Below are 281,067 nucleotides of genomic sequence, written 5' to 3'. Positions count from 1 at the left end.
CATAGAACATAGAACAATACAGCACAGAACAGGCCCTTCGGCCCATGATGTTGTGCCGAACTTCTATCCTAGATTAAGCACCCATCCATGTACCTATCCAAATGCCGCTTAAAGGTCGCCAATGAATCTGACTCTACCACTCCCTCGGGCAGCGCATTCCATGCCCCCACCACTCTCTGGGTAAAGAACCCACCCCTGACATCTCCCCTATACCTTCCACCCTTCACCTTAAATTTATGTCCCCTTGTAACACTCTGTTGTACCCGGGGAAAAAGTTTCTGACTGTCTACTCTACCTATTCCTCTGATCATCTTATAAACCTCTATCAAGTCACCCCTCATCCTTCGCTGTTCCAACGAGAAAAGGCCGAGAACTCTCAACCTATCCTCGTACGACCTACTCTCCATTCCAGGCAACATCCTGGTAAATCTTCTCTGCACCCTCTCCAAAGCTTCCACATCTTTCCTAAAGTGAGGCGACCAGAACTGCACACAGTACTCCAAATGTGGCCTAACCAAAGTCCTATACAGCTGCAACATCACCTCACGACTCTTGAATTCAATCCCTCTGCTAATGAACGATAATACTCCATAGGCCTTCTTACAAACTCTCTCCACCTGAGTGGCAACCTTCAAAGATCTATGTACATAGACCCCAAGATCCCTCTGTTCCTCCACCTGACCAAGAACCCTACCATTAACCCTGTATTCCGCATTCTTATTTGTTCTTCCAAAATGGACAACCTCACACTTGGCAGGGTTGAACTCCATCTGCCACTCCTCAGCCCAGCTCTGCATCATATCTAAGTCCCTCTGCAGCCGACAACAGCCCTCCTCACTGTCCACAACTCCACCTATCTTTGTATCATCTGCAAATTTACTGACCCACCCTTCGACTCCCTCCTCTAAGTCATTAATAAAAATTACAAACAGCAGAGGACCCAGAACTGATCCCTGCGGAACTCCACTTGTAACTGGACTCCATGCTGAATATTTACCATCTACCACCACTCTCTGACTTCGACCGGTTAGCCAGTTTTCTATCCAATTGGCCAAATTTCCCTCTATCCCATGCCTCCTGACTTTCCGCATAAGCCTACCATGGGGAACCTTATCAAATGCCTTACTAAAATCCATGTACACTACATCCACTGCTCTACCCTCATCCACATGCTTGGTCACCTCCTCGAAGAATTCAATAAGACTTGTAATATTGCATGCAATTCTGGTCTCCTTCCTATCGGAAAGATGTTGTGAAACTTGAAAGGATTCAGAAAAGATTTACAAGGATGTTGCCAGGGTTGGAGGATTTGAGCTATTGGGGAGAGGCTGAACAGGCTGGGGCTGTTTTCCCTGGAGTGTTGGAGACTGAGGGGTGACCTTATAGAGGTTTACAAAATTGTGAGGGGCATAGATAGGGTAAATAGGCAAAGTCTTTTGCCTGGGGTCGGGGAGTCCAGAACTAGAGGGTATAGGTTTAGGGTGAGAGGGGAAAGATATAAAAGAGACCTAAGGGGCAACGTTTTCATGCAGAGGGTGGTATGTATGGAATGAGCTACCAGAGGATGTGGTGGAGGCTGGTACAATTGCAACATTTAAGAGGCATTTGGATGAGTATATGAATAGGAAGGGTTTGGAGGGATATGGGCCAGGTGCTGGCAGGTGGGACGAGATCGGGTTGGGATATCTGGTCGGCATGGACAGATTGGATTGAAAAGGTCTGTTTCCATGCTGTACATCTCTGTGACTCTATGATTCTATGCCCCTTAGGTCTCTTTTATATCTTACCCATCTCACCCTAAACCTATGCCCTCTAATTCTGGACTCCCCCACCCCAGGGAAAACATTTTATCTATTTATCCTATCCATGCCCCTCATGATTTTATAAACTTCTATAAGGTCCCCTCAGCCTCTGACGCTCCAGGGAAAAAGGCCTAGCCTATTCAACCTGTCCCTATAACTCAAATCCTTTAATCTTGGCAACATTCTTGTAAATCTTATTGAACCCTTTCAAGTTTCACAACATCTTTCCGATAGGAAGGAGACCAGAATTGCACACAATATTCCAAAAGTAGCCTAACCAATGTCCTGTACAGCCGCAACATGACCTTCCAACTCCTGTACTCAATACTCTGACCAATAAAGGAAAGCATACCAAACACTGCCTTCACTATCCTATCTACCTGCAACTCCACTTTCAAGGAGCTATGTACCTGCACTCCAAGGTCTCTTTGTTCAGCAACACTCCCGAGGACCTTACCATTATGTGTCCTGCTAAGATTTGCTTCACCAAAATGCAACACCTCACATTTATCTAGATTGAACTCCATCTGCCACTTTTCAGCCTATCTGACCAAGATCCCATTGTAATCTGAGGTAACCTTCTTTGCTGTCCACTACACCTCCAATTTTGGTGTCATCTGCAAACTTACTAACTCTACCGCTTATGCTCACATCCAAATCATTTATATAAATAATGAAAAATAGTGGACCCAACACCGATCCTTGTGGCACTCCATTGGTCACAGGCCTCCAGTCTGAAAAACAACCCTCCACCACCACCCTCTGTCTTCTACCTTTGAGCCAGTTCTGTACCCAAATGGCTAGTTCTCCCTGTATTCCATGAGATCTAACCTTGCTCACCAGTGTCCCATGGGGAACCTCGTTGAACGCCTTACTGAAGTCCATATAGATTACATCTCTGCCCTCTGCCCTCATCAATCCTGTTTGTTACTTCTTCAAAAAACTCAATCAAGTTCGTGAGATATGATTTCCCATGCACAAAGTCATGTTGACTATCCCTAATCAGTCCTTGCCTTTCCAAATATATGTACATCCTGTCCCTCAGGAATCCCTCCAACAACTTGCCTATCACTGACATCAGGCTCACTGGTCTATAGTTCCTTGGCTTGTCCTTACCACCCTTCTTAAACAGTGGCACCATGTTAGCCAACCTCCAGTTTTCCAGTACCTCACCTGTGACTATCAATGATAAAAATACTACAATAAGAGGCCCAGCAATCACTTCTCTAGCTTCCCACAGAGTTCTGGGGTACACCTGATCAAGTCCTGGGGATTTATCCACCTTTATGCATTTCAAGACATTCAGCTCTTCCTCCTCTGTAATATGGACATTTTTCAAGATGTCACCATTTATTTCCCAACATTCTATATCTTCATGTCCTTTTCCACAGTAAATACTCAGTATCTGCCCCATTTTCTGCAGCTCCACATAAAGGCCGCCTTGCTGATCTTTGAGGGGCCCTATTCTCTCCCTAGCTACCCTTTTGTCCTTAATGTATTTGTGAAAACCCTTTGGATTCTCCTTCATTCTATTTGCCAAAGCTATCTCATGTCCCAGTTTTGCCCTCCTGATTTCCCTCTTAAGTATACTCCTACTGCCTTTATACTCTTCTCAGGATTCACTTGATCTATCTTGTCTATACCTTACATATGCTTCCTTCTTTTTCTTAACCAAACCCTCAACTTCTTTAGTCATCCAGCATTCCCTATACCTACCAGCCTTTCCTTTCACCCTAACAGGAATATACTTTCTCTGGATTCTCATTATCTCATTTCTGAAGGCTTCCCATTTTCTAGCCGTCCCTTTAACCCTGGTCAGCTTTTGAAAGTTCTTGCCTAAAACCATCAAAATTGGCCTTTCTCCAATTTGCCATCACTATTTTAAAATTAACAGAATTATGGTCACTGGCCCCAAAGTGCTCCCCCACTGACACCTCAGTCACCTGCCCTGACTTATTTCCCAAGAGTAGGTCAAGTTTTGCACCTTCTCTACATCCACATACTGAATCAGAAATTTTCTTGTACACACTTAACAAATTCCTCTCCATTTAGTGAGGATTGAGGTAGTGTTCATGAAGATTGAGGTAGTGCTAGTCAGGGTTGAGATAGTGCTAGTGAAGATTGAGGTAGTGCTAGTCAGGATTAAGGTAGTGCTAGTGAAGATGAAGGTAGTGCTAGTGAAGATTGAGGTAGTGCTAGTCAGGGTTGAGATAGTGCTAGTGTAGATTGAGGTAGAGCTCGTCGGGATTGAGGTAGTGCTAGTGAATATTGAGGTAGCGCTAGTCAGGGTTGAGGCAGTGCTAGTAAGGGTTGAGGTATTGCTAGTGAGGATTAAGGTAGTGCTAGTCATGGTTGAGGTAGTGCTAGTGAGGATTGAGGTAATGCTAGTCAGGGTTGAGGTACTGCTAGTGAGGATTGAGGTAGTGCTAGTCAGGATTGAGGCAGTGGTAGTGAAGATTTAGGGCGGCATGGTGGCTCAGTGGTTAGCACTGCTGCCTCACCGCACCAGGGTCCCAGGTTCGATTTCAGCCTCAGGTGACTGTGTGGAGTTTGCACATTCTCCCCATGTCGGTGTGGGTTTCCTCCAGGTGCTCCGGTTTCCTCTCACAGTCCAAAGATATGCAGGTCAGGTGAATTGGCCATGTAAAGTTGCCCATAGTGTTAGGTGCATTAGTCAGAGGGAAATGCGTCTGGGTGGGTTACTCTTCAGAGGGTTGGTGTGGGCTGGTTGGGCCAAAGGGCCTGTTTCCACACTGTAGGGAATCTAATCTAATCTAGTGCTAGTCAGGATTAAGGTAGTGCTAGTGAGGATTGGGGTAGTGCTAGTCAGGGTTGAGGTAGTGCAAGAGCTGAACCACCGTGGAGTAGTGGCACATGCAAAACTATGCTTTCTAACTTCCTTCCATCTCAATAAAAACACTGCATTTACTTTGTCTTGTGTGATTTACATGATTTCCTGGTTTGAAGCAGTTTTGTTGCTTCGATTATAGGTTGGTGTAATTAAACACAGGCTTCTTCATATTCTGCTTGATGTTTTACCGCATTTATTCATGAATTTGCTTTGTAACATTGGGCGCTGGGATACTTCAAAGTGCTTTGCTTCCAGCTGCATTCGCAAACTGTCAACAAACCTAGCTCCAACTGCCTTCCTATTGAAATGCTATGAGATCCGAATTGCTTTCAATAAAAGCCGGCTCGCATTTGATTTAAACTTGCATGCTGTTGCCACAGCAACCGGCTTGACGTCAGCCATGTTGAGTTACATTCTCCATTGTAAGGGAACCAATTTTGTCTCCATCTCTTTATTATCCTGCTTCCTGGAGATTTCTCCCATTTTAATTTTAATCATGTTGAAGGATCGGACCAAATTCCAAAGGAATTTGATCATTTCCTTTCCTCTGGCTGCTTTGACAACTCTAATCAAATGCCCATGAAATGTTGTTACATTATAAGACCATAAGACCATAAGACATAGGAGTGGAAGTAAGGCCATTCGGCCCATCGAGTCCACTCCGCCATTCAATCATGGCTGATGCGCATTTCAGCTCCACTTACCAGCGTTCTCCCAGTAGCCCTTAATTCCTCTAGACAACAAGAATCTATCAATCTCGGCCTTGAAGACATTTAGCGTCCCGGCTTCCACTGCACTCCGTGGCAATGAATTCCACAGGCCCACCACTCTCTGGCTGAAGAAATGTCTCCGCATTTCTGTTCTGAAATGACCCCCTCTAATTCTAAGGCTGTGTCCACGGGTCCTAGTCTCCTCGTCTAACGGAAATAATTTCCTAGCATCCACCTTTTCCAAGCCATGTATTATTTTGTACGTCTCTATTAAGTCTCCCCTTAATCTTCTAAACTCCAACGAATACAATCTCAGTATCCTCAGCCGTTCCTCATATGCTAGACCTGTCATTCCAGGGATCATCCGTGTGAATCTCCGCTGGACACGTTCCAGTGCCAGTATGTCCTTCCTGAGGTGTGGGGACCAAAACTGGACACAGTACTCCAAATGGGGCCTAACCAGAGCTTTATAAAGTCTTAGTAGTACATCTCTGCTTTTATATTCCAACCCTCTTGAGATAAGAGACATCATTGCATTCGCTTTCTTAATCACGGACTCAACCTGCATGTTTACCTTTAGAGAATCCTCGACTAGCACTCCCAGATCCCTTTGTGCTTTGGCTTTATTAATTTTCTCACCATTTAGAAAGTAGTCCATGCTTTTATTCTTTTTGCCAAAGTGCAAGACCTCGCACTTGCTCACGTTAAATTCCATCAGCCATTTCCTGGACCACTCTCCCAACCTGTCTAGATCCTTCTGTAGCCTCCCCACTTCCTCAGTACTACCTGCCTGTCCACCTAACTTCGTATCATCGGCAAACTTCCCTCATCCAAATCATTAATAAATAATGCGAACAGCTGTGGCCCCAGCACCGAACCCTGCGGGACACCGCTCGTCACCGGCTGCCATTCTGAAAAAGAACCTTTTATCCCAACTCTCTGCCTTCTGTTAGACAGCCAATCCTCAATCCATCCCAGTAGCTCACCCCGAACACCATGGGCCCTCACCTTGCTCAGCAGCCTCCTGTGTGGCACCTTATCAAAGGCCTTTTGAAAGTCTAGATAGACCACATCCATTGGGCTTCCCTGGTCTAACCTACTTGTTACCTCTTCAAAAAATTCCAACAGGTTTGTCAGGCATGACAACCCTTTACTAAATCCATGTTGACTTGTTCTAATCAGACCCTGCTCTTCCAAGAATTTAGAAACCTCATCCTTAATGATGGATTCTAGAATTTTACCAACAACCGAGGTTAAGCTGATTGGCCTATAATTTTCCATCTTTTGCCTTGATCCTTTCTTGAACAAGGGGGTTACAACAGCCATCTTCCAATCATCCGGGACCTTTCCTGACTCCAGTGACTCTTGAAAGATCTCAACCAATGCCTCTGCTATTTCCTCAGCCACCTCTCTCAGAACTCTAGGGTGTATCCCATCGGGGCCAGGAGATTTATCAATTTTAAGACTTTTTAACTTTTCTAGCACTATCTCTTTCGTAATGGCAACCATACTCAACTCAGCCCCGTGACACCCTTTAATTTTTGGGATATTACTCATGTCTTCCACTGTGAAAACTGACGCAAAGTACTTGTTAAGTTCTCCTGCTATTTCCTTATCTCCCATCACTAGGCTTCCTGCATCAGTTTGAAGTGGCCCAATGTCTACTTTTGCCTGTCGTTTGTTTCTTATGTACTGAAAGAAACTTTTACTATTATTTCTAATATTACTGGCTAGCCTACCTTCATATTTGATCCTCTCATTTCTTATTACACTCTTTGTTATCCTCTGTTTGCTTTTGTATCCTTCCCAATCTTCTGATTTCCCACTGTTCTTAGCCACTCTCTTTTTCTTTAATACATTTCCTGACTTCCTTTGTCAGCCAAGGTTGTCTAATCCCTCCCCGGTTAATCTTTCTTTTCTTGGGAATGAACCTCTGTACAGTGTCCTCAATTATACCTACAAACTCCTGCCATTTTTGCTCTACTGTCTTCCCGGTTAGCCTCTGCTTTCAGTCTATTTTAGTCAGTTCCTCTCTCATGCCCTCATAATTACCTTTATTCAACTGTAACACCATTACATCCGATTTTGCCTTCTCCCTTTCAAACTCCAGACTGAACTCTACCATATTTTGGTCGCTACTTCCGAAGGGTTCCCTTACTTTAAGATCTTTTATAGAGTCTGGTTCATTGCAAAGCACCAGGTCCAGAATAGCCTGCTCTCTTGTGGGCTCCATGACAAGCTGTTCCAAAAAGCCATCCTGTAAGCATTCCATGAATTCCCTTTCTTTAGATCCACTAGCAACATTATTTACCCATTATGTGGAGCTTTCTCTTCTGTGGAAGCCTGTGTCAAAGTGAAAGAGATCTCTCCTCAGAGATGGGTCAGTTCATCCACGTTTATTTTGCTCAGCACATGATATGATAATGAATAGGTAAAGCGTCGATCTTTACAGGCAGTAAGTCGGCCCCCCCCATCCCCCACTCTAGGACCTTCCAGGCTCCAATATTCTAAACGCATCCAAGAAATATTCACTCTCTGAAATCCCAGAGCACCGTCTAATCTCTGCTTATCACTCACCACTCACACCAAGGAGATGGTAAAGGCATGGCAAAGTAGCCCGTATTAGTGCTACCTCATCTAGAAGTCACCCGAAAGATAATATAGAGGTGCCGGGGTGGACAAATTTAAAAATCACACAACACCGGGCTATAGTCCAACAGGTTTATTTGGAAACACTCTGAAAGCTCGTATTTCCAAATAAACCTGTTGGGCTATAACCTGGTGTTGTGCAATTTTTAACTTCATCCGAAAGATGGTCCAGGGGAGAAGGGAAGTTCTTTTCCCTGTGGATGGTAACAAGAGACCACCCCAACAAGTGAAGGCAGCTTGGACACAGGGGATTGTGAGATGACCAGCTCCTGTGCCAGGCTGTACAGGACGTTGGTGAGTACTCACTTCTGGAGAACTGCGTCCAGCTCCTGTCACCCTATTGTTCAGCTGGAGAGGGTCCAGAAGAGATTTACCAGGATATTGCCAGGAATGGAGGGTTTGAGTTATAAGGAGAGGCTGGGTTGGTTGGGACCTTTCTCAGTGGAGAGTAGGAGGTTAAGATGTGATCTTCTAGAGGCTTATAAAATCATGAGGGGTATAGATAAGGTGAATGGCAGGTGACTTTTTTCTGGGGTGGGAGATTTCAAGACTTGGGGGAGATATATTTTTTCAGGTGAGAGGAGATAAAGATTTAAAGATAGATATGAGGGGCAATTTTTTTATGCAGTATGTGTGGAATGAACTTTCAGAAAATGTGAGGGATGCAGACACAGTTACAACGTTTAAAATGCATTTAGATAAGTGCATAAATGAAAAAAAGCTTTGGAGTGACGTGGGCCAAATACAGTCATGTGGGATTAGTTTAGTTTGGGATTATGGTTGGTTGGGACTGGTTGAACAGAAGGGTCTGTTACCGTAATCCATGATTTGCAGTATTCCCACAGAGTATGGACCACTGCTTACTCCATGCCCCGGACAGTATGATTTAGCATGGTACACCGCACACAGGAGATTGTGTGCCTGGAATCTCCATGACATGCTTCATGGGTAGTCAATGTCTGTCACTTGAGAACAGCTACAAATGTAGCACTGTCACCATAGTGCTCCTCGTTCTCACACCCCCCGCCATGGTCGGGACTTAAATAGTGCTCCTCGTTCTCACACCCCCCGCCATGGTCGGGACTTAAACATAGAAGGAGGTACAACACTCAACTTTGGGTGACCGACTTTTCATCACAACAAGGAATATCTGATAGTTTCTCACCAAAAACCTGTATTAGACAAAGACAGACCGTAAAGGATGGCCTTTTGAGTTGAATCCACCTTACCCCTCCACGTGCCTCTCTCAGTCAGATTAGTCGATGTGATGCATCTCTTGGGCTGGGGCAGTCTTTACCCTGAAAGAGTGTACATACTGAACAACCACAAGCCAGACCGAGTATGACTGCAAGGAGTCTCTTGAGCAGATTGACAAGGTGAGGCTTCACTGAAAGTGTTTGCACAAGGAATCAGCTTAGTTATGAAGCAGCCAAGTCAGGGTGGAGGTTTGTGATCATTAGAGTTTTGAGGAAGGTAAGATGCCCGCACAGTCAGCCGAGTGAACACACTTCATTGCTGAACAGGATGGTGGCTGCTTGTAATTGCTGTGGATGTAATTGTTGTGGGCAGGGACTGTGTATAACACATAAACTCACCCAACAGCCTCCCGTCAGTGATAGGCAGGAGTTCTGACCCATTTGCAATGTTATGAGAATTATTAGCAACATGTTACTCACCTTCGGGAAACTGACCCTTTTGCCACTTGCCCTGTCTGATCTTCCAGGTCAGCCCAGAAATCTCCACCAGGTCTGTTTCTCCCTTCACCGATGCTGCCTGACCTGCTGAGTTTCTTCCAGCATTTTCAGTCTTTATTTCAGACTGGCAGCCTCCACTACATTTTTGCTTTGCAACGTCTCCTTCCAGGCCTTGATGACACGGTCACGGACGACCAATGGCGAACAATGATTGTAAATGGAGCTATGGCCTGCTGTTGCTCCTATATTTCTATGTTTCTCTTACTCATGTCTCCTTCTCAAACTTCTCCCTTTCTTTTACTCCCCTTCTCCTTCTCTTCCTCCATCCACATCCGTTCTCTTCCTCCAGCTCTTCCTTCTGTTACTCTTCTCCCTCCTTGACTCACTCCCTCCCTCCTCTTATCCCCCCCCTCACCCGTCTTTCTGTTACTCCCACTCTCCCTTTTCCTCTCACCCCAACCCCATTCTCCTACTCATCGAGAAACAGCACAGAAACAGATGTACCAGTCCAACTGGTCCATGCCGACCAGATATCCTAAATTAAGCTTGTCTCATTTGACAGCACTTAACCCATATCCCTCTAAACCCTTCCTATTCATCAGATGCTTTTAAAATTTTTGGAGGGAATCCTGAGGGACAGGATGTACATGTATTTGGAAAGGCAAGGACTGATTAGGGATAGTCAGCATGGCTTTGTGCATGGGAAATCCTGTCTCACAAACTTGATTGAAATTTTTGAAGAAGTAATGAAGAGGATTGATGAGGGCAGAGCAGTGGACGTGATCTTTATGGACTTCAGTAAGGCATTCGACAAGGTTCCCCGTGGTAGACTAGTTAGCAAGGTTATATCACATGGAATAAGGGGCAAACTATATTTGGATACAGAACTGGCTTGAAGGTAGAAGACAGAGGGTAATGTTGAGGGCTTGCTTTTCAGACTGGAAGCCTGTGACCAGTGAAGTGCCACAAGGATTGGTGCTGGGTCCACTACTTTTCATCATTTATATAAATGGCTTGGATGTGAGCATGAGAGGTATCGTTAGTAAGTTTGCAGATGACACCAAAATTGGAGGTGTTAGTGGACAGCGAAAAAGGTTATCGCAGAGTACAATAGGATATTGTGGGTTCAAATCCCACCTGGGGCTTGAGTTTGGTTTGCAGTGAGGGGAAAGCTGGCATGCTTTCATGGCATGGTCGCTCAGTGGTTAGCACTGCTGCCTCACAGCGCCAGGGAACCGGTTTGATTCCCACCTCAGTATGTATGGAGTTTGCACATTCTCCCCATGTCTGCGTGGGTTTCCTCTGGATACTCCAGTTTCTTTCCACAATCCAAAGATGTGCGGGTCAGGTGATTTGGCCATACTAAATTGCCCATAGTGTTCAGGGATGTGTAGGTTATGTGCATTAGTTAGGGGTAAATGTGGAGTAATGGAGATTGGGTCTGGGTGGGATATTCTTCTGGGGGTAGGTGTGGACTTGTTGGGTCAAAGGGCCGATTTTCACACTGTTGGGATTCTATTTCTGTCGAGATTCTAATTCTAATCTTGATCAGATGGGCCAATGGGCTGAGGAGTGGCAGATGGAGTTTAATTTAGATAAATGTGAGGTATGCTTTCCTTTATTGGTCAGAGTATTGTGTACAGGAGTTGGGAGGTCATGTTGCAGCTGTAGAAGACATTGGTTAGGCCACTTTTGGAATATTGTGTGCAATTCTGGTCTCCTTCCTATTGGATTGATGTTGTGAAACTTGAAAGGGTTCAGAAAAGATTTACAAGGATGTTGCCAGGGTTGGAGGATTTGAGCTATAGGGAGAGGCTGTACAGGCTGGGGCTGTTTTCCCTGGAGCGTCGGATGCTGAGGGGTGACATTTTAGAGGTTTATAAAACCATGAGGGGCTTGGACAGGGTAAATAGACAAGGTGTTTTCTCTGGGGTCGGGGAATCCAAAACTAGAGGGCATAGGTTTAGGGTGAGAGGGGAAAGATATAAAAGAGACGTAAGGGGCAACTTTTTCATGCAGAGAGTGGTACGTGTATGGAATGAGCTGCCAGAGGAAGTGGTGGAGACTGGTACAATTACAATATTTAGAAGGCCTCTGGATGGGTTTATGAATAGGAAGGGTTCAGAGGGATATGAGAATCGAGAGTGTGGTGCTGAAAAAGCACAGCAGGTCAGGCTGCATCTGAGGAGTAGGAGAATCAACGTTTCGGCACAAGCCCTTCATCAGGAATGAGGCTTGTAGGCCAAGGGGGTTGAGAGATCACTTTCTCCTGAAAGAGGTATGGGCCAGGTACTGGCAAATGGGACTAGATTAGGTTAGGATATCTCGTCGGCATGGCTGAGTTGGACCAAAGTGTCTGCTTCTGTGCTGTACATCTCTAAATGCTGTCATTGTACCAGCCTCCACCACTTCCTCTGGCAGCTCATTCCATACACACACCACCCTCTGCGAGAAAACGTTTACACTCCTTGCACTGTGGTGTGTTTGGCCGCATAGGAAATACTTGGGCTTCTTTTAGACAGGTCTTAATCATTTAACCATACCAACATCACCAGAAAGCTGACTGCCTGCTCACCAACACGCTGGTGTATGTGGGATCTTGCTGTGCACACATTGGAGCCTGACTAATTATCAAGGAAGACCGAGTGCTGGAACAGTCGGAGCTGGTTAGCTGTCAAACCCTCGCCAATAAGATTTTATTTCAAAGTAACTCGCTTTCCCAGGGCAGCCTGCCTTGCTTGCTGCTGTTACCAGCTGCTTATGTAAGGTGCATGTGTAAAGCTGACTGATCAGTCCAGCCTTGCACACAGCACTGCTGAAAACAGAGTGGAGGACAGCAACTGGTGAACTGTCATACAGAGACCACCCTCTCTGAAATTTGCTGCAGCTTGATGATGGCTTTGTTAGTTTTGGAGGGGTGAGCAGCTGTGGTTCTGGACGTGTCTGCAAACACCGAGGTTTTGAAGGTTGTCCGAGGTAGGAACAGACTCTTTTGCAACAGGCTCAATGAGATTCAGAGGCCCCCGATCAGGCTGTGTACACCGGCAGTCAAGTAATGAACAGCATGGGGTGTTCACAGGGGCTTAAGCTGAGCTGAGGAGGATAATGTTAAGCTGGAGAGGGATCAGAAGAGATTTAGCAGGATGCTGCCAGGTACGGAAGGTTTGAGTTGTGAGCAGAGGCTGGGTAGGCTGGGACTTTTTTCACTCGAGTATAGGCATTGGAGAGTGAATGGTAAGTGTCTTTTCCCTAGGGTGGGGGATTTTGAGACGAAGGGGCACATAAGGTGAGAGGAGAGAAATTTAAAAAAACACATGATGGCAAGTTCTTTACGGAGAGGGGTTCGCATGTGGAAGGAACTTCCTGAGGAAGTGATGGATGCAGGCACAGTTACAACATTTAAAAGACACTTAGATAAGTAAATGGACAGGAAAGGTTTGGAGGGATATGGGCCAGGAGCAGGCAGGTGGGACGAGTTTAGTTTGGGATTATGTTTAGCATGGACTGGTTGGACTGATGGATCTGCTTCTGAGCTGTATGACTCTACAACAAATAACCATTCTCCAGCCCCTGGATGTGTTTGTTCAGTTTTATGTGATGTGTTGAGGTTCCAGTGTGTAATGAAACAGAATGGACAATTAATTTCACATCCTGCCAAGTGGTGAGAATTGGATTTTGAAAAAGTGATTCGTACTTTAATTTCCTTTTTAATGTGTGCAGGGGAGATCAGGCAAATGGAGCAGCTCTTGCAAAGGGCCAGCCCAGGCTCAAAGGGGCTGAATGGTTCTGACTGCGCTGAATGGTTTGAAAACACAATAAACCTTCACCTGCTATTGCAGCGGCTGAATAAGGAGGTGGCCAGATGAGAGGTTGAGGAGGTTTGTGAAGGTGTATGGTGGGGATTTCAGGATGGCATTACAGTGTTGGAGGCTGTAAGGCTGTCATTAAAAGTCTAGGCCAAACATCAGGAAGATCAGCCTGGAGGGCGCCACACTGACAGTGCAGCAAAACCCTAAATCAGGAACATGGTTTCTCGAGTTCATGGGGATTCAGCACCGGGAAAACGGGCAATTGGGATACACTGTGGCACTGAGTACAGGTAGCAGAGGGTGGCATGGATCTGAGCGACCATGGGATAGGGGAGGGGGTAAGAATGTCTCTGAAAGGATTAATGTTAAAGCGACATTAATTTCCACCCAGTCTAATGATGTTGCACAGTGTGGAGAATCACACAGTCTAACATGGAGCCATACATGCCATCTCTGTCATTGTAATTATGTCTATGTAACATGTACTTATTGCTACCATTGCAGTAAATCACCCACCTTGTTGTTAAGACAAGTGCCTCCTTTCTCCATGAGCCAATTGTCATTATTCTCTGCTATTGCTAATTCGATAGGCCCATACACTCAGCATGGAAAGGAGGGCTGGTGAGACAGTGATTATGTGACTGAACTAATAATCTGTAAAATAAAATAACACAGAAGATTGGTCCCTGGACCCGAAACGTTAAGTCTGCTTTGTCCACAGATGCTGCCAGACCTGCTGAGTTTAGACTCAGAGACTTGTACAGCAGGGTTAATTAGTATTTGTTACTGAATCTATTATTCTGTTAATTTTTCCAAATGAGTTGCAGCTAAGGCAATTCTTTTCTTTATTTTTACTTCAGTTGCATTTTAACTATAATGTATGAATAAAGTATGTTTTGCTTCAAATCCAGTCAAATTGCATCTGGAAAGCAACACCTTACACGTACCTTTAAAATAAGAAAATGTAAGGGTCTAGACTATCTTCTTAATATATTTTGAGGGGGTCTGGTCTGCTCTAGAACACTTTGCCCTCCTCCACATTCTTAACAGCATAAAACTTACCAAATTCCCACCCCTCCTCTCAGGTCTGAAGGAGAATCACGGTGGACTCAAAACATTAACTGTATTTCTATGTCTCCTTAGATGCTGTTAGACCTGCTGAATTTCTCCAGCATTCCTCTGTGTTTGTTTCAGACTCCAGTTCTTCGATTAGCCTACAGGGAGAGCCTTTGATATAGATGGTCACGGAGGATTACAAAAGCTTTATTCTTTATCTCCTAATTCTATTTGTGCTACCTAAGCTTCATTATTTATTTATTGCAGTGAATTGAGAATGACTGATTAATATGCATGAAACAGAGATCAGACTGTGTTTTATGTGTCAGCCTGTTTTTGTGATCTGTGTTAAAATGAATCACTGACCATTCACCAGCACTGGCTAAGGTTAAAGTGATGACAAGTTGCCCTATTTGATTAACTGTTTGGGTTAGTTCTGACAGGGATATAGTGTGATGCTTGTTTTGTTGTCTGTGTGATGACAATTCTGATTTCTGAGGTTATATTACAGAATGAGGACTGATGCTAATGAATCATCTATAGCCCACAGGTTTACAATAAGGTCTCTACATTCATATAGGGGGGAAGAGATGTAGTTCTTGTTGCCTCAGCTGTTTTCTGCAAAGATACCTGATTTAAAGAAAAAAAAACAAGTCGACTTCTCTTGACACAGTTCACAACTTCAAGCCTCCACATTAGTGTGATCCCTGAGGCAGATTTGGTTAAGTGCAACAGGTTAGAGTAGGTAGGGAGACAATATTTTGACTCTGAGAGGAGTTGGGAACCATGCAGGAGTGACCAAAAGTGGCCCACCTTAACGACAGAACCTCCTTGTCATTTTTTAGATCTGTTACCCCACCGCCAGTGAGATCAGTGTTCTGAATGTTATCTCATTTAACCTGAATTCACATAAACAGAGCAATTGTGGCATTCAACTGATTACATAGAACATAGAACATAGAGCATCGAACAATACTGCGCAGAACAGGCCCTTCGGCCCTCAATGTTGCGTCGATCTGTGAACTAATCTAAGCCCATCCCCCTACACTATCTCATCATCATCCATGTGCTTATCCAAGGACTGTTTAAATCTCCCTAATGTAGCTGAGTTAACTACTTTGGCAGGTAGGACATTCCACACCCTTGCCACTCACTGAGTAAAGAACCTGCCTCCGACATCTGTCTTAAATCTATCACCCCTCAACTTGCAGCCAAGCCCCCTCATACAAGCAGATGTCATCATCTTGGGAAAAAGACTTTCACTGTCTACCCTATCTAATCCTCTGATCATCTTGTATGTCTCTATCAAGTCCCCTCTTAGCTGTCTTCTCTCCAATGAGAACAGATTCAAGTTCCTCAGCCTTTCTTCATAAGACCTTCCCTCCAGACCAGGCAACATCCTGGTAAATCTCCTCTGCACCTTTTCCAATGCTTCCACATCCTTCCTGTAATGGAGCAGCCAGAACTGTACACATATTCCAAGTGAGGCAGCACCAGCATTTTGTATGGTTGCAGCAAGACATCACGGCTCCAGAACTCAATCCCTCTACCAATAAAACCTAACACACCGTATACCTTCTTAACAGCACTATCATCCTGGGTGACAACTTTCAAGGATCTATGTACATGGACACCAAGATCCCTCTACACATCCCACCACCAAGAATCTTTCCATTGACCCAGTGTTCTGCCTTCCTGTTATTCTTCCCAAAGTGAATCACATCACGTTTATCTGCATTAAACTCCATTTGCCACCTCTCAGCCCAATTCTGCAGTTTATCCAAGTGCCCCTGAAACCTGCAACATTCTACCACACTGTCCACCACTCCACCGACTTTAGTGACATCTGCAAACTTACTGACCCATACTGTGCCCAAGTCATTTATAAAAATGACAAACAACATTGGTCCCAAAACAGATCTTTGTGGCACACCACCAGTAACCAGACTCCAGGCTGGATATTTTCCATCAACCACCACTCGTTGCCTTCTTACAGAAAGCCAGTTTCTAATCCAAACTCCTAAATCACCCTCAATCCCATGCCTCTGCATTTTCTCCAACAGCCTACCATGTGGAACCTTATCAAAGACTTTACTGAAGTCCATATATACCACGTCAACTGCCCTACCCTCACCCACATGCTTGGTCACCTTCTCAAAAAACTCAATGAGGCTTGTGAGACACAACCTGCTCTTGACGAAACCATCTTGACTCTCTGAAACCAAATTGTTGCTTGCTAGATGATTATAAATCCTCTTATAATCCTTTCCAAAACCTTTTCTACAACAGAAGTAAGGCTCACTGGTCTGTAATTACCTGGGTCACCTCTGCTGCCCTTCTTGAACAAGGGCACAATATTTGAAATCCTCCGGTCCTCTGGTATGAAACCTGTAGACAATGATGACTCAAAGATCAAGGCCAAAGGCTCCACCATCCCCTCCCTAGCTTCCCAGAGAATTCTCAGAAAAATCCCATTTGGCCCAGGGGTTTTGTCTACTTTCACACCTTCTAGAATTGATAACACCTCCTCCTTACTAACCTCAATCCTTTCTAGTCTAATAGCATGTATCTCAGTCTTCTCCTCTACAATATTCTCTTTTTCCTGAGTGAAAACAATGAGAAATGTTCGTTTAGCATCTCTCCGATCTCCACAGGGTCCACACACAACTTCCCACTTCTGTCTTCCCACTTCTGCCCTATTCCTACCCTAGTCATCCTTTTATTCCTCACATGCCCAGAGAAAGCTTTAGGGTTCTTCTTTATTCTACCTGCTAAAGACTACTCATGTCCTTTCCTTGCTCTTCTTAACTCTCTATTTACATCATAGAACATAGAACATAGAAGAATACAGCGCAGTACAGGCCCTTCGGCCCTCGATGTTGCGCCGAACAAAGCCCACCTAACCTACACTAACCCACTATCCTCCATATACCTATCCAATGCCCGCTTAAATACCCATAAAGAGGGAGAGTCCACTACTGCTACTGGCAGGGCATTCCATGAACTTACAACTCGCTGAGTGAAGAACCTACCCCTAACATCAGTCCTATATCTACACCCCCTTAATTTAAAGCTATGCCCCCTTCCTCGCTAATCTATAACTCTCCATAGCCTCATCTGAACCATCTTGCCTCAACATCACATTGGCCTCCCTCTTCCACTTAACAAGAGATGCAATTTCTTTAGTAAACCACAGTTCCCTTTATCACTTCCCCCCTGCCTGACAGGGTTGTACCTATCAAGGACTCGCAATATCTGTTCCTTAAACTAGATCCACATTTCAATTGTCTCCATCCACTACATGTTGCTACCCCATTCTATCCATCCGAAGTCTTGCCTAAACGCATTATTATTCCCCTTCCCCCATCTATAACTATTGCCCTGTAGCATGTACCTATCCCTTTCCAGTGCTAAGCTAAACATAACCAAATTATGGTCACTCTCTCGAAAGTGCTCCCCAGTCACTAAATCAAACATCTAGCCTGGTTCATTACTAAGCACCATATTCAGTGTAGCCTCCCCTTTTATTGGCCCTTCGACACACTGTGTCAGGAAACCCTTCTGCACACATTGGACAAGAACTGATCCATCCAGCGTACTAGAGTTATAGCATTTCCAGTCAATGTTGGGGAAGTTAAAGTCCCCCAGAATGGCCACCCTGTTCCTTTCACTCCTATCCAGAACCATTTTACCGATCCTCTCCTCCACATCCCTGGAACTCTGCAGAAGCTTATAAAAAACTCCCAGCAGTATGACCTCTCCTTTCCTCTTTGTAACCTCAGCCCATACTTCAGTAGATGAGTCCTCAAAAAAAGTTCTCCCAGCCACCATTATACTGTCCTTGACTAACAAGGCCACACCTCCCCCTCTTTTACCGCCTTCCCTGATCTTAATGAAAGATCTAAACCCTGGAACCTGCAACATCCATTCCTGACCTTGCTCTATCCATGTCTCTGAAATGACCACAACATTGAAGTCCCAGGTACCTATCATGTGGCATGGGTAATAATCCAGAGATGACAACTCTGTTTGTTCTAGCTCTCAGCTTCCATCCTAGCTCCCTGAAATCCTGCCTTACATCCCTATCCCTCTTTCTACCTATGTTGTTGGTACCTACATGGACCACGACTTGAGGCTGGTCACCCTCTCCCTTCAGGACCCCAAAGATACGATCCGAGACATCACGGACTCTGGCACTTGGGAGGCAACACACCAACCGTGAGTCTCATTCGTTCCCTACAAACCTTCTATCTGAGCCTCTCCAATGACTAACACTCTCCTCCTTTCCCCCCTTCCCTCCTGTGCAACAGGGACAGGCTCTGTGCCAGAGACCTGGGCCCCACTGCTTGCCCCTGGTAAGTCGCCCCCCTCAACAGTATCCAAAACGGTATACATGTTTTTCAGGGGAACAACCACTGACTGTTTTTTGTCCCCCTTCTAACAGTCACCCAGTTTTCTTCGTGCCTAGGAGTAACTGCTTCCCTGTAACTCTTAACTACAACAGCCTCTGCCTCCCGAATGATCCGAAGTCCATCTAGCTCCAGCTCCAGGTCCCTAACGTGGCCTTGGAGGAGGGATAGTCCGGTGCACTTCCTGCAGATGTACTTGGATGGTCCCTCACCTCAAACATCATGCAGGAGGAACATCCCTCACCCTGCACTGCCATCCCCTGCTAGTCCACTAGTCACAAAGTAAAAAAGAAAAGAAGCTTACCTGATGTGTCCCTGGTATCCAAGGTTAGAGGAGGTGGTTGGGTGGGAGGCTCTAGAAGGGTAGGGACTTGGGTTTAGAAAACACTCACTTATTTAGCCAAAGGAAAAACAAGTCTCTCCTTTCCCAGAACCCTCTGCTCTCCGAGGTGCTGCTGCTGCTTAAAGTTTTAAATCAGTGACTCACCTTTCCCAACAGGCCCCTGGCCCTTCCTTGTATTCTTCCTGCTGCTGAAAACAGAAATAGAGGGCTCTGATGCTCAAGGTAAGGCTTTGAAGATTTAAATCACCTTTCCCCACAGGCCCCTGCTCCAAGCTCCTGCTCTTCCTGCTGTTGAAAACAGAAAAAAAAGAACATTTTAATTAAGTTACCCCTGACTCTCCCAGGTAATGATGAGAGTTAATGCAGGAAATACTTTTGTGGATGTGTACACCGGGTTCCAGAAAGCATGTGAGACAATTGTGTGGCATTCAGTGAGGATTCAACTGACTACTGGTCATTGCTGTCATCCTGTAAAAGGTTAGTTGATGTCAACTGGCCAAGGAGATAAAGGACCAAACACAGAGAACATTGGAGGAACCCAACGGGCCTGGCGATATCTAAGCCGAAGAGAAACAGAGTTAGTGTTTTGAGAATTGTGCTGAAGAGTCATACTGGACTTTAAAGATTAACTCTGTTTCTCTTTCCACAGATCATGCCAGACCTGCTGAGTTTCTCCAGTGCTCCCTGCACTTGTTTCAGATTTCCAGCATCTGCAGTGTTTTGCCCTTATTTGTGGATGAGTAAGAACTGCTCCTTGGAAGAACTTTCTAAGGCTTCAGTGGTAAGTTTTACATCTTGGGTGGCATGGCGGCTCAGTGGTGAGTGCTGCTACCTCAGAGCACCTGGGAGTTAGGTTCGATTCCATTCTCGGGTGACTGTCTTTGTGGAGTTTGAATGCTCTCCCTGTGTCTGTGTGGGTCCCCTCGTGGTGCTCTGGCTTCCTTCCACAGTTCAAAGATGTGCATATTAGTTGGATTGGCCATGTTATATTGCCCTGTAGTATCCAGGGATGTGCGGGCGAGGTGGATTATTCATGGGAAACATGGGGGTATAGGGATTGTGTGGAATGCGCTTCAGAAGGTTGTTGTGGACATATGGGCTAAATGGCCTCTTTCAATAATGTACACAGATATTCTCCAATTGGAGATGATATTATACGTATCTGGAGCAAGTAGGACGTGAATCCAGGCCTCCAGGCTCACAGTTAGGGACACTGCTACTGTCACTATCACAAGAGACCCCTAAAAGGCATATCCTAACTTGCACCCAACCCATCTTAGAGATATCAGTAACTCTCCACCAGGGAATTGAACTCCCACCTTCCACACAACAGGCAAGATTCTACCCACGATATAAATGAGGAAATGCTTAGTGCAGTGATGTGTACACCAGCATGAGACCTCAATGTCATTCTGTCATGTTCCCATGTATCTGCTGCCTTTGTTTCCCTAGTTGGAATAGGTCACAGGTTTGGAAAATGTGATTGAAGGAGTTATCTTGTCGATAGTACATGCTGCTGCTGCTGAACCACACGAGATGGGGGAGATACTAAACGAGTATTTTGCATCAGTGTTTACTGTGGAGAAGGACATGGAAGATATAGAATGTAGGGATATAGATGGTGACATCTTGAAAAATGTCCACTTTTCAGAGGAGGAGTTGCTGGATGTCTTAAAATGCATAAAGGTGGAGAAATCCCCAGGACCTGATCAGGTGAACCTTAGAACTCTGTGGGAAGCTAGAGAAATGATTGCTGGGCCTCTTGCTGTGGGCGGCACGGTGGCACAGTGGTTAGCACTGCTGCCTCGCAGCACCGGAGACCCGGGTTCAATTCCCGCCTCAGGCGACTGACTGTGTGGAGTTTGCACGTTCTCCCCGTGTCTGCGTGGGTTTCCTCCGGGTGCTCCGGTTTCCTCCCACAGTCCAAAGATGTGCAGGTCAGGTGAATTGGCCATGCTAAATTGCCCGTAGTGTTAGGTAAGGGGTAGATGTAGATGTAGATGTAGGGGTATGGGTGGGTTACGCTTCGGCGGGGCGGTGTGGACTTGTTGGGCCGAAGGGCCTGTTTCCACATTGTAAGTAATCAAATCTAATCTAATCTAATCAATAGGCACTGGTGAGGTGCCAGAAGACGTGGTGCCACTATTTAAGACACATGGTAAGAAAAAGCCAGGGAACTATAGACCGGTGAGCCTGACAGGTTGACCAGGTTGTTGGAGGGAATCCTGAGGGACAGGATATATTTGGAAAGGCAAAGGCTGATTCGGGATAGTCAACATGGCTTTGTGCATGGGAAACCATGTCTCACAAGCTTGATTGAGTTTTTCGAAGAAGTAACAAAGAGGACTGATGAGGGTAAAGTGGTGGACGTGATCTATATGGACTTCAGTAAGGCATTCGACAAGGTTCCTCATGGGAGACTGACTAGCAAGGTTACATCTCATGGAATACAGGGAGAACTAGCCATTTTGATACAGAACTGGCTCGAAGTAGAAGACAGGGTGATGGTGGAGGGTTGTTTTTCAGACTGGAGGCATGTGACCAGTGGAGTGCCACAAGGGTTTGTTCTGGGTCCACTAATTTTTGTCATTTATATAAATGATCTGGATGTGAACATAGGAGGTACAGTTAGTAAGTTTGCAGATGACACCAAAATTGGAGATGTAGTGGACAGCGAAGAGGGTTACCTCAGTGTACAATGGGATTTTGGTCAGATGGGCCAATGGGCCAAGGAGTGGTAGATTTAGTTTAACTTAGATAAATGTGAGGTGATGCGTTTTAGAAAGGCAAATTAGAGCAGGACTTGTACACATAAGGGTAAGATCCTGGGGAATGCTGCTGAACAAAGAGACATTGGGGTGCAGTGATGAAGGGCTTTTGCCCGAAACGTTGATTTCGCTGCTCGTTGGATGCTGCCTGAACTGCTGTGCTCTTCCAGCACCACTAATCCAGTATTGGGGTGCAGTGGTTTGTTACTCCTTGAAAGTGGAGTTGCAGGTAGATAGGATAGTGAAGAAGGCATTTGGTATGCTTTCCTTTATTAGTAAGAGCATTCAGTATAGGAGTTGGGAGGTTACGTTGCAGATGTACAACTCATTGGTTAGGCCACATTTGGAGTATTGCATGTAATTCTGGTCTCCCTGCTATAAGGAAGAATGTTGTGAAACTTGAAAGGGTTCAGAAAAGATTTACAAGGATGTTGCCAGAATTGGAGGGTTTGAGCTATAGGCTGGGACTGTTTTCCCTGGAGCATTGGAGGCTGCAGGGTGACCTTATAGAGGTTTATAAAATCATGGGGGGCATGGATAAGGTAAATAGACTAGGTCTAAAGAAAACAACTGCAGCCTATCTAATCTCTCTTCATTGTTGAATCACTCCAGCCTAGGCAACATCCTGGTGAATCTCCTCTGCATCCCCTCCAGTGCAATCACATCCTTCCTAAGGTTAAAGTAACCAGAACTACACGGTGTACTCCAGCTGTTTCGATAGTTTACCACGGCTTTTGCCAAGGCCTCTTACCGGTACAAAATTCAGAATGAACATCCCTTTCATGCCTTCTTCCCCCACCATGAAATCTCTGCTTGGTCGATTCCTACACACTGATAGGAGTTTTGCTGTTAAACACCAAAAGAGAACCTTTTGTCACAATTGTCACACTTGTCACACCTAATAACCCTTCAGTTATTAAGTATGACAAATGGTTAAGATATGTGACAGCAATATGAAACCACCAGCACTCCATGTGTAATAATTAATTTGGTTGGAAGTCTTAGATCAGGTTTCAGGTTCTGTGAGTCCCTCAGCAGTCTGATCACTAGCCTTGCAGAATTGTCTCGTCCCTTGACATCATTCTTTTCTCTCCGTCTTTTCTTCTAGAATGCTGCTTCATTTGGTGATTTACTCCTGATAGTCCCAGGATTGGAAGGAATGCCACAGAGAGGAAACTTCCAAGGGAAGGGGTACTGGTGCCTGTGATACTGAGCTCAATTTCCAAGGTGATAGAGATGGGATGTAGCTCATCAGCTGTCATGGAAAACCAGTCAAGGAGATCCGACAGAGGTACGTACAGACAGAAGCACGCTGCAGTTTTGAAAACCTCCTACATCACTAGCCTCCTCATTAATAAGCAACAGAGGTTAGCCTGTGAGCCATGGCCTTTACAAGCACAATTGTCAGAATCTAAATAGGTGCAACCATGGCTTTTGTTCAGTCAGCTTAGAATATTTCAATTCTCAATCACCAGTTGTGCAAGGTTATGTTAGAAACAGTGCAGCTTTTCAAAACATAGTTTTATAACTCACGGAGAAATTCAATCAAACTCGTAACTGATTTTGATAGAATAACTATAAAAGGCATCTGGTTGGATAAATGAATAGGAAGGGCCTAGAGGGATATGGGCCAAATGCTGGCCAAAGGGACTAGATTAATTAAAGATGTCTGGTTGGCATGGACAAGTTGGACCACAGGGTCAGTTTCCGTGCTGTACATCTCTATGACTCTAAACTGTTCAGAGATTGGAGTGATACCTGGCACACAGGAAGATGGCTGTGGTTACAGAGTCAGCATCCTTGCAAGACGATTCGCAGAAGGGTTAAAATCAACTAGGTAAAAACAATGACTGCAGATGCTGGAAACCAGATTCTGGATTACTGGTGCTGGAAGAGCACAGCAGTTCAGGCAGCATCCAAGGAGCTTCGAAATCGACGTTTCCCTACTCTGAATCCTCTTGCAAGGATGCCAGCCTTGAAGAAGTTTTCCTCCTCTCTCTACAAGAATCTCAGGGAGCCCCTCTCCCACTGCAACTCCCAGGTCATTTCCTCTGCAGCACTGTCCCCATGACTTGTCCTACCGGCCTATCTCCTTTTCCACTTATCCACTCCACCCTCTCCTCCCTGACCCATCACCTTCATCCCCTCCCCCACTCACCCATTGTACTCTATGCTACTTTCTCCCCACCCCCTACCCTCCTCTCGCTTATCTCTCCACGCTTCAGGCTCACTGCCTTTATTCCTGATGAAGGGCTTTTGCCCGAAACATCGATTTCGAAGCTCCTTGGATGCTGCCTGAACTGCTGTGCTCTTCCAGCACCACTAATCCAGAATCTGGTTTCCAGCATCTGCAGTCATTGTTTTTACCTCTGTGGTTGCAGAGGGTCAGTCATCTCAGCTCCAGGACATCTCTGCAGGAGTCCCTCAGGGTAGTATCCTAGGCCCAACAATATTCAACTTCTTCATCAATGACCTTCCCTCCAACATTATATTAAAAGTGGGATGTTCACCAATGTTTGCACAATGTTCAGTGCTATTCATGACTCCTCAGGCACTGAAGCAGTCCATGTTCAACACCTGGACAATATCCAGGTATGGGCTTGTGTCCAGCAAATAACATTTGCATCACACAAACGGCAGGAAATGGCTGTCTCCAACAAGAGAGAATCTAACCATCGCTCCTTGAAATTTATTGCCAAGACCATCAATGATTCTCCTGCTATCAGCATCCTGGGGCTTACCATTGAGCAGAAGCTGAATGGAACACACCTTATAATTGCAAGAGCAGTTTGAAGGCTTGGAATCCTGCAATAAGTTACTCACTTCTGATTCCCCATTGCCTGTCCATCATCTACAAGGCACTAGTCAGGAATGTGATGGAATACTCCCCACTTGGATGGATAGGTGCAGCTCCAGCAACACTCAAGAAGCTTGACACCATCCAGGATAAACTTGAGTGGCACTACTTGACTTGGTGGTTAGCCCTGCTGCCTCACAGCACCTGGTGCCTGGATTCGATTCCCACCTCAGGCAACTGTGTGGTGTTTGCACATTCTCCCTGTGTCTGCATGTGTTTCCTCTGGTGCTCCGACAGTTCAAAGGTGTGCAAGTTACATAGATTAGGCATGCTATGGTGTCCAGTGATGTATAGGCTGGGTGGATTAGCTATGGAAAATACAGGGTTAGAGGGATGGGATGGGTTGGGATGGGATGCTCAGTCAGTGCGGACACGATGAGCCAGATGGCCTGCTTCCACAGACATCTACTCCCACCACCACCAATGCTCAGTAGCAGCAATGTGTACCATTTACAAGATGAATTGCAGAAATTCACCAACAATCCTTAGACATTCCTAACCCATGACCACTTCCACCTAGACGATCAAGGGCAACAAATACATGGGGGCACTATCAGCTGCAACTGCCCCTCCAAGCCACTCACCATGCTGACTTAGAAATACATCACCGTTCTTTCAGTGTCGCTGGGTCAAAATCCTGGATTCCCCTCCCTTAGGGCATGATGGATCAACCCACAGCAGGTGAACAGCATTGGTTCAAGGAGGCAGCTCATTACCACCTTCTCAAGGGCACCTAGGGATGGGCAGTAAATGCTGACCCAGCCAGTGATGCCCACTCCCTATGAATTGTTTTTTGGAGATTATGAGAAGCTCATGGCTGGAGGTTAATAACCAGAGGAAATAGGTAATTGGTCAAAATTCCAAGGGAGATTCACGAAAAGACGTCTGAAATGCACTGACCTATTAAGATTTGGAATCATCTGGATGAATGTGAAAAGGAACAAGTTCCAGAATAAGTGGAATGGAGGTGAATTATTTGGAGGACAGTGAGATTAGAATATGACTAATTTGAGAATTCCTTTGTTGATCAGAAGGCCTCCTTAAGTAATTCCATGTTCTGAAGTAACATGTGTTTTATTGACCTGAATGACACTCAGCCCATTCGTCATTGTGATAGCTCAGACCAGCCACTGCCTTACATGTTCCAATCTGTTCGTAGAATCATACAGTACACAAGAGGTCTTGTGGTGCATCAACTCTGCTATATAAAAATAAATTACTATCTCCACTAGTTGCACTTTCCCACACTACACCCTGTAGCCTTGCATGTTATGACCCTTCCAGTTCTCATCCAGACTTGTGAGATTTCCCACTTCAACTACTCTCCCAGGTAGTGCATTCCAGACCCCGCCCTCAAAACCCTTCTCCTTCCTTCCATTTGAAAATATTGTGGTGCACAAGGCAGTCAGAGCACATGCTCATGTCTGTTTACATAGTCCAGTTCTGCTTGGAATAGCTCACCATAAGGTGCCACCTCTGGTGAAGTATAGTGGGCCAGGAATTTCTGTGGCTCTTACTGCCTGCTATTGGTTCGTTGGAAGAATTTACAGTTGGATACCCAACCTATTTGTCCGTGTCATGAGCATACCTTCTTCAGTCATCAAGTCCTGGGTTCCAACCCAGGGATTCAAGCTCAAACATAAAGATGCTGCCAATCGACACAGTATGTGAATACACAAATCTCAAACAATCAGAAATCATTCCACGTGGTAGCACTGAAAAAGAACCAAAGGTTTGTCGTCGGTGAAATATTCTATAAAGACACACCAACAAGTTTATTGCTCATAAAATGCATTTATACAGGTGCTATTACTGTTTGAGACAAATAATGGACTGCAGTTCAAACTTAATTTTATTAAAACACTCGCAGGTTAAAGAAACAATCGTTACGCAACAAATTCAGTTAGCTTTACTGCAAAGCAGACTGACTGCCTGAAAAACACGTTCACAACCCGTGCTGGTGAATTTGATTGAACTGTTTGATTCAATTCACTGAGCTCTCGACAGGGCACTTGAGATTTTATTAGTACAAAGGTGGTCTCACTTGGAGTCTTCGCCGGCCAAACCTTCAGTGAGGGAATGACTGCTACGTATCCTTCTATTCCCCTGTTTCTCTGCCCTTCTGGAATGTTCTCTCACTTCAGCCATAGTGCAGGAGCCACAGTACCCAATGAGGTTAGATGAGATCTTCTAGGTGTACCCATCCCTTCCGAAGATATGATTACTTCATGGTACAAAGCGGTTTGGCTGAAACTGTGAAAATATACAATCTCCCTGTTGTTCTGGCTGAGTGCCTCTTCATGGATTTTTGGTCATAATGAATTGCCCATTGTTCTATATGCAATCTGGCTTTTGACCTGTGGAGATGTTGAATTCCATCAGGCCTCGTTGACAGAAACTGTCTAGCTGCTTGGCCACGGGATCAAATGAAAAGGAGGCTGTGTTGTCACAGTCACTTAGCCTGGTTGTTTCGTTTGATAATATCAATAGGATAGCGATGGCTCCAAGGATTGAACACCTCTTTCTCCCTCTGCTATACCATGGCATGGTGGCTCAGTGGTTAGCACTACTGCCTCACAGCATCAGAGTCCCAGGTTCAATTCCAGCCTCAGGTGACTGTGTGGAGTTTGCACATTCTCTCTGTGTCTGCGTGGGTTTCCTCTGGGTGCTCCAGTTTCTCCCCCACAGTCCAAAGATGTGCAGGTCAGGTGAATTGGCCACGCTAAATTGACCATAGTGTTAGGTGTATTAGTCAGAGGGAAATGGGTCTGGGTGTGTTACTCTTTGGTGGGTCGGTGTGGATTGGTTGGCCTGTTTCCACACTGTAGGGAATCTAATCTAATCATATACACCATTGTGTGGGAAATGGGTCTTATTAAACGAGTAACTGTCAATTGTTCTAAACTGTAGCTGCTTGGCCTTAACTTGCAGCTTTTCGCATTCTTACAGCCAAAGTAGGAGCAGTAAGTAACAGCATAGTAAAGGTTACGTATTAAACGGTGTGTTCAGGTGGTGACTGTTCACTAGGGCAGATTCATTTGTGGTGCTATGAATGGGAGCAGACTGAGACTCTGTTGAGTTTGGAGCTGTGTGCTGGATCCTGAGAGTCTATAAATAAAGACTAGACTCCAGTTTGACTCTTCACCACCCAGCTATCTTAAGTGTCAGAGAAAGCACTGGCTCATCTTTCTCGGAGGAACTCCTAGTGCAACTGAATAGCTAATTAAATGATGAAGGGCTTTTGCCCAAAACATCGATTTCGAAGCTACTTGGATGCTGCCTGAACTGCTGTGCTCTTCCAGCACCACTAATCCAGAATCTGATTTCCAGCATCTGCAGTCATTGTTTTTACCTAGCTAATTAAATGTGCCTGTCCCTCAGCAAATGGGCATCTTCAGTAATACTAAAACCAAAATAGACTATAGCCACACTTTGCTATTCCCAATCTGAACACAGTGTGATAAGTATGGCTCAGTTTCCATTCATCATATTCTCTTGGAAAACAAAGGGAAATTCAAGAGGTCCAGAGAAATAACAGAATACAACAACTAAATTAGAAAATGTTAGGTGTGAGCTGTAAAACGCCAAAAGGGTCAGAAAGTTTCAGCAGGTCAGACACAATATCTGAGGGGCGAGGATAGCAGATTGCTTTAACCTTTTGTCAGAATGGGGAAGATTTTGAGGTGGAATAGGTTCTTGAAGGTCAAGGTGGCAGGGATGGGGGAGGGGAGGAAAGGCTAAAAAGGGAAAACCAAAATATCACCAACAAAATGGGCAAACCTAAAAATCACACAACACCAGGTTATGGTCAAACAGGTTTATTTGGAAGGACAAGCTTTTGAAGCGCTGCTCCTGTGTCAGGTAGCTACTGGGGCAGGAGGCACAGGTTATTTTCTGAAGTTGTTGAACTTGCTGAATCTCACTGCAAGGAGATTCATGTTGCTGAGGCATTTTAATTTTGTGCTCACTAGGATACAGGCATGAATGCCAACTTTAAACCAATCACAACAAGGTGCTGACGACTGGTTGGCAAGGCGAATGGGATTGGTTGATGTATGAAAATTTCTGATCTGAAACATTCATCAAACCTCCCCTTCTCTTCTGATGCAGCTTGATCTGCAGTGCTTCTTCTAGCTCCTCGCTTTATCCACATTGGTTGAAGAAACGATGGGGAGCAGTTGGTTGTCCATGCTCTTGGGTAATTCCAAGGGGCAGCAGGCTTCACCACTGTGGTCAAATTTAAAGAGGTTCAGTGTAGTTCACTCAAAGGGCAGCTGCTATCCACATGGAAAAGGTGCCCTGGAAAGAGGGAGCTGCGCGTCATGATGATTGAGGAGTGCTATGGAAAAACCATTTTCTCCCCATGCTGACTGTGGAGGAGAGAGGCAGGTTATTGTCTGTGTGGAGTTTGCACATTCTCCCTGTGTCTGCATGGGTTTCCTCTGGGTGATACCGTTTCCTCCCACAGTCCAAAGATGTGTCAGTTAGGTGAATTGGCCATGCTAAATTACCCATAGTGCCCAGGAATGTGTAGGCTGGATGGGTTGGCAATGGGAAATGCAAAGGGTATAAGGATAGGGTGGATGGGCTTGGGTGGGATGTTCTCTGGAGCATTAGTGTGGACTCGATGGGCTGAATGGCCTGTTTCCACTCTGTAGGGATTCTTTGTGTTTGTTGGTGGCATCATGCTGGAGGTGGTAGGGAATGATCTGCTGAATATAAATGCATGGTGTTAAAGGACATGGGGGGGAACCCAGTAACCGTATAGAATCTGTCAGACAAAATAATATTTCCATATTGTCACCTTCTGTGGAATTCTGTATACAATTTCCTCTTTTAACCTTATTTCTGCTCTTTTCTCCTTAGTACAGTGCAGTTTGTTACTGACTAAGCTAATTTCCTCCTCTGTTTACTGGGATCTGACTGTGTAAAACTTACAGATTCTTTTGTTCAGTTACCTCCCAGGCAGATGAGTTGGCAAGAACTCCACCTCCTTTTGCAGGTAAGTGTTTGATTCTGTCCAATGTGTCATGTTATGAAACCTATCATTATCCATATTTTAACCAGCAAGATTTTACCTTCTATCTACATCCACTGGCTGCACTCCACATTGCAACTTCCTCTTGGGAAGAACAGCAGAAACTTGGAGTGTCTTGATGCCAGAAAGGGAGAGAGATACAGAATGAAAGACTGACTTAAGGAGGGAGTCCCAGACTCCAGGGTTAAGGAAACTGAAGGCACACCAACCTATTGTGGAGCAAATAAAATTGGTGACACTCATGTGACCAGAATTAGATATGCATTTTGGTAAAACATACAAAGGCAGGACTTATACAATTAAAACTAGGGCCTTGTAGTGCTGTAGAACACAGAGACCTAGGGCTTCAGATACATGCAGGTCGTTCTACTATAATGTGTGTTTCATTGACGCGAAATCGCTGTAACGCAATTGACAAATTGGAGACACTGTTTCTAAAGCGCAAACTTTTAAACATTAACGCAATTACATCGCCAACACTTTAAGCGCTGTTTCTAAAGCACAATTTTTCTAGAATGCAGGGTTTCACAAGAACGCAATCTACCTGTAGTTCTTTGAAAGTTGCATTACGAAAAGACATAGTTAAACATAGACCACAGAACAATACAGGCCCTTTGGCCCTTTTGACCTATTCTAAGATCAAACTAACCCACATACCCTTCATTTTACTATCATCCATGTGCGTATCCAAGAGTTGCTTAAAATATCCCTAATGTATCTGACTCTACTACCACCGCTGGCAGTGCATTCCACGCACCCACTACTCTCGGTGTAAAGAACCTACCTCTGACATCTCCCCCAAACCTTCCCCCAATCATCGTAAATTATGCCCCCTCATGATAGCCATTTCTGCCCTGGGAAAACGTCTCTGGCTATCCACTCTATCTATGTCTCTCATCATCTTCTACATCTCTATCAGGTTACATCTCATCCTTCTTCACTCCATTGAGAAAAGCCCTAGATAGCTCAACCTTTCTTCATGAGACATGCCCTCCAGTCCAGGCAGCATCCTGGTAAATCTCCTCTACACCCTCTCTAAAGCTTCCACTTCCTTCCTATAATGAAGTGACCAGAACTGAACACAATATTCCAAGTGTGGACTAAATAGGGCTCTACAGAGCTGCAGCATAATCTTGTGGCTCAAACTCAATCCCCCTGCTACTGAAAGCCAACACACCGTACACCTTCTTAACAACCCTATCAACTTGGGTGGCAATTTTAGATTAGATTAGATTACTTTACAGTGTGGAAACAGGCCCATCGGCCCAACAAGTCCACACCGACTCGCCGAAGCACAACCCACCCATACCCCTCCATTTACCCCTTGCCTAACACTACAGACAATTTAGCATGGCCAATTCACCTGGCCTACACATCTTTGGACTGTGGGATGAAACCAGAGCACCCAGAGGAAACCCACGCAGACACGGGGAGAATGTGCAAACTCCACACAGTCAGTCGCCTGAGGCGGGAATTGAACCCAGGTCTCTGGCGCTGTGAGGCAGCAGTGCTAACCACTGGACATGGATCCCAAGATCCCTCTATTCCTCCGACTTCCAAGAATCCTGCCTTTAACTCTGCACTCTGCATTCAAATTCAACCTTCCAGATTACACTTTTCCAGGTTGAACTCCATCTGCCACTTATCAGCCCAGTTCTGCATCCCAGCAATGTCTTGTTGCAACCTACAGCAGCCCTCCACACTATACACCACTTCACCAACCTTTGTGTCATTGACAAACTTACTAACCCACCCTTCCACTTCCTCATCCAAGTCATTTATAAATGACATATGCTGCCTGCTCCTATGAAACATTATACAAGAGTAGGCCATGTCTGATCAAACTCAGTCCCTTGTTTGCACGTCCTCCCTAAGAGCTATATCTTCTTGAAATCATTCAAATGTTTACCCTCATCAGATTTCTGTTCAGAGAATTCCACTCTCTGGGTGAAGAGATTCCTCCTCATCTCAGTCTAAAATGGCCCTTGCGTCTGGACTACCTTGTCATCAGGAACATCCTTCCTGCATTTTGCCTGTCTAATCCAGTTTCTGTCAGCTCTCCCTCTCATTGTTCTGAACTCCGTTCAATGTAGACCTAACCAATCCAGTCTCTCTTCATACATCCGTCCTGCCATCCCAGGAATCAGTGTGATCAACTTTTGTTGCACTCCCTCTCCAGCCAATACTCCAGGTATTAAAGGAAGAGTGGGGATTGTTTAATTCTCCTTCCAGAAGCAGTGTGTGCTGGTTGAAGGTGTCAGTGATCTTAAGGTGCTCAGCTAATGGTGAATTGCGATTTTGAGAATTTGCAGATGTGTCCTTGATCTGCTACTACGACACTGCTGACAGTGGGTGAGACTGTCCTTGCTTTAACAATAAATCTGGAAATATACTCAATTCAAATCTACTGTGCATGTTATGTCACTGCTTAAGTAGCAGAGGTTGGTAGAGAACCAAGGAAAGGAGGACATTATGTGGCCAGGAGTCAGGAAGAGTCCTGGCAGTAGCATGATACTGAGCATGTGCAAATGACATCATCTTTACCTGCAGGTCATTGGTTTGTCTATTAAGCAAAGCTGATTGAGATTTTCAGAAAAGTGAAATTGGTATAATTTAATATAAGAAATTGGTCCTTACAAACTACATGACGTTCAGAATTCTGTCTTAAAGGAAGACACAGTGAGAATCAAGTGGTTCCCGTGAACAGAATGAATGATCCTCCTGTTTTCTGAAATCTTATCCCTACTGGCTATAGTTTCAAGATCATTTTTCCCTCAGCCAATCTCATTCAGGGGATCAATTCGATTTGTTCCAGCATTTCCAGTTGAAAATGATATTATAATTTGATCCTGAGCAAAAACGCTGGATACTCAGAGAGACAGGTCACATTTAACACTGTCATTACACAATACACATTGCTACCTGTGAATGATTCCTACAATTCACAAATTACAGACGGAGAAAAATATAGGCTTGATGGTGTCAGTGGAAGTGTATGCTATTTGAGAGTCAGTGTCTGGGAGACTGCAACCTGTTTAAGAGTCAGTGTAAATGGGACTGTACCTGTGTGAGAGTCGGTGTCTGTGGGACTGTAACCTGTCTAAGAGTCAGTGCCGGTTGAGAGTCAGTGTCTGTGGGACTCGAACTGTTTGTGAATCAGAATCTGTGGGATTGTAACCTTTTGGAGAAGCAGTATCTATCGGACTGTAACCTGTTTGAGATTCAGTGCCTTGCGGGACGGTATCTGTTCGTGAATCAGTGTCTGTGGGAGTGTAACCTGTTTGAGAATCAGTATCAGCGACACTAACCTGTCTGTGAGTCAGTGCCCATGTGACTATAACCTGTTTGAGAGTCAGTGTAAATGTGACTGTAACCTGCTTGAGAGTTAGTGTCTGTGAGATGTACCTGTTTGAGAGTCAATGCCTGTGGATTGTAACCTGTGTGAGAGTCAGTGTCAGTGGGACTATACCTGTGAGAGAGTCAGCTTCTGTGGGTCTGTAACCTATTTAAGAATCAATGTCTGTGGGACTGTAACTTGTTTGTGAATCAGCATCTATGGGATTGTAACCTATTCGAGAGTGGTGTCAATGGGACTGTAACCTGTGTGAGAGTCAAAAGTGTCGGGCTGGAAAAACATAGCCAGTCAGGCAGCATCCGAGAAGCAGGAGGGTCGACATTTCGAGCACATTCCTGATGAAGAGCTTATGCCTGAAGCGTCGACTATTCTGCTCCTCGGGTGCTGCCTGACCGGCTGTGCTTTTCTAGTGCCACACTTTTTGACTCTGATCTCCAGCATCTGCAGTCCTCACTTTCTCCCTGTAGCTGTGTGAGCGTCAAGTGTCTGTGATACTTACCTTTGAGAGAGTCAGTGCCCGTGGGACTGTACCTGTTCGAGAGTGTGTCTGTGGGACTGTAACCTGTTTGAGAGAGTGCGTCTGTGGGACTGTAACCTGTTTGAGAGAGAGCGTCTGTGGGACTATAATCTGGTCTCTGTAGAGCAGTATCCCAGAAAATGTCAGTTTGTAGGACTGTATCCCAGTGACAGTCAGGGTGTGTGTGGTATTGTCCCCAATGACAGTCAGTGTGTGTAGGGTTGTATCCCAGTTGAGTCAGTGTTTGATCGTTCCCCTCCTGACTGAATATAAAATCTTTCTGACATTGTTTTTTCCCTCTCATTATGCAGCCATTAAAGCAGCCATCCTGATTCAGGGCTGGTATCGTCGCTATGTGGCACGAATGGAGATGAGGCGTCGCTACACGTGGAGCATTTTTCAATCTATCGAGTATTCAGGAGAGCAAGACCAGCTACAGGTGAACAGCATTCTCACTGAATAACCCTTGTCATCGTTGTATGATCGCCTAGCAACCTGTACTCAAATCGAACAAGACCCTGGGACCAAATGAGATGCATCTCAGGACATTGATGGATACAAGAGAGAAAATTGTGGAGATACAAGTCCTGATTTTCCCATTTTCCTTTGACTCAGGGTGTTGCCAGAGTACTGGAGATACATGCAAAGCTCACCCCTGGTTAAAAACGGGAATAAGGATTATGGCCAGCAACTACAGAGTTAACGTTTCGGGTCAGGTGATCCTTAACTCTGCTTTCTCTCCACAGATGCTGCCAGATTATATTAGATTCCCTGCAATGTGGAAACAGGCCATTTGGCCCAACAAGTCCACACCAACCCTCCAATCTGCTGAGTTTTTCCAGCAAATTGTTTTTGTTATTTCTCGCCCTGGTCCTTTTGTTCCTTTCTCCTCTAATACTTCTCCACAGCATTTTGGGAAAGCAAATCTTAGCAGGACTTGTACACTTAATAGTAAGGTCCTCGGGAGTGTTGCTGAACAAAGAGAACTTGGAGTTCAAAGTTTGGGAGAAGTTTTGTAGCTCGGGAGCTCGTTGTTGTGGTTGTGTTCGCCGAGCTGGGAATTTGTGTTGCAAACGTTTCGGCCCCTGTCTAGGTGACATCCTCAGTGCTTGGGAGCCTCTTGTGAAGCGCTTCTGTGATGTTTCCTCTGGCATTTACAATGGCTTGTCTCTGCCGCTTCAGGTTGTCAGTTTCAGCTGTCCGCTGCAGTGGTCAGTATATTGGGTCCAGGTCGATGTGTTTGTTGATAGAGGCATGGCATTCATCCACAGATTCTAGGAATTCCCTGGCAGTTCTCTGTTTGACTTGCCCTATAATAGTAGTGTTGTCCCAGTCAAATTCATGTTGTTTGTCATTTACGTGTGTGGCTACTAAGGATAGCTGGTAGTGTTGTTTCGTGGCTAGTTGGTGTTCCTGGATGCGGATTGTTAGCTGTCTTCCTGTTTGTCCTATGTAGTGTTTTGTGCAGTCCTTGCATGGGATTTTGTACACTACATTGATTTTGTGGCTAGTCCTTTGGGTTGCGGCATGACTATGAAACAATGAAAGCAACCACCCCAACACACACAAACAAAGTTGCATCAAGACACTATTCAAAGAGGCCACAACACACTGCAGTACACCAGAACTACAAAAAAAAGAAGAAGAAGAACACCTCTACAGTATATTCGCCAAAAACAGATACCCGCGCAATTTCATCAACAGATGCCTAAGGGAAAGACAACAGAACGAGGACATGCCGCAACCCAAAGGACTAGTCACACTACCATACATCAGGAGCATTTCTGAACTGACAGCCAGACTACTGCGACCACTAGGACTCAAACCAACAGCCACTCTCAGACAACAACTCACCAGAACGAAGGACCCGATACCCAGCATGAGCAAAACCAATATAATGTACAAAATCCCATGCAAGGACTGCACAAAACACTACATAGGACAAACAGGAAGACAGCTAACAATCTGCATCCATGAACACCAACTAGCCACGAAACGACACGACCAGCTATCCTTAGTAGCCACACACGCAGATGACAAGCAACATGAGTTTGACTGGGACAACACTACTATTATAGGGCAAGCCAAACAGAGAATAGCCAGAGGCATGGCACTCATCCACAGATTCTATCAACAAACACATCGACCTGGACCCAATATACCGGCTACTGCAGCGGACAGCTGGAACTGACAACCGGAAGCGGCAGAGACAAGCCACTGTAAATGCCGGAGGAAACATCACAGAAGCGCTTCACAAGAGGGTCCCAAGCACTAAGGATGTCACCTAGACAGGAGACGAAACGTTTGCAACACAAATTCCCAGCTCAGCGAACAGAACCACAACAACAGACCTTGGAGTGCAGGTTCATATCTCTTTGAAAGTGGAGTTGCAGGTAGATAGGATAATGAAGAAGGCATTTGGGAGGCTTTCCTTTACTGGTCATAGTATTGAGTACAGGAGTTGGGAGGTCATGTTGCGGCTGTACAGGACATTGGTTAGGCCACTGTTGGAATATTGCGTGCAATTCTGGCCTCCTTCCTACTGGAAACATGTTGTGAAACTTGAAAGGGTTCAGAAAAGATTTACAAGGATGTTGCCAGGGTTGGAGGATTTGATCTATAGGGAGAGACTGAACAGGCTGGGGCTGGTTTCCCTGGAGCGTCGGAGGATGAGGGGTAACCTTCGAGGTTTACAAAATTATGAGGGGCATGGATAGGATAAATAGACAAAGTCTTTCCCCTGAGAGGGAAAAGATATAAAAGAGACCTAAGGGGCAACGTTTTTTACGCAGAGGGTGGTACGTGTATGGAATGAGCTGCCAGAGGATGTGGTGGAGGCTGGTACAATTGCAACATTTAAGAGGCATTTGGATGGGTATATGAATAGGAAGGGTTTGGAGGGATATGGGCCGAGTGCTGGCAGGTGGAACTAGATTGGGTTGGGATATCTGGTTGGCCTGGACAGGTTGGATTGGAAAGGTCTGTTTTCATGCTGTACATCTCTATGACTCTATGACTTTATTTAGACAAATACATTTGTCAAAGTGTGGGTTTGTATTTAACTAACTCATTGGGGGCTTTTTCCTTCAGATAGCAGAGAGAGTTGATGTGGGTAATGCTGTAAATGTGGTGTATGTGGATTTCCAAAAAAAAAGCACTCAATAGACTTATGGAGAAGGTCATTGCTCCTGGTAAATAAAGGGACAGTGATAATGTGGATATCAAACTGGCTGAGTGATGGGAACAGACAGATGGTCAATGAATTTTTTGGGGGCTGGAAGAAAGCTTGTCGTGAGTTCCTCAGAGGTTGGTCTTAAGCCCCACCTTTTTTGCATGTACTAATGATCTTTTCAGCTCTGATCTCCTGCATCTGCAGTCCTCACTTTCTCCTAATGATCTTGAGCCTGGTGTACAGTGAATAATCTCAAAATTTCATGGATGACATGAAACCTGAAAGCATTGTGAACTGCGGGGAAGATAATGTAGACAAGGATTGACAAAGAAAAGGATATTTCCACATATGAGACAATCTAGAACAAGAGGTCATCGTTTTAGGATGAGGGTAGCAGTTTAGAACAGGGTTGAGGAGGAATTACTTCTCTTAAAGGGTCGAGCTGATGTGGAATTCATGACTTCAGAGTGTGGTGGATGCTGGGACATTGAGTAAATTTAAGGAGGAGATAGAATTTTAATTGGTAACAGATTGAAGAGTGATGGAGAGCAGGAAACAATATGAATCAAGGCCATGATTGTACTAAATGTTTGAACAGTCTTGAGGCTCTGAATGACCTATTCCTGCTATATTCTTATGTTCAAATGTTCTTACATTCTAATGGTTGATGGAGGAGTAACACAAATGGCAGATGACGTTCAACACAGAATAGTGAAGTGATCCATTTTGTAGGAGAAACATGGAGAGATGGTAGAAAATATCTCCAAAGCGGTGCAGTCACAGAGGATCTGGATGTCTATATGTACAAGTCCCCGAGGGTGACGGGACTTGTTGACAGTTCAGTGAAGCATACTGTATCCTTGGCTTTATCCACTGGACCGGAGACATAGAGCATCAGGCAACATCACTGGATTCATAATCCACAGGCTGAGGATAATTCTGTGGTGGCATGGATTCATTGCCACTGGAGGAATTAAAATTCCACTCATAACTCATAAATCTGAAATTATAACCTATTTTCGATAAAAATCCATCTGCTTCACTAATGTCCTTGAAAGAAGGGAATCTACCATCCTTTCCCAGTCTGGCCTAAACATGACTCCCCACCCATAGCAATGTGTTTAACTACTTTCTGAAACGGACCTTGTGACACAGTCAGTTCAGTAGTTTGCCACTGCCTTCATGACTTACTGGAGACACTCTTACTACTATCCGAGATATTAGAAGGATATAAAGGCTGATAATCAACCTCCATGGCCAACAAATCCTGGTGTGGCCCTCCAATTAGATTAGATTACTTACAGTGTGGAAACAGGCCCTTCGGCCCAACAAGTCCACACCACCCCGCCGAAGCGTAACCCACCCATACCCCTACATTTACCCCTTGCCTAACACTACGGGCAATTTAGCATGGCCAATTCACCTGACCTGCACATCTTTGGACTGTGGGAGGAAACCGGAGCACCCGGAGGAAACCCACGCAGACACGGGGAGAACGTGCAAACTCCACACAGTCAGTCGCCTAAGGCGGGAATTGAACCCGGGTCTCCGGCGCTGCGAGGCAGCAGTGCTAACCACTGTGCCACCGTGCCGCCCATAATCTGCAGCTCCTGGCCCAGAGGCAGGAGCACTGCCACAAAACCTCCCATTTTGGTGTTTTTCTTAAGTTATGTTTTGCACGTTGATCAGAGAATCTGCATGTCCTTTCAGTAATATGAAGAACTGTACAGAGTGCTCCAAGTGCAGTCTTAACATGGTTTTATGCAGGGTTAACTGGATTGCTCTCACCACTATAAAGGGATGTCTACTTAGGTAAGTACAGCATTATTGTAAATCATTATTAATTATGGTATTGGCGCCGAAGTTGTCACGAAAGGACAAGGCTGAGTCTAACTTTGTACTCGAGAGTAATTATTCAACAATCACCCCATTTTGTAACTGCATTAAAGGACAGTCTTTTGAACTCTGTGCAGTCTTTAATTTAAATTCCAGCGTTGGTTTTGTGAAATGATGTTGGGTTGTGAGCCCAGTTGTGCGCCGTGGTACAGAAGTTCTTGCAGATGCTGGGTGATGTAGACTGTCTTTGATAACCTGAGCTGTGTCCTTCATTTCCAGCTGTCCCACTTCTTTACGTTTCTAATGAACCACTACATGCAGCCTGGTGAGACAGGCAGTGGTGAGTAACAAACATCTCCCGGCAATTTTCTTCATGTTTGAAAGCATCAAAGGGATATTGTTTAAAACAAAACTAAGGCATTCCAGGTGGATGTGTGTTTTTACAACTGTTTTGAAGTGTATTCCTTTATGTTCTGCTATAAATATTTTGAGAGCGAATGACTTGATAACTACCTGAGATGTTATTTCCTAAAGTAATTTTTTTACATTTATGGATCACTGCTTTGCTGAGTGTTTTAGACACTGGACAAATTCTTACCTTAATTATATTATGGAAAGAAATGACTGAAAGTTAGCTGAAATGGTTTAAACAGCAGAGTGAATATTTTAACTATATTGGCTTTGCAGCATAATAGCAAGGTACTTCAATTCATGCCGATAATGGGAAGCTCTGGCACATAGATGGCAAGGAAGAGTGAGTACATACACATGAATTAGGAGCAGGAGGAAACTATTCAGTTCCTCAAGCCTGCTCCACCGTAGAATAAGATCTGATATTAACCTCAACGCTATATTCCTGCATGTTCTCAGTGACCTTTCACCTCTTTGTCTATCAAGAATCTATCTACTACAGCCTTAAAAATATTTAAGGACTCGGCCTCCACTGGCTTTTGAGGCAAAGTGTTCCAGACTCTTCCAGAGAGGAAATTATTTATCCTCGTCTCAGGTTCAAATGGGCAAACCCAGATTTTTAAACAGTGACCCCCTTGGTTCTAGATTCTGCCACAGGATTCTGACCTCAGTGTTGGGAAAAATGCTGGAGTCAATTATAAAGGACGAAATTATGACACATCTGGATAGCGGTAACAGGGTAGGTCAGAGTCAGCATGGAATTATGAAGGGGAAATCATGCTTGACTAATCTTCTGGAATGTTTTGAGGATATAACTCTGAAGATGGAGATCCAGTGGATGTAGTATACCTGGACTTTCAGAAAGCCTTTGATAAAGTCCCACATAGCAAAATTAGGGCACATGGTATTAGGGGCAAAGTACTGACTTGGACTGAAAATTGGTTGGCTGACAGGAAGGAGAAAGTGAGAACTGCAGATGCTGGAGATCAGAGCTGAAAATATGTTGCTGGAAAAGTGCAGCAGGTCAGGCAGCATCCAAGGAGCATCGACGTTTCGGGCATGAGCCCTTCTTCAGGAACGGCAGGCAGTGACCAGTGGAGTACCACAGGGATCAGGGCTGGGACTGCAGCTTTTTACAATTAACATTGATGATATAGATGAAGGTATTAAAAGAAATATTAACAAATTTGCTGATGACACAAAGCTGGGTGGCAGGGTTAAATGTGAGGAGGTTGTTAGGAGAATACAGGGTGACCTGGACAGGCTAGGTGAGTGGACGGATGCATGGCAGATGCAGTTTAATGTGGATAAATGTGTGGTTATCCACTTTGGTGGCAAGAACAGGAAGGAAGATTACTACCTAACTGGAGTCAAATTAGGTACAACGAGATCTAGGTGTTCTTGTACATCAGTCAATGAAAGCAAGCATGCAGGTACAGCAGTCAGTGAAGAAAGCTAATAGCATGCTGGTCTTCACAACAAGAGGGATTAAGTATAGAAGCAAAGAGGTTCTTCTGCAGCTGTACAGGGCCCTGGTGAGACCGCACCTGGAATATTGTGTGCAGTTTTGGTCTCCAAATTTGAGGAAAGACATTCTGGCTATCGTGGGAGTGCAGTGTAGGTTCATGAAGTCAATTCCTGGAATGGCGGGACTATCTTATGTTGAAAGATTGGAGCAGCTGGGCTTGTATACCCTTGAGTTTAGAAGACGGAGAGGGGATCTGATTGAGACGTATAAGATTATTAAAGGATTGGACACTCTGGAGGCAGGAAGCATGTTTCCGCTGATTGGTGAGTCCCAAACCAGAGGACACAGTTTAAAAATAAGGGGTAGGCCATTTAGAACAGAGTTGAGGAGAAACTTCTTCACCCAGATAGTGGTGGGTGTATGGAATGCTCTGCCCCAGAAGGCAGTGGAGGCCAAGTCTATGGATACTTTCAAGAAAGAGTTGGATAGAGCTCTTAAGGATAGTGGAATTGAGGGTGATGGGGATAAGGCAGGAACAGGATACGGATTGTGGATGATCAGCCATGATCATAATGCATGGTGGTGCTGACTAAAAAGGCAGAATGTACCTATTGTCTATTAAGTTTTTCAATCAGGTTGCCTCTTGGTGCTAACCTCCAGTGGATGTAAGCCTGGCCTGTCCAGCCATTCCACATCAGACAGGTCCCTGACCCAGCTCGTACCCCCATGTGAAGGGAAAGGGATAAGGTAGAAGGATTATTCCCATGAGCAACCAAAGAGGGATCATGTCAGGGATCTTTATTCTTTTTAATTTATAGAGTCATACAGCACGGAAACAAATCCTTCAGTCCAACCAGTCCATAACAACCATAGTCCCAAACTAAACTAGTCCCATCTGCCTGAGCTGGCCCAGATCTGTCCAAATTTTCTTATTCATGTACTTATCTAAACGTCACTTAAAATGTTGTAATTGCCCATGCATCTTCTGGAAAGTCCTCTGTGTAAAAGAGTTGCTCCTTGTGTTTTTTAAATCTTTCTCCTTTTGCCTTAAAGATATGTTCCCTCGCCTTGAAAACCTCACCCTAGGGTAAAGGCGCCAGCTATTCACCTTATCTATGCCCTTGATGATTTTATAAACCTCTAAAAAGTCACCCCTCAATCTCTTATGCTCCAGTGAAAAACCTCCCAACCTCAACTTATAACTCAAATCCTCCATTCCTGGCAAAGTCTTGGCAAATGTTTCCTGAGCCCTCTCCAGCTTAATAATATCCTTCCTGTAGTAGGGCAACTAGAACTGGACACAGTACTCCAGAAGAGATCTCACCAACATCCTATACAACCACAACATAACATCTCAACTCCTATACTCAAAGGTCTGAGCAATGAAGGCAAGCTTGTGGATACACGTGATGCAAATTTCAAAGAATTATGTACCTGAACCTTCAGGTCTCTCTGTTCCATAACACTACCTTCTTTTGTGGGATACAAGTGCACCTGGCAAGAGCAGTAGGTTTCCCATCCCTAACTGCCCTTGAACTGACTGGCTTGCTACTTCAAAAGACAAGACCAGTTTTGTAAGGGAGGAATGCTTCTGAGAGGGTTAACGTTTGAAACTGTTTTAAGCTCTGCCCAATCTTATGATGTGGGAGAATGCAGAACCGGTGGCTATATTTTACAAAAAGAAAGGGGATGCTCATTTAAGACAGAATATTGCCTTTGGTCAGAGAGGGTTGAGAGTCTTTGGAAGTCTGTTCGCACTCTACTGCTTCCGTCCCACACTCTTGCACATTATTTTCACCCCAAAAATGGTAGCACAATGGCTCAGTAGTTAGCACTGCTGCCTCACAGCACCAGGGATCCAGGTTAGATTCCAGCCTTGGGTGACTGTGTGGAGTTTGTACATTCTCCCAGTGTCTGCTTGGGTTTCCTTGGGTACTCCAGTTTCCTCCCACAGTCTAAAGATGTGAAGGTCAGGTGAATTGGCCATGGCAAATTGCCCATAGTGTTAGGTGCATTAGTCAGAAGGAAATGGGTCTGGGTGGGTTATTCTCCGAAGGGGTAGTTTGGACTTGTTGGGCTGAAGGGCCTGTTTCTACACTGTATGGAATCTAATCTAAAATGAAAACACACCCAATGTCTCAATTGAACTGCCTCCATCACATTTCCAGGCAGTGTGTTCCATTGCCCTCTTCCACAAGTGGAATACGTTTGGGGCAGAGAGGGGTAGGTTTGTGAGTAATGGAAGGGGATGTGAAGGGGTGTTGAAAGGTTACTGAGCTAGGTGAGAATGTGGATTTGAGGCTCAGCCATGATCTTACTAAATGGGTGAGCAGGCCTGAGGAACCTCCACCAGCTCTTAATTTGTATCATTGTATGTTATCAAGGTTTGAGTGGGAATGAGGGGAACACTGGGGGACCTCATTGAGTGAAGGTCTACTTGCACCAGTCTCCTCAAAGCTAGATCCACAGTCATTGCTGAGACTACTGTGACGCAAGCCCATGGTTCGGAAGAGGAATGGCTGTGCTACTCTTCCAGTTTGCAGCACCCAATCCTGTGACTTCTCCCACCAACCCCAATTGTACATGTTATTCCACTCCCTTTCACAATTCTGTTTAATAGCAGCTGGTCACAATCACACATTGCCATTGGAATCAAATGTTCCCAATGTGTCTCCACATTGTACTCACATGTCTCAGGTTTTACAACAAGGGTAAATGTGCTGCAAGCATCATTTTAACAAGAAACCGATGAGACTGAAAACTCACAGGAGATAAAGACAATTTTTGAAAAACTTAAATGTGTCTTTTGGCATTTTTGAGAATGATAGAGTGACACCTGGATAAATGTTACATTGTGAAATCGACAGAGAGAAAAAAATGGCATTCAGGCCACCATGTCAGCAAATGAATCAATAACATCATCAGAATTGATATTTCTTGCCATCGCATTTGCAATCTTTAAAATTGCAAAATCATTCTCAGTTTATAATCCCTCTCAGAGGATTCTTACAAAGTCCTTTCACAAACGGATGCTGATCATGAATCATCAGAGAGGGATTGTGAGCAAGGAAAGATCAGTTGGTTTAGCAAAGTTCTGCTTAAATTAGATTCCCTCGAGCGCGGAAACAGGCCCTTCAGCCCAACAACCCCACACCGACCATCCGGAGAGTAACCCACCTAGTCCCATTTCCCTCTGACTAATGCACCTAACACTATGGGCAATTTAGCATGGCCAATTCACCTGACCTGCACATCCTTGGACCGTAGGAGGAAACCGGAGCACCCGGAGGAAACCCATGCAGACGGTCACCCGAGGCTGGAATCAAACCTGGGTCCCTGGTGCTGTGAGTCAGCAGTGCTAACCACTGAGCCACCATGCTGCCCCTATCTCACTCTCCCCCAACCCTAGATCCCCCTCCAAGGTGCTGCTCTTTATTGGACCTACCTTGCCCTTTTCTCTTGGAGGGGACAAATAGCTTTGTTCATTGCCCTTCCATGATCTCCTGCCTCAAAGCCTGACAGGCTTGAGCTTGTGTCTATAATAAGACACTCACCATAATTTGAGAAGTGTCAATGACTACAAATCACAGTAATTGCTGCTAATACACACTTGAGTCTCTCAGCAAACTCCAAACAGCTGTATTCTCGTGAACATGACCCAGTGTCTTTAACCCCTTCATGGATCTACCTTTGCTGATCTGTGGTGAACCACTGAGTTAAATTTCAACAAACATACAGTTATTTGACACAATCGGTTATGTGCAAATTGATGTTGTGAGATTCTCATGTTGTTTTGCAATTCTGTTGTGTTTCTGCATAAATGAACAGTGTAAGAATTGGTAAACTGTGCTGAGGGGCTGCCATTCTGGTGTATGGATGCGGTGTTCAGAGGGGAGCTATTGGGTTCTAATACATTTCGGTTAAGCACTGACCCCCATCTTTCCTAGTGGCTGGTGGGATGAATGTGACTATGCCACTGTGTAGTTCTACCAATGTTCCTGAGTTACACAGGATTGCTCCTGGCTCTGTCTACTGACCAGGTAGAAAGAAAAAGGAACCCATGATGGGAGTGTTCCAAGTATTGGCAGAATATTACGGAGCTCTCGCCTATGGGTTTGTTGGAAGGTTTTGGAGGGGGGAGAGTCACAGAGGGGAGAGGCCTGTCTGATACCCCTGACAGCCTTCAAATTGCCTTCTCTCCTACCAGCCCTGACGCGGTTTTCCAGGGCTGGAGCAAGGGTGGGAGTGTCGAGTCGAGACTGGCCTGCCCATCCCCCCCTCAGCGCAGGCTCTTCACTGAATGATCATTAGCCAGTCAAGCACCAACTTCTGCCAGGCCTCCATTGTGAGGCTGGAGCTCAAGGGGATTGGGAATGGGGGGTGTGAGATCAAGTGGTAATTACCCGTCCAGACTGTCCAACCAAACCTCTCTTCAAGCCTCACTTCCCACTCCACTCTGTGAGGTGATGGCCTAGACGATGACCCCAGAATCCTGGTTATGTCCTGGGGATCTGGGTTCAAATCCTACCATGGCAGAAGGTTGGATTTGCATTCAGTTCAACTATGAGTCTAATGATGACCATGAAACCATTGCCAGTTGTTGGAGAAACTCATCTGGTTCACTACTGTCCTTCGGGGAAGGAAGCCACCATCTGTACCTGGTCTGGCCTGCATGTGAGTCCAGACCCACAGCAATGGGCAATTAGGAATGGGTAGTAGATGGCCTGTGACACTCACATCTCATGAATAAATAAAAAGAACTCTCACCCCACCAATGCCTTGGACTGGCAGCTCTCAAACACAGGACATCCTCTGGTGGGAAGGGCGGCATCTCAACTCCAACCAATGAATGCTCCTTCGAATATCACATGTCTGCGGATATGATGGATGATGGGGGACCCTGCTGTCCAAATAAGACCCTGCCCCTCATTGTATTTGAAACCTGTTTTTTTTTAACTAGTTATATAAATATCAGAGATTGTTGCTGGAGAGCATTATTGAACTAGACTATGTGAGTAGTGGAGTAGTGCTAATGTTACTGGGTTTATAACCCAGACCGTGGGTTCAAATCCTGCCATAGGACCTGGTGGAATTTAAATTTGTTAAATTGATCTTGAGTTTAAAACTATGAAGCTCATTAATTGCTGTTGGAAAGACCCATCTGTTCATGAATGCCCACGGGAGAAGGAAATTTGCCATCCTTACTCAGACTGGCCTACATCTGACTCCTTACCCCACAGCAATGTGATTGGCTCCTAGCTGTCCTCTGGGATGGCCTTGACAGCCAATTGTTTCAAGAGCAGTTAGGGAGGAGCAACAAATGCTGGTATAGTTCTGATTGGTTGGGGAAGAGTGATGTGATGGTTGGATGACCAATTGGCAGCAGAGGGGGCAGGAGTTGGTTGCGGTGGTTGTGGGGAAACCTCCAGATGTGGCAACACAGGTACTGAAGCATGCTGATCAGCAAGATCCCAATCTTTGTGTCAGGGCTTAGCTCTCAACAGCCCTATGGGGAGCAATGAGCTATGAGGTGATTTTTCAGATAAGGTGAGGTCTGCAGGTACTGGAGAGATGTGATGAGTGGCATATTTTCAGGATGGTAATCTGTACCTAGTGGAGTGCCCCCAGCGGTTAGTGCTGAGCCACAATTACTGACAATAGACATCAGTTACTTGGATGAGGAATGTGAACCTGCCAAGTTTGCAGGAGACACAGGAATAGATGGGAAGGCAAGTGGTGAGGGTAGACACAGAGAGTCTGCAGAGGGATGTAGGCAAGGGGGGAAAATACCTGGCAGATGAAACATCATGCACGGAAATGTGAGGTTATGCACTTTGGCAGGAAGAACAAAGGAGCTAAATATTATTAGTTAAATTGAGGAAGACTGAGCAGAGCTAAGGAACAGAGGAGTTTGGGAGTACATCACACAGAAAACGAGCATCCAAGTCCAGCCGGTCACAGCATTCAGCTGTGGTCTAACTAGTGCTTTATGGAATATATTAAAACCTCACTATTTTTAATAGTGAACGAAACATTGGCCTATATTGGCCTAAAAGGAATGCAGAATTAAAAGTAGTGAGGTTTTAATACATTATATAAGGCACTAGTTAGACCACATCTGAATGCTGAACTAGTCTTGATCCTGTTATCTAAGGAAAGATACGCTGGCTTTGGAAGCAGTCTGGAAAAGGTTCATTGGACCAATCCCGGGTATGGAGGGACTGCCTTATGAGCAGAAGTTGAGTAGGTTGGGCCTGTAGAAGAATGAGAGGTGACATTATTGAAACATACAAGGTTCTTAGGAGATTAAAAACAAAAAGAACCGTGGATGCTTTAAAACAGAAACAAAAACAGAAACTGCTGGAAAAGCTCAGCAGATCTGGCAGCATCTGTGCAGAGAAATCACAATTAACATTTCAGGTCCAGAAGGGTCACTGGACTGGAAATGTTAACTCTGATTTCTCTCCACCGATGCTGCCAGACCTGCTGAGCTTTTCCAGCAGTTTCTGTTTTTGTTTCTGATGTAAGGATTCTCAGGGAACTTGACAGGGTTGATGTGGAGAGATCGATTATCCTTGTGGGAGAGTCTAGGACCAGGGGATACAATTTCAGAAGCAGGGAGTGTTAAGGCAGAGATGAAGAGGAATTTCATCTTTCAGAGGTTAGTGAATCTGTAGAATTCTTGACCACACAGGGCTGTCAAGGCTGGGTCATTAATTATATTTAACGGTGACATAGATAGATTTTTAATCAGTAAAGAAATCAAGTGTTGGAGGAAAACAGCTGAAAACTGGAATTGAGGATTATCAGATCAACCATGATCTCATTGAATGGTGGTGCAGAATCGATGGGCTGTATGACCTTCTTCTGTTCCTACACCTTCCTGAAGGGACTGGGGACTGATGGCTGTGACATATATCAGTTATGGAGGGCTCTGCAACCACAGTCCCACAATAAAAACCAAGCCATGTCAGATTCCGAGGAGCAACCTCTTCACTCTGACATGGATAAAGCTTTGGAACTTCCCTACTCCAGAGGCTCAGTCATTGAGCACATTCAAGATAGAGATCAATGGATGTCCATATATTAAAGGCATCAATGGATATGGGGATTGTGTTGGAAAATAGGGTTGGGCGAGGTGACCAACCATGATCTAACTAGAGGGGTTGAAAGACCCATTTTCTATGTTCCTACACTGACTTATAGAGTCATACAGTCATAGAGTAATAGAGATATACAGCACGGAAACAGACCCTTCAGTGCAACTCATCCATGCCGAGCAGATATCCCAACCCAACCTAGTCCATCCTGCCAGCACCCAGCCCATATCCCTCCAAACTCGTCCTATTCATATACCCAGCCTTTTAAATGTTATAATTGTACTAGCCTCCACCACTTCCTCTGGTAGCTCATTCCATACATGTAAAACATCCACCTATCTGTTTCTGTGTGACCTCTCCCAAACAGGTTCCTCCAAGATTACTTATGAATTTCACTGTTTGTTCATTTTCCCAGACGCACTCCAATGTCCAGTGATACATGAATTCAAACAGCAAAGGCAGTAACTGCACAGATTCACTGCTGTGTCAGTTAGCAATGTGGGTTTCTTTCTCTCTCTCTCTCTCCTGCTCTGACCTCACTATGTGCTTCCTTTGTCTGTTCCTCTTCCTTTTACAACTATTGTTGTTTTTACTTTTTTTCCTCTAAAGTTCCAAAACAATGCAAATAAAACAGTAATTGCTGCTCCTGGAATTTGAGGGAATCACCTCCAACACCTAAAATACCTCAAAAAAGGAACAGCTGTTACAGCCAGAAAGTTTTCCCATTCTCCATCTTGGATTACCCAGAATCCTAGCTTGGCATTTTTTTTCATTTATACATTCATGGGATGAGGCCATCTCTGGCTAAGCCAGCACTTATTTAAGGTACCATCAGGTATTTAAGAGTCAATCATGTTGCTGTGGGTCTGGAGACACATGTAGGCTGGACTTGGTAAGGATGGCAGTTTCCTTCCTGAAAGGACATTAGCGAGTCAGGTGGATTCATTGCCAATAATTCCAGATGTTTGTTGAATTTAAATTACACCATCTGTCATGATGGGATTTGAACTCCAGTCCCCAGAACATTCGCTGGGTTAACAGTCCCACGATATAGCCCTAGACCATCGCCTCCCCGCTGTACTTTGGTATTTAGACTAAGTGACAATCATTAAGCAGACAGTCTTAGTGAGGAGTAGCTCCTGTAGTTAGTGTACGGTGCAGGCTAGGCTGTGATAGAGGGTGGCATCTTCTGTCCACTGGCAGAGGTGGGAATTGAGAATGTTTTCCACGTCTGAATGCTGCCCTCATGGCTACGGCTCCCCCTGACTGAAAGATTGCCCTGGAGCTGGTCAGGGTTTCCATCAGGCTCTGGGCCCAAAGAGAGCGGGGCTGGTGCAGGACGGTGTCTCTGTTGGAAGGTGGGGAGGGGAGAAGAAGGGGGTTGGTAGGGAGAGGGGTGATCAGTCTTGCTGGCATCGGAGCCTCTGCCCATGCTGGTCATGCATGTTGGGGAAGGTTGGTCAGAAGCAGAGGTGCCTGGCCTCAATAACCCAATACAGATGTCTCTGAGATGCCATTCGGCCCCATCTTGGATAGGCTAGGGCTGTTTTTCCTGGAGCATCGGAGGCTGAGGGGTGTCTTTAATGGAAATTTATAAAATCATGAGGGACATGGTTAGGGTGAACAGCAAAAGTCTGTTCTCCAGGGGAGGAGAGTTCAAAACTGGAGGGCATAGCCTTAAGGTGAGAGGGGAAAGATCTAAAAGCGGCTTAATTGGCAACCTTTTCAGACAGAGTGTACATGGAACGAGTTGCCAGAGGAAATGGTGGAGGCAGGTACAATGACAACATTTAAGAGACATTTGGACAGGTACATGGATTGGAAGGGTTTGGAGAGATATGGGCAAATGCAGACAAGTGTGACCAGTTCAGTCAAGAAAAACTGGTCAACATGGATGATTTAGGCCAAAGGATCTGTTTCAGTGCTATATAACTCTATGACTCTGTTTCACTGAGAGATTGCCATAATCCCCTGTGCAAAGTGCAACCATTGCTGAACAATCTTGCTCCCAAGTGCATGTCCAATTCAGAAACTTGCTCGATACACGGTGCAAATCCTCATGTCTAAAAGAGCTCTTACCTATCGGCTTCTTCACTGCTAACTCATCTCTTGTTAACCAATCCCATCAGATTGTTTTTCTTCTGCAGACTGGCTTTCCCATCTGTTGACCTCTTCAGGACACACAGGCGACAATCCAGACACTGAGCAGGAGCTGGGATACGAAAGCATCAATGTTCCTGATTCTTACACAGGCCCTCGACTCTCCTTCCCTCTGACAGCTGCAGATGCCAACGCATTGCTCAAAGCATTCAAGCAACAGCAAGTGAGTCGCTGTGTATCTTTACCCGGACAGAGAGTAAGAAACCCCAAGGCCCTTGACACTGTCACCATGGCACACATGACACACATTTGGGGCCTATCAGGACATAGTCGATATCAGACTGGACATCAGCCCCTCCAGCACCAGGGGGAGGTGCAAGTGACCCAGAGTTCCAGGCTAATTCTTTGCAGGACCTGACTTCAAATCTCTCCACAACAATGACTTCATTCACTGAATAACTGGAAATAAAATCTAATGGCCACCATGAAGTGATCACGGTGGCTCAGTGATCAGCACTGCTGCCTCACAGCACCAGGGACCCAGATTCAATCCCAGCCTTGGGCGACAGTCTGTGTGGAGTTAGCAGATTCCCCCTGTGTCTGCGTGGGTTTTCTTCCGTGCTCACAAAGATGTGCAGGTTAGGTGGATTGGCCATGGTAAATGGTGGACATAGTGTCCAGGGGTGTGCAGGCTAGGTGGCTTGGCTGTGGGTGGTTGGGTTTGGGTGAGAAACTCTTTGGAGAGCCAGGATGGCCTATTTCCATGCTGTGGGGATTCAAAAAAATCCCACTTGGTTTCAATCCTCTTTAGGGAAGGAAAATCTGCTGGCGGATCCTTACATGGCCTGGGAACTCAGACTCACAGCAATGATTCTGAACTACCCTCTGGAAGCGAATACTAAGCCATTCAGCTGCATCCAGCCATAATGGAGCCTCATTAAGGGTGTCCCTATATCACATTGCCACCATCTTCCCAAGGGCATTGAGGCTTGGGCAATAAATACTGGTCCAGGTAGAGACATGAATGACTAAGCAAGCACGTAACCTAAATGGGGAAAGCATGCTCATCTCCAAGGGAGGTCACCACTCTGTAAAAGCCAGGCTCCAGGCTCTGTCAATCATTGAACAAACTATCGATGACCCGCTTCCATAGCTTTGCTGATGTTTATGCCTAGACTGACAAAGTGGCACCTCCTTCAGTGAGTTGTTTCATTTCCCCCATCCCCCCATCCACCATTGACAACTGACTGTGTCAAGACTACAGATCTGAGATCTGATGCATGGGTTGTGGGATCGCTTAGTTCTGTTTATCGCTTTCTGTTTATGCCATTTGGCACGCAAGTAGTCCTGTTTGGTAGCTTCACTAGATTGACACCTCATTTTTAGGTATGGCTGATGCTGCTCCTGGCGTGCCCTCCTGCCCTCTCCATTGAACCAGGGTTGATCCCCTGGTTTGATGGTAATGGCTGAGTGGGGGATATGCCAGGCCATGGGGTTGTAGATTGAGCTGGAGAACAATTCTGCTGCTGTTGATGGCCCATAGCACCTCATGGATGCCCAGTCTTAAGCTGCTGGATCGGTTTGAAGTCTGTCTCATTCAGCACGGTGACATTGCCACGTAACAGATTTGATTCGATTTGCTACAGTATAGAAACAGGCCCTTCAGCCCAACAAGTCCTCACTGACCCTCTGAAGAGTAACCCACCCAGACCCATTCCCCTACCCTATATTTACCCCTGAGTAATGCAACTAACATGAAGGGCAATTTAGCATGACTAATTCACCTGACCTGCACATCTTTGGACTGTGGGAGGAAACCGGAGCACCCGGAGGAAACTCATGCAGACACGGGGAGAATGTGCAAACTCCACACAGACAGTCACCCGAGGCTGGAATCGGACCCAATCCCTGGTGCTGTGAGGCAGCAGTGCTAACCACTGAGCCACCATGCGCACCCCCCCACTTCCTCAATGTGAAGGTGGGACCTTGTGTCCACAAGGACTGTGCAGTGGTCACTCTTACCGGTACTGTCTTGGACAGATGCATCTGCAGCTGGCAGATTGGTAAGGATGCGGTCAAGTCATTTTCTGCACATCTTGTAGTCGGGGTCAGCATTCTAAACTCTTGCATATTGACAAACGGGTACACAGGGTGCCATTCCACCGATTTAGGAATGTCACCATGGAAAATACAAATGCACAACCAGGAGCAGAAATAGACCAATCAGTCCCTCGATCCTGCTCACTGTTCAATAAAATCATGGCTAACACCTGTTTCATTCCACATCTGACCTGAATACCCTTGACTCCTCTCCAAACAGGAATCTCTCCATCTTTGTCTTACATACAGTCCCAGCCTTCACTATCGCCTGAGGCGAAGAGGGTTTAATGCGTATTTCCAGAGAGAGAGAGAGAGAGAGAGAGAGAGAGCTGCAGCGTAATAAATCTTTACAGAATTGTTCAAAAGTTTAATAAGGTCCACATCCTTTGATGTTTTAGCAACTTCACGGCCGCTACGTGCTCCAGCTCCTGCATGAAACCAGAAAGAGCCTGAAACAGAGGCCCAACATCACCCACATTTCCACATGTTACTCCAAGGAGATAACCGTCTGCGGTAAGAGATTCCCGTTGTTACATAGTTGTTCCCTCAACGTGCCAGTGTAATGATAATTCAATTTTTTTTATTGTCAAGCTTGTCACCTGATGCAGGGTTTTTTTGTGTGAGAGTGATATTAGGTCTATTGCGGACTTTCAAATTATCCCTCATTTTCAACAGCATCAAACGCAAAGAAATAAGGTTCGTGACCACTTGTCCCATTGATAGCAGAAGTGGTTTGTTCAGGTATTTGAAATGATGTGGAGGTGCCAGTGTTGGACTGGGGTGCACAAAGTCAGAAGTCACATGGTGTGCGTTATAGTCCCATGGGTTTATTTGAAATCACAAGCTTTCAGAGCACTGCTCCTTCCTCAGCTGAAGCAGTACTTGAAAAGGAGACAGTTTGCTAGCACCACGCTGTCAGAAGAACCATCTCGAGAGGGTTGAGTTCAAACAATTAAATGTGAAGCTAAAGAGCATTGTGCACAAGGATCAGAAAAACAGATGAGTAATCATTTCTGTTTTGTACAAATCAGCAGCAGCAGACACAAAACTTGGAAGCATTGTAAGGTGTGAGGAGGATAGTGTGGAACTCCCTAAGGTCATTGACAAATTGGTGGAGTGGGCGGATAAGTGGCAGATGATGCTCAATACAGTAAAGTGTGATGTGATGCACTTTATTCAGAAGAACACTGGAAGACAATATAACATAGGGGATGCAATTCTAATGGGGCATAGGAGCAGAGAGAGTTAGGTGTACAGAGGAATCTCGATTACCTGAAGGACACGGGCGGGGAGTATTTAGTTCGGTTAATTGAATTCCGGATAATGGAATGCCAGATAACAGAGTTTAGCCAACCTTGCGATCTTGCCGGATAATCTGAAATTCAGATAATCAAATGCGTGACAATAATCGAGGTTCCTCTGTATATGTGCTCAGATCACTGAAGGTGCCAGGACAGGTGGAGAGAGCAGTGCATAAAGCTTACAGTGTCCTTGGCTGTAACAAAACAAACTAGAGGAATCTTCAAGACCATCAATAATACTGTCACTGGCATCAAATTCACTAAAGTGGGGGGAAACAACAACAAACTGCCATTCCTAGATGTCACAGTAAAGCGAACAGCAAATGGGGAACCTCAAACCAGCGTCTACAGGAAAACAACACATACGGACCAAATACTGAACTACAGAAGCAATCATCTCAACACCCACAAATGAAGCTGCATTAGAACATTGTTTCAATGAGCCACTACGCCCTGCAGCACAGAGAAACTACGAAAAGCAGAGAAAAATCACCTGCACAGTGTATTCAAAAAGAACGAGTACCCAATGAACACAGTCCATCTATTTCTCAGCAACAAACCCAACCAAGCAGACAAAACATGGCCAGAAACCCTAGCCACTCTCCCCTACATCAAAGACATCTCGGAAATGACTGCCAGACTACTTAGACCTCTTGGCATCATGGTAACCCACAAACCCACCAACACATTAAAACAGCAGCTAATGAACTTGAAAGCCCCTAATCAGACAACAAGCAAAACTAATGTCATTTACAAAATACCTTGCAACAAGTGTAACAAACACTATACTGGACAAACAGGCAGAAAACTAGCCACCAGGATACATGAACACCAACTAGCCACAAAACGGCATGACCCTCTCTCACTAGTATCCTTACATACAGATGAGGAAAGACATCACTTCAACTGGGACAACACATCCATCCATGGACAAGCCAAACAGAGACATGCACGAGAATTCCTAGAAGCATGATATTCCAACCAGAATTCTATCGACAAACACATTGACTTGGATCCCACTTACCACCCTCTGAGAAAAAGAACAGGAAATGACTTAACCGCAGGAAATGAAATCATCATAGGAATGGCATCACCAACCCAAGAAAACCTAAACACACAAATAAAAAGTGGACCATACCATCAGTGCTTAATCTGGAGGCTCAATGATGATGTTACCTAGTAGAGTGACGAAACGTGTGAAGACGAACCTTCTAGCTCAGCGAGCAAACCTACATCCAGAACCTCAACCTGGGCTACTAATCTTCTCAAAATTTGGCTGTATTAATAGGAGAATAGAGGGACAAGAGCAGGCAGGTTAGGTTGAACTTGTACAAGCCACTTGTTAGACCTCAGCTGGAGTATTGTGTACAGTTCTGGGGTCCATTATAGGAAAGTTGTGAATACATTGGAGAGCGAATGCAGAAGTGATTTGCAAGAATGATTCCAGAATGAGAAATGTCAGTGATGAGGATAGACTGAAGAGGTTGGGGCTGTTCTCCATGGAGAGAAGAAAGCCGAGAGGAGAGTTGATAGAGGTTTGCAAAATCTTGAGCAGGGTAGGTCAGGGGAAACTGATCCCCTTGTATTGGAAAAAAGAACAAGAGGGTATAGATTTAAAGTGATGTAGAAATAAAACAAAGGTAATGTCTAACGGGGAGTGAATGAGTAGACTGACATGAAGACATTGCAATATAGAAGAATGAGAGGCAATCTTGGACCTGACAGAGTAGATTTACAATGTTGTTTCGGGCCTTGGACCAGAGGGCATCACCTCAGAATAAGCAGTCACACAGAGATGAGGGAGGAGTTTCTGCTCTTAGGGGAGTGTAAATTTGTGGAATACTTTACTGCAGGTGGCTGTTGAGGCTGACTCTTTGAAAATATTCAGGGCTGAGATAGAGAGATTTTTTAATCAGTAAGGAAATCAAGGATGAAGGGGAAAAGGTAGGGAAGTGAAGTTGAGGATGATTAGATTAGCCATGACTTCATTGAAGGTGGAGACAGTGAGGTCCGCAGATGCTGGAGGATCAGAGTTGAGAGTGTGTTGCTGGAAAAGCACAGCAGGTCAGGCAGTATCCGAGGAGCGGGAGAATCCGAGGAGACGTTTTGGGCCGGAGTCCTTCATCATTGAAAGTGGAGCAAACTTGATGGGCTGAATGGCCTACTTCTGCACCTATGAGTCATGGTCATGTGTGAGAAAAATCTTTTTTACACAATGATCATTTAGGGTATCGTACGCACTACCTGGAAATGTGGTGGTGGATGCGTTCGGTTGAGGCTTTCAAGGGGGCATTGGATAGATATATGGATACAAATGGTATGCAGGGCTCTGTGGAAAAGGTAGGAGAGAGGCACCAGCTAATAGAACCAGTCCAGTAATGATGGGCTGAATGGCCCTGCTGCACTGTAATGATTCTGTGATTCTATCTTTGGCTATGTCAGGAGCTGTACACTGTGATGGCTGTGTGATGGCTGGTACCCTGCCAGCTGTGGTGGCTGTGTGCTTGCTCAGACACTCTCTGTAGGAGTACAGCAATGCAGTAGTCAGGATACAAGCCCATCCTCCTCATTGACAATTCAGCAGGTGCTCAAAAGGAGCACGAAGGGGCAAGAAAAGTGTTTTCTGAAAACAGAAGAACTCTTCATCACAATGGAGCTTAAGACATGAAAAAATCTGAATGTTGTAATTATTTGGAGACACTGGGAAAGGACGCCTAGCTATGTCCCTTCTGATTAAAACCCATTGATCTGCAATGTTAACTTTTATTTTTCTCTCTCTCTCTGCACAGGCTGCTGAGGAATTCTCGTACATTCCTGTTTTTATTTCAGTCTTCGGTCTGTATCATTAGTTGATCAATGTTTTGACTGCACTTGCTGAGAAAATGATGCTTTCCAGCTGGCATCAAAACTGGACCTGATGTATTCTCTTTCTCTTTAATTGTACCTTTTCATCGTGTCTTTCAGGAGATTTACATGGAAAACTCGATGACCTGATGCTAATATTCTACAAGGTATGTTCACTCTTGAGTGACATCATTTGTCACTCTTTTAAAATGGGTCATAGAGTCATCCACCAGTCCACGCTGACTCATAATCCCAAACTAAACTAGTCCCACATGCCTCCTCCTAGCCCATATCCCTCCAAACCTTTCCTGGTCATGTACTCATCCAAATGTCTTTTAAACATTGTAACCGTACTGGCATCCATCACAGTGGTGGGCAAATAGTTGGAGAGAATCCTGAGGGACAGGATTTACATGTATTTGGAAAGGCAAGATTGATTAGGGATAGTCAACTTGGCTTTGTGCATGAGAAATCATGTCTCACTAACTGAATTGAGTTTTTTGAAGAAGTAATGAAGAGGAGTGATGAATGCAGAGTGGTGAACGTGATCTATATGGACTTCAGTAAGGCGTTTGACAAGGTTCCTCTTGGTAGACTGGTTTGCACGGTTATAACAGGGAAAACTCACCATTTGGATACAGAACTGGCTTGAAGGTAGAAGACAGAGGATGGTGGTGGAGGGTTGTTTTTCAGTCTGGAGACCTATGACCAGTAGAATGCCACAAAAATCGGTGCTGGGTCCACTGCTTTTCATCATTTATATAAGTGACTTCAATGTGAGCATAGAAGGTATAGTTAGTAAGTGTGGACAGTAACAAAGGTTACCTCACAGTATGATAGGATTTTGATCAGCTGGGCCAATGGGCCGAGGAGCGGCAAGATGGAGTTTAATTTAGATAAATGTGTAGTGCTGAATTTTGGAATAGCAAATTTTGGAGCAGCATGGCGGCTCAGTTGTTAGCATCGCTACCTTTCAGCACCAGTGACCCAGGTTCAAATCCTGTCTCGGGTGACTGTCTGTGTGGAGTTTGGACATTTTCCCTGCGTCTGCATGGGTTTCCTCCGAGTGCTCTGGTTTCCTCCCACAGTCGAAAGATGTGCAGGTCAGATGAACTGGTCACGCTAAATTGCCCATAGTGTTAAGTGCATTAGTCAGGGGTAAACAATAGGGTAGAGGAATGGGTCGGACCCTCTTTGGAGGGTCGGTGTGGACTTGGGCTGAAGGGCCTGTTTCCATACTGTAGGAAATCTAATCAAATCAGGGCAGGACCTATTCACTTAATGGTAAGGTCCTGGAGAGTGTTGCTGAATGAAGAGACCTTGGTGTGCAGGTTCATAGTTCTTTGAAAGTGGAGTCGCTGGTAGATTGGTTAGTGAAGAAGGCGTTTGGTATGCTTTCCTTTATTCGTCAGAACATTGAGTCATGTGGGAGTGTGGGAGGTCATGTGGTGGCTGTACAAGACTTTAGTGAGGCCACTGTTAGAATATTGCATGCAGTTCTGGTCTCCTTCCTATCAGATGGATATTATGAAACTTGAAAGGGTTCAAAAAAGATTTACAAGGATGTTGCCAGGGATGAAGGATTTGAGCTGTAGGGAGAGGCTGAACAGGCTGGGGCTGTTTTCCCTGGAGCATCGGAGGCTGAGAGGTAACCTTGTAAACTCATGAGGGGCATGGATAGGATAAATAGACAAGGTATTTTCCTTGGGGTGGGGAACTCCAGAACTAGAGGGCATAGGTTTAGGGTGAGAGGGGAAAGATTTGAAAGGGACCTTAGGGGCAACTTTTTCACACAGAGGGTGGTACGTGTATGAAATGAGCTGCCAGACGAAGCAATGGAGGCTGGTGCAATTACAGCATTTAAAAGGCATTTGGGTGGTACATGAATAGGAAAGGTTCAGCGGGATATGAGTCAAATGCTGGCAAATAGAAATATGTCAAATTGGGATACCAGGTTGGCACAGACAAGTTGGACTGAAGAGTCTGTTTCCATGCTGTACATCTCTCTGTCTCTATGTGCTGCCTGTGTTCTGCCATTTTCAGTCAAAAGGTACCATGGGCCTTGACTATGAAAGCAACCAGTTCCTTCCTGGGTCTTGTCACAGATCTCTGCAGACTCCTGTCATGCCCTGCTGAAAGACATCATTGACCAATGCCGTCTTTATTTAGGTTGGGGAACACTGTCACTTTCTAACTGAGGTGGAGTCATAACTGGAGGTGACAGAATGATAATTTAACTGACATCGATCATTGTGTGTATCTTGTCACCCATTAATGTAAAAATTAGCTGAGGAAAGTCTGGCCTACACAACACCATGCAAGGATTGGAGCCTGCACTTCTCCTCAGATCTATAGGGCAGGGCTAGGTTCAGAGGAGGCGATGAACTAAGGTAGATGTAGCAAAGCCCACAGCATCGTCTGAGGATGATCGGAGGACCGGCCTGTGCTCTGACCAACATGTATCCCTCAGCCCTGGAATTGGTCAGGCCAATCGTTTGTCCCATTGTGGGATCTTGCTGTGCACAACGTGGCTGCTTTGTTTAGTTTACACTGCAGCAGGACTGGATCAATTCTGACCATGTTGGGAGGAAGGCACAAATGAGGCCCCTTGTCCCCTTGTGCCTTGCCCAACATTCCACGTGGGGGACCTAACCCATTTAACCCATCTCTCTCTTTGTCCCACAGAATGGTCTCCCCTCCCCAGAGAAACCGTACGTGTTTAATGGGGACTTTGTGGACAGGGGGAAGAACTCCCTGGAGGTGATCATGATCCTGTTTGCATTCCTCTTGGTGTACCCAAACGACATGCACTTAAACCGAGGGAATCATGAGGACCACATTGTGAACCTGAGGTGAACCTCTCAGTCTTTGAGAATTTGACCATGATGTTCTGGCTCTATGCTTAGAGTTTAACAGCCTATTGATTTAACAGCCTATTTAACAGCCTATTCACTTTGGGTGAATTGATTTCAGGAGATGACTCTGTTCATTCTGATTGAACGAATAAGAAACAGAATCACACTCTGGGCTGATTTTTAACTCTGCCCAACCATGATGGGAACCAGGAACTGAGGCTCCTGACTGACCAATCAACTGACTTATTGACTGATCGACTGACCGACTGACCAACCGATCAACTGACTGACCGACCAATCAACTGATTGACTGACCAACCGACTGACTGACTGACTGACTGAGGCGACTTGGGTGTAACTTGCTGTCTGTTGTTAAAGAGACCACAAAGAAAACAGTGACAGGAAACACTGTGCGACACTGTCCTGATTCATCCCAGTCCGCCTCTCCCTGCTTCCTTCCCCGAAATACATGTCCCAATTTCCAACATCTCCCCGCCTTTCGCCCTCCTTCCCTTCCCTCTCCCCTCCCATAGATTGCCACCTTGCCCACCTCCTGTCCACTTCCCACTCCTCCTTCAGATTCCCACCCTCTCCTTTGCCTCTTGTCCCATTCTCTCCCCTACACCTCTGCCCCCAGGCCTTCATCCCTCCCCAGTTTCTCCCCTGCTTCACTGCCCTCTCCCAATTCCCTCCACTGCTCCTGCCCCTCATCCCCACTACAGACTCTGATGTGCTCCCCCTACAACCCCTGATCCCACTCCCCCACAACACTTCCATTGCTCCCCTCCACCTCCTCACATCCCCTCCTCACTCTCTGCACACTGTCTCCATCTCCACACATTGCAGGGAGCTCAGGATTCGGGACACACACAGAATCATAGAATCCCTGCAGTGTGGAAGCAGGTCATTTGGTGGAGGTGGGGCAGGGTGGTGAAGTGGGGATAGATGAAGAGGGTACAGCCTGGTTTATCAATAGGACGAATGAATCTGGTAGGTGGCAGGGAACAGTGGAAGGGAGTGGGAAGGGCTGGGAAGACAGTCGGGAGATAAGAATGGAGGTTGTTTGAAATTGGAGAACTCAACATTGAGTTCTCTAGGCTGTAGGTTGCCTAGATGGAAGGTGAGGTGTTGCTCCTTCAGTTTATGGTGTTGTTCCTTGTGGCAATGGAGGAGGCCAAGGATGGTCATGTTGGAAAGGGGAATTGAAATGGACGGTGACTCGGAGGTCCAGTCAGCCCCTGCAGGCCCAGCTGCGATGCTCGGTGAACTGTCCCTAAATTTACATTCGATCCTCCCGATGTAAAGGCTACACTGGGAACACCTGATGCAGTAACCTCGGTTGGAAGAGAGACAGGTGAACCTCTGTCTCACCTGGAGGGATTGTTCGGGGCCTTGGATGGAGGTGAAGGGGGTGGTGTCCTGACAAGTTTTGCTTCTTTTCTGGTTGCAGGGGAAGGTACCTAGGGGTTTGGGGGAGGGGGCTAGAGTGGGTCAAGCCAAGGACTGTCAAAGAGAACAGTCCTTGCGGAAGGCAGAGAGGGGTAGGGAGGGGGAGATGTCCTTGGTGGTGGGGTCTATTTGGAGTTGGCGTTTAAGGATGATGCATTGGATGCGGACACTGGTTGGTGGTAGGTAAGGACAAGGGGGAACTTTGTCTTTATTGCGTTGGGCGGTGGGGGGCTAGTTTAGAGTAGTGGAACAGCGAATGGAGGTGGTGCAGCGGAGTGCTGTCTGGATGACAGAGGGAGGAAGAGCACATTGTTTGGAATAGGTGGATGCTCACAAGTGGAATGTCTCCTCAACCAAGCAGGTTGTGAGCGTTCGTGCAGAGATCCATTATGGGCGTTCAACTGGTAAAGAAGGAAGATCAGCTTCCTGTGACTCATGAGGAGGGATACTTGGTGAAGGAGGAAGTGAGAGGTGGGAGTTTATGATATGGAGAACACTGTTACCATCTGGACAGCACTGCCTGAAGATTCAGTGAAAGTAGCACCCAGTAGCAACTTAATGAAGCCAATTGGATAATACTAGAATGGGAATATTTAATGGACAATGTGAAAGGCAGCCTCTGGAGAGGGCAAGTGCAGTTGCAATGGGCCAAGTGGCCTCCTTAAGTGCTGGAAATGCCTACAGTGCTCAACATTAACTGACCTAGCAGCTCTGCATAGGGTAAAGCCAAACATGGTCTCCTTTCACCCACCATTCAAAACAGCGTACTTCCACTTACTCATTGAGATATTCAGATGTTTTAAAATTAACTCCAAGTTTGATAAATGATATGAAGGTGAAGCATGATACATTTGTTGGTGGGATATGTTGCAACATTTTTGTAAAAGAGACTTCTGAATTACTGTGTATTTGTGCAGCGAAACCATTTGTTATTCAATGTGTTTGAGTGAGAACAGATTGTCTCTGTTGGTATCAACTTTTGCTGTCTCACACACAGAGATTATTGCCTTCCTGACTACCTGGTACAAATTACCTGTTTATTTTAAACCATTCCAGATACGGTTTTACAAAGGAAGTTATGCAAAAGTACAAGGTAAGGAGTTTTCATTTTTATTTGAATTAAAAACTCCCTCCACTGCCAATGCTCAGTACCAACTACATGGCACACTGCAGAAACTCATCAAAGATCCTCAGACAGCACCTTCCAAACCCACAACCACTTCCATCTAGAATGGCAGCAGAAACATGGGGGCACCACTGCCTGCAAGTTCCCCTCCAAGCCATTCCCCATCCTGATTTGGAAATATATTGCCGTGACTTCACTGTCGCTAGGTCGAAATCCTGGAACTTGCTGCCTAACAGAATTGTGGGTGTCCCTATAACCACAAAGACTTCAGCAGTTCAGGAAGGCAGCTCAGCACCTCCCAAGAGCAATTCAGAATGCTGGCTTCGACAATGATGTCAACATTCTCAAATTTGTGCTCTTTCACTCTTGACCTTTCACAACTGGGACTAGTTTCTCCCTCCCTTGCGTATCAGCCCTGAGCAATACTGCATTGGCTCTGAATTTTAGATAAGACAAGGCACCTCCTGACCTCTAAAAGTGAACTCACCATAGCCCTGCTCTCTCATTAGAGAGAGAGAGAGAGACAAAGAGAAAGAGAAAGAGAGAGCGGGAGTGACAACTGGTGGTGGTTTAATCTAACAGTCACCATGCCTCAGGTAAGGGGAAAGGTTAGAAGGAGAAGGAGAGTCACAGAGTCATACAGAATGGAAAGAGACCCTTTGGTCCAACTTATCCGTGCTGTCCAGATATCCGAAATTAATTGAGTCCCATTTGCCTGCATTTGGCTCATATCCTTCCAAACCCTTCCTATTCATATACCCATCCCGATGCCTTTTAAATGTTGTAATTGTACCAGCCTCCACCACTTCCTCTGGCAGCGCATTCCATCCACGTACCACCCTCTGCGTGAAAAAGTTTTCCCTTAGGTCTCTTTTATATCTTTCCCCTCTTACCCTAAACATATGCCATCTAGTTTTGGACTCCTCGATAATATTTACCCTATCCATGTCTCTCATGATTTTATAAACCTCTATGAGGTCACCCCTCAGCACCCGAGACTCCAGAGAAAATAGCCCCAGCTTATTCAGTCTTTCCCCATAGCTCAAAACCCTCCAGTCCCGGCAACATCTTTGTAAATCTTTTCTGCACACTCTGAAGTTTCACAATATTCTTCCTACAGCAGGGAGACCAGAATTGTATGCAGTATTCTAAAGGTGGCCTCACCAATTTCCTACAGCTGCAGCATGACCTCCCAACTCCTAAACTCAACCTACTGCCCAATATGAGCAAGCAGGAATTGACATCACATTGTTTGTCACACTCTCTATTGCAATTCAGCCATCCAGCCAACTGAGCTAACTCAGATGCTTGACTCAAGTGAAAGCAGCTTCTTGTTCTGTGCCCAAAACCAGCACATGTCCTGAAGCAGTGAGTTTGCACGGAGGTTCGTGGTCTGAAAGTTAGACAAGAACGTTGCAAAATCATTCATGAATCCAGTAAGCTGTTGCAACACTGTCACATCTGTTAGTTACTGCATCTCTGCTGCAGACCTCTCCTTATCAGAATCTGGATACCTTTCAGTTCTGTGAAAATATCTTCATTTCCAAGGTGAGATTATTTGCAACAGTGATTGAAGACGTAGATTCTAACCAAGTGTCTGACTTTGATGAAGTGACTGACTGCATGCTTGTGGTTAATTAATAAAGTGTTTTTTTTTATTGTGGTGTTTACCACAGACAATGGGGAAGTAAAGGAGAGAGGCACTATTTTAGTTTTGATCTCAGAGCAGAAGGTTCAATTTTCCAGTTCAGGAGAATCAAACAGTCTAGCAGAAATGATTTAAGCCTGTGAAATAGTTAATATCTCAGAGATCTGAACTGACAATGGTTTAGACCATGGAATACAACACACTGCCTGGAAATGTGGTGTAGGCACGTCCTATTGAGGCATTCAAGAGAGGCATTGAATGGCTGTTTGGATAGAAATGGTATGCAGGGCTACAGGAAAAAGACACAAAATTGGAACTGCTGTGACTGAGGGGATTTTGTCTCTGAATGTTGTCCCCGGCCATGCTCTATCCATTACTGATACCCTCTGCCTAACTTTTATATGTGGTTGCATTTTTTCAAAATTCATTCACAGGATGAGGGCATCACTGAATGCCCATCCCTGAGGGTGGTTAAGAGTCACCACATTGCTGTGGGTCTGGAGTCACATGTGGGCCAGAACAGGTGAGGACGGTAGTTTGATTCTCGAAATATCATCTGTGAGCTAGTTGGGCTTTTCCGCAGCAATCAATTATGGATTCATGGTCATCATTAGACTCTTAACCAGAGATTTTTATTAAATGTCTGAGGATTTGAACCCAGGTCCCCAGAACATTCCCTGGGTCTCTGGATTAACAGTCCAGTGATAATACTACAAGACCATCACCTCCCCAGTATCTGAGAGAGGTCTCAGCTTCAGGCCATGGGGTGATTGCTGTTTTATAGGAATAAAATTGAACATATTTCAGCGTGTTGATCAAAGCTTGTGTTGTTTCTATTTGCAGATGTACGGGAAAATAATTCTCCACCTTGTGCAAGATGTGTTCAGTTGGTTGCCGTTGGCAACAATAATTGACTCGAAGGTGCTGGTTGTCCATGGAGGCATATCAGACACAACTGATCTGGATTTACTGGGGTCAATAGACAGACACAGGGTAAGGCCCATGTCCCAACAAGACTGTGTGTGTCACAGACAGTGCAATGTTGTAACAAGTGCGTAACTTGCTTCAGAATATTCACCAACTATATCTAACTCATTCTTAAAAGCATTCAATGGTTCAGCCTCGACAGCTTTCTGTAGCAGAGAATTCCACAGGCTCACCACTCTCTGGGTGAAGACATTTCTCCTCATCTCAGTCTGAAATGGCCAATCCGACATAGAACATAGAACATAGAAAAATACAGTGCAGTACAGGCCCTTTGGCCCTCGATGTTGCGCCGATCCAAGCCCACCTAACCTACACTAGCCCACTATCCTCCATATGCCTATCCAATGCCTGTTTAAATGCCCATAAAGAGGGAGAGTCCCCCACTGCTACTGGCAGGGCATTCCATGAACTCACGACTCGCTGAGTAAAGAATCTACCCCTAACATCTGTCCTATACCTACCACCCCTTAATTTAAAGCTATGCCCCCTCGTAATAGCTGACTCCACACGTGGAAAAAGGTTCTCATGGTCAACCCTATCTAACCCCCTAATCATCTTGTACACCTCTATCAAGTCACCCCTAAACCTTCTTTTCTCCAATGAAAACAGCCCCAAGTGCCTCAGCCTTTCCTCATACGATCTTCCTACCATACCAGGCAACATCCTGGTAAACCTGCTCTGCACCCGTTCCAGTGCCTCCACATCCTTCCTATAGTATGGCGACCAAAACTGCACACAATACTCCAAATGCGGCCGCACCAGAGTCTTATACAACTGCAACATGACCTCAGGAGTCCGGAACTCAATTCCTCTACCAATAAAAGCCAGTATGCCATATGCCTTCTTCACCGCACTATTTACCTGGGTGGCAACTTTCAGTGACTTGTGTACATGGACACCAAGATCCCTCTGCTCATCCACACTACCAAGTATCCGACCATTAGCCCAGTATCCCATCTTTTTGTTACTCATACCAAAGTGAATCACCTCACACTTACCCACATTGAACTCCATTTGCCAACTTTCTGCCCAGCTCTGCAGCTTATCTATATCCTGCTGTAACCTGACACATCCTTCCTCACTGTCAACAACTCCACCGACTTTTGTATCATCCGCAAACTTGCTCACCCAACCTTCTAGCCCCTCCTCCAGGTCATTTATAAAAATGACAAACAGCAATGGTCCCAAAACAGATCCTTGCGGAACACCGCTAGTAACTGCACTCCAAGATGAACCTTTACCATCAACTACTACCCTCTGTCTTCTTCTAGCCAGCCAATTCCTAATCCAAACCTCCAACTCACCCTCAATGCTATACCTCCGTATTTTTTGCAGTAGCCTACCATGGGGAACCTTATCAAACACCTTACTAAAATCCATATACACCATATCTACCGCTTTACCCTTGTCCACCTCCTTAGTCACCTTCTCAAAGAATTCAATAAGGTTTGTGAGGCACGACCTGCCCTTCACAAAACCATGCTGACTATCCTTGATCACATTATTCCTATCCAGATGTTCATAAATCCTATCCCTTACAATTCTCTCTACATCCTGAGACTATGACCTTTGTTGCTTGGCTCCCCATTCATTGAGTCATAGAGTCGTACAAATCAACAGCACAGAACAAGGCCCGTTAGACCAACATGTCCGTGCCATTCAGAAACAACCAAACTATCCTAATTCCATTTTCCTGCACTTGGCCCAGAGCCTTGTATGCCTTGGCATCACAAGTACACATCTACATATTTCTTCACTGCCCAGGCTTATGGATTCCCACCATCCTCTGGGTGAAAAAGATTTTTCTCACGTTGCCTCTAAACCTTACCTTAAATCTATGCTTTCTGTCTGTCCATCATCATTTTACATATCTCAATCACATCTCTTCTCAGTCTCCTCTGCTTTAAGGAGAATGACCCCAGTCTGTCCAATCTCTCTTCGCAACTGAAACTCTCCAGCCCAGGCAACATCCTGGTCAATCTCCTCTGCACTCTCTCCATTGCTATTGCATCCCTCCTATAATGTGGATTCCAGAGCTGAACATAATACTCTAACTGTGGCCTAACCAGCATTTTATATAATTTCAGCATAACCTCCCAGCTCTGAAACTCTATGCCTCAGGTAAGAAAGGCAAGTATACCATATACCTTCTCAACCACTCTATCCACTTCTCCTCATAACTTAAGGGACTGGGTATTTGCACATCAAGGTCTCCCTAATCCTCCGTGCTGCTGAGGGTCCTACTGTTCATCGTGTATTCCCTCACCTTGTATTCCCTCGCCAAATGCATCACCTCACATTTATCCAGATTGACTTCCATTTGACACTGTTTAGCCCATCTGACCAGCCCATCTATATCCTCCCGTAATCGAAGACTATCCTCCTCACCATCTACCACCCCACCATTTTTTATATATTCAGCAAACTTACTGATCAACCCTCCTATACTCGTCTAAATCATTTATATTGACCACAACAGCAAGGACCCCAGCAATGATCCCTGCAGAACTCCTCAGGACATAGTCACAAAAACATCCCTTAACAGTTACCTTCTGCCTCCCACCACTCAGTCAATTGTGATCCAACTCACCACATTTCCTTGCATCCCATGAGCTCTTCAGATATGACCTCACTTTAACAAAACCATACTGTCTGTTCTAGATTAATCACTGCTTCTTCAAATGTAGATTAATTCTTCAAATGTAGACAAATTGCTTCCAATAGTTTCCCCATCACATTAAGAACATTCTTCCAGCATTTGTCCTGTCTAGTCCCATTAGATTTTTTTATAGGTTTCGAAGGGATGCCTCTCATTCTTCTAAACTTCTAACGAATCCAGTCTCTTTTCAAACGTCGGTCTTGCCATCCCAGGAATAGGATGGTACTCCAGCATGTGGGCGAGTACTTAAATGCCAGAGATGTGGACCACATGCAAGGAAATTAAGTGTAGTTTGGTGTTTGTTGGTCAGTATAAATATGGTGGGCCAAAAGGCCTGTTTCTATGTTGTACGACTCTATGAATCAGTCTGGTAAACCTTTGTTGCACTATTTCCATTAGCAGAAGATCCTTCCTCAGGTGAGGAGACCAAAACTGCAAACAATACTCCAGGTATGGCCTCATCGAGATCCTGTACAGTTGCAGCAAGATAGCCATGCTACTGGACTTGAAATCTCTCCCTATGAAGGCCAACATACCACTTACCTTCTTCACTGCCTACATGCTTACTGTCCTGGTGCACACGGACACCCAGATCACTTTGCTCCTTCCCTTTGCCCAAGCTATCTTCTTTTAGGAAATTATCCAACTTCCTGTTCCTGCTACTAAGTAGGTAACCTCACATTTATCCACATTATCTGCTAGGCATTTTCTCCTCACTCAGTTGTCCAACTAGTTAACAGCTTTTTCTACCTATCCTCCCATGTTCAAAGACTTGGGTCCGTACCCTCCCATCTGATCCTACAGTCTAAAAGTTCTGTATTAACTTATTTTCAAATCAACCTGTTTAGAGATATTATCACACACCTCTGGAACAGGTGTGATTTGAGCCCAGGCTGCCAGGCAAGGTGGTTAGCACTGCTGCCTCACAGTGTCAACGACCTGGGTTCAATTCCAGCCTCGAGTGACAGTCTGTGTGGAGTTTGCACATTCTCCCCATGTCTGCGTGGGTTTCCTCCGGGTGCTCCAGTTTCCTCTCTCAGTCCAAAGATATGCAGGTCAGGGTGAATTGGCCATGCTAAACTGCCCATAGTGTTCATGGAAACAGACCCTTCGGTCCAACCCATCCATGATATCCCAACCTAATCTAGTCCCACCTGCCAGCACCCGGCCCATATCGCTCTAAACCCTTCCTATTCATATAACCATCCAAATGCCTCTTAAATATTGAAATTGTACCATCCTCCATCACTTCCTCTGGCAGCTCAGTTCATACACGTGCCATGCTCTATGTGAAAATATTGCCCCTGAGGTCTCTTTTATATCTTTCCCCTCTCACCCTAAACCTATGCCCTCTAATTCTGGATTCCCTGACCCCAGGGAAAAGACTTTGCCTATTTACCCTATCCATGCCCCTCATAATTTTGTAAACCTCTATAAGGTCACCTCTCAGCCTCCGACGCTCCAGGGAAAACACCCCCAGCCTGTTCAGTCTCTCCCTATAGCTCAAATCCTCCAACCCTGGCAACATCCTTGTAAATCTTTTCTGAACCCTTTCAAGTTTCACAACTTCTTTCTGACAGCAAGGAGACCAGAATTGCATGCAATATTCCAACAGTGGCCTAACCAATGTCCTGTACAGCCGCAAAATGACCTCCCAAACTCCTGTACTCAATACTATGACTAATAAAGGAAAGCATACCAGATGCCTTCTTCACTATCCTATCTACCTGCGACTCCACTTTCAAGGAGCTATAAACCTGCACTCCAAGGTCTCTCTGTTCAGCAACACTCCCTAGGACCTTACCATTAAGTTTTAAGTCCTGCTAAGATTTACTTTCCCAAAATGCAGATTTTGAAAACTTCAACCGAATCTCCTCTCAGCCTTCTTCACTCCAAGGAGCACATGCCCATTTCTTCAATCTATTCTCACATTCTGGGAACCACTATATGATTGTAGAATCTTACAGAAGAGGCCCTTCAGCCCATTGAGTTTTTCTGAGACTGAGATGAGGAGGAATTTCTTCGCTCAGGGGGTTGAGTGTCTTTGGAACTCTTTGCCACAGAGTGCTGTGGGGGCAGAGACATAGTGTATATTTAAGGCTGGGATAGACTTTTGATCAGTAGGGGTATCGAGGGTTATGGGGAAAGGGCAGTCAAGTGATGTGACCAATGTTGGATCAGCATGATTCTAAAGAATGGCAGAGCAGGCTTGAGGGGCCGAATGGCCTGCTCCTGTTCCTATTCGTCAAGGTCTTACAGCCTAATGGTGTCACATTTCAATGAGATCATGTCAGATCTGATAATATGCTACTTTTTCGACTCATCTTGCTGAACTGGACCAGTTCACATTTTTCACATTATAATTCACCTGCCAATCTTTGTGATTGTTCATCCTATTTGAGACCTTTGCAGACTCTTTGTGTCAAAGAACAAAGAACCTTCCAGAACAAGAACAGGCCCTTTGGCCCTCCAAGCCTGCACCAATCCAGATCCTGTATCTAAACCTGCTGCCTATTTTCTAAGGATCTGTATCCCTCTGCTCCCTGCCCATTCATGTATCTATCTAGATACATCTTAAATGACGCTATCGTTCCCGCCCCTACCATCTCCGCTGGGAACACATTTCAGGCACCCACCACCCTCTGCGTAAAGAACTTTCTATATATATCTCCCTTAAACTTTTTCCCTCTCACCTTGAACTCGTGACCCCTAGTAATTGAATCCCCCACTCTGTGAAAAAAGCTTCTTGCTATCCACCCCGTCTACACCTCTCATGATTTTGTAGACCTCAATCAGGTCTCCCCTCAACCTTCGTCTTTCTAATGAAAATAATCCTAATCTATTCAACCTCCATTCATAGCTAGTGCCTTCCATATCAGGGAACATCCTGGTGAACCTCCTCTGCACCCTCTCCAAAGCATCCACCTCCTTTTGGTAATGTGGTGACCAGAACTGTATGCAGTATTCTAAGAGTCTGGTTCCGTGCTGTACATCTCTCTGACTCTCTGACTAGCCTCCAGTCACGCAAACAGCTTTCTACCACTGCCCTCCATCTACTGTCACTTAGCCAGGTTTGGAGCCAACTTGCCAAGTTCTACTAGATCCAATGAGATTCTGAGTGGATAAATAGTGGAGCTGGCAAAAGCCCTGATGAAAGATTCCAACCTGAAATGTGGATTCCCTTTCTCCTCTTGAATCTGCTTTACCTGCTGTGCTTTTTCCAACTTCACTCTTTATCCACTCTGTCTGTCCAGCATGCGCAGTCCTCACTATTTCCTATAAGATTCTACCTTCTTTACCAGTTGCCCATGTTGGACCTTGTCAAAGGCTTTGCCGAAATCCATATAAACATCATCAACTGCCCTACCTGTATCCAAACACTTGGTCACTCCTAGAAAAATGCTTGTGAGTCGCTTATGCACTTTCTCCAATGCATTTCCCACAATGAGGGCATTCAGAACGATACTCAATACTCCAACTGAGGTCTAACAAATTCCTGTCCCTCTAGAATCACTGAATCCCAGTACTGTGAAAGCAGACCATTCAGCCACATTGACCCTTCAAAGCGTATCCCATCCTCCTCCCTATAACCACGAATTTTCCATGGCTAATCCACCTAGACTGCAGATGCCTGGACACGATGGGCAACTTACCATGGCCAATTCACCTAACCTGCATATCTTTAGACTGTGAGAAGAAACTGGAGCACCCAGTGGAAACCCACACAGACACGGGGTGATTGTGAAAACTCCACACAGACAACCGCCCAAAGGTAGAATCGAACCCAGATCCTAGGTGCTATGAGGCAGCAGTGCTAACCACTGAGCCACCACACCACTCTTCTTGGCTCTTGTTAATAAAGTGGAGGAGACTGTATGCTCTATTAACTCCTCTCCCCAGCTGTCCCACTACTTTCAGTGATCTGTACACATATACACCCAGATCCCACTGCTCCTGTACCCTGTTTAGAATCGTATCTCTATTACATAGTGTCATTCAGTGTTCTTCTGAACAAAGCGCATCACCTCACACTTCACTGCACTGAACCTTCTGAAAGTCTGTGTGCACCACATCAACAGCGCTCCCCTCATGGAGTCTTTCCATTACCTCCTTAAAAAACTCCAGTAAGGTAGTCAGACACCATTTCCTGTTCAGAAATCTGCTGACCATCCCAATCAACTCACCTTTCTCCATGCAATGACTCAATCTATCTCAAGCAATTGTTTCTGAAAGGTTCCTTACCACTGAAGTTAAACTGATGGGTCTGTAACGTTGGGATTATCCTCACAATCCCTTCTTGAACAAGGCTGTAATGTTTGCAATTTTCCAAACTCCAGCATCCCTTTGAGTCTAGAAGAAGTTTGTGGCCAGTGCTCCTGCAATTCCCACTTGTACTTCTTTCAAAATCCTTGGATGCATCTAATCCGACCCCAGGGCCTTGTTAATGTTAAGGGCAAGCAGCCTATTTTCTTTATCAATTTGAACCCTTCTGTCACCATGGCCTGACCAGATAAATATTGGAGCTGGAAAAAGTCCTGATGAAAGGTTTCGACCTGAAACGTCAACTCCTCTTCTCCTCTGATGCTGCTTGACCTGCTGTGCTATTTCCAGCTTCACTCTTTATCCACTCTGTCTCCCCAGCATGCACAGTCCTCACTATCTCCCTCTTTGGTAAAAATAAATTTAATACTCATTTAACACCTCAATCATGCCCATGACTCCATGTGTAATATCCCCTCTTTGGTCTCTCACCAAGCTTACTTCTCCTTTACTACTTATACATCCACATACGACTTTAGGATTCCCCTCTAAATTGGCTGCCAATCTTTTCTAGTAATTTTTCTTTGCATCACTTACTTGCTTTTTCACCATCTTTCTAAACCTTCTGTGTTCTGGTTAGTTCTCAGTTATATTACCTATATGACACACTTCTTTCTTTTTTTCTTAATTGCTAGCTCATTTGTCATTCTGGAAATTCAGGATTTGTTAGTCCTTCATTTCCCATTTGCAGGATTATATTACGACTGGATTCCATACCCTCTTTGATTGTTCACTGACCGCTTTTCCAGTAAATCCTATCCAGCTCTGTTCTTGCCGTATTGAATTCCGCTCTCTGCCAAGTTGATTTTTCTCATTCTGCACTGTAACGTGTTGTTTTCCACCATCATCCTGAACCATTTGATACAATGATCACTGTCTTCCAAACACTCCCCAGCTAACAACTTGTTCATTTGGGCCTCCTTATCTCCAAGAACTCGGTACAATCATCCTTTGAATATCTGAAGAAAATTCTTACCAGATTCAAAACGTTAACTCTGCTTTTCCCACTTCACGGATGCGGCCAGACCTGCTGAGCTTCCCCAGCATTCTTTGTATTTGTTTCAGGATTTTGCCTGTATCCTGAATGATGAATTTCTCATTCCTTCGCAGTTTAAATCTGCACTCAGGCCTCAGGCCAAAGCCTCTGAAAACTCGAATGAGAAAAGTGTGGGGGACCTCTACCTCAAGGCACAAGCTCCAAAGAGGCTGGACAAGAACGGGAATGTTGGAGGGAAGCCACCAGAAACTTCCAGCAATTCCATTATTGACCGTTCCTCCTTTCGAAAGCAGAGGCCTGTGACATCATCGGCTTCCTCAGTGTACAGCTTCAGCAGATCGGATAGTGACCAGGATGGAGGGAGGGAGGATGGTGTGCTCCAAAGAGATTCCAACCAGGAGAGAGTGTTGGAACGCAGCCGCATAGAGGGTCACAACTCCACTCCAATCCTCGAAGTGTCCTGCTTAGACTGCGAAGTGGCCTTCACCAATGACATATCAAGAGAGGAGATGGAATGGAAACAGGTATACTGAATGCAATTTCAAATTTGTAAAGAGATTGGAGCATTTGGAATGAGTGTGGGAAAATGGTGTTGAGGTACAAGGTCAGCCATGATCTGCATGATGGGGAGAACAGGCTTGACTTGAGGGGACAAATGTCAGCTTCTCCCATTGAGAGTTGCAGAGCTGTATAGCATACAGTATTCCTGAGGAGAATACTAAAATACAGGCTCCTAGACTAGATGGGATTGAGGTTCACAAGGAGGAGGTGTTAGCAGTTCTGGAAAGAATGAAAATAGATAGGACCCCAGGCTGTGTGGGATTTATCCTAGGATTCTCTGGGAAGCCAGGGAGGAGATTGCAGAGCCTTCAGCTTTGATCTTTATGTCATCACTGTCTACAGGAATAGTACCAGAAGACTGGAGGATAGCAAATGTTCCCTTGTTCAAGAAGGGGAGTAGAGAAAACCCTGGTAAATTATAGACCAGTGAGTGGGTAAAGTGTTGAAAAAGGTTATAAGAGATAGGATTTATAATCATCTGGAAAGGAATAATTTGATGAGGGATAGTCAACATGGTTTTGTGAAGGGTAAGTTGTGCCTCACAAACTTTATTGAGTTCTTTGAGAAGGTGACCAAACTGGTGAATGAGGCTAAATTGGTTGTTGTGGTGTATAAGGATTTCAGTAAAGCATTTGATAAGGTTCCCCATTGTAGGCTATTGCACAAAGTGCAGAGTCATAGGATTGAGGGTGATTTAGCGGTTTGGATCAGAAATTGACTAGCTGAAAGAAGACAGAGGGTGGTGGTTGGTGGGAAATGTTCATCCTGGAGTTCAGTAACTAGTGGTGTACCACTAGTTTTGGGGCCATTGCTGTTTGTCATTCTTATAAATGACCTGGAAGAGGGTGTAAAAGGATGGTTTAGTAAATTTGCAGACGACACTAAGGTCGTTAGAGTTGTGGATAGTTCTGAAGAATGTTGCAGATCATAGAGGGACATAGATAAGGTGCAGAGCTGGACTGAGAGGTGGCAAATGGAGTTTAATGTGGAAAAGTGTGAGGTGATACACTTTGGAAGGAGTAATAGGAATGCAGAGTACTGGGCTAATGATAAGATTCTTGGTAGTGTAGATGAGCAGAGAGATCTCGGTGTCCTTGTACATAGATCTCTTAAAGTTGCCACCCAGTTTGGGAAGGTTATTAAGAAGGGAGAAAGTGAGGACTGCAGATGCTGGAGATTAGAGTCGAGAGTGCGGTGCTGGAAAAACACAGCAGGTCAGGCAGCACCCGAGGAACAGGAGAATCGACGTTTGAGGCAAAAGCCCTTCATCAGGAATAAGTTTGTTAAGAAGGCGTACAGTGTGTTAACTTTTATTGGGAGAGGGATTGAGTTTCAGAGCCATGAGGTCATGAGCTGTACAAAACTCTGGTGCAGCCGCATTTGGAGTATTGCATACAGTTCTGGTCACCGCATTATAGGAAGGATGTGGAAGCTTTGGAAAGGGTTCAGAGGCAATTTACTAGGATGTGGTCTGGTATGGAGGGAAGGTCTTTTTGAGGAAAAGCTGAGGGACGTGAGGCTATTTTTGTTAGAGAGAATTAGGTTAAGAGGTTGCTTAATTGAGACATATAAGATAATCAGAGGGTTAGATAGGTTGGACAGTGAGAGCCTTTTTTCCTTGGATGGCGATGGCTAGCATGAGGGGACATAGCTTTAAATTGAGGAGTGATAGGACAGATGTCAGAGGTAGTTTCTTTACTCAGAGAGTAGTGGGGGGCGTGAAACATACTGCCTACAACAGTAGTAGACTCACGAAATTTAAGGGCATCTAAATGGTCATTGGATAAACATACGGATGATAATGGAATAGTATAGGTTAGATAGGTTTCAGATTGGTTTCACAGGTCGGCACAACATCGAGGGCTGCGATGTAATGTTCTATGCAATGCATTGACCAAACAAGGCAAGCATGTCAAATGCCTTCTTCATTATCCTGTCTACCTGTGACTCCACTTGCAATGAACTATGAACCTGCATTTCAAAGTTTATTTGTTCAGCAACGCTTTCCAGGACCTTGCCATTGATTGTACAAGTCCTGCCTTGTGATGTAACCTGCTTGGCACTGTGACATTGCATTCACTAAAAAAAAATCTTTGTCCCCTGGCTCTTGTTGTGCGATCATACTGAGATGGGAGAAAGAAGTGAGTTTCCCTCATCAGCAGCAACATCAGAAATTGCTGGAGAAACGCAGCTGCTCCGGCAGCATCCGTGGAGAGAAAACAGAGTTAACGTTTCAGGTCCAGTGACCCTTTTTCAGAACAGGGTTCTGTTAAAGAGTCACCAGACTCGAAACGTTAACTCTGCTTTCTCTCCAGTGATGCTTCCAGACCTGCTGAGTTTCTCCAGCAATTTCTGATTTTGTTTCTGATTTCCAGCATTCGCAGTTCTTCAGTTTTGATTTTGTTTTGAGTCTTTCCTCATGTTCGTGAGCAAGAATGCTCATGAATGATTTACGCCACAACTTAAGTAGATCGGAAAAGCCAGTCTCAGAACCGTGCTGGCTCAGACCCGGTTCCAAGTGTACCCCAACACTAGTAACATTACTGATGACTGACACCGATCCCAAGCATTAAACCATTACCCTTCAACTCTCCCCAAGGAATGCTGAATACGTTCTGTATATACTTTATAATTCTTTTGGAGAATTAGTGACACAGTGAGCTAATAAAGCTTGAGCCCACATCATATTGCTCTCTGTAATCGATTCGCACCCCTCGTAGTTACTTTCAGAATGAAGTTCTGCTGCTTGTTTTTATTAAATACCTAGTTTCGGTTAGAAAAGATAACAGCAGATACAACTGTATAAATTAACTTCAGCTCTCCTGGTTGTAGGCTTGATAGTTGTTTGATCAAGGATCTGTTAACCTTCGAGATCACAGGATTCTGGCCGTGACTGTTTATTCTGAGAGCTGTCTTTCTGTAGATTATAGATGTACTGTGGAGTGACCCAAGGAACCTCACTGGCTGCATCCCAAACAGCTTCCGAGGAGGGGGCTGTTACTTTGGTCACGATGTGACACAATGCATGCTGAAACGGTACGACTTGGAGCTGCTGATCCGGTCACACGAGTGCAAACAGGAAGGATATGAACTCTGCCACGACGGAAAGGTAACACGTTGACCCGAAATCCTCTCGTGTGAGCTTGCACGTCAGTCTTACAAAAAACATTGTCGCTGATTTGCAGGTTGAAGGTCAATCGCAGGGAGCTGAATGATCCATTTCTCACGCAGGTCATCACTATTTTCTCTGCTTCGAATTACTACGAAGAGGGCAGTAACCGAGGGGCTTATGTCAAACTTGGTCCCGATCTGGTGCCCCGCTTTGTCCAGTACCGAGTTAGTAAATGTACAAGGAAACTGACTCTTCAGGAGAGGTGAGTGTAGCACAGAGGTAGACAGGTGACAGGTGTGTAAGGGGTTAAATTAGGATGTGCGCTTGGTCGGAGCGACCATCTTTGAACGCGCTCACCAGGACAGCTTGTGTTCAGTCGGTCATCTTTTTTTTGATGAAGTAACAGAGAGAGCAGAAGAGGTTAATGCAGTTGACATAATGTACTTAGTCACAGAGATGTGCAGCAAGGAAACCAACTCGTCCATGCTGACCAGATTTCTAGATTAGATTACTTACAGTGTGGAAACAGGCCCTTCGGCCCAACAAGTCCACACCGACCCGCCGAAGCACACCCACCCAGACCCATTCCCCTATACCTAACACTACAGGCAATTTAGCGTGGCCAATTCACCTAACCTGCACATTTTTGGACTGTGGGAGGAAACCGGAGCACCCGGAGGAAACCTACGCAGACACGGGGAGAATGTGCAAACTCTACACAGTCAGTCACCTGAGGCGGGAATTGAACCCAGGTGCTAACCACTGTGCCACCGTGCCTCCCTCAAATCCAGTCCCATTTGCCAGCACTTGGCCCATATCCTTCTAAACCCTTCCCATTCATATACCCATCCAGATGCCTTTTAAATGCTGTAATTGTACCAGCCGCCACCATTTCCTCTGGCAGCTGATTCCATACACACACCACTCTCTGTCTGAAAAACTTGCCCATTAGATCCCTTTTATATCTTTCCCCTCTCACCCTAAACTTATGCCCTCTAGTTCTGGACTCCCCCAGCCCAAGGAAAATACCTTGTCTATTTACCCTATCCATGACCCTCATGATTTTATAAACCTCTATAAGGTCACCCCTCAGCCTCCGATGCTCCAGGGAAAACAGCCTCAGCCTGTTCAGTCTCTCCCTATAGCTCAGATCCTCCAACCCTGACAACATCCTTGTAATTCTTTTCAGAACGCTTTCAGGTTTCGTAGCATTTTTCCAATAGAATGGAGAAAGATATCTCATAAAGTACCCCATTACAGGTTTGTCAGCAATATTGATATCCACAGAGTAAAAGAGTCAGTAGCAACAGGAACAAAAATTAGGCTGACTGATGGACAGCAAGGAATGATGGTGAATTGGTTATTTGTCAAACAGGAGATTCATCATGGAGATCCCAAGGGATTGGTTTAGTAATCCATTATTTTCTTCATACATGCAGTATTCATGATTTAAAGTTGAGTTTATAGGGTGCAATTTCCACTTTGTGGATGGCATGAAACTTGGCAGGATTCTGGGTTGTGAGGAGAGGTCAGAGAGACACAGAGAGATCAGTGAAGTAGGCAGACAAGTAGCAAATGGATCTTATTGCAGGGTTGAGGTGAGTCATTTTAGTTCGAAGAAGGTGCAGAAACAACAGAAAATAAAGGTAACAATTCCCAAAAGGGAGGAGGAGAAGATGAGCCTGGATGTATATTCATATAAACTATTTAACGTGGCAGGATGGGTTGAGAGGGGAGTTAATAATGAATATATTATCCTGCGATACATTAATGAGGGAGTGGGGGTAGTCAAACAATGAAATTATGGTAAACCCAAATGTAAAACTGGTTTGACCATAACTGGAGCAAAGGGCCCAATTCTGGGCAGCACACTACAAGAAAGATGAAGAGAAACCTAATCATACAGTGAGTGGTTAGGGTCTGGGATGTACTGTCTGTGAATGTGGGGAGAGGCAGGTTCACTCGAGGGGTTAGGGTCTGGGATGTACTGTCTGTGCATGTGGGGGGAGGCAGGTTCACTCGAGGGGTTAGGGTCTGGGATGTACTGTCTGTGAATGTGGGGAGAGGCAGGTTCACTCGAGGGGTTAGGCTCTGGGATGTACTGTCTGTGAGTGTGGGGAGAGGCAGGTTCACTCGAGGGGTTAGGCTCTGGGATGTACTGTCTGTGCGTGCGGGGGGAGGCAGGTTCACTCGAGGGGTTAGGGTCTGGGATGTACTGTATGAGAGTGTGGGGGGAGGGAGGTTCACTCGAGGGGTTAGGGTCTGGGATGTACTGTCTGAGAGTGTGGGGGGGAGGGAGGTTCACTCGAGGGGTTAGGGTCTGGGATGTACTGTGTGAGAGTGTGGGGGAGGCAGGTTCACTCGAGGGGTTAGGTTCTGTGATGTACTGTCTGAGAGTGAGGGCAGAGGCAGGTTCACTCGAGGGATTAGGGTCTGGGATGTACTGTCCGAGAATGAGGGGGAGGCAGGTTCACTCGAGGGGTTAGGTTCTGTGATGTACTGTCTGAGAGTGTGGGCAGAGGCAGGTTCACTCGAGGGATTAGGGTCTGGGATGTACTGTCTGTGAGTGTGGGGGGAGGGAGGTTCACTCGAGGGGTTAGGGTCTGGGATGTACTGTATGAGAGTGTGAGGGGAGGGAGGTTCACTCAAGGGGTTAGGGTCTGGGATGTACTGTCTGAGAGTGTGGGCGGAGGGAGGTTCACTCGAGGGATTAGGGTCTGGGGTGTACTGTCTGAGAGTGTGGGCGGAGGGAGGTTCACTCGAGGGGTTAGGATCTGGGGTGTAAGTGTGGGGGAGGCAGGTTCACTCGAGGGGTTAGGGTCTGGGGTGTACTGTTAGTGAGTGTGGGGGACGCAGGTTCACTTGAGGGGTTAGGGTCTGTGATGTACTGTCTGTGAGTGTGGGGTGGCAGGTTCACACATCAACCTGCTCCCTTTGCATGACCCCACTTCCTGTTTTCACCTCTTGCACCAAGTCCTCTAGTTTTGGAAGCCCCTGCATGCTCGCTCCCTCATGCACAATCCTCTGTCAAATGGGCATTATGGTGGTGTAGTGGTAATGTCCCTGGAGTAGTAACACTGCTTCTGTGGAGGGCCTGGTTCCAATCTCACCATGGCAGCTGGTGCAATTTAGATTTGATCAGTTGATCAGTGGTAGTGACTATTGGAAAAACCAATCTGGTTTATTAATATTCTTTACAGAAGGAAACTGCTGTTGTTATGTGGTTTGTCCTACACATGACTCCAGACCCACAGCAATGTGACTGATTCTGAACTAACCTTTGAAGTGGCCTGGAGGACTGAGTAACAATTGCTGGCCTCACCAGTGGTGTCCATTTGTTTGTGAGAGAATAATGAAATTGCTCCGAATATCAGAACGCATTTGAAGTGATTCCATCATTTCCCACAGCCACAATGTCGGTCCCTTGAAGATTAGCAGGTTTCCTTGATGTAGTGTGAGTCCTGTGTGGTCGAACTGCTCAGTGCAGCGGACATGGGATGTACCCAGCAATGGGCAGGGATTCCGATTTTTGGACTGTTGGGATCTCTTCTGGGGCAGAAGTGTCCTATAACAGGAGAGGCACGTTGTACCTCAACTGGAGGGGGGCCAATATCCTGGCAGGGAAATTTCCTGGAGTTATTGGGGAGGGGTTAAACCAGTCTGGCAGGGTGGAATCCTAAACGGTAGTGAGTCAAGAAAAAAGGTTGAGGCTGGTCCAGAAACTAAAGAGAGTAGGACAAATAGACAAGACATACATGAGCATGGCAGGGCCTGTGGGAAAACTGATGAATTAAATTGTATTAATTTCAATGTAAGAGGTCTTACAGGTAAGGCTGATGAACTCAGGGCACGGATGGGTAAATGGGACTGGGAAATCCTAGCTATTACAGAAACATGGCTGGGGAGGGAATAGACTGGCAACTCAATGTTCTGAGATATTGATGCCATAGGAAGGATAGAAGGGGAGGCAAGGGAGGAGGTGGACTGCTATTTTGATTAGGGAAAATGGCTTAAGGTAAGAAGGAAGAGATTTAAAAGGGACTTGAGGGTCAACCTTTTCACACAGAGGGTAGTGCGTGAATGGAGCAAGCTGCCAGAGGAAGTGGTATAAGTGAATATAGTTACAGCATTTAAAAGACGTTTGGACAGATACATGAAACGGAAACATTTCCAGAGATATGGGCCAAAAACAGGAAAATGGGACTAGTTTAGTTTGGGAAATCTGATTGGTATGGACAAGTTGGACTAAGGGGCCTGTTTCCGTACTGTATGATTGTATGACTGTGTAACACCCATTTCCTGTGATGTCTGCAACACAACAGATAGGCATGGAAAGTGATCACCGGATTTGTCAATGAACTCCTGCAATTCAGCCTTTTAGATGGGGTATAGAATCCTGGGCTCACTCTCTTAGCTTTTCCTGTGTTGTATGACATTGCCTGGAGACTTTGCCAGGCTCGAAATGGCTGGTTGTTCCCAGCTCTGTTCTTTGAATATATTCAGAAAAGCTCTTGCTCTGATTGGTTTTTACCGATCACCAAATCACCATGGCTTTTTAAAAAATTTCTATCTATTAACCATCACCAGTAAATCAAGCCAATCAGATATCTACAGGCAAAGCTCATTACAGACAATGCAAACCATCAAAAGTGTGGGAGAGGTAGGGAGAATGGGAAGGGGCCCCCAAATCTGGTATCATTCATATTATCAACTATTCTCAAATGTATGTTTGTGATTTTATACTCTATTGCTCCATTTTATTTCATGGTTCCAGCATTCACAGTATTTTATTTTTAGTTGTGGAATGTTTTTGATTTGCAGTGTAAACTTGATGTTCCCATTGCTTAGCTTTAAGAAATCTTACAATTAATTCTGTTCATTCTTTTCCCCCATACGAAGGGTAAGTGTAGTTGAAGCATCAGCCCTGAAGTCATTGCGTGAGAAGTTTTATGCACACAAATCCGAAGTTATCGATGCCTTCAAACAATACGATAAAGATCAGACAGGTAATGAGCTGAGAAAAAAAAGAGGGCTTGCTTCTGATTGTTAAACTTTGCTGCATTAAAGTTGATTTGTGTTGATTCTGAGATTAGATTAATTTCCTTACAGTATGGAAACAGGCCCTTTAGCCCAACAAGTTCACACCAACCCTCCCAAGAGTAATCTCTGCACTATATTTTCCCCTGATTAATGCACCTAACAATATGAGCACCCGGAGGAAACCCACGCAAACGCAGGGAGAATGTGCAACCTCCACACAGACAATCACCCAAGGCAGGAATCAAACCCGGGTCCCTGGTACTATGAGGCAGCAGTGCTAACCACTGAGCCACCATGCCATCCCCAGATTCTTGGGTAGGTTATAAAAAAGAGAGACCTAGGGGTTCAGGTACATAATTCTTTGAAGTTTGTATCACATATATACAGGGTGGTGAAAAAGACATTTACCATGCTTGCCTTCATTGCTCAGACCTTTGAGTATAGGAGATGGGACTTCATGTTGAAATTGTACAGGATATTAGTAAGGCCTCTTCTGGAGTACTGTGTCCAGTTCTGGCCTCCCTGTTATAGAAAAGATATTACTAAGCTGGAGAGGGTTCAGAAGAGATTTACCAGGATGTTGCTGGGAATGGAGGGTTTGAGTTATAAAGAAAGACTGGATAGGCTGGGACTTTCTGTAGGAGGTTGAGATGTGACGTTATAGAAGTTTATAAAATCATGAGGGGCATGAATGGGGGAAATGGTAGGCCTCTTTTCCCGAGGACAGGGGGATTTCAAAACTGAGGGGTGTATTTTTAAGGTGAGAGGAGAGAGATTTAAAAATATATGAGGGCAAATTGTTTACATAGAGGCTGAAGAATGCACTTCCAGAGGAAGTAGTGGATGCAGGTAGAGTTCCAACATTTAAAAGGCATTTAGATAAGTAAATGAATAGGAAATGTTTGGAGGGATATGAACCAAGTGCCGGCAAGTGGGGCTAGGTTAGATGGACTGGTTAGACCATAGGGTATGTTTCCGTGCTGTATGACTCTATAAGTGGACACTCACATATATATTTTGTTGAAGTCAACCTATCTTGCTCTAGCTGGCACAGTTGGTGAAGCCTGGGGGATAAAATAGGGAGGTGTCAAGACTGAATGAGAAGGCAGCACATTGGGCAGCAAGGGTAGGGTTTGGGGGTTGAGGTGGGCACCAGTGAGTGACTGACGATATTGTAGCTTTGGTGGGTGCAGTTGCAGAGAGAGACAGTGGGAATGAGCGTGAGGTAGCAGAGAGAAGAATCTGGCACTTACCCTGATGTAGCCAAGGAAGTCATTGATCTTCTTATGACACTGCTGGCTGTTCCTCTGGACTATGAAGGTGATACTGACCCAGGCAGTGACCTCTGAGTGGGCTGCCAGGATCTGAAGACATGGCCTCCTGTGCCAGCACTCCAACAAGAGGTTGGCTCTCCTCTGGGAATCCCCAAACCCTCTCCCCCCACCTCACCACTGCCCCAACACTAGGACCTCCAGGTCCTATTGATACCACCTTCCCCTTATCCGACGTCTTCAGAAAGGTGAACCTTTGATGTGCAGGGCAGCTTTGTGATGCCAGTATTCACCTGTGTGCAGAGCGGTCTTTTTAAAATGGCACAAGTGCCAGGGATGTTGGTCTCTTGGCATTTATCTGCGGGGGGGTGGGAGGGGAGCGAGGAGGGAGGTGAGTTAAGGCCATCAGAAATAGGAGCAAGCCATTCGGCCCGTTGAGCCTGCTGTGATATGATATTCCTCACATCCACTTTCCTGCCCTTTCCCCGTAATCCTTGTATCCCCGGTTGGTCAAGAATCTATCTGCTTCCCCCTCCAAGCATGCACGAGTTAGATTTAGATTTGATTTAGATTGAGTCAGTGAACCGTGAGTGATAGAGTGGGGCTAGAATCAGGCAAGGGGGCACCATAAGGATGGGGTTGTTTATGAGACAAAGTCAGTGAGATACCTGAGAGATCTTTGGGTGTTGCAGTGAGAAACATTCTGCGTAGCTGCCTGAGACTGACATGTTGCCGAGAAAAGATCCAGGCCCAGAATGGGTCAGAGGCAAAACCTAGGAAGAAAGAGAAAATGAAAAAAAAAACTTGAATTACGTTTCCAAAAGGCAGGATGGACCTTGAGATTCAAAGCTGGAGAATGAAAAGAGAAGCTAGAACAATGCAGGAGGAGCAATCTGATGTCGGATTTGGATTATGGGACAAAGTGATAGTATGTCCTTGAATATAAGGTAAAACCGCTGAATGGTAGAATCTAAATCCATCCAGCTCATTCTGAGCACAAAGACCAAAATCAGAAAGCCCTTGAAAGAGTATGGGAACTGACTACAAAGGGGTATGCAGGCTTTTTTTTGGATGATTACTGACATAACTGTAATAAAGATCTCAAAGCAGCCGGATATGAAATTACTGAACCTAGAAATGAAATGGTTGCAGTAAAGGATGTAGCGTTTAAACCCTGGCCTCCTGGAAAGAACCTTAAAAATTAGAGAGATCTGATCCTGAACTTAAACAGGATGATGACAATTCAGATGGCTGTCAAGTAGAAAGTTAAAAATCACACAACAGCAGGTTATAGTGCAACAAGTTTAATTGGAAGCAGGTTTAATTGGTGCGCTTCCAAATAAACCTGTTGGACTATAACCTGGTGTTGTGTGATTTTTAACTTTGTACACCCCAGTCCTACACCGGCATCTCCAAATCCTGTCAAGTAGAGACTTTGTTCCCCGGCTGGGAGAGGATTTAGGAATCAGAAGTTAAAGCCTGAACAGGGCGTGTCTTAGAATCCCTACAGTGTCAAAGCAGGCTCATACTGACCCTCCAAAGAGCATGCCACCCAGACTGCCACTGCATTTCCCATCGTTAATACACCTAACCTGCACATCACTGAATTATGAGAAGAAACTGGAGCAGCCTACAGAACCAACCCAGACACAGGGCGAACATGCAAATTCCACATGTCCAAGGGTGGGATTGAACCTGGGTCACTCGCACTTGAGGCAGGAGCGCTAACTGCTGAGTCTCATTGCCATCCAAATGATCACAGCAGGACTGGAACCTGCAATCTTCTGCTAGCACCCCAGTTAATACCCCTAACTGGTAGGCCCTGTGACCAGTTGACCAGTTTCAAAGATTGTGTTCAAAGATCAAGAGAGTGATGACAATTTTGCATGCATTCAGCCTTAAGGAAGCTTCAAGGACAATGGAATAGTCAAGGCTGAGTTTAGGAGAGACCTGGTCAGAGCAAATGGGCTGAGACAGGGGAAGAGGCATGTACTAAACTGCAGCTCAAAGTAGGCAGTGTTGGTGAAGATAAGAGAATGTGGTTGGAAACTCAGCTCAGGGTGCACTGGGACGCTGAAATTGCAAACAGCCCAGATTCAGATTCAAACAAATTCCTGGGGAGAGGAATTGGGTTGGCAGCAAAGGAACACAACAAACTTAGAGCAACCCCAGTATTTGGCTTGAGGACATTTCCAGGTGAACAGTTCTCGGTGTCAGCAAAGCAACATGATAAATCAGAGATAGAGTCATAGAGTCATAGAGATGTACAGCATGGAAACAGACCCTTTGGTCCTACTCATCCATGCCGACCAGATATCCCAACCCAATCTAGTCCCACCTGCCAGCACCCGGCCCATATTCCTCCAAACCCTTCCTATTCATATACCCATCCAAATGCCTCTTAAATGTTGCAATTGTACCAGCCTCCACCAGTTCCTCTGGCAGGTCATTCCACACACGTACCACCCTCTGCGTGATAACGTTGCCCCGTAGGTCTCTTTTATATCTTTCCCCTCTCCCCCTAAACCTGTGCCCTCTAGTTCTGGACTCCCCAACCTCAGGGAAAAGACTTTGTCTATTTATCCTATCCGTGCCCCTAATAATTTTGTAAACCTCTATAAGGTCACCCCTCAGCCTCCGACGCTCTCCCTGTAGCTCAAATCCTCCAACCCTGGCAACATCCTTGTAAATCTTTTCTGAACCCTTTCAAGTTTCACAACATCTTTCCGATAGGAAGGAGACCAGAACTGCATGCAATATTCCAACAGTGGCCTAACCAATGTCCTGTACAGCCGCAACATGACCTCCCAACTCCTATACTCAAAACTCTGACCAATAAAGGAAAGCATACCAAACACCTTCTTCACTATCCTATCTACCTGCGACTCCAATGGAGAGAGAGAGAGGTGCTGGTAAGGTGTTGTTAGGAAACAATTGAAGACTGCCATTAGGTTTTCAGTGATGCTGAGGATGGACAGCATTTTAGATGAAGAATAACAGGAGCCAAGGATAGATATTTGGGGAGCACCTGAACTAGTGCTGCAAGAGTGAAAGGAGGTGCCAGTGATGGTAATTGTCTTGCTACACTTCGAAGGAAGGGGATGAAAGCAGGAAGTGAACCACCCAGCTGGGCAATGGGGAGAAGCTGGTGCAGGAGGGTGTTATGGTGAAATGGTGCCAAAGGCAGGTTAACAAAGCTTGCTGTCTACTCTTGGATGTAGGAGGTACACTTACAGATGGCACAGAAACCTGTGGTAAATAGCAAGGAGGAAAGCCTGAATACAGGACAATATTGACTGACCGGTCGGATGGGCAGAACAGTGGCAAATGGAATTCAATCCTGAAAGGTGTGAGGTCACTTTAGGAAGACTACCAAGGCAAGGGAGTATATATGACATGGTAGGACCATAGGCAGGACAAAGGATTGGTGTGCATGTCCTTAGATTCTTGAAAACAGCAGGACAGATAGATAAGGTGGTGAAGGAGGTATATGGGATACTTGCCTTTATCAATCAAAACATTGAATACAAGAGCAAGGAGGTTGTAATTGAATCTGAATCTGGGCTGTTTGCAACCTCAGCGTCCCAGTGCACCCTGAACTGAGCTTCCAACCACATTCTCTTACCATCACTGAATCCCCCTAAGGTTACTATTGACCAGAAACCTAACTGGACTTGCCACTTGCCTGGCTACAAAAGCAGTCAGAAACTAGGGATACTGCAGCGAGTAACTCACCTCCTGACACCCAAAGCCTGTCCACAATCTACAAACCACAAGTCAGGAGTGTAATGGAATACATTCCACTTGGCTGGATGGGTGCAGCTCCAATAACAGTCAAGTAGTTTGACACCATTCAGGGCAAAGCAGCCCACTTGATTCATTTACATCCACAAGCATCCACTCCCTCCATCACCAGTGCTCAGTAGCAGCAGTGTGTACTATCTACAATATGCACTGCAGAAGTTCACCAAAGACCCTTAAGCAGCACCTTCCAACCCCATGGCCACTTCTGTCTAGAAGGACAAGGCAGCAGATACATGGGAACACCACCAGCTTTAGGTTCCCTTCCAAGCCATGCAGAACCCTGACTTGGAAATATTCCTTCATGGTCGCCGGGTTAGAATCCTGGAATTCCCTCACTAAGGGCATTGTGGACCAATCCACAGCAGGCGGACTGCAGTGAATTCAAGAAGGCAGCTCACCACCACCTTCTCAAGAGCAATTAGGAATGGGCTATCAATGCTGATCCAGCCAGCGATGCCCACGGCCTGGGCGTGAATAAAAAAAGATTACAAAGTGCCAGGTCAATTACTGGAAACTGGGATTAGTATGGACAGAGTTTTAATGATAGATAGCTGGTGTGGGCACAATGGGCCAAAGATAACTATATATAACAGAAATGAATTACTTTAAACACAACGCAGCATTTACTTTTTCTGTCATATTCAAGTATAAGCAATTTGTTATGGGTTGGGGTGGTGGTGGGGGAGAAGCTGGAGGATGGCCCTGAGTGAGATGCCCATTTAAAGAGCTAGAACACACAATGGGTAAACTGGCCTCTCTCTGTGCCCTAACGCTCCTGTCACTCTGCGATTTTGCTTGCAGGGAGGATTTCTACGAGTCAGTGGGCATTGGCGGTGGAATCTGTGCTCCATTTACACTTGCCCTGGCGAACTCTGCGCTCCAGGCTGGTGCGGGTCAATACTGAGGGCAGTGTGGATTATCTCTCCAGCTTTGAAGATCTCCAGATTGAGCAGCCCATGAAAGAGGTGAAACCAAAGTAATTGCCCCCTTGCCTTTGAGAAACCTGACCACAATAATAGAACAAAGTTTGAATCCTGTTGGAGGAAAGCATGGCATCATCATTTATTTTACCTTTTGGAGGACACTGGGGAGTTACCACAAATTGTCAGAAACTCTTTCCAGCCGATATTGCCTGTGCCTGCCTCTGTGGAAAAGCTTTTCAATTTGTCTCAGTCTCTCACTCTTTTTCCAAATCTTCCATCAAGATCAGAATCCCTATTTCTGAAGATTCAAATTGGGGTCAAGATCTTCATTTCTGACCCAATTCAGTCACAATGTCACCTACACATCATCTTATGATGCAGAGTGGTTATTGGCAGTGCAATGGAACAGCTCTTTCCGGGCAGCACAGGCTGCTTTCTACACTGGTAGCTGTAGTATTCCAGTCAGGAAACACAGATTCCATGTCACAGAGCCCCCTTGTGAAGGTGCGCAGAGAAAAGGGAAGTGTGGAAGGTATGTCAGTGAGGGGGCAGGATGGCGTGTAACGTGTAGGCAAAGGGCTGTGCGCGTGTGGGTGAGAGGGGATGTGAGACTAGGTATGTGAGGAGGGGTGACGGGAGAGTAAGTAGTGTGGGGGAGGCAGTGTGAGAGATGGGTGAGGGGCTGTTGGAGATAGGTGTGAGAGTTGGGGGGAGTGAGAGTAGGTATGTGGTGGAGGGGAATGTGGTAGGTGTGTGGGGGAGGGTGAAGGCATGTGGGGGAGGGGTAGGTGTGTGGGGTGGGGGTGGGAGGTATCCATGTGGGGGGGGAAGGGGTGATGGGGAGAGAGGAATGGGGGGCTAGGTTCGAGGCTGGGTGAGTTCATGAGGGTGTGGTTTCAAGGATGAAGGGAGGTTTGAGGAGATTTTGGGGTGGTAGTGCGAGGATGAGGTAGCTGGAGTCCGAGATGTGTTGGATCAGAGTACAGTCTAACATTCTGTGGCCCAGTGTTGAGGTAAGTACATCAGGACTGCTTGAGAACACTGACTCTTCACCATAGACACTTGCCACTCTGATGTTTACACTTCCCAGCCAGTTCCTGCGTGTGAAGTGTGTTATGATTTCAGTGAGATCTCAACATGTACCCTGCAAGGTACTTTCAGTGTCCTACACTGTGGAAACTGCATGATGTGGGGTTTTGATGTTCTGAGTGATTGAAATGGTGATTGCCTCAGCCAGAGGGTGGCACAGCTGCCTCAATTCCAGCCTCTGGCGAATGTGTAGAGTTTGCACATTCTCCCATGTCTGCATGGGTTTACTCCCCCAATCCTAAAATGTATAGGTTAGGTGAGTTGGCCATGCTAAATTGCCCACAGTGTTCAGGGACGTGTAGATTACGTGCATAAGCATAAGTAAATGGGGAGTAATAGGGTAAGGGAATGGGCCTAAGTGGGTTATTTTTCAGAGGGTCAGTGTGGACTTGTTGGGCTGAAGGGCTTGTTTCCACACTGTAGGGATTCCATTCTAGATGGTGTTGGGAGTTTTCACTTCCAAATATGTCCCTAATCCCCTCCGCCAACAGAGACACTGGTCAAAATCCCATTTCAAAGCAGTCAAGGAGATGTAACCTCTACAGGACAGCAGTGTCAATTTGAAGCTTTTATACAAATGTTTTGGGAATTTAATAAAAGGAATCCCACCAACAGTTTTGTGCTAAACAGTAAAGATTTATATTTACATACTGCATCATTCGCCACCAAAGTGGGCTACAGCCGGTGTTGTGTATGTTTACCATGTTATTTACTGGTGTAACATTGGAAATGGATCTACCCACTGGTGCTTAGCAAGATCGCACAAGCAACAGCGTGACAATGGCCAGATAACGTTTGTGTGATGTTGTTTGAGTGATAAATGTTGATGCACTGATAATGATTTACATTGAGTAACAGTGGCTTGAAGCACAAAAAGAGTTCAACAAGAGACATTTAATTGTGCTGACTGTCTGACTTTAACATGCAGGTTCAACCAAACCTGATTGAAACTATGTACAGGCATCGGGCAGATCTGGAAATTATCTTTGGAATGATTGATAAAGATCACTCAGGTAAATCAAAATATCAGTTCAACTTTTATATCAATTTTGTTAATGATTCCCAGAGAGAGCTGGAAGGATGACCTAGAGTTTTGTAAGACTTTTACTGTAACAAACAGAACATGAGCAACATGGACTAAACAATATTTATGTCAGAATTTAGCCTTTAAACTAACAGAAATGAAATTTCCTCTTAAACTTTAAATATGATAGAAATTCCATTTCACAATTACATGACACACAGTTCCTTAAGTAGACATTAAATGCTTCCCATTCCAGTCCAATGTGATTCATAAGGAAGTGTTTACATCTCTTCCTTTCCACTCCCAGCCTGGTAGTATGTAATTCCAGAGTTGTCTCTCATGTTGAGGGTTTTCTTGAAAACCCATCCTCTCAGCCTCATTTGACACTAAGATCCAGCTGGTCACTATCTTTCTCTCTCTGTCTCTCTCTCTGTTCCCTACCCCACCAGAGGTATTTTCCAGAGATATTTCCAAATCTGTGATTTTCCAGAGGTATTTCTAAAGGTATCGTTGTGGCAATGTGAATCACATGGGTCTTGTATCCAGGCAAAAGTGCTGATTATCTATCCTTGAGACCCTAAATCTCTTTTATCTTTGAAGGCAATGGACAGTTTAATCTAAACTCCTGTTTAGATTAGATCCCCTACAGTAGGGAAGCAGGCCATTTGGCCCAACAAGTCCACACCGACCCCACCTAGACCCACTCCCCCATCCCACATTTACCCCTAATGCACCTAACCCTATGGACAATTTAGCATGGCCAATTCACCTGACCTGCTCATATTTTATTTGGATTGGCTGATTTTACATCCTGATGATCGGAAAACATTTTTAGGATTTTGGAGATCTAGAGTCCAACCACTGGAAACACAGATGTTGCTGCCAACGTTTCCAGCTGTGAACACCTTACACACTCTTTCTAGCAAAACATCCTCTAAATCGTTAACCATCCTTCATTTTACCCTAAACCAGAGACACACTGCCATATTTGTTAGAATTATAGGATGAAATAGCATTTAAGATTGGTATCCCTAATGAGGAAATGATGGCAATATATAAGATCCCTCTGTTCCAATAAAGCCCATGTTTACCAGTTACCAGCCAATGCCAGCAGATGTATTGGTACTGATATCAGAGTAAAACAGAGTTGACAACTCCCAGAATTTCCTGGAGAGTATCCCTGACAATGAAGGGAGAGAGATTAGGAAGTGAAGGGAGAGAGATTAGGAAGTGAAGGGAGAGAGAGAGGGGTGTGAAGATAGAGAGGCAGTGAAGGTAAAGAGAAAGGGCAGTGAAAGTAGAGAGAGAGAATGAAGGCAGAGAGTGAAAGAATGAAAATAGAGAGATGGAAGTGAAAGTAGAGAGGGGGAGTGAAGATAGAGAGAAAGAGAATGAAGGTAGAGAATGAAGGTAGAGAGAGGGGAGTGAAGGTAGAGAGAAAAAGAATGAAGGTAGAGAGAGTGGGAAGTGAAGATAAAGAGAGAATGAAGGTCGAGAGAGAGAGAGAGGGAAGGTAAAGAGAAAGAGAATGACGGTCGAGAGAGGGGAGTGAAGATAGAGAGAATGAAGATAGAGAGAAGGGAGTGAAGATAGAGAGGAGTGAAGATAGAGAGGAGTGAAGATAGAGAGAATGAAGATAGAGAGAGGAGAGTGAAGGTAGAGAAAGAGAGGGAAGTAAAAGTAGAGGGAAGGGAGTGAACGTAAAGGGAATAAAGATAGAACGAAGATAGAGAGAGGGGAGTAAAGGTAGAGAGAGGGGGGAGTGAAGGTGGAGAGGAGTGAAGGTAGAGGGAGTAAAGATCGAGAGAATGAAGGTAGAGGGAGAGGAGTGAAGGTAGAAAGAAAGGAAGTGAAGGTAGAGGGAGACAGAGCATGGGGTGGTTGATGGTAGCTCGTTGAGTTTGTGAGACCCCTTGTTGAAAACTCCATGACTGGGATGTTCAAGCTGCAGTGTGATATGCGGTGGACCAGATTCCCCTTCATAATCAGGCAGAGTGCTTTACTGTCCAGTTGCGGGAGTGCCCTCAAAGCTATATGGCAGAGGAACAAAGTCACCATGCCCAGTAATCAGCACCAAACTTTTCCCACTAGGAATGATATCCATTGAGGAATTTCGCCAGACATGGAGATTGTTCAGTTCCCATCTACACATTGACATGAACGATGAGTGTATCGATGATCTGGCTCGGAGTATTGACTTCAACAAGGACGGCAGCATAGATTTCAATGAGTTTCTAGAGGCTTTCCGATTGGTGCAGAAGGATAATCAATAACATTGTGAAAGAGAATATCAGGATAATGTAAAAATTCATCAAGTGGTACTTGCCTGTGTCCAGTTTCATCTCAACATTCATGTGTATGACATCTGCATGTTAATGTACAGGAAATGTAAATATTTTTCTTGTAATAAATTTTATTCCAAAACTTGTTTCATTTCTGTTTTGCTGTATCTGATTAATGGCATCACCCAATTACTTATTTATAATCTGACTACTGCTGGGAAACATATATACTTTATCAAAGATTTCAGGACCATTCACAAGAATACCAATATGCAAGAAAGCCAGCATTTATGCTACATGAAAGGAGAATACCAATTGGTTGGCAAGTGGACTGAGCTCTGAATAGAGTTTGTAATGGAGAATGTACCAATCAGTGATGATTGACAGTCAACTGTCAGACTGTTTGAATTTGAAACAAAGCATTTGAAACCATTCCTATTGGTCAGGACATTGTGCTGAGGATTGAGCCAGCAATTGACTGGCACTGATCTTGCTGAGTCGAAAAGGCAATGTGTGCATAAATTTTATTTCAGTCTGGAAGAACTGGTCAGCATGCTTCCCATCATGCAGCAGGAATGTTAGTTCCCCCTGTATTCTTGCTCATTGTTCTGATGAATGTAAAAGCTTCCATAGAATGTGCGTTTTACTCAGCTGGTCATAAGTTCTGTACAACCAAAAAGTGAATGCAAGTCTGCAGGGTCTCCTCAGTTGCTGTGTTGAAGATGATTTGTCCCCCCAGCCCTCTCTGTCCATGGAAGGGTCACCCCTCTGGAATGTGCATTATGGTTTGTGTCACTCCACAAGTGAATACAGGGTTTGTACTGGGTCCCTGGTGGAGGTTGGCTGCACGGGATCTCTGGCTGGGCCTGAACCTGTTTAACAAGGACCACCATTGCTCTAGGAGCTCAAAACCTACCAATCAACAGATGGGATCTGTCATAGAGTCGTGGAGCCATGGAGCCCCACAGTATGGAGACAGTCGCTTTGGCCAAAACTGGTCCATGCCAGCCAAAATGTTGGTCCATGCTAACCCCATTTCCCTGCACTTGGCCCATATCCTCCTAAAACGTTCCTATCCATGTGTTTGTCCAACTGCCTTTTAAATGTTGTTCATGTACCTGAGTCAACCACTTCCACGGGCAGCTTATTCCATATGCATACCACCCTCTGTGTAAAAAGGTTATCCTTCCGGGTCCCTTTTATTCTTTCCCCTCTAACCTTAAACTGATGCCCTCTAGTTCTCAATTCCCCAACCCTGGCAAAAAGACTGAGTGCATTTATCTTATCCATGCCTCTCATGATCTTATACACTTCTATAAGATTGCCCCTCAGTCTCCTATGCTCTAAAGAAAAAAGCCCTCGCTTGTCCAACCTCTCCCAAAACTTAGAATTGTTGAGTCCTAGCAACATCCTTGTAAATTTCTTGCGTACTCATAGAACAGAGAACATAGAATGTTACAGCGCAATACAGGCTCTTGGGCTCTTGATGTTGCGCTGACCTGTGAAAACAATCTAACGTAAACCTTTCCATTATTATCCAAATGTATGTCCAATGCCCATTTAAATGCCTTTAACATCAGCGAGTCTACTACTGTTGCAGACAGCCCATTTCATGCCTCTACAACTCTTTGAGTAAAGAAATTACCCCTAATATCTGTCCTAAATCTATCACCCCTCAATTTTAAAGCTATGTTCCCTCATGTTAGCCTTCACAATCTGAGGAAAAAGGCTCTCACTGTGCACCTTATCTAACCCTCTGATTATCTTATACGTCTCAATTAATTCACCTCTCAACTTTCTTCTCTCCAACAAATATAGCCTCAATTCCCTCAACCTTTCCTCATAAGACCTTCCTTCCATACCAAGCAACATCCTAGAGAGTTCCCGACTCAGGCGACTCTCTGTGCGGAGTTTGCACATTCTCCACGTGTCTGCGTGGGTTTCCTCCGGGTGCTCCGGTTTCCTTCCACAGTCCAAAAATGTGCAGGTTAGGTGAATTGGTCATGCTAAATTGCCCTAAGTGTTAGGTGCAGGGGTAAATGTAGGGAAATGGGTCTGGGTGGGTTACGCTTCGGCAGGTCGGTGTGGACTTGTTGGGCCGAAGGGCCTATTTCCACACTGTAAGTAACCTAATCTAATCTAATCTAATCTAATCTAATCTAATCTAAATCTGCTCTGAACCCTTTCCAAAGCTTCTGCATCCTTCCTATAATGCACTACACCAGGTGCAGTCTTGTACAGCTGAAACATGACCTTGTGGCTCCAAAACTCAATCCCCCTACCAATAAACACCACCACACCATATGCCTTCTTAACAACCCTATCAACCTGGATGGCAACCTTCAGGGATTTATGCACCTGGGCACTGAGATCTCTCTGTTCATTGACACTGCCAAGAAGGTTACCATTAGGCCAGTACTCTGCACTCCTGTTACCTCTTCCAAAGTGAACTACCTCACACCTTTCCGCTTTAAACTCCATTCGCCACATCTCAGACCAGCTCTGCATCTATCTATGTCCATCAGTAACCCACAACATTCTTCGGCACTCTCCACAACTCTGCATACCTTAGTGTCATCCGCAAATTTACTAACCCAACTTTCAAACCCAGATCATTTATAAAAACGACAAACAGTAGTGGCCCCAAAACAGACCCTCGCAGCACACCACTGGTAACTGAACACCAGGATGAACATTTCCCATCAACCACCACCATCTGTCTTCTTTCAGCTAGCCAATTTCTGATCCAAACTGCTAAATCACCTTCAATCCCAAAAGTCTGTATTTTGAGCAATAGCCTTCCATGTAGAACCTTATCAAATGCCTTCCTGAAGTCCATATACACCAGATTGACCGCTTTACCTTCATCCATATGGTTTGTCACCTTCTTGAAGAACTCAATAAGGTTTATGAGGCATGACCTACCCTTCACACAATCGTGTTAATTATCCCTAATCAAATGATTCCTTTCCAGATGATTAAAAATCCTATACCTTATAGCCTTTTCCAACACCTTACCCACAACCGAAATAAGGCACACTGGCCTATAATTACCAGGATTGTCCTGACTCCCTTCTTAAACAAGGGAACAACATTTGCTATCCTCCAGTCTTCTGGCACTACTCCTGTCGACAATGATGACATAAAGATTGAAACCAAAGGCTCGGCAATCTCCTTAGTTTCCCAGAGAAACTGAGGATAAATCCCATCCAGCCCAGGGGTCTTATCTATTTTAAGATCTTCTAAAATTGCTAAAGCTACCTCTTTGTCAACCTCAATTCCATCTAATCTTGTAGCCTATATCTCCATTTTCTCATTAACATTGCCCTTTTCCAATGTGAATACTGACAAATGCCTTCCTGATTCATTAAGCACTTCCCCTATGTCCTCAGATTTCACACACAACTTTCCACGACTATCTTTGAATGGCGCTGATCTTACTCTAATCACTCTTTTATTCCATATATACCTACAGAAGGCCTATCCACCAACAACTTTTCATGTCCCCTCCTGGCTCTTCTTAGCCCTCTCTTCAGATCTTTTCTGGCTAACTTATAACTCTCAAGCCCCCTATCTGAGCCTTCATGCCTCATCCTCACATAAGCCTTCTTCTTCCTCTTGACAAGAGCTTCAACTTCTTTAATAAACCATGTCCCTCTCTTGACAACTACCTCCCTGCCTGATCAGTATATACGTACCAAGGACCTGCAGTAGCTGATCCTTGAATAAGCTCCACATTTCAAGTGTGTCCATTCCCTGCAGTTTCCTTTCCCATCTCATGCATCCTAACTCTTGCCTAATCACATCATAATTGTCTTTCCCCCCATTATACCTCTTTCCCTGTGGTATATACCTATCCCTGCCCACTGCTATTGTAAACATAATTATGGTCACTATTGCCAAAATGCTCACCCACCTCCAACTCTAAAACCTGGCCGGGTTCATTCCCCAGTACCAAATCCAATATGGCCTCGCCCTTTGTTGGCCTGCCTACATACTGTGTCAGAAAACCCTCCTGCACACATTGAACAAAAACTGACCCATCGAAACTACTATAACTATGGTATACCCAGTCAAAATTGGGCAAGTTAAAATCCCCCATAACAGCTACCCTGTTAGTCTTGCTCCAATTGAGAATCATCTTTGCTATCCTTTCCCCTACATCTCTGGAACTATTCAGAGGCCTATAGAGAACTCCCAACAGGGTGACCTCTCCTTTCCTGTTTCTAACCTCAGCCCAAACTACCTCAGTGGATGAGTCCTCAAACGTTCTCTCTCAGCTGCCTTGATTAACAATGCCACAGCACCCTCACCTCTTTTACCATCTTCTCTGATCTTGCTGAAACATCTAAATCCCAGAATCTGCAACAGCCATTCCTGTCCCTCCTCTAGCCGTGTCTCTGAAATGACAACATTAGTCACCATGGCAATGGTGTAAGTTCACCAACCCATGCTGTAAGTTCACCCACCTCATTCTGGATGCTCCTGGCATTGAAGTACACACATCTCAAACCAATATCCTGATTGCTGGTGTCCTCTCGTGACCTTGTAAACCTATCCCTGACCTCACTACCCTCAACCACCTGTACACTAGAACTACAATTCAGGTTCCCATTCCCCTGCTGCATTAGTTTAACCTCTTCCTCCCCCCCGCCCTCCCCCCTACCGGAAGATATTAGCAAATTTCCCCCCCAGGATACTAGTACCCCTCTGGTTCAGATCAAGACCATCCTGTTTGTAGAGGTCCCACCTGCCCCAGAAAGAACCCCAATTATCCAAGAATCCAAAACCCTCCCTTCTGCACCATCCCTGCAGCCTTGTGTTCAGCTCCACTCTCTCCCTGACCCTCGCCTCACTAGCACGTGGCACGAGCAAGAAACCAGAAACAATTCTGTTTGTTCTAGCTCTAAGCTTCCACCCTAGCTCCCTGAATCCCCATCTCTCTTCCTCCTTTGTCGTTGGTGCCTATGTGGACCACAACCTGGAGCTCCTCCCCTTCCCCCTCGAGGATCCTGAAAACATGATCCGAGACATCACGAATCCTGGCACCTGGGAGGCAACACACCAACCGTGAGTCTCTCTTATTCCCACAGAACCTCCTGTCTGTCCCCCTAACTATGGAGACCCCAGTGATTAATGCTCTGCTTCTGTTCCACCTTCCCTTCTGAGCAACAGGGACAGACTCTGCGCCAGAGACCTATGCCCCAATGCTTACTCCTGGTAAGTCACTTCCCCCCAACAGTATCCAAAATCGTATACTTGTTGTTGAGGGGAACCACCACAGGAGATCCCTGCACTGCCTGCCAGTTCCCTTTCCATCCCCTGATGGTAATCCATCCACCTTCTTCACATGGTTGTGGAGTAGCTACCTCCCTGTAACCCCTCTCGATAACCCCCTCTGCCTCCCAAACGATCGGAAGTTTATCCTACTCCAGCTTCAGTTCTCTAACACAGTTCTCAAGGAGCTGGAGTTGGGTGCACTTCTCATAAATGAAGTCAGCAGGGACACTAGAGGTGACCCTCACCTCTCACATACTGCAGGAGGAACTGTTCTGACCTCCATTCTCACTGTTCTAAATTCACAAATAGAGCACTGAAAAAATGAAACACAAAAGAAAACACTTACCAACCAATGCACAGAAGTTATTTTTTGGTTAGAGAAAGAGGATAGATGGGAAACACTACCCAAGTAGTGTTTCAGGTAAAGCTACCACCCAAATCTGTAACTCTGCGACCTCTATGACAACCTCCTGCTCAACATTCTGACACTTTCCAGTTTTATAGCAAGGACCAAAACTGAATACAATACTCCAAATGTGGCCTCACTAACATCCTGTATAACTGCACCATAACTTCCCAACTCCTATCCTCAGTGCCCTGACTGATGAAGGCCAGTGTACCTTCTTCCCTGCCCTGTTTACCTGTGACTCCACTTTCAGAGAACCATGCACCTCAACTCTGTCTTGGATCTCAACTTTGTCCACAAGAATAGTGCCAGATGACTGGAGGATAGCAGGTGTTGTTCCTGCGTTCAAGAAGGGGAGTAGAGATAACCCTGGTAATTATAGACCAATGAGCATTACTTCAGTTGTGGGTAAAGTGTTGGAAAAGGTTATAAGAGATAGGATTTATAATCATTTAGAAAGGAATAAGTTGATTAGGGACAATCAACATGGCTTTGTGAAGGGTAGTTCATGCCTCAAAAACTTTATTGAGTTCTTTGAGAAGGTGACCAAACAGTGGATGAGGATAAAGTGGTTGATGTGGTGTATATGGATTTCGGTAAGGTTACCCACGGTAGGCTATTTCACAAAATATGGAGGCATGGGATTAAGGGAGATTTAGCAGTTTGGATCAGAAATTGACTAGCTGGAAGAACATAGAGGGTGGTGGTTGATGTGAAATGCTCATCCTAGAGTTCAGTTACTAGTGGTGTACCACAAGGATCTGTTTTGGGTTCACTGTTATTTGTCATTTTTATAAATTACCTGGATGAGGGTGTAGAAGGATGGGTTAGTAAATTTGCGGATGACACGAAGGTCGGTGGAGTTGTGGATAGTGCAGAAGGACGATGTAGATTACAAAGAGACATAGAGACATAGATAAGTTGCAGAGCTGAGCAGAGAGATGGCAAATGGAGTTTAATGCAGAAAAGTGTGAGGTGATTCACTTTGGAAGGAGCAACAGGAATTAAAAGTCCTGGGCTAATGGCAAGATTCTTGGTAGTGTATATAAGCAGAGATTTCAGTGTCCATGTACATAGATTCCTGAAAGGTGCCTGAAAGGTTGATAGGGTTGTTAAGGAGGCACATGGTGTGTTAGCTTTTATTGGGAGAGGGATTGAGTTTCGGGCCCTCACCTGTGGTTAACGATGATGCAAAAATATCAGCCAGGACACCTGCAATTTCTTCTCTAGCCTGTTGCAGTGTTCTTGGATGAATTTGGTCAGGACCAGGAGATGTATTCACCCTCATGCATTCTAATATATCCAACACCTCCTCTACTGTGATACGGACTGTTCCCAAGATATAATCACTAACCAAGTTCCCAAGTCTTCATGCCTTTCTCGACAGTAAACACAGAGAAGTATTCATTGAGGACCCTGCCCATCTCTTACGCCCACTTTGGTCCTTGGGGGCTCCTATTCTCTCTCTGCGTTTTTAATTTTTTTTCCCTTTAATGTACTTCAAGAACCCTTTTAGATTCACCCAAATCTTCTTAGCCAAGGCTACCTTGTGCCCCCTTTTCACCTTCCTGATTTCCTTCTTCAGTAAACTCCTGTGTTCCCTGCATATACCTGAGCCATACCTCTTCCTTCTTTATGCTCAAAACCTCAATGTTTCTTGTCATCAAGGGCTCCCTGTTCCTGTCAACTTTGCCTTTCATCCCCTCAGGAACATATAAACATTGAACTCTAGCTATCTCACTTTTAAACGCCTCCCACTTGATGGAGGTTCCTCTTCCTGCAAACAAACTAATCTAATCAACCTCTGCAAGCTCCTGTCTCATTCCATCAAAATCCACTCTGCACCAATTTAGAACTTAAACCTGTGGACCAGTTTTGTCCTTCTCCATTGCTCCTCACAGGGAACTTGTGTGAGACTTGCTGTGATTCCAAGCCTTAGTCCACATGATGTCGTGTGTGAATCTTGTTCAGTTCCTTATGAAGTGTGGAGGCGGTAGGTAAGCATTAGATGAGTTGAACTGGTTAGTGTGGAGTGGGGGGTAGTGTGGAGTGAGATGCAGTATGGACTATTTCAGCCATATTTCCTCTTTATTCTTTTGTGGAATTTGGGCATCGCTGACAAGGCCAACCTTCATTGGTCATCCCTTATTTACCCTTGAAAAGAAGTGGCTTGCTCAGCCATTTCAGAGGGCATTTAAGAACGAACCACACTGCTTGTGGGTCTGGAGTCACGTGTAGATTAGATTCTGTACAGTATGGAAACAGGCCTTTCAGCCCAACAAGTCTACATCGACCGTCCGAAGAGTAACCCACTGCCTGATATTTGCCCCTGACTAATGCAACTAACACTATTGGCAATTTAGCATGGCCAATTCATCTCAACCTACACAGGTTTGGACTGTGGGAGGAAACCCACGCAGACACAAGGAGAATGTGCAAACTCCTCACTGTCGCCTGAGGCTAGAATCGAACCCAGGTCCCTAGCGCTGTCAGGTAGCAGTGCTAACCACTCAGCCACCATGCTGCCAGACTAGGTAAAAGGACATGGTGGGCTTTTTAACAACAATTACTGACAGTTGTCTTGAGCACCAGTGCTTTTGAATATTTGATAGGTGGAGCAACTGGACATGTTCTCCTGAGAGTACAGCAGATGAAAGAGAAATGTGAGGTGGCTGTTTAAAATCAGAAAGGGCTTTGACAGAAGCCATAGGGTCAGAAAGTTGGGTTGTAGAGCACAAATGATTAGTAAATGACCAGACCCAACAGGAGGGCTGGGATAATGATTTTGAGTCCCCTTTTCAGTCAATTGAAAACCTTTCAGTTGCGCTTCAGCTCCACGCCCCTAATCTTTGGGCACCTGGAGCAGAGCTGTGTGGGGCTGATCCGAAAATCTCTGGATCTGCTCCTGGGCCTGGCCAGTTTGGATATAAACAGGTCCAGGCAGTGGGTCCTGGACAGGGGCATCTCTGACAACTGCCTGCCCCTCTACTGTGGTTGCATTTGAGCTCAGACATCCTTCAATGTTCTCGATGTCTTTAGAGAGAGGTGTGCACCATGGGGGATTCAGTAGTTTATATCCCTGTCTAACTCCATTCTGATTTAGCCCCTTCCTACTGATAGTTTGCATTACCTTTAACTGGCTTTCCCTGTAAATTACTCAGTTGGAAAAAGTGGGTGATTCACTGGTTTTTATTTTTGCTTTATTACGTGTACCGAGGTTCTGTGAAAAGTGCTGTCTTATGTGCTCTACAGGCAGATCATTCCATCCAAATGCATCAGGGTAATAGAACAGATTGCAGGATACAATGTTACAGCTGCTGAGAAGGTGTAGAGAGAGACAGTGGGTTATTTTTGGATGTAGGTTTGCTCACTGAGCTAGAAGGTTTGTTTTCAGATGTTTCTTCACCAAATTAGGTAACATCATCACAGAGCCTCCGGTGAAGCACTGGTGGCGTGGCACACTTTTTATTTATGTATTTAGGTTTCCTTGGGTTGGTGATGTAATTTCCTGTGGTGATGTCATCTCCTATTCTTTTTCTCAGTCAATGTGTTTGTTGATAGAGATCTGGTTGGAGTGCCGTACTTCTAGGAATTCTCATGCATGTCTCTGTTTGGCTGGTCCTGGGATGGATGTGTTGTCCCAGCCAAAGTCCTTCCTCATCCTTTTGTAAGGATACTAGTGAGATTGGGTCATGTCTTTGTCAAGTCAAAAAAGACATACCTAATATGGTGACGTAACATCTGAAAACAAACCTTCCAGCTCAGTGAGCAAACCTACATACAGAACCTCAACCTGAGCTCCAAATCTTCTCAAAACTCACTCGTAGGTAATTTTGATTTGAAAGTTCAGGTTTTATTTTACCGTTACAATATTAATTACTACCCAGCATGTAGAGCCTGAGACATCATTGCAGATGAGAAATACCATTTGATAGAGTGGTGGGGGATAAAACAGTAGTTGTATATCTGAAAGCTTTGAATATGGAAAACAAAAATCAAAAGAAAATGAGTGGAGAGACTGTGTCTGGTTATTGTTTGAAATGCAATGTCTACTGTGTGGGAGCCACAGAATATTGCAGACCAATTCCGAGGGATGAGGTTGGTTTCTAAGTGTAATTAATTGAGTGTCAATTGGTTCATTGATGTTTGAAATGCTGAAATATCATTAAAATGGTAACATATCTATACTGAGACTGGACAGCTCAGTCTTCTTGCAGTTTACATGCTGCCTGTTTATTTAGCAGGAACCTATTGGCAGTAAATAGAACCTCACACCTTCAACAACCAAGCTTAAAAGCGATATTTGTGGTGTCCAGTACCTTGCATTTCTGAAATTGTGCAACTTGTAACTCGTGAGTCTGAGCTTGTGAAGGCTGAAGGAGACCTGATCGAAGTTTGTAAAATTATGAGAGACATGTATAATATTGATGGTCACCTTTTTCCCAGGGTTGAAATGTCTAAAACTAGGGGGCATGCACTTAAGGTGAGGCAGGGAGGGGGGAGTTCAAATGCAATGTGAGGGGCAAGTTTTTTACACAGTGGTAGGAGTCTGGAATGCACTGCCAAGGGTAATGGTGGAAGCGGATATGATTGGGGTGTTTAAGAAGCTTTTAGATAAGCACATAAATAAGCAATGAATGGAGGGGTCGGACCAAAGGCAGGCAAAAGGGATTAGTTTAATTTGGCGTCATGTTTGGCACAACATTGTGGGCCGAAGGGCCCGTTCCTGTGCTGTACTGTTCTATGTTCTATGTAAATAAATAGACTGGATTGTCCCCGCGGTTTGAGAATGATTTCAGAATGAAGACTATTGTAGGATTCTGTGTTAAAACAGTAAGTGCTGTTAAAAATGGTCCTGCATCATTCCCGCTCCCCACGTTACAGACAAACTCAGGTTTAAGTAGCAGCTCAGGCCTGTGAATTGGGGAAACAGTGAGTGATCATTGTGTTTGAGGCTGTGTTTCAGCTGCGGGCAAATTCCAGGACAAGGTGAAAATGCTGTTGGAGCGGAAAGGCGGGGAGCAGAATGGGAGGGAACAGGAGTTTCAGGAGTTTTCAGTGTCAGAGTTCCAGTCACCCTACCAGGCCAGCTGGAGGTTGCAGTGGGCTCCCGTGTGCTCTGTGATCTCACGTAGTACCTTGCTGCAGAGTTAGAGTTCGCACCTCGAGCCTCAGTTTAAATAGAAACCTCACCTCACCCCAAGAGGTGACTTTCATCTCGATCTGTGTCTCCCGTCTTTCCAATGGGGTGCTTGCGATTGTTTGTCTTTGGGATCTTGCCTCTCCTGGACAGTGGTGAGTGAGTTTTTGTCTGCACTTTGTAAGGTGGCTTAAACATAAATTATCTATGCCCTGCAAGTAGTCTCGCATCGCTGTTTAATGCATACTCAATGGAAAGTTTCATGCTGAATTTACCGTGATCTGACCAGCCCAAGGATTGATAATAAATCCATAAGAAATGGGAACAGGAGAAGGCCACTCAGCCCCTTGAACCCACTCTCCCATTCAACCGTTTTGACATTCTTCAGGTCCACTCTCCTGCCCTTTCCCCGTAACCTCGATTCCTTACCAATCAAAAATCTACCTCAGCCTTAAATATACACAAGGAGTCTGTTCCACGGCTCTCTGTGGCAAGGAATTCTAAAGACTCTCAACCCCCAGAGCAAAGAAATTCCTCCTCATCTCAGTCTTAAATTGGTGCCCCTTTCTTCTGAGACTACGCCCTCTCGTCTGAGACTCTTACAAGGGGAAAAGAGCTCTCAGCATTTATCCTGTCAAATCCCTTAAGAATCTTATTTATTTCAATGAGATCACCTCTCATTCGTCTAAACTTTAGTGAGTACAGTCCCAGCCTGTTTAACCTTTGCTCACAATACAGTCCCTCCATACCAGGGATCATCCTAGTCAATCCTCTCTAAACTGCCACCAATGAAATGATGTCCTTATTTAAAAAGGAGGAGCAAACTGCTCATGGCACTGCGGATGAGCGAGATATTGAGGGACGTGATGCTGGAACTATATGGAATTACTGGTTAGACTACAGCTAGAGTTGTATAGACCATTCTGGTCACAGTGCATTACAGGAAGAATGTAGTTGCTCTAAAGACAGCACAGTTACAGGAATGTTTTCAAGGCTTGAAAATTGCAGCCATGAGGAAAGGCTGGCTGGGCAAGGATTGCTTTGGAAGACGCTATAGGGTGATTAAATTGAGATGTACAAAATAATAAAGGAGAAAGTGAGGACTGCAGGTGTTGGAGATCAGAGTTGAGAGTGTAGTGCTGGAAAAGCACAGCAGGTCAGGCAGCATCCGAAGAGCAGGAGAATCGACATTTCAGGCAAAAGCCCTGCTGCTGTAGCTTTTCTCTGGCTGTATGGCTGAGAGGGCAAATGAAGCCTTAGTTCATCACCGGCACCCCCCAAGTGGCCCCCAACCCCTCAGAACTGGCACAGAATGAGGCCAAATAAAAAGGATTAAGAGGCTAACCATTTGTTATTAACACTGGTTGTTCATCCAGAAACCCAAGTAATATTCTGGGGGCCTGGCATGGCAGATGTTGGAATTTGAATTCAATTTCAAAAAAAAATCTAGAATTATGAATCTAATGATGAACAAGAGGCCTTTGTTGATTGTTGGAAAAACCCATCTGGTTCACTAATCCTTCCATGTGACTCCAGACCCACACCAATGTTGTTGACTCTCAACTGCTCTCTGGGCATTTAGAGAAGGGCAATAAATGCCAGGCTAGTCAGCAACATCCTCAACAATGAGTAATAAAAAAAGTTGAGCCAACAATTCTAAAAATAAATTCCTTCCCAACTCATCAATCCCCACTAGAAGAAAATACTAATTAATTATAATTTCAAGCAATTCTTTCAACAACCAGAAAAGGCCACATAACCATATTCAAACCCTTGGAAGAAGTGTTTGGCTTGTCAACTCTCCCCTGGGACATGGATAGTTGCCCAGGTACACATTGTTCTTTCTGCTTGGTCGGCAGTTGCTAGAAACGCTAAGCCTCCTGCAATACAACCACTGCTTTTCATCATCTATAAAAATGATTTGGATGTGTATGGTTAGTAAGTTTGCAGATGCCACCAAAATTGGATGGCGAAGAAGGTTACCTCGGAGTACAACAGGATCTTGATCAGATGGGCCAATGGGCCGAGGAGTGGCAGGTGGAGTTTAATTTAGATAAATGTGAGGTGCTGCATTTTGGAAAAGCAAATCAGAACTATAATGACTTAATGGTAAGGTCCTGGGGAATGTTGCAGAACAAAGAGATTTCGAGTACAGGTTCATAGTTCCCTGAAAGTAGAGTTGCAGGTGGAGACAGGATGATGAATTGGTATGTTTGGTATGCTTTCCTTGTCCCAAGATATGGTATTCTGACTGGTGTAAAGTTTCATGCTCTCTGTCACTGTTCTTTCTTCAGTCAGACATTACATTTGCAGTTTTCTAATCTGCTTTCAGAATCAAGGGGACTTTGGAAGATTACAATCAAATACGTTCACTATCTCTGCAGGAACTTTTAATAGCTGAGGAAACAGGCCATCAGGTCTGGAGAACTTGGCAACTTTTAAATGTATTGGTCTCAATGTGCTTTCTCTCAGGTGTTCAAGGTTATTCCAACATGCGTTCAGATAAAGAGCCATAGGTTCTGTCTTTTTAGTATTCTTGCTGATAACAGTTCCTTTTGAAGAGGGGGGAATTCACTTGAATGAGTGGAGAGTCTGTTGTTGCACCAACCATTCTTCGAGACAATGCTGACACACAGATGTGCTGCAGACACATAGGATATAATGCAAGGCTGTCCAAAGAGTTAAAAATGAGGAAATCATTGAATTGAATTGAATTTATTGTCACGTGTACCAAGGCACAGTGAAAAGCTTTGTCTTGCAAGCAATACAGGCAGATCACATAGTTAGGAAGCATAGATTGTAAATAATAGGTAAATAGATTGTAAACAGCGGCAAAAACAAAAACACAGGTACAGGTGAACATTCAGAGTCTGTGAGTCCATTCAGTATTCTAACAACAGTAGGGTAGAAACCGTTACAAAATGGCTGGTATGTGTGTTCAGCCTTCTGTACCTTCTCCCCGATGGTAGAGGTTGTAGAAAAACATTGCCAGGGTGGGATGGATCTTTGAGAATGCTGGTGGCCTTTCCTTGACAGCGGGCCTGGTAGATGGATTCTATAGATGGGAGGTTGGCCTTTGTGATTGTCCGGGCCAAGTTCACCACTCTCTGTAACCGTCTCCAATCTTGAATGGTACAGTTGTCATACCAGGTAGTGATACATCCAGACAGAATGCTCTCAATGGTGCACCTATAAAAGTCACCATCATGCCAAATTTCTTCAGCTGCCTGAGGAAGAAGAGACATTGTTGGATCTTTGTAACCAGTGTGTCCACATAAAGAGTCCAAGAAAGTTTGTTATGGATGACCACTCTCCACTCGTTTCACCTCTGTGCTGTTAATGTGTAGAGGGGCATGAGTAACATCCTGTTGAAAGTCAATAATGAGTTCCGTGGTTTTGCCAGCATTGACAGCTAAGTTGTTCTCGGTGTACCATCATCAGGCAAGAGGACAGAAAGAACAAGGAGCATAGGTTAAATCTCTGAAGGTAACATGGACCCAATGTGAAAACATTGCTGACATAACTTTCATTCCCCATCCCTCCCAAAGAGGAGATCTCCCTGTGAAGTAAAGTCGGTCAGTCATGTAACTGTTATCATGACATGAGCAGAACACTCTGCACTGGCTATAGTAATGGCTGTTGTGAAAATAGAGTTGGAATGACTAATACTGATTAGTGCTACTGTAGAACAGGTAGCAGTAACCAGAGTATGAGGACAAACTGAGTTTTAGAGCAAGGACAAGTCAAACTATGGTATAGTTGCTCAAACTCTTCCCCCAAGACTGCACTTCACCACATAGGAGACAGTGAGGACTGCAAATGCTGGTGAAGTCATAATCGATAAAAGTCTGGTGCTGGAAAAATTACAGCAGGTCAGGCAGCATCTGAGGAACAGGAGAGTCGATGTTTCCGGCATAATCCTTCATCGGGGCTCCATCATCCTGATGAAGAATTATGCCCAAAATGTCAACTCTCTTGCTCCTCAGGTGCTGCCTGATCTGCTGTGCTTTTTTTCCAGTGCCAGACTTTTATCGACTCTGCACTCCAGTCTATGATCATCAACACAAATCCAGTTTCTGGACAACTTCTTGTCACGATTTAGATGAGATCACTGAGACTGCATTCCTTTTTAGATGAGATCACTGAGATGATTTTGATAATGTTATTGAAAGCGTGTTACTATTTTGATAGTGTGGTTGCTCAATCTCTTCCCCGAAGACTGCAAGGCAGCACTCCAGTATCTAATCATCAACCCAATGCCAGCTCCCTGGACAATGTCTTTCTTTCAATCCACGGAGGTGATAAGTCCCCCACGCCTTCCCCAAATCCCAACTGTGCAGCAACATCGAACTGCTAGCTGGCTCCTGAGGGCTCTCTGAACCGTGAGGGAGGGAGACGGCTAGGAACAATACCTTGATAATGTGGAGTCTCTCCCACTGCTGCCAAGTAAATCTATGAAAAACCATTCATTAGCCCTTGAGCTGGTTTGATTGACCTATTAAAATATCCCAACAGGATCCCGCTGCTGTTCCCCTGGCAATATCAATTAGTCCTTCAAATGTTACAGCCTCCACAGGGGCTAGCTTTTAGTCTCCCAGAATAAGTAAATGAATATTGTTATCATTAACTGGTGTTGATGTTCAGCTTTGCCGTCGTATGAATGAGAAATGATCTGATTTTCTCCCTAGGGTGGGCCCTAAACCGTTGTCCTGGATTGCACAAACTGTCAAACGGCCGTCAGTTTTTCCGCTACGGTGGGATTTACGTGATATTCTTTTGCAATCCCGGGTTTAAACGTCACGGATTTCCTACCACTAGCTGTGTGTCCAGTCGGTGGACCAGGGCCCCTCCTGTTTGTGTTGGTAAGTGAGTATTGTTCCCCCACTCAAATACTGCCCTCTCCCAGCCACAAGAAAAGACATTGTGAAAGTTGCCATCAGTGCCAAAGCAGACCATCCAGAGTCTGTAATCAGCAGTGTGTTTGTTTACATTCAGTCAGAATATATTTCAATGTCACTCTTATATTATTGCAGCCATCAGTTTGTCAAACTTTTCATACTGTGATGGGTTGCATTTTATTAAAATATAAACTGTAATATTGTGGAATCCACTTTTATTGAAGTCTGACCTCAGGAGGGTTTTGGTGTGGAGTACTTCAGTGCAGACTTTAAATTGAACAAGGAATAAGTGGGAAGCACAACACACTCACAACACCACAATTATTTACAAACTACATTAGGACAAATTTCACAATACAAAATCAGAACATTCGCCTGGGCTGACTCGTCCAGCGACATCACCTCTATGCTATTGCCTCACAATTTTTCCTCACGTCTTTCACCTTAGCAATTGGTCTCATACAACAGGACAGATCTAAGACCTGTTCCTCAATCTGACCCATGGCTGTATTGATCAGCATCTCCTTGTGTGGCTTGTTACAGCTTCTGGATGTCCGGATATCGGCAGTATCCTCCATGGAAGCCGCACTGTGTATGAAGGCAGCACAATTGTCCGGTTTGGCTGCGACTCCGGGTTCACGCTATTGGGATCACAGACGCTTTATTGTGATGGCAGTAACTGGAATGGAACCAAACCGATTTGCAAAGGTGGGCTGTAAATGTGTCATGTGGTACTTGCGTGGCACTTGCACATTTATTACAATCTTCGAAGTAATTAACTTATTAACTGGAAACCTAGCCAAGGGTTCTGAAAACAACCACTTGTCAGAAATTGTATTGTCTGTCACTGATATCGTGGTAATGTCATTAACATTGTGGGGGGGTGATGGTACAAAACTCAGCTAACAACTTGAAGTATAATGCTAGTCTCAATATCTGTGACTCTGATAGGTAGCTAACTAATGCCTTTTAAGGGAAGGAAATCTACCTGGTCTGACCTAGTTGTGACTCTAGACTCTCAACAGTGTGGCTAACTCTTAACTACCCTCTGGGCAATTAGGGATGGGCAATAAACACTGGTCTAGCCAGCAATGCCTGCATCGCATGAGTGAATAAAAAAAAATCTCGTGTAAGAATAAACAGAAACAATCAGCACCTTCCAGAGAAAGGAGCAATTTAAATGGATAATCTCTACTCAGATATAAAACCAAGTTGGGGTAACTCAGGTTGTTTTAGTATGAAATTAGTAGTTCTAAATTTAGAGTCCTTTAGTACGTGCGAGTAATCTTCTTTTGGGACTAGAGACTAATCATTGCTATTTAGTGATGAGTGTCACTCTTCAATGATGTTGGATATAGAATGTTATCTTTAACCTGATGTGGATCTGGGGACAATCCCTTAACAAAAGAAAGCTTCAACATCACTGAAGACGAGGAACTTGCATTTCACCATTTAACACCACGGCCCTCCTGTCAAAGCACAGATTCACACAAGTTTCCTTCCCATGGTGTGGTTCCTGTCCTCTCTATCGGGTATATTTTGTGATCTGGAAGACAAGCTCCATATTCCATCTCTCTCAGAGTCCATTGTAGCTGTCAAACAACAGCAGACTCTGCCCTTGAGCTCTTTCTATTGAAATGCCAAATGCCGAGCTCTGATTCAGCAATCCATCCTTTTGTTTCAGAGTCAGGTATGATGAGGTTTAGATTGGGGAACTAGCTGGAGGTGACGGGATCAGACAGGATGCCAAACCATCATCCGTCAAAAGGTTAGAGGGGTCAACCCTGTGTAAATTCAATATTAAATCCTTTTGCCTGGCTGTGTTGCTATTACAAAAGTGGTGACAAATGTACAAAATTGAAGAATATGAGAAATTGGAGTAGGAGTAGGACATTCGGCCCCTCAAACCTGCTCTGCTTTCTAAATCATGGCTGATCTTCACACTTTATTCCCATATCTCATGAAGACTTTGCCTATGTTAAAGTCTTTTCCCTGGGGTGGGGGAGTCCAGAACTAGAGGGCGTAGGTTTAGGGTGAGAGGGGAAAGATATAAAAGAGACCTTACGGGGCAACTTTTTCACGCAGAGGGTGGTACGTGTATGGAATGAGTTGCCAGAGGAAGTGGTGGAGGCTGGTACAATTGCAACAATTAAGAGGCATTTGGTTGGGTATATGAATAGGAAGGGTTTGGAGGGATATGGGCCGGGTGCTGGCAGGTGGGACTAGATTGAGTTAGGATATCTGGTCGGCATGGATGGGTTGGACCAAAGAGTCTGTTACCATGCTGTACATCTCTATGATTCTATGACTCTATGTAGAAATCTAATGATCTCTGCCTTGAATATTCACAATGACAGAGCTTCTGTAGCCCTCTGTTGTAGAAAATTCCAAAGGTTCACCACCCCCTGAGTGAAGATGTTCCTCCTCGCCTCAGTCTGAATTGTCCTGTTCCTTATTCTGAGACTGCATGCCCAAAAGAGTCCTACTATGGTAGAAAACCATCCCAACACCATCCCAACCATCAATGGTAGGCAACCACTCCAAGCTCCCGCCCTCACAACGCGCAGCCCTCCACTCCCTCTGCTCCAACCCCAACCTCACCTGCAGACAGGGAGGGGGGCGCAGGGATGGTGCAGTAGTAGTTAGCCGCACCGACCTCTATACCACTGAAGCCAGCGCCTGACTTGCAGACACCTCCTCCTACTGCTCCCTTGATCACGATCTCACATCCCATCACCAAGCCATCATTTCCCAAACCATCCACAACCTCATCACCTCTGGGGATCTGCCATCCACAGCTTCCAACCTCATTGTCCGTGAACCCCGCACGGCCCAGTTCTACCTCCTTCCTAAGGTTCACAAACCAGACTGCCCCGGTCGACCCATTGTCTCAGCCTGCGCCTGTCCCACTGAACTCATTTCTTCCTACCTCGACACCATCCTGTAAAAATGCCATCCCTTATCCCAATTCCTACTCCTCCACCTCATCTGCTCCCAGATGACCAATTCCACCTCAGAAAGTCCCAGGTGGCCTCCTTCCTCCATGATAGCAACTTCCCTTCCCAAGTGCTTGACAATGCCCTCCAGCGCAGTAAGTGCAAAACCTGCGCCCTCAACTATTGCTCTCACTTCCCTCCAAGGCCCCAAGAGATCATTCCACATCCATCAGAAATTTACCTATACCTCTACCAATGTCATCTACTGCATGCGTTGCACCCGGTCTGATCTCCTCTCCATCAGGGAGAACAGGATGCCTTCTTGCGGATTGTTTCAGAGAACATCTTTGGGAAACCCACTAACCACTTCAACTCCCCCTCCCACTCCATCAAGGACATGCAGGTCCTGGGCCTCCTCCCTTGCAAAATCGTTACCACCCGACGCCTGGAGGAGGAACACCTCATATTCTGCCTTGGGACCCTGCAACCACATGGAATAAATGTGGGTTTCAACAGCTTCCTCATTTCCCCTTCCCCCCCACATTATCCTAGTCCCAAGCCTCCAACTCAGCACCGCCCTCCAGACGTATCCATCACTCCCCCCTTTGACCTTCATCCACCTATCACATTCTCAGCTACTTCCACCTCCCCCCCCAACCCCACCCACCTCCCATTTATCTGTCAGCCCCGACCCACAAGCCTCATTCCTGATAAAGGGCTTATGTCAGAATCATTGGCTCTCCTGCACCTCGGATGCTGCCCGACCTGCTGTGCTTTTCCAGCACCACATTCTCGATGACAATCAACCATCACCTCTAGTCCAGATTTAGTTTGAATATTTCCATCACAGGTCAGTAAATCATGACTTTTTCACCTGTTTCTAATACCAGATCTCATCTTTCCATAGTGGCACAGAGTGCTCCTCATTCAATTCCAATTACATTCAAATCTAATGGATGGTTAAGAAGACTAGAGAGTCATAATGTTGAAGAAGACAGCACCACGACTGAAGAAGAAGACACCAAAGGAACAAGATGGCAACCTGGGAAGAATTGGATATCTCTCAATTCTGATTTGAAACAACATGGATCATTTGACGGGATGGCTGAAAGGGTTATGACATTAGCTGTGAGTTCAAAGCCTGCACTGTCGTTGGATGATGAGGAAATGGGCTCACTCTCACTTAAATTTGCCCAACACGGCACAAGTGAATATGCCTCCACTACAGTAAATGTAGCCCCTTCTCCTGTCAATTCCATCACCCTACAATATAAAAAGGAGTCTGCAAATGTCATTTCAGATGTACTGCCATCCAGTGACTCCATCCCTGCTTGGCCAATTAGTGGCACTGCGTTACCCACAACAGGTCAACATCATGGAATCCTAACTGTGCCAAGTCCAAGTCCTTGGTACAAGTCTATGAGTGTACCAACTGTGGCAATGCCTCCAGGTTTGGAATCTCTGCACTCTCCAACAAGTACACCTGTCAATCCATACACAACCAAAGGCATCCCCAAAACAACAGTCCCCCTTGGTCCAGAGATGGAAATGACCAGCCACAGTCAGATGGGCATTCAGATAAAGAAAGAGCTAATGTTTACAGATCAAACATTGCCAGAACTGAGCACATTCAACTTGCAAGGAAACTTTAATAATCCGAATCAGATTGAATTTACAAACCCTTTGAGAGTAAACCTGGTGGATTTAGATCAAGCAAAGGGAAGGTCCATTTTGAGAGACAGCCTATCAGGTTCAACTAACAGGAAGATTGCCAGAACATGGGCCAATCACATCATGCAGAGTGAAAGCTGGTTAACCAGTACAGTCACTGGTACTCCATCAGAGGGGAGCGCTCCAAAACTCTCTGAGCCTGAACTACAGAACGAACTGGTGGAAATGAGCGTGGTGGGTCAGACTGAACCAGCACACCTTAATCTACTAAGACCCATTACATGCCCCTCGCCACCTCTACCAGACCATGGCATAATCTACTTCCACAATTTGGCCAGAGCATCATCGTGGCAGTACAAATACTACATACAGTACGCCTGTATCCCAGGTTATAGGCTGGTGCATGGAGACCAGCTGAGCTTCTGTCAACACAATGGCACTTGGAGTGGAGAGACACCAGTCTGTGTAGGTTAGTGCACCAGGTCATACTCAAAGCTTACCACTTGACAAATTGTCTCTTGATTTCTGGGAACACTATTTAGCTACTTCAGTGTTGGACCCAAGACTGGATCAAATTGTTCATTAAAGAAATGAATAAAAATACATTAGAGGGGAAGTTAGGGAGTTTCCAGTTGTGGGAGAATTTGACCAAAATTGACACAAAACTGTGTGGAAGCCTCATCTCCAGCATCTGCAGACCTCACTGTCCCCTACCTGACTGTGGAGGGGTTGACAGTCTTTACTTTGCAAACGAGCCAGAGATCTTGAAAATAAATGATGTGCACTTTAACCACTTCCACCTTTCAAAGTACTTGGGGGAGGGGAGTGATGGCAGCAAAATAAATTCATTTTGGTTAAACCAATCAGGTATCAATGAATAACCCTCCCCCTACCCCATTCCCATTGGCAGGGAAGGACAGTGCTCCTTGAGAATGGACCAATGGCAGGAGTGTTAGAAATGGGGTGGGGTGGGATGGGAAGGGAGGTCATGTGATGAAACCTCCAGGAATACACCCAGTTAGAGTTGGCAACACCATTGAGGTGATCCAAGAGGGCAACCTTTGCCCAGTAAGCTGCCAGTATCATTTTCATTGGCAACAGAGCCACAGGCCACCCCCATGTAAACCTGAACCAATCATCAGTAGGAAGCAGCAGGTTCTGATTAGTTGGACTTGACGGTTGGATCCATCGGAGTTAGCGTTAAATGCATCAAATAATAATCAGTACTTCCAAAGGCAACTCAGCTCTGTTGCTGAACATAAAGGGTCTACCTGACAGTCAGCGTGTACAGTTAGAGGTTGTTACTAGTTACAGACCACAGGTCAGAAATTCCGCTCTGTACCTTCGATAGGCCAGGGCTATGAGAAGGCAGGAGCCCGGGAAACCAGCTCTGCCAGCCTCTCCCTGGTGTGATATCCTCCACTGGGATATGTTGCACGTGCATGTTCTCGAAGCTTCCCAACGGGCCAGACTGCAACAGATGCCAGGAAAGAGCCTTTGCTTCCTCTACCCCACTCTGACACTCAACCAACTGATGGCTGATCTCAGTGTGGCCTTAATTCCACTCTGCTGCCGGGTCTCTGTTCAGTCAGAAATCTGTCTAATGTGACTGTAATTGTGAATATATTCAATGACAGACTTTCCATTGCTGTCAGAGAGAATTGCAATCATCATCATCACCGTCTCAAATTAAATTTCTCCTCCCCTCCACCTTAAAAATGGAGATCCCTTGAAACTCTACCCCAATCGTTCTAACTCATCTCAGCAATCACCCTGACAAGCCCCTAAGCATCTTGTAAAGTCCTAGAATTATTTGTGCCCTTCAGCCCATCACATCTATACCTGTCATCAAACATCCATCTATTCTAACCTTAGTTCCAGCACATGCCCTTATTTACTATCATGGTTCAAGTATGTTTTAATGTCTTGAGTGTTCCTGCTTCCCCCACCCTTTCAGGCAATGGGTTCCAGATACCCACCACTCTCTGGGTGGTGAAAATAATTTCCTCAAATCTCCTGTAAACCTCCTGCTCCTTACATTAAACCTGTACCCCTGGTTATTGATTCCTCTACTAAGGGGAAAGCTTTCTCCCTACCTAGTCTGACTATGCAACTTGAAACTTTGCACATCTCAGTCAGAACTCCCTCAGCTTGCTCTGCTCTAAGGTAAACAACCCCAGTCTATCTAACCTCATCTTCATCGCTGAATCACTCTGTTCCAGGGAACCTCCTGGTGAATCTCCTCTGCTCCCTCTTCAATGCAATCACATCCTTCCTATAGTGCAGTGACCAGAACTACACACAGTGCTCCGTCCGATGTTATATACCTAACCAATGTTATATACAGCTCCATCACTACCTCCTTGCTCTTATATTCAATGCCTTGTCTGATGAAAGCAAGTATCCCACATGCCTCTCTAACCACATTATCTACCTGTCCTGCTGCATTCAAGGGTTTATGGACCTGCACACTCTGGACCATCTGATGCTCTATCTTTCATATTGTCCTACCATTTGATATGTATTCCCTTGTGTTGTTAGTTTTACTAAAATGATGTCACACTTTTCAGGATTAAATTCCATTTTCCCGCTGTTCAGCCCATTTATATCAACCTGTAGTCTCAGGCTCTCCTCCTTTCTATTTACCACAACACCAGTTTGTGTGTCATCTGTGAACTGACTAATCATACCTGAGGCCTGATATCTGCAGACAGTAACTGGAACATGAGCAGGTTCCCTGTGACTGGGACCAGGCATGCTACCACAGGCTGAGGATCAGTATGGGCCTGGTCTCGATATATCATAGAATCCCTACTGTGTGGAAACAGGCCATTAGGCCCAACAAGTCCACTCCAACCCTCCAAAGAGTAATCCAGCCAGACCTAGTCCCCCACCCTATTACTCTACATTTATCCCTGACTAATGCACCTAACCTACACATCCCTGAACACTGTGGGCAATTTAGCATGGCCAATTCACCCATTCTGTACATCGTTGGACTGTGGGAGGAAACCAGAGCACCCGAAGGAAACCCATGCAGACACTGGGAGAAAGTACAAACTCCACACAGACAGTCACCCGAGGCTGGAATCAAACCCAGGTCCCTGGCACTGTGAGGCAGCAGTGCTAACCACTGAGCCAACGTGCCACCTCAGTAAAGTCCTCTCTCTGTCAGCTGTTCACCAGCTTGGAACTCAATCCAGCCCTTACCTGGTCTGGCCTTAACGTGACTCCAGACCCACAGCTTGACTCTGAACCACCCTCTCAAACGGCTGCAAGGGTCAATCCTTTCGAGGGCAACTAAGGATGGGCAACAAATTTTGGCCTCCCGCCAGTGATTCAAAAAAGAGTCAAAACCAAAGTTGACGTTCCAAACAGCAGGATGGGAGGAATTAGAACTTGCTCTGACACAATTTCACACTTAGATGTTGGTGGTGAGAGCGGACCTCTTAAGGAACTGGGGCCATGTAATCAATAAGTTTCAGCTGAACTATCTGTTTCAACAAGTTTGAAAGGTGAGGCGTGATGGTTCAATTGTTTCTACTTGTTGTTGCGAAAGTGAATGAGCTGGTTAAATGAAAACTTTGTACATCTCAATAGATGCTCCCATGCATTGTATTCATGATTCTGATCCTACAGATATCAACGAGTGCTGGGAGATACCCAACAGCCAGCAGACGTGTGAATGGCACTGTTTCAATGTCCCTGGCTCTTTCCATTGTATTTGTCCCCGCGGCTACGTATTGAACGCTGACATGTATCACTGTGAAGGTGAGCATTTCCCTTCCCATCTGTCTCATTTGCTGGGGGTTTGCGACACACACCTGAGTGGGAAAGGCTCAGTTCACAGGCTCCATTTTATCCAGTGACCAACCATTCATGGGGCAACAATGTCTATCCTAGTGCCTCCCCTCCAATCCCCCCAGCCCAGTGATGGGGAGCATGGAAATGGGAAGAATACTGTGGTTTCATCCCCAAATTCTGTCATCTCCACTGGGAGTAATGTCGGAGCGGGACAGCCTATGGTTGACTTTCCAACCTTGTGGTCGAGTTGAGGCTCTTCAATGGACAGCTCGGAACATTTTTTGGCCTTAGCTCCTAGCCTCAACTGGGATTAAGCCAGTCAAATCTGACTGATTACCCTGTGCTGGGGGCTTGCCACCTCAGAGGCTCCCTCACTCTGGGACTGATCGATAGGGTTGCACACTGGATGGAGGGGTTTGCTGGCTGGGAAGCCACTCTCCTGCCCCCACCCCCTCTCCCCACCACTGACCCCTCTCTTTAGTTGGATGCTGATGTTTGGCCTCTCCCCATCCCCTAATCCTCCTCAAATGGTACCTCTATGGCTTCTGGTTGGCCAACAGCTCCCACCGAGTGGGACTCCACCCTCAGGGTCTTGGACTCAAGAGGGGGAGGGTGGCCTTGCCACTGCCCGCTTGGTGTGTGAGCCTGGGAGAGGCAACAAAGGGTCCTCTCATTAGCTGCCCACCTGATGCCTCAATGAGGTTTTGCCCTTGGTACATCACCACGTGATTTTTGGCTCCACAGCCCTCCACTGAAGATCCGTCCCGCTTTCACTGCCTCAAATCCGGGTTCTATTGACATGATTACCATGGCCATAAAATGTAACTCCTGAAAATCCACTTTCTGTTTGTGGGCTGGCGGGGGGGGGGGGGGTGGTGGTGGGTGGGAGATAGGAGTGGCTACAAATGTCTTTTATGGATTAACATGACATCTGCATCTTGTGTGCACACACCTAATGCTAACTGTCCTGGGCATTATTTTGGTGATTCAGATTAGAAATGAGTTTGTTGATCACAATTTGGTTTCATAACTGGTGTTCTGTAACAGGATTGACTTACCCACAAGCTTGTATTCAAGGGGACCTAAATCCATAGTGTAGGTTCAATTGTTCAGTGTATGATGACATAATTTTCTTAACTAATCAAGCACAGTGAGCATCATTTGTAAAGTCTGGATATGTATTTAGAGACAACTCAACAAAGCTGTACATGGAGCTGAAGTCAGAACTGTACAACACATTGGAGAGGGTTGGGAGCTGGACCATATACGTGATAAAAAGTGTCAAATGTTTTCCAGGATAAATAATTTTTACCAGTATTAGGAAAATACCAGTTGAAGTGGAAAATCAAACCGACTACACAAGTCTGTTCATGGACAGCAATGGGGTTGTACAATTGCCTTTGCATTTCCTTTCCATGGACTAAATAAGGAGTCAGCTCTCTGTGTGCTTTCAAAACTACCAAAACTCAATGGGCAGTATTGACAACCTTGATAAAGTGTAGCACCATGTCAGGCAGCATCCAAGGAATGAGAGAGTTGATATTTCTTCTTCAGAGTAAGAATTCTGCCCGAAATGTCAACTCTCTCGCTCCTCGGATGCTGCCTGACCTGCTACACTTTTACCAGTGCTAAGCGTTGTGAACTCTGACTGTCCAACATCTGGTCACTTTCTCCTAGCAGTGGCAACCTTAAAATTTTGAAGATCCTTTCGAACGTCTTGCACTGCATAGTATTGTAGGGAACATTTAACATTGCGCGATGAGGAAAATATGGCCAACTTTCAAATTATAGATCAGCAAGTTAAACAGGACTGTGGCAAAAAGGTCAGAAACAGCTTTCAGGACCAGACTGAATGTAAACAAATTTACAAGCTTGATAAAACCTCAGTAAGCTTCTTAACAGCTTTTGGTATATTTTGAACTGCAGATTTTAATCTAAACAAAATATCCATACACAGAAATAAACATTTGGAATGACACAAATGATTAATGTTTTGGAAAACCAATAAGGTAAAGGTTCAGTGCTACAGATGACGTACATTTCATGATAATCTCTCATTTCTCAGCATATTTTAAAGTATATAATGTTACTCTTTTCTTTGTAAAGGCACAATAAACATGGAATGTGCTGGGATCCTTTGGTTTCTTCCCCTTCTTATATTTTTTTTAGCCAGATAAACTGCATGCGGTATTTCGTTTAATAAAGACTGAACGTTTTTCAGTTCAAGGTTATTTTTTAATATTTCTCTAAGGATTGAGTTTGCTCTCACAGAGACATGCTAATTAAAATCTGATTTGACATTGGTATCCAACCAGAATGAAGGACATCAGAAAATGAGGAAAACCACTTAAGAAATCTGATCTGTGGCCTAACTCCATACAATTGCTTTGGGCTCATATCCTTTGCTTAATAAAAATCTGCCTCTCAGATTTAAATTGAATAGTTGAATTAACATCAACCGCCATTTGAGGAAAAGAGTTCCAAACCGCTACTACTCTGCATATAGAAATGTTTTCTAACATCGCTTCTGAATGGCCTGGCCTTAATTCTGGTTCTAGAGTCTTGCACCAGTGGAAATAGTTTATCTACCCTAACCTTCCCTAAAATCTTGATTAGTTCACCCTTAGCCTCATAAATTCTAGAGTATAAAGGCTTTAATTTGTCTTCTCTCTCTTCATAACTACCGCACAGTCAGACATGTTCCAAACCAACTTGTAGTTTTTCAGTGGTTATGTTACTGGACTAGTAATCCAGAGACATGGGTTAAAATTCCACTATCACTGCTGTAGAGAAATTAAGTTTTACCCATTAATAAACGCAGAATGAAAAGTCAGTCTCAGTTACTACAAAATGACCAGATTGTCACAAAACCCACTGATGTCCTATAGGGAAGGGAATCATCCGTCCTTACTTGGTCTGTGACTCCAGACCTACAGCAAAGCACAATGAAGTGAGCCAGATGGCTTTTTTATGAGAATTGACAGTCACCAAGAGGCCAAACTTTTATTGAATTCAAATCTTACCATCTGCCATGGTGAGAATCAAAATCCTGTCCCTAGAACATTAACTTTGGTTTTGGATTACGAGTCCGGTGACATTACCGAGACAATTCAGCCTCCACTTCCTGTAAATGAATTTTAAAAATGGATTTGCAAGCATAACTAAATAATTTCCATTATTTAATTATGGACCCTTCCCAAAAGTGGTTCAGACACTTGGAGAAATGCTGTACTGATTGCTGTACTGAATTCTGTTGTAAGGTCAGCATGTTGTTTTTGTGTTGACAGACATTAATGAATGCTCCTATAACAATGGTGGCTGCTCTCACCTCTGCATCAACACCAACAGCAGATACCGATGCGAATGCCCAGAAGGATACACTGTCAATCCATATGACAAGAAGAACTGTCAAACGGTGAGGGTTTAGAAAGTGAAAGGTAGCCATTTGTACACTGATTACTTCAAACTTAAATGCTACAATATTCTCCATTGCTCATTGATGTCTCTCATCATGCATATTGTACATCCTTTATAATATACTGTTTCAACACCTTTGTTCACTGTCCCCCACAGTAAAGAGGCCATTGACATCCTTCAGCTTCTTCTTTGGCTTTCTTCAAGCTTTCCTCAATGCTAATAATTTGATGTTTAAAAATTCATTTTTTTTCAAGTGGGCCAGCATTTATTGTCTGTCCCTGGTTACCCTCAAGGGGGCAGCAGTGAGATGTCTTCTCGAACCAATGCAGCTCACTTGCTGGAGGAGGGAATTTAGGAGGGAATTCCAGGGATTTTGACCAGCGACACCGAAGGAATGGTGGGCCGCTTGTAAGAGTGTCAAGTTTCAAACAATCACAACAACGTGCAGTCCATTAAAAAGCACAGTTTTCAATGAGTCCTCAAGCTGAGGACTGTGGGTATGCCTGAGATTGGGATGATGGGAGGGATGCTGAGATTAGGGCAGTTTGGCTCTGGTGGGCTCTTTGTTCCTGTTTAAAATGGGGCATTTTAACCTTAATTTGCCTTCATGTTTGCAAGTGAGGAAATCAGGGTATTTCTGTGGAATTAAGCCTGTCACTCATATCTGGTAGAGGGTGGTGATAGACCTTGCTCTCTCTCACCCTCTCTCCATTTACCCATCTGTACAACAAAGATGCTCTGCCTCCCAGAGAGAGGACCCACCCCACTGCCTCTTGAGTGCTACAACACCCCTGCTCGGTGCCCTCCGTCAACATCGCCATCTGCTGTTGGAACAACAAGCTTTTGTAGCTCAGCTGTTTGAGTTTAACTTCACCAACATTCTAAACATGAGAAGACACTGAACAAATTCTCAGGTGTATGTTCCTCAACTTTATTCACATGCGTAAATGCAGCTTCACCATTCATTATTTGCAAGTTAAACTACAGCTGTGTGATTTCAGAATACTGGTGTGTTGGCGAATGTCTCAGCTACAAATTAATTTTGAACATACTTTAATGAAAAGCAAAATAGGGTGAATGCTTGGAAGTTTGAAATAAAGTGCTCCAAAAACTCAACAGATCTGACAGCATCTCTGGAGAGAAAAGCAGAGTTAATGTTTCGAGTCTAGTGACCCTTGTTCAGAATCTGGAAAAGGAAGACATTAATATTGTTCATAAAGGGACAACAGCATGAGAGCATGTCAATAACAGAGACTGGATGACCGCTTTACAGAACATCTCCGCGGTCTGTGGGAAAGCTTGCCATTACTATGATTGTGCTCCCATGCCAACAATTCCACTCTGGGCCTAGTTCTAGCAAAGCCCAACACAATTTAGAGGAACAGCCATCTGATCTCGCCTTCAGCACTGAGTTCAACAAACTTCGGAGTCTGAACACTGTCCTCCCCATCGTGTTTACTACACATGGGTTTTCCCTCAGCGGAACTAACCTTTTTCTGGCTGTTAACACCAACCGCTAACACCTATTCTGGAGTACTGTACATAGTTCTGTTATAGGAAAATAATATTAAGCTGGAAAGGTTTCAGAAGAGATTTACCAGGATGTTGCTAGGAATGGAGGTTTTGAGTTAGAAGGAAAGGTTTAGTTTTTTTTTACTGGAGTATAGGAGTTTGAGGGGTGACCTTATATAATCATGAGGAGTATAGAGAAAGTGAGGACTGCAGAGATGAAAAAGGTGTTACTGGAAAAACACAGCAGGCCAGGCAGCATCCCAGGAGCAGGAGAATCAACGTTTCGGGCAGAAGCCCTTCTTCAGGAATGAGGAGTATAGACAAAGGTAAGTGGCAAAAGTGAGGACTGGAGATGCTGGAAACCAGAGCCTAGATTAGAGTGGTGCTGGAAAAGCACAGCAGGTCAGTCAGCATCTGAGGAGCAGGAAAATCAATGCTTCGGACAAAAGCCTGATGAAGGATTTTTGCCCGAAACGTCAAGTTTCCTGCTCCTCAGATGCTGCCTGACCTGCTGTGCTTTTCCAGCACCACTCTGATCTAAACAAAGGTAAATGGCAGTTGTCTTTTCCCTCAGGTGGGTGATTTTAAGATTATTTTTAAGGTGAGAGGAGAAAGACGAGGGGCAACTTTTTTTGTTAACACAGACTCTAGATCACGTGCGGAATAAACTTCCAGAGGAAGTGGTGGATGCAGGTCCAGTTACCTAAATGTCTTTTAAAGATTGTAAGTGCATGAAAAAGAAATGTTTGGAGGAATATGGGCCAAATGCAAGCAGGTGTGATTAGTATTGTTTGGGATTATGGTCTGTTCCTATTGGAGAGAAGGCGGCTAAGAGGAGATTTGATAGAGACCTACGAAATGATCAGAGGATTAGATAGGGTAGACAGTGAAAGTCTTTTTCCTAGAATGATGACATCAGTTAGTATAGGGGGGGCATACCTACAAATTGAGGGGTGATAGATTTAAGAAAGATGTCAGGTTCTTTACTCAGAGAATGGTAAGAGTGTGGAATGCCCTACCTGCCAATGTAGTTAACTCAGCCACATTAGAGAGATTTAAACAATCCTTGGATAAGGACGTGGATGATGATGTGATAGTGTAGGGGGAACGAGCTGACAATAGTTCACATGTCGGTGCAACATTGAGGGCTGAAGGGCCTGTTATGCGCTGTATTGTTCTATGTTCTAAGTGTCTGTGCTATATGACCCTGTAACACCTATTCTACATCTATATCTCACTTCTACCATTAGCATTTATTCAGGACACCCTCACCCTCACCACTCATTCCTCTTCCCCACTTTGTTAACAGCATAACTATCATTTTACAGGCCCCCTCCCACCCCTTAGATTCAAAGAAGCATCACATTGGATTCAAAACATTGACTCAGTTTCTCTCTTCATGGACGCTGCCCAACCTGTTGAGTTTCTCCAGCACTGTGTGTGTTTGTTTCAGATTTCCAAGACCGGTGGGACAAATTACATAACTGCAGAATGGACAAGTTTGAAATCCTTCTCGGAAAAGCTTCAGACAAAGAGACGCAAAACCATCTTCACACGTTAGCTTTGTCCTTAAGTTATTTCCAGGCATTTTCTCAGGAACAGTCTCTTACACATTCTTGACAAAGCTGTTTGTTGTGTAATATCCGTTGCTGAAAAAGACCATGGTTTTCTTCAAAATGTTAAAGATGCTGGTCAGAACCCAGCTATCTTGCTCGTGTACTTAAAACAAATCACTATCCGGATATCTCGGATAGTCTAGTTTAAAATGCATCATTCTCAATCAGAGCATATTCCATTTTTAGGTTAATACCAAGCAATAAATGTCCCTGGTGTGCTTTAGATTGAAGCCTTGCAATCAAAGTAACTACTATATCAAAACGCCACCAACTTCTTCAATCAAATAAAGGAAATGTTGAGACTTCAGTAATATGATGTGAGATTTTCTTGTGTGCTGGGTGACATGTCTATTTTTGAGTTTTGTACAACTGTGTTTGTTAATCAACAATTATACTGAAAATCACAACTACAGAAGACAAATCTAGCATCCTGCTGGAAATTAAACCAGACAGGCTCTCTACACTGTCTCTCTCTCTCTCTCTTAGCACCAGTCTCTGAGTACTTACAGTACTTTCTATTCAGGTAATTCACCTTCTGCATCTTGGCATTTCTCTCAAAGGAACATGGAGATAACATGCCCATTGATGGAGCAGGGTTAATAATCACTCTGTTATTTATATATCGGAAACCAGGGAGATCAAGAACCAGCAATACTGTCAACAGTCTCCTGAATAGTTCACATAGGGAACAACAAAGAAGCAATATCAAGGAAACACTCAGAGCAAGCACTTAGCACAAATGTCGGCAAATCTCAGGTTCTCTGCAGTCACAATAAACGGTAGCAAACACTATACAGAAAGGAACCTGAACCCTCAGCCTCTGAATACACTTTAGCAGAAACAAAGTATATTCCATGACTTTTAACAGGACAGAATATCACAGTAATTTCGTGAGCAAGCACACGTCTTGAGAAACTCTGCCCCCTGCAATACAAAAGGAACAATGAACGCCAGCACACAATGTGATCATAGAGATAATATTTTATTGCACTGCGTGCTGCTCCCTGTTGTAGAAAGCAATACATTGAGAAAAGTATTAACTACTATAATGTTGTTGATCTGCTGGTGCCTAAAGCACATTCGGAACAAGTATTAAAAACTGTGGAAATAAAAATCGGCAAGACCTTAAGTTGCATCAAGTTATCGTTCACTCGGAAGTCCGGTATGCACTGACCTACGCCAGCTGAGAGTTACCAATACATAGCCGCACATCTCCTCAACTCTGTAGTCTCCTCTAGCTGCATAGCCCCTCTGAGACGTCCCCTCCCCTACCTTGCCAGTCCCTTCATGTGTATGGGGCTGAAGTTCTGGAGTTTTCACCTGGTTTCAAGCCCCCTAACCCTTTCCCCCTCTTTTCAGATGCTCCTTTGTTTGCCCCAATCTCTTTCCTTCTCATTTGTTCAGTAACTTTCTCATGAACCTAAATGCCTCATGTAATTGCAGGTGGTTATTGGTGTGGTTTCAATATACAGTTTAGTTGGTTTGAGTACCCTTGGAACATAGGAGACTGAGGGGTGACCTTATAAGATCGTGAGAGACACAGATAAAGTGGTAGGGGAATCTAAAACTACACGAAATAAGTTTAAGTTGAGAGGAAAGAGGAGTAATTTTGTAAACACAGAGAATGGTGGGTGAGCGTGATGGGCTACCAGAGGTAGTGGTGGAAGCGAGTACAATTTCCTCATTTAAGAAACATTTGGACAGGTACATGGATGGGATAGGTATGGATGGAATATGGAATAAATACAGGCAAATAGGACTAGTTTAGTTGTGAAAACTAGGCAATTGGGCATGGGCAAGTTGTGGGCTGAAGGGCCTGTTTCTATAACTAAGCATGGGCCTGGAGTGTGGCTTGAATTCGAACTGGGCCTGAATGCAAGGTTTTCTACAGGGTCAGATTGTTAAGCTATGTACCCAGGCAGAGACAACACTGCACAAAACCAGTGCAGGAGGCATGATGGGCTAAGTGGCCATAACACCTCTGTTATCCTCTGAACTCTAAGTTCTCAATAAATGCGTCCAGCTCTGCTTAAGACTAACTAGCATCAAAAACATTTACTTTATTGGTTAATGGGAGGTGGGCATCACTGGTGAGCCCAGCATTTTTCACCATCTCTAATTGCCCTTGAACTGAGGGGCTTGCTGGGCCATTTCAGAGAGTAATCAATAGTCAACCACATTGCTGAGGGTCTGGAATCACATGTAGACCAGACTAGACTAGGTAGAACGGCAGATTTCTTTCCCTAAAAGACATTGGTAAACCAGGTGGATTTTTTCAACAATCAATGATTAGCTTTCAATTCTAGAATTTTATTCATTGAATTTAAATTTCACCAAGTTGTCAGGGTGTGATTTGAATCAGTATCCCCAATCATTAGATGGGTCCTCTGGATTACTATGCCAGTGACATTACCTCTATGCCACATCTCCTCACTCCTTAGTGCTATTGATTTGCATTATTGAAAAGACCCTTCAGTCCAACTCGTCCATGCTAACCAGGCATCCCAAACTGAACTAGACCCCATTTGCCCACATTTCACCCATATCCCCTTAAACCCTTCCTATGCATGTACCTAACCAAATGTCTGTCTTACAAGACCTAAGAACATCAGACAATTGAAAGTAGTTGTTGAGTGAAGGCCAATTCAACAACTGACAACCTAGATTCTAAGTCTCGATTAGAGTGGTGCTGGAAAAGCACAATAGGTTCAGGCAGCATTCGAGGAGCAGGAAAAAAATCGACGTTTCGGGCAAAAGCCCTTCATCAGGAATACAGCCTGCTCCTTGGATGCTGCCTGACCTGCTATGCTTTTCCAGCACGACTCTAATCTAGACTCTGGTTTCCAGCATCTGCAGTCTTAGATTCGAATCCCACTCAGTAACTTGACAAATCCACCTGATGTTTCTTTAAAGCTATTAATATTTCTACTCACCTTTAACTTTGCCATCCAGTATCTATTAATGTAGGTGGCATGGCGTCTCTATGGTGAGCTAGCCAATTACACCCTGAGCAAGTCTCTCAATAAGGAAGAACTAAGAAATTATTCAACACCATGGTAACCACACAGATATGACATGTCCCATGTATAACTGGGGCTCTGAGTCAGCTGCTTCATGCACTCTTTTCAGACTTTCCCTGCTCCAACACATCTGACCTTTCAGAGAGAGGTTAGTTTATCAAAGTTATTGATAAATCATACATTTGCCAAAAGGGAGATATCGCAAAGCTCCCCAGCACCTCCTGTCATCTGTCTTTCTATAACCTACTGACTCCGTCTGGGATCACTGGTCAACTAGATAGGAGGTTTATCCATTAACATTATCCGATTTGCTAAACACCAGAGAAACCCTATGGCTAGTCAACTGGAAGTAACTTATTGATTCCACACCCCGCTGTTCAGGGATTCTGTGAATATAAACATTAAACATGCACATTTTTCATTCAAGAAAAACATTCTTCAAACAAGGTGCAAGATATACTAAAGGCAATACTGCTACAGACATGTCTTATCTATTGCTATAGAACTATTTACAACCTTTCATTAATGTAAGAAGGTATATCAGACATGGTTATTGTGTATTGAAACACCTTCAGTTTACAACTGATTAAAAGTAACTATTTAATCTATTTTTATCCTTCTTGTATGTGCTTAGAGGAGATACATTGTGCAATATCAGTACTATACAATGATAAGTTAACACCTACTTAGTTGTCCTAAGTGAAACGTTGACAGTCCAGACACAAATTGTTTTTTATTCATTCACAGGACATGGGTGTCACTAGCTAAGCCAGCACTCAGTACCTATCTCCCACTGCCCTGGGAAAAAAAGCCTTCTTGAATCACTGCAATCCTCGGGGATTTTACATATAATGCACAATGGGGCAGCACAGTGGTTAAAGCCGCTGTCTCACAGCGCCAGGGACCCTCAGGTGACTGTCTGTGTGGAGTTTGCAGATTCTTCCAGTGTCTGGGTTTCCTCCGGGTGCTCCGGTTTCCTCCCTCAGTCCAAAAATGTGCAGATTAAGTGAATTGGCCAGGGGAAATGCTGGGTTACAGGGATAGGTTGGGCGGGGGCAGGTCTAGGTGGGAATGGCTTGCATCCACACTGTAGGGATTCTATGAATAAAATTGCACAAGCTGGAAATTCAAAATAATAATTCAATTTTATTCAAGTAATAAACCTTAGCTAAATAAACTCATTTTTAAAAAAAATCCCAACACTAATGCACCATAGGACTTCATTTCAATCCATCCAAAAAAATTCCAAATGCCAAAATTCATCCACACTTCCATCATGATAATCTCAAAAAGAATAGATACATGGGAGTACTAGCCCCTGCTAGTTCCCCTCTGAGCCACTCATCACCCTGGCTTGGAAATATATCGCTGTTCCTTCACTGTCACTGGGTCAAAATCCTGGAATCCCCTGCCTACCGGCATTGTGGGTCAACCCTGAGCAGGTGGACTGCAGTGATTCAAGAAGGCAACTCTCAAGGGCAAATAGAGATGGGCTATCAATACTGGCCGTCCAGCGACTCCCACATCCCCAGAACAAACAAAGCATTTTTTTTTGTTTTCTCCTTGATCTTTGTTCAATATGACTTTATGAAATATAAACAAACTCTGCCTTGTCTCTCACATGCATAATATATTCGCCAGTGAAATAGACTGTGAATCACATCACAATTATTACAATTTAAAGTGATTGAATCCAACACTTGTGTTCCTCTGAGTATTAAAACATGCCTTATCATGCTTTTGTAAATTGAGACAATTGGCGATCTAGTGAGTAAATTGAGCATAGGAAAGTTGTGACATTGGGTTAACATTTTTCAAACTACAGAATTTAGCCGATTTTAAGACAGTTTAATATGTTAGCTTTCACCCTAAGAGGGTGGCCCTGTTCTAATGGTTCCAATATGCCAGATGAATGAGAGCTACACACAGTATGAGCCTGAGACACAGTTCATACTATCCAGTGTTCTAATGCAGTCCAGACGTCAGAGTTTTATTAGAAATCTGTTCACTTCAAGCTTGTAATTATCAAAATGACACGGGAAGGTAACTCCTTCATTTCATGAGGTTTGTTTTAACATGCTCGGTTTCTATTGCATGAAGCAGCCAGCACTTGGCAGGAAGTCCTGTACATAGGTAGCAACAGCCTTTGTCAAATAAGTCATGGTGCCATAGCTCCCACTTGGAGCACTGTCATAGAACATGTTGCAGACTCTTGTGGCCCCGTCAATCTCTAACCAGGATTCATTTGCACCAAGGGATTTCTAGGAGAGACACAAAGCAGGACATTCATTTACAGACCATCACTTTGACGCAGTATTAAATGCTACGTACAGATATCGCTCACCAACTTCAAACTTCCCACTACTCCAATGCAACAAAGGCCCTTGTTTATCCATCCCATCATTCCCCGTTCACGGAAACATTTCAACAATTTCCTTCTTAATGCCTTTTGTCCCGGCCCAAATTGAGCTTTAGAATTTAGAATTATAGCATCATAGGACGCCTACAGTGTGGAAACAGGCCCTTCAGCCCAACTTGTCCACACCGACCCTCCAAAGAGTAACCCACCCAGACCCACTCCCCTACCCTATTATCCTATACTTATCCTGACAAATGCACCCAACCTGCACAGCCCTGGACGTTATGGGCCAAGTCAACTAACCCACACTGCTGCCTCACAGCGCCAGGGACCCAGGTTTGATACTCAGTAGGTGGAGTTTGCAGTTCTCCCTGTGTCTGCTTGGGCTTCCTCCCACAATCCAAAAAGATGTGCAGGTTAGGTGGATTGGCCATAGGAAGTTGTGCATAGTACCCAGGGATTAGTTGGGTTAGCCATGGGAAACGCAGGGTTACCGGGATAGTGTAGGCTCTTCGGAGGGTCAGTGTGGGCGTGATGGGCAGAATAGTCTGCTTCCACACTGTAGGGATTGTAAATTAATATCATTCGGTCCACATTAATTTTGATAGCCTGGAAAGTTTGAGACCAAGACATTTCTGGATTCTGGACTATAAAATGCCATCAGACATTAACCACAACAGCATCAATTGGAAAGCACCCTCTATCTGAACGTTTACCAGGAGCAGTCATTAAACTTTGATAAGGCAGAAATAAAAATGGCTTGGCTTATCCACAAACTGTCCACCTTTCTGCTCCCAACAAGCTGCACACAAATTATCCGAAATTAGATTAGATTACTTACAGTGTGGAAACAGGCCCTTCAGCCCAACAAGTCCACACCGACCCTCCAAAGAGCAACCCACCCAGACCCATTGCCCTACATTTACCCCTGCCTCTAACACTACCGGCAATTTAGCATGGCCAATTCACCTAACCTGCACATTTTTGGACTGTGGGAGGAAACCGGAGCACCCGGAGGAAACCCACGCAGACCCGGGGAGAATGTGCAAACTCCACACAGAGAGTTGCCTGAGGTGGGAATTGAACCCAGGTCCCTGGCACAGTGAGGCAGCAGTGCTAACCACTGTGCCACCGTGCCATGACTCTGGTTCTGCTCAAACAACATCTGCCGCTCCCAAATGAGAGATTTCTGGGCAGTGCTTGTTTCAAACAGCATGGTCCCTGAACAATTTACCTGATCCTGCAGGAAGTAATCATTGGCCAAATGCACAATGTGATCCACGTAGATGATCCCCCCAATACTGTGGACGTCCAGATCTGCCAGGACTGTGAGAACCAGGATTGCTTCCACCAGAAGCTGTCTGTACTCGGGCTGAGGGACATGGTTCAAAACAGACTCCACGTGAACAGCAAACTTGATCTCTTGAGCCGTCATCTGGAAGTGAACAATAAAAACTACCAGTTAATGTGTCTGGAACATGAATCACCCAAAGTTAAAGTGGTGAGCACACTCAAATAGCTAATGAATACATGGCAGCTGTGTCACCAAGGCCAGGCCACAGTGCGCTAATTCCTCCCCTAGGTGAAAGTGCAGATGCTGGAGATCAGAGTCGAGAGTGTGGTGCTGGAAAAGCACGGCAGGTCAGGCAGCATCCGAGGAGCAGGAGAACTCATTCCTGATGAAGTGCTCTTGCCTGAAACGTCGAATCTCCTGCTCCTCAGATGCTGCCTGACTGGCTGTGCTTTTCCAGCACCACACTCTCGACTAATTCCTCCCCGAGCAAGGTACGGAGAAGGGACTGCATTTCAAGTTGATAAGGCTGCAGTGCAGCATTGTGAGGGAAGGAAGAGAGGAGACTGTGTGACCAATGTGTTTTCCCTTCTTCCTGAGAGGCCAGGAGAGGCGGCATGGTGGCACAGTGGTTAGCACTGCTGCCTCACAACGCCAGAGACCCGGGTTCAATTCCCGCCTCAGGCAACTCTCTGTGTGGAGTTTGCACATTCTCCCCGTGTTTGCGTGGGTTTCCTCTGGGTGCTCCGGTTTCCTCCCACAGTCCAAAAATGTGCAGATTAGGTGAACTGACCATGCTAATTTGCCCGTAGTGTTAGGGGCAGGGGTAAATGTAGGGGAATAGGTCTGGGTGGGTTGCGGGTCGGTGTGGACTTGTTGGGCCGAAGGGCCTGTTTCCACACTGTAAGTAATGTAATCTAAGGACTGAGAATTAGAAAGGATGTTACAGTAGACCGAAAAGATTGCAAAACTCAACCACAGTCTGATTAACTGCAGCAGGAGACGGGAATGAGGATTTGAGGAAAAGTGAAAATTCACATAGACTACCCCAGGTTGATTAAAAAGAGGGAATGTACCATTGAAAATATAGTGGGACATCCCATTGAACCGGAGGGTTCTTAAGCAGCGAGACTATAGAATGGGAAAGGCAATTCATAACAGATTATTGATTTGGCACTGACAAAGTTGTTGGGTGGAGGAGGTGTGTGTATGTGTGAGAGTTCGAGTGTGAGTGGTGTTTGGGTGTTTGTGTCTGTCTGTGTGTGTTTATTTTTGAGAGTGTCCACATGTTAGTGTCTGTGTGAGAGTTTGCATGTGTGAGGATCTGTGTCAGAGTGTGTGGGAGCATGAATGTGTGTGAGTTTATGTGACAATACTATGACCTTAAAAGGTGTAATTTGTCCTGTACTTGGAGAGGTTTTAAGGCAGAGATGTGTATTGAAAACTTGTAAAGAAAACAGTTTGTGAGGCCTTAGGGTTTTTAAAAGTTGGAACAATAGAAGCAACCAAAATGGGTGGGGTCAAGTTCCCGCAGAATCAGGATTTTTAGTTTTAGCTTTCAGCAGTTGTTGTCGGTGTCTCAGCAGGGTTTAAAAACTGCAGTTTATCTTTCCCTTCGACACTCTCTGCCTCAGAATCTTCTCATGAATTTTTTTCCCTCCTGCTGCTAAAATTACATGTGAGACAAGCTATTTTTCTGAATTTGCTATTGCAAAGGGTCTGTTTATGGGATGATACTATATTTTACTACTAAACAGTAACTGTCCCAATAATCTATTATTTTGTTAAGTTTTCCAATAGAATTAAGTTATTCCAATTTCTTCTTTTTTTTGCATTTTAACTAGAGTATAAATCTTTTGCTTCAAATCTGGCAGTTTGACCAATTGAATTGTATCTGGAATACAACACCTTACAATTACCTTTAAAATAATAAAAAGCTAGAGCCTAGACTATTTTCTTAATACATTTAGAGGGAGTTTAGTCTAGTCTGTAACAGTCTATGTGGGTGTATGTGTGTCCAAGTCTGTGAGTCTGTGTGTGAGGGTCTGTGCGTGTTTGTGTGGTGTCTGTCTGTGTGTATGTGGCTGCATATGTATGGGTCTCTGTGTCTGAGGGTCAGTCTGTGTGTGTGTGTGTCTGTGGAGGTGTGTGTGTAAGGGTGCAGGCACGCATGTGTGTAGGGGTGTGTGTAGGCGTATGTGTGCATAGGGAGGTGTGTACGTAGGAGTGTGTTTGTGTGTAGGGGTGTGTGTGTGTGTGTGGGGGGGTGGGGGTGTGTCTGTCTGTCTGTGTGTGTGTGTGTTGGGGGTGCGTGCGTGTGTCGGGGTGCATGCGTGCGTGTCGGGGTGCATGCGTGCGTGTAGGGGTGTGTGTGTCTGTGTAGGGTTGTGCGTGTGCGTGTGTGTGTAGGGGTGTGTGTGTGTAGAGGTGTGTGTGTAGGAGTGTGTCTTTGGGGGCTTTAGAACTATTGTTAATTTGCTCAGAGGTTCCAGAAAACCCCATTGGGGAGGTCAGGGAGCTGGGCCAATTACAAATGAGTTCATCATTGTCTGCAGTTGTTTGTTTTTCAAATATTACTTCAAAGCAATTACACACAGACCAACATGAATTAAGTGAGAAATACAAAGACACAGAGAGAACAGTTGATGGACAGAATGACGTGTTACTCCAATCCATTTTTGTCAATGTCTTGTTCAGTGAAATGGCAGAATCTAGTGAAATGTTTAAACATGGCCCTCGAGTGATGAGTACATAAACATTATTCACTATTTGATCAATATATATCCCCCAGTCTTCTGACTACTCACAGAGTGTGTGCGTAAGAGACAGAGTGTGAGTGTATGAGTGAGTTTGTGTGTAAGAGACAGAGTGTGCGGTACAAGTGAGAGAGAGTGCGTGTGAAAGAGAGTGTGCAAGTGTGTGTGAGTGAGAGGGAGAGAGTGCGAGTGAGAGAGAGAGTGTGCAAGCGAGTGTGCGAGGAAGAGAGAGAGAGATCCTATGTATGCGTATGAATGTGAGTGAGAAAGAGAGAGACTATGTGAGAGAGGCAGTGTGTGGATGAACGAGAGTACAAGAGAGAGTGTTTAAGTGCGTGCGGGCAAGAGAGCGTGTGTGCGCGAGAGTGTGTGTATGTGTGAGTGAGCTTGTGTGAGTGAGCGTGAGAGCATGTGAGTTAGAGCGAGAAGAGGGTATTTAAGCGGGTATTGGATAGGTATATGGAGGATAGTGGGTTAGTGTAGGTTAGGTGGGCTTTGATCGGCGCAACATCGAGGGCCGAAGGGCCTGTACTGCGCTGTATTCTTCTATGTTCTATGTTCTAGGAAGGATGCAAATGTGTATGAACTAGAACGTGTGTGTGTGTGTGTGAGAGAGAAAAGAGAGAGAGTGCGTGTGTGTGAGAGAAAAAAAAAGAGTGCAATTGTGTGTGTGAGTGCGTGTGTATATGGGTGAGATAGAATGCGATTATGTGTGAGTATGTAGGTGTGCACCAGATGCAGTCACAATCAATGAGTTTTAACACACCAAACGGATGGAGAAAGAAGGGACAGATTCCGCCCTGTCCTAATGCAACTCGGTTTAAAACAATCATGAAACAGCCAAAAAATAACAGCAGGGAATGTCAACTCACGACACGTTCACATTCAAAACCACCGCACTCAAGACATCCATGAGAATCAACCAGAACCTGTTTCTCAAACGGTCATCCTAGCTGGCCAGAACACAACATAAGACTACAAATACATGGGAAGGAATTTGATTTTATACCAATATGAGAGTGGAAAGGGTAGGCCTTTGGAAGTGTAGGGATCTGAGTGCGATGGAATTAAACGTCATTCAGACTTACCTCTCTTGTACTTGAAGATGGGAGAACATAGCCATCAATAGAAAGTCCATGACACTAACCATGAGGGAAGGAAGAAAAATGCATTAGTAATTCCAGATGATCTTTCCAACAGAAACTGCATCAAACAATAAATTCCCACTTTTGACTTAGCAGAAGTGGAGCTAGATTATTCCTTGATCTCTGAAATCAATCCATACAAAGCTTAACATTTGTATTAATCAGGCAATAATATCACAGAATCATACAACCATTCAGCACCTGGGTCTCTGCTGGCTCTTTGTCACACTGATCCATTACTCCTAACATTCATTTTATTAAATCCCCTCATTTTGAAAAGCTTGAGTAATTCTCAGCTCTTAGAAGATCAAATTCAACGTCCTCCTGAAATCTCTTCCCCTGCAATCATTCCGTTTACTCTCCTCCAAACCCTATCTATACCGGGGTGTTCTAACAGAACACAACACTCCAGCTTAGGGCTAACCAGCAGATTAGGGAGCCTCAACCTAGCCTCCTCGGTCTTGGTCATTTTACTTCTATATATAAATATACAGGCAAGTGACGGGGGTGAAGGGGGACGGCGACGGGGGTGAGGGGGAGGGCGACGGGGTGAAGGGGGACGGTGACGGGGGTGAAGGGGGACGGTGACGGGGGTGAAGGGGGAGGGCGGCGGGGGTGAGGGGGTCGGTGACGGGGGGGACAGTGACGGGGGGGGGGAGACAGTGATGGGGTGAAGGGCGACAGTGACGGGGGTGAAGGGGACGGTGACGGGGGGGTGAACGGGTCAGTGACGGGGGTGAACGGATCAGTGACGGGGTGAAGGGGTCAGTGACGGGGGGGACAGTGATGGGGTGAAGGGCGACAGTGACGGGGGTGAAGGGGACGGTGATGGGGGTGAAGGGGACAGTGAAGGGGTCAGTGACGGGGGGGGACAGTGACGGGGTGAACAGGACATTGACAGGTGACCAAGAAAGGGAGAGAGAATTTGAACATCAGTTGGTGAGAATCATTCAGGCAGTCAGTGAAAAATTTATTCAGATTGTAAAAGCAAAAAACAGCCCAGAGAAATCTGAGACCCCTTGAGGCAGGAGAATTTGTAACAGAGAGCAGGGAAATTCAAAGAAACTAAATAATTACTTCTCCACAGATAAAATAAAACACTCTTGGAAATACTTGGGTCTGAGAACGCACTGGCTCACAGTGTGACGCATGCACAGGCAATTGAAAGGGAGCTGGATAGTCATTTGGAAGAGGAAGAAAGGTGAGAGAGAGAATGGACAATGGATGAGGCACCGAGGGGCTGAATGGCCTCCAACACAGTTGTCAGTCTGTGACACTATCGCTGGAATCTGGCATGATCTCTCTAGTGCACTGACCAATACAAACCCCCTCGATCGCCACCCATGGTCATTTCCACTTTACTCTTGGGGAGAGCTTGCTGTCTGCAAATTGGCTCCCACATCCCCATGACGATCCCTCAGAAAATAAATCACTTGCTTTCGGCCAGAGGGCTGACTGCAAAACTGCACCTTCGCATGCCCAGAGACTCACCTTCTGGAGAACCTTCCAGACCTTTTGATAGAAGCCCATGGGAACACGGTTAATGGCTCCATCAAGGCGTCGTCTACGTAGCCACTGACCCTGCCGGTGGTCCCAGGTCAGGCGGGTACAGAAAGAGCCCACGGGGGATGTGGGGCCCGTGGGAGAGGAGGGACCGCTGCATCTCTGCAAGAGTTGGGAGAGAAAGACAAGGAGAAACACAACCGATGCAGCAAAGACATAGTGTGGCACCTCGACAGACAGATATCATTCTGAGATGGTGGGGTAGGTTTAGAGGTGACCGCGTGAGGGTATATAAATAGGAGGAGGCCGCATTTTGCCTCTATCCTGATCGAGGGCAGATTCATATCCAGTCCTGTCTCAGCCAACATCTGTGCCCATTTGGGGTGCAAGGGTTAGTTTAATTTCTGTCTCCGTGGAGTGTGTGTTGCTGGAAAAGCACAGCAGGTCAGGCAGCATCCAAAGAGCAGGAGGGTCAATGTTTCGGGCATAAGCCCCACATCAGGACACGCGTCACAACCTTGAACTTTTCTTCTGCCATTCCTGATGAAGGACTTTTGCCCAGAACGTCTATTCTCCTGCTCCTCGGGATGTCCCCTGACCTGCTGTGCTTTTCCAGCACCACACTCTCGACTCTGATCTCCAGCATCTGCAACCCTCACTTTCTCCTGGATAATTTCTGTCTCCCCCTGGGATGGAGTCTACTAAAGTCCACTCTAATCCCTGACAGCCAATCAACTTGACAGGCCCTTCCCAAAACGCCATCTCTCCATCCAGGGGCAAAGACTCTGGGGATCTGTACTGAGTGCTGCCCCCTGCGTGCATGCTTTGGAACTACAACAGCTCTGCACAATGGCAGGAAGTCCACGGTCAATAGAGGCAGCCCCTCTTACTGAAACAAGGCAAGTGCCGGAATACATGATTCCCTCAAAACACTCCAAAACCTAACCCAGCACACCTCTTCAATAATTCAGTCAGAGCCGACTAGAGTTTACACGTTTCAGGAGCCTCCTCCCACCCCCCGCCTGCCCTCCCCGACTGAATCTCTGACATGGCTGACCCTGTAAGAATGGCCCAAGGAAACTGAGTTTTTCAATGGGTAACTCTCCCCATCTGAAAGTCCTTTAAGTTCACAGAATCCAGAGGGTTTTGTCTCACTTCAGTTTAATAGCTACCCAAAAATAAATTGGAGAAGTAAAAACATGCTGTAGATCTTGGGTAACATCAGTATTGCTGAAAAAGATACATTTCCTCAAATCTTTACACGTTGTACTCTTCAGGACAACTTACAAGAATGCCAATTCTAGTGGGAACCTATCAAGGCACATTGTCCTCCCTGCTCCCCCAAAACCACAGCATACCATTTCTTCAACCTGCCTGACTCACCACCACCTGCCCCCTCATCCACCTGGTACACTCACCCCCTCACCCACCTGCCACCTGTACGCCCCTCACACACCTGGCAGAATGCACCTACCTAACCCACCTATGCCACCCCGTACTAAGTTGGCACCCTAACCCACAGTTACATTGCATACAGACCCTTTCTCAGGAAACTGAAAAGTGTCAGCTCTGCATTGTTGAACATTTAACTGAATGCAAATGCAATTTAATGAAAAAAAAGCTTTAGTTTCCATGGCTATTATCTTTCCTGGACAGATTTGCAACAAGAGCCCGTGTTGACGAATCTCCAGTGCAAAAGATTTCGAAGGGAAAGTGGGTAATTTTTAGTCCAGTCAGGTTCAAAATTAGACCTTTGGGCCAGAACCGGAATATGGGGGCCAATGCCGTGAAATATAAATCACATTTCTGAGTCTTCTGTATTGCCGTTTCCATATACACGGCCAGGATCAGATAATAGTACACAAACTAACTTGCACAGTATACAGTACAGAACTTGAACATTGCTGAGAAAGGCATGTTTTTGTCAAAGCTTTTCAGCTTGCACTCATCAGGACATTTTGCAAGAATAGCAAGAGTAAAGGAAAAACCATCTTTTTGTACTTGATTTTAAATCAGGCAGGTTGCCTCCAATTGGTCAAGACATCACTGAGAAATAATCCAAGTTAACCAGAGTCAATCTGCCTGGTTTAAAATTCAAGCTCAGAAGTCACACGACACCAGGTTATAGTCCAACAAGTTTATTGGAGTGAAGCACTCTGAAAGCTAATCATTTCAAATAAAGCTGTTGGACGGTAACCTGGTGTCATGTGACCTCTGACCTTATCCACACCAGGGCAACACCGGCACCTCAACATCATAAAATTCAAACAACATTTGGTGATTTACTGTCAGTCATCACCAGACATTGCATTTTCCAATAGCAATGCCTCTACTGATCAGAGCCCACTTGCCAATGAAGCAGCACCCTTCCTCTTACAGTATAAGAAGGATGTTCTCCCTTTACATTGTACTCTTGCAAATGGTCCTGATGACTGCAAGCCAAAAAGATCAAACAAAATCTCTCTTCCTTCAGTCATACAAACTAATGAATGAATATAAAATCATTAGCAATGCTGGAAAGTTAAGGTGAAATCAATTATGAAATCAAGAAGCTGTGGTTGGAACAAAAAATAAAATTTGTCTTAAGTTATATATTAAAAAAAACAAGGGAAGTATACAACTTGAAATGGTGCCTGATTAATTATGGTCGACAAGCAGGAGGCTGGAAGAACACAGCAAGCCAGACAGTATCAGGAGATGGAGAAGGCAACATTTTGGATGTAAACCTTTTTCAGGACTGGGGGTGGGGGTAAGGGGAGCAGCAGATAAAGGGGTGGGGTGAGGGAGGGTTTCGGGCGGAGCATTGTGGTAGTGGTAAGTGAACACAGGTAGAGGGTACAGCCTGGTTGGTTGATGCGAGGAATGAATTTGGTTGGTAGATGGAAGGTTCAGTCAGAGGAATGGAAGGGAGGGGGAGGGGTTGGGCGGGAGTCGGCGGATGGGAAGGGAGGTTATTTGAAATTAGAGAACTCGACGGTGAGTCCTACGGGCTATAGGTGGCCCAGGAGGAAGATGAGGTGCTGTTCCTCCAATTTGTGGTGTGGCTCATTGTGGCAATGGAGGAGGCCAAGGATGGTCATGTTGGAAAGGAGTGGGAAGGGGAACTGAAATGGGCAGTGAAAGGGGAACTGAAGAGGTCCAGTCAGCCCTTGCGGGCCCGGCTGTGTTGCTCAGTGAACCGTTCCTTAAATATACGTTTGGTTTCCCCAATATAGAGACATCAGGAGTACCTGATGCAGTAAACTAGGTTGGAAGAGAGACAGAAGAACCTGTGTCTCACCTGGACAGATTATTTGGGCCCCTGGATGAAGGTGAGGTGGGGTGGTGTGCCAGCAGGTTTTGCATCTTTTCTGTTTGCAAGGGAAGGTACCTGGGGGTTTGAGGGTGGGGTGAGAGTGGCGTGTGCCAAGGACTGGTGAAAGCTGCCTGGCTTGCCGTGCTCTCCCAGCCTCTTGCTTGTCGACCTTGATTCCAGCATCTGCAGTTTTTTGTCTTTGATTAATTATGTTGACTTTTATATATTTTACTCTATCTTTCATAAATATATGTAACAATAAATTACTGTACTATAAAGTTGGGTATAGATTTTCTCAGCTTTCCTGCATTATATTTCCTTATATTTTTGAACACGGATGTACCAACTATATATATTCTAAACTCTCCTTTCACATGCTTTCCATCATAGCCAAACCTATTAGTCTTCACCCTCAATGCTCAACATCACCAGGTATTTAATTTTTGATAATTCCAGGATTAATGGTGATAACAACCAGAAAGCTGCTATAAGATGCTCTTTACTGCTTGACAAACCAAGAGCTATGCAAAAGCACTGTCAGATTACTCAGAACCCAGTGGCGAATTCTCTTGTTTTTGGAACAGCTCCTCAGTTGAAAGCTGATTGCCGCAGTGCTATCTATCATTTAGAATATGTATGAAACAACCAGAATAAGGAACAACCAACGAGGTGTCAAAATATTTCTTGTCGCAGGATTAGTTGCTGATCACCGGGATGGCACAGTAGCTCAGTGGTTAGCACTGTTGCCTTACAGCGCCAGGGACCCAGGATTGATTCCCATATCGGGTGACTGTGTGGAGTTAGCACATTCTCCAGTGTCTGTGCGGGTTTCCTCCAGGTGCTCCAGTTTCCTCCCACAATTCAAAGACCTGCAGGCCAGGTGAATTGGCACATGCCAGTGTTAGGTGCATTAGTCAGGGGTAAATATAGGGTAGGGAAAGGAGTCTAGGTGGGATACTCTTCAGAGGGTTGGTGTGGACCGGCTGGGCCAAATGGCCTGTTCCCACACTGTAGGGAATCTAATCGAATCTAATTTTCCCCTGTCCTATCAACAGCTTCTGCAGTATTTCACTGCTCCACAATCTAGCTATTTTCAGGACTCACTTGGGCTATGCGGCAAGCAAGAAGGAATTCCTACTTCATTCTCAGCCTTGCAGAGAGCCATTCTCCAGAGTGGCAATTTATCCAGAAGGTGCTTAGTTCAGAAATATAATAATTTTATTCAAGAAAGAACTCTGAGCATCTGTTCTGCAGGGAGCTGTTTCCAAATGGCTGGCTTGCCATCTCTGAACATTAGGATTTTTTGGAATTATGCAGAAAGATGATCCATGTGCTTATGTCACAGGACTGGTCATCCCAGGATGCCAGATTAATGCTCTGAGTACACAGGATCAAATCCCACCACTACTAGAATTTCAACTGAATTTACAGATCTGGAATTGAAAGTTATTCATTGAATCATTGAATCCATACAGTGTGAAAGCAGGATATTCGGCCCATCGAGTCCACACTGATCCCCCCCACCCCTGAAAGAGCATCCCACACTCTCTTACCCTGTAACCCTGCAGTTCCCATTGCTAACCCACCTGACCTGCACATCTTTGGACTGTGGGAGGAAACCAGAGAATCCGGACGAAACCCATACAGACACAGGAAGAATGTACAATCTCCACACAGACAGACACCCGAGGTGGGAATCGAACCCAGATCCCTGGCGCTGTGAAGCAGCAGTGATAACCACAAAGCCACCGTGCTGCCAGTTATTATATGGGACTCAGAAGTCTTTTATATCCAATAGTTAATTTAAGGTTAGTCTTGTTTAGGGAGAGGGCTCTTACCAAAAGCAAAGTTTACCAATTTGTCTTGCTGCTCATTAATTATACCTGGAGCTTGAACTGTTATTACAGAACTGGACCCCAGGCCACTCAGTCCATCTGATGTAGTTTGGCTTTTGTGGTGCACACATCACATCCCCCCACCCGCCATCCTCGTCCCCCAGCAACGTGTCATTCCAACTTGTTCTCATTCACCTCTATCAAAATTACCCCTCACTACATTGGATTATTTGGTCATGTGACAGCACACATCACTTTCTACCCACATTCCAGTAAATTCTCCAGAACTCCAGACTGGAATTATTGGAGTTAATTCTACATTGAGAGAGAGTTTTTAAAAAAACCTGACAGCTGTAACTCAGAGTGAATTTATCATTTGCAGATATGACAAAATCAGATCGATCACCACACACACACACACACACAATCCAGGTTTCAAACTGTTGTACATGCTAAGGCCTGACACTGTACCACACTGGAGTGATTACCATTGATCTTTGTGACTGAATGCTGGACCCTAACGAACCTCCACTGAAAAAGGAGAACTAACAGAAAAAGGAAAGATAAAACAGAAATAAGATGAGGCATAAGGAAAGGCAAAGCAACAACAGCATTCACAGCAATGACGGATATTTATTGCTGGAGCTGATAATGCAGTGAAAGGCACCAAACATCATTTCTTTGTTGCAAGCCCATACACTGTACCTTTTAAAATAATCAACAAATAATCCAGTGATTTGAAAAGATCTTCCTTCTCTGTAATTTGACAAGATAAATGCAAGGTGCTGCATTTTGGGAAAGCAAATCTTAGCAGGACTTATACACTTACTAGTAAGGTCCTAGGGAGTGTTGCTGAACAAAGAGATCTTGGAGTGCAAGTTTTAAGCTCCTTGAGAGTCACAGGTAGATAGGATAGTGAAGAAGGCGTTTGGTATGCTTTCCTTTATTGGTTGTGTGCAATTCTGGTCTCCTTCCTATCGGAAAGATGTTGTGAAACTTGAAAGGGTTCAGAAAAGATTTACAAGGATATTGCTAGGGCTGGAGGATTTGAGCTACAGGGAGAGGCTGAACAGGTTGGGGCTGTTTTCCCTGGAGCGTTGGAGTCTGAGGGGTGACCTTAATGGGGTTTACAAAATTATGGAGAGGCATGGATAGGGTAAATAGGCAAGGTATTTTCCCTGGGGTGGGAGAGTCCAGAACCAGAGGGCATTGGTTTAGGGCGAGGGGGGAAACGTATAGAAGAGACCTAAGGGGCAACGTTTTCACACAGAGGGTGGTATATGTATGGAATGAGCTGCCAGAGGAAGTGGAGGAGGCTCATACAATTGCAACATTTAAGAGGTATTTAGATGGGTATATGAATAGGAAGGGTTTGGAGGGATATGGGCCAGGTGCTGGCAGGTGGGACTAGATTGGGTTGGGGTATCTGGTCGGCATGGACGGGTTGGGCTGAAGGGTCTGTTTCCGCGCTGTACTCTATAAGTAGATACAAATAATCCGATTCGTCAGGGTCGGGTGTGATTGTTACCAACCGTTGAAAGCTGCAGCTGGGTGCATTCTGAAAATGGCTGGCCTGTTTTTGAAATGTAAATTTCAATTTGGATTGCGCTGTCAGTATCCCCAGTCCAGCGAGTTCTCTTATGCTCCTGAAATGGTGCTGCTTCAAAACATACTTCTGAAGTAACCTTTCACTGCATTGGACAACTTGCAAGCAATTTGAAAGCAAAAGCCATGCAAGACTAATTAAAATATAAGTCTGAAAACACACACGACAGATTAAATACAACTATGTACTGCAAGTTGGCTCAAACTTATCTCCTTGAAATAAAAATCACAAAATAAGGACGGTTTCTCATGAACAACTGTGCCCTTCCCCTTTAGATTTGATCCGATTTCAATTTTCAAAGCTGAAACCAGACAGATCAGCCTTTCACTCTCTCAGGGAGTAATGTTTCCATACGGAGTAAACGGAAAGGATAAAGTTGTCCGATTAAACGGCACATTCGGCAGGCGAAAACCACAGCCTCAGCTCAAACGTAAATTGAACACTTTCAAACAACCGACAAATTATCTGAAAACTTGCAAAGGCTCTGTTTCGGTGTAATTTTATCCTGTCTCCAGCAGGTCAGGAGATCGGGGCAGTTGGAAAGAGAATGCTTTTGTAGGATTTCCCAGAGAGTGGACCCTTCCTGAGGGACTTTCAGCTATCATGGGGTTACTCTGTGTGAGAAACGTCCACCAGGAGGTGAAGGAGGTGGGGATGGATTGGGGAGGGAGGTGGGGAGGGGGGGGGGAGGAGAAGGTAAGTTGGGGGGGGGGTGGTAAGGGGCAGCAGATGAAGACTGGGAGGCAGAATGGAGGTGGGGATGGGAGAATCTGGGCAGAGGGAGGTGGAGGATGAGAGATAAAGGGTGTTGGAGGGAGTAGATGGAGAGGACAGGAGGCGCTATTTCAATGCCGGATGTGTTCAGTATCTGGGTTACTAATGAACATGCAAAACCGCAAAGTGCCCACGGCAAAGAGAAGTCACCTGATCAGCGAGTAAACTAAGTTTTTGACTGCTGTCCATCTAGAACAGAGAATGTTTGTTTTTAAAAAAAAACATACTTAGTCAGTCACCTGTATATCCTTCATTTCATATGAAATATTGTAATGGGGTCAGGGTCAGGGTGGGGAGGTGCCTCTGAGGGTACGGTCCTGTGATAATGTCCCATTTCCAGCCCGGCCTGATTACAATTTACATTTTTCGGGCCGTCCCCACCTCCCTCTCCTTTCCCCCCACCCCAGCCGTCCCCATATCTACCCCGCTCCCTCACCCCCGGGCTGTCCCCCTCCCCCCCCAACCTCTCTCCCTCTCCAGCCGTCCCCACCCCCCTCACCGTTCCTAACCCTGTCACCTCAGACGGTGCTTCATCTGCATACCCATTACTGTGCCCCTCCCCCCGTTTCCCTCACTGTGCCCTCTCCCCTCCCCCTCACTATGCCCCCTCCCCGTTTCCCTCACCTTGCCCTACACCGTTCCCCTCACTGTGCCCCCTCCCCCACCTTCACTGTTTTCCACCATCCTGCCTGCTCCCTCCAGCAGCTGTGTGACCCCACCCTGTGCCACCCTGCCCCTCCTGCCCACTGTTGCTCACCTGGTGACCCTGCACCAAATCCCATTTCCCCCTCACCCCACAGTGCACTCAGACCAATGCTGGCTCCTGGTCTAGTGTAGTTTGTAAACTTGCTCACAGCCCAGTTTTCCTTCCCACCGCCCACCTTGGTGATGGGGAGGCAGGTTTACCCAAGGAGCATGTTAACTGGGCCTGGAGTTCATCCGAGGTCAGGAGGATGAGAGTGAAAGTTTGAACGCGACTGGACAGATAGTTACAGTCTCTGACTGGCCTGCGTGGGCAGCGGTTTATGACCGAGCCGGATACAGGGAGGATGTTCTCCCTGGTCGAGAGTTTCGAACCAGGTGCCACAGTCTCAGGATACCATTTGGTCTGATATCAGGAACCGTTGGTTCACGCAGAGGGTAATGAACCTGTGGAATTCTCTACCACAGAAGGTTGTGGAGGTCAAGTCAGTAAACATATTCGAAAAATAGACGGATCAAGTTTTAGTTATTGAAGGTGTACGAGGAGAAAATGGCACTGAGACAGAGGCTCGGCCACGGTTATATAGAACGTCAGAGCAGGTTCGATGGCCTTCTCCTGATTCTAGTTCCCGTGTTCCCATGTAATCTCCTTCAGCCCCACGACTTTTGAGCTCTTCATGTTCACTCATTCTCAGTTTTCCTTCCGACTGCCATCGCTCCACCCTCGGCAGATCCCACATGCGGCTCCCTGTGCTCCTGAGCTCTGGAATTCTCTCCCTAAAGCTCTCTGCCTTTCCATGTCACTGCAGTCCTTCACAACACCCCTCTGAAGGTGAACCCCAAACCCCTCCCTCCCACCTCTGGTCACCTCCCCAGCAATCCACGTGAGGTTCTGGGGTCACGCTGCAGTTTGAGGTTCCTGGTAAGGCTGTCTCTGTGGCACAGGCAGTGAAGCACCTGTTTCCAGAGACAGGCAGCTGCACAGGAGGGTCAGCCGCCTGTCTCAGAGACAAACCACCCACTGGGCAGCTCCAGGGCACCTGCCACCTATAACAGAGGGTTAAGCCCTCAATGTCAGGCAGGAGGTCGTCTTCCAGGAGGAGATTACTCAATCTGACTTTGAAAAATGTTGCACTGTTTCAAAACAAAAGATATATGCAATCCTTGCAAAAATATAACAAGACGGCAGCATTAGCAGAGTGAATTTCGAAGGTGGGTCATTTCCTGTGGAATACAAGGCAGGCACATTCTTGTCTCTTGGGTGATACTGCTTCTCTGATCCACCCAGAATCCCTGCCCATTCTGTGGGGACCACCTATTGGCCCCTCCAACCTCTCAGCCATCTCCTCAGTGCCTGTATGTGCCACTGTGTATCCACATATCTGACCCCCTCATCCGCCGCTATTTCATCGTAGAACCCCAACAATGTATAAACAGGCCACTTGAGCCATTGAGACCACACCTCCAAAGAGCAACCCACCCAGACCCATCCCCCTACCCTATCCCGGTAACCCCCACATTTCACACGGCTAATCCACCTGGAGGGCACGTCCCTGAACACTATGGGCAATTTAGCATGGCCAATTCGCCTAATCTGCATATGGTTGGACCATAGGATGAACCCGGAGGAAACCCACGCTGACATGGGGAGAATGTGCAAACTCCACACAGTTAACTGAGGCTGAAACTGAACCCAGGTGCCTGGTGGTGAGAGGGAACAGTGCTAACTGCTGAGCCACTGTGTCTTCTCATACATACAGTCATGACCAGAACCCCACAGGGGCAGAAACAGCCTGGCACCTTCCAGCAACGATGCCAAGACAGACTCAACGGTATTCTGCTACCCCCGTCTCAGTGGTCTTCTCCATCCTACACCACAGGCCTTATATTCTGCTATTTTCCTGCGTTACATACAGGAAGTGACTGACAGTGAAGTCACTGGCTTTTGTTATGTATACTTTACACCAATTCTGAACAAATTAGGAGCAGGCTATTCAGTCCCTTGAGCCCATCCTGAAATTATAACCATGATCTTCTCACTTCTAAATAGATGATGAACTTACAACTACCATTGAATTGCAAAGTTAGTTCAAGTTTCTCAATTAAATTTTAAACTCTTCTCAAGATATTTCTCTTTTAAAAATCGCTACAAAAATATAACATGATGGAAAAGTTGTCAATACTGCAATCAGAGGTTAGAAAATGGAGCATTTCTTGTTATACATATCAACTAACAAGTCTCACTTGGGTCAATTAGGTCAAAATGGTCCCAGAGGATTATAGGATTGCTCTGTCATTTTAACCTGAGGGTCACCACATCTCAGATGAGGGGAGAGGATGAAAAAGAGAATCCTTCTAAACCTCCTTCTAACCTCAGCCGGTGTGGGAATTGAAACTGTGCTGTTGGTGTCACTCTGTTTTACAAACCTGCCAGCCAGCCAACTGAGCTAAACTGGTAGTGCACCTCTAAATCCATTGCTTGGTGGTACAGAACTTAAACACAACTGAAAACCAACACAAGGTTGGAGCTTTCCATTGCTGCACTCATCGGGACTGAAACGCAAGAAAACCAACTTTAGAAAGGAAACATCAATTTCTCGTCATTTAAATTGTTGTTCCCATTCTGAAATTAGTATCCTCACACTTCAGGGCCTCCTATTGAATGGAAGAAAAGAAACATTGTCCTTAATCTTCCTTCTGCCCAATGTTAACATGAGAAGTTAACATGGGAGGCATGGTAGCTCAGTGGTTAGCACTGCCGTCTCAGCACTAGGGACCTTGGGTTCAAATCCCACCTCAGGCGAAGGTCTGTGTGGAGTTTGCACATTCTCCCGGTGTCTGCGTGGGTTTCCTCCCATAATTCAAAGATGTGCAGGTCAGGTGAATTGGCCAGGCTAAACTACCCATGGTATTAGGTGCATTAGTCAGGGGTAAATATAGGGAATGGGTCTGAGTGGGTTGCTCTTCGGAAGGTCAGCGCCAACTTGTTGAGCCAAATGGCCTGTTTCCACACTGTCGAGAATCTGTACCTGCTTTATTTCCGACTTTATTTTACTGATTCCAGTTCTCTCGGTCTTTGTTGCTCCAGCATGACCAACTTCATGAATAGAAATGATGGGGCTGATAGCAGCGGAATCGATGGGTTGTACTAAAACACACAACACAGATGCTTTTGTTAAATGGCATATTTACAATGTAAAACGAAAAGTGAATAACAACTATAACTTGCATGGTAAGGTACCTCCTTAAGGTAATGAAACATCACAAGGTGCTTCAAGGGGTTGTTAAACAAAGAGGTGCACAGTTCCATGAAATGGGAGTCATGGGCAAACAGGGTGGTGAAAAAGGCATTGCCTTCATTGGTTAGGACACTGAATGTAGGAATTAGGATCAATTAGGTCATATTACGGCTGTACAGGACATTGGTGAAGCCACTTTTGGAACACTGCATTCAATTCTGGCTGCCCTAACTTGAGGGGATGCAGGAAAGATTTCCAAGGATGTTGCCAAGTTTGGAGGGTTGGAGCTACAAGGACAGACTGAATAGGCTGAGGCTGTTTTCCCAGGAGCGTCGAAGGCTGAGGGGTGACCTTATGGTGGTTTATAAACTTATGAGGGCATCGACAGGGTAAGTAAGGCTTGGTTTACTCCCCAGGGTAGGGGGAGTCCAAAATGAGAGGGCATAATTTTAAGATGAGATTCCCAAATGATAGGATATATAAATTAATAACAAACAATAACGTCATCACCGTGAAAAATGAACTCGCTCTTGACAAGCTACAATTTTACAATAATAATGTCGACACTGACCACTCTTTTCAACCCCAAACTCCTTTCCACTTAGAATGTGGTGTAGCAGCTTCTTCATGTCTGAAGGACTCAGATTCATCAAGGTCTCGGAAGCCTCCTCCCCTGCACATCCAAAGAGAATGTGGTTTAGTTAACAAATGCCAACACAGATAATTCACATAGTAAACTGTGCACACTGCATTGCCAATCAGGACAGCATTTTAAAATCTCACTGGCTTTTCACCATCCGCATATCCCTGCTCAGAGACATTGAGTAGAATTGAATATTCTCCCCCACGGTGGGTTTGGACACAACAGGGGCATTTAATTGGGCAGGAGGGTGCCTAGTGGGGCCCCCACTGCCTTGTCACCTTTGGCCCAGTTAAACCTCTGGATGGGCTTGCTGCTCCCACTGCCATATGAGACCCATAAGTCGCCAATTAATATTCACTTAAAAAAGCTTAATCTTGGCAAAGTTGGTATTCACTGAGCAATAAGTGGAGTGTTCACCAAAGTCATACCTCTGTGGAAGCAGTAATGTTGGTGCATCATTAAGCTCTACCCACGCTGATGATGCCACACAGTCTTTGGATGAAGTAGAAGCAGTTTAGAATGAGGTCCTGATGGAGACAGATATGCCACCTCTGGCTCCTAACAGATTTCATTATTATGTCCAACAAGCCAATACCATTTGTGTCCACTCTTATATATTAAGTAACACCTCATTATCCAAACGGCTGTTTGGTAATTGAGTACCGCTGACAAAGTTTTGTCTACATTTTTCCATCTTTGCACTAGTTTTTTTTCTACTAATGAGGACATCTGTAAGAATACTCATGTAAGAAGGAAGTGCTGATTGGTTGGCAAATGAATTATGGTTGCTAGAGGTGATAGAGAACACACCAGTTCAACAATGACTGACAGTTAACTGTCATGTTTTGCTTAAATTTAAACCAGGCAAGTTGACTCTGTCCTCAGACCAGTGTGTTCACCCAAATGAACCAGAGACTGGCTATCAGGTGTTTTTTTTAGTTGAAACAGGTGCGATGTGTGGACATGTTCTTCCTGTCTACAAAGAGTACGGCTCTGTGCAATAATACGTGTAGCTTCCAGTAGGGGCAAGGCAGCCATATTGTAATCCTGAATGACAATCTTAAACGAGCTGTCAGCATTGTCCTGACCACACTCAAGATTATTTGCTAAATGTTGTCCAGTTGTGGAATCGGATCTACTCTTTGGCACTATGCTTTGCAAGCATTGTCAATACCTTTGCCTGTGGCAAGTAATATGGTTCATGAATTTTAATGCGATGTGATGCTAGAAATGTAGGCATATTTTATCATATACTATTCCCTTGGTTTGACCAAACAGAGCTGAGAAGCATGATGACTCAGTGGTTAGCACTGCTGCCTCACGGCGCCAGTGACCCGGGTTCAATTCCAGCCTCGGGCAACTGACTGTGTGGAGTTTGCATGTGCTCCCAGTGTCTGCATGGATTTCCTCCCACAGTCCAAAGATGTGAGGGTTAAGTGAATTGGCCAAGCTAAATTGCCCAGAATGTTCAGGGATGTGTAGGTTAGATGCATTAATCAGGGGTAAATGTAGAGTAATGGGGCAGGGGAATGGGTCTGGTGGGTTACTCTTCGGAGGGTTCGTGTGGACTTGTTGGGCCGAAGGACCTGTTTCCACACTGTAGGGATTCTATGACAGCTAACCTGCTTGGTTCAAAAGTTAACTGTCAAACATCATTAACTGGTTCATTCTGTTTGGAAACAACCCTACCAGAGTACCCATGCCCAAACAATCAGAACTCATCTCCTATACAGTATAAATGCTGTTTTCCCTTTGTTTTTGGATTCTTGTGAAATATCCTGGTGAGTGAAAAACAAAAAGCTGTGACAAAATGGGTCTTAGCCAATCTCAATATTTGTTCAACAAGGAGTGATTAATCCTGAAATATCCTTTAAAATGTAATAGGATGGGCCCTCGTACAGAAATTATTTTATATCATTTCTTTACATGCCCTGCTTAAAGTTTGACTGGGGTGAAATTTAATAAGCAGTAAATTTCCCAACAAGATCAAAGCACGTGTTCATGAGGACTGTACATTATATGGGTAATCGACTGCAGAACCGGATATTTCCATATTCTCAGGAATTAAACCATCAAAATCTATGTGACAATAGAGATGGGGAATGCAAGGGGAATTGCATATAAATGTGGGGAGGTTTTACTGCAGCTGGGCAGGGCGTTGGTGAGACCACATCTGGAAGACAGTGTTGGTCTCTTGAGAGGAGTTTATCAGTTCACTGAGGTGATTTATCTTAGGAGGAAAAACTGAAAGGATTGGGCTGACCTCCGTCAGAGTTTGGAATAATGAGAATAATTATCTTTGTACTCAGTATGTTGATTGATTGATTGTTGTCACATGTACTGAGACACAGTGAATAGTAGTGTTTTCTATCCCAAGTAGGCCAATTGTACCAGACAAAGTGATTCAGGGTAGCAGAACAAAGTGCGGAATACAGTGTTATAGCTGCAGACAAGGTGCAGAACAGAGAGAGATCAAAATTAACATTTGATGGGTCTGGTCAAAAGTCTGATAATAGCAGGGAAGAAGCTGAAAGATTTATAAGATCCTGAAAGTCTTGACAGCGTGGAGGCCCCTGTAGGACAGACTGGAACCAGGGGATAGAGTAAGATGCCTCCCCTTTTAAGGCTGAGGAGGAGGAGGAGAGTGTTTTTTATTCACAGACAGCACTGGTGGCTGGGTCACTATTATTCAAGGCAAAATCCAACAGGAATTTCTTATTGAAGAGCAAAGGAGTCAGGTTAGTGGGGGGGGGGGGGGAGCTAAGCGAGGGGTGCAGGCAGGAAAGTGGAACTGAGGCCAAAGCCAGATCAGCCACTGACTGGCAGAACAGGCTCCTGCATTCCTCTGAGCACTCATCTGAGCGTGTGACTGTCGATGTGGCTTGTTGCTTATTGTCGAGACAGAAGAGATGGCCTCTATAAGGATGGGCTCTACAGGGATGGTCTCTACAGAGGGATGGGCTCTCGAGATGCTGACTGCACGGAGCAGGCAGTCATTTCCAAGAGCCTTTGGTGGAGGGGTGAAACTGGATTAGAACGGCTTGGCAGGAATAACAAGGAAGCTACTTGCCAAACCGAGTCCTTATCACCAGGCAGACCTACCTGAACAGCTAAGGCTGTAGGCTAGCTCTGTTGCCATCACCTGGATGATCAGCCCAACTCGCAACCTGAGCATTTCAGCAAAGAGGCCTGGCTCAGTCCTCACATACATCGCAAGGTAAACCATGATTTCCTGGTGGAACAGGGCAGAGGTACTGTGTAAATAATAGGAGCAGTGCAATAACTGATAACCTCTGATTAATGAGCACACACACACACCACCATTCCCCCCCCACCCCCCAAGATGACCCTACCTGAGTAAGAACTGCTAAGCTAATGTCTTGTCCACTTGCTTCATAAATAAGCTGCGCCAGTTCATTAGGTGGCAACGGTCTAGAAAATAAAAGGAAGATGTCACAGTCCTGTGGGTTTTCAAATCCTCGAGTAAGAAATCCAGAAGCAAATCTAGGAATAAGCCTGAATCTCAGGGTAGCAGCTGCAAAATCTGCACTGCACTCAGTCCACCATCTTTTTAATGCACAGGAGGACATGGGCAGCAGATACATGGGAGCACCCACCCCCTCGAAGTTCCCCTCTAAGCCACTCACCACCCAGACTTGGAAATATACCACCGTTCCTTCACAGTCACTGAGTCAAAATCCTGGAATTCCCTCCCTAATGGCATTGTGGGTCAACCCACAGCACATGGACTGCAATGATTCAAGAAAGCAGTTCACCACCACCTTCTCAAGGGCAAGTAGGGATGGGCAATAAATGCTGGCCAGCCAGCGATATCCACATCCCATGAATGAATAAACTAAAACAATCTTGTTGGCTTGGTAACCAATAAGGTGGGGCATGCATTTGTAGAATGATGTGCCATAAAATAAAGCCAATTGATCCACTATCTCTCTGCTGCTATCCAATTAAAAATCACATAACAGGTTATAGTCCAACAGATTTATTTGGAAGCACTAGTTTTTGGAGCACTGCTCTTTCATCGGTGGAACTATGGGACGATAACCTGGTGTTGAGAGATTTTTAACTTTGTACACACCGGTCCAACACCAGCAGCTCCACATCATGGCTACCCAACTAGTCCCACACCCCTGCCCAGACCCCATGGCCCTGACAATCTTTCTTTTCAGTGAGGAACCAATTAACTGTCAAAATGTATGATTCAACCTGCATTCAGAGGGCACAAACCGATTTCAACAATGCTGCGCCTGTCCCCTCGGTTTCTGCCACCAACACCGCCCCTCCCCCCCACCCTAGTGTGAACAGGGTGAGATACTCACCCCCCAGCTCCCCCCACCCCAGTGAGGACAGGGTCAGATACTCACCCGCCCTCCCCCCACCCTAGTGTGAACAGGGTCAGATACTCACACTCCCCCCCTCCCCCCACCCTAGTGTGAACAGGGTCAGATACTCACACCCCCCCCCCTCCCCCCACCCTAGTGTGAACAGGGTCAGATACTCACACCCCCCCCCTCCCCCCACCCCAGTGTGAACAGGGTCAGATACTCACCCCCCCTCCCCCCACCCTAGTGTGAACAGGGTCAGATACTCACACCCCCCCCTCCCCCCACCCTAGTGTGAACAGGGTCAGATACTCACACCCCCCCCTCCCCCCACCCGAGTGTGAACAGGGTCAGATACTCACCCACTCCTCCCCCCACCCCAGTGTGAACAGGGTGAGATACTCACCCGCCCTCCCCCCACCCCAGTGTGAACAGGGTCAGATACTCACCCGCCCTCCCCCCACCCCAGTGTGAACAGGGTCAGATACTCACCCGCCCTCCCCCCACCCCAGTGTGAACAGGGTCAGATACTCACCCGCCCTCCCCCCACCCCAGTGTGAACAGGGTGAGATACTCACCCACTCCTCCCCCCACCCCAGTGTGAACTGGGTCAGATACTCACCCGCCCTCCCCCCACCCCAGTGTGAACAGGGTCAGATACTCACCCACTCCTCCCCCCACCCCAGTGTGAACAGGGTGTGATACTCACCCGCCCTCCCCCCACCCGAGTGTGAACAGGGTCAGATACTCACCCACTCCTCCCCCCACCCGAGTGTGAACAGGGTCAGATACTCACCCCCCCCAACCCCAGTGTGAACAGGGTCAGATACTCACCCCCCCCAACCCCAGTGTGAACAGGGTCAGATACTCACCCGCCCTCCCCCCACCCGAGTGTGAACAGGGTCAGATACTCACCCGCCCTCCCCCCACCCCAGTGTGAACAGGGTGAGATACTCACCCCCCCCCTCCCCCCACCCGAGTGTGAACAGGGTCAGATACTCACCCGCCCTCCCCCCACCCCAGTGAGGACAGGGTCAGATACTCACCCCCCCCCTCCCCCCACCCTAGTGTGAACAGGGTCAGATACTCACCCACTCCTCCCCCCCCACCCCAGTGTGAACAGGGTCAGATACTCACCCGCCCTCCCCCCACCCCAGTGTGAACAGGGTCAGATACTCACCTGCCCTCCCCCCACCCGAGTGTGAACAGGGTCAGATACTCACCCCCCCCCCCACCCCAGTGTGAACAGGGTCAGATACTCACCCGCCCTCCCCCCACCCCAGTGTGAACAGGGTCAGATACTCACCCGCCCTCCCCCCACCCCAGTGTGAACAGGGTCAGATACTCACCCGCCCTCCCCCCACCCCAGTGTGAACAGGGTCAGATACTCACCTGCCCTCCCCCCACCCGAGTGTGAACAGGGTCAGATACTCACCCGCCCTCCCCCCACCCCAGTGTGAACAGGGTCAGATACTCACCCACTCCTCCCCCCCCACCCTAGTGTGAACTGGGTCAGGTACTCACCCGCCCTCCCCCCACCCTAGTGTGAACAGGGTCAGATACTCACCTGCCCTCCCCCTCCCCAGTGTGAACAGGGTCAGATACTCACCTGCCCTCCCCCCACCCTAGTGTGAACTGGGTCAGGTACTCACCTGCCCTCCCCCCACCCTAGTGTGAACAGGGTCAGATACTCACCTGCCCTCCCCCCACCCCAGTGTGAACAGGGTCAGATACTCACCTGCCCTCCCCCCACCCGAGTGTGAACAGGGTCAGATACTCACCCGCCCTCCCCCCACCCCAGTGTGAACAGGGTCAGATACTCACCCACTCCTCCCCCCCCACCCTAGTGTGAACAGGGTCAGATACTCACCTGCCCTCCCCCCACCCCAGTGTGAACAGGGTCAGATACTCACCTGCCCTCCCCCCACCCCAGTGTGAACAGGGTCAGATACTCACACCCGCCCTCCCCCCACCCTAGTGTGAACAGGGTCAGATACTCACCCGCCCTCCCCCCACCCCAGTGTGAACAGGGTCAGATACTCACCCACTCCTCCCCCCACCCCAGTGTGAACAGGGTCAGATACTCACCTGCCCTCCCCCCACCCCAGTGTGAACAGGGTCAGATACTCACCCACTCCTCCCCCCACCCCAGTGTGAACAGGGTCAGATACTCACCCGCCCTCCCCCCACCCTAGTGTGAACAGGGTCAGATACTCACCTGCCCTCCCCCTCCCCAGTGTGAACAGGGTCAGATACTCACCCCTTCCCCCTCCCCCACCCCAGTGAGGACAGGGTCAGATAGTCACCCCCCCCTCTCCCACCCCAGTGAGGACAGGGTCAGATACTCACGCCGTGATGATCCGCTCTCGGGGTTCTGGGGGCAGGCCCACCGTCAACTGCTTCTGATGGGACAGCAGAGCTGTACAAGCCTAGACACCGAAACAGGACACGCAATGACTGATGGGATTTAAAAAAGCAATCTGAGGGTGAAGATATGTCACAGCTCAGTGTTAAACTATGTCAGCATAATGCATGATAGGTCAGGCAACATAGACCATGTTGACAAAGAGAGCTCAATTCTGAACATGCACACACAGATAAACACACATATACAGATACAGAGCGACACACCCGCAGACACACACAGATATGGAGACACACACACGCAGCTACAGAGACACACACACGTACACATACAGCGACACACATAGACATACAAACACACAGATACAAAGATGCACAAACAGATACAGAGAGACACACATACAATTGCAGAGATCAATATACACATAGATATGGAGAGACATGCACACGTGCAAACACACACACAGATGCACTGACACACACAAACAAACATACATGAGATACAGAGACATACACACTATACAGACAGACAGGAAAGGAGAGAAAAAGACACAAACATAGATACAGACACACTCATGCGCACAAAGACACATATGGAGACACACCACAAACACACACATACAGACACAAACACACCAACACAGCACACATACAGAGCTACAGAGGCAGACACACCGAGATACACACACACACACATACACACATAGATGTAGACATACTCACACATAAATACAGACCCATTCAATGCACAGAGACACACACACATGATACAGAGAGAAACAGCTACAGTGATACATACACATAGATACAGCTACAGAGATACACAGACACAAACACACCAATACAGACACACAGAAACAGTGAGAGACACTCCCTGAGATACAGACACACACATATACACAAACACAGATACAGGGACACAGATAAAGAAAGAGAGAGACACACACAGATAAAGAGACACACAAACACACTCACACATGGATGCAGACACACTCGTATACAGAGTCTCTCTCTCACACACAGAGATATAGTTTTAGAGATACAGAGACACAAACACGACGATACATTGAACATACAACAGGACAGCAGTACAGGACAATGTTGTGCCGAGCATTTATCTCAATCTAAGGTCAACCTAACCTACACACCCCTCAATTTACTGTTAGCCATGTGCCTGTCCAGCAGTCACTTAAAAGTCCCTAATATTTCCGACTCTGGTACCATCACTGGCAGTGCATTCCATGCACCCACCGCTCTCTGCACAAAGAATCTATCTCCCCTAAACCTTCTTCCAATCACCTTAACATTATGACTCCTTGTGACAGCCATACAGGCACACATACACAGATGCAGACACACACACGCACAAATAAAGAGAGGCACACACACCAGAGAAAGAGAAAGAGACAGTGACACACACACACCAGAGAAAGAGCAAGAGAGAGAGAGAGAGAGAGAGAGACACACACATACCAGAGAAAGAGAGAGAGACACACCATAGAGTCACAGAGATGTACAGCATGGAAACAGACCCTTCGGTCCAACCTGTCCATGCCGACCAGATATCTCAACCCAATCTAGCCCCACCTGCCAGCACCCGGCCCATATCCCTCCAAACCCTTCCTATTCATATACCCACCCCTCCTAAATGTTGCAATTGTACCAGCCTCCACCACATCTTCTGGCAGCTCATTAGAGAAAGAAAAAGAGAGAGAGAGACACACACACACACCATAGAAAGAGAAAGAGAGAGAGAGAACCCAGGTTCGATTCCAGCCTCGGGTGACTGTCTTTGTGAAGTTTGCACATTCTCCCTAGGTTTTGTCTGAGTGCTCTGGTTTCCTCCCATGGTCCAAAGATGTGCAAGTAAGGTGGATTGGCCATGCCAAATTGCCCTGTAGTGTCCAGGGATGTTTTAGCCATGGGAAATATAAATAGGGGGATGGGTCTGTGTGTGATCCTCTTCAGAGGGTTGGTGTGGGCTTGTCAGGCCGAATGGCCTGTTTCCACACTGTAGGGATTATAATAATGAAAAGATATATTCACATACAGATACAGAGAGACACACAAACACAACAATCTTTCCAACATCATTAGATCAGACCCATGAAGAGCAGGATAGGCTATTCTGCCCTTTGGCTCAATACAACCATGGCTGATCTGACTGGTCTCAAATCCAGTTTCCTGTCTGTGCATACGACCAAATCTCTGTCTATCTAAATTTTCAATATACTCAATGGCCTCCACTGTTCTGTGGGAGGAAGAATTCCACAAACGCCCCACAGGAAAGTAATTCTTCTTTATCTCTATCCCAAATGGGACATCCCTAAGACATAGGAGCAGAAGTAGGCCATTCAGCCCATCAGGTAGGTAAAAACAGCCCATCAACTCACTCTGCCATTCAATGATCTGATCATCCTCAATTCCACTTTCCTGCATGTTACAGTTTAATGAGGACAGTGTTCGAACTATGACATTCAATCCAGACAGCTCTCAATTCACTGAGATTTCAATGTGGTATGCTAATCACTGTCATATCTTGTTGAAAGACTTCAAGGTAATAGGAGCAGCATCAGGCCATCGAGACCATTGCACATCTGCTGCCTTTGCCGTTTGAGTTCAAGTATCTCTGGACATAACAGTGTATCCAAGAAAAACTAACAAACAATGAAATTCACAGCTGACTTTGGAGAAGCCTGTGTGGGAGAGCTCAGAGCACAGGAGCAGATAATACTTCTCTTCAGTATTTACAAATGAGAGGGACCGTATTGTTGAAGAGGATGAAATGGACTGGTAAGCTGGAGGAGATACTTGTTAGGAAGGAAGATGTGTTGGGCATTTTGAAAAACTTGAGGATAGACAAGTCCCCTGGGCCTGACGGGATATATCCTAGGATTATGTGGGAAGCAAGAGAGGAAATGGCAGAGCCATTGGCAATGATCTTTTCGTCCTCACTGTCAACAGGGGTGGTACCAGGGGACTGGAGAGTGGCGAATGTTGTGCCCCTGTTCAAAAAAGGGAATAGGGATAACCCCGGGAATTACAGGCCAGTTAGTCTTACTTCGGTGGTAGGCAAAGTAATAGAAAGGGTACTGAGGGATAGGATTTATGAGTATCTGGAAAGACACTGCTTGATTAGGGACAGCCAGCACGGATTTGTGAGGGGTAGATCTTGCCTTACAAGTCTTATTGAATTCTTTGAGGAGGTGACCAAGCATGTGGATGAGGGTAGAGCAGTGGATGTAGTGTACATGGATTTTAGTAAGGCATTCGATAAGGTTCCCCATGGTAGGCTTATGCGGAAAGTCAGGAGGCATGGGATAGAGGGAAATTTGGCCAGTTGGATAGAGAACTGGCTAACCGGTCGAAGTCAGAGAGTGGTGGTAGATGGTAAATATTCAGCCTGGAGCCCAGTTACAAGTGGAGTTCCACAGGGATCAGTTCTGGGTCCTCTGCTGTTTGTAATTTTTATTCATGACTCGGAAGAGGGAGTCGAAGGGTGGGTCAGTAAATTTGCAGACGATATGAAGATTGGTGGAGTTGTGGATAGTGAGGAGAGCTGTTGTCGGCTGGAAAGAGACTTAGATATGATGCAGAGCTGGGCTGAGGAGTGGCAAATGGAGTTCAACCCTGTTAAGTGTGAGGCTGTCCATTTTGGAAGGACAAATAAGAATGCGGAATACAGGGTTAACAGTAGGGTTCTTAGTCAGGTGGAGGAGCAGAGGGATCTTGAGGTCTATGTTCATAGCTCTTTGAAAGTTGCCACTCAGGTGGATAGAGTTTGTAAGAAGGCCTATGGTGTATTAGCGTTCATTAGCAGAGGGATTGAATTCAAGAGTCATGAGGTGATGTTGCAGCTGTACAGGACCTTGGTGAGGCCACATTTGGAGTATTGTGCGCAGTTCTGGTCGCCTCACTTTAGGAAAGATGTGGAAGCTTTGGAGAGGGTGCAGAGGAGATTTACCAGGATGTTGCCTGGAATGGAGAATAGGTCGTACGAGGATAGGTTGAGAGTGCTAGGCCTTTTCTCATTGGAACGGTGAAGGATGAGGGGTGACTTGATAGAAGTTTATAAGATGATCAGGGGAATAGATAGAGTAGACAGTCAGAGACTTTTTTCCCGGGTACAACAGAGTGTTACAAGGGGACATAAATTTAAGGTGAAGGGTGGAAGATATAGGGGGGATGTCAGGGGTAGGTTCTTTACCCAGAGAGTGGTGGGGGCATGGAATGCACTGCCTGTGGGAGTGGCAGAGTCAGAATCATTGGTGACCTTTAAGCGGCAATTGGATAGGTACATGGATTGGTGCTTAAGCTAGGACAAATGTTCGGCACAACATCGTTGGCCGAAGGGCCTGTTCTGTGCTGTATTGTTCTATATTCTAAGTGTACCCTTGCTGTAAATCTACAATAGTGAGGAGAGTGGGTTCTTTCTTGATTACATGTTTAATTGAGATCTGTCTCTTGATTAAATTTTAAATATATAAAACATAGGTACTAGTTAGCCGGGAGCAGTGTTTTTTTTAAGAGCAGTACAACTGTGCTATTTTCTGGGTCTGTAGATTATTAAGGTGCAAAGATGGCCTTCAGTAGAGTGATGTGCTCTTCCTGTTCGATGCAGGAGTTTAGGGAGAGTTTCCATGTTGATTGATGATTATGTCTGCAGGAAGTGTCTTTGGTTGCGAATCCCATCAGATCACATGGATCAGTTGGAGCGGCAGTTAGAAGCAATGGAGAATTTACAGGAGCTAGGGGGTGTGATGGATGGCAGTTATAGGAAGGGTGAAAAGCCATAGATACACCCTCTCAAAAGCTTCCACATCCTTCCTATAATGAGGTGACCAGAACTGAACAAATTTTCCAAGTGTGGTCTCACCAGGACTTTACAGAGCTGCAGCAAACCTCGTAGCTCTTAAACTCAATCCCCCTGCTAATGAAAGCCAAACACACCATAACGACTACTCAACAAACCTATCAATTTGGGTGGCAACTTTGAGGGATCTCTGGACATGGACCCCAAGATCCCTCTGTTCCTCCACACCCCTGCCAAGAATCCTGCCTTTAATCCTATAATCTGCATTCAAATTTGACCTTCCAAAATGAATCACTTCACACTTTTCTAGGTTGAACTCGATCTGCCACTTTTCAACCTAGCTCTACATCCTGTCAATATCCTGTTGCAACCTACAGCAGCCCTCTACTCGATTCACAACCCCACCAATCTTCATGTCGTCAGCAAACTTACTAACACACCCTTCCACTTCCTCATCAAAATTATTTATAAAAATCACAAGGATCAGAGGTCCCAGAACTGATCCCTGCGGAACACCACTGGAAACTTGAAAGGGTTCAGAAAAGATTTACAAGGATGTTGCCAGGGTTGGAGGATTTGCGCTACAGGCAGAGGCTGAACAGGCTGGGGCTGTTTTCCCTGGAGCATCGCAGACTGAGAGGTGACTTTACAGAGGTTTATAAAATCATGAGGAGCATGGATAGGATAATAGACAAGGTCTTTTCCCTGGGATGGGGGAGTCTAGAACTAGAGGACATAGCTTTAGGGCGAGAGTGGAAAGATATAAAAAGGGGCCTAAGGGGCAACATTTTCACTCAGAGGGTGGTATGTCTGTGGAATGAGCTGCCAGAGGAAGTGGTAGAAGCAGGTACAATTGCAACATTTAAGAGGCATTTGGATGGGTATATGAATAGGAAGGGTTTAGAGGGGTATGGGCCAAGTGCTGGCAGGTGGGACTAGATTAGGTTGGGATAGCTGGTTGCATGGACGGGTTGGACTGAAGGGTCTGTTTCCGTGCTGTACATCTCTATGACTCTGTGCTCCGCCATTCGAATATAAATAGACAGGCAGCAGGCTGGAAGAACACAGCAAGCCAGGCAGCATCAGAAGGTAGAGAAGTCAATGTTTCAGGTGTAACCTAACCCCATTCTCCCTGCAACCTCGACCCCCTTATTAATCAAGGACTGGGGTGGGCGGCACAGTGGTTAGCACTGCTGCCTCACAGCGCCATAGACCCAGGTTCAATTCCCGCCTCAGGCGACTCTCTCTGTGGAGTTTGCACATTCACCCAGTGTCTGCATGGGTTTCCTCTGGGTGCTCCGGTTTCCTCCCACAATCCAAAAATGTGCAGGTTACGTGAATTGACCATGCTAAATTGTCCGTAGTGTTGGGTGAAGGGGTAAATGTAGGAGTATGGGCCTGGGTGGTATACGCTTCGGCGGGTCGGTGTGGACTTGTTGGGCCGAAGGGCCTGTTTCCACACCATAAGTAATCTAATCTAATCTATCTATCACTGCTCAAATATACTCAACGACATGGCCTTCAGAGCCTTTTGCGGCTATGGATTCCACCGACTCACCGCTATCATTCACTCCTGATATGACAAGACCTTCAACCCCAGGATTATTCTTGTAAACCCCCTCTGGACCTCCTCCAACGCCAGCACATCCTTCCTTAGATACGGGGCTCAAAACTTCTCATTACATCCCAAAGCAGTCTGACAGAGCCTTATACAGCCTCAGCAGTATATCTCTGATCTTGTATTCTAGCCCTCTTTGAAATGAATGCTAATGTTGCATTCACCTTCTTAACTGTCCATTAAATCTGAACATTAAGGCAGTCCTGAAGTAGGACTTCCAAATCCCTTTGTGCTTCAGACTTCTGAAGCCTTTCCCCATTTAGAAAACAAGGCTACATCTCTAACCTTCTGACCAAATTACATGACCTCACCCTTTCCCATTTTGTATTCCATCTGCCAGTTCTTTGCCCACTCTCCTAGCAAGCCCAAATCCTTTTGCAGCCTCCAGGTGCCTCAACACCACCTGTTCCTTCAACTATCCTTGTGTCATTTGTCAATTTTGCAACATGCCGTCAAGTTCCTTCATCCAGATCATTAATGTGAATAGTTCTGGCCCCCGTTGACCCCTGAGAAATTCCACTAGTCACCAGCACCCATCATGAAAAAAACATCCCTTTATCCCCATTCTCTCCATTCTATCAGACAGCATATTCTCTATCCATGCCAGTGCATTGTCCCTAACACCAAGGGATCTTACCTTATTTAGCAACTGCCTGTGTGGCACCTTGTCAAAAGCCTTCTGGAAATCTAAACAGATCACATCCACTGGATCTCCTTTGTCTAACTTGCTTGCTACCTCCTCAAAGAATTCTCTCAAATTTTGTCAGGCATGACCTCCCTTGACAAAAACGTGCTCACTCAGTGCTACTTCACTGTGCCCTTCCAAGAATGCCACAATCTCATCCTTAATAATGGACTCTAAAATCTTACCGAAGTCAGGCTAACCGGCCTACAGTTTCCTGTCTTTTGCCTCCCTCCCTGTTCGAACAGGGGTGGGGTAAGTTAGCCATTTTTCAATCCTCTGGGACCCTCCCTGACCCAAGTGATTCCTGAAACACTGTCACCAATACCTCTACAATCTCTTCAGCTATCTCCTTCAGTCCTTGGTGTATAGTCTTTCCTGTCCAAGTGATTTATCCACCTTCAGACCTTTCACTTTCCCCAGGACTTTCTCCTTCGTGATGGTTGCGACACTCGCCCATGCCCCCTGACCCTCCAGAAGTTCTGGTTTGCCGCTGGTGTTTTCTACTGAGTGACACACACACACCCCACCTCCCAAGTGGAAGGGCTATGCCAATCTCTGTAGACACATACCTCAGCCAGAATTTCAATCCTCTTCCTCAGCATGCCCGAGATGTAGCGGATCAATCCCCAGTCCCAGTTTTGGCCGGCCTTGCTGTACAGTTCCGTCATCAGACTACGTACTGTGGCACAGTTCTGTCCTCCAACGTTGGTGTCCCAGTCCAGGCCTCTGGATCAAAGCAAGGAGCAAGAGCAAACAGGTTTTAGTGAAAAACATCCACACTTACTTCAACACCAAACACTGTTAAAGGTTTGGCAGCAGAACATCACAGTGAGATTAAAGTCTTTTTTTTAAAAAAAACTCTTTCACAGGAATCAAATACTTCATTCACTGCTCATTTTTAATTGACTGTGACCTGAATGGCTTGTGAGGAACATTTCAGAGGGCAATTCAGGGTTAACCACGGGAGTCACATGGAGTAGGTGAGACTGGGTAAGGCCTACAGATTTCCTTTACTAAAAGGCATTAGAGATGGATTTTAACACGATAGCTGTCATGGTCACTGGCAGTAAGACCAGTTTTCAGCTCCAGATTTATTATGAACTGAATTTAAATTCCACTGGGCGGAATTCAAACCTGTGTATTACTGAGAGCACTTCTCTGGATTACTATAATGCAGTGACATTACTGCACTATGTTATCTCCTTGATTCGCTGATTCCCAAAAAAACTAAGTGGGGTGGCTATCTTTATCGGTAGTCTGGCTGCAGAGTCTAATCGGGAACCTGGGAGCAGGGTATTACTGTTGGGGATCTCCATGACAACAGTCTCAGCTATCGATGGGCTGGGGAGGTGTGGGGAGTGCCCAGGATAATGGAGGCCTGAGACAGTTCCCCGAGGCTTCACCTGAGGCCTTTCCCAATGCCTCCCCCTTCAGCCCCACTCCAAGACCTACTCCTCTTGGCCTTGTCTTGAAACCTTCCCCCCATGAGGCATGCCACCAAGGCCTGGACAAAATGAGCCCCACACAAGGAAATCTCAACTTTAACAACCTGTGTAATGTATTCACGCAAGTTGTATCTACAACAATGGTTCCATGCCTGTCTTTGCATGAGCCTCCCGAATGGAAATTTGGCAGCAAATGGTGAGCGTGAGGGGGAGGGTTTCAGCTGACTAAGTGACTCTGTAAGGCAGCACAGGGGCAATACACAGTCCAACAGCTCACTGAATCCTCATGAGGCCAGATGAACCCAAGGTGGCTGGTTTTCTGCAGGCACGTTCATAATCTGACCCCTCACAACACCCCCATCTCCCCCATACTCCCATTCCCATTTACCCCTTACTGCACCCCAGTAACAGTGCTGTCCAATCCAATGGGGGCACCCAGAGACCTTTAAATTGGCAATTATCAATAACTGACACCCAGGCATTTTGGACAGTCGGGAGGGCAGGGGGCTTGAATGGGACCTTCTCTAAAGGACTTTTGGGGTCATGAAGGGGTTTCGCTACCTCTTACCTCAGTGATGGGGAGCTGTCAGCCAACTGCAGGCTGAAAACTCAAATCTACCCCACCCTGGGGCCACTGAACAGCCATTTGGCTGGTGTTTCCCTCGAGAGGCCAGAGGCTGCCCTCTCCCCTGACCCGAGATCCCCAGGTGGGAGTGGGAGCTTGTTTTGGGCTCATTGTGGATTAGGGAATCCACATCCTGTGTAATCCTGCCCTCTGGTCTCAGGGCCAGCTGTAAGTATGAATAAATTCCTGGTCAAATTCCCCTGCCAGTTTCCAGAGTGGAATCCAAATCAGTCTCTTGGAGAAACCAGTCCAGGTTTCCCCACAAGGTTTCCGCAATGCCGCTACTTCTCCCTGCTCCCTACAGACAGCCTGGGATGGACAGGGATATCCACCAACCTGTGGGAAAGCACACATGCACGCAGACACACGTGCATGCATACACGCGCACGCAGACACACGTGCATGCATACACGCGCACGCAGACACACGTGCATGCAGAGACACATACACACGTGCAGACACACGCGCATGCATACACCCACACGCACACACACCTGCCAACTAACTGGTCCAGGGTGGGGGGGGGCGGGGACACAGTGTTGGATTGGACAATTACATGGATAGGAAAGGATTAGAAGGATATGGGCCAAGTGCAGGGAAATGGGGTTCGCGTGGATGGACATTTTGGACGGCATGCCCCAGCTGTAGGACTCTATGACTTGATGCATACCTGCCCACTGCCACCAGCTTAGTGCGCAGCTCAGTTTCACAGCCAGCTCCAGCAGGAAGCTGCTCTTGCAGAAACAATTTCCAAAGACATTGCTGGGATTGGAAGATTTAAAGTATAAGGAGAGGCTGGATATTCTGGGGCTGTTTTCTCTGGAGCATATGAAACTGAGGGGTGACCTTATAGAGGTTTATAAAATCATGAGAAGCATAGATAAGACAAATAGTCAAGGTCTTTCCCCAGGGTAAGGGAGTCCAAAACTAGATGACATAGGTTAAGGTGAGAGGGGAAAGAATTAAAAAGGGACGTAAGGGACAACCTTTTCAGACAATGGTGCGCTTATGGAATGAGCTGCCAGAGGAAGTGGTGGAGGCTGGTACAATTGCAACATTTAAAAGGCATTTGGATGGGTATATGAATAGGAAGGGTTTGGAGGGATATGGGCTGGGTGCTGGCAGGTGGGACTAGATTGGGTTGGGATATCTGATTGGCATGGATGAATTGAACTGAAGGGTCTGCTTCTGTGCTGTACAACTCTATAACCACGAGGCAAGTGAAGACGGGATTAATCCGTGCTGAGAACAGCATAAAGAATTCCATGCAAATCCCAGCTCAGCCAGTGATTAACCGCAGGATCTGCTTCACTTGGCACAGGGAAACCTGGACCCAGCTTGATCCATCAATAAACCAACATAGAATTGATTGGACAGTTAACTCTCCTTCACTTATACCTCAACTATTAGACAACAGAGAATATTTCCAGTCTGTACCCAACTGGAGGGAAAGCAGGATGATTGTAATTTTTGTTTTAAGAAGCACATGCAGTATCCCTGAGCTTAGCTTTTTAATCTGATCTTTGCATCTGACCATCTCGGATAGAATAGGAAGAGAATAGTGCAAAATGAAACTAGCTTCAAGTACGTCAATGTTATGGTGATGCGGCCAATAATGTTCAAAAGCTTCATCAGATAATCACTGGCATTTAATGTTCGCAGCGAGGAACTTAAAGCTGAAACATTCCCTGGATTGATGCCAGTGGATGACTGGGATTTGTGTAACTGCAGAGCGAGGTGGGAGAAGGTCCTCGGCTCATGTTGTTAACATTTTCTTGCACCACTACTTTCAGCAAGTATTAGGTTTCACTAGAGAGATTGTTTATTTAAGGCCCGTTGAAATATAACTCGGCCCAACGTGGCGTTTGTAGGAATCTGAAATAGCTGCCAAGGATTTTAGATTTCAAAAAGAACACAAATGGCACAATTACAGTATTTAAAAGGCATCCAGATGGGTATATGGATAGGAAGGGTTTGGAGGGATATGGGCCAAGTGCTGGTGAATGGGACTAGATTAGGTTAGGTTAGGATATCTGGTCGGCATGGAAGCGTTGGACCGAATGGTCTGTTTCCATGCTGTACATCTCCGTGACTCTAAGAGGTAGGATCAGAATTAGGCCATTCAGCCCATCAGATCTTCTCTGCCATTCAATTAGATCACGTTTGATCTGAGAATTCTCAACTCCACTTTCCTCCGTATCCCTCCTTGAGCCTTGACTGTATTTAATGAATCAGCCTCAACTGCCATCTGCAGTCAACAATGCCACACATTCACTACCCCCTGACTGAAGAAGTTCCTCCTCATCACGGTTTTGAGGGGTGGTCCCTTATTCTGAGATGACGCCCTCTGATCCAAGACTGTCCCACAAGGGGAAGCAAACTCTCCACAGCTCCCCCTGAGAATTGTGCGCGCTCCAATAAGGTCATCGCTCATTCTTCTCACCTCCAATGAGCACAGGCCCAACCTACTCAACCTCTCCTCATAAGTCAGTCGCTCCAGACTCAGTGAACCTTCTCTGGGCAGCTTCCAATGCTATTTTCTTTTCTCATCCTTCGATAAGGGGACCAAAACTGTTCACAGTATGCCAGCTGTGGTCAAACTAGTGCCTCAAGCAGTTTTAGCAAAACCTCCACATTGTTCTGCTCTATTCCCCTTGAAATTAGGTCCATTCACATTCCCTATCACCTGCTGGACGTCAATGCGACATTTTCATGCCACATGGACTTCCAAATCCCTCTGTTCCGTAGCTCTCTTCAGTTATCTCCATTTAAATAATACTCAGCTCCTCCATACATCCTGCTGAAGTGCATGACCTCACACTTCCCCACATTATATCCCATCTGCCAAGTTTTTACCCACTGACTGATTCTGTCTACATCCCTCTGCAAACACCGAGTCTATTCTCACCACTTCACCTTCCCACCTATTATTGTGTCATCTGCAAGTTTTGCTAGATTGCATCTACTTTCCTCAACCAAGTCATTAATAAGTCCTGGAAGTAATTGTGGCCCCAGCACTGATCCCTGAGGCACTCCACTAGATACAGGCTGCCACCCGGAAAATGCACCCCTCATTCCAAGTCTCTCTTTCCTATTGGTTAGCCAATATTGATAAGCATTATCAGAAAAACACCCCTCAGTAACATGGAAGCTTAATGAGTAGCCTAACGTATGGGGTACCTTCATTTTTTTTTTAAGATTTCCTAACAGTGTGGAAACAGGGCAATTTTAGCATGGCCAATTCACCAAATCTGCACATTTTTGGACTCTGGGAGGAAACCACAGCACCCGGAGGAAACCCACGCAGACATGGGGAGAATGTGCAAACTCCACACAGACAGTTGCCCGAGGCGGGAATTGAACCCAGGTCCCTGGAGCTGTGAGGCAGCACATGAAATACATATATTTCTCAGTAAACTCAGCGAAGATCCTTAGACAGCACCTTCCAAACCCATGACCACTTCCATCTAAGAGGATAAAGGCAGCAGATACATGGGAACACCACATGGTAAGTTCCCCTCCAAGCCACTCGCCATCCTGACTTGGAAATACATCACCATTAAGGGCAACACAGTGGCTCAGTGGTTAGCATTGTTGCCTCACAGTTCCAGGGAGCTGGGTTGAATTCCACCCTCGGGTGGCCATCTGTCTGGAGTTTGCATATTCTCCCCGTGTCTGTGTAGGTTTCCTTCGGGTGCTCCGCTTTCCTCCAACAAATGTGCAAGTTAGGTGGATTGATCTTATTAAATGGGCGGCACGGTGGCAGTGGGCGGCACGGTGGCACAGTGGTTAGCACTGCTGCCTCACAGCGCCTGAGACCCGGGTTCAATTCCCGACTCAGGCGACTGACTGTGTGGAGTTTGCACGTTCTCCCCGTGTCTGCGTGGGTTTCCTCCGGGTGCTCCGGTTTCCTCCCACAGTCCAAAGATGTGCAGGTTAGGTGAACTGGCCATGCTAAATTGCCCATAGTGTTAGGTAAGGGGTAAATGTAAATGTAGATGTAGGGGTATGGGTGGGTTACGCTTCGGCGGGGCAGTGTGGACTTGTTGGGCCGAAGGGCCTGTTTCCACACTGTAAGTAATCTAATTTAATCTAAATTGCCCACAGTGTTCAGGGATGTGCAGGCTAGGTGGATTAGCCATGGGAAATGCAGGGTTACAGGGAATTGGCCTGGGTAGGATGCTCTTTGGAAGGTTGGTGTGGACTCAATGGGCTCGAATGGCCTGTCCCCACACTGTCAGGATTCTATGAATCTATGTAAACAAACAGATAATAATGCAATACACCAACCTGCTCAACAGGAAAGGGACACTTAAGTGACTGCTGGACAGGCACATGGAGAGCAGTGAGTTGAGGGGTGCATAGGTTAAGTTACTATATTTTACATTAGGATTAAGCCTCAGCACAACATCATGGGCCAAAGGGTCTGTTCTGTGCTATACTTTTCTATGTTCTATGTATAAAAATCACCAAAGGGTCAAAAAGTTGATAGTAACAGCTCCAAAAATAGAATACGAACCGAGAACTTGCAAGTGACACCAGAATCATGAAATAGGTTTACAGTTCGATTCGGTGAAAGAAACATGGCGGCCCCTTGAAAACCGAGAATGGTGGCACTGTCCGTGGAAGTGATGGACATGCTGAATATTTCCAAATTGACTATCATTCTCACTTTGATCAATCACAGTGAGAAGGACATACTGCACAGGGAATCTCACGCTGCAGTTAATGATGGCATTCAAAGCTGGGAAGAACTTTCATCCTGAAAAGGTTCCTGGCTCCAGATTTCCCCCGAAGTGGATCGTCTCTTGCAGGGTCCCACCCGCCTCGATGAAGATCTCAATCCCAGGCACATCCTGATTGGAAAGGTTAAACCCGGGATCATTCCGTGCCAGGTCAGTGAATGAGGTGGTAGCTGCCAGGAATCACCTGGGCATGTTAAATTATCAGATCACTGCAGCCTAATCGCTTTTGACCATCTGCAGTGGTCACCAAGAGTGCAAGGTGCAGCCCAATAGCTCCTTAAGTGGCATTTCTCATGGGGAAAACCCATGGGATGGGCTTATCTTTCAACTAAAGGGAAGGAAGGATTGGTTTCAATTCTTCTCTGGCGTTTAACCCTTCAAGATCCCGAAAGGAGGTTTCTTAGGGAAGTGGAAACAAAGTGCACAGATAAAACACGAAGCCTTGCAGATGGAAATGCATCCGAGTGCCACTTACTTAATGACGTACAGAATATAAAGGATATCCGCCTGATCTTGCAGTGTGAGGCACTCCTTCAGCTGTTCCACAAGTGAAGCAATGTCCACCTCACCACGAGCATCCTTGGGCAAACTCAGATCCACCTGATGATCCGACTTGATCTAAAACAAAAATATAAACAATGCAATTGTTCCCTCACTTGTTTGTTCATTTATTTATATCAAGCATAATACTGAACGACAACAACATTCAGAGTCTATGTGCCCAAGTGCACCACTCTGTTTCATAAGTGTCGTATTTTTGTCACATTTTGAACCAGATGTCTTGCCATTATAAACTTTCTGTCTACAGTTAGAGGTCAGAGGCTCGGAATATTGCAACGAGTAGCTCCCCTCCTGACTCCCCAGAGCCTGCCCAGCATCTACAAGGCACAAGTCAGGAGTGTGATGGAATACTCCCCACTTGCCTGGATGGGTGCAGCTCCAACAACACTCCAGGAGCTTGACACTATCCGGGACAAAGCCTGTTTGGCACCACCTCCACTCGTTCCAGCACAGATGCTCAGTAGCAGCAGTGTGTACTAACTACAAGACGCAATGCAGAAATCCATAAAAGATCCTAAGAAAGCACCTTCCAAATCCATGACCACTTCCATCTAGAAGGATAAGGGCAGCAGATACATGGGAGGACTACTTCCTGTAAGTTCCCCTCCAAGCCTCTCACCATCCTGATATGTAAATATATCACCGTTCCTTCACTGTAACTGGGTCAAAATCCCGCCCTATCAATACAGCCTCTCCATCATAAATAAAAGCAAATACTGCGGATGCTGGAATCTGAAACCAAAAGAGAAAATGCTGGAAAATCTCAGCAGATCTGTCAGCATCTGCAAGGAGAGAAAAGAACTGATGTTTCGAGTCTAACTGACCCTTTGTCAAATCTTTGACAAAGGGTCAGTTAGACTCGAAACATCAGCTCTTTTCTCTCCTTATAGATGCTGACAGACCTGCTGAGATTTTCCAGTATTTTTTCTTTTGGTTTCAGCCTCTCCACCGCTCACTGGGAAACCGACATCCTGCTCGGAAGGAGTTAAAAATTACCTGACCCAGCTTATTGAGCAAACTATGATTGGACACACTCTGGGAAGCAGCAATTCACATGAACTGGCTTTAAATACCTCTGGATTACCAAAGCTATCAAACCTAGAACTTAGCACCTGTCCTTAATAGAGCTCTTAAGGATAGTGGAATCAAGGGTTATGGGGATAAGACAGGAACAGGATACTGATTGAGCATGATCAGCCATGATCATAATGAATGGTGGTGCTGGCTTGAAGGGCAGAATGGCCTACTCCTGCACCTATTGTCTATTAATTTCCTGAATGCTTGTGTATGTGGAAAGAGTAATGAAGCAATTGCCGTATGTTTCAAATGGTTCGTTAGTTAGCCCTAATTCTGACTTCGGTTTAAATGCTTTGTTGTAAGTCTATTTCAAAAATCAGTGTTTTGGGAACAGGAGTGAAAGAGGAAAAGAATAAATCAAACAGTACCTCCCTGTCTCAGGCTCAAGAAGGGAAATGTAGATTCAAATTTAAATTCACCCCATCCCTCCTTTTGTCTGTGATGAAAGCAAATGGCAGACGGATGTAAATCAGAGTAGATGTCACAGCTTAGCCCAGGGAGGAGGTCTGCTGAGGGTCCATCATGTGAGAGAGAGAGTGAGAGAACACAAGAATGTGTGTGAGAGAGAGAGTGAGCGAGAGAGAGTGTGAGCGTGTGTGAGAGAGTGAGTGAGAGAGAGAATACAAGAGAGAGAAGTGTGGATTGGGTGTTCTGGTTTCCTCCCACAGTCCAAAGCTGTGCAGGTCTTGTGGATTAACCAAACTAAATGTGAGGTTACATGGATGGGAAGGCATGGGTCTGCCTCAATGCAGACACAATGGGCTGAATGGCCTCTATCTGTGCTGTAAGGATTCTTACAGAGAGAGAGAGAGAGAGAAGAGAGAGAGAGAGAGAGAGAGAGAGAGAGAGAGAGAGAGAAAGAGAGAGAAGCAGACAGATTCTTGATGATAATAAGAGTGTTAGATGCAATCAAGGGGAGACAAGCACATCAAATTGAGACCACATTTAGTGACCAGATCAGTCACGATGTTGAATAGTGAAGCATGCTGGAGGGGCTGAACCACCTATGACCGCTCCAAATTCACACGTACTGTGCCAAAGGAGACTAATCAGCCCATCCACTTGTGCTAGATCTTTGAAAGAATCACCTTCCTTGCTGTACTGTTGCTACTTTGTCCCTAACTCTTACAGCCCTTATGCTCGAGCACGTGTCTCACTTCAATCCCCTTGTCCAATTGATCTTTCCTGATCCTAACAACTGAACATTTCTCCTTATTCCTGCCTCCCCTACTTGATGTTTGTGGTCAGTGATTGGAATCTACAATCAATGGTTACTGAGCAACGGACTCTCTCCTTCTCTGCACAATCAGAGCTTCAGATCATCCTCAACGACTCCATCAGCCCACTTCTGTCATGAGAACACTTCCAAAGTTTCCAACCTGTCTTCATGACTGCAGTCTCTCAGTGCTGGTTATCATCCTGGCAAATCTTCTCTGTACCCCTTCTGGGGCCGTCAGATCTTTTTACAGGACGCAGGGAGCAGAATTCAATCAGGGCTGGAATGGTACCAATGGGGTGGGCTCCATATGAACCAGTTTCTCAGAGTAAAAGGTGAACAGAAAGATGCAAAGAGGGGAGGAGGGATCTCAAAAAAAACAAGATGAACTAGAAGTAGTAGAGAATGGATTCTCCTATGTGGGAATAGTGTTTATATAATAGTTTAGCAAAAAAAAACAGCATTCACTAAGAAAAAACTTTACCCAGAGAATGGTGAGAATATGGAACTCAGTCCCATAGGGAGTGGCGGAGGGAAACAATGGAGAACGTTCAAGGATAAATTAGACATGTACATGAGGGAGATGGGAATACAGGATTTCAGAGATGAATTCAGATGAGGAAGAATGGGATATGGCTTGAATGGAGCTTAAAGACCAGCATGGACTGGTTGGGCAGAATGGCCTATTCCGACAACTTGTGGAAGTCAAGATTTGTTGACTGCAAAATTATAAAAGAACACACCCTCAAACTCGCAGTGAGCCTGAGAGATTAGTTTATCATCATGTTCAGGTTGGGCCCTGTAGAGCACGAGAAAATAATTTCTACCAGACACACACAATATTGCAGAAATTCAGCAGGTCTGGCAGCACCAGTGGAGACAGAAACTGAGTTAACCTTTCGAGTCCAGTGACCTTTGTTCAGATGAATCTGTTCTTCTCTCCACAGATGCTGCCAGACCTGCTGAGTTTCTCCAGCATCCTCTGCATTTGTTTCAGATCTCCAGCAGTGGCAGGATTTCATTTTTATTGAAATCTTTTGTTGGGTTGGAGCTAGAAAGCAAACTAGCTAAACTAATTAGGAAACGTGTTCAGACAGAAGTACAGGTCTGATGGGCCAAATGACCTTTTCTACACATTCCCATTTTATCTGGTGTAGGTGATAGCAAATAGTAGGTAATGTACTGCTATACTACTCAAAGAAAACCATCCTGCACAGCTTGAATAGTTCTTTAGTTGTGACCCTATTTCAATAGGTTTGTTTAAAATGTCAATACAATGAATCACATTAAACACTAACCTTCCCTGGCTGCAGCTTTGGGACTTCCAATAAGTTTGAAGTTTTCTGTTGAGGAATTGGAACTTTAATGGGCAGGTACAAGGAAACATCTGTGTAAAAAAAACATCAAAGGAGACACGTAGGATTCAGCAGTCGTGGACAATGTTAATATGTACAGAGGTCTCAGAGTTGTTTCAGTATTGGGCATTACTACACTCAGAAAGACAGGAAGGGATTTCCCTTACATTAGACAATTAAGCCACTTCCAATGCGTGTGTGCATGTGATGTGTATGTGTGAACGTTTATTTGAGCCCAGGAGTGTGCGTGTACATTTGTGGGAGTGTGTGTGTTTGGTGTGTGTGTGTGCGTGTGTGTTTAAGCACACACATGTGTGGGTGAGACAGAGGGGGCGTGTGTGTGATTGTGGGAAAGTGTATGTCTTTGTCCCACGCCTGTGCTCTCCCAATGTGTGTGTGTGCGCTTGTGCATGACAGAATGTGGATGTGTGTGTTTGTGGGAAGGTGTGTGTGGGAGACAGCATGTGTGTGTGTGTGTGTGTGGGGAAGAGTGCGCATGTGTGGTAGCACATCCATGTGTGGAAGCATGTCTGTGCGTGTGAGAGGGAATGTTTGTGTTGTGGAAGACTGTGTATGTGAGAAAATATCTGTGTGTGTGTATGTGTATGTGTGCGCGCGCACGCGCATTTGCGAGTGCATGCATGTATGCAAGTATTTGTGAATTTGTGAGAGTGTATGTGCAAGTGTGAATATATGTCAGTTTGTGTATGTGTCTGTGTGCTCATTCACAAGCAAGAGATTTCCTTCTCAGGCTAATCTGTTTAATTTGGTCGTGATTCCTGTGTTTAATGGGGAGTCTGCAACTAGGGCACAGTTAGAGAGTTCTTAGAGGAAATCGTTGTTGTCAGCAAGTGGAAGGTCAAAGGAATTTTAACCCATCTGCAAACCTTTGGATACCAGCCCAGATAGTTAATCTTCCCATATCTGACAAATACCTGGCTAGGAATTTTTTTTGTGAAACGTGTGTACAGGGAAATGGGAGCTAGAATGTTTGGCTTAGATTATAAGTAACCAAATTTTGAATACCTTGAAGGTAACAGAGAGATCTGGGTGTTCAGGTCCATTATACCCTGAAGGTGGCAACGCAGTTCAGTAAAGTGGTCAAGAAGGCATATGGCATGCTTTCCTTCATCAGACGGGCTATTGAGTATGACAGTTGAATAGGACTTTGGTTCAGCCACATTTGGAATACTGCGTACAGTTCTGGTTGCCACAGTACCAAAAGGATGTGGATGCTTTGGAGAGGGTGCAGAGGAGGTTCACTAAAATGTTGCCTGGTATGGAAGGTGCTAGCTATGAGGACAGGTTGAGAGGATGAGGATTATTTTCATTAGAAAGACGAAGGTTGAGGGGGGGACCTAATTGAGGCCTCAAAATTATGAGAGGTTTAGTCAGGGTGGATAGCAAGAAGCTTTGTCCCAGAGTGGCGGACTCAATTACTAGGGGTCACGAGTTCAAAGTGCGGGGGAAAAGTTTAGGGGAGATGTAGGTGGAAAGTTCTTCACACAGAGGGTGGTGGATGCCTGGAATGTGCTGCCAGCGGAGGTGGTAGAGGTGGGCACAATACCGTCACTTAAGATGTTTCTAGACAGATACATGAATGGCCAGGGAGGGAAGGGACACAGACCCTTGGGAAATAGGCAGCAGGTTTAGGTAGAGGATCTGGATCAGCACAGACTTGGAGGCGCGAAGGGCCTGTTCCTGTGCTGTAATGTTTTTTGTAATCATTTAAGGTAGAGCAATAGTGTCATGATTTTACAGTGGAACCTTCATTAATAAATCACTAGGTTTTCAGGTTTGAACAGAATAATACCACTCAGTATCAAGAGCATAAAGGTAAATAAATTGTATCATTCTCAATCAGAACAAGCAAGCTGATTACTTGGTAACTCCAGTCCCTTCGTTTTGGCCACCATTGATATTATGTCCCTGGTAGTGTGAGCAGCCTCAAACACGTGATGCATGCCTGGACTTATCGATGTCGGAGGCAATCGCTTCGACATGGGTGTTGTGCTTTGGAGCAGATGATTTATATATTTCACAAGCTCATCTTCACTATCACCTGTGGACGTGAAAAAATAAACAGTAGACAGCACAAGTCCAGACCCATTATTTGGATTGTTTAATAGAAGACAAAGCAGCCAGATACTTGTAAATCACCTTTCGACGATTTCACAAAAACTCTCTCTCGTGGCAGATTCTCGACATCAAACCTCTCCACAAGATGTCTTTCCTGACATTCGTCCCAAGACTTGTTCCTGGGCTGATTTCCTAAAATATACACAGCAGCAGCAAGTTGTCTAAAATAACTGCTGAAAGGACTTCAAAGAGATTCTACAGGTACATTAAGGGCAAAAGAGTAACTAGGGAGAGGGACCCCTTTTGTGAAGAAGGCTTATGGTGTGTTGGCTTACATTAGCAGGGGGTTGAGTTTAAGAACCGCAAGGTTGTGCAGCAGCTCTATAAAGCTCTGGTTAGGCCACACTTGAAATATTGTATTCAGTTCTGGTCGCCTCATTATAGGAAAGATGTGGAAGCTTTAGACAGGGTACAGAGGAGATTTACCAGGATGCTGCCTGGACTGGAGGGCATGTCTTATGAAGAAAGCTTGAGTGAGTTAGGGCTTTTCTCATTGGAGCCAGGAAGGATGAGAGGTGAGACTTTATAGAGCTGTACAAGATGTTGAGAGGCATAGATAGAGTGGATAGCCAGAGACATTTTCCCAGGGCGGAAATGACTATCAACAGGGGCATGATTTTAAAGTGACTGGAGGGAGGTTTTAGGGAGATGTCAGAGAGAGGTTCCTTACTCAGAGCAGTGGGTACATGGAATGCACTGCCAGCAGTGGTAGTAGAGTCAGAGACATTAGAGACATTTAACCAACTCTTGGATAGGCACATGCAAGTTAGTACAATGAAGGTTATGCAAGTTAGTCTGATCTTAAAGTAGGATAAAAGGCCGAACATCAATACTGTGCTGTATAAGATAATGTTCTATAAGATAATGTCCCAAATCCTATACTCAATGCTCTGACTAATGAAGGCAAGTGTGCCAAAAATCATCTTCATTATCCTGTTCCCTGTGACACCACTTTCAAGGAACTATGTACCTGCACTCCTAGAACACATTATTCAACAACACTCCCCAGGGCCGTGCCAATAACTGTATGTTCTGCCCTGATCTGCCTTACCAAAATTCAACCCCTCATATTTCTCTGCATTAAATTCCATTACTGGCCCAACTGATCAAAATCCTATTTTACTCTTAAATAACCTTCTTCACTATCCAATATACCACCAATTTTGGTGTTATCTGAAAACTTACTAGCTATGTCTCCAATATTCTCATCCAAATTGTTTAGATAAATGACAAAAAATAGCAGACCCAGCACCAATCCTTGTAGCACATCACTGGTCACAGGCCTCTAGTCTAAAACCAGCTCTCTACTACCACCATCTTCTTCTGCCATCAATTGAATAGCTCTCCCTGGAACCCATATGATCTAACCTTACTAACCAGTCTACCATGCGGAACCTTGTTGAATGCTTTGCTAAAGTCCATGTAGGTAACATCCACCAGTCTGCCTTCATCTACCTTCCTGGTCACCTTTTCAAAAAATTCAATCAATTTGTGACACACAATTTCCCATATACATAGCCAAGTTGACTATCCTTAATTAGTTCATGCCTTTCCAAATGTGTGTAAATCCTGTCTCTCAGAATCCCTTCCAACAACTTACCTAATAATGATATTGGGCTCACTAGTCCATAGTTCCCTTGCTTTTCCTGACAGCCTTCCTTAATTACTAGCACCACATTAGCAACTTTCCAGTCTTCCTGTACCTCATCCATGGCTGTCAATGATACAAATATCTCTGTTAGGGGTCCTGCAATTTCTTCCCGAGCTTCCTACAACTTCCTGGTCCTGGGGATGTATCTACCTTAATGCGTTTTAAGGCCTCCAAGCATTTCTCTAGTAATGCGGACTCTTTTCAAGACATTAGCATTTATTCCTTCGAGTGCCCTAGCTTCCATGTCTTTGTCCATGGTAAATACTGATGAGAAATATTCTTTTAGGATCTCACCTATCTCCTGTGGCTCCACAAGTAGGTCACCTCATTGCTATTTAAGGGGTCACTCTCCCTAGTTACTCTTTTGCCCTTAATGTACCTGTAGAATCTCTTTGGATTCTCCTTAATATTATCAGCAAAAGCTACCTCATTTCTTCTTTCTGCCCTCCTGATTTCCCTCTAAAGTGTATTTCTACACCCATCACACTCCTCAAGGGATTTACTTGATCCCTGCTGCCTATACCTGATATATGTCTCCTTTATCTTGACCACAGCCTCAACACCTCCTGCCACCTTGCTCTTCACACTAACAGCAACATGTTGTCCCTGAACTCTTGCTACATCGGTTTTGAAAACCTCCCACTTATCAGACCTCCCCTTTTTCTGCAAACGGCCTTCCTGATCAACTTTTGAAAGTTCCTCTCTAATACCATCAAAATTGGCCTTGCCTCAATTTAGAACTTTAACTTTTGAACCAGACCTATCCTTCTCCATCACTATGTTAAAATTAATAGAATTGGTCACTGGTCCCCACTGTCACCTCAGTCACTTGCCCTGCCTTATTTCCCAAGAGAAAGTCAAGTTTTGTCTCTGCCCTGCTAGAACCATCTACACATTGATTATGTTTACCTGAACACACTGAAAAACTTTCTCCCCATCCAAGCCCTCAACACTGTGGCAGTCCTAGTCTATTTTTAAAATTAAAATCTCCTATACTTATAAAATCTCCCTACTTATTTGCTCCTCAGTATTCTGCTGACTAATGGGGGGCCTATAGTACAAAGTGATCACCCCCTTCTTATTTCTGAGTTCCACCCATATAGCTACACTGGATGATGCCCCAGGAATAGTACCAACATGACACTTCTCCTCCTCTCTTAGCTCCCCTTTTATCCTTCAAACAGCTATCTCTAGCCTGGAACATTAAACTGCCAGTCATGTCCCTCCCTCAGCCATGTTTCTGCAATTGCTTTGATATCCCAATACCATTTTCCCATCCAGCGTACAGGATCAAACTCTTTACAGACACAACAAACATGGACCTGCTTTACAACAAATTGAACTGAATTAACTAGGTGACAACCACTCTCTGATTCACTCCAAAAGGTAGAATTGGAAAAGCTAGATAATGGTGGATAATGGTGGAGACTGGTGGGATGGGGTGGGGTGGGGTGGGGTTGGGTTGTGGAGGGAGGTTTGGTAGACACGTGCAGCATTCTGAGCAGCTTCAAAAAGCACAGAAGCAGAGGAAATGGAAAGAGCAGTCAGCCAGTCAGCCCTCTGAATATGCTTCACCATTCAGAAACCTCTCCTCATCTCAATCTGAGATGATCTACCCTACATTCTTAAACTGTCACCCCTGTTCCTGATCTCCCCAGTTGTAGGAAAATGATTGCTGGGCCCCTTGCTGAGATATTTGTATCATCAATAGTCACAGGTGAGGTGCCAGTAGACTGGAGGTTGGCTAACGTGGTGCCACTATTTAAGAAGGGTGATAAGGACAAGCCAGGGAACTACAGACCTGTGAGCCTGATGTCAGTGATGGACAAGTTGTTGGAGGGAATCCTGAAGGACAGGATTTACCTGTATTTGGAAAGGCAGGGACTGATTAGGGATAGTCAACATGGCTTTGTGCGGGGGAAATCATGTCTCACAAACTTGATTGAGTTTTTTGAAGAAGTGACAAGGAGGATTGATGAGGGCAGAGCGGTAGATGTGATCAATATGGACTTCAGTAAGATGTGTGACAAGGTTCCCCATGGGACACTGGTGAGCAAGGTTAGCTCTCATGGAATACAGGAGTACTAGCCATTTGGATACAGAAATGGCTTAAAGGTAGAAGACTTAAAGGTGGTGGTGGAGGGTTGTTTTTCAGACTGGAGGCCTGTGACCAGTGGAGTGCCACAAGGATCTGTGCTGGGCCCACTATTTTTCATTATTTATATAAATGATTTGGATGTGAACATATAGTTAGTAAATTTGTGGATGACACCAAAATTGGAGGTGTTGTGGACAGCGAAGAAGGTTACCTCAGAGTACAACAGGATCTTGATCAGATGGGCCAATGGGTCGATGGATTTAATTCAGATAAATGCAAGGTGCTTCATTTTGGGAAAGCAAATCAGAGCAGGACTTACACACTTAATGATATAAGGTCCTGAGAAATGCTGCTGAACAAAGAGACCTTGGAGTGCAGGTTCATAGCTCCTTGAAAGTGGAGTCGCAGGCAGATAGGATAGTGAAGAAGGCGTTTGGTATGCTTTCCCTTATTGGTCAGAGTATTGAGTATAGGAGTTGGGAGGTCATGTTGCAACTGTACAGGACATTGGTTAGGCCACTTTTGGAATACTGCGTGCAATTCTGGTCTCATTCCTATCAGAAGGATATTTTGAAAATTGAAAGGGTTCAGAAAAGATTTACAAGGATGCTGCCAGGGTTGGAGGATTTGAGCTATAGGGAGAGGCTGAATAGGCTGGAGCTGTTTTCTCTGGAGCATCAGAGGCTGAGGGATGCCCTTGTAGAGGTTTATCAAATCATGAGGGACATGGATAGGGTAAATAATCAAGGTTTTTCCCTGGGATGGGGGGAGTCCAGAACTAGAGGGCATAGGTTTAGGGTGAGAGGGGAAAGATATAAAAGAGAGCTAAGGGCAATGTTTTCACACAGAGGGTGGCGTGTGTATGGAATGAGCTGCCAGAGGAAGTGGTGGAGGCTGGTACAATTGCAACATTTAAAAGGCATCTGGATGGGTATATGAATAGGAAGGGTTTGGAGGGATTTCCAAGTGCTGGAAAATGGGATTAGGTTAGGATATCTGGTCAGCATAGATGAGCTAGACCAAAGGGTCTGTTTCTGTGCTGTACATTCCTATGACTCTACGATAACCCCCATAAGATCCTTGGGGAGCCACGAATTAATCTCCTTCTGAGAGTTCCCCTGATAACAGCCTGCCCAACTGAAACTCATCACCTGAGCCCCTGATAAAGCAGTCCCAGGTCTGTTCGGGTCTTAGGGAGAATGGTAATGGTACTACTTCTGAGACTTTGGTTCAAGTCCTACCTGTTCCAGAGGTGTGTGAGCAGGTTAATTAGAAAATCCAACAATGGCAACCTAGACCTGGGTGTTACTGAAGAGGGAGCACGTGGTGTCTACCAATGCTCTCAATGCCTTTGGAGAGAAGTGGGCACCATGGGAGATAGTGGGCTTCGTGTCACCCTCCAACTCCATTCTGATTGAGTCCCTTCCCCCCCCTCCCTACATCCTGCTCACCTCTGATGGGCTTCACTGCCTTTAACAGATATTGCATGTAAATTAATTAATTGTTGATTTACTGCTAGTAGTTAATAGATGAGAAAAACGTCATTGTGCTTTGGTGATGGGAGAATAAACCATTCAGTTGTGTGTGATAACACTTCTGGATATTTTTTTTAAAAATTAAAGCAGACTCAGAGTAACAACTGTGGTGCACTCGTTGTGCCCGTACCTCTGGGCCAGGACAACTGGGTTCAAGTCTGGCTTGCTCCAGAAGCGTGTGACAACATCACTGAGCAGCTTGATTCAAAACAACAATAAAGCAGACCCAGAAAGAACTGTCTTTTCTGAGCTGGGACTGCTGTTTCTGACAACTCCAAAAAGTCTGAGGCAGTTAACACTGAGTCCAGACTGACACATGCCACTGTCAAAGGAACAGGCTCCAATTTTGGTGTTCAACAATACATGATGCTCTTTTCCATTCAGGGCTACCCCAGTCATCGGGAACATTCTTCCTGTGTTCATCCTGTTTGAATTTTATAGGTTTCTGTGGATTTCCCCCCCTCATTCGTCTAAACTCCAGTGAGTACAATCCTAACCGATCTATGTACGTCTCTCTATGTACATCAGTCCTGCCATCTCAGAAATCAGTCTGGAAAACACTTGCTGCATTCCCTTCATCGCCATCCTCCTTCAGGTAAGGAGACCAAAACTGCACAGAATACTTGACATGTGGTGTTACCAAGCTCCTGTACAAGTGCAGCAAGCCAGCCCTGCTCCTGTACTCAAACCCTCTCATCATGAAGGTCAACACACTATTTACCTTCTTCACCACCTGTTGCACCTACGTGCTCACTTCCTGCGATAGGGTTAGAGCAGACCAAAAAAAAGCTGAACGCATGAGCTGATGTTACAGGGACTGGACACACACATGCATACATACATGTGTGACATTTTTAGTAAGGAATACAGGGAGTAGGGTGAGGAAGATCTTTATTACTGTGAGTAATAATATCTGGGAGGTTGCTGCCTATGAAATGGCAGATCAGTGATTTAAAATGGAACCTCTTGAGATAAATGCGGTTACATTGTCATGGGATAGAGCCAGAGGAATTGGGACGGATGGGTTGCTCTACAGAGAGCTGGCAAGGATGTGATGGGCTGACTGGCCTCCTTCCACGCTGTGCTGTATCTATGAGCACATTTAACATGGAAGACAAAATAGTCCCACTGACACACCTGACCTCCTGGAGTCCTGACAGAACACAATGCCAAATCGCCTGCTCTCAGGGCTGCCACCTTCATGTTACATCGCTGTGCCACTCTGGAGTGGGGATGAGTCAAAAAGTGCGGTGTTGGAAAAGCACAGCCGACCAGAATGATGAAGACCTTATGCCTAAAACATTGACTCTCCTGCGCCTTGAATGCTGCCTGACCGGCTGTGCTTTTCCAACACCACACCTTGCAACTCTGATCTCCAGCATCTTCAGTCCTCACTGTCTCCTGGAGTGGGGATGAGGAATGGAGGGTTTGAGCTAGAAGGAGAGGCGTAGAAGATTGAGAGGTGACTTTTTAATAGAGATTTATAAAATAATGAGAGGTAATGAGAGTTGAATAGAGGTATCTTTCCCTGGGTGAGGGCATTCAAGCCCAGGGAGCATATTTTGTAAGGTGGGAGGATAAAGATTTCAAAAAGACATGAGGGGCCACTTTTACACAGAGAATGGTTTGTGTGTGGAATGAACTTCCAGAGGAAGTGGTGGATGTGGGTACAGTTATAGTGTTTAAGAGACATTTTGATAAATACATGAATAGGGAAGGTTTGGAGGGATATGGGCCAAGAGCAGGCAGGTGGAATTAGTTTAGTTTGGGATTATGGTCAGTATGGACTAGTTGGGTCAAAGGGCCTGTTTCCCAGGTGTATGACTCTATGCTTTTGTAGTTGGTATTTCCAAAGAATATGTGAACAGCCCAGTTTGAGAGAGTTAGGCCTGAAGAAAATTTCGGGTTGTCGCCTACCATCGTTTCGATAGCACGTATCATTCACAGAGACAGCATCTTCCATCTCATTGTTGGGGCTAGCACTATCCTCGCTGAAACAGTCATCCAGCAGCAGCCCATCGGGTCCTGGGTCTAAGAAGCTCAGGTGTGTGTAGCAAGAGGTAACGAGGAATTCGGATAATCTCCCAGTTTTGATCCTGAAAGATGAAGCGTCACAGTCACAGGTCACCATACTCCAGCATCAGAAACACTTTGGCAACAACAGAACCCTGACTGCAATGAGCAGGAGAATGGGACAAATAGGAAGAGATTGGCATGAGGTGATGATGCTCATTTGAAAGGCACAATGGGCTGTATGGCCTCATTCTGTGCCATAACAATTCTGCGATTCATTCTGCGTCAATTGCACAACCCGTCGAAGCAGCAGACAAATCCATACCTGGCTCCACCAAAGTATCCGTCCTGGAGTTTCCGAAGGGTGCTGAGAATATTCGAGTCGATATCTGTTCCTTCATCCGCTGCAACAAAAACAGATCGTGTTTGTAAGGAACAAGATCTACATGTGTTCGCCACGCTTCAAGTCTCGACATGCTCCTGATCAGAGCGACAGTATTTGGAGGATGAGAACAGAGGAGCGGTCTCAGTGACCCCCTTTGGAATGGCAGGGATGGACTGCCTGAGGAACTGAATGGAGTGGGGGAGGGGGTGGAGGCGTTGGTTTCCCGGTCGGGGGTTGTGGGAAAAGTTAGAGTTGGAAGCGAGAGACGGGAGGGTGTCTTCTGATGACCCAGTCCCTCAGTTGGGCTCTTTACAGCGTTCAGAAGTGACGGTGGGGGTGTGGTGCATACGAGACTCTCAAGTGGTCCTCACTTGACCACTGACAGACCGCAAATCACCAGTGAACACAACAGTCAACCATTTGTCTGCCCACTCAGAACTTAGTTCCAGAAGAGGGCTAGATGGGGGGAATGGTCTTGCTTCTATAAATACCCATCCCCACCTTGAAACCCGTCACCCCCAGCACCCGAGGTGAGTGGGTTCCCAATGGAATTTTTGTGGAGAATGCATGGCATCATTTCTGAGTGAGTAACTGATGTGACGTTGGTTTCGCCGAGATGGGTGGACGGACGAGGGAGTGAGGAGAATGGACGCGTTCCTTACACAGCATGCTCTGAGTGATGGGGAAGGTGACAGTTGGTCGGCCCGTCATCTTCCAGCAGGAGAACAGGTAGGCCAGGTCAGTCCGCAGCATCTCCACAATCATACGGCAGTCCAGCGCCAAGTAAAACTGGTGTTGGTCGATGAACTGTCCGTGGGGAGGAGAGAGCACAATGAAAACACACCCCACAGCACAAAGCCCAGTCTTCGCAAACATTTTGCAACCAAAAGCATTCAGCCTGATTTTCATGATGAAATAATTCCCAGGTGGGATTCGAATCTAGGTCCCCCTAGGTCTCAGGATTAATAGTCTCATGATAATGGCCCCAGGCCATCGTCCCCTCCTGAGCACGAGGTCATAAATTCCTGCTAAAATCCTGAGGTGGTGAAACGTAGGTTTGGGAATTCTGTGCTTCTATCAGTTTTCATAAATCAGTCCCCCTCCCCACCCCTGACCCCAAAACTGATGCCCAGCCCTGCCCAGGTCCATGCCCCTACCACCTACACCCCCCAAGGGCCATGTCCAGATGCTAAGACGTCTCCCTCCAAACCAACAAGCCCTCTTGGACACTACCTCCTCACTACCCCTCGCATTATGGACCTCTAACCTAGTGTTCCCCCGAGACCCCTAACACCGCCCTGCAATCCTACAATGCCCTTCAACATTTGCACCTCTTTTACCCCACTAATGCTTTCACTGCCATCACCCGCTCCCCTCCCAGTACCCCCACCCTTGACCCCTCTCATTCCCACACTACGTTAGCCTGTTCCATTCCTTTTATCTCAAATTCCAAGCCATCCCACCTTCCCTCCACCGTCCCACCCCAGATCTGTAAACCCTTCTCCTTCCTACTCCCCCTCCCCCAACCGATTCATTAAGGTGGGGGTTGGGGGGAATGGTGGACTCAAACGCTTGACAGCCCCACCAGAAATGGGAGACGACGGGAGTGAAGCGTTGAGAGGTACCAGAGAGTAAAGCGGTGTCCGGAGTAGCACTTGCTACTTCTTAATCAGGAGTTACACACCCTAACACAAAAGGACAGCATGAGGGGGTTCAATAGCCATCCAGCTCCCATCTTCAAGGGGAAGCAATGACCTACTGGCATTATTGCTGGATTATTAACCAATGCACTCAGGTAATGCTCCAAGTTTGAAATCCACCATGGTAGATGGTGGAATTTCGATTGAACTTTTAAAAATTCTGGAATTAAGAGTCTAATAATGACCATGAATCAATTGTCAGAAAAACCCATCCGGTTCACTAACACCCTTACCTGGTCCGGCCTACATGTGACTCATGATCCATGTACGCTTAAATCTTAACTACTCTCTGAGCAATAAATGCTGGCCTAACCTGAGACGTCCTCATCCTGTGAACGAATAATTTTTAAAAAATTCTCACCTGTGGCGTGAAGGCAAAGGTTTGATTTCTGATGACATATAACTTGGAGGTACCGAGGACCCCGATGTGGCGATACGGGCGCCCGCTGAGATTCAACTTCTTGTTGCAGCCTGGAATGAAATGGAGCTCTCTCACAGCAGGCATCAGGCGGTCACCCCACCTCCCTGAAAAGTCCACTCTGGGCCCACCATCCTGCCCGCTGACTTAAAGGTGACAGCAGTGTTAGTTACATCAGGTGAATCCCTCTCCCTTAGAGAGAACAGCCAGTTGGCTCAAACGCCTATAAAGAGGAACCTGGAGTGAGAGGACCAGCCCCTGTGGAGAGGTGGGGGGGTGGGAGGGTGGGGGGTAAGACTGTTGGGTGGGGGGGGGGGGGGGGAGTGGAATGTGTTGCCTTTGTTGAGTCAAACCAGGGCAGGACTTACACAGTCAATGGTAGGGCCCTGGGGAGTGTTATAGAACAAAGAGATCTCAGGGCACAGGTTCATAGCTCCTTGGAAGTGGAGTTACAGGTAGACAGTTATACAGGGCCTCTGAGGCCACATCTTGAATACTGTGTGCAGTTGTGATCTCCCAGTCTGAGGAAGGTCATTCTTGCTATTGAGGGAGTCCAGCGTAGGTTCACCAGACTGATTCCCGGGACGACAGGACTGACATATGAGGAAAGGTTGGATCGACTGGGCTTATATTCACTGGAATGAGGTGGGGTCTCATAGAAACATAGAAACTCCTAATGGGACTGGACAGGTTAGATGCAGGAAGAATGTTCCGATGTTGGGAAAGTCCAGAACTAGGGGTCACCGTGAAACAATAAGGGTAAGCCATTCAGGACTGAGAGGAGGAGGAATTTCTTCACCCAGAGAGTTGTGATCCTGTGGAATTCTCTCCAAAAGGAAGTTGTTGGAGCCAGTTCCTTAGATATATTCAAGAGGGAAGTGGACATGGAGCTGGTGGCTTAAAGGGATTAAGAAGTATGGGAAAAGGGCGGGGATGGGATACTGAGTTTGCATGAACAGCCATGATCGTATTGAATGGAGGTGCAGACCCGAAGGGCCGAATGGCCTACTCTTGCACCTTGTTTCTATGTTTCAATGACAGGACGGTGAAAGAGGCTTTCAGCATGCTTGCTTTGGTTAGTCAGAGCACTGAGTAGAGGAGTTGGGACTGTATATTCACTGGCGTTGTAACTGTACAATATGTTTGTCAGACCACATTTGGAGTACTGCGTGCAGTTTCAGTCACCATACAATAGGAAGGCTATTATTAAACTAGAAAGAGTGCAGGGAAGATTTACTAGGATGCTACCTGGACTGGAAGATAGAAGTGATAAGGGGCGGCTGGATAGGCTGCGTCCTTTTTCCCTTGGAGTGTAGGAGACTGGAGGTTAACCTTATACAGATTTATAATATCATAAGAGGCATAGACCAGGTTGCTAGACAACAGAGGACAGTGAGTGCCTACAATGGGCTGCCAGAGGTAGTGGTGGAAGCTAGTACAATTTTGTCATTTCAGAAACATTTGGTCAGGTACATGAATGGGATAGATATGGAGGGAAATGGACCAAATGCAGGCAAATGGGACCAGTTTAACTGTGAAAACTAGGCAGCGTGGACAAGATGGGCCAAAGGGTCTGTTTCCGTGCTCTAGACCTCTTTGACTCGATGATAGCTGGGCGCAGTGAACAGAGGTTAAAGGAAACATCCTGCCCGTATGGGAGAGTAACGCAACTGATTTCCTTCATGGGCTAAACTCAAACTGGGGAGGACACAGTGTAAGAATAAGAGGTCTTGCTGTTCAAACAGAGATGGAGAAATAAAAATCCTCCTCTCACAGGGTCCCCGGGTCTGGACAATTCTCTTCTTCAAAATGCAATGGAGCGAGGCTGAGCTGGTTTTTGAGAGACTGGGAGTTAAGGGTTTTTGGTGTCAGGCATGAAAATGGAGCAGAGACCATAACCAGATCAACCACGATCTTAATGAAGGGGAGAACAGAACTGAAGGCCCAAATGATCGAACTGTGCTTTTTAAACTCATTATTATGATCCCAGCTCAGGGTAATACTGGGCAACTCAGATGCCAAGGGCAAACCCGGCTTGACAGATCATGAGTTTTACTTTTACAATTTGTTTACTGTGGTGCTCAGTCACTGAACATAACAGCATATGACTGTCAGTGTACTTTTAGCAACAAAATACAACTTCATTACATGAAAAAAGTCTATATATTTAAGACAATTTGAAAATATCTTCTCCTAAACAACAAGAAGATAGATTCAACCTGTCTTTCCCCAGCTTGCTTGCTTACAGACAGTCAATCCCAGCGAGTCTTGACTCCTGCCTTCACTGTTTAAATTGCACATTAAATTGACAAGGTTAGAAGCATTTCCTTTCAGTGACCTCCTCTACAATCACCAACTGTGATTCCCTCGGTCTCTCACATACAGACACAGGCTCAGGTCACTGACTTTTCTTCACTGAACTCAAAAAAAAGGTTCATGCCTTTCTCCCATGCTTAAACTATTAGAACAGTTTAAGACTCCTTTTCAGTTCTGATGGCCCAGAGACTGCCAAAATTTAAACTGACCTTTTGCTTGATTGTTTTCTTTTCAACTGAACTTGCTTTGGCCTCTGATTTCTCTATTTGAGGGTCATAAAAGCTCAACTTAGTAAACACTTCAGAAATGATCACACCAAGTAGCTTACCTAGTCATTTAGCTTAATTCCCTTGCAATTCCTTTGCTGTCTTGGAGATTAGCATGTACATTTAAAGCACGTGGGATTACTGTGGTATACTGAGATGGACAGAGAACTAACTGGCAAACAGGCAAAGAAGAGTAGGAATAAACAGGTCATTTTCTCAGTGACAGGCAATGATCAGAGCTTGGACTCACGTTGTTCACAATATGCATTAATGACTTAGACAAGTAAATGTAATATTTCCAAGTTTGCAGACAATTCAAAGCTCAGAGGAGAGCAGGCAGTGAGTTGGGTGCAGAGATGCTTCAGTCTGATTTGGACAAGTTGAGTGAGTGGACAAATATATGGCAGATGCAGTGCAATGCAGGTAAACATGAGGTTATTACATGGCAGCAACAACAAGGTGGCAAATTATTATATGAACAGCTATAAATTGAAAAAGATGAGGTGCAAATGAGACTTGGGTGTCCTTGTACAGCAGTTGTTGAAAGTAAGCATGTAGGCACAGCAGGCAGTAAAGAAGGGAAATGGTGTGTTGGCCTTCACAGTGACAGGGTTTGAGTAGAGGAGCAGGGATGCCTTGCTGCAATTGTACAGGGCCTTGGTAAGACCACTCCTGGAGTCACGTGTGTAGTTTTGATCTCCTTTCCTAAGGAAGGATGTTCTAGCTATGGAGGAAATGCAATGAAAGTTTACCAGACTGATTCCTGGGATAGCAGGACTGATTGTAGGAAGGGAGACTGGATTGGTCAGGACTCCCTTCAGTGGAGTTTAGGAGAATGAAGGGAGGATCTCTTAGAAACCAATAAACATCTAACTGGACTAGACTGGGTAAATACAGGAAGGATATTCCTGATGACCAGTGCAGCCAGAACTAGGGACCATAGTTTAATGACACTGTTTAATCTAGTTTACGGATTTAAAATTTTAGTTAATGGAGTTTAGATAAATGGGAGGTGCTGCATTTTTGTAGGGCAACTCAGGGCAGGTCTTATACACTTAGTGGTAAGGTCCTGGGGAGTGTTGCTGAGCAAAGAGACCTTAGAGTGCAGGTTCATTGTTCTTTGAAAGAGGAGATGCAGGTAGGCAGGGTGGTAAAAAAGGCATTTGGTATGTTTGCCTATATTGGTCAGTGCATTGACTACAGGGAGGTCACATTTCAGTTTTACAGGACAAAAAGCCGTTTTAGTTGATTTTAAAATCAACGTCCCCAAGTAATTAATATATTGCAAGCATTATGTAAATAGGTATTGAATGGGTCTAACCAACACACAATGATTGAGCTCGTGGGGACAACATGAGATCTATGAAGCACTTACCTAGTTTTGCATAGAGGTGACTAAGAATTCTTCCTGGCTGCACTCTGATGGGCAGAACATCAGAAACGCCATCTACAACGAAGTTATGTTTTGCCAAGATGTTCTTTATTTTTTCGGTTTCTGCCAATATCGATACTATGCAACAAGAGGGAAAAACACAGATATGTTCATATAGTTTCATTCTCAGTATAACTGTTTCCAAGAACAGGAGCACTTTCATTAATGTTTAAATGGTGGCAGTTGAAAATGAAAATGTGAACATTGACCTTTTTTTTAAGATTACTTACAGTGTGGAAACAGGCTCTTCAGCCCAACAAGTCCACACCAACCTGCCGAAGCGCAACCCACCCAGACCCATTCCCCTACGTTTACCCCTTCACCTAACACTACGGGCAATTTAGCATGGCCAATTCACCTAACGTGCACATTTTTGGACTGTAGGAGGAAATTGGAGCACTCGGAGGAAACCCACGCAGACACGGGGAGAATGTGCAAACTCCACACAGTCAGTCGCCTGAGTCGGGAATTGAACTCGGGTCTCTTGCGCTGTGAGGCAGCAGTGCTAACCACCGTGTCACCATGCCAACCTTGCTTCCATGAAGCTGTTAGCATCTCTATATCACCAACAGTAGGATAACTATTTCCCAAAATGTGAGATACAAAGCTAACTGGTTTCTCAACTAATGCTTTAGAAAAAAGAAAGGGATGACTTGATGTACGCCGGTCCTCACCACAGGACTTTCGAATGTGCTCTGCAGCTAATGAAGTGGTTAGTGTTGGAGTCTGGGGAGCCAGGCAACACATTTTCCCATAACAAACTCCATAAATGTACTTCTTTGATCAGGACTTTGGCCATTCACCTTTGTTTTTGCTTGAGAACCCTCCTATGAGGTAGCACAGGTCATTTTAGCGTGTTAGACAAATGCACATTGTTGTTGCATTAAAAAAATCAAAAGCAATTTATACGAAGGTAATCTTTTGATAATAGATGTTGAGAGCAAAGTTCGCCAGATCTTTTAACAAAACAGCTACTGATACCGTATTGATGCAAACACTGAGCTCAGAGGAAAAAGAAATCCCGTGTAAATAATTGCCAACTTTTTCCAGTCATTAAAGAAAATGGTGCATTCCCTTTTTGAATAAAACCCATTTGGTTCTCCACTGGTTTAGGGAGCTGTGGACCAGTTTCCCATTCTGCTATAATAAAATGAAGAACTGCAGATAATGGCGATCTGAAACAAAGACAGAAACTGCTGCCGAACGTCAGCAGGTCTGACAGCATCTGTGGGAAGAAAGCGGTGTTAACATTTCACGTCTGGTAACTCTTCATCAGAACCTGCTCAGCTAGTTCACCTCACCTGGCATCATGGCTCGAGTTCTAAGGTTTCCAGAGTTCTGCTTGGTTTTGTGATTCCTGCAGGGTTGTTCTGGGAAACAGAGGAATTCTCTCCGGCTGGTTTCTGTGTCTCATAGCAACAGCAGAATCATAGAATCCATACAGTGTGGAAGCAGGCCATTCGGCCCATCAAGTCCAAACCAACCCTCTGAAAAGAATCCCACCTATATCCACACTCTTGCCCCATCCTATAAGCCTGCATTTCCCATGGCTAATCTACATTGCCTGCAGATCCCTTGACACTATGAGCAATTTCCCATGGCCAATTCACCTAACCTGCACATCTTTAGACTGTGGGAGGAAACTGGAGCACCCAGAGGAAACTCACACAGCCACGGGGAGAATGTACAAACTTCACACAGTCAGCCGAGGCTGGAATTGAACCTGGGTCCCTGCCGTTGTGAGGAAGCAGTGCTAACCACTGAACCACCAGTATTTCCAATTCAGGACAGTGAATGGTTTGGAGGGGAACTGGCCATGGCGATGTTCCCTGTAACCGCTGCTCTTGTTCTTCTACCTAGAAATGGCTGTGGGATTTGGAAGGTTTGCTGAATTTCTTGCATTACGTCTTGTAGATGGTACACATTGCTGCTACTTGTCAATGGTATATAGTCATCGAATCCCTACAGGGTGGAAACAGGCTATTTGGCCCAACAAGTCCACACCCACCCTGCTAAGAGTAATCCACCCAGACCCAGTCCCCACCCTATTTCTCTGCATTTACCCCTGAATAATACACCAAACCTACACATCCCTGAATACTATGGGCAATTTAGCATAGCCAATTCACCTGACCTGCACATATTTAGAATGTGGGAGGAAACTGGAGCACCCGGAGGAAACCCACGCAGACACAGAGAGAATGTATAGACTCCACACAGACAGTCTCCGAGCTGAAATCTAACCCAGGTCCCTGGCACTGTGAGGCAACAGTGCTAACCACTGTGCCATCGTACTGCCCACTGAGCCACCATGTCACCATAATCACCAGGATGTTGATAGTGGGGGATTCAGTGATGGTAATACTGGGCAGTAGGTCAAGGAGCAGTGGTTACATGGTCTCTTGTTGGAGATGGTCATTGCCTGGCACGTGTGGGGCACGAATGTTATGTGCCACTTGTTAGCCCAGGCCTGGACACTGTCCAGATCTTGCTGCATTTGAACGTAGACTGCTTCAGTATCCGAGGAGTCACAAATGGTGCTGAACATTGTGCAGTCATCAGCAAACAGCCCCACTTCTGACCTAATGGTGGAGAGAAGGTCATTGATGAAGCAGGTGAACATGGTTGGGCCGAGGACACTACCCTGAGGAATCCCTACAGAGATGTCCTGGACTGACCTCCAACAACCATAACTGCCTTCCTATGTGCCAGGCATGATTCAAACAAATTACAGCGTTAGCCCCTGCCACCCACTGATATCAGCTTTGCTAAGGCTCCTTGATGCCACACTCGCTCAAATATGGCTTTGATGTCAAGGGCTGTCACTCTCACCTCACCTTCCCTAAAGGACGTTGGTGAACATGATGGATCTTTCCAACAATGGTGATAGCTTTGTATTCATGATTACTGAGCCTAATTTTCAATCCTGATTTTCTATCAGGGACATCAGTTCTCTTCCAGCACCCTCACTGTTTGAGCCATTTACAGTAGTGAAGTTTATAAACAGAAAAATATTGATTAGTGATAGTCGAACTAACTGACTGACCTTGGACCACGACATCAGGCCTGCTAACGGTGGATAGTCTTCGGCTCAAAGGATCAATCTCCCCGGGAGCAAGAAATCCCTGCAAAACAAAGCAAGGCCCAACTCAGAGACAAAGCGAAAACTGAAGCTACGGGAACAAAGGAGCAGGATTAGGCCACTCAATCCATTGAACCTTCTCTGCTATTCAACATGGTACGGTTGTGCTCTCAACTCCACTTTCCTGACTGCCCCTGTACCCTGTACCCCGTCCCCAAAAACCTGACACTCCCCTGTCAATCAAAACTAACTCAGCCTCAAAATATTTAAAGACCTTCTGGGGCACAGAATGCAACAATCCTCTCAGAGAGTAACCTTCTCTTCATCCTTGTCTAAAGGGGTGATCCCTGTAATTTTAAACTGCATCCTCCAATTCTCGTCTCGCCCCATGAGAGGAAAACATCTTCTCAGCATCCACCCTCTCCAGTCCTGTCAGGATTATATCAATTTTCAATAAGACCACCTCTCATTCTTCTGCACCCCAAAGGTTGCAGGCCTAGCCTGTTCAACATTTCTTCCTTTGGTAACCCTTCATCCCAGCAGTGAGTTAAGAGAACCTCCTCTGAACTGAATCAAAAGCAGTTTAATCTTTTTCTCACATAAAGGGACCACCGCTGTCCAGGCCAAATCCCGTAGAGCTGCAATGCCCCGTCCCTAACTATATTGTGATGATGCTGTCACCTTAAGCGGTGATTTAGTCCTTTTTTTTAAAAGAGAGGTTGTAAGGCAAAGGTGAAGAATTTGCTACTGAAGATAACTTGAATAAACAGCATAAAAAACGAAGATGTTAAAATATAGTATTTTTCAAGTCAAAAAAAGGAGCTCAACATAGTTCTTAGGACGAAAGGGATCAAAGTTATGGGGAGAAAGTGGGAACTGGGATCTGAGGTGGATGATCAACCACGATCATATTGAAGGGTGGAACAGCCTTGAAGGGCTGAGTGGCCTACTCCTGCTCCTATTTTCTAAGTTTCTAAAATAACTCTATTATATTTTACAAATGTATTCACCTGTCTTGTCTCACTGTATTTTATATTAAACATATGGAATGGCCTTCACAATTTGCACTGGACACATGCTGCTTTAGCATGTTTCAGAATGCAAAGGTAGCATCCATTTGACACCAATAATATCCTGTAAATGTTTCAAACCTGTTGATTTCATCTCAAATTTCCCTTCTATCTTCTTGAAATCAGCATCATAAGTGGCCCTGTCACTTCAGAACCATCAACAAACACATTGAGTTAGACCCCATCTACCACCCCCGAGAAAAAGAACAGGAAATGACATTGCCACAGGAAATGACACCACCTCAGGAAATAACATCACCAACCCAAAGAAACCTAAACATATAAATAGAAAGCAGGAATCATGTACACTGCTTCGCCTGAGGCCCACTGAAGATGTTACTGAGTAGGGTGACGAAAAGTCTGGAAATGAACCTCCCAGTTCAGCGAGCAAACCTATATCCAGAACCTCAACCTGAGCTACAAATCTTCTCCAAACTCACTAAGAACGTTGTCAGCCTGTGGAACCTCCTTCCTCAAAAGGCACTGGATAGAGAATCTTTAAATATTTTTAAGGTCGCGTTGATAGGTACTGGATTACCCAGGAGACAAAGCATTATTGGGATATGCAGGAATGTAGAGTTGAGGTTAAAATCAGGTCAGCCATGATCTTAATGAATGGGGGAGCAAGCTCGAAAGGCCGAGTGGCCTACTCTTGTTTGCATGCTCCTAAGGCGCGGTGCCAAGAACTATACTCAATGCTCTTGCTGGAACCTGACTGGTACTCGTACAAACACAGGAGATTAGCTTGCCTGACCTTTGGACCACAGTGATGCTCTCTTCACTTGCAAAGGGATCAACAAACGGCAGCAATGGATCTACACATCTCATTTGGTTAGCCTGACTGGGAGCCAGCACAACAATGTTGAATATGACTGCTTTTTTAAACAGTTAAAAGCATCAAAAACATACTGAAAGCAGGACAGGTGGTGAATGAAATGCCACGGGTCAATGTCTGCTCAAGTAACTAAAACTCACAAAATTCTTCATATGAATTAAAAGCATAAGAAGAATCTTATTAATGTGATTTATGGGGTGTTAGGGAGAGACTGAGGATCAACTGAGGAGTCTCTAAGTTATATTCTGACATCACTGCAACCTCAGTAGTCAGTCATGTGATAGGACTCTGCTAGAAGGTTGGAGCATGTTTCCAGCTGAGTGTGCACTGCTTGGTAGCCTTCTCATTGTGTAGTGATGGTTAATAAACATTGTTTGTAAGGAACCTAGTAATCCAGTCTGACCTTGTTCAAAAGATCCAGTGTTTAAGCATGTACCTCAGCCAGCAGAGTCCCAAGGATATATAATGACTGTCCCCACATGTGTGGCAGTTTTCCTTTTGCGACTCTGTCCACAGTATGCGGGTTCTCATTTTCTTCATCCACCTGGATAGAACCAGCAGGAGGGTTACATTACATTGGAATCACCGCTCAAGGTGGGATTTTATAATCACACAAATTTAACTCAAATCATTCCACTGGAGGTCAAGTTGGAAAATTATCCATTCTGTCAAATCACTTCAACTCAAAATAATAAGAATTTTATGAAAACGTGCATACTTTACCATTGTTGCAAGTGGATTTTAAATAAATCTGGAATTGAAATCTAGTCTCAGTGATGGTGACCACAGAATTATCATGAATTGTCATAAAAGACTAACTGTATCCAGTTCTGGTTGCCCTGTTATAGGAAGGATATTTTTAAAGCTGGAGAGGCTTCAGAAGAGATTTACCAGGATGTTTTTGGGTATGGAAGGTTTGAGTTATAAGGAGATGCTCAATAGACTGGGACTTCTTCCGCTAGAGCATTGGAGGTTGAAGGTGACCTCGTTGAATTCTATACAATCATGATGGGCATAGATAAGGTGAATAGCAGGTGTCTCTTCTCTAGGATGAGAAATCTCAAAACTAGGGGGCATATTTTTAAAGTCAGAGGAGAAAGATTTTAAAAAGACAGGAGGGGCGATTTTTTTTAAAAACACAGACAAGGTTTCGTGTGGGGAATGAACTTCCAGAGGAAGTGGTGGGTGCGGGTACAGTTATCATGTTTAAAAGGCATTTAGATAAATACATGAAGAGGGAAAGGTTTGGAGGGACATGGGCCAGAAGCAGGCAGGTGGGACTAGTTTAGTTTGGGATTATGGGCAGCATGGACTGGTTGGACCAAAGGGTCTGTGTTTCCGTGCTGTATGACTATAACTGGTTCTCTGAAATACTCCTTAAGGAAGGAAATGTGCTGACCTTACCAGGTCTGCAGTCTGGCCAATATAACAGGCCTTTATCAGTCAGGCCATAGATTATAAGAGCCGGAAGGTCATGTTGGAGCTGTACAGAATTTTGGTTAGGCCACAGCTAGAGCACTGTGTGCAGTTCTGGTCACACCATGGGAAGGATGTGAGTGCATTGGACTGGGAGTGCAGAGAGGATTCATCAGGAGGTTGCCTGGAATGTGAGTGATGAAGAGGGGCTGGAGCAGAGAAAGTTGGGGGGAGGGGGTTGGGAAATTGATAGAGATGTATAAGATTATGAGGGGCATGGGCAGGGTGGATAGGGAGCAGCTGTTTGCTTTTGTCAAAGGATCAATAAGAAGGGTGCTTTATTTTAAGATGGAAGTCAGGAGGTTGAAGAGGGGATTTGAGCAAAATCCTTTTCACACCCAGATGGTGCTGGGGGTCTGGAACACACTGCAATGGGAGGGTAGTCGAGGTGGGAAGCCCCTCAACCTTCAAAAAATCTTTGGATGTTTACCTGAAGTGTTGTAGCTGACATCCAAGGCCATGAGTCTACTGCAGGAAAGTGGGACGAGTGCGGTTTGGCAGTGCAGTCTCAATGGGCCAAAGGGCCTCTTCAGCACTGTATGATTCTATGTGACTCTAAGCCTACAGCGATGAAGTGGACTCTGAGCTGCCGTTGGAGATGGCTGAATGAGCCACTCATTTCAAAAGGGATAATTCGAGATTGGCAATAAATACTAGGCTTGCCAGTGATGCCTACATCCAACGTAGAAATGTTAAAAATCCACGTCCAGGAGCTTTGCAGACTCACCATGAAATATTGACCTGAACTTGCGACTTCTCAGGTTCAATACAAACATTCAATGCACTGATGACAAACCTGGGTGAAATTCACCACAGCTTTTTGTCATTTTCTTGGCAGACTGGGGACAATTCCCCAAATTAAATCAAATACTCCCACACAAAGACCACAGTCAGAGTCAAGAAACCAAAGAATATTTTTGTAATGGAAGAAAAGTATTCAGTCGATCAATTTAATTAACACCCTCAACACCTTTGGTTAAAATACATAATTAGGACTCATTTGCAAATTCTTCAGGCTGTATGTTGTGAGTAAATGTGTAATGTTTGACTTTGCTCAATAAAACCTTAATATGTGATTACAGCTAAGGATAATCATGGGCTGATTAAAATGACATACCTTTTCTGGGGGAACAGCATACAGTTCTGGAATGAGGCGTATGCCATTCTGTCCTCTTATAAGAACCTCTTCCAGGGCCTCTCTATATTCTTCAATCTGTAAGAACAAGAGATAGCAAAGAGAAACAGAGCTTGAATTTCTGCACAGTCAGCCATCCGCTGCGAGTTTCCCTCCGAACCACTTACAATCCTGATTTGGAAATAAAATCAGCGTCGCTGGGTCAAAATCCTGGAATTTATTCCCAATGGCACTTCTAGAACTTGGAAAACCCACTAACATACAAAGTGGGTACAGTGTCGGAATTCAAGGGGTGTTGTTTATGACAGAGATGAAGAGGAATTTCATCTCTCCACAGCAACAATCCATCTGGACTGCACAGCTGCTCACACACACCTTCCACATCTCAGTCTTAAACGGTCGATCCCCACATCCTCAGACTGGCTCCTGGTTCGAGACTCCCCAACCAGGGGCAACATCCTCCCATCGTCACACACTGCAATCAGATCTTTTCTCATCCTTTGAAATACACGCCTAGTCAAACCAATTTCTCTTCACAGGACAGTCCTTTCAACCCCATTATCAGCCTAGTGAACTTCAGCTGTACTCCCTCTATGACAAGGGCAACATTTCTTTAGTAGAGAGACCAGAACTGCATACAATTCTCCAGGAGCGGTCTCAGCAAAACCCTGTAAAGTTGCTGGAAGATATTCATTCTTACATCTACCTGTAATGAAGGCCACTCTACCACTGGCTTTCCTATTTGCTTGCTGCACCTGCCTGTCTACTTTCATTGACTGGTGTATTATGACACCCAGATCCCTTTGTACATCCACATTTCCCAATACATCACCATTTAAACAATACCCTGCCTTTCTATTTTTTACACCAAAGTACATAACTTCACATTTATCCACATTGTACTACGTCTTCTCTGTGCCTACTCATTCACTCAACTTGTCAAAGTCACTATGAAAGCCTCCTTGCATCCTTCACACAATGCACAATCCCACTCAGTTCTGTCCTATCAGCAAACTTGGAAACGCTGCATTTAGTTCGCTCATCCAGGTCATTAACATATACCATGGAGCCCACGAGTAGCCCACTAGTTACCACAATGAGAAAGACACAATTATTCCCACACATTGTTTCCAGTTTGCCACATTTTCCATGCCAATACAGTACCCATTTTGCCCGCTAGTCCATTTGAATGGATGCACTCTTGTCTCTTCTGAAATAGTGCGTCAACAAACTGGGGAACAGACACATTAATGCAAGAAAACCAGAAATTGTTGGAAAAAGAAACTCAGCAGGTCTGGTTGCATCTGTGGAGAGAAATCAGAGTTAATGTTTCGAGTCCAGTGACCCTTTATCAAAGCAGCTAGGAAAAGATGGTACATATGCTGAAGACAGGAGGTAGGGATTTTGGAAAACGAGTGAGTGGATAGGTGAAGACAGGGTCCAGAGAGAGAGAGCAAGTTAGGCAGACAAGGAAAATAAAATGGTGAGCTGTGAAGATGATGGTAATATGGACCATTAGCAGGTGAAAGTGGTTTGGCTGTGCTTAAAGCAGCCCATATATTGACAAGGGCTGGGATGTGGGGGTTGGGGTAAAGACGTGAAAGGAGACATTAAGACCCTAAAATTACTGAACTCGATATCGAGTCCAGAAGGCTGGAGATACCCCAAGCATAAAATGAAATGCCATTCTTCCAGCTTGCACCGAACTTCACTGGAGCACTGCAACATGCCAAAGACAGGGATGTTGGGCAGGGAACATTATGGCGCATTGAAGGGACCGGCAACCAGAAGCTCATTTTTACATACAGAATGTCGGTGTTCGGCAAAGCCCAGTGTGCGTTTTGTCTCACCAATGCAGAGGAGACCACATTATGATGAGCAGCCAATACAGTAAAACAGGTTAAAATTCTGTACAGTTCCAGAGCCAGACCCAACAAAACACATCTACTGTCCCACCCAGGGCGTTCTCTCTGTTGGAATATACAATGGGAAGGTGGGAGGTATACTGGGAAAGCTGGAAGCACTATGGGGAGTTAATCCTTTACATCCCTGCTTGAGAGCTGACTCTGAGACATAGATTGTAACAATTGCAGAAACGATAACCCAGATAATTACTGAAGTGAAATTTAGAGCAATTGAGAGTTACAGAGTTAAACCACGTGTACAAGCAAAAGAACAGGCAAATCCAGAATTTAAAAAGATGAATTTCATAGTCCTACACCTCTAATGTATGATTAGCATTAGAATATGTGGCACAGATAAGCATAATATCATTTTGAGGACAAATATGATAACAAAGGTGAAGTTTTTCATCATTTATATAAATGATTTGGACGTGAACATAGTGGGTATAGTTAGTAAGTTTGCAAATGACACCAAAATTGGACAGCAAAGAAGGTTCCCTCAGAGTATAAAGGGATCTTGATCAGATGGACCAATGGGCTGAGGAGTAACAGATGGAGTTTAATTTAGATAAATATGAGGTGCTATATTTTGGAAAGGCATATTGGAACAGGACTTATACACTTAATGGTAAGGTCCTGGGGAGTGTTGCTGAACAAAGAGACCTTGGAGTGTAGGTTCATAGTTCCTTGAAAGTGGAGTCGCAGGTAGGTAGGATGGTGAAGGCGGCATTTGGTATGCTTTCCTTTGTTGGTCAGGGCATTGAGTACAGGAGTTGGGAGGTCATGTTGCGCTGTACAGGAGATTGGTCAGGCCACTGAAAACGTGTGCAATTCTGGTCTCCATCCTACAGGAAGGATGTTGTGAAACGTGAAAAGATTCAGAAACGATTTACAAGGATGTTATTATTAATGACTTGGATGAGGGGATTGAAGGATAGGTCAGCAAGTTTGCAGACGACACCAAGGTTGGAGGTGTCGTTGACAGTAAAGAGAGCTGTTGTAGGCTGCAGCGGGACATTGACAGGATGCAGAGATGGGCTAAGAGGTGGCAGATGGAGTTCAACCTGGATAAATGCGAGGTGATGCATCTTGGAAGATCGAATTTGAAAGCTGAGTACAGGATTAAGGATAGGAATCTTGGCAGCGTGGAGGAACAGAGGGATCTTGGTGTGCAGGTACATAGATCCCTTAAAATGGCCACCCAAGTGGACAGGGTTTTTAAGAAAGCATATGGTGTTTTGGCTTTCATTAACAGGTGGATTGAGTTTAAGAGTCATGAGATCTTGTTGCAGCTCTATAAAGCTTTGGTTAGACCGCACTTGGAATACTGCGTCCAGTTCTGGTCGCCCTATTATAGGAAAGATGTGGATGCTTTGGAGAGGGTTCAGAGGAAGTTTACCAGGATGCTGCCTGGACTGGAGGGCTTATGTTATGAGGAGAGGGTGACTGAGCTCGGACTTTTTTCATTGGAGAAAAGGGAGGAGGAGAGGGGACCTAATTGAGCTATACAAGATAATAAGAGGCATAGATAGAGTCGATAGAGACTATTTCCCAGGGCAGAAATGACTAACACAAGGGATCATCGTTTTAAGCTGGTTGGAGGAAAGTATAGAGGGGATGTCAGAGGCAGGTTCTTTACACAGAGAGTTGAGAGAGCATGGAATGTGTTGCCAGCAGCAGTTGTGGAAGCAAGGTCATTGGGGACATTGAAGAGACTCCTGGACATGCATATGGTCATAGAAATTTGAGGGTGCATACATGAGGATCAGTGGTCGGCACAACATCGTGGGCTGAAGGACCTGTTCTATGTTGCCACGGTTGAAGGGTTTGAGCTATAGAGAGAGGCTGAATAGGCTGGGGCTATTGTCCTTGGAGTGTCGGAGGCTGAGGGGTGATCTTATAGGGGTTCATAAAATCATGAAGGGTATGGATAAGGTAAATAGGCAAGATCTTTTCCCTGGGGTGGGGGAGTCCAGTACTAAAGTAGGAGTGGCATGGTGACTCAGTGATTGGCACTGCTGCCTCACAGCACCAGGGTTCGATTCCAGCTTCGGGCAACTACCTGTGTGAAATGTACACGTTCTCCCTGTGTCTGTGTGGGCTTCTTCCCAGTGCTCCAGTTTCCTCCTACAATCCAAGGATGTGCAGGTCAGGTGAATTGGCCATGCTAAATTGCTCATGGTGTCCAGGGATGTGTCGGATAGATGCATTAGTTGGGATAATGTAGACCAATAGAATAGGGGAATGCGTTTGGGTGGGTTATTCTTCGGAGGGTCAGTGTGGATTTGTTGGGCTGAAGAGCCTGTTTTCACACTGTAGGGATTCTAAGATTCTATGATAAAGTGCATAGGTTTAGGTGAAAAGGGAAAGATATAAAAGGGACCTGAGGGGCAACATTTTCACACAGATGGTGGTGCGTGTATGGAATAGAGGCTGGTACAATTACAACATTTAAAAGGCATCTGGATGAGTTTATGAAAGGTTTAGAGGGATGTTGGCCAAATGTTGGAAAATGCGAGTAGACTAATTTAGGACATCTGGTCAGCATGGACAAGTTGGACCAAAGAATCTCTTCTGTACTTCTCACAGAGTTATAGAGTCCTCCAGCATGGAGACACGCCCATTGGTACAAACTGGTTCCTGCCAACCACAATGTCCATCCATACCTTACCCCATTTCCCTGCACTTGGCCTACATCCATCTGACCTTTCCTATTCATGTATTTGTCCAAATGCCTTTTAAATGTTGTTAATGTACAAGCCTCAACCACTTCCGCTGGCAGCTCATTCCATATGCATATCACCTTCTGTGTAAACAAAGTTGCCCCTCAGCTTACTTTTTATTCTTTCCCCTCTAACCTTAAACTGATGCCCTCTCATCCTCAATTCCCCCTGAAAAAAGACTGAGTGCATTCACCCTATCCATGCCTCTCATGATCTTATACACCTCTATAAGATGCCCTCTCCGTCTCTTACACTCTAAAGAAAGAAGTCCTAGCTTGTCCAAGCTCTCCCTATAACTCAGGCCCTTGAGTGCTGGCAACATCCTTGTAGATTTCATCTGCACTCTCGCCAATTTAATAACATCCTTCCCATAGCAAGGTGACCAAAACTGAACACAATACTCCAAGTGCAGCCTCACCAACGTCCTGTATAACTGCAACATAACTTCCCAACTTCAATACTCAATGCCCTGACTGATGAAGGCCAGTGTGCCAAAAATCTTCTTCACTGCCCTGTCTACCTGTGACTCCACTTTCAGAGAACCATGCACCTCAATTCCAAGTTTCCTCTGTTCCACTACACTCCTTAAGGCCCTACCATTCACCATGAAACTCCTACCTTGATTTGACTTTCCAAAATGCAAGACCTCACACTTGTCTGTATTAAACTCCGTTTGCCATTTCTCAGCCCACTTCCCCAGCTGATCAAGGTCCTGCTGCAATTTCTGATAACTTTCCTCACAGTCCTCAATACCGCCTATTTTAGTGTCATCTACAAACTTACTAATTATGGCTTGTACGTTCTCATCCAAATCACTAATACAGATAATAAACAGTAATGGACCCATTACCGACCCCTGAGGCACTCCACTACTCCCAGGCCTCCAGTCCAACAAGCATCCTTCCACTATTACCCTCTGCTTCCTACCATCAAGCCAATTGTGTAAAATAATTTGCTAGTTCTCCTCGGATTCAATGCAATGTAACCTTCCGGAGCAGCCTACCATGTGGAACCTTATCAAAGGCCTTACAGAAATCCAGAAAGACTACCTCTACCACCCTACCCTCGTCAACCTTCCTGGTCACTTCATCCAAGAACTCTAACAAATTAGTGAGGCATGATCTTCCATGCACAAAGCCATGCTGACTACTCCTAATCAAACCCTGAGTTTCCAAGTGCATGAATATCTTATCTCAGAATCTTCTCAAGTAACTTACACAGATGTTAGGCTTACTGGTCCACAGTTCCCAGATTTTTCTTTGCAGCCTTTCTTGAATAATAGCACAACATTCACTACCCTCCAATCTTCCGGGACCTCACCCGTGGTTAATAATGATGCAAAATATCAGCCAGGACCCCTGCAATTTCTTCTCCAGCCTTTTGCAGTGTTCTTGGATATATCTGGTCAGGACTAGGATATTTATCCACCTTCAAACATTATAATAAGTCCAACACCTCCTCTGCTGTGGAATGGACTGTCCCCAAGATAAACCATTAACATCCCAAGTCTTTATGTCTTTCTCCACAGTAAACAGAGGAGAAACAGTCACTGAGGACTTTGCCCATCTCTATGAGTCTATGACTGTATATGGCATATGAGGTATGATGTAACGTTTTGTACTGGTGCTAAGCAAGGATGTGATGTATACAGAGGTAGATGACTACTCAATGACCAGAACTTTGCCTTTCATAAAACCGATGTCTTACCTGCACCTTATCTTCTTTAAAAACCCCATCGATGAGGAGATAGGTCCAGAACACTGGCCATTCACATTCAATGTTCTCAAACAACTGTAGTTCGGCAGAGTCATAATGTAATCTGCTGGGGTCCTGAAGGTAAATACAGAGCTTTAACAAAAATTCTGCTTCATTTGTCAATGTCATCATTTTCAAAGCATTGAGAAAATTTGAGGAGACACAAAGAATGGGAAGGTTTCATAAGAATACATTTTTATATCAAAAATACTAAAATTAAGCTCAGTCTACTATTTTTCATGTAAGAGTGTTAAAGACTTGAGCAACACAGTGAAGGCATTAGCAAGGAACATCTGCAGAGCAAGACAGTATGAAGCACATTGAACCAAAAGATTTTCACACAACACATAACCATTCGAGGGCACAGTTTCTGTACTCAGTTAAAATATATGATAATCACCACATATTAACCGTTGAACAGATAGGAATATAACACTACGTTCAGTGTTAATGATTGCAACTAATTATACATGATGTTTGATAATTCACTTACTGAACAATCAGCTGGCGATTAATTCACCAATACCTACCTCTCTCGGAGTTTTGTAACCATCTCTCAGAAACCGACAACAACCATATCGCCCCTATATAACAGAAAGAAACCGTTTGGGTAAATAGCTGGATGACACAATGTTGACCAGAGTCCCTGTCATGCACTCATGTATTTTCTTGACTGTTGTTGGAGCTGCATTTATTCAGTCAAGAGAGTATTCCATCACAATCCTGACTTATGCCTTGTAGATGGCAGACAGGTTTTGGAGAGTCAGGAGGTGAGTTACTCACCTCAGGATTCCTAGCCTCTGACCTGCTCTTGTACCCATTGTGTTTACATGGTGAGTCAAGTGGAGTTTTTGGTCAATGGTAACCCCCAGGATGTTGACAGTGAAGGATTCAGTAATGGTAACACCTTTGATTATTAAAAGGGATATGGTTAGGAACATCGGAATATTGGAGGAGGAGAAGCCATTCAACTCCTGCTCCAGCATTTGAGATCTAGTCCATTGTATTCACTGCTCACGGTACAGTCTCCTTTACATTGGAGAGACAAACACAGCGTGGGTGAGCACTCTGCAGTACATCTTCCCCTCTGTCTGTGGGAATGGTTCTTACCTTCCGGTTATTTTACCATTTCAATAATCTATCTTGCTCTCACACTAACATTCCTGTACTGGGACTGCTGCAATGTTCCAGTGAAGGACAACATAAGCTGGAGGAACAAGACCTCATTTTCCACTCAGACACTTTACAATGTCCAATGTGGAATCTCAAGTTGTACAACTCCAGAGTCTCCATCTCTGGTCTCCATTTCGTTTACAACTCCTCTCCCACCAAGTGTCTTGATGGCGTGGGTTAGCTCTCAGCAGGACAGACCCGTTTTCTACTATTCACAGCTATCATAAACATCCATTTTGCATCTCTATCCCTCCTTTGCCATCATTAACACTCCTTTTGTCTTCTGCTTGTAATACTCTCACCATTTGTTCCATTCACCGCTTTCCCTTTGTCAACAGCATAAGAAAACATTAATTTCCTGCTCCCTTCAGTTCCGATTATCCATAATCTACTGTTTACTAATCTCCTATATTGGACTTTGATAAAAGCCTTCTGAAAAGCCACATATACTATATCCACAGGCTCCTCCTTATTGATTCTGTTCACAATGTCCTCAAAATGTCTCTGTCAGGCTTGTTAAATAGGATTTGGATTCATAATTCCATGATGACACTGTCTGATCACACAACTATTTTCTAAATATCCAGTTATAATACATTGCAGCATTTTCCCTATTACTAACCTCAGGCTAACAGATCTATAATTCCCTGTTTTCTCTCTCTCTCCTTTCTGAAACAGTGGGATTATATTTGCAACCTCCCAGTCTGCAGACACCATTGCAGAGTATATAGATGTTTGAAAGATGATCACCAATAAATCCACTCTCTCATAGTCATCTCTTCAAACACACGAGGCTGAAAGTCAAAACCTCCTGGCAATTTGTCAATTTCAGTCACATTATTTTCCCCAAAAATCTGTTTGACTAATACGAAATTTCTTCCAGTTCCACACTCTTAAATGACCCTTGGATCTTATTAATTTCAGGGAGTTGTCTCGTGTTCTCCTCACTGAAGACAAACACCAACTATTTATTAAAGTTCTCTGCCCTTTCCATATTTCCTATTATAAACTGTCCTGTCTCTGTCTGTGCCGAACCCACATTACCAACCTTCCCCTACTTCACAACCATTGGAGCATTCCCAATCACTTGCATGTCTCTTGATATTTTACTGACATTTTCAATTTCTTTGCCCTCCTTGAGCAAACTCTAACATTTTTCCAATCTGCAGGGTCACAATTTTTTTTTGACAACTCTATAAGCCTCCCCTTTCGATCTAATATTATCTTTACCTTCTGTTGTTAGCCATGCTTTTCCAGCTTGGGACTTTTGCTTTTAAGGAATCTATCTTTTTTTTCCAAACCTCAGATTAAATTCTACCCATTCTTTAAATATTAACCATACATACTGTCAAACCTTTTAATATATTTTTACAGTCTCCCACAGCCAACGTTCAATAATTATCCTTGCTCAGATCCAAGATTCTCGATTGAGATTTAATTTTCAGCTTAAACTACATGCTTTTCAAAGAAAACAAGAAATTAACTTGTTGGGGATGGTCATTTGTGTGGTGTGAATGTTACTTGCCATTTGTCAGCTTGTCTGGATACTGTCTAGATCATCTTGTACTTGAACATGGACTGATTCAGTGTCTGAGGAGTCGTTAATGGTGCTGAATGTTGTGTAATCATCTGACCCTATGATGGAGGGAAGGTCATTGATGAAGCAGCTGAAGATGGTTGGGGCTAGGCCACTAGCCTGAGGGACTCCTGCAGAGATGTCCTGGAGCTGAGATTATTGACCTCCAACACCATCTTCCAATGTGTCAGGAATGACTTCATCCAGTTGAGTTTGCCCCCTGCTACCACTGAATAGAGTTTTGCCAGGGCTCCTTAATGCCACACTCCGTTGAATGCTGCCTTGATGTCAAGGGCCGTCAATCTCACTTCCCCTCTGGAATTCAGCTCTTTTGTCCATGTTTGAACCGAGGCTGTAATGAGATCAGAACTAGTGGCCCTGGTGGAACCCAAACTGGGCATCACTGAGCAGCTTGTTGCTGTGCAGGTGCTGCTTGATAGCACTGTTGATGGCCCCTTCCATCACTTTACTGATGATCACGGATGGACTGATGGGGCTGTAGTTGGCTGGGTTGGATTTGTCTTTTTTTTTTGTGTATAGAACATACTTGTGCAATTATCCACACTGTCGGATTGGTACCAGTGTTGTAGCTACACTGGAAGAGCTTGGCAAGAGGAGCGGCAAGTTCTGGAACACAAGTCTTCAGTACTATTACCAGAACGTTGTCAGGGCCCAGAGACTAAACAGCATCCAATGCCTCCAACAATTTCCTGCTATCATGTAGAGTGAATCTAATTGGCTGTGGACTGGTCTCTGTGATGTTGGAGACCACTGGGCGAGGCCAAGATAGATCATCCAGTCCTCATTTCTGGCTGAAGGTTGCTGCAAATGCTTCATCTTTATCTTTTGCCCTGATGTGCTGGGCTCCTCCATCATTGAGGATGGGGATATTTGTGGAGCCTCCTCCTCCAGTGAGTTGTTTAACTGAGCACCACCATTCACAACAGGATGTGGCAGGACTGCAGAGCTTAGATCTGATCTGTTGGTTGCGGGATCACTTAGCTCTGTCTATCACTTGCTGTGTATGCCATTTGGCACGTGAGTAATCCTGTTTGGTAGCTTCACCAGGTCAACACCTCATTTTTAGGGATGGCTGGTGCTGCTCCTGGCGTGCCCTACTGCACTATCCATTGAACCTGGAGTGTAACATAACCAACCACACTCCTAACCAATAACTAATAAATGTATGCGGATTCCTAACTCTCTCTCTCTGCTCACCCTCAGCTCCCAGCTTCTCACTACCAAAACTTTCTCCCAAAGGGATAAGCTCACACACTGAGCTCCATCTGCCACAATACTCCTCACTTAAATTGACCAATTAATGTCCCTTTGTGACTTTCTCCTCCTTATCATGCTCACACACACACACTCACACACACACTCTCACACACACACTCTCACACACACTCTCACACACACTCTCACACACACTCTCACACACACACACCCACCCACACCCACCCACACACACCCACACACACCCACACACACACCCACACACACACCCACACACACACCCACACACACACCCACACACACACCCACACACACACCCACACACACACACACCCACACACACCCACACACACACCCACACACACACCCACACAGTTAACTGTGACAAATGTCATCATCGATTATATTAAGGGTTAAGAATATGGTGTTCAGTCTCCATTTTGTTATGCCTGTGTGTGATGACATATGATGTGTGAACTTTGGACCCAGCTGAGAAGCTTTTAGAAGCAAGAAAATAATGAGGTTAATATGGAGATGCAGGTCAGGAATGCTTTATTCAATCACCTCGGGACCAACTGCATTTCAGATGAAGGACATTTTCAGTTTTGGATCGAGGTCTGTTCCATTCAAGTCCTTTGTTTGGCCTGAATGGACCTGAATAGTCATGTAGACTCCCCGGGTTCAGGCCCTTTGGGAAAAAAAAGCTTTAATTTTAGATCCACTGCTCGGGTCAAGTGAATTTTCTTTTTCCCCAAAAGGCCTGAGTTCAGCATGTCTACATTTGGGTTTGCTTTCTGAAAGACCTTCGGCTTTGGTTTTTGGATATGTCTTAAAAAACAAAACTGATGAGTTTTGTTTTTCATAACATAAGTGAGGAGAAAGCCTACCTGCAGGCTGCCAATACCCATCCTCTTGTGATTAACCAACTGTTGAGAGAGAGACAGAGAGAGAGAGAGACAGAGAGAGAGAGAGACAGAGAGAGAGAGAGACAGAGAGAGAGAGAGAGACAGAGAGAGAGAGAGACAGAGAGAGAGAGAGAGACAGACAGAGAGAGAGACAGACAGAGAGAGAGACAGACAGAGAGAGAGACAGACAGAGAGAGAGACAGACAGAGAGAGAGACAGACAGAGAGAGAGACAGACAGAGAGAGACAGACAGAGAGACAGAGACACAGAGACAGAGACACAGAGACAGACACAGAGACAGACACAGAGACAGACACAGAGACAGACACAGAGAGAAAGAGAGCACTCGAGAGAATTGGATGAGGCTGAGAATCTCCGTCGGGACACACAATCCAGCTCAGCAACAGATGCCAAGCAAGTATTTCCATGTGACTAGTGGAAGCTCAGCAATACCTATACTTGGACCAGGAGGTCACACCATTTGGGGCATATTATAGAACCTTCCCACCCTGATTAAAATCTCTTTCAACCTCTCCCAGAAGATACAAAAGCTCAAAACACACATACCAACAGATTTAGGAACAACTTCTCTCCCGCTGTTATTAGACACCTGAACTGACCTCTCGAATTTTAAACCTAATGTTGATCTCGCTGTTTGTGCACCTTCTCTGCTGCTGTAACATTATACACCTTGCTCAGTTCCATTACCCTAATGCACATTGTGTGAGGTATAATCTGCCTGTACTGCACACAAAATAAAATGCTTCACTAGGAAGCTTTGGCCATAATAAATCAAATCTAAATCAGAATGAGCAGGAGGAAGAGCCTACTGGAGTAAAAGGCACAGCAAAACAAAACCATCAGCTAGGTTAAGTCTGTTGGATTTCAATTTATTCTGAAGCCCAGTTGCTTGTCTCCTTAGTCCTGGCTCTTCCACAGATTTAAGTAATTCTGGTCCATCAAAGCCAGGCTATAACAAATAATCACACTCATCCAGTATTCTCATCACTGGGATTAAATAATTTTCCTTATTGTCAGCTCCTACATTCTCACTAAATCTCAATTCCAAGGCAACAGATTGACTGCAATTCGATGCACTTTTCATTAATAGTCTCATATATGCAACCTTATTAAATATCTTCTGGATGTCCACACAGACTATGTCCCTAGATAGTCCATTATCTACCACGCCACTTACTGTTTACTGAAAAAGCTGCAGATAAACGCCTAGTGTATTCAGTAACAGGAAAACATAGAAAACAGGTGCAGGGGAGACTATTCGGCCCTTTGAACCTGCTCCACCATTCAGTATGATCACAGCTGATGATCAATTTCATTACCCCACTCCTGCTTTCTCTCCATACTCCCTGGTCCCTTTAGCACAAGGACTATGTCCCCCTCCCTCTTGAATAGATCTCAGGAATTCAGTGGTTAGCATTGCTGCCTCACAGCGCCAGGGACCCTGGTTTGATTCCCACCTCAGGCGATTGTCTGTATGGAGTTTACACATTCTTCCTGTGTCTGTCTGGGTTTCCTCCGGGTGCTCCAGTTTCTTCCCACAGTCTGAAGATGTGCAGGTTAGGTGGGTTGGCCAAGCCAAATTGCCCATAGTGTTAGGTGCATTAGTACATGGGAAAATACAGGGTAGGGGAATGGGCCTGGGTGGGTTACTCTTCCGAGGGTTGGTGTAAACTTGTTGGGCCGAAGGACCTGTTTCCATACTGTAGGGAATCTAATCTGAACTGGCCCCAATAGCTTTCTGTGGGAGAGAATTCCACAGGTTCACAACTCTCTGAGCAAAGAAATCCTTCCTCATCTTCATCCTGAATGGCTTACCCTTTATCCCCTTTTTCTTACACTGTGACCCCTTGTTCTGGACTTCCCCAACATTGGGAACATTCTTCCAACATCCAGCCTGTCCAGTCCCATCAGGATTTTATACGTTTCTATGAGGAAACTCCTGCCCGCCTCATTCTTCAGTTGTAAAGCCGACTTACTACACCGGACAGTTGACTTTTAAATAAAAAACAAACTTACCTGCAATTTTGTAATGATTTCATTCTTTGTGATATTTACAAGATCAATATCATCCACAGCAAAAGCCGGGTAGGAAATAATTGAGAGAAGTCCGGCATCAATCTCTTTGGATGTTGAAGCTCTAGGTAACATAGAAAGAAGAATGGACTGAAATAAAAAGAGAACAGTCAATTAAACAAGAACCACTCGCTTGGAATCTTGACTGATCAATAAAATGGCAGTGCTGCGATCAAATCACTCAGTCTCATCATTCTCTCTCTCTCTCACATTTACCTGGCAAAGCTGGACCTCATCAGGAAGAACATGAATCACCGACTTGGGACCTCCACGTGCACCAAACAAATCCAGCTCATCAATTGCCTCCAGAGCCGCCTGCACCAATTGGGAATAAACTTGTTTACAACCAAAGCTCATACAGCCTGCACCCAAAGCATTGCTCATTGAACAACAGTGACCAAAAGCACGGTTTCACAATTCACGGATCCGTTTCAGCACGGCACAGTTGGAACACCCTGCAGTGGCGTTTCTTAGCACTCTCTCAAATAGAAATGCCCCTCTGAGAGTTATTGGCAGGGTTTGTTACCATTAATACAAACAGGAGAACACAGGAAAAGGTGCAGCGTACCAGAAACCACAGGGACTGCTCCTTACATTTTAAAGCTTAACAGAACATGGCACGGTAGCTCAGTGGTTAGCACTGCTGCCTCACAGCACCAGGGTCCTGGGTTCGATTCCCGCCTGTCTGTGTGGAGTTTGCACATTCTCCCTGTGTCTGCGTGGGTTTCCTCTGGGTGCTTGGGTTTCCTCCCACAATCCAAAGATGTGCAGGTCAGGTAAATTAGCCGTGCTAAATTGCCCGCAGTGTTAGGTGCGCTAGTCAGGGGTAAATATAGGGTAGGGGAATGGGTTTCTCTTCAGAGGGGCGGTGTGGACTTGTTAGGCCGAAGGGCCTGTTTCCACACTGTAGAGAAGCTAATCTAAACACAGACATAGAAAAAAGAAACCTCTCAACTTTGGATGTGAATGGACAACAACAACAACAAGGACTTTATTATTATGGGGGTCAAATGGCAGGCAAAGAGATGAACTGTTCCTGGAGGGAAGCAGCAATCTGAAGAACACACAGAGGAATTGTATTGGTCACTATCTCCCGCAATCACAGTCTGAAGTATAGAGGGTGGCCTTTCAACTCGTCACATCCGGGGGGGGGGGGGGGGGGGCTCAGTGGTTAGCACTGCTGCCTCACAGTGCCAGGGATCAATTCCACCCTCAGGCGATTGTCTGTGTGGAGTGTGCATGTTCTACCTGTGTCTACATGGGTTTCATCTGGGTGCTCTAGTTTCCTCCCACAGTGCAGAGATGTGCACGTTAGCTGGATTGGTCATGCTAAACTGTCCATAGTGTCCAGGGGTGTGTAGGCTAGGTGGACATGGGAATTACAGGGATAGGGTAGGGGGTTGGGGTTGGGTCTGGGTGGGACACTCTCTGGAGGGTCAGTGTGGACTCGATGAGCTGAATGGCCTCCTCCCATGCTTTTGGGCTCTCCAAATGAGCATCTCGCTCACTCAGTGTCACCATCCCCAACTTCTCTCTGTAACCCTGCACATTCAGATCCTGAAGCTGCCTTGCCCACACTCACAGGTACCATGCTCACTGCACCAGCAAGAGGTTTCTCCTCATGTTGCCATAGATTCTTGGTCTCGATCCATCCACCCAATGGGTTCAATGCAGCAATATGAAGGGGTGTCTATCTAACAGCAGCTAAACCAGTCAGGCTTTATAACTGTGCCATCTCAGTGCCCTGGCAACTTCTCAGGAGAGTACTGCATTCTGAACCAGGAAATTCCTGAAACATCATTATCCCAGCCAAGGGTAAAGCAGGTGTTTGCCCAAGTCCAACAGGGGACTGGCTGAAGCATGCACATCAGTTTGTAGGAACTACCATTACAGCCTCAGGGAGATGGTGGTGTAGTGGTTACGTCATGGCACTGAAGACCCAGAGCTTCTGTTCCAATTTCACCACTGCCAGTGGTAGAATTCAGATCTGAGTGATTAAATCTGGAATTGAAAGTTATTCGCAGGATAGTGACAATGGCAAAGATCATTGATTGTTGTAAGAACCATCTGAAATCACAGAATCCCTACAGTGTGGAAACAGGCCTTTCGACCCAATAAATCCACACCAACCCTCTGAACAGTAACCCACCCAGACCCATTCCCCTATCCTATTACTCTTTATTTACCCCTGACTAATGCACCTAACCTACACATCCCTGATCACTATGGGCAATTTAGCTTGGCCAACCCACCTAGCCTGCACATCTTTGGACTGTGGGAGGAAACTGGAGCACCCGGAGGAAACCCACGCAGACACAGAGAGAATGTGCAAACTCCACACAGACAGTGACCCGAGGCTGGAAATCGAACGCGGGTCCCTGGTGCTGTGAAGCAGCAGTGCCAGCCACTGTGCTGCCCACAACCACGGAGCCATTGTGCCACCCACATCTGGTTCACTAATGCCCTTTAGGAAAGGACATTTAGCCTGTAGGTGCTGGCATTCCATGGTAAAGACCCACACCACCAGACTTGCTCCTGGAGTCAATCTAGCCCGCACTCTGCTAGGACAAATGGTTCAGCTCCAATTACTGGACATTTCTAGTTGGTAGATCCCCAGTGTACAAAGTGTTGCATCATTGCTATGTCTGAAAGTTTACCAATGCATCATTCCTCACTGACTGAGGTGACCTTTTACAGTGGAGACCTTGTGTTTAGGGGTGAGCTAACCAGTCCTCCTCCTGCTGGCATCCTGAGGTGGGAGTCTGACCGGTGGCAATAACTCAAGGTGGTGATGGACAAGTGGGCTTCTCAACCTGGTGCTTGTCCATCCAGCCGCTCTTTCATTGTTCTTTTCCTTCCTCTCTTTTTTTTCCCCCCGAAGAGTTTAAAGTGGTTTTCTTTTAAGAAAAGAAAACTTACCTTGGATCAGCTGAGGGCTGGAGCAGGTTGGAGACATGGAGTGAAACGGGGATGGTTGTTGGACTGGGGACTGTTGTGGGCAGTCAGTAGCTAGTGAGGCCAGTCAGACCATGTGTGGAATCTCTTTGTGCTGACTTACTGCCATGTCATGTTTCTCTGTAATCTGTTTATCTGACTGTAACGTTTACCCTTTTAACTTTATCTCTTATTTTCTAACTTATACTATGTAGCACTGTAAGATAATGTAACAGTTTTTCCTTTGTTTCTCTAAGATCTCTACCTCGGTACTTTATACTTAGGATTATGCCGTGAGGGGCAACATTGTAAACTTCAACAATCGAGTACACATGACCACAAACCTCATACTAATTGTAATTCTATTCACATCACTCTGGGCACTGAGCTGGATCAGATGCTAAAGTCCTGTGTGTTGGCCTGTCTCATAACAACTTCCCTTTACTCAGGAGGGCTGAAGCCTGACATCCACGAGGAACTGAGTCCGGCGCTGAGCAGTGAACTATAGCAACAAACAATGTTAGGAACATGAAGGGCACACACAACCCTTCAAGACTGCTCTGCTACTCGATATGACTGTGGCCTCAGCCCCATATGCCCCTCTGCCTTAGCAAAGGTTGGCCAAGGTTCAACCCTGACCCCAGGGTGTTCACAGCAAATGTCCATCATAGTGGCACATGACACTTTCTTCAAAGAGAGTCTTCGCAATGAGCTCAGCTGAACAGCTGGTGTTCTAAGAGGAGATGCAACATGAGTCTCGGTCGTATAAGATCACTATAAATAAGAGGCTTCATGACAGGTATCACGATGGTGTCACATCCTTCCATCACATCAGAAACCAAAAGAGACACAGTAAATGTATGCCCTCAGCAGCTGGCGAGATTCAGGAAAGCTGTCAACCTGACAAAGCTCTTATCGTATTACACACCGTGACACGTGCTGACATGTGACGACAAGTATGCTGACACGCCTACTCATTTGGCAACGGTGGAGGCGAGGACCAATAAATACATCAATATGATTTGATTAGATTACTTACAGTGTGGAAACAGGCCCTTCGGCCCAACAAGTCCACACTGACCTGCAACCACCCAGACCCATTCCACTACATTTATCCCTTCACCTAACACCATGGGCAATTTAGCATGGCCAATTCACCTAACCTGCACATTTTTGGACTGTGGGAGGAAACCGGAGCACCTGGAGGAAACCCATGCAGACAGGGGGAGAATGTGCAAACTCCACACCGCCTGAGGCGGGAATTGAACCCGGGTCTCTGACGCTGTGAGGCAGCAGTGCTAACCACTGTATCACCGTGCCGCCCAATAAATACATCGATATGGGGGTCACATTTTGTCAAGTAAATGCTCATTTCTCATGTCACTGCCAAAGGAGAATGAACTTTGAACATAAGAATGTGAAGCCAGTTACACACATTTGAAGACAATTATTGCAAATGCTCATGACAGTTCAACACAACGCCAGACAGAAAACATTTCAGGTTGTTGTAGATTTCCAACTGATGTCAGTAATGCAAGACCACTTCCTCTCCCATAGATAGACACATCATAGCGGACAAAATGGCAATGAAACTTGGTGCTCCCGTTCAACTTAAATATTTCAGTTTGAAAAGAAATCAATACACGTCTTAATTACCTTGGCCATGCCGACAGAGCTTGCGTTCAGCTCTGCTATTCCCTGGTTTGTTTTATCACCACGTTCCCACATGCCATAGTCCTACAGTCAAAAAAAAAAGAGACCAGAAACGTCAGCTTTCAGCCAGATTCATACCCACACTCCCCCAAAGCCCCCCGACTGACCCCACACCCACACTCTTTCCCCTCCCCCCCTGACTGACCCCACACTCACACTTCCCCCCCCGACTGACCCCACACCGACACTCTCCCCATGACTGACCCCACACCCCCTCCACTCCCCTCCTGACTGACCTCACACCGACCCTCTCCCCACGACTGACCCCACACCCCCTCCACTCCCCTCCCGACTGACCCCACACCGACACTCACCCCCGACTGACCCCAAGCCAACACTCGCCCCCGATTGACCCCACACTCACACACACTCCCCTCCCCGACTGACCCCATGCCCACACTCTCCACACCGACTGACTCCACCCCCGCACTCCACCCAAATGACCCCGCACCCCAGCCCGACCCACACCGACTGACTCCACCCCCACACTCCACCCCGAATGACCCCGCACCCACACTCCTCCCCCACCGAATGACCCCGCACCCCAGCCCGACAGACCCCAAATGACCCCGCACCGCACCCCAGCCCGACAGACCCCAAATGACCCCGCACCCACACTCCTCCCCCCCGAATGACCCCGCACCCACAGTCCTCCCCCCCCCCGAATGACCCCGCACCCACACTCCTCCCCCCCCGAATGACCCCGCACCAACACTCCTCCCCCCCCCGAATGACCCCGCACCAACACTCCTCCCCCCCGAATGACCCCGCACCAACACTCCTTCCCCCCCGAATGACCCCGCACCAACACTCCTCCCCCCCCCGAATGACCCCGCACCAACACTCCTCCCCCCCGAATGACCCCGCACCCACACTCCTCCCCCCCCGAATGACCCCGCACCAACACTCCTCCCCCCCCCGAATGACCCCGCACCAACACTCCTCCCCCCCGAATGACCCCGCACCAACACTCCTCCCCCCCCGAATGACCCCGCACCAACACTCCTCCCCCCCGAATGACCCCGCACCAACACTCCTCCCCCCCGAATGACCCCGCACCCACACTCCTCCCCCCCGCCGAATGACCCCGCACCCACATTCCTCCACCCCCGAATGAACCCACACGCACACTCCCCCCGCACCCCCCCGAATGACCCCACACCCACACTCCCACCCACCGAATGACCCCACACCCACATTCGCCTCCCCCTGCTTGACCCCACACACCCCCAAATGACCCCACACCCACACTCCTCCCAAATGACCCCACACCCACGCTTGCCTCCTCCCACATGACCCCTCACCCACACTCCCCCCCATCGAATGACCCCACACACCCCCAAATGACCCCACTCCCTCGCCTCCCCCCGCTTGACCCCACACCCACGCTCCCAGAATGACCCCACACCCACACTCCCCCACCCCCCCCCCCAGAATGACCCCACACCCACACTCCCCTACCCCCCCCCAGAATGACCCCACACCCACACTCCCCTACCCCCCCCAGAATGACCCCACACCCAAACTCCCCCACCCCCCCCCCAGAATGACCCCACACCCACACTCCCACACCCCCTCAGAATGACCCCACACCCACACTCCCACCCACCAAATGACCCCACACCCACATTCGCCTCCCCCTGCTTGACCCCACACCCCCGCAAATGACCCCACACCCACACTCCTCCCAAATGACCCCACACCCACGCTTGCCTCCTCCCACATGACCACCCACCCACACTCCCCCCCACCGAATGACCCCACACACCCCCAAATGACCCCACTCCCTCGCCTCCCCCCGCTTGACCCCACACCCACGCTACCAGAATGACCCCACACCCACACTCCCCCACCCCCCCTGAATGACCCCACACCCTCCCCCCAGACTGACCCCATACCCACACTCTCCACACCGACTGACTCCACCCCCGCACTCCACCCCAAATGACCCCGCACCCCAGCCCGACCCACACCGACTGACTCCACCCCCACACTCCACCCCGAATGACCCCGCACCCACACTCCTCCCCCACCAAATGACCCCGCACCCCAGCCCGACAGACCCCAAATGACCCCGCACCGCACCCCAGCCCGACAGACCCCGAATGACCCCGCACCGCACCCCGACAGACCCCAAATGACCCCGCACCCACACTCCTCCACCCCCCGAATGACCCCGCACCCACACTCCTCCCCCCCGCCGAATGACCCCGCACCCACACTCCTTCTCTCCCCCCCACCTCCGAATGACCCCACACCCACACTCCCCCCGCCCCCCCCCGAATGACCCCACACCCACATTCGCCTCCCCCCGCTTGACCCCACACCCACGCTCCCAGAATGACCCCACACCCCCCCACCCCCCCCCCCAGAATGACCACCCCCCCCCACACTCCCCCACCTCTCCCCCTCCCCCCTCCAGAATGGCCCCACCCCCCCACCCCACCCCCAGAACGACCCCACACCCACACTCCTCCCAAATGACCCCACACCCACGCTTGCCTCCTCCCACATGACCACCCACCCACACTCCCCCCCCCCCCCCAACGAATGACCCCACACTCCCTCGCCTCCCCCCGCTTGACCCCACACCTACGCTCCCAGAATGACCCCACACCCACACTCCCCCACCCCACCCCCCGAATGACCCCACACATACACTCCCCCACCCCCCCCGAATAACCCCACACCCACACACCCCACCCCCCCAGAATGACCCCACCCCCTCCAGAATGACCCCCCCCACCCCACCCCCAGAATGACCCCACACCCACACTCCCCCACCCCCCCAGAATGACCCCACCCCCACACTCCCCCACCCCCCCCCAGAATGACCCCACCCCCACACTCCCCCACCCCCCCCCAGAATGACCCCACCCCCACACTCCCCCACCCCCCCCCCAGAATGACCCCCCCCCCACACTCCCCCACCCCCCCCCACAGAATGACCACACCCCCCACACTCCCCCACCCCCCCCCAGAATGACCACCCCCCCAACACTCCCTCACCCCCCCCACACTCCCCCACCCCCCCCAGAATGACCACCCCCCCAACACTCCCTCACCCCCCCCACACTCCCTCACCCCCCCCACACTCCCCCACCCCCCCCCCAGAATGACCACCCCCCCCACACTCCCCCACCTCCCCCCCCCGAATGACCCCACACCCACACTCCTCCCAAATGACCCCACACCCACGCTTGCCTCCTCCCACACTCCCCCCCACCCACACTCCCCCCCACCGAATGACCCCACACACCCCCAAATGACCCCACTCCCTCGCCTCCCCCCGCTTGACCCCACACCTACGCTCCCAGAATGACCCCACCCCCACACTCCCCCACCCCACCCCCCGAATGACCCCACACAAACACTCCCCCACCCCACCCCCACACTCCCCCACCCCACCCCCCGAATGACCCCACACCCACACTCCCCCACCCCACCCCCCGAATGACCCCACCCCCACACTCCCCCACCCCACCCCCCGAATGACCCCACACCCACACTCCCCCACCCCACCCCCCGAATGACCCCACACCCACACTCCCCCACCCCACTCCCCGAATGAACCCACACCCACACTCCCCCACCCCCCCCGAATGACCCCACACCCACACTCCCCCCCTCCCCGAATGACCCCACACCCACACTCCCCCCCTCCCCGAATGACCCCACACCCACACTCCCCCACCCCCCCCGAATGACCCCACACCCACACTCCCCCCCTCCCCGAATGACCCCACCCCCACACTCCCCCCCCCTCCCCGAATGACCCCACCCCCACACTCCCCCCCCCTCCCCGAATGACCCCACCCCCACACTCCCCCACCCCCCCCAGAATGACCCCACCCCCACACTCCCCCACCACCCCCAGAATGATCCCACCCCCACACTCCCCCACCCCCCCCAGAATGTCCACCCCCCCCAGAATGACCCCCCCCACAGAATGACCACCCCCCCACACTCCCCCACCCCCCCCCAGAATGACCACGCCCCCACACTCCCCCACACTCCCCCACCCCACCTCCACACTCCCCCACCCCCCCCAGAATGACCCCACCCCCACACTCCCCCACCCCCCCCGAATGACCCCACCCCCACACTCCCCCACCCCCCCTAGAATGACCCCACCCCCACACTCCCCAGAATGACCCCACCCCCACACTCCCCCACCCCCCCCAGAATGACCCCACCCCCACACTCCCCCACCCCCACACTCCGCCACCCCCCCCAGAATGACCACCCCCCCACACTCCCCCACCCCCCCCAGAATGACCACACACCCCCACACTCCCCCACCCCCCCCCCACACTCCCCCACCCCCCCCCCAGAATGACCACCCCCCCCAGAATGACCAACCCCCCTCCACACTCCCCCACCCCCCCAGAATGACCCCACACCCACACTCCCCCCCCCCCCAGAATGACCCCACACCCACACTCCCCCCCCCCCCCCAGAATGACCCCACACCCACCCTCCCCCCCCCCAGAATGACCCCACACCCACACTCCCCCCCCCAGAATGACCCCACACCCACACTCCCCCCCCCCCAGAATGACCCCACACCCACACTCCCCCCCCCCCCCCAGAATGACCCCACACCCACACTCGCCCCCCCCCAGAATGACCCCACACCCACACTCGCCCCCCCCCCAGAATGACCCCACACCCACACTCGCCCCCCCCCCCAGAATGACCCCACACCCACACTCGCCCCCCCCCAGAATGACCCCACACCCACACTCGCCCCCCCCCAGAATGACCCCACACCCACACTCCCCCCCCCCCCCCAGAATGACCCCACACCCACACTACCCCCCCCCCCAGAATGACCCCACACCCACACTCCCCCCCCAGAATGACCCCACACCCACACTCCCCCCCCCCCCCCCCAGAATGACCCCACACCCACACTCCCCCCCCCCCCCCAGAATGACCCCACACCCACACTCCCCCCCCCCCCCCCCCAGAATGACCCCACACCCACACTCCCCCACTTTGGAACATTCTTCATCATGAAATCATAGAATCCCTTACAGTGTGAAAACAGGTCACTTGACCCATTGAGTCCTCATCAACCCTCCAAAGCGTAACCCTCTCAGACCCACACCCCTTCCTAATCCCCGGAACCCTGTATTTCCCATGGCCAGTCCACCTAATCTGCACATAGAATCATCGAGTCTTTTGGTATATTGCGTGCAATTCGGAAGGATGTTGTGAAACTTGAAAGGGTTCAGAAAAGATTTACATTACATTACATTACAGTGTGGAAACAGGCCCTTCGGCCCAACAAGTCCACACCGACCCGCCGAAGCGCAACCCACCCATACCCCTACATTTACCCCTTACCTAACACTACGGGCAATTTAGCATGGCCAATTCACCTGACCTGCACATCTTTGGACTGTGGGTGGAAACCGGAGCACCCGGAGGAAACCCACGCAGACACGGGGAGAACGTGCAAACTCCACACAGTCAGTCGCCTGAGGCGGGAACTGAACCCGGGTCTCTGGCGCTGTGAGGCAGCAGTGCTAACCACTGTGCCACCGTGCCGCCCACAAAGATGTTGGAGGGTTTGAGCTATAGGGAGAGGTCAAACAGGCTGGGGCTGTTTTCCCTGGAGTGTCGGAGGCTGAGGGGGTGACCTTAGAGGTTTATAAAATCATGAGGGACATGGATAGAGTAAACAAACAAGATCTTTTCCCTGGGGTTGGTGAGTCCAGAACTAGAGGTGGGGGGGTAAGATTTAAAAGGGACTGAAGGGGCAACTTTTTCACGCAGAGAGTGGTGTGCATATGGCATGAGCTGCCAGAGGGAGTGGTGGAGGCTGGTACAATTCTAACATTTAAAAGGCATCTGGATGGGTATATGACTAGGAAGGGGTTAGAGGATATGGGCCAAGTGCTGGCAAATGGCACTAGATTAATTTAGGATATCTGGTCGGCATGGACGTGTTGAACCGAATGGTCTGTTTCCATGCTGTACACCTCTATGATTCGGACTGTGGGAGGAAACCCGAGCACTCTGAGGAAACCCATGCAGACACGGGGAGAATGTGCAAACTCCACACAGACAGTTGGCCGAGGCGGGAATCGAACCTGGGTCCCTGCTGCTGTGAGGCAGGGACCTGAGCTACGGTGCCATCAAAGGCTGATGGAAACAGAGGCTTTGAACTTTATAAGGCAGAGCTTGACTAAGGTTCTTGACAAGCAAGGGTGTGAAAGGTAATTTGGAATTACCTTGGCCACTCCCATGGAACTCGTAGTAGTCAAATCCACCGTGATCTTCCAGAATGGCAGAGCAGGCTCAAGGGGCCTGTACAGGTTCACATGATCACTGGCAATGTGGGAGCTGGAAGCAGTTCAATCTGTAGTGCTTCTTCCACCCAGTGACAATCAGGGGAGGTGGCCAGGGAAGTTTAACACGGTCAGACCCAATTGAGACGTTAGCAGGGACAGGAAAATGAGCGGCGAGGGATGTGGAACTGCTCGGGCTGGCAACGAGCTGCATTCTGAGCGAGGGAGAGAGTTAGCATACAATAGAATACAGTAACAGAGCCTTCCCCTGACTTGCGCTCTCTTTGAGATTACTAAGTCTTGCCAATACAGTATCTGGCCCCATGTTGGCAGAGTGCAGTATAAAAGCCATTGTATTTACACAGGAATGAATGGCCCTTCAATCTCTCTGACCAGCTCCAACATTCAAATCATAACTTGGCAGACCCAGCTTGCAAGGAAAGCCGTCATAACAGACATCACTTTGCCTGGACAGGGATACGGGTGGACATCATTTCTGAGACAAGTAATTTTGGGGGAGAATTTACGCCATAGGGAGAGTATTTTAAATACAATATGTACTTTTGAAACAGTTGCACAATTAAGCCAATCATAAATCACAGCTTTAAAGTGCTGTTTGCATGGTGATAGTGTCCCTACCTCTAAACTGGGAGTCCCAGCAACACTACAGCTTTGTTGTAACATCTTGGAACAGATTGATTAAAATCTCAATGGCAGTTTTAGCCCTGTGTGTTTTCACAAAAGAGCCACAGGCCATTCAGTGGCCATGTTAGCCCATGAGAGAGCTGTTCCAATGATACCATTCCCAGGGAAGAAAATCTGCCGTCCTCAACTAGTCTGGCCTACCTCTAACTGAAGACCAAGCAATACTCCCCACTTGCCTGGATGGGTGCAGCTCCAACACCACCCAGGACAAAGCAGCCAACTTGATTGGCCCCACCTCCACAAGCATCCATTCCCTCCAGCACCGATGCTCAATAGCATCTATAAGATGCACTGTAGAAACACACTAAAGCTCCTCAGACAGCACCTTCCAAACCCATGACCATTTGTATCTAGAAGGGCAAGGGCAGCAGATATGTGGAAACACCACCACCTGCAAATTCCTCTCCAAGCCACTCACCATCCTGACTGGGAAATATTTTGCTGCTCCTTCACTGTCACTGGGCTAAAATCCTGGAATTCCCTCCCTAAGGGCATGGACTGCAGCAGCTCACCACCACCTTCTCAAGGGGGCATCAAGGGACAGACAATAAATTCTGGCTAGCCAGCGTGAGCAATGTCACGAGTCAATCTTAAAAACATTTAAATATGGTTGACTCTAAAAATCCCCTTGCAAATGGTCAAACAAACCATTCCGTTCATGGGCAATTAGGGATGGACAAATCACAGAATGCCCAGAATGTGGAAGCAGGCCATGTCACCTATTGAGTCCATACCAACCTTCCAAAGAGAAAGCCATCCAGACCGCTTCCCACCCCGCACCCCATCCTGAGAACCTTACATTTCCCATGGCTTATCTACACAGGTTGCACATCCTGGACACTATGGTAAATTTAGAGTCACCAATCCACCTAAACTGCACAACTGTGGATTGTGGGAGAAAATCAGAGCGCCCAGAGGAAACCCACGCAGACACCGGGAAAACGTGGAAATTCCATACAGTCACCCGAAGGTGGAATCAAAACTAGGACCCTGTCACTATGAGGCAACAGTGCTAACCACTGAGCCACCGTGCCACCCCAAATGATGTCTGCAGCCCAAGAAGTAACTTTGAAACTTCAGATGTGAAGGGGAGGTGGCAATGAGATTCATTAATGAAATCCAAGTCAACCCATGAAATACAGTCGGAACGATGTCGCTGAAGGGAAATACGGGCATGAGACAAATCGGATGAGATTCAGAGCGGATCCTTAATGGTGTAGCACTGGTCACAATTCCTGGACTGACTAAGACACATGCCTGCAACAATGTTTCTCTTTTTAAACTTTATATATCAGTTTGCACTCTCCTTCCCACAGCAGAAACTTTTGTTGTGCTTAAGTGGCCAATTAAGTGATAAGGGGATGGGGACATATGTATATAGGGAACAAATAATCAGGGAGCTGTAGTTTGTGCAGGTTGGGCTAAAACCAAACTCTGCTGGGAGCATGATAGGACTGGGCTCTGTTGAAGCAGCATTCTAACAACTGGTATCTAACACTGAAATAACACAATATGGAAATCTGGGTTCTGAAGTGAATAGAATCACGATTGCTTTGAGTTTGATTTGTATTTCTATACTATATTTGTCAAGAAGGAATGGACATGGTTTGGATTTCATTTTTTGAGTTCTGAGAATCTGAGTTCTGAGTTCTGTGGAACCAGGCCGGTCCAGGCCAAACCAGGGTGATCCAGTCCACATCGGCCTTCTGAAGAACATCCCACCTAGGCGCACGCCCCTACCCTATCCCTGCAACTATGCATTCCCTAAGGCTAACCCACCTAGCCTGCACATCCCTAGACACCACGGGTAATTTGGCATGACCAATCTACCTAGCTTGCACATCTTTGGGCTGCAGGGAGGAGACAGAGTTCCAGAGGAAATCCATGCAGACATGGGGACAATGTAAAAACTCCACACAGTTGCCGGAGGGTGGAATCGAACCCGGGTCCTTGGCGCTGTGAGGCAGCAGTGCTAACCACTGAGTCACCCTGCAGCCCTGTCGTAGCTGGGATGTCTGAAGTCTGATTCATTCCTGATGAAGGGCTTTTGCGCGAAACGTCGATTTTCCTGCCCCTCAGATGCTGCCTGACCTGCTGTGCTTTTCCAGCATCACTCTAATCTAGACTCTGATTCCCAGCATCTGCAGTCTTCACTTTTGCCTGTCTGCAGTCTTGTGTTTACATGCACCTAAATAAGATGAACACATCAAAACACTTGAGGTGAATAGTTTAGTGCATTAGGAACAAGCGTTTTGGTTGGGAAAAAAATCTTCTGTTGACTAGCAGGAGATGTCCAGTATCACAGAACGATAGAACCATTCAGAAGGTCAGACAGTGTGTGAGTGTGCAGTCAGAGCAAAGCGTGCTGTTAGTCTTAGCAACCCCCAAGCAGTCAGGGCTGGGAAAAAGTCCTGCGTGGATCAAGAGGAAATATCCAGAAACAGAAAACTTCTGGAAGCCAAGTGTATGGAAAACCACATGGTTGCTCTGAAATTGCTTCAAACATCAGTAAGAGAAAGCCCGAGAAACAAAGTTCCAGGTTCACTTGGCCTGACTGAACTTTAACGTGGAGACTGAATGACCCTTCCTAGTGGTTTGACTATACATATAGTTGCTGTTGAGGGTAAAATGGTTTAAACTTTAATGCTGATATTTGAAAAAGGACTGTTTGAAATAATTTGTGCATAGTGTACAAATGTTTCTTTTCTTTTTCTGCGCAATAACCTTTGACTCTTTTTTTTGTTAAAGAATATATTGACAGTCTGTTGTGAATATGTTCAGTGACTGGCCATCAAGGTAAACAAAGCAAAAACAAAACTCTTCGAGTCACGTTTCATTCTGGGATCTAATTTGTCCTGATTACCATCAACTGGGATCATAACAGGGAGGGGGAAAACAGGTAAAGAGGTAACCTTGAATATGATAAAGACTACACATTCCCACCAGCAGATTGAAGAGCATTGTTAGGTTGTCTTGTTCCCAAGCCCAGAGATGTTTCAGAGAATTCTCTGGCCTGTCTACCCCATTCCTGATTTAATGAGCTAGGTCAGGCACAGTGGGCCAAATAGCCACCTCCTGCACCATAACCATCCAAGATTGCCAGCTCGGTTCAGCAGTAAGCTGATACCTTGCACGTATCCGACAACTGAGCCAGCGTTGGAGATGCTGCATCCAAAACACGGCCAACAAAGGGACAATAGGTAAAATTCTTTTGTGTTTCTGATCTCACTGTCTGCAAATACTCACAGCTACTTTGTAGGCAGCCTCAATGTAAAATACAAGGTTCTGTATAAACGATACTTCATCGAGGGTGAAAATTATGCGTAACCCTACGGAAAAGCGAATAAAAACTGAATTAATGCAAAACCACATCGCGCAGTTCTCGCTCATACAGAGCTACCTTTGACCCACAGTCAAGCTGCTCCTCCAACCCACTGATACAGAGAACATTACGTTCCTTTGGAAATGAACGGTCTCTGAACGTGACTCCTGTCTAAACAGAACAGAGTTTCAGGAACTAAGCCATTTTGGAGATGTGATTAAAGTCACATAGGTTAAGTGGAGTCAATAAAAACAGAGGCAGTGTTGGTAAACACAGAGGACCCCAAACTGAAGTGACAGCCAAGGCAGCCAGAGGCAACATAAGCAACACCTTCTTTAGATAAGAAGCTGTTAGTTTATAAATACAGAGAATATGCATTCATTCATGGGATGTCAATGATACAGGTGAGATTGTCCATAAGAATGAGGGGCAGGAGTAAGCCATTCAGCTCCTTGAGCCCGCTCCCCCATTTGATACAATCATAGTTCAGCTCATCACAGCCTCAGCTCCACCACCCATTACTAATCAAAAATCTATCGCCTTAATCAATGTTCCAGCATCCACCGCACTCTGGGGTCTTAATTCCACCCTTTGAAAAAACGTGCTTTCTCCTCATCTCAGTTTTAAATCTGCCGGCCCTTATCCTAAAACCATGACCTCCCGTCCCAGTTTGCCCCAAATGAGGAAACATCCTCTCCACATCTACTTTGTCTTTAGCATCTTATACATCTCAATTAACTCTTCCCTCATTCTTCTAAAATTCATTCCTGATGAAGGGCTTTTGCATGAAACGTCGATTTTCCTGCTCCTCCAATGCTGCCTGACCTGCTGTGTTTTGCCAGCACCACTCTAATGTAGACTCTGATTTCCAGCATCTGCAGCCCTCACTTTTGCCTTCTAAAACTGCACCTGATCCCACATCTCCATGGTCAACCCTGGCCCCTTCCCCAGAGCTGGGCCCTTCAGTTACTCATGCAATGAACTCACAAGAAGCTGTGTGTGTCCCAAGGGCAGGGAGCCCTGTGGGATACGCATTAGTGAACATCATGCATACAGAGTCCAGACACATCCCAGAGATGTCCCATATAGCTACAGGTCACCAGAACAATTGAGCAAGAGAACAGTCTCAGACCTTGCAATTTTTCTCCCTGTTCAGAAATAATTTTTCACAACACAGTCCTTACCTGAGGCTGTCATTTGGGCCAAAAATAAGAGATAGAGGGACGTAGCATCCACCTGGAGATGACCCCACTCATCGTCAGCGACGACAGTACCACAGGTGGAGGTGTTGTACTTGGCATGGAGGGAGTCCTTTGTACTCTGTGTTCGCTTGAACTTTTCCACTTTTTTCACCTGGATCAAAACAGATCGCTATGATCATAGCCATGATGGAAGTGATGTAGATGTTAAATGTGGCAATTGCTCTCTGACAGGGCACACAATCCTTGAATTCCCATCCATCACTAAAGTTGGTGATGCACCAACAACCTGCATTGATATGGCACTGCCAACATGGTAAAACATTCAAACGTGCTGTGCAGGGTAAAATAAGGAGGATTAAATTAAATTCACATGTGCCTTTACTTTACCTAAACCCCTCATGCACATTCTAAACTGAATTGACTCTTGAGGAGTTATGGTGTAAAATACCATTGGGTTTACAGTGAATGAAGACATATAGCAGAACACAATTAAGATATTAACCAGCTGGAAGAAGAAGAATTCAAGGGCCGGGAGGCTAGTTGCTCACGAGATGTTCCACAACAAAAGCTGCCTACCTTTACACTCCCTCCCCCATCTCCCATCTTCACCATGAAATGCCAACAGTCCACTGGAAGAGTCCCAAAAAGCTCTGTGAGGATTCTAGTGGCTCAATTTCTTTTTATTACACTTGACCACAATAACAATGAATATTGGAGCATCATGATTCTCAGAGCCTAAGATGTCGGAGCAAAAGATGGGCTGAATGACCTACATTTGCTCCTGCATCTTATAGAACATAGAACTTTGCAGCACAGTACAGGCCCTTCAGCCCTCGATGTTGCGCTGACCTATGAAATTGGTCTGATGCCCACCTAAGCTACACCGTTACATTATTATCCATATGTAAGTCCAATGCCCATTTAAATGCCCTTAATGTCAGCGAGTCTACTACTGTTGCAGGTAGGCTGTCCCATCCCCCTACTACTCTCTGAGTGAAGAAAGTACCCCTAATATCTGCCCTACATTTATCACCCCTCAATTTAAAGCTATGTCTCCTCATGCTAGCCATCACCATCTGAGGAAAAAGGTTCTCACTGTCCAACTGATTTAACCCTCTGATTATCTTATATGTCTCGATTAAGTCACCTCTCAACCTGGTTCTCTCCAACAAAAACAGCCTCAGTTCCCTCAGCCTTTCCTCATAAGACCTTCCTTCCATACCAGGCAGCATCCTAGTAAATCTCCTCTGAACCCTTTTCAAAGCTTCCACATCCTTCCTATAATGCGGTGACCAGAACTGCACGCAATACTCCAGGTGCAGCCTTACCAGTATCTTGTACAGTTGAAGCATGACCTCATGGCTCCGAAAATCAATCTTCTGACCAATAAACGCTAACACACCATATGCCTTCTTAACCTTCAGGGATTTATGCACCTGGACACAGATCTCTCTGTTCATTGACACTGCCAAGAATGTTACCATTAGTCCAGTAGTCTGCATTCCTGTTACTTCTTCCAAAGTGAACTACCTCACACTTTTCCGCATTATACTCCATTTGCCGCTTCTCAGCCCACCTCTGCATCTTATCTATGTCCCTCTGTAATCCACAACATCCTTCGGCACTATCGCAATGTCATCTGCAAATTTGCTGACCCATCCTTCTACACCCACCTCCAGATTATTTATAAAAATGACAAACAGCAGTGGTCCCAAAACAGACCCTTGTGGCACACCACTGGTAACTGAGTTCCACGGTGAAGTGAGATACAGTGCTATAAGGGGAAAGGGCAAGGCAAAAACTCCAGAGCTCTTGAGATATTTGAAATATAGAGTTTGAGGAATCAAAGAAACAAAGGCATATGGCTGCAAACTCAGCTGAGAGACAGGAAACAGAGAGAAGTAATAAGTGGTTGCTTTTGGACTGCAGAATGCTTTAACCTGGTGCTTTTTGCGGACCACTGCTTTTCTTGATAAATGTTATTACTGAGCCGGTCTTCAGCAGGTAAGATACAAGTGTCAAACTTTTAGAAGTATTGTGAACTGAAGAGTGACAGGTCGGAGACAGGTTAGTGAAATTGGTAGACAAGCGACCAATGAAGTTTAATGCCAAGAAGTGTGAAGTGATACATTTTGATAGGAAGAAAAGGGATAGGCAATATAAACAAAAAGAATCCCATTCTAGACAGGCGCAGAGGGTATGTGGGTACATCTGCGTACAATATTGAAAATGGCAGGTCAGCTTGTGAAATAGCTTAACAAAGCATATGTATTCTATGCATCCTTACGTCCATACTGCCATTGTCTAATTTATTCTATAGGCAACAACTTTGCTAGCAATTGCCAGATAATTGATCAAATGCGCTTTTGAAAGACCACATACACCATATCAACACACACTGTTACAACATTGAGTTAGTTAAACACAATGAGCCATGTTTGAATAAAACTAACTTTCAGGATAATCTGGTTTAGGGGATTAATTCATAAATATAGTGACAGTAAACAGGAACAAAACTGGATGTCCAATATCAATGTCTTGTTATCATATCAGACTCAAAATGTTAACTTTGTTTCACCATCCATGGATGTGTGCCAGGTTCTGCTGAATTTCTCCAACATGGTATTTTTAAAAATTTAATCAATTGTTGGCATAGCCACGGTTCACAAACAAGTTGAAAATAACCACGAGCATGTCGGTTTTTTTATTTCGAAGTTCCAAAACGTATGAAGGTAATGTACCTGGCGTATCATGCATTGAAGGAGTCCTCTCATTAGCTTCACCACACTCTGCGGGAAGAAATAGAACAGTTCTTAACTCTGCTGATCTGGATCACTAATCCAGTGAAGCAAGCACTCATATCCCCATCAATAATTAAACAGAAGGAATCAGGTATCAGTGCATGGGGCCAGAGCGGGTACAGGATTTGCCAGAATGACACCAGCACTTAAAGGGTTAACTGGAATGGAACGATATCAGAAAGTAACTTCTTCCAAAAGCTACAGAGGCAAATGCAAGCAGACGGTTACTTTTTCACAATAAACTGTTCATCAAAACGGCTGAAATTAACTCAATTAAAATCATTTTGGAATTAAAATCATTTTGGAGAGAATACTGCACTTTTAACTTGAGATTATTCAAATTTCCTTTCAGAGTCACAGAGCCGTAGGGATGTACAGCACGGAAACAGACCCTTCGGTCCAACTCGTCCATGCTGACCAGATATTCGAACCTAATCTAGTCCGATTTGCCAGCACTTGGCCCACATCCATCTAATTGCTTCCTATTCATAAACCCATCCAGATGGCTTTAAAATGTACCAGTTTCCACCACTTATTCTGGCAGCTATTCCATACAAGCAGCACCCTCTGGAGTGAAAACGTTTTAAATCTTACCCCTCTCATCCTAAACCTATGCCCTCTAGTTCTGGAAAAGACTTTGTCTTTTTATCCTATCCATGCCCCTCATGATTTTATAAACCTCGATAAGGTCACCCCTCAGGCTCTGATGCTCCAGGGAAAACAGCCCAAGCCTGTTCAGCCTCTCCCTATAGCTCAAATTCTCCAACCCTGGCAACCTCCTTGTAAATCTTTTCTGAACCCTTTCAAGTTTCACAGCATCCTTCAGATAGGAAGGAGACCAGAATTGCAAGCAATGTTGCAAAAATGGCCTAATCAATGTCCTGTACAGCTGCATTCGGACCAATAATGAAAAGCATATAAAAAAAAACTTTCTTCACGATCCTATCTACCTGCAACTCAACTTTCAAGGAACTATGAACCTTGCTGAACGCCTTACTGAAGTCTATATTGATCACATCTGTCGCTCTGCCCTCATCAATCCTCTTCGTCACTTCTTCAAAAAAGTCAGTTAAGTTAGTGGGACATGATTTCCCATACACAAAACCATGCTGAATATCCGTGATCAGTTCTTGTCTTTCCAAATATATGTAAACCTTGTCCCTCAGGATTTCCTCCAACAACTTGCCCACCATTGGCATCAGGCTCACTGGTCTATAGTTCCCTGGCTTGTCCTTACCACCCTTCTTAAAGAGTGGCACCACGTTAGCCATCCGGCACCTCACCTGTGACTATCGATGATACAAATATCACAGCAAGAGGCCCAGCAATCACTTCCCTAGCTTCCCACAGAGTTCGAGAGTACACCTGATCAGGCCCTGGGGACTTATCCACTTTTATGCATTTCAAGACATCCAGCACCTCCTCCACTGTAATATGGACATTTTTCAAGATGCCACTATCTATTTCCCCATATTTTATATCACCTATGTCCTTCTCCATAGTAAACACTGATGCAAAATGCTCATTTAGTACCTCCCCATTCTCCCGCAGCTCCACACATCCTTGCTGATCTTTGAGGGGCCCTTTTTCTCCCTAATTACCCTTTTGCCTTAATGTGTATATAAAGACCCTTTGGATTCTCCTTAACCCTATTTGCCCAAAGCAATCTCATGATCCCTTTTGCCCTTGTGATTTCCCTCTTAAGTATACACCTACTGTCTTTATACTCTAAGGATTCACTTTATTTCTCCTGTCTGTACCTGACAATTTCTCTAGTCATCTAGCATTCCCTACACCTACCTTTCACCCTAACAGGAATATACTGTCTCTGGACTCTCATTTTTGAAGGTTTCCCATTTTCCAGCCGTCCCTTTACCTGCGAACATCTGCCTCCAGTCAGCTTTTGAAAGTTTCTGCTCCTAGGCATTTAAATTTTCAGAATATTTTGGGAGTTAGCTGATTAAATATTGATGAAATTATTTGTCGAATTGTGTAATTTTCCATACATCAGACAGACAGTTAAACAGGGTTTAAATTAGATTCCCTACAGTGTAGAAACAGGCTCTTTGGCCCAATAAGTCCACACCGACCCTCCGACAAAGTAACTGACCCAGACTCATTTCCCTACATTTACCCTTAACTAATACACCTAACACTATGGCCAATTCACCTAACCTGCACATCTTTTGGAACGTGGGAGGAAACCGGAGCACCCGAAGGAAACCCACGCAGACACAGGGAGAATATGCAAACTCCATATAGACAGACAGTCACCCGAGGTGAGAATCGAACCCAGATTCCTGACACTGTGAGGCATGCTGCTTAAAGTATAGATCAGCCTTGATCCAACTAAAATGGCTTCTTCTGAACCTCTGGTCATTGTCTAAACCACAAAAGACAATAATAGCAATAAGTGAACATAATTACTGGTAAGTAAAGCTTTGTGTAAACATTATAATTGTAAATTTTGGGCTGCATGGTGGCACTGTGCTTAGCACTGCTGCCTCACAACGCCAGAGACGCGGGTTCAATTCCCGTCTCGGCAACTGTCTGTGTGGAGTTTGCACATTCTCCCCGTGTCTGCGTGGGTTTCCTTCGGGTGCTCCGGTTTCCTCCCACAATCCAAAAATGTGCAGGTTAGGTGAATTGGCCATGATAAATTGCCCATAGTGTTAGGTGAAGGAGTAAATGTAGGGGAATAGTTCTGGGTGGGTTGCTCTTCGGAGGGTCGGTGTGGACTTGTTGGGCCGAAGGGCCTGTTTCCACACTGAAAGTAATCTAATTTCTAAACGTTATTGCTATAGGTTATGGCTACAAATCAGAAAAGCTGCAAGTTGATGTATTAAGACTCCTGAATTTGCCAATTCAATGTCTGTTACACATTCAGCCACTGTAATTGGCTACCTTCAAATCACTGAATACCGATAGGGGAGACACTCGATGATCTGCTTTTAACAGCTTAAATCAGAAAGGAGGCGGGAAGATAAGCTCTTTTTATTAGTATATTGGAAATAAACCTCTGACAGACCTGTTCAAGTTCGTAGGCTTTAGCCTTGTCTTCATCTTGGTCAGCGTTCTTACGGTATGCCAATCCCAGGCCCCATATTGCAAGGATACTGTATACGTTATCTCGTACCCAAGCATCTCTCTGATCTATACTAGCCGGCAACAGTCCTGTAACAGGGTTCTGAAAACAAACATTGATAGTGAGGGCAACTCAATTGACAACTCCAACATCCATCTTCACCAATAATACTCCAGTTCATCGGAATCATCCAAAGATTGACTTAAAATAGTCATTGCATTAAATGCCAACTGCTAATCAATTGGGGCTGACATGCATTAACTTCGAAAGAGCTGAAAACGTTCCACCATAGCGATAGCATAACTTGGTAGCACAGAGCTGGGAATGCTGCAGATAGAGAGATGTATTTCCGAAGCTTTACACCTTGCACTCTCCAGGACCAATGCTGGCCACAATAATTCATGCTGTAGGACAAAAGAACACTTACTGCCTTGCTCCGTTCTCCAGAACAACAACTCAGTTCAATGAGCTAGAGAAAACAAGAAGCATTCTTAAACAGGGACCTGCTCTCTGCAAACAAAAGGAAAATGCTCAAGCCTTGTGGAAACTTGAAGGAACCTGTTCCATCCATAGAGCATAACTGTCCCCTAAACAATAGCTCAAGTGGAGCACAGGATGTTCCTTTCATTTGACTGTCCGAGAGATTGCAGCTCCCAAACCCAACTTGGTGATATTAATTTGAAAGACAAATTTCTTTCTGGAGTCTTGGATAAAAAGAGTAAAGGAATGTTCCATTTGCTCAGGGCTGAGAGAGTAATCTTTGCCTTGTTATACCTGGTTCAGTGTCTTGTTTCAGTCAGGGTGGGAAAACAAAGCAGGGAGGAGATTCATGTTGCAAATAATTAACAATATGCAACAAGGTCACAACAGAGTCAGTTTTTTTTTACCCCCATTAGTTTACACAAGGCTTAGCCATAGCAATGCCTCCACCACAACAACGTGATGGTGCTAGATTTTCTACTCTCCATGGGAATGAGGACATTGTCGGCAACCACCACAATTACCTTTGAAATAAGTAGGGCCATTTCAGAGTACAATTAAGAATCAACCACATTGACGATGTGGGTGGGGAGTCACATGTAGGCCAGACCAGGTAAGGATGGCAGATTTCCTCCCCTAACAGACGTTAGTGAACCAGATGAGTTCTTACAACAACTAATCATCATTTTGATGTGGCTTTATACATAGTAAACTCAAAAGTGTTACAGTGAGACTAAGAGTCAATTTGATTGATGGCGTGCAACACAGTCTCTAGAATATAGAGACATGAATACAGTCCTACCCCTCTGAAGCAATTTACCTTGCATCTCTCCCCCTTTCCCATAATAGTGCACATGCTTTCTTGACAGATAATGATCCAATTCCTTTTCTAAAGCTTTGGCTGACCCTGCCTTCCCAGCACACACAGACAGTACACCCCAGACCCTAACCCCTCGAGTGAACCTGCCTCTCCCCACACTCTCAGACAGTATGTTCCAGACCCTAATCACTTGCTGCATGAATAGCTTTCTCATGTCGTCATTGCTTCTTTTGCCAATTACCCTAAACCCACATCCTCTGATTCACAATGATGGGAGCAGTTTCTTCCTTCATGCGCTGCCCAGAAGGTTCCGGAGTTTCAAAATCAATCACCTCTCAGCCTTCTCCAAGGTGCAAAGCATGGATAGAGGATGAAAGTATGAGGCTTTTTTCTCAGGATGGAGCGATCAAATACTAGTGGGCACAGGTTCTTTGTGTGTGTGTGTGTGTGTGTGTGTGTGTGTGTGTGTGTGTGTACACGTCATTTGTGAAGAGTAGTGTGAGGCAGGTTTCTCACACAGAGGGTGGTGAGTGCCTGGAAAGCATTGCCAGAAGAGGTGGTGGAAGCAGACACATTAGCAGCTTTCAAGAAGCACTTGGACGAATAGGAAGAAAATAGAGAGATATGGATCCTGTAAGTGAAGACAGTTTTAGTATGGAAGGGCAAAAATATGTCGGCGCTGACTTGGAGGGCCGAAGGGCCTGTTCCTGCGCTGTATTGTTCTTTGTTTCTTATTTCTCGAGAATAGTCTTAACTTCTCCAATCTCTCCCCTTGACTGAAACTGCACATCCCTGGAACTATTCCTGAACCAGGCCATCTTCATGGGGTGTACAAACAAAATCTGGGATCCAAAAAACTTGGCTTTGTGATGGGAGACAGAGGGTAATAGTAGAAAGCTGCTTGTGTGACTGGAGTCAGTGGAGTACCTCTGGGATCTGTGCTGAATCCCTTATTTTGTGATATGTACATAATCAACTCGATGAGAATGTGGAGGTGACGATAAATAAGTTTGCAGATGTGCACAAAGATTGGCCGAATGATAGAGGTGGTAGGTGAGAGGTTCAGGATGATTATAAATGGATTGGTCAGATAAGTGGCAGAGGGAATTTAACCCTAATAAAGGGGGGGGGGGGATGTACTTTGGAAGAGGAACAAGGTGAGGGAGCAGAATCGGAAGCTTAGAGGAACAAAAGGATTTTGTGATGCCTGTCCACAGATCCCAAAAGGTTGTGGGGCAGGTTAATGGGGTAGTTGAGAAAGCGTATGGGAAATTTGTTGCAGCATGGATTATGAGAGCATAGAGATTGTTTTGGAGCTGTTTAAGCTGGAGTTTGATCAGGCCACAGCTGGAGACCGGTGTGTAGGATGGGATCGCACTGGAGGGGATACAGAGGTGATTCACCAGGATATTGCCTGGGATGGAGCATGAAGACGAGCTCTGAAGAGGGGCTGGATAAGCTCAGGATGTTTTCCTTTGGAGCAGAGAAAGCGGAGGGGGGACCTTATAGAGGTGGGTAAGATTATAAGGGCCTGGACAGGGTGGATAGAGAGCAGCTGTTCCCTTTAGGTGACAGGTTAACAACAAGGGCGTATAATGTTGTGGTTCTGTTCGCCGAGCTAGGAATTTGTGTTGCAGACGTTTCGTCCCCTGTCTAGGGGACATCCTCAGTGCTTGGGAGCCTCCCGTGAAGTGTTTCTGTGATGTTTCCTCTGGCATTTATAGTGGCTTGTCTCTGCCGCTTCCGGTTGTCAGTTCCAGCTGTCCGTTGCAGTGGCCGGTATATTGGGTCCAGGTCGATGTGTTTGTTGATAGAAATCTGTGGATGAGTGCCATGCCTCTAGGAATTCCCTGGCTGTTCTCTGTTTGGCTTGTCCTATAATAATCCCAAAGGACTAGCCATGTTACCATACATCAAGAACTGACAGCCAGACTACTACAACCACTAGGACTCATAACAAGACACAAACCAACAGCCACTCTCAGACAACAACTCACCAGGACAAAGGACCCAATACCCAGCATGAGCAAAACCAATGTAGTGTACAAAATCCCATGCAAGGACTGCACAAAACACTACGTAGGACAAACAAGAAGACAGCTAATGACCCGTATCCATGAACACCAACTAGCCACGAAATGACACGACCAGCTATCCTTAGTAGCCACACACGCAGATGACAAGCAACATGAGTTCGACTGGGACAACACTACTATTATAGGACAAGCCAAACAGAGAACAGCCAGGGAATTCCTAGAGGCATGGCACTCATCCACAGATTCTATCAACAAACACATCGACCTGGACCCAATATATCGGCCACTGCAGCGGACAGCTCGAACTGACAACCGGAAGCGGCAGAGACAAACTACTATAAATGCCAGAGGAAACATCACAGAAGCGCTTCACAGGAGGCTCCTAAGCACTGAGGATGTCACCTAGACAGGAGACGAAACGTCTGCAACATAAATTCCCAGCTCGGTGAACAGAACCACAACAACGAGCACCCGAGCTACAAATCTTCTCCCAAATTTTGAAGGGGGTATAATTTTAAAGTAAAAGACAGAAGGTGTAAAGGGGATTTGAGGAAAAACGTTTTTCTGGTATGGTCTGGTATGCACTGCTTGGAAGAGAAACCTCACAACATTTAAATTGTACATTTTTTAAGAAGTGCTTTAAAAAGTGTCATGGCATTCAATGCTACGGGTCTAGTGCAGCAAAGTGGGATTTGTATCTTTGGGGGTGTAGACTCAACGGGCTGAATGACCTCTTCCATTCTGAATGATTCTATGATAACAATGTTCATCCAAGGCAATTCTTCACATCTGATACCAGATAACTGTCAAAGCAAAGTCCTACTAGGAGTGATCCTCCATCAGACAAAGATCAGAAAGACTGCAGATGCTGCAGACCTGGTCACACTGCAGCACCAGCCCTACACACACGTAGGATCCCAGTATTTCATCTCCTCCATCCTGCAGCTAAATCATTTTCGGATATGGAATGCTTTGTTAAAGTCATCATGACACTCCTGAGCTGGAAAATATCGCTGTTCCTTCACTGTCATAGGGTCAGAATGCTGGAACGTCCTTCCTAAGGACACTGACGGTGTCCCGACACCCCACGACCTGCAGTGGTTCAGGAACCATTGCTTTCTCAAACAGCAATTCCGAAAGGGTAATAAATGGCTGAACCCAACCAGTGACATTGACATCCAGCAAATATGTTAAAAAAACAAACTGGGGAAGAACCACAGAGTTTGTGGAGAGCTGTGATACTGGAAGAGTGAGAGAGATAATGAGTGGTGAGTTTTTATTTCGAAATAAAGGATGGGTTTTCTAAACCTGAAGGTTTATGGAATCAGCATGTTCAGTGAAGAGCCAGGGTGGGTAGGTGAGAGCCAGTGTAGGTCAGAGTGAGCACATGCATGTCAGTGAGAGCCAATGTAGGCCAGTGGGAACCAGTTAAAAACAATGACTGTAGATGCTGGAAACTCCTATTCCAGTGGGAACCAATGCTCACTTGAGGTCAGTGAGTGCACAGTTGATAGGTGAGAAGGATAGCAACTTTTTGCTGACCTCAAGTTTTCGGAGGGTAAAATGTGTGAGATCTGTTTGGAGTGAATTGGACAAGTCATGTCTGCAGTAGAGTCATGTCTATAACAGAGGCATAGATGAGGGTTTCAGCAGCCAACGCACTGAAGCGGGGATGGAAATGTGCGATGGTGCAGAGATGTAATCAGAAACTCATCTCACGCTCTCAAACAGGTGACTTCAGGAGAGTATGTAATGAACAACCAGAGACTGTGCCTGGGACCAAACACAATGGTTTAAAACCTTGACATATCAAGCAATGATGAACATTTCTGCTCAGCGAGTGCAGGATATCAAACAGTAGTCTGGTAATTTAGGGACAGTGATGGGGTCCAATAAAATAGCAACGAGGCAAAATTGACCCATCATTCCAATAGTTACACCTTTTTGAATATCCATTTTCAATTAACTCTTACTCAACAATTACGGATATAAAGAAACATGTTTACTTTCTGTGATGTTATAATTAAACTTTATGGATATTTTCATTACTTGCCCCCTCGTATTGACATCCTGCTGACCCTGTATTATGTAAACCACACACAATGCCTACAAACAGCAGATCAGATGTAAACTGCTCGAAACTAGACTGGACTGCACACAGGCCACAGACTCCCATTATGAAAAACTGAGCTACAAAATACAGAGAGTCTTATACTTCGATGTATTAAAGTAAGTATTATGCAGACATTTCTCACCAAACAAGGTGGAATATGCAACGAGACACCACCAAGGGTGCTTGTCCTAGTTTTTTGAAAGGATTCTCAAGAGGTCTACTACTCTTTGACGATAGTTCTGCAATTCCATCATCATTTCATTTCCATGTTCTATCAAAGTAAATGTACAAAAGGCAAAGCATTTTGTCTCTTCCAATATATAAACTATATAAGCGTACTCCTAAATTGACAAAGAATTGCTTGTAAGGACATCGGAGGCCAGTAGGCATTTATTCTGTTGTGGCTTTTGAGTTGAAGGGAGTACGCTCACAAACTTAGTTATTTTTAAATGAGCTTTTTTAGACATTTCACGTTGTGGGCAGGTGGGACTTGAACCTTTGGCCCAGAGATTAGGACACTACAAATATGCTGCTGGAGACCCCTTCTCATAACCTTATACACTTTGACTTTCAGGCCTATTGTGTGTAATAAGCACACTTTACAAGACACCATTACTGGATAGAAGTTCTCTTAATTCCTTGAGTTAAAATCAATAGTCACCGCTGACCCAGATAGTTTTGGCGCAGGCAGTGCACAAGTGTCCTGAGAACCACTTAAATAAGAATCATCTTCATTATGATTAATAGATGACTCCTGTTGTAGTTACGAACATTATTGTGACTGATATTTATCACAATATTGTATCCTGCAGTCTGTACTGTTACTCTGCTGCATTTATATAGTACAATCTGCCATTAAAGCACGTAAAACACTTTTCACTGTACCTCACTACCCATGACAATAATAAATTAAATCAACGTACACAGGCTTCAAATTAACATGGAAAACAAAAACAATACATTTAAACATTCTAGTCAGTCTCTTGAATTGGACCTCTCTCTCTACATCAATAATCCAAGGTGGTGTTTAAGATAAAAACACAGATATCAGGAAGTAGAAATGTGCTCATAATTTCAGCCCCAACATGGAGTTGCTCATCTCTCTCTCTCTCAACCCGTCTATTCTCTGACAGAGCTCAGATTTTGGAAAGTCAAACTGGCTTTTGTCAGTTTCACAACATCTATGATGTTCTGTGCCCTGCATCTTGACCATACTTTCTCATTATGCAATTTTGTTTTTACATAAAAAAACTTTTTGACTTGATAACAAGACTCATGGATAATGGGAAGGCCAGCAGAAGGTATTCACATTAGCTGGGCATTATTTGACAGCTAGATCGCACAACTCTTTCAAATCTGTGGAACTGACAAGGAAACTTGCTCACCTGGTGACACAGAATGGTTTGTTGCACCAACCTTGCATACCCATCCAATCGAACACCCGAATTGCTTCGGCTCCTCATTCTGCCCAGTAACGTTGGCTACTATTGGCCAGCAGTGACCAGCTGTTACTAGTATTGTCCAGTCCAATGTTAACCAGCAAGTACCAGTATTGCTCAAGTACCAGCAGTAACTAATTTAAACCAAAGTTTACCAGCATGGATCTGTAGTAACCATTGTTAAATAGAAGTAATAGAAGTTAAATAGAAGAACCTGTTTCACGAATAAGATTGACGAGCAGTTAATAGCACTGATCAGGAGTAACCAGTGTAAATTCCTGACACCCTCGAGCAGTTTGACCAGTAGTAACCATTGTTAATCAGCAGTAACAGCATTGACCAACAGTTATCAGGATTAGCCAGCAGTAACCAATGTTGACCAGTAGTAACCAGTGAAGAGCAGCAGTAACGAATGTTGACCAGTAGTAACCTGTGAAGAGCAGCAGTAACGAATGTTGACCAGCAGTTTTCAGTGTTGATCAGCAGTAACCAAGAAACAGCAGCAGTAACCAATGTTGACCGGTGGGTGCCAGATTATGGGTCAGCGTAGAACCTCTGTTCACAATCTTTCTCCTGTGCTGTTGGCGAACCTGGTCAAATAAAGTTTACTGTCACATACAGAGACACAGAGATAGGGACAAATCGTTACCTGTTTCCCACACATTGTTCATGGACTAGACAGCTGGGCAAAGAAACACTGTGCTGCTTACTTTCCCCTCTCTCTCTCTCTCTCACACACTCAAACACACAGTCATCCCTAACACACGGTGTGACTTTGAATGGTGCAGACCAGTCTAGCACTCACTGCCCAGCACCCAGTAACCACCCAGAGTGACACCCACTCTCTGTCCAGCACCCAGTGTGACACCCACACTCTGTCCAGCACCCAGTGTGACACCCACACACTGCCCATCACCCAGTTACAGCCCAGAGTGACACCCACTCACTGCCCAGCACCCAGTGTGTCACCCACACACTGCCCATCACCCAGTTACAGCCCAGAGTGACACCCACTCACTGCCCAGCACCCAGTGTGTCACCCACACACTGCCCATCACCCAGTTACAGCCCAGTGTGACACCCACTCACCGCCTGGCCCCCACTCTTCCTAGCACCCAGTGTGACACCCGCTCTCTGTCCAGCACTTACTCACCGCCCGGCCCACTCTCTGCCCAGCACCCAGTGTGACAGCCAGGCCGGTGTATCTTCCATTGAGTGCAGCGACAATGTTGCCCCGAAGCCTCACTGCGACATTCTGGGCTGCCTGGGTTTATACTGCGATATCCGTTCACCGAGTTGCAGCTTTGAAACTGTCCCAGTGCAGTAACATTGTATCCGGGCCCTGTATTTCTCTCTCTCAGTTCCGCACCAATGTAAGAGCGGGGGGAAGGGGGTTGGAACCAGTGGGTCCTGAGCAGTATGTAACAACCTGAAGCCAGGTCTCCCGTGTGGCCTCAGGCCGCCTCACTCCCTCTGTTCCCAGCCCGCTAGCTCAGACCTTTCCACTATCCCAACACTGCATCCCGGCCACAATCCTCCAACCTACACTCGAAAGATGGCCTCTACATTCTGCTGTACTTCCAGGACCTTGTTGGGTTGGTGTTGAACAGAGCCCAGGAAGAGAGGAGTGCACCGCCTGACAATCCCGGGCTTTACTGCAAATGCTGCTGTGCCGAATAACACACGGTAGCTGCCTGTGCCAGAGACATTTCACCTCGGAGGAGGTTTCCTCATTATCTCCTTTTTTTTAAATTTCAAAAATAGACTTTATTCATTTAAAAACTTGACATATATGTATAGTCATGGGGAGCACGACTAGGGTGAAAAGCCAAGGTCTTTTTCCAAGGATAGGGGAGTCCAGAACTAGAGGGCAGAGGTTTAAGATGAGAGGGGAAAGATTTAAAAAGAACCTAAGGGGCAACTTCTCCACACAGAGGGTGGTGCCTGTATGGAATGAGGAACTCGTGCAGGCTAGTACAATTACAGCATTTAAAAGGCATCTGGTTGGGTATATGAATAGGAAGGGTTGAGAGGGATATGGGCCAAGTGCTAGCCAATGAGACTGGATTTATTTCGGATATCTGTTGGCATGGATGAGGGTCAGTTTCCATGCTGTATGACTCTTGTCACAAGAGTAGTTCAAATCTATACAGTCTTTAGAGACAAACCCAAGGCATTTCTTACTTGTACAAGACCATGATTACATATATTTGACACAGCAGGAAAGTCCGATTACAGAATGGATCCATCCTGAAGAAGGGTTATACCTGAAACATCGACTTCTGCACCTTCTGATGCTGTCTGGCTTGCTGTGTTCTTCCAGCCTCCTGCCTGTCTAGCTCGAATTCCAGGATCTGCAGTTCTTTTTGTCTCTAACCCCCTAACTTCAGCAGAAAGCCCTCAGACAGTGATCTTTCCCCACCCTTGGCAGCAGCTGCCCCAAAGCTTCATTTCTGTTCCTCAGCACATCATTGGAATGTGCCAGTCTGCAGCACACAGTCGGGGTCAACCCCTTCTCCTGGAAGACTAACAAGTTTTGGGCAGACCAAAGAGCATCTCTCGCTGAGTTTATGGTCCTCCAGGCACAGTCAATGTTTGCCTCAGTGTGAATCCCGCGGAAAGACTGTAGAGCACAGAGTCCCGCGTCACAGAGCTGCTCAGGTTAATCTCAACAGAAACCACTGCACCTTTCTCCAGAACTCCTTTGCAAAGGCACATTCCAGAAGATGTGTGATAGTGCGAGTCAGCCCCCCCACCGCCGAAGCCAATATTAGGGCAGCGGGTGATGGCGCACAGAGTCCGAGCATACATGAAGGATATCACAGAGCTGAGAAAATTGGAATAAACTGACAATAAGTACAAACTAGCTAACCTCTTGTGTACTTTTTCTACTGACTGGCCTACTCCCTCAACCTCCCAGCTCTTGAAGAGCTTTTGTAAGTTTTATAAGTTAATTACCAAATGCACAGCTTTACTGAGATTTGCACCTTTAATTTGCAAGAGTTTAAAACCATTGTGTTCACTCTGGGAGAATATGGTATATGCACAAATGGCAGCCATGGAAATGAAGGATCTAGGAGCAGGAGTAGTCTTTTCAGCCCATCAGCTGTGTTCAGCCATTCACCAAGATCCTCTATCACAATGTTGTATCCCCACTTTCTCCTTGACACTTTTAGATTCTGGAACTTGGTTTCTTACTCAAGTATATTCTGTGAATTAATATCCACAGTCTTCTGGGTTGGTGAATCCTCATCCCAGGCTTAAATGGTCTATCCTGAGACAACACCGATCAAAGAGCAGTGCTTCAAAAGCTAGTGCTTCCAAATAAACCGTTGGACTATAACCTGGTGTTGTGTGATTTTTAACTTTGTACACCCCAGTCAAAAGCCGGCACCTCCAAATCATATCCTAAGACTGTGACCCTTTGTTCCGGACCTGCCCTCAGTTAAAAGGGAGCTTTATCCTGCAGCCACCCTGTCAGAAATTGGCCTGGTGTGATCCCCTCTCATTCCTCTAAATTCCAGATTCCTGAAGTGGCTACACTCCTTGCAAACACAATAGAACCATAGAATAACATAGTTCTATGGTGTACATCAAACGATTGCAGCAGGACATTCCAGGACATCAGGGTTACCTTCAGAATGTCCCTGAAAATGATTCTAATATTCCCATCTCCCGGTCATCCTGCCCTGTGGGTGACCTGAATGAAGGAGGCCCACTTGTGAATCTGTGGGGGTGAGATCGAGTGCCTGAACTCGATCTCAGAAAAGCCAAATCCCCCAAATCCCTTCAGTCATCAGCTGCCCTCTTGTGGCTGAGTCTGCCGATGTGCATTGGACTTCACAGCTACTTCTAAACTGGAGTGGAGGTATATCATGGTTCACCTGTCTACCTCCCTCCCCCACTCCAACCTCTCACCCTCACAACGCGCAGCCTCATCACAATCCCTCTGCTCCAATCTCAACCTCACCATCAAGCCAGCGGATAAAGTGGGCGCAATGGTAGTCTGGTGCACTGACCTCTACACTGCTGAAGCCAAGCGTCTACTCGAGGACATCTCTTCCTACTGTCCCCTCGACTATGACCCCACTCCCCATCACCAAACCATCATCTCCCAGACCATACAGAACCTCATCACCACAGGAGATCTCCTACCCACAGCTTCCAACCTCATAGTCCGGGAACCCCGCACTGCCCAGTTCTACCTCCTTCCCAAGATCCACAAGCCTGACCACCCTGGCCGACCCATTGTCTCAGCATGCTCCTGCCCCACTGAGCTCATCGCTACCTACCTTGACACTGTCCTATCCCCCCTAGTCCAGGAACTCCCCACATACATTCGAGACACCACCCACGCCCTCCACCTCCTCCAAGACTTCCGTTTCCCCGGCCCCCAACACCTCATCTTCACCATGGATATCCAATCCCTCTACACCTCCATCCGCCATGACCAGGGCCTCCAAGCCCTCCATTTTTCCTCTCCAGACGTCCCCAACAGTACCCTTCCACTGACACTCTCATTCTTTTGGCCGAACTGGTCCTCACCCTTAACAATTTCTCCTTTGAATCCTCCCACTTCCTCCAGACCAAAGGGGTAGCCATGGGCACATGTATGGGCCCCAGCTATGCCTGTCTCTTTGTTGGCTACGTAGAGCAGTTGATCTTCTGTAATTACACCGGCACCACTCCCACCTCTTCCTCCGCTATATTGATGACTACACTGGCGCCACCTCGTGCTCCTGCGAAGAGGTTGAGTAATTCATCAACTTCACCAACACATTCCACCCTGACCTTAAATTTACCTGGACCATCTCGGACACCTCGCTCCCCTTCCTGGACCTCTCCATCTCCATTAATGACGACCGACGTGACACTGATATTTTTTACAAACCCACCGACTCCCACAGCTACCTGGATTACACCTCTTCCCACCCTACTTCTTGCAAAAATGCCATCCCGTATTCCAATTCCTCCGCCTCCACCGGATCTGCTCCCAGGAGGACCAGTTCCACCACAGAACACACCAGATGGCCTCCTTCTTTAGAGACCGCAATTTCCCTTCCCACATGGTTAAAGATGCTCTCCAACGTATCTCGTCCACATCCCGCACCTCCGCCCTCAGACCCCACCCCTCCAACCGTAACAAGGACAGAACGCCCCTGGTGCTCACCTTCCACCCTACCAACCTTCGCATAAACCAAATCATCCGACGACATTTCCGCCACCTCCAAACAGACCCCACCACCAGGGATATATTTCCCTCCCCACCCCTTTCTGCCTTCCGCAAAGACAGTTCCCTCCGTGACTACCTGGTCAGGTCCACGCCCCCCTACAACCCACCCTCCCATCCTGGCACTTTCCCCTGCCACCGCAGGAACTGTAAAACCTGCGCCCACACCTCCTCCCTCACCTCTATCCAAGGCCCTAAAGGAGCCTTCCACATCCATCAAAGTTTTACTTGCACATCCACTATTATCATTTATTGTATCCGTTGCTCCCGATGCGGTCTCCTCTACATTGGGGAGACTGGGCGCCTCCTAGGAGAGCGCTTTAGGGAACATCTCCGGGACACCCGCACCAATCAACCACACCGCCCCGTGGCCCAACATTTCAACTCCCACTCCCACTCTGCCGAGGACATGGAGGTCCTGGGCCTCCTTCACCGCCGCTCCCTCACCACCAGACGCCTGGAGGAAGAACGCCTCATCTTCCGCCTCGGAACACTTCAACCCCAGGGCATCAATGTGGACTTCAACAGTTTCCTCATTTCCCCTTACCCCACCTCACCCTAGTTCTAAACTTCCAGCTCAGCACTGTCCCCATGACTTGTCCGGACTTGAACTACCTGCCTATCTCCTTTTCCACCTATCCACTCCACCCTCTCCTCCCTGACCTATCACCTTCATCCCCTCCCCCACTCACCCATTGTACTCTATGCTACTTTCTCCCCACCCCCACCCTCCTCTAGCTTATCTCTCCACGCTTCAGGCTCACTGCCTTTATTCCTGATGAAGGGCTTTTGCCCGAAACGTCGATTTCTCTGCTCCTTGAATGCTGCCTGAACTGCTGTGCTTTTCCAGCACCACTAATCCAGAATGGAGGTACATCATCCCCGCTGTTACCAAGGGACTGCCCGAGAAAGAGAAATTGACTGACTTTTTTTTGTTGGCATTTTTGTCGCTGCTTCAGATCTTGGGTTCCTCCGCTCTGAGGATATTTGAGACATCTTCCCATGAAATGATATAACAATGTTGCTCCTGTGACTGACATTCAAAGACATTTTCAAGAGGACAGGAATTACCCAAAGCAATACTCAGTGGTGAGAATAAGCAAGCTTCAACATTCCATGTGATCGCTCAGGGTTGTTAATATGAACATAATGGTTAATATGAAATCTTGTGGCTCTCTTTCACTTTCAAGGTGTGTCCATAGGTGGCCGTACAGACCAATGTAGCTTCTGCAGGCTCTGTTACACTTGGGGCAGAAGGTTGTCATGGGAAAGAGTGAATAGAATAGAGTTCCTACAATGTGGAAAAATGCCCATCAGTCCAACCAGACCCTACAAAGAGTAACCCACCCAGACCCATTCCCCTACCCTATTATCCTATATTTACTCCTGACTAACACACCTCACCTACAGCTCCCTGAACACTATGGAAAATTTAGCAGAGTCAATCCACCTGACCTGCACGTCTTTGGACTGTGGGAAGAAACCCACACAGACACAGGGAGAATGAGCAACTCCACACAGACAGTTGCCTCAGGCTGGGTTCAAACCCAGGTCCCTAGTGCTGTGAGGCAGTGGTACTAACCACTGAGCCACTGTGTCTCTGGGTGAATGGGTTGGTATAAACTACATCGCAGTCTATCACTGGCAGGACGGTCCATAACGGTCCTGAGATTCCAGGTCCCAAACTTCATCCTCAGGGTGTGGAAGGTGCCTGTGCGAGGGTTCTTCTAAAGTGGGGAAATGGTTGCACACCGACTACCATTTGAACTTAGCAGTGCAAGGTCTTAGTGAGGGGATGGGGGAGCCCAAGACAACTGGAGAGCAGGCTCTGCTGTTTGGCCTTAGACTGCCTGCAGTGGAGTGCAGATAAACGGTTTGTCCACACTCCAACCTGTTATGGCTACACATACTGTAGTGAAACTATTTAAAATCATTTTTCTGGAAGGGTGAAACAATTTAAAAGCACTTTTTTGGAAGGGCCCTGCAGAGCAGTGATTATTGAGCAATGTGAACAAAGTCCTGTTAAAGAGGCATCAGGACAAGTGAGCAAGAATTTTGCTCAAAGTGGTAGGTTTAAAGGGACTGCTTGAAGGAGGAGAGTGAGGACCGAGGGGTGGAGAGGTCTTCAGAAGGAATTCCTGAGCTTAGGCTCTGAAAAGGCAGCCACTCAGTAACAGTGTGATCAAAAACTTACATTTATAGCGCTCTTTTGCTGAACAGTAGATTCCCTAACAGCATGTCGACTTTTGAAGCGCTCTCACTGTTGTCATGTGTAATGTGTCAGCGGTGTTGTATTAATGCCCCACAAACAGAAAAATGTTCATGACTAAATCATCTGTGTTTTAGTGACAACAACCAAGGCTTTAGTGTTTGACAGGACACCAAGGACAACTTTTTTGGGGGGTCTTTTGGCTGGTGCTGGGAATTTGGTTTGTTTTGCATCCACCTGAAAGGAGACATGATGTTGTAAGACTCCAGCACTCATAGTATCATAGAGTAATACTGCACAGAAACAGACCCTTCAGTCCAAACAATCGACGCCGACCATAGTCCCAAATTAAACAACTCCCTCCTGCCTGCGCTTGGCCCATATCCCTCCAAACGTTTCTCATTCACGTACTTAACAAATGTCTTTTAAATATTGTAAATGTACCCGCATCCAGCGCTTCCTCTGGAAGTTCATTCCACACATGAACTATTCTTTGTAAAAAAAGTTGCTCCTCATGTCCATGGTAAATCAAGGCTGGGTTTATACACTTAATTGTTCCTTGAAAGTGGTGTCACAGGTGGACAGACTAGTGAAGAAGGCATTTGGGTACCATTGCTTTTATTGTCAGTGCATTGAGTATAGGAGTTGGGAGATCAGGGCATTGTTTAGGCCACTTTTGGATTACTGTGTGCAATTCTGGTCTCCCTGCTATCAGAAGGATGTGAAGGTTGTGAAACTTGAAAGGGTTCAGAAAAGATGTACAAGGATGTTGCCAGGGTTGGAGGGTTTGAGATATAGGGAGAGGCTGAACAGGCAGAAGCTGTTTTCCCTGGAGCGTCAGAGGCTGAGGGTTACCTTTTAGAGGTTTATAACATCATGAGGGGCATGCTTTGTGTAAATAGACAAGGTCTTTTCCACACTGTATGAGAGTCCAAAACTAGAGGACATGGGTTTAAATTGAGAGGGGAAAGATTTAAAAGGGACCTAAGGGGCAACCTTTTCATGCAGTGTGTGTATGGAATAAGCTGCCAGAGGAAGTGGTAGAGGCTGGTACAATTACAACATTTAAAAGGCATCTGGATGGGTATTATGAATAGGAAGGGTTGCTGGCAAATGGAGCTATATTTATTTAGCACCCCATTGAGGGCTGGGATCCTGAAGGACCTCAAACAAAGGGGATTGTAGGAATGTAGTGGTGATCAGCCCAGGAGCCTGGACATATCTGTGCAGGGGTAAAGGATTAGGTTACTTACAGTGTGGAAACAGGCCCTTCAGCCCAACAAGTCCACACCAACCCTACATTTACCCCTTCACCTAACACTATGGGCAATTTAACATGGCCAATTCACCTAACCTGTACATTTTTTGGAAGGTGGGAGGAAACAGGAGCAAACCCACACAGACATGGGGAGAATGTGCAAAGTCCACACAGACAGTTGCCTGAGGTGGGAATTGAACCCAGGTCTCTGGTGCTGTGAGGCAGCAGTGCTAATCACTGTGCCACCGTGCCGCCCATAAGAAGTGGTGGGTAAGTTGTTGGAAGTGATTCTGAAAGATATTCAAATGGACTTCCATAAGGCATTTAAAAAGGTTCCCCATGGGAGACTGGTTAGCAAGGTTAGATCACATGGAATGTCGGGAGAACTAGCTATTCAGATACAGAAATGGCTCGAAGGTAGAAGGCAGAGCGTGGTGGTGGAGGGTTGCCTTTCGGACTGGAGGCCTGTGACCACAGGGATCAGTGCTGGGTCCACTGTTTTTCTTCACTTATATAAATGATTTGGATGTGAGCATTGAAGGTACAGTTAGTACATTTGTGGATTAGTCCAAAATTGGAGGTGTAGCAGATAGTGAAGAAGGTACCTCAGAGTACAATGGGATCTTGATCAGATGAGCCAATGGGGCTGAGGAGTGGCAGATGGAGTTTAATTCAGATAAATGCGAGGTGCTGTATTTTGGAATGGCAAATCAGAGCAGGACTTATACACTTAATGATAAGATCCTGGGAGTGTTGATAAACAAAGAAACCTTGGAATGCAGGTTCATAGCTCCTTGAAAGTAAAGTTGCAAGTCGATAGGATAGTGAAGAAGGTGTTTTTTATACTTTCCTTTATTGGTCAGGGCATTGAGTACAGGAGTTGGGAGGTCATGTTGCGGCTGTATAGGACATTGGTTAGGCCACTTTTGGGATATTGCGTGCAATTCTGGTCTCCTTCCTATCGGAAGGATGTTGTGAAACTTGAAAGGGTTCAGAAAAGATTTACAAAGATGTTGCCAGGGTTGGAGGGTTTGAGCTATAGGGAGAGGCTGAACAGGCTGGGGCTGTTTTCCCTGGAGCGTTGGAGGCTGAAGGATGACCTTATAGAGGTTTGTAACATCATGAAGGGCATGGATAGGGTGACCAGACAAGATTATTTCCCTGGGGTGGGGGAGTCCAGAACTAGAGGGGAAAGATATAAAAGGGACCTAAAGGGCAACGTCTTCACACAGAGAAGGGTGATGCATGTATGGAATGAGCTGCCAGAGGAAGTGGTGGAGGCTGGTACAATTGCAACATTTAAAAGGTATTTGGATGGGTATATGAATAGGAAGGGTTTGGAGAGATATGGGCCGGGTGCTGGCAGGTGGGACTAGATTGGGTTGGGATATCTGGTCGGCATGGACGGGTTGGACCGAAGGGTCTGTTTCCATGCTGTACATCTCTATGACTCTCTGACTCTATTTGCAAAATTATGAGGGGCATGGATAGGATAAATAGACAAAGTCTCTTCCCTTGGGTGGGTGAGTCCAGAACTAGAGGGCATAGGTTTAGGGTGAGAAGGGAAAGATATAAAAGAGACCTTTTTCACACAGAGGGTAGTGCGTGTATGGAATGAGCTGCCAGAGGAAGTGGTGGAGGCTGGTACTCTTCCAACATTTAAACAGTATTGGGAAAGGTATGTAAATAGGAAGGGTTTAGAGGGATATGGGGCAAGTGCTGGCAAATGGGTCTAGATTAATTTAGGATATCTGATCGGCGTGGACAGGTTGGACTGAAGAGTCTTTTTCTCGTGCTGTATATCTCTATCACTCTATCACTTTATAAGATTTATATGTATTTGGAGAGGCACTGACAAATTACGGATAGTCAGCATGGTTTTATTTTGCAAGGGAAATCATGTCTCACAAACTCGATTGAGTTTTTTGAGGAAGTAACCAAGAAGATTGATGAGGGCAGAGCAGTAGACATTGTTTACTTGGACTTTAGTAAAATCTTTGACAAGTTTCCACATGGTAGACGAATTAATAAAGTTAGATCACAAAAGATAAACACTACCGCAGTTAGGCAGCAGTATGGGGATTTGAAGTAAAAAAGGGGAAAAAAAATTTTAAAAAACCAGGAGATTCAGAGTCTCCCCAGTTAAGGGCACTGAATCTGTGCTAGCTGGGCTACAGTCAGTGTAAAAAAAAAGTTAGATCACATGGGATTCAGGGTGAGCTTGCCAATTGGATACAAAATTGGTTTTATGTTGGAGGCAGAGAATGATGGTGCAGGGTTGATTATCTGACTGGAGACTTGTCACCAGCAGTGTTCCAAAGGGATCGGTGCTGGGTCCACTTGTGTTTGTCATTTATACAAATGATTCCAATAAGAATATAGAGGGCACAGAGTGATAGATATATATAGCATGGAAACAGACCCTTCGGTTCAACTTGTCCATGCTTACCATGGAAAGCGAGTTGTGAGGAGGACTGCAAAATTCTGCAAAGGGATATATATAGGCCAAGAGAGTGGCAAACGTTTTGCAGATAATCCAACAACATGTGAGGCTGTCTACTTTGGTGAGAATAAAAATATTATTCAAGTGGAGAGAGATGGCAGATTACAATGGGTACAAAGGAAGCTGCGTGTCCCAGAACAATTCCAAATGTATTTATTAACTGAACTTAAATTGTGGGATTCAAATCCATTCCATCAGAGAACATTAACCTGGGCTTCTTAGGCTTCAATGTAGTTACTGCTATACCACCATGACTCTGAAACAACACCCACATCCCAAGAAGGAATTAATAATGTTCCACTTCTAAAAAGTAACAAAAAAATCTGGAAAAAGAGGTGATATGTGTCTTGTTTATTCCAGAAAATGCTCAAATTTAATTATTCGATTAGCCACAATTTAGGAGCAGATTAATTCAAACACAAAACAACTTCAAAGAACAAACAATATTCCAGCACAGGAACAGGCCCTTTGGCACTCCAAGCCTGTGCCGATCCTGACACTCTACCTAAACCTGTTGCCTATTTTCCAAGGGTGTGTATCTCTCTGCTCCCCGCACATTCATGTATCTGTCTAGATACATCTTAAATGATGCTATCGTGCTCACCTCTACCACCCCCACGTTCCAGTTACCTACTCCATCTGTGTAAAGAACTTTCCATGCTTATCTCCCTTAAATGTTTCCCCTTTGTGAGAAACAAAGCTCACACACTTCAATAATTTCAGTCCGAGACAAGATCTGAATCAATAGTGTCATTTATTTTACACTTGCAAGTGGGTGTGATGTCCCGTGTCTAAGAGGCAAAAGACATACACACACTAGGTTCAATTCATACATAATATTTATATGATTTAATGTCCATTGTTTTACATTGCTCCCTCCCCTACTTACATCATCCACTTCCCTAAGACCGGCCTCCACTACCCCTGTTTGCCTCTTGCCTTATCCGGCCTTGTCTGTGATAAAATGCTTATTTCTGGTCTCACAAGGCTGTTTGACCTTACCCTGTTATAGGTCATTGTTAGGCATATCCCTTCTTCATCATTATCTACCCCCTTCATCTGTGCCTTTCCCGAGGCCGTTCTGATCCCTATGACCCTTTTAATTGGGGTTTGTTCCTGTGTTTTCATAAAAGTGGGAAGCAGATGTTTATACCTACTGTTTGTACAGGCGTATCTAGCTTAACTTCATCCTCTCACAACATCTTATCTATTTGCCCACCGTACCTACTATTGTTCATTGGCACATTTCATTCTGACATACAATTTTAGCTAATACAAAAACAATTCTACATTTCCTCTACATCGTTTCCATTCTTGTTGACTCAGCTCTTGACTAAAACAATTACCCACTGGTGTGAGTTCACCTCCTTTGTAAAATGGAATTGCAGAAGTAACACTAATCCTACTGATATCCCACAATTCCCCCTCTTTCTTTTAATTACCATTTGTTATCTTCTGCAAATATTTTATTTTTAAGCATCGCTCCCGAAATTTGCAAGCATCATCCCGGAGATTTCATCCATCTTGGTCTCACTCATCTGCTCATTATTTAGTCGATAAAGTCCTTCAGCCTGATTCCCTTTTAGGGGCATCTGTTTCATTAAGGCTGTTTCAATCAACCTTTGGGTGAGTCCTCGTATACAGGGTATGATACAGCAGCCAATGGCTACTAATACCCCGACTACTACTATCAGGGAAGTAAGGATAGAAACCACCACCCCCTTCCATTTCCCAAACCATGATTCCAGCCATCCTGTGAGAGATGTATCTACTCCTGAATTCTCAGCCAGTTCCTCTGCTAAGGTAGTCAATCCCCTTAAGGCCCGAGTAATTGAACCATCAGGTGCAGTGTTATTAGGAATAAAGGTACAACAGCTTCCTCCTAACATCACACACACACCCCCTTTTTCTGCTAAAATCATATCAAGGGCTATTCTATTTTCCCATGCCATCCTACTTGTCGCATCAAGCTGTTCTGATATTCCTTTAATCGCATCTCTTGTATAATTTATAAATCGCTGTTGATTATAGAAAATGTAATTTATCCAATCTACATTTTTATTAATTGTTACCCACCAAAAGAGAGCTGACTCAAAGCCTGCTGCAATCTGGTTACGAGCCTTAAATTCATCCGGTACTCCCCTAGGGACTCCTACCGAATCAAGATAAATCCTGTCATCGAAAGAAGTGTCTAACAGTAATCTCTTACCCCTTCCCTTTTTCCCTCCTTTGTTTTCCTTCTCAAATGCCAGGGTAAATGGAATTGCCAATTGTACAATTGCACATATCCCTCTCCAATCCGGAGGTAGGGTGGGTCTCAATATTTTGCCTCCACAGTACCACCACAGATCCGCTCGGGGAACCTTTAATGCTGAGTAGTTCCCTCCCTTCTCCGTTTCGGTGACATTCTTAATCTCTGTACATAGTTTCAGCTCCCCCAAATCTTTCGACCGACTTGTACCTCGTCTACGCACACACGAGGTGTGATTTCCAACTGCGGCAGAAAACAGGGGGGGAACTTTTACACCTTTCTTCTCCAAGGGAGGGAACATCAGAGATAGGGAGGTACAATTCCTATCATTCCACGCAGTCTCATCCTGATACAGGGCTATCATACATTTCATGCCCTTCCTGTCTCGCTTCCACCCGAGCGGAAAGGGAACCACCTGGGCCACTGGTCGACCGGAGGCACATGCATAGCAATTGCTTTTGTTCAGACTTTTTACAGTATACTTTACCCATTCAACCCAGGCATTTGCATCCCCGTACCCAGTTTCTATTTCAATGGTCTGTTTCAAGTCCTTTACCTCTATAAATTTTACTACTTTAGGATCATCGGGAGGGGTGAAAGATTGTATCTTATTACCCAGTAGTTCTACCCGTTTTCCCTGTCCTACACTAATTCGGAAACAACAGCCCAAGAAATCCTTCCCATTTGCTTTCATTTCTATCCCAAATGTTTCATTTAATTGTATCTCATAGGTGGCCCCACCCAGGATTGTTTCGTGCCATGTGGTTTTCCTTATTGTTAGGTATATTGGGTTACACTTTTTATCAGGGCAATCGCGAGCTGGTCGGAAGGGGGCCCGGTGTACTGTGACAAGACTGTTATACCAAGTACCGTCCCCAAGGCCATCCCCATAGGACTTAAGATGTATCTCAGAGCTGCGATACTGTCTCTGATTATCTACGTCCCCACAATTTACTAAGCTACATACATCAGCGTCTATTACTTGTGGGTTATCAGATTCAGGAACCGTTAATAATACATATGAAAATGATATTTGATGAAATGCCAATACTAAGAGAGCTAGCATCATAACTCTAAGCATTCCCAGTATTCTAAACATCATGCTGAAGCACAAAAAGACTTAATATACAATCTTACAGAAATAATCCCGCGCTCGCGTCGCCACTGTATAATTAGTTACTCAAAGTCTCTTTAGTCTGAGTTTCAGCGGATCTTGCGTTGATTCGGCTGTCCAGACTTCTTTCTCCACGGGAGGGTCCACTGGCCCTTTGATCCGAGTGTAGTGAGTCCAGCCTTTCTCCGCTGTCCTTATTGCCATTTCGGTAGTCAAAAGAGCCTGGTACGGCCCTTCCCAGTCCGGCTGTAATTTAGTCTCTGTCCATGATTTTACTAAGATCCAATCGCCCGGCTGGATGGGATGAACGGTGAATTCAAGGGGTGGAGTCTGTGCCAATAAACCCTGTTTCCTTAGGAAAGACAAAGAGGAGGACAAACCCAGTATGTACTTCTTTAAAAACAAATCTTTAGTTTCGGGAATTGGCAATTCTCCATTCGTTCCCAAGTAAGGTAATCCAAATAAGATTTCATAGGGGGATAGTCCCAAGTCTTTCCTTGGGGCTGTTCGTACTCGCAAGAGAGCTATAGGTAAACATTTGGTCCAAGGGAGTCTGGTTCCTATTATCAATTTAGAGAGCTATCGTTTGAGTGTTTGGTTCATTCTCTCAACCCTTCCCGATAATGGCGGGTGCCACGGAGTATGGAACTCCCAGGAAATTCCCAACCCTTTCATTACCCCCTGTAACACTTTAGAAGTAAAGTGTGTTCCTTGATCGGAATCAATATGGTTCACGAGCCTATATCGGGGAATTATGTGCTCCAATATTGTTTTAGACACTCCACTTGCAGTGGCGGTAGCTAGGGGGTATGCCTCAACCCAACCAGATAAATGATCTACTATGACCAACATATATTTTAGTCTGCCTACCCTGGGGAGTTCAGTATAATCTACTTGTATACTCTGGAAAGGTCTCAGTCCTGGGTCTCTTCCTCCCGGGGTCTGTTTTCTCAAGACTTTCTTATTTACCTTTTTGCATATGATACATCCCTCACATATTTGTTTAGCAATTGTATATATTCCTTTACATCCATATTCCCTAAGAACTAAATCACACATTGCTTGTACTCCCCAATGGCTGCCTTGGTGTAGGACGGCCATAATCTCTCGCATCATCATTTTGTTTAACATTTCCCTTCCATCAGGTAACCTCCAATGCCCGTCTGCTGTTTTTACAGCTCCTAAATCTCTCAATTCATTTTCTTCGCTTTCAGTAAATATAGGAGCTTCCCGAGGACCTGGAACAGTAGGTATTAGGGAATGAATCACCACTTCTTGTGGGTTCAGGGCTGCTTCCTTAGCCACCTCATCGGCTAATCTATTCCCCCTAACTTCTAGTTCATTTCCTTTCTGATGACCATTTACATGCACTACTGCTATTTCTCGGGGAAGTAATAGGGACTCCAAGACCCGTTTAATCAATTCTTCATGTACTAATTCTTTCCCTCGGCTGTTGATCAGCCCTCGTTCCTGCCATATCTTGCCAAAAGTGTGCACAACACCAAATGCATATTTAGAGTCAGTGTATACTGTTCCCTCTTTATTCTCTAATGCTCTAAGGGCTCTTTCCAATGCATAGAGTTCACAAGTCTGAGCTGACCACCCATTTGGCAACCGTCCTGCCTCCACCACACTACTGTTTGTCCCGTCTACGACTGCATACCCATTATATCTTTTCCCTTCAATCACCCGGGATGATCCATCTATAAAAAGTCTAACCCCTGCATGAAATGGAACATCTCTGAGGTCCATGCGGACCTTCGTTTGGTATTCTATAATGTCAAGGCAATCGTGCCCTGGATTCTGAGGAGAGTCTCCTTCCCCTTTCCAAAGAAAGGCAGCTGGATTTAAACAATTGTCAGTGACCAACACTAGATCATCCTTTTCTATTAATATTGCCTCATATTTCAGAATCCGCGAGTCTGTCAACCATCGCCCAGCTTTTTGGTTTAGGATTGTTCTCACTTGGTGTGGAGTGCTTACTATTAGGGCTCCCCCAAATGTAAGCTTTCTGCTTTCCTCCACCAACAGTGCAGTGGCAGCCACAGCCTGCACACACTCAGGCCACCCCCGGGATACTGGATCCAGTAGCTTCGAAAGATATGCTACTGGTTGTCTCATTCCTCCCCACCTCTGGGTCAATACTCCCAAAGCCGCTCCCTTATCCACGGTAACAAAGAGGTGGAAAGGTTTATCTAGAGAAGGTAAGGCTAACACGGGGGCATGGATCAAATCTCTTTTGAGTTTCTCAACTAGTTCTTTTTCCTCATCATCCCAACTTAGACATTTGGGTTCCCCCTCTAATAGTTTGAGATATAATTTCTTAGTCTTCAGTGCATAGGAATCAATCCACAATCTGCAATAACCCGTTAGACCTAAAAATTTGCGTAACTCCCTTTTAGTGCTGGGCAGTGGCATTCCCACTATTCCCTCTATCCGTTCCGGGCTTATCTTTCGCTTTCCCTCACTAACTAAATGTCCCAAGTATTTCACTTCTTGCTCCACATATTGTAGTTTGTTTTTAGATACCCGCAGTCCCTGCTGACCCAGGAAATTCAATAATTTGTTAGTGGCTTCTACTACTCTTTCTCTTCTTTTTCCTGTTACTAAGAGGTCGTCTACATACTGCAACAGGGTAGTCCCCTTGGGGCTGCTAAATTTCTCCAATACTTGTTCTAACATCTGTCCAAATAAATTCGGGGATTCCGTAAACCCCTGGGGAAGCACAGTCCATCGGTATTGCTGTTTTCGTCCTGTCTTAGGGTCTTCCCACTCAAAGGCAAACAAATTCCTACTTTCCTCTGCCAAGGGACAGGCCCAAAAGGCATCCTTTAAATCTATCACACTAAACCATTTGTGGTCATGAGGGATCTTACTTAATAAGGTATAGGGGTTTGGCACCACTGGGTGCCTGATCAGTACTATTTGATTTAATGTTCTCAAATCCTGCACCAATCGGTAAGTTCCATCGGATTTCCGCACTGGTAGTATTGAGGTATTATAAGGAGACATACATGGCTCCAACAATCCATCTCTAATCAATCCTTCAATTACTGGCTGCAGTCCTCGTTTACCTTCTATGGAAATGGGATATTGTCGCTCACAGACAACGTCCCCTTTCCTTTTTAAATTTATTTCAAGGGGGGGGATCTGTAATTTTCCACGATTCCCTTCTCTAGCCCATACAATAGGGTCTATCTCTCTCTCCAGATCCTCTGTCAACATTGCCATTTGGACAACTAATTCTTTTTCCTGAATTCCAATCTCCAGTCCTAAGAGGATAATTAAATCTCTCCCTAGTAAGTTACTTCCTATATCAGGGATATACAACAATTCCCCTTTGACCCTATCCTTAGGACCTTCTATCATCATAGGTTCAAATACTGGAACAGTAAATCCCTCCCCTTTAACCCCTGAAACAGTAATTGACCGTGTCGACATTTCTACTTTCTTTGGTTTAAAATTCAGTGATGACCGTGCTGCCCCCGTATCTACTAGGAAGACTACCTCTTCCTTATAGGGTCCCACCTTCAGGTTTATCAAGGGTTCCTGGTGGGTCCCCGAGGGCAGGAACCCCTGACACCCCTATTCTTCATCAAAATTCATAAGCGGAATTGCCCTCTCTTCCCTTTTCAGAGCCGGACATTCCCGCTTAAAATGCCCTATCTTTCCGCAATAATAACATCCCGCCTGTGGAGTCTTCCAGCTCTGCCCCTGTCGCTCGAACCCTCTATCAAATACTCCCCCTTGTCCTCTCCCTCTCTCTCTCCCTTTCCCCCTTCCTCTCTGTCCTACATGCTGCCACCCACCGCTCCGATTGCTCAATATTGGTTCCATTCTTTTCTTAACTACCTCATCAATCGTAGCTACCATCATTTTCACCTTCTGTTTCTGTCTCTCATCCTCTCTCTTTACAAACACTTTCTGTGCCTCTCTTAACAATTCATCTAATGGCTTTTCACTCCACCCTTCTATCTTCTGTATCTTTCTCTGTATATCTGGCCATGCTTTTGTCACAAAATGTACTTTCAAAAGACCCTGTGCCACTGGGTCCTCAGGGTTCATTCCAGAATATTTCCGCATTGAGTCTCTTAATCTTTGCAAGAAAGCTGAGGGAGTCTCATCTTTCTCCTGTCTAACTTCAAAGGCTTTAGTCAAATTCTGTGACTTCGGAACTGCCTCTTTTATTCCTTTTAGAATCAGGTCTTTCAATTCCCTCATTTCTTCTCTATGCTCCGGATTTTGATTTTCCCACTGGGGGTCTCTGAGGGGAAACTTCACCTCTCCCTGTCCAGCATCCCCATCTCCAATCGGATGTTCCCTGTCCCATATTTTAATGGCTGCTCCCCGTATAAGTCCCCTTTCTTCCCCAGTAAATAATATATTCAAAATAGACATTAACTCAGCCCAGGTATACAGACTGGGCCCCAAAAATTGATCAATTTGTTCAGACAGCCCCACCGGATCCTCAACCAGGACCTTCATTTCTTTTTTAAATGTTCTGACCTCCCCACTGCTGAGGGGGGCACTTACAAACCCAATCTCTTTATCCCCTATTGGTACCTCCCGAAGGGGATAAGTCGTTACGTTCTTCCCTTTTTTTTTGTTTTCCCCCCCTTTGGCTTTGATTTAGATCCTCCGGAGCCCTCCTCTACATCTACTGCAGCTGTGCTTTCTTTTACTGAGGATTGAGGGTCAGGAACAACAACATCCACGTCCACTGCCCCTTCATCCTCCTCTCGTGAATCATCTGTTTCCTGTCCCTGTCTGTCTGTCTCTCCTCCTCCCCCATTTTCACCTAACCTGATTTTATGGTATGGGGGAGGCAAACAGCCAAGAGGATCCCAGGGACTAGGTGGGGCAGAGGGGGAATCCTTTGTCTTTACTACCATCATTCCCAAACTGCCCTTCCAACAGGTTGCATAGTCCGCCTCCTGTTGACTAAAAGGTTGTTTCTTATTCACATACAAACCTAAATACTGACAGACCCAATCCTCGTCCGAACCATACTTTGGCCAGAAGACAGCCGGACAAAGGATTGGTTCTTTCATCCATACTAAACAACAATATTTAATCATTTTCTTTTTATCCTTTTCCCTTGTACAAGTATTGCTTGTCCATTCCCGCAACATCCTCCCCAACGGACTTTCAGGAGGAATGTTACCAGGGACTTTTTCTTCTTCCTGTACTTCGTGACAGCTACTCTGCCTACCCCCCATTTCCCGGGGCCTTCGCTAGTCCCTCAGCGAGTAAATACCCCTTGTCCCGGCCACCAAGGCAATACTTAAAAGTCAGGTTTCTTACCTTGATCTGTGCACAGAGTTGCCTGGCCCCTTATCGCCGTAGTTTCTATCGACCTCCTATCCCTGTCTGATTCAGATGTCTCTCTTGTGGGATTCGTACCAGTCACCCAAGGGAGCAGACCAAACCAGGACACGAGACCGCTCCTCAATGGGGAACGGGACGCGTCTTCCCAGTGTCCAAGGCCAGCCACTCCCCCCGGTGATGGAAGAAAATCCCGGACAGCCCCCAATTGTGAGAAACAAAGCTCACACACTTCAATAATTTCAGTCCGAGACAAGATCTGAATCAATAGTGTCATTTATTTTACACTTGCAAGTGGGTGTGATGTCCCGTGTCTAAGAGGCAAAAGACATACACACACTAGGTTCAATTCATACATAATATTTATATGATTTAATGTCCATTGTTTTACATTGCTCCCTCCCCTACTTACATCATCCACTTCCCTAAGACCGGCCTCCACTACCCCTGTTTGCCTCTTGCCTTATCCGGCCTTGTCTGTGATAAAATGCTTATTTCTGGTCTCACAAGGCTGTTTGACCTTACCCTGTTATAGGTCATTGTTAGGCATATCCCTTCTTCATCATTATCTACCCCCTTCATCTGTGCCTTTCCCGAGGCCGTTCTGATCCCTATGACCCTTTTAATTGGGGTTTGTTCCTGTGTTTTCATAAAAGTGGGAAGCAGATGTTTATACCTACTGTTTGTACAGGCGTATCTAGCTTAACTTCATCCTCTCACAACATCTTATCTATTTGCCCACCGTACCTACTATTGTTCATTGGCACATTTCATTCTGACATACAATTTTAGCTAATACAAAAACAATTCTACATTTCCTCTACATCGTTTCCATTCTTGTTGACTCAGCTCTTGACTAAAACAATTACCCACTGGTGTGAGTTCACCTCCTTTGTAAAATGGAATTGCAGAAGTAACACTAATCCTACTGATATCCCACACCTTTCACCTTGAACTCATGACCCCTAGTAACTGAGTCCCCCACTCTGGGAAAAAGCTTCTTGCTATCCATCCTGTCTATACCTCTCATGATTTAGACTTCAGTCAGGTCAACCTCCTTCTTTCCAATGAAAATAATCCTAATCTACTCAACATCTCCTCATAGCCAGCACCCTCCATACCAGGCAACATCCTGGTGAACCTCCTCTGCACCCTCTCCAAACCATCCACATCCTTTTTGGTAATGTGGTGACCAAAACTGTACACAGTATTCCAAATGTGGCCGAACCAAAGTCTTGTGCACCTGTAACATGACCGGCCAACTCTTTTATGCAATACCCTGTCAGATGATGGAAAGCATGCCGTGTGCCTTCTTGACCACTCTTTTGATCTGCTTTGCCACCTTCAGGGAACAATGGACTTGAACACCCAGACCTCTCTGTACATCAATTTTCCCCAAGACCTTTCTATTTACTGTATAGATCACTTTTGAATTGGATCTTTCAAAATGCATTTGCCTGGATTGAACTCCATCTGCCATTTCTCTGCCCAACTCTCCATTCCTGATGAAGAGTTTATGCTCAAAACATTGACTGTCCTGCTCCTTGGATACTGCCTGACTGGCTGTGCTTTTCCAGAACCACACTTTTTGACTCTGATGTCCAGCACATGCAGTCCTCACATTCCCGAACTCTCCAATCTATCTATATGCTGTTCCATTCTCTGACAGTTCCCTTCACTATCTGCTACTCCATCAATCTTAGTGTCATCTGCAAACTGCGAATCAGACCACTTGTACCTTCCTCCAGATCATTTATGTTCATCCAGACAAGTAAAGCACAGAGGTTTCAGGAGGTGTGCTGAGTGTAGTTTATTCTGGGTCTATTGATTCTGACCCTTGGCCTTCTTTGATTATAGCAGCAGCACGTAACTCTGCAGCATGTAACTCTCCAGCAGAGTGCAGATGAAGTTCCAGAACGCCACTTCCAATTGTGTTAGAATTCCTGTTTCATGTCTTATCTTTTTAAATGCGATTTTCTGGATGAAAATGAATGTGCAGTTGTTAATTTTAATGGTGTAAAGCACTATCAATGTGTTTTGTCCCTGTCACAAACTCTACTGCCTTGTCACTGACCATATTCCTTGCTCTGATTGTCTGAACTTGAATCAGACAGTTCATAGCTTTGATATCTTTCACCCAGGACTACAACTGTCTTTTTCACCTCAGTAACAGTGCCCACCCCTGTCTCAGCTTTCTGCAGTTGAAATCTTCATTCACATCTCTCTTATCTCAGTATGTGACTATCATAGTGCTCCCCCTAGCTGGCCTCCCACAATTTCCATCTCTCACTACTTATCTGTTGCCTTTTTCCTAACACTGTCTATCTAGCCCCCTCCACCCACCAAAGCAGTGCCTCCATTTTAAACATCTCACCCTGTTTTCAAATCATAGAATCCTGAGAATGTGGGAACAGGCCATTTCAGCCCATCGAGTCCACACCAACTCTCCAAAGGGCATCCCAGCCAGACCCACCCTCTTACCTCATCCCTGCATTTCCCACGGCTAATCCACCTAGCCTGCACAGACCTGGACACTATGGGCAATTTAGCATGGCCAATCCACCTAACCTGCACATCTTTGGAGGGAAACTGGAGCACCCGGAGGAAGCTCACACAGACACAGGGAGAATGTGCAAACTCCACACAGACTGTCGCCCGAGGCTGGGATCAAACCCGGATCCCTGGCGCTGTGAGGCTGCAGTGCTAAGAACATATGAGCCAGAAGCAAAAGTAAGCCATCCGGCCCTTCAACCCACTCCACCATTCAATAAGGTCATGGCTGATCTCATCGTGGCCTCAGCTCCACCTACCCACCCTCTCATTCCTTTACTGTTCAAAACAATTAATATCTTAGCTTTAAAAATGTTCAATGAGGAAGCCTCAACTATTTCAATGGGCAGGGAATTCCTTAGATTCACAACTCTCTAGGTGGAGAAGTTCCTTGTCAACACATCCTAAAACTGCAACACAAATTTTGAGGCTATGGAAACATCCCCCTTGCTTCCATCTCATCTATTCCCTGATAATTTTATATGTTTCTGTAAAGATCTCCCCTCATTCTTCTGAATTCCAATTAATATGGTCCCAGCCTACTCAATCTCTCCTCATGTGGAGTGGGTCTGGGTATGTTGCTCTTCGGAGGGTCGGTGCGCACTTGTTGGGCCAAAGGGCATGTTTCCTCACTGTAGGGAATCTAATCTAATCTAATCATAAGCCAACCCTCTCAACTCCAGAATCAACCTGGTGAACCTCCTCTGCCAGTACACCCTTCCTTAAGTAAGGGGACCATAACTGCACGCAATACTCCAGGTCTGGCCTCACCAGCCCCTTGTACAGCTGCAATATAACCTCCCTGCTTTTAAACTCCATCCCTCTAGGACTGAGGGACAAAATGCCATTTGCCTTCTTAATTACCTGTTGCATCTGCAAACCAACATTCTGCACAAGGACACCCAGGTCCTTCTGCATCGCAGTGTGTGCATTTTCTTTTAACCATTCAAATAATAATCTTTTTTACTGTTATTCCTAACAAAATGGATATTTTCATATCTAACCATTGAGCTACTATGCTGGTCTATATCCTCTTCCTGACATCTACCCCAACCTGCAACCTTTCAAGGTATCTGCACTCGCCTAATTCTGGTCTCCTTTAATTGTTCCATTTCAGCCAGCTGGACCCCAAACCCTTGAATATCTTCCTGGACATGGAGAGGATGGTTCCTCTTGTGGGAGAATCTACAGTTAGGAGTCACCGTAGAGGGCAGTATATTGGGAATCTGTACTCTGCTGCTGCTGTCAACACAACTTGGTGGCTGAAGTGGCAACACTTTCTCCTCAGTCGGTTGAAGACTGCTGTAATGCCACCTACTGTGCAGGGTGCATATTGGGGCCTAGGGCCTAGTGCTGCAGTCAGCCTGACAGTCTAGGAGGACTCAAACTTGGGACTTGCTGCTGCTGCAGCCCTGAGGAGTGTGGTGGACTGCAGGAGGCATGTTTCTGGAGCCTGGGCTACAACTTCAGTTGGGGATTTGGGTGTGGACATTAATTGCTTGGGGCCTGAACACTTGCAATGGAGTGGCGGTATTTTGGTGTCTGGGCCCTGGGACTGTTCAGAGCCCCCATCTCATACAATGTGGAAACAGGCCCTTCGACCCAACAAGTCCACACTGACCCTTCGAAGAGTAACCTACCCAGACCCTACCTTATTGTCCTATATTTACCCCTGACTAATGCACCTAACCTACACATCCCTCAACACCATGGGCAATTTAGCATGGCCAATTCACCTGACCTGCACATCTTCGGATTGTGGGAGGAAACTGGAGCACCCGGAGGAAACCCGCACTGACACAGGGAGAATGTGCAAACTCCACATTAGTCACCCAAGGCTGGAATTGAACCTGGGTCCCTGGCGCTGTGAGGCAGCAGTGCCATCTACGTATTATTACACTGTGACTGTGGCCTGTTTGCTGCCAGTGACTATTGCCCCTGAGCATTGGGAACTATTGTTTTGGCGGATCAGGAAGCAGCTGTGAGGAGGTGGGTGGGCTGCTTGGTCCTGGTTTGGGGGACGTGATAGTGACTGTGGACTGCTCTGAAACAACATCTGGCATCGGGCCCAGTTGTTCCTGCTTTGGGGTGGTTGCATCCTGTGTGTCCCTCACCTCCTGTAGGCACCTCAGTCTGCCTTTAACAACACAGCTCAGGGTGAAAGGTTTGCATTCACACCGACGTGACCACTGAGGCATGCACAGCGGCTTTGCTGGTGATAGTCGGCGCCCCCACCATTTTGCTGGTTGGGATTGGAGTTTGGGATTTGGCTGTGTGGTGGTCAGGGTATTCAAATCAGCACTGTCTTTTTTGCATGCTTTTATTATCTACTAATTAATACTCAATCTCTCTATATATCTATTATTAAGAGGCCTATAGATTACCTCCAGTCAAAAGTATGGTGCTGGAAAAGCACAGCTGGTCAGGCAGCATCCAAGGAGCAGGAGAGTCAACATTACAAGCATAAGCATAAGCTCTTCATCAGGAATGAAAAACCCCATTTTTTGACTCTGATCTCCAGCATCTGCAGTCCTCACTTTCTCCCCTATCTGTGTCTTCCCTTTTTGTACTTCTGACCTTCACCCAAATGGATTCTACATTTTCTGATCCAAGATCATTTCTTGCTATCATACTTATTCTACCCCACACCATCAATGCTACCCCTCCACCCTTCCCTTCATACCTGTCCTTTTGAAAAGCCACATATCCCTGAATATTTAGTTCCCAATTTTGATTTCTTTGTAACCAAGTCTCTCTAATGGCTATGAGATCAAGCCCACTACTTCATTTATTTTGTTCTGAACACCACATGCATTCAAAGGCAGCCCTAGTGGCCTAATAGATAAGGCACTGACCTCTGCATCCAGGGATTGTGGGTTCAAGTCCCATCTGGCGTGAATAAAGTTTTGGGTGGCTCAGTGGTAAGCACTACTGCCTCACAGTGCCAGGGACCTGATTTAATTCCAGCCTCGGGTGACTGTCCGTGTGAAGCTTGCACATTTCCTCTGTGTCTGCGTGGGTTTCCTCCCACAGTCCAAAAATGTGCAGGTTAGGTGAATTGCCCATAGTGCTCAGAGATGTGCATTGGTCAGGTGAAGTGGGTCTGGGTAAGATACTCTTCAGAGGGTTGATGTGGACTTGTTGGGCCAAAGGGCCTATATCCACACTGGAGGGGTTCTATGAAATAAAGAGCCATTAATTGTACCTTTTTTTTATCTCAATGTTTACATATTCTTATCGCTTTCCTGTTCCACTGTGGGTATTGTTACCAAAATAGCTGCCCTTTAATTCCACCATATCCTCTTGTTTTGTGAATCTACCTTTCACTTCTCCAAAACCCTCCTTATCTTCTATTTATTTTCAAATCTTCTCTACTTCCCTAGTGTCACAAAGCTGTTTTTATTTTAAAAGCTGTTCCTTTTCTCAAGGATATGATATCCTTGGTTTTTTTTCAGAGGGGTAATAAACCAGTTCCAATTAGTCTGGTTTGGTGCAGAGATTGAAGGGTATTGAGAGGCCTTTTTGTTTATATGTAAACAGATGAGACTTCAGGCCAAAGTGGGCGTGTTTTAGAAGTGACTTGTAGAATGAAAGGGGAGTGGTCAGCTTTCTAGCTGAGCAGTTTAGTTCAGTCCAGAACTATTTGGGAGTTCAATAGTGAGCTGTGTAGCAACAAACTCTCTCTCTCTCTCTCTCTCTCTCTCTGCCCTTCTAACTTCAACCTGTAGGCATCTGTTCCATTAATTTACACTGGTTTTTAAGGCGGTTTGCTTATTGGGACTGTTGTGTGTATTCAGAACAGCACAATTAAGTCTAGTTTGGATAGACTGCGTTTTGATGAAGGGCTTATGCCCGAAACATCGATTCTCCTGCTCCTTGGATGTTGCCTGATCTGCTGTGCTTTTCCAGCACCACACTTTTGACTCTGATCTCCAGCATCTGCAGTCCTCACTTTCTCCTAGACAGAGTTCTGTAGGGGTTCTTTATTCTGTTCTTTGTGTTTCATTGTGTAATTTTGTGAATACATTTTTGTCTGTTTTTAATCTGATAGTCAACCTCGCTAATTTACTCGCGGTAATTTTTGCTGTACACTTACCAAAACAAATTGCAAAGTTATGGTCTGGGCTGCCTGCTTAAGAATGTTTTGAGTGGTCTGGCCTAGTCCACAGCACTAGTTATTGGATAGTGTGTAGCTGAGGTATAGGAGCAGGAGGGCAGGGATAGATTCCTGGGGGACAGCAGAGCGGGAGCAGGAAGAGGAGCTTACTCATTGATTCTGTGGTTATGAGTAGATTGAAATGAATGGAAGCAGGAGAGAGTAATCCAGCCCGATGACAGTGGAGAAGGGTCAGAGGAGGAGGATGTGGTCACTTGTCATAGGCAGTCAACAAGGACAGGGTGGGGGGGGGGGGGGGGGGGCGGGGGGCAAGTTTGCCAAAGTTACATTGGAAAACATTTGTCATTTTGGTCAGTGTTGTTTTGGTACTGTGACAGGGGAGAAAAACTGGTGGCAGTAATTCAAACACTGAGTCCTGGGAATGATGGGAATGGATTTGGAAGAGGACGTTCCATTCAAGGAACTTGGAGAGGAAGAGGCTGGAAACGGGCAGGTAGTTTGCAAGGGCAGAGAATGCCAAGGGTATTTTTATTGTTTTGCCGAAAGAGATAATTAATGGTAGATTTAAGGCTGAATAGGCTGAGAATATTCTGTCCAAGATGGCGGCTGTGTAGCAAGGTTCCAGGTGTTGCCTGGGCCTCATCTGCTCCCATCTACTTTCTTCCTTTTCTGCTCTTTTTCTTCCATTTCTCTCTTTCAATTTTTTTTTGACGGCATTGAAGCAGCAGCGAGAGTGGGCCACACCTGGAGGGGCAGCATCCTTCCTGTGGTCAGAGGTTGCATTTGCAGACATGGCACCTCCTGATGATCGGAGGGGGCAGCGTGGATATCCTCCTGCCGTTCGGTGCCAGCGTCAGCGGCAGCAAAGCTCCCTCAGCAAGTGGAGGCAGTGTTGGTGGCAGCAGGCTGTTCAAGATGGCGGCTCCAGCGAGGCAATGTCTCAGAGGAGGGCAGCTGGAGTGGCACTGTTGGCGTGGCAGCAGCTTGGCCTCACAACGGAGAGGGGCGATTCCTGGTTGCTCTCGGCCCAGAGTGTGGAGTCCTGGCGTTGATGAGGTGGCGGTGGAGCGGGGCGATTCCTGGTTATGGGGTGAGCATGAGTTCAGCATGGGACCCAATGGTGCCAATGGCAAGGTGGGCTGAGTAGCAAAGTGATGGCACCTACAGACTGGTGACTCCTACAATGGTGCGTCTAGCACAGAAGGTGGCGAGGCAATGGAAGAGGGGTGGCAGTGCTGGTGTCACTCATGAGCCAACTCAGGACTCATGGCAGAGGCAGAGAAATGGTGGCACAGTGGTTAGCACTGCTGCCTCACAGCGCCAGACACCCGGGTTCAATTCCTGCCTCAGGTGACTGACTGTGAGGAGTTTGCACATTCTCCCCGTGTCTGCATGGGTTTCCTCCAGGTGCTCGGGTTTCCTCCCACAGTCCAAAGGTGTGCAGGTCAGGTGAGTTGGCCATGCTAAATTGCCCATAGTGTTAGGTGCATTAGTCAGGGGTAAATATAGGGGAATAGGTCTGGGTGGGTTGCTGTTCAGAGGGACGGTGTAGACTTGTTAGGCCGAAGGGCCTGTTTCCACTCTGTAAGTAATCTAATCTAAAATGTTAAATTTTCTTTCAGTTGTATCTTTTTACATTCTTTATTCTTGAACTATTCAAAATGGAGTCGACTTGTGGCAACAGTTGAAGCTTTGCACTGTATTTTAATCTATTGTTCACTGACAAATACCAGAGACAATAAATCATTTAAATTCAAATAGAAGAGACCTTTAACAAGCTGGAGGGGAATCAGCAGGTGAGTGGCGATAGGGCTGAAGAGACCAGGCCTCAGAGATGAGCTGTGTCACACACAGTGCTGAGGCAGATTGGAGAGAAACCAGAGCTGGGCCCAAGTTTGGAGTTAGAGCCCAGGGTGTAAGGGGGAACTTTGGAGGAGGATTGACCTGGTGAGGGGGGAGTAGAAGGGGAGCTGGCAAGGGGGCAGATCGTCTCAATTTCAGTGGCAAAGATGTTCATGAGCCGTTGCTGGAAATAAGGGTGGAGGAGAGAGTAGGAAAGCATTCAGGAAGATAGTCCTACTTCCAGAATGAGCTAATATCTGGTGCAGTCAAATCTGGCTGTAAGTGGCTGATCCTGTTGTCTGCCATATTTGTTCAAGCCTAAGGGAGGGACAATGAGGCCTGTTCTGGGGAAATGCCTGGGTAAGGAGGTGTCACCTGGAGTATTGTGTGTAGTTTTGGTCTCCCATATCTGAGAAAGGATGCTCTGGCTATGGACGGACAGCAACATACATTTAGCAGACTGACTCCTCGGCTGGCAGGATTATCATAAGAAGAGAGACTGGATCAGTGAGGACTATATTTACTGGAGCTCTAAAGAATGATGGGGGAATTTCCTAGAAACCTACAAAACCCTAACAGGATGCAGGAAAACACAGGAAGGACATTTTTGATGACCAGGAAGTCCAGAATCAGGGATCCACAGTCTAAGGACACATTTTAAGACCACTTCAGACTGGGTTGAGGAGATAGTTCTTCAAAGAGAATATGGAATTCTTGGCCACAGACAGTGGCTGAGGTCAAAATGTTGAATGTTTTCAAGGGGTTAGCTTTTGAGGCTAAAGGGATCGAATAGTACGGGGAAAAAAGCAGGAACTGAGTTGGATGAGCAGCCATGATCATATTGAACAGTGGAGCAGGCTCAAAGTGTCGAATGGCCTACTCCCGCTCCTGTCTTATATGTGAGGTTGATCCAATGACTTTGATAGATAGAAGTCTGGCAAAACACTGAAACTGCACAGAATATTCCAAATATAGTCTAACCAAGGCCCTGCATAATTGTAACAAGGCACCCTTGCTCCTGTACTCGAGTCTTCTCACTGTGAAGGCCAACATAACTTTTGCTTTCCTCCAGCATTATTCAAGTGAATTATGTCTTGCAGCTTTAACTCCTCTCAAATGTGCAGTTCTTTGAACGCATTTCCTTTTATTTTCCTGTTGTTAATATTTCGATCTGCAAGGATAAATCTGGATAAATGTGAGGGGTGGTGCACTTGGGCAGGACAAATCAGGCAATGGCATAACACAATGAACTCTCCTGAGAAGCCTGGGAAGTACTGAGGATCCAAGGGCCTTTGTTATGCATGCAGACCGGTTCCTTAAAGTGTCAGAATGGGTGGGTACAGTGGTTAAATGGGATACTTGCCTTTTTTAGTCGAGGAATAGAGTTTAAGAGCAGGGCAATTATGCTGGAACTGGATAAGATGCTGGTAAGGTCACAGCTAGAGTATTAGAGTGTGGTGCTGGAAAAGCACAGCCTATCAGGCAGTATCCATGGAGCAGGCGAATCAACGTTTCGAGCATAAGCCCTTGATCAGGAATGAGTCTTGTGGGCCAGGGGTGTTGGTGGGGTGCTCAGAGATAAGTGGGAGGGGGTTGGGGCTGGTGAGAAGGTAGCTGGGAATGTGAGAGGTAGATGAAGGGGGGGTGGGGTGTGAAGGTGAGAGGTCAGAGAAGAGGGTGGAGTGGATAGGTGGGAAGGAAGGTGGACAGGTCAGACAGTTCAAGAGGGCAGTACCAGGTTGGAAGGTTGGGACTGGGATAACGTGGGGAGCGGGAAACTGGTGAAATCTACATTGATGCCATGTAGCTTCTTGCTATCCACCCTGTCTATACCTCTCATGATTTTGTAGACCTCTATCAGGTCCCCCCTCAACCTCCATCTTTCTAGTGAAAATAATCCTGACCTACTCAACCTCTCTTTATCGCAAGCACCCTCCAGAACAGGCAACATTCTTGTGAACTGCCTCTGCACCCTCTCCAAAGCACCCACAATCGTTTGGTAATGTGGCGACCAGAACTGTATGCAGTATTCCAAATGTGGCCGCACCAACGTCTTATACACCTGAAACATGACCACCCTACTCTTGTAATCATTACCCCGCCCAATGAAGGAAAAAATGCTGTATACCTTCTTGACCACTCTATTCAGCTGCGTTGCCATCTTTAGGGTACAGTGGACCTGAACATCCAGATCTCTGTCCATCAATTCTCCTCAGGGCAAAGGAACAATGTATCATATGGAGAGAAGTTTGAGGTATTTGAAGTGCTCCAAGCAAATTAATTCTTGCAAAGAAAGCAGAGGCCAGGTGAAAGCCCAAATTCATCATTTTGGGCATTTTAATCTCGTGCCCATACACAATCAGGTCACCAGGACAATACTAACCATGAATGATCTTGAAAGATCAGAAGCAGAAAGTAGTGAGTAACCGCCTTTTGGTCAATACCAGTTAAATCAGAGAATTTCCTCTAAGCGATGGGCATTTTCAGTTGGGAGTCACTTTCTCCTGTAGTGTACACAGCCAGATCCATTTGGTGGACTGGGCAGCTTCTTGGATCAAGTGCTGTACGCAGTTCCCTCACCCTCACTCACTCAGTGATGGCTGCCTCACCACATCCAGGATGCTGTGACCGGAATGAAGAGTATTTAAATTCACTTGCCTATCCATCTCCCACACTGTCTCTGTCCTCCCATCAGTTAGTCTCTCCTCAACTAGTACGGCTGGAGGTGGATGGAATTCCTACCAGGAAATCAGCATTAGTGAGAGGAGACAGTGTGGTGTACCGAGAGCATATCATTGTGAGAACAGGGAGAATAATTGTCCCCAATCCAACTGCCTCCCAAACCCCTGACGGTTACACCTCATTCAATCACATGTCCAAATATGCTTCTATTGCACTGGGTTGTGGCTGCAACTGTTAACCAGCCACACTGCACACCCCACAACTGACATCCTGCCACACTGCACACCCTGTAACTGACATACAGCCACATTGCACACCCTGTATCTGACATCCATTAACACTGCACACCCTGCAACAGAAATCCAGCGACATTGCACACCCAGGAACTGACATCCAGCCACATTGCACACCCAGCAACTGACATGCAGCCACACTGAACACTCAGCAACTGACATCCAGTCACACTGCACACCCTGAAACTAACATCCAGCCACATTGCACACCCTGTAACTGACATGTAGCCACATTGCACACCCTTCAACTGACATCCAGCCACACTGCACACCCTGTAACTGTCATCCAGCTACACTGCACACCCTGCATCTGACATGCAGCCGTACTGCACAGGCTGCAACTGTGTTTTAGCCAAGTTGCACACACTGCAACTGATACCCAGCCAAAATGTACACAAGGCAGCGGACATGCAGCTACACTGCGCACACTGTAACTGACATCCAGCCACACTGCACACCCTGCAATTGACATCTAGCCACGCTGCACACTCGGAAACTGACATCCAGCCACATTGCACACCCTGCAAATGACATCCAGCCAGAGTGCACAGATTGCAACTGACATGCAGCCACACTGCACACCCAGCAACTGACATCCTGCCACATTGCACACACTGGAACAGACATCCAGCCATATTGCATGCACTGCAACTGACGTGCAGCGACACTGCACAGCCTGTAACTGCTATTCAGCCACACGACACACCCTGCAACTGATATGCAGCCAAGGTGCACACACTGTAACAGACATCCAGCCACACTGCACACCCTGTAACTGACTTCCAGCCACACTGTACAACCTGTAACTGACATCCAGCCACATTGCACACACTGGAACTGACATCCAGTCACACTGCACACACTGCAACTGACATGTAGCCACATTGCACACCCTTCAACTGACATCCAGCCACACTGCACACCCTGTAACTGTCATCCAGCCACACTGCACACCCTGTAACTGACATCCAGCCACACTGCACACCCTGTAACTGTCATCCAGCCACACTGCACACCCTGTAACTGTCATCCAGCCACAATGCACACCCTGTAACTGTCATCCAGCCACAATGCACACCCTGCAACTGACATCCAGCCACACTGTACGCCCTACAAATGACATGCAGCCACATTGCACACCCTGTAACTGTCATCCAGCCACAATGCACACCCTGCAACTGACATCCAGCCACACTGTACGCCCTGCAAATGACATGCAGCCACATTGCACACACTGTAACTGACATCCAGCCACATTGCACACCCTACAACTGACATCCAGCCACATTCTAAACCCTGCAACTCATATCCACCCTCATTGCAAATCTTGCAACTGACATCCAGCCACACTTCACACCCTACAAATGACATCCAGCCACACTGCACACCCTGCAAATTGACATCCAGCGACATTGCACAGACTGCAACTGACATCTAACCACACTGCACACCCTGCAACTGACATCCAGCCATATTGCAAACCCTGCAACTGACATCCAGCCACACTGCACACCCTGCAACTGACATCCAGCCATATTGCAAACCCTGCAACTGACATCCAGCGACATTGCACAGACTGCAACTGACATCCAGCCATATTGCAAACCCTGCAACTGACATCCAGCGACATTGCACACCCTACAACTGATATCCAGCCACACTGCAAACCCTGCAACTGACATCCAGTGACATTGCACAGACAGCAACTGACATCTAGCCACACTGCACACCCTGTAACTGTCATCCAGCCACACTGCATTCCCTGTAACTGACATCCAGCCACACTGCACACCCTAACACTGACATCCAGCCACACTGCATACCCTGTAACTGACATCCAGACATATTGCACACCCTGAAACTGACATCCAGCCACACTGCACACCCTGCAACTGACATCCAACCACATTGCACACCCTGTAACTGACATCCAGCCACACTGCACACACTGGAACAGACATCCAGCCATATTGCATGCACTGCAACTGACGTGCAGCGACACTGCACAGCCTGTAACTGCTATTCAGCCACACGACACACCCTGCAACTGATATGCAGCCAAGGTGCACACACTGTAACAGACATCCAGCCACACTGCACACCCTGAAACTGACTTCCAGCCACACTGTACAACCTGTAACTGACATCCAGCCACATTGCACACACTGGAACTGACATCCAGTCACACTGCACACCCTGCAACTGACATCCAGCCACATTCTAAACCCTGCAACTGACATGTAGCCACATTGCACACCCTTCAACTGACATCCAGCGACATTGCACACCCTACAACTGACATCCAGCCACACTGCAAACCCTACAACTGACATCCAGTGACATTGCACAGACAGCAACTGACATCTAGCCACACTGCACACACTGTAACTGACATTCTGCCACACTGCATTCCCTGTAACTGACATCCAGCCACACTGCACACCCTAACACTGACATCCAGCCACACTGCACACCCTGCAACTGACATCCAGACATATTGCACACACTGGAACTGACATCCAGCCACACTGCACACCCTGTAACTGACATCCAGCCACACTGCACACACTGGAACTGACATCCAGCCACACTGCACACCCTATAACTGACATCCAGCCACACTGCACACACTGGAACTGACATCCAGCCACACTGCACACACTGGAACTGACATCCAGCCACACTGCACACCCTGTAACTGACATCCAGCCACACTGCACACACTGGAACTGACATCCAGCCACACTGCACACCCTGTAACTGACATCCAGCCACACTGCACACACTGGAACTGACATCCAGCCACACTGCACACCCTGTAACTGTCATCCAGCCAAAATGCAAACCCTGCAACTGACATCCAGCCACACTCTACGCCCTGCAAATGACATCCAGCCACACTGCACACCCTGTAACTGTCATCCAGCCAAAATGCACACCCTGCAACTGACATCCAGCCACACTGTACGCCCTACAAATGACATGCAGCCACATTGCACACCCTGTAACTGACATCCAGCCACATTGCACACCCTACAACTGACATCCAGCCACATTCTAAACCCTGTAACTCATATGGACCCTCATTGCATACCCTACAACTGATATCCAGCCACACTGCACACCCTGCAACTGACATCCAGTGACATTGCACAGACAGCAACTGACATCTAGCCACACTGCACACACTGTAACTGACATCCAGCCACACTGCACACCCTAACACTGACATCCAGCCACACTGCATACCCTGTAACTGACATCCAGACATATTGCACACCCTGCAACTGACATCCAGCCACATTGCACACACTGGAACTGACATCCAACCACACTGCACACCCTGTAACTGACATCCAGCCACACTGCACACCCTGTAACTGACATCCAACCACATTGCACACCCTGTAACTGACATCCAACCACATTGCACACCCTGTAACTGACATCCAGCCACACTGCACACACTGGAACAGACATCCAGCCATATTGCATGCACTGCAACTGACGTGCAGCGACACTGCACAGCCTGTAACTGACATCTAGCCACACTGCACACCCTGTAACTGACATCCAACCACATTGCACACCCTGTAACTGACATCCAGCCACACTGCACACACTGGAACAGACATCCAGCCATATTGCATGCACTGCAACTGACGTGCAGCGACACTGCACAGCCTGTAACTGCTATTCAGCCACACGACACACCCTGCAACTGATATGCAGCCAAGGTGCACACACTGTAACAGACATCCAGCCACACTGCACACCCTGAAACTGACTTCCAGCCACACTGTACAACCTGTAACTGACATCCAGCCACATTGCACACACTGGAACTGACATCCAGTCACACTGCACACCCTGCAACTGACATCCAGCCACATTCTAAACCCTGCAACTGACATGTAGCCACATTGCACACCCTTCAACTGACATCCAGCCACACTGCACACCCTGTAACTGTCATCCAGCCACACTGCACACCCTGTAACTGTCATCCAGCCACAATGCACACCCTGTAACTGTCATCCAGCCACAATGCACACCCTGTAACTGTCATCCAGCCACAATGCACACCCTGCAACTGACATCCAACCACACTGCACACCCTGTAACTGACATCCAGCCACACTGCACACCCTGTAACTGACATCCAACCACATTGCACACCCTGTAACTGACATCCAACCACATTGCACACCCTGTAACTGACATCCAGCCACACTGCACACACTGGAACAGACATCCAGCCATATTGCATGCACTGCAACTGACGTGCAGCGACACTGCACAGCCTGTAACTGACATCTAGCCACACTGCACACCCTGTAACTGACATCCAACCACATTGCACACCCTGTAACTGACATCCAGCCACACTGCACACACTGGAACAGACATCCAGCCATATTGCATGCACTGCAATTGACGTGCAGCGACACTGCACAGCCTGTAACTGCTATTCAGCCACACGACACACCCTGCAACTGATATGCAGCCAAGGTGCACACACTGTAACAGACATCCAGCCACACTGCACACCCTGAAACTGACTTCCAGCCACACTGTACAACCTGTAACTGACATCCAGCCACATTGCACACACTGGAACTGACATCCAGTCACACTGCACACCCTGCAACTGACATCCAGCCACATTCTAAACCCTGCAACTGACATGTAGCCACATTGCACACCCTTCAACTGACATCCAGCCACACTGCACACCCTGTAACTGTCATCCAGCCACACTGCACACCCTGTAACTGTCATCCAGCCACAATGCACACCCTGTAACTGTCATCCAGCCACAATGCACACCCTGTAACTGTCATCCAGCCACACTGCAAACCCTGCAACTGACATCCAGTGACATTGCACAGACAGCAACTGACATCTAGCCACACTGCACACCCTGTAACTGTCATCCAGCCACACTGCATTCCCTGTAACTGACATCCAGCCACACTGCACACACTGGAACAGACATCCAGCCATATTGCATGCACTGCAACTGACGTGCAGCGACACTGCACAGCCTGTAACTGACATCTAGCCACACTGCACACCCTGTAACTGACATCCAACCACATTGCACACCCTGTAACTGACATCCAGCCACACTGCACACACTGGAACAGACATCCAGCCATATTGCATGCACTGCAACTGACGTGCAGCGACACTGCACAGCCTGTAACTGCTATTCAGCCACACGACACACCCTGCAACTGATATGCAGCCAAGGTGCACACACTGTAACAGACATCCAGCCACACTGCACACCCTGAAACTGACATCCAGCCACACTGCATACCCTGTAACTGACATCCAGACATATTGCACACCCTGAAACTGACATCCAGCCACACTGCACACCCTGCAACTGACATCCAACCACATTGCACACCCTGTAACTGACATCCAGCCACACTGCACACACTGGAACAGACATCCAGCCATATTGCATGCACTGCAACTGACGTGCAGCGACACTGCACAGCCTGTAACTGCTATTCAGCCACACGACACACCCTGCAACTGATATGCAGCCAAGGTGCACACACTGTAACAGACATCCAGCCACACTGCACACCCTGAAACTGACTTCCAGCCACACTGTACAACCTGTAACTGACATCCAGCCACATTGCACACACTGGAACTGACATCCAGTCACACTGCACACCCTGCAACTGACATCCAGCCACATTCTAAACCCTGCAACTGACATGTAGCCACATTGCACACCCTTCAACTGACATCCAGCGACATTGCACACCCTACAACTGACATCCAGCCACACTGCAAACCCTACAACTGACATCCAGTGACATTGCACAGACAGCAACTGACATCTAGCCACACTGCACACACTGTAACTGACATTCTGCCACACTGCATTCCCTGTAACTGACATCCAGCCACACTGCACACCCTAACACTGACATCCAGCCACACTGCACACCCTGCAACTGACATCCAGACATATTGCACACACTGGAACTGACATCCAGCCACACTGCACACCCTGTAACTGACATCCAGCCACACTGCACACACTGGAACTGACATCCAGCCACACTGCACACCCTATAACTGACATCCAGCCACACTGCACACACTGGAACTGACATCCAGCCACACTGCACACACTGGAACTGACATCCAGCCACACTGCACACCCTGTAACTGACATCCAGCCACACTGCACACACTGGAACTGACATCCAGCCACACTGCACACCCTGTAACTGACATCCAGCCACACTGCACACACTGGAACTGACATCCAGCCACACTGCACACCCTGTAACTGTCATCCAGCCAAAATGCAAACCCTGCAACTGACATCCAGCCACACTCTACGCCCTGCAAATGACATCCAGCCACACTGCACACCCTGTAACTGTCATCCAGCCAAAATGCACACCCTGCAACTGACATCCAGCCACACTGTACGCCCTACAAATGACATGCAGCCACATTGCACACCCTGTAACTGACATCCAGCCACATTGCACACCCTACAACTGACATCCAGCCACATTCTAAACCCTGTAACTCATATGGACCCTCATTGCATACCCTACAACTGATATCCAGCCACACTGCACACCCTGCAACTGACATCCAGTGACATTGCACAGACAGCAACTGACATCTAGCCACACTGCACACACTGTAACTGACATCCAGCCACACTGCACACCCTAACACTGACATCCAGCCACACTGCATACCCTGTAACTGACATCCAGACATATTGCACACCCTGCAACTGACATCCAGCCACATTGCACACACTGGAACTGACATCCAACCACACTGCACACCCTGTAACTGACATCCAGCCACACTGCACACCCTGTAACTGACATCCAACCACATTGCACACCCTGTAACTGACATCCAACCACATTGCACACCCTGTAACTGACATCCAGCCACACTGCACACACTGGAACAGACATCCAGCCATATTGCATGCACTGCAACTGACGTGCAGCGACACTGCACAGCCTGTAACTGACATCTAGCCACACTGCACACCCTGTAACTGACATCCAACCACATTGCACACCCTGTAACTGACATCCAGCCACACTGCACACACTGGAACAGACATCCAGCCATATTGCATGCACTGCAACTGACGTGCAGCGACACTGCACAGCCTGTAACTGCTATTCAGCCACACGACACACCCTGCAACTGATATGCAGCCAAGGTGCACACACTGTAACAGACATCCAGCCACACTGCACACCCTGAAACTGACTTCCAGCCACACTGTACAACCTGTAACTGACATCCAGCCACATTGCACACACTGGAACTGACATCCAGTCACACTGCACACCCTGCAACTGACATCCAGCCACATTCTAAACCCTGCAACTGACATGTAGCCACATTGCACACCCTTCAACTGACATCCAGCCACACTGCACACCCTGTAACTGTCATCCAGCCACACTGCACACCCTGTAACTGTCATCCAGCCACAATGCACACCCTGTAACTGTCATCCAGCCACAATGCACACCCTGTAACTGTCATCCAGCCACAATGCACACCCTGCAACTGACATCCAACCACACTGCACACCCTGTAACTGACATCCAGCCACACTGCACACCCTGTAACTGACATCCAACCACATTGCACACCCTGTAACTGACATCCAACCACATTGCACACCCTGTAACTGACATCCAGCCACACTGCACACACTGGAACTGACATCCAGCCATATTGCATGCACTGCAACTGACGTGCAGCGACACTGCACAGCCTGTAACTGACATCTAGCCACACTGCACACCCTGTAACTGACATCCAACCACATTGCACACCCTGTAACTGACATCCAGCCACACTGCACACACTGGAACAGACATCCAGCCATATTGCATGCACTGCAACTGACGTGCAGCGACACTGCACAGCCTGTAACTGCTATTCAGCCACACGACACACCCTGCAACTGATATGCAGCCAAGGTGCACAACCTGTAACTGACATCCAGCCACATTGCACACACTGGAACTGACATCCAGTCACACTGCACACCCTGCAACTGACATCCAGCCACATTCTAAACCCTGCAACTGACATGTAGCCACATTGCACACCCTTCAACTGACATCCAGCCACACTGCACACCCTGTAACTGTCATCCAGCCACACTGCATACCCTGTAACTGTCATCCAGCCACAATGCACACCCTGTAACTGTCATCCAGCCACAATGCACACCCTGTAACTGTCATCCAGCCACAATGCACACCCTGCAACTGTCATCCAGCCACACTGCACACCCTGTAACTGACATCCAACCACACTGCACACCCTGTAACTGACATCCAGCCACACTGCAAACCATGCAACTGATATCCAGACACACTACACACCTTGCAACTTACATCCAGCCACACTGCACTCCCTTAAACTGACATCCCGCCACACTGCACTTCCTGTAATGAACATTCAGCCACATTGCACACCCTGCACTTTTTCTAGTCTGATAATATACTTTCTATTGTCAATTGACCACAACTGCATGGAGCATTTCAGCTGAGACCTCACTAATGTCTTCTACAGCTGCAGCAAGGCATCCCAACCCCTCTATTCAGTGGAGTTACCAATGAAAGCAAGCATGCCGATAGCCTTCTTCACCCCCCTGTCTACCTGTGACTCCACTTTCAAGGTGTTATCAACCTGTACCCTTTGTTCAATACCTGTACTCTTTGTTCACTGTACCCTTTGTTCAATTACCCTTTGCAGTGTCCTACATTGACAATCTGCCCAGTTTTGGCCCGAAATGAAGCAAATAACTTCATGTGGTTCCCCAAACCCTTTCTCAGTCTTTTGTAATTGAATTTCCATTGAGTTTGTTTCATAGAGCTTAATTCATAACAAAAGCCCTTCATCAGGAAACGTCGATTTCGCTGCTCGTTGGATGCTGCCTGAACTGCTGTGCTCTTCCAGCACCACTAATCCAGTATTTGGTTTTCAGCATCTGCAGTCATTGTTTTTACCTTAATTCATAACAAGGCCATTTGACCCATTGTGTGTGCTCTGACTCACTGAGCTTTGTGATAGGCCTATTCTCCTGCCTTTTCCCCATAACCTTGCACATCCATTCTGTTGAATTAACCATCCAAGGCCTCTCTTGTATGGCTCCACTGAATCTGTCTCCATCTCTCTTCCAGGCAGTGCATTGGACCACTCGGTGTCTGAAAAAACTTTAATTTCTACTCACTCTCGCTTCTTTTGCTAAACACTTTAACCCTCTGCCTTCTGGTTCTTGACCCTTTTACAAGCAGAAACTGCTTCTCCATGTCCTCTCTACCCAACCCCACTCATAATTTTGAAAAACCTCCATCAGATCTCATCTCGGCCTTCTTCTCTCCAAGGAGAACAGGCCCAATTTCTCTGATCTTGCCCTGTGACTAAAGTTTCTCATCCATGAGACGCAGGAGCAGAAATTAGGCCATTCAGCCCATTGAGTCTGCTCTGCCTTTCGATCATGGTTGATATGGTTCTCAACTCCATTCTCCTACCTTCGCCCTGTAACCCTTGATGGTCTTGATTCTCAAGAACCTATCTACCTCAGTCTTAAATATACTCAATGGCTTGGCCTCCACAGCCTTCTGTGGCAATGAATTCCATAGCTTCACCACTCTCTGGCTGAAGAATCTTCTCCTTATCTCCATTATAAAACCCTGGAACCATTGTCATAAACCTCTCTGCACTCTCTCCATCATTTCTGTAGTATGGCATCCAGAACGTACACACTACATCAGCTGAGATTTAACCAGTTTCTTTAGTGGGTCCATCTTAACCAGCCTGCTCTGGGGGATGTCTCAGTGTGCCTTGGGCCAACACCCTTCCCATTAATCACCATTACAGAAGCTGATTGCCTGCTCATGTCCACGTTGGTGATCCTGGATCTTGCTGTGCATGACCATCTGCTCTTCCTGCAACACTGCATTTAATTCTGAAATCTCCGTGTTATAGGATAGGTGTTGCGAAACCTGAAAGGTTTCAGAAAAGATTTACAAGGATGTTACCAGAGTTGGAAGCTTTGAGCTATAGAAAGAGGCTGAGAAGGCTGGGGCTTTTTTTCTTTGGAGTGGTGGAGGCTGAGGGGTGACCTTAGAGACATTTATAAAATCATAGGTCATAGGAATAACCGAGGTCTTTTCCCCAGGGCAGGGGAGTCTAGAACTAGAGGGCATAGGTTTAGCTTTAGAGGCAAAAGATTTAAAACTGACCTGAGGGGCAACGTTTTCACGCAGAGAGTGGTGCGTTTATGGAATGCGCTGCCAGATAAAGTGGTGGAGGCTGGTACAATTACAGCATTTAAAAGGCATCTGGATGGATATATGAATAGGAAGCATTTAGAGGGATATGGGCTAAGCGCTGGCAAATGGGAATAGATCAGGTTAAGAAATGGTTGGCATGGATGAGTTGGAGCAAAGGATCTGTTTCTGTGCTGTACATCTTAGATTCCCTACAGTGTGGAAACAGGCCCGTCAGCCCAACAAGTCCGCACCGACCCTCCAAAGAGCAACCCACCCAGACCCATTCCCTCTTATTTACCTAACCTGCACATCTTTAGATTATGGGACGGAACCCACGTAGACACGGGGAAAATGTGCAAACTCCACACAGACAGTTGCCCGAGGCAGGAATTGAACCTGGGTCCCTAGCACTGTGAGGCAACAGTGCTAACCACCAAGCCACCATGCCACCCATCTCTGTGACTCTATGACAGCAGTGACAAAAATTTCAAATAATGCTTAATATTTATTTATTTAAAGTACTTTGGGAATTTGCTGGTTGCTGTGAGAGGTGCTCTAGAAATAAAGGAGGTAAAAGCAATGACTGCAGATGCTGGAAACCAGATTCTGGATTACTGGTGCTGGAAGAGCACAGCAGTTCAGGCAGCATCCAAGGAGCAGCGAAATCGACATTTCGGGCAAAAGTCCTTCATCAGGAATAAAGGCAGAGAGCCTGAAGCGTGGAGAGATAAGCTAGAGGAGGATGGGGGTGGGGAGAAAGTAGCATAGAGTACAATGGGTGAGTGGGGGAGGGGATGAAGGTGATAGGTCAGGGAGGAGAGGGTGGAGTGGATAGGTGGAAAAGAAGATAGGTAGGTAGGACAAGTCTGGACAAGTCATGGGGACAGGGCTGAGCTGGAAGTTTGGAACTAGGGTGAGGTGGGGGAAGGGGAAATGAGGAAACTGTTGAAGTCCACATTGATGCCCTGGAGTTGAAGTGTTCCGAGGCGGAAGATGAGGCGTTCTTCCTCCAGGCATCTGGTGGTGAGGGAGCGGTGGTGAAGGAGGCCCAGGACCTCCATGTCCTCGGCAGAGTGGGAGTGGGAGTTGAAATGTTGGGCCACGGGGCGGTGCAGATGTCCCGGAGATGTTCCCTAAAGCATTCTGCTAGGAGGTGCCCAGTCTCCCCAATATAGAGGAGACCGCATCGGGAGCAATGGATACAATAAATGATATTAGTGGATGTGCAGGTAAAACTTTGATGGATGTGGAAGGCTCCTTTCCTCATTTCCCCTTCCCCCACCTCATCCTAGTTTCAAACTTCCAGCTCAGCACTGTCCCCATGACTTGTCCGGACTTGTCCTACCTGCCTATCTCTTTTTCCACCTATCCACTCCACCCTCTCCTCCCTGACCTATCACCTTTCCCCACTCACCAATTGTACTCTATGCTACTTTCTCCCCACCCCCACCCTCCTCTAGCTTATCTCTCCACGCTTCAGGCTCTCTGCCTTTATTCCTGATGAAGGGCTTTTGCCCGAAACGTCGATTTCGCTGTTCTAGAAATAAAGTCTTTCCCTTGATGTTGATTTAGAGTAAGCAAAAGGAGGATAATAAAATGCCGTTGCAATTGTACTGTTTAATATAAACAGTTTACTATGCTCCTTGATCTGACTTGTAACTTATTTTACCACAACAGAGGTTCTTTAGAGCAGATGAGTTACTTGTTTCACTAAAAACAGTGAGAGAAATGTCTGAAGAGGTACTGAAAATTCAAACTTTACTATCCCAAAGCCAAATCTCGAGCTTTGTCACAATAGGAATTGACAGGAGGGCTGAGGAAATATCAATGCCCTCAAAACCCACTGTCATATCCTCCACTGAATGGTGGGAACCGTCAGCTAAGCTGGTGAAGGATCATCCACAAAGGGACCAATCAATGGTCTGGAAAGGTGTTTTGCTCAGTGACCCTTGTGTGGAGAGGGCATTTGCTGAGTGACCCCTGTTTGGAGAGATTAGATTAGATTCCCTACAGCTTGGAAACAGGCCCTTTGGCCCAACAAGTCCACGCCGACCCTCTGAGGAGCAACCCATCCAGAATCGCCTCCCTACATTTCCTTCTGATGAATGCACCTAACACTCTGGGCAACTTGGCATGGCCAATTCACCTGACCTGCACATCTTTGGACTGTGGGAGGAAACCCACGCAGACACAGGGAGGACATGCAACTCCACACAGACAGTTGCCTGAGGCCAGAATTGAACCCAGGTCCCTGATGCTATTAGGCAGCAGTGCTAACCTCTGTGCTGTCGAGGGGGTATTTACAAAGTGTGAACCCTGTTTGGAAAGATTATTTACTGAGAGTGACTCTTGTCTGGAAAGGGTATTTACTGAGTGACCCCTGATGAAGAGGGTATCTACTGAGTGTGACCCTTGTTTGGAAAGGTTATTTACTGAGAGTGACCCTTGTTTGGAGAGGGTATTTACTGAGTGACCA

The 281,067-nt window shown here is 46.0% G+C and overlaps 3 protein-coding genes across 8 annotated transcripts; 2 read left to right on the top strand and 1 right to left on the bottom strand.

Annotated features, from left to right (window-relative positions):
* The first annotated feature begins 12,546 nt into the window (after window positions 1-12,546).
* ppef1 (protein phosphatase, EF-hand calcium binding domain 1) lies at window positions 12,547-91,479 on the top strand. The gene is made up of 18 exons (XM_072584825.1): window positions 12,547-12,682; window positions 23,200-23,382; window positions 29,903-29,950; window positions 34,170-34,297; window positions 39,146-39,206; window positions 49,993-50,168; window positions 52,444-52,558; window positions 56,311-56,357; window positions 58,876-59,042; window positions 61,551-61,587; window positions 64,112-64,261; window positions 72,345-72,755; window positions 75,716-75,901; window positions 76,024-76,166; window positions 80,804-80,910; window positions 86,821-86,984; window positions 88,960-89,044; window positions 91,147-91,479. Exons 2-18 carry the CDS (start codon window positions 23,328-23,330, stop codon window positions 91,326-91,328), a joined length of 2,262 nt encoding a protein of 753 aa, XP_072440926.1. The 5' UTR covers window positions 12,547-12,682; window positions 23,200-23,327; the 3' UTR covers window positions 91,329-91,479.
* Window positions 91,480-102,054: 10,575 nt separating this feature from the next.
* On the top strand, window positions 102,055-122,324 carry LOC140486143 (uncharacterized). Its single transcript, XM_072584823.1, has 7 exons — window positions 102,055-102,318; window positions 106,852-107,025; window positions 107,605-107,769; window positions 110,905-112,137; window positions 115,308-115,439; window positions 118,760-118,887; window positions 122,204-122,324. Exons 1-7 carry the CDS (start codon window positions 102,267-102,269, stop codon window positions 122,219-122,221), a joined length of 1,902 nt encoding a protein of 633 aa, XP_072440924.1. The 5' UTR covers window positions 102,055-102,266; the 3' UTR covers window positions 122,222-122,324.
* A 659-nt stretch (window positions 122,325-122,983) lies between these two features.
* LOC140486142 (phosphorylase b kinase regulatory subunit alpha, liver isoform-like) lies at window positions 122,984-238,718 on the bottom strand. Of its 6 annotated transcripts, none has more exons than XM_072584818.1 (35): window positions 238,045-238,718; window positions 236,842-237,485; window positions 229,951-230,109; window positions 226,863-226,910; window positions 224,104-224,272; window positions 222,844-222,926; window positions 212,537-212,617; window positions 208,163-208,261; window positions 207,890-208,036; window positions 201,493-201,546; window positions 200,915-201,037; window positions 194,563-194,658; window positions 192,406-192,513; window positions 190,029-190,107; window positions 186,926-187,060; window positions 182,912-183,021; window positions 181,513-181,657; window positions 180,791-180,869; window positions 180,370-180,548; window positions 173,190-173,300; window positions 172,912-173,091; window positions 170,973-171,061; window positions 167,296-167,438; window positions 160,575-160,731; window positions 152,875-152,954; window positions 149,539-149,617; window positions 149,288-149,417; window positions 146,114-146,215; window positions 145,333-145,451; window positions 141,752-141,790; window positions 139,710-139,766; window positions 134,080-134,253; window positions 132,532-132,585; window positions 128,631-128,831; window positions 122,984-127,298 (listed from the first exon to the last, which is right to left on the bottom strand). In XM_072584818.1, exons 2-35 carry the CDS (start codon window positions 236,917-236,919, stop codon window positions 127,125-127,127), a joined length of 3,861 nt encoding a protein of 1,286 aa, XP_072440919.1. In that variant the 5' UTR covers window positions 236,920-237,485; window positions 238,045-238,718; the 3' UTR covers window positions 122,984-127,124. The 6 variants fall into 6 exon arrangements, with proteins under 6 accessions (XP_072440919.1, XP_072440918.1, XP_072440920.1 ...); XM_072584817.1 differs by having other exon boundaries at window positions 238,049-238,718; XM_072584819.1 differs by having other exon boundaries at window positions 238,442-238,718.
* Between the last annotated feature and the right edge of the window lie 42,349 nt (window positions 238,719-281,067).

This window comes from Chiloscyllium punctatum, chromosome 15 (assembly GCF_047496795.1).
Source record: "Chiloscyllium punctatum isolate Juve2018m chromosome 15, sChiPun1.3, whole genome shotgun sequence".
In the NCBI taxonomy this organism is placed as follows: Eukaryota; Metazoa; Chordata; class Chondrichthyes; order Orectolobiformes; family Hemiscylliidae; genus Chiloscyllium; species Chiloscyllium punctatum.
This window is presented reverse-complemented; position numbering and strand designations above follow the sequence as displayed.

Coding starts and splice junctions, on each gene's coding strand:
- ppef1 (XM_072584825.1), top strand. CDS start 23,328: ATGGGATGTAGCTCATCAGCTGTCATGGAAAACCAGTCAAGGAGATCC. Junction 34,298..39,145: donor GAGAGCAAGACCAGCTACAG/GTGAACAGCATT, acceptor CTTCATTTCCAG/CTGTCCCACTTCTTTACGTT. Junction 89,045..91,146: donor GATTGATAAAGATCACTCAG/GTAAATCAAAAT, acceptor TTTTCCCACTAG/GAATGATATCCATTGAGGAA.
- LOC140486143 (XM_072584823.1), top strand. CDS start 102,267: ATGGGGTGCTTGCGATTGTTTGTCTTTGGGATCTTGCCTCTCCTGGAC. Junction 107,026..107,604: donor GGCCCCTCCTGTTTGTGTTG/GTAAGTGAGTAT, acceptor GGCTTGTTACAG/CTTCTGGATGTCCGGATATC. Junction 107,770..110,904: donor AACCAAACCGATTTGCAAAG/GTGGGCTGTAAA, acceptor ATCTTTCCATAG/TGGCACAGAGTGCTCCTCAT.
- LOC140486142 (XM_072584818.1), bottom strand. CDS start 236,919: ATGAGGAGCCGAAGCAATTCGGGTGTTCGATTGGATGGGTATGCAAGG. Junction 173,301..180,369: donor TACGTGCTATCGAAACGATG/GTAGGCGACAAC, acceptor TGTATATTTTAG/GAAATCAGCCCAGGAACAAG. Junction 146,216..149,287: donor CTACAGCCTTAGCTGTTCAG/GTAGGTCTGCCT, acceptor TTGGATGTGCAG/GGGAGGAGGCTTCCGAGACC.